The 288,358-nt window shown below is 44.7% G+C and overlaps 2 protein-coding genes and 2 pseudogenes across 3 annotated transcripts; 2 read left to right on the forward strand and 2 right to left on the reverse strand.

The window, feature by feature from the left end:
- Window positions 1–13,526: 13,526 nt before the first annotated feature.
- On the reverse strand, window positions 13,527–15,679 carry LOC121459271 (annotated as a pseudogene).
- Window positions 15,680–16,109: 430 nt separating this feature from the next.
- Window positions 16,110–177,006, forward strand: LOC121459443 (E3 ubiquitin-protein ligase ZNRF3). Its single transcript, XM_041669221.1, has 9 exons — window positions 16,110–16,619; window positions 110,643–110,768; window positions 162,965–163,039; window positions 163,773–163,904; window positions 165,594–165,704; window positions 166,643–166,810; window positions 169,831–169,933; window positions 170,765–172,468; window positions 173,493–177,006. The coding sequence occupies exons 1-9, from the start codon at window positions 16,329–16,331 to the stop codon at window positions 173,528–173,530; spliced, it is 2,748 nt and encodes a 915-aa protein (XP_041525155.1). The 5' UTR covers window positions 16,110–16,328; the 3' UTR covers window positions 173,531–177,006.
- LOC121459542 lies at window positions 98,703–99,265 on the reverse strand (annotated as a pseudogene).
- A 14,469-nt stretch (window positions 177,007–191,475) lies between the features above and the next one.
- Window positions 191,476–261,114, forward strand: LOC121459911 (kremen protein 1). Of its 2 annotated transcripts, none has more exons than XM_041670002.1 (9): window positions 191,476–191,652; window positions 208,914–209,076; window positions 213,659–213,750; window positions 237,225–237,349; window positions 241,964–242,117; window positions 249,584–249,916; window positions 251,677–251,886; window positions 252,996–253,080; window positions 257,738–261,114. In XM_041670002.1, the coding sequence occupies exons 1-9, from the start codon at window positions 191,562–191,564 to the stop codon at window positions 257,904–257,906; spliced, it is 1,422 nt and encodes a 473-aa protein (XP_041525936.1). In that variant the 5' UTR covers window positions 191,476–191,561; the 3' UTR covers window positions 257,907–261,114. The 2 variants fall into 2 exon arrangements, with proteins under 2 accessions (XP_041525936.1, XP_041525937.1); XM_041670003.1 differs by having other exon boundaries at window positions 251,677–251,835.
- The last annotated feature ends 27,244 nt before the right edge of the window (window positions 261,115–288,358 follow it).

The following is a 288,358-nucleotide window of genomic DNA, read 5'->3' on the forward strand; positions in this document are numbered from 1 at the left end:
AGTCTACTTGGCAGCTCCAGATGAACGTGAGAATCTATCTCCCCAAAAGGTAAACCATAGCTGAGGAATGGCAGGTGTCCTCTGGTTTCTGTATGCATATGCATACATGTATATGTTTACCCCCCACAGGTATACCTGTACACACATGAACATACAACACACACAAACACACATAGATACATTTACACAATATACAAAAAAAACTTTTCAGAGTTATGCTTGGCAGTAAACCTTATGCTGTGTTCAGTGCCCAGCAACACACACACACACACATACACATTTTGCCAACCAAATCAAAAGAGTATTTGCTTCCATTTCTTTCCTTGAAGTTTTTTTCAAATATAGGTCTTTAGTTTTCTTTCTTTTCTTCTTCTTCTCCTTCTCCTCCTTTTTCTTTCTTTTTCAAGAAAGGGTTTTTCTGTGTAACAGCTGTCCTCGAACTTGCATTGGAGGCCAGCCTGGTCTCGAACTCACAGAGATCAATAGTCTCTGCCAAGTGCTGGTATTAAAGGCATGCACCACCACCCCCAGTTCTTAGTGTGCTTTCTTATTTTGCTGCAATAAATACCATGACGAAAAGCAGGCTGGGAAGGAAAGGATTTATTCGGCTCACACATCCCTGTCACAGCTGCTCACTGGGGGAACAGAGCAGGAACTTGAGCAGGAGTTGAGCAGGAGCAAGTCAGGAGCCATGAGGCTTGCTCAGCCTGATTCCTTACTTACCCCAGGACCACTCGCCCAGGGGTGGCACCTCCCACAGTGCACTGGACCCTCCCCCATCAATCATTAACCAGAAACGTGCCCCGCGACCTGCCCACGGTTCAGTCTGACAGACAAAATCCCTCTATAGATCCTCCCTCCTCTTAGGGGATTCTAGTTTATGTTAAGTTGAAAAAAATTTGCCAACAATTAACTTTTTGTCAACTTGACAAGTACACCACTACTATTCATAACCTGTTTTTCTTGCCTTATGTTAATATTAGAAATACAACCTTAAAAGCACCGTAATCTTGCAACTAGAGAGATGGCTCAGCAGTTAAGAGCACTGACCGGACTTCCAGAGGTCCTGAGTTCAATTCCCAGCAACCACATGGTGACTCACAACCATCTACAGTAAAATGTAGTTCCCTCTTCTGGTGTGCAGGCAGAACACTGTATACCAGAACACTGTATACACAATAAATAAATCTATTTTAAAAAAAAGTACCATAGTCTTTAAAAATTCCAATGGTCTAAAAGTTCAATTTTTTCTTCCACTTTGAGGTAGCGCACAGTTTTAATTCCAGCACTCAGGAGGCAGAGGCAGGTGAATCTCTGTGAGTTCTAGGCCAGACTGGTCTAGAAAACTAAGTCAGGGACACATAGAAACCCTGTCTCAAGGAAAAAAAAATTTTTTTTGATTATTTTCTTTAAAATGCTCAAAGTCTCTTAACTCTGGGCTCCTGCAAATCAAAAACAAGCTAAACACTTTCTTATTCCAACAGAGAAGAACCAGAGCATAGTTAAAATCAGATCAAAGCAAAACCAAAATTCAACAGTATAAACATCCAGTGTCCAACATCTGGGACTCATTGGTTATCTTCTGGGCTCTGCAGTGTCCACCATCTGTCATAGGCTCAAGAGAGCCTATTGCACACCTGCCACCATCCATGGTGGTTACCAGAGTCCCGAAGCCTCCAGTGTGCGGGGTAGCCTAAGTGAGGTTGCACCTTCACCAATGGTTTCCTGGCTTCTCTGCAGGAGAGACTCCAATGCTGCCACATGGTACCAAGCCTCAGCTTCTCTCCATGACCCCTTAACCTTCAGGTTACTGCCACCGAGGCTATACTTTCACTGCTGGCCTCCCCTGGGCTCTCACGGTGACAAACCTCAGCTGTTCTCCATGGCTCACCTCTTATGCCTCAAAACCATTACCATGTAGACTCTTACAGAATATGAAGTTTGGCCATCAGCTTGACATCTGGCCTTGGCTATCCTGGACCACAGCTGCAGTGTGCTGGCCCTGAGAAAATACTCCCAGAGGATTTCACCTCGGTGATGATGGCGAGCTCTTCTTAACCACAGCTGGCTTCTCAGTTCCAACTAACCAGCCATTGTCCCAGTAAACAAAGGTTTTGCTTCAGTGACGCTGGTCTCTTGTTAATCACAACTGATTTTGCGGTCCCAGCTAACCCAAACCACATATTATTATTATTATTTTGATATAGCACACAAAGACCCTAATAGAATATTTGTTTCTGAAACATTACAAGCCAGGTCTCCATTACCTGCAATTCTTTCCATAGCCCCCACAGAACAGTCTATTAAATCTCTGAGAGCACTCAGTGTTTTTTCCAGAGCAGGATTCCAAACACATCCACAATCCTCCCCAAAACCATTTGGTCAGGTCTGTCATAGCAGTGGTCCATTTTCGGCTACTAAAAAGCCCAGTGTAGTTCCAAAATATGCACCCAATTAGAATAAGTAAACACAATCGATTCTCAAAACGGGTTTTTGCACAAATCATTAAGATAAGGATCTCGCTTATCTAACCTCATCCTAGATTTCCTGGCTGGATCTTGAGCATAAAGTTAAAAGTCCTGGGCTGGAGAGATGGCTCAGAGGTTAAGAGCATTGCCTGCTCTTCCAAAGGTCCTGAGTTCAATTCCCAGCAACCACATGGTGGCTCACAACCATCTATAATGCGGTCTGGTGCCCTCTGCTGGCCTGCAGGCATGCACACAGACAGAATATTGTATACATAATAAATAAATAAATATTTAAGAAAAAAAAAAGTTAAAAGTCCTTATAAGGGACAGAAGAGAAAAGGATGCATAGAGGTGTTGTGGTTTGAGAGACAACAGCCCCCATAGGGAAAGGCATTATTAGGAGGTGTGGTTTTGATGACGTAGGTGTGGTCTTGTTGGAGGAAGTGTGTTACTGTGGAGGTGGGCTTTGAGAAATTTCCTCCTATGCTCAAGCTATGCCCACGACACAGTTCACTTCCTGTTGCCTACAGATCCAGATGTAGAACACTCAGTTCCTTCTTCAGCACCGTGTCTGTCTGTATATCACCATGTCCTGCCATAACGCTAATGGACTAAACCTCTGAGAATGTAAGCCGCCCCATTGAAATGTTTTTCTTTATAAGAGTTGCTGTGAAAAAAAAAAAAAAGAGTTGCTGTGGTCACGGTGTCTCTGCACAGCAGCAGAAACTCTAAGACAAGAGTGATGGAAAAACCCATCTGAGGACAGGAGAATACCAGAGTGATGGAGTGACAAATTAAGGACCCCTGGCAGCCACTACAAGCTCAGAGAAAGAAAGATGTGGCCTTCCCTTCTTTGAAGGAAATGTAGCCCTGGTGATACCTTCATTTAAATCCTCCATCCTCCAAACTGTGAGAGAATAAAATTCTATTGCTTAAAGCCACCAAATTTGTGACAATGTTCCAACATAGCCCTAGGAAATTATTCCAGGTAGCTGGGTGGGATGGTACAGATCTGGAACCCTAGAACTCAAGAAGCAGAGGCAGGAGGATCAAGGGTTCAAGTCTAACATGGAACGTATCGTGAGAAACTGTGTTAAAAAAAACAAAAAAGGAAAAGAATAGAAAGAAGATGATGACAGGAAAGAAGAACGAGAGAGAGAAAGGAAAGAAGAAAGGCAGGTGTCTGGATTTAAAACCTGTGACTAGGGAGCCCAATCGAGAAGGCTGGAGAAGACAAAGAGGGCAGTGGGATGAAGCTGTTCAAATTCTCTGCCGAGAGGAGTAGAGTGTGGGAGCTAAAGAGTTGAATGAGTGACAGGGCCAAGCTGTAAACAGCTTCGGCTCTCAGTGTCCTCAAAAGAATGAACAAATTTACCAAGCACCTCCAGATGTCTTATCCATGAGAGAATGAGGAGGGAGGCCAGGGAGGCCTGGGAGGCCTGGGAGGTCTGGGAACACAGGGCAGCAAAGAATCAGAGACATTAGGCTGCCTTGGGATGAGCTCTTGGTAGTGCAGTGTTCTTCTGGAAGCCAAAACGGGGGTGGGGAGGGAATAAAGACAGAGGAACCAAGGCTGGGCCGTGGTGGTGCATGCCTTTAATCCCCGCACTCACGAGGCAGAGGCAGGTGGATTTCTGTGAGTTTCTGTGAGTTCAAGGCCAGCCTGGTCTACAGAGTGAATTCCAGGACAGCCAGGGCTACATAGAGAAACCCTGTCTCAAAAAAAAAAAAAAAAAAAAAAAAAAAAACAAACCCCAAAGAGCTGGAGGGTGCCTGGTTTCCTGGTGGCCCCAAGGGAAGCCTACTAGTCTCCAAGAGAAGGGCTAACCAGAGCGTGGCTACATGCAAGGTCAAGGGGCAACAGGGCAAGAGTAGGTGCCAGCGGGCTAAAGGACAATTCCGGGAGACGGCAGTGGGAGGGCTCCCGTGTCTTTGGGTGTCTTTGATCTCTGAGCCACTTTGGCCCGGGAAAGAGCCATGGGTACCAACGGGGTCGTGTCTGTTTAAACAAAATTAAACACTGGCAGTAAATCATTAACTCGTGGAAGAAACAAGCAGGGGTATAAACCACATCTCCCACACCAAGGGCTTACGGCCATGAGACGGGGAAGGACGCTTATCAGTAGTGGCAGCTACTCACCCTTCCCTGAGCCAGAGCACGGAGCTGCCGAGCACCTTCCACAGTGGCGTCTCAGTGCCAGGTTCTGTGGGAACAGAGCACACAGCAGGTTAGAATCTACCCTGTGCTCAGAGCTCTCATCGTGAGTACCCAGCTACAAGTCGCAGCCCATCCAGCATCTCACGTAATCCTCAGGATGACCCTCTGATGTAAGGCAAGGATCAACTACATTTTCCTGGCAAAGAAATCCAAGATCAGAGAGGGCGAGCAACTTGCCTTGGTCACACAGCTTGTCAGTCACGGAGGGAAAAAGCAGGCGTTTCTTTGATTTCTGAGGCACTTTGAACCTGTGACTTTCCCCTTAGCAAAAGGGGGAGAACTAGTTAGAGAAGGTGTATAGGAACATACCAGCAGGGAAGGCTCTCCCAAATAACGGACAGAGTCAGCAAAGCTCTGGAAGGCAAGGCAACAACTGTCTTTTTCAGGCATTTATTTTCTATTGCTTTTGAGTTTTACAGTGTAACATGAGCTTGTGGGTACAGTACCTAGGGAGGCCAGAAGGAGGTGTCAGATCCCCTGGAATTAGAATTGCAAGTGGTTGTAAGCTGCCTGCCGTGGGGAACTGAACTCAGGTCCTCTGGAAGAGCCCTCTCTCCAGCCCTCACTGGCTTTCCTGGGACCCCGTAGCCTCCCAACACCACTTCTCACTGAGCGTTCTTTATATTCATCCTTCTACTTGGGGGTTAAGAGCAAGGGTTCCGGCGTCAGATCTGGGTGCAGTCTTGGCTTCAGCTCCATGTCCCTCTGTAACTTCAGTGGAGCCCACTTCCCCTTCTTCTCTAACTATAAAGTGGGAATACTACATGCCTCGGGTAGAGATCAAAGGAGGGAACCTGTGCCAAGCGTTTGGCCTAGTGCCTGGCACACAATAAATACTCAATAAACACAAGCTGTTATCTTCTCACATGGAGGAAACTGCCTCCTCAGCCTTCCTGGCCCCCACACAAATTTGCATGCATCTCCCACTCGCTCCGATTCCCTCCGTTGGGGAACCAACTACAGCAAGGCAGGGAGGCGAGGTCACTTCATGCAAACAGCGTCAGGTGCGGCTGGACAAGTTGAAAGCAGAGCGAAGACGCTGAGCAAACTGGTCAGAGGTTTTGAGTTGAATCTCAACTGCAGGGTCTTATGATCACAAAACTGGTTCGCCAACCTTTACAGATCTTTCTTTCCATCGGGAGTCTCTGGGGCACCCGGAGGACCGTCTTGCAGAGGAAATCGTAGAATGAAAATGGGGGAGAATGCCTGCTGCAATTGAGGGAGCTGCTGTGTGCTTGAGAGGGGTGCAGGGGGGGGTGAAAAAAAGACCAGAAGGATGTTCTGGGATCCAATCAAGGAAAAATTGGACTGTTAGACTTTTATTTTGTCATACACTCAAGAGTCGGTCATTCATTTAGCAAATATTTATTGTGTGCCAACTGTATCTGAGGCAGTTTGCCAGGGATTAGCTACGGAAGCAAAAGGCACAGTCCTTGTCCTCAGGAAAAGTGGCCTGGGAGGGGGAAACACAGCAGGTCAGAAGCGGCTCAGGGGGCTAGAGCCGGAACTCAGGCACCTGCCCACTCTGGGGTGGGGAGCAAGGAACCGTTAGGGGAGTCGACTCCCGGAACTGTTGTTGCCTTAGCACCGCTGTCCCACGTTTCCTAAGGAGGGGCAATCAGCCAGGATCAGCCCTTGCACTCCTGGTCAGTCCCCTAAGTACCAGAAAAAGGCTGTTAAATCCAATCTAGACAATCAGCAGATACCTTCCCGCCGGCCGTGGTGACGTCAATTAAGTCTGCCCAATGACAGTCAACCAATGTCTTGGGCGGGTCCCAAGAGGAAAGTAGCTCTTTCCCTGGGCACCCAGGGCAACGTGGGAGACTTGCTCCAAAGAGAGGCGACTCCTGTAGTAAAATGACGTCACAGAGGTAAGGACCGCGAGCTTGAGAAAAGTGGTACCTGATAGCAGCCTTTGAGACCCTCAACCCTGCTGGGTTTTTGTTGTTGTTGTTTGTCTGTTTGTTTTATTTTTTTGTTTCTTGAGACAGGGTTTCTTTGTGTAGCCCTGGCTGTCCTGAAGCTCACTTTTTAGACCAGGCTGGCCTTGAACTCAGAGATCTACCTGCCTCTTCCTCCTGAGTGCTGGAATTAAATGGGTGTACTACCACGGCCCGACTGAACCTTGGGCTTTTATACCAATCATTAACCCCCTCCCTCTTTTGGGGGGAGAAGCAATCTAAATTGGATTTCTGTCACCCTAAATGAACAGGTTTCAATATGTTCTGCCTCTTTCCTAGACTTCTCATACTTCAATTTTGATATATATATTCATGCACATTAAAATACACATTCAATTATTTTCTCTTTGCACAAAAAATTAAAAACAATACTCATTACCCTCCGTTGCTTTTTTTTTTTAAAAAATATGTGTATGTGTGAGTGTGCACATGTGTTCCACACACGTGCAGGAGCCTGAGGAGGTCAAAAGATGTGTTGGGTCCCCTGAAACTGGAATTAAGGACTGTCATGAGGTAGCAAGTGGATGCTAGAAACTAAAGCTGAACTTCTGATCCTCCTGCCTCTACCTCCTGAGTTCTGGGATTACAGGCATGCCCCACCATGCCTGGTTTACGAGGCGCTAGGCAAGTTACTCCTATCAACTGAGCTACAAACACAGCCTCTAGACTCACACCACATTGACTCACTTACCTACATATTTTGACTTTTTTTTTTTTAACTTTTGTTTAAAGGCAGTCTCACTATGTAGCCCTAGTTGCCTGGAACTAACTATGTAGACCAGGCTGGCCTCAAACGCAGAGATATGCCTGCTTCTGCCTCCCAAGCACTGGGATTAAAGTTATGCACAGGGTTTATTTTAAAATTTCTAGTTGGTTTTTTAAAAAAATATTTGAGTGCTTTGCCTAGATCTATGTTTGTGCACTGCCTGCATGCAGTGCCTTTGGAGGCCAGAAGAGGGCTTCAGATGCCCTGAAACTGGAGTTACAGGTGTGAATAGCCCTGTAGGTGCTGGGAATTGAACCCAACTCCTTTGCAAGAGTAACCAGTGTTTTTTTTTTCCTCCGTGCCACCTACCCAGCCCTCTGGTTGCTTTGCTAACTTTATAAAAATGTATTATAGTGGGCTGGAGAGATGGCTCAGTAGTTAAGAGCATTGCCTGCTCTTCCAAAGGTCCTGAGTTCGATTCCCAGCAACCACATAGTGGCTCACAACCATCTGTAATGGGGTCTGGTGCCCTCTTCTGGCCTGCAGGGATACACACAGACAGAATATTGTATACATAATAAATAAATAACTATTTTAAAAAAATGTATTATAGTGAATTCAGTTGGAGGTTCATATCCTCTTCTTGGTAAAAAAAAAAAAATCTGTCCGTATTTTCTTTGTGGTTGAGGGAAATGGCCACGCAGTTATATTTATGAAATCTTTAAATTTGTCATGCAGAGCAGAAGTCAGCTCTGTCTACCAGGTTGTCAGTGAGTTAATTTCAGAGAAGGCATTGATTAGTTCTGCTTTGTCACTATCACTGTTGAGCCAACTGATCTGGTTAAAGGAGTGAAGTACTCTAAGTGGTCACATGTCACTCATACGTCCCCCACCCACCCACTCCCGACACACACATCCAGGGTTTTCCTATGTAATCCTGACTGGTCTCGAACTTACAGATATCCGCCTACCTCTGCCTCCCAAATGCTAGTATTAAAGGCGTGAACCACTACTTCCAACAACCTATAAACTTTCTAAGTCTTGTGTTTGACTGCTTTGTGTTTAGGCCAGGAAGGGGTGGAACAGGATGCTGAGTTGATAATTCGCGTTCATCATCCACTCCCCCGCATGCTAGTGTATTCTAGGCATGGTGAAGGGAACACACATTTCCACACTGTCCTCCAAATGCTCGCTGGGCAGAACCAAGTAGGCGGCCTTTATTTCCTCGGTTTCCTTCTCCCTTTCTCTCCTAATAGAGGTCAACTCACAGAAAAGCAGCCTGGCTTGTCTCTCTTCAAAGGTCTAATGACCATCCACCATCAGCCTTTCTTGGCCAAGTGGGCTTGTGATTACTCTTTCACTTCCGTTAAATACCTGTGCGTGCTGGGTGAGAACTGCTGCCCAGGGACACAGCTGTCCCTCCCACGTAGTGTGGTGTTTACACGTAGTGTGGTGTTCATACGTAGTGTGGTGTTCACAGGTAGTGTGGTGTTCACACTTAGTGTGGTGTTCACACTTAGCTTTAGAAATTGCTTCTTGCTCTATCAGCACAGCCCAGACAAACTTTATTCCTCAAGACAATCCGTATTTCTGTGTCTTTTGAACCAAAAATGACTTGTAAATGTATTTAGCCCAAATATATAAGACAAATCTCCAAAGCCGATTACAAAAGCTTTTCTTTTTTTCTTCTTGTTCTCTGTCTCAACTTCTTTTGAATAAATCAGAGGAGCTATGTGTCCCGAGCTTACATTCCCCAGAGTATCTAGGCACTGGAGCAACCTTCTTAAAATGGCCAGACATTCATTCCCCAGGCCGCCACTCCCAAGGGAGTTTCTGTTTGAAGCCCCACCATCGTTTACTGTGGCATTTGCTGGTTATTTTTGCTTACACCTGGCCTACTTCACTCACTCTCATTCCCTGCCTGGCCCCTGGAGCATTGTTTGAGTTTTGTGACTCCTGGTTGGGTGGCCATTGCAAATCAGGGGCAGGTTGAAGCAGGGTTTAAACCACCGATGAGTCGGGGCCTAGATTGGCCTTCTGCCTCAAGGCTTGGGGGAGACAGAGATTGATGGCGTACATCAAAGGCAGAGGAGACACTTCTAAGGGGTTTGAAAGAACTGCCGCTACTTGTCTGTATAACTACTATTGTACCTTTCAAGAGAATTATATGATGTTTAAATACAATAAATGAAGTTTCCAGAAATAGATATAAATGCTGCAAAAGAATGCTAGCATAGCTTAAATTTGAATTGCCTAAAAGAAGTAGGATAAGATTCAAAGTCTTAAAACCATTTTGTAAAATAGTTAATGTGTACTTACATTTTATGGAAATCTTTTATTGACTTCTTTGTCTGTCTCATATAGTAATAAATGTTTGCAGAAGTAGGGAAGGCAAAAGAAAAAAGGCGGCAGAAAGGTAATTGAATACAGGCAATACCTAATACAACTTTAATCTTATTTAATCTTTATTTTTTAAATAATTGAAAAAAAATGCAGACAGTCCTGTGTGCCCACTGCGCAGTTTTTCCCAATGGTGACATCTTCTTCCATAACTATAGGCCAATCCCATTTGTCTTCTGGTGTCATGGCTTCATGTGGAAAACCTTATTGCTATTCAATAAAGTTTATTGAATGAATGTGTTTGCATATAGAAAAGGAATGTTATCATTTGTTGATTTAGTGGATTACTCTCTTCATTTATTTTTATTATTTTGAGAAGATAATAAATATATGCACAGGGAACAAACTTAGTCTTAGTCATCCTGGGAAATCCATTTATTTAGTTATTCTTTTTCTTTCTTTCTTTCTTTTTCTTTTTTCTTTTTGGTTTGGTTGAGACAGGATTTCTCTGTGTAGCCCTGACTGTCCTTGAACTCACTTTGTGGACCATGTTGGCCTTGGACTCACTCTGCCTGCCTCTGCCTTCTGAGTGCTGGGATTAAAAGCCTGTGCCACCACACCTGCTACTTATTTATTCTTAAAGATTTATTGGGTCTGGAAAAATGGCTTAGTGGCTAAAAGAGTATACTACACGGCAGAGGATCCAAGTTCTCTTTCCATGTTGTGTGGACCACAACTGCCTGTACATTCAGCTCCAGGGAATCTCCAAGGGCATCCTCCAAGGGCATGTGACACACACACACACACACACACACACACACACAGATACACACACACACACACCTCACATCCCTCCAAGGGCATGTGACACACACACATACACAGAGAGAAAGATGTTTACTTAATTAAAAATAATATGTCTTTAAAAATATTTGCTTATTTTTTTAGGTGTATGTGTTTCGGCTACATGTACTTCTGTTCACCAAGTGTACATCTGATGCCCAAGGAAAGAAGAAGGTGTCGGATCCCTGGGAACTGGAGTTAGGAATGGTTACGAGCCACCATATGGGCACTGGGAACTGACCCTGGATCCTGTTTGAGATGAACAAGTGCTCCTAACTGCTGAGCCAAACCTGGAACCCCCATTTATTTCTTATACCTCCTTCCATACAAACATCCATGCATCTATTTTTCCTATCCATGGCCTTTTCTGTTATAGCATCTTTTCACTTAGAAGTATATTTTGCAATAAAAACATATTCTATACATATATATTGTAATACAAGGATGTGTACATATGCATACTTTTTCTCACTTATGAGTATATTTAAATCATTCCATACAAGTTCATAGACTTTTTTTAAAATTTTGAGTTAGCATACAAAGTGATAAGTTTATGTAATTTTCATACTTGTGTGTCATTGTACTTTAATTTTCATTCTCATCCTCTGCTGCCTTGTCCCCAAATTTCCTTTTTTAAATAGTTGTTTAATGTGTGTCCCCTTATGGAGTAAGTAGATGCACACTGTCTGTGATGGATGGACACTGAAAATGTTTTCAACAGCTCTATTACAGCTCACACCTAGGATGGTTTACTGGGTGTACCATGCATGATGGCCACAGGTCACATTGACAAGTAGTTCCAAACAATGTTTCTGAGAAGTGGCGATGCCTAAAGCTGTTTCCAAAAGGTGCCCTGGACTTCTTCCCCATGCCACATCACATCCCAGGTGCACATGGAAGACCCCAAAGGCCATTTTTGAAAAAGAAAAACAAGAGCTGGGCAATGGTGGCGCACACCTTTAATCCCAGCACTCAGGAGGCAGAGGCAGGTGGATCTCTGTGAGTTCAAGGCCAGCCTGGTCTACAAGAGCTAGTTCCAGGACAGGCTCCAAAACTACAGAGAAATCTTGTCTTCAAAAACAACAAACAAACAAGCAAAGCCCTGTTTCTCCGTAAGGGAAGGGATGCAGAAGGCTGCGGGGCCTTTCCCACATTGCCAGTGTTCCAGTGTCCTGTACAGCGACTCCCCAGCAGTAGCGTGTGTGGCACAGCTCTTGATGAGAGCCTCACCCTTTGCACCCTTGTGTCGGTGCACTGTCCTCTCCATTCAAGGGCTGTCAATTTCTCATTTAGTGAGGGCTGTGAGTCTTGAACGAGGAGACGTTGGAAGCATACCGAAAGAGTTGAGAAAATTCTAGATTCTCTTGGTGCTGCTGGTGATGATCTCAACACACTCAGGGTTCGGTCAGTCCTGGTGAACCTCTGGCAGAACGGGGGCCTCTAGTCCTGCCATGGCCTCTGCCTGAGAAGGAAGGCTGGAAGTTTCTCTCTCCCTTTTCTGCTTGCCAGATTTTGGGGAAACTTCATTACTTGGCAAATACCTCGGTTTCTAAGTAACATCAGCTTTTGGAGAGGTGGATCACGTTATTTCTGTTTTGCTAGGATGTGTCTTATTGATCATCTCTTGAAGAAGAACTTAAACAATCAAAGTCAGCAGGTATGGTAGGTAGCACACACCTGCAATCCCAGTGCCGGGGCAGGAAGCCTGCTTTGAGGTCAGCTTGGGCTACACAGAGAGCCCCTGTTTGAGAAAACCAAATATGAAATAAAAGCCAGTTGCTTTTGTTTGTTCATTTTCGTTTTTGAAACAGGGTTTCTCTGTGTAGACAAGGCTGGCCTCAAATTCACAGATCCTCCTGCTTCTGTCTCCTGGATGCTGGACTTAAAGTGTGTGCCACCGCTGCCCGTCTAAGACCAGGTGCTCACAGAACAACCTGTGGGAGTTGGTGCTCTCTCTCCACCACATGGGTCCTGGGGAATGAACTCAGGTCACCAGACTTGGCAGCAAGTGCCTCTGCCCCCAGAGTCACCCATTGGTCCTCAATGAGTTTCTTTTCTGACCCCTGTGTGTGCTGTCATTGTCACTGAAGTTTTTATTTTGTTTTGTTGTTTGGTTTTTCGAGACACTGTTTCTCTGTGTAGCACTAGCTGTCCTGGAACTCGCTCGGTAGACCAGGCTGGCCTCGAACTCAGAGATCCACCTGCTTCTGCCTCCCGAGAGCTGGGATTAAAGGTGTACTCCACCAATGCCTGACTGTCACTGAAGTTTTTGAGAGAAGCATGGTTGTTCTTCTCCATATTCAGAATTTATTCTGGACTCATGAAGCCCAGTGCTTCTAGCAGCTGTTGTCAAGCTGCCTTCAGTGTCTGAAGAATGGGAGGAATATGTGTTGATGAGCTCATCCCTCAACCGCTTTCTCATTAGTTCATGCAACAAATATTTACTGAGTGCCTACTCTGGGTCAGATAGCTCCAGCCTAGATAAGACAATGATCCTTGCCATTATAGCTTTCCTCTCTGTGGCATGTGTGCCTGGAGACACAGAGGACAGACAAAATTAAATGACCGTATTATTTAGTATGTTGGGTGATAAATGCCATGGGGTCAGAAGAAGCAGATCAAGGGAGATTGGGAGTAGGGGAAACGCTGCAGTTTAAGTAGAATAGTCAGAGAAGGCCTTTAGTGAGAGTATGGGATTCAAACCGAGACTTCAAAGAACACAAGATACTCAACATAGTATTTTATCTGTGGAAAATCACCAAGAGCTAATTTTTTGAAGGTCTTCACTTTTTTTTTAATTCTTATGTTCGGCTTCCATGTATTCCTATAGGCCAGAAGAGGGCACCAGCTCTCATTACAGATGGTTGTGAACCACCATGTGGTTGCTGGGAATTGAACTCAGGACCTTTGGAAGAGCAGGCTGTGCTCTTAACCACTGAGCCTTCATCTCTCCAGCCCGGTAGAGTCTTGAAGAATCCATTCAAGGTCGCTTAGTCCAACTTGATGAAGCCGATGTCCTTCACGTACTGCCGGAAACACTGGTGGCACATGTCCAGCCCGTATTACGGGATCAGACAGTGGCTGTTTGAGCAGACGTGGCAGGAGCGGGATCCCTGGCCGAACTTCTGCGGGTGACTCCAGTAGAGCTGCTAGTGACCCGTGTTGCCTCACTGATGGCCGATGAGCCAAAAGGCAAGAGCTGATTTTTTAGAAGAGATTTATTTTAATGTGTATGGGTATTTAGCCTGCATGTATATCTGTGCATACAACACATGCACGTAGTGTCCTTAGAACCAGAAGAGGGTGTTGGATTTCCCTACAGAGGGTGGTGAGCCAACATGTGGGTGCTAGGAACCAAACTTGGGTCTTCTGCAAGAAAACAAGTGCTTTTAACCACTGAGCCATCTCCAGCCACTATGGACTGAATTAAAAGATTTTGAAAATCATTTCTCTGTCTCTCTCTGTCTCTCTCTCTCTCTCTCTCTGTGTGTGTGTGTGTGTGTGTGTGTGTGTGTAAAAAATGTACGCCCCATATGAACAGAAGAGAGGGCCAGATCCCCAGAAGCTGGAGTTACAGGCGATTGTGAGCTGCCTAACATGGTTGCTGGGAACTGAACCTGGCTCCTCTCTTAACCATCTTTCCTGCCTCACGACTCCATTTTGTTTGTTTGAGAAAGGGTCTTACTATGTAGCTTGGCTCGCCTGAAACACACTCCGGACCAGGCTGACTTTGAACTCATAACTCTACCTGACTCCATTCCACAGTGCTGGGATTAAAGGAGGGCGCTACCACATCAAGCACGCAAAGACTTAATTAAATTTTAACAGCTGTATTGAGATGTAATTCATACACTATAAAATTCACCCCGTGAAAAGGTACAATTTGATGGGTTTCAGATATTTACAAAGCATATAATCATTATCTAATTCCAGAATATTTTCATTACCCTTAAGAGAAATTCATTAGCAGTCATACTATCCAATCCTACTTCCAGCTCAGCGTCTGGCAACCACTAACCTTTCCACTGCTCTAGATGCGTGGTATTTCATTCAGATCAAACACTATATGCTCCGTTTATAGTATACTTTTATGCTTCATTCATTCAATATTCAATATTTTGTTTCTTGGTACGATCCCATTGTAGCCTTAATTTTGTCATTTAAAATACAATCGAAGATTGAAACTTTACCATGTTAAAAAAAAAAGATTCCATTGTCCGGATAAACCATATTTGCTTATTCATTTTCACCAGTTGATGATGACCTCATACTTTTAAGAATTACGATGTCATGCATGGGCTGTAGTAATTGTCCTCTCCTTAAAGACTGGGTTGTGCCTTGGTGGGTGAAGTCAGAATCCTTGGTATTGACAGTGCTCCCATGTACTGATGAATTTGGCTCGGGGAAACTAACGACTCTCTTGCTTTGTCAGGTGCCTTCTGTGCCAAAGCGTTGGGTGGTCCAAATATAGTAACACAGTTCTAGGAGTTTCTTTTCAATTGTATTTTCTATTCCACACTCTGGCAAAACATTCCTTTTTAGTTTAAGCTGTAATTTCGTTGAGTTGATTACTCAAGGAAACCCTCAATGACTTTTCTTTTTGTCTTAATATTTTGGGTGCGGTAGCAAGTAGAAGCAGATCACCCTAACCAAATATTTAAACAAAGCCATTCAGGTCAGGGAGGGAAGATGGACTGAGGAAGCAGAAATTAAATGTGGCTTTTAAAGGAGGGTTTTGATTCTCATAGACTTGTTGAGGAAGGAAAATGCCTGTTCCAAAAAAGCAAAGGGAATTAAAAGTTTATCTTCTGGGTGACTGGGAACGTCTGTGCTCGGAGCACGTGTCTTTGGTATGTTTGGCAGCCAGCAGTTTGTGCATTAAGCGTGTTGGACTCTTCCGCCCTTCTGCACATGGTGAGATTCAAACGTTTCACAACTTCTGAAGCGGGGGTTAGAGATGATCTCCAGGGCTGCAGAAAGATGAACTCCATTGAAATCCAGATAACTTCTTCGAGTTCTCTGCCACCTGTCCTCACTCTTTTAGTTGAGGGTAACTTTCAAAGCGACACCCACGCAAGAACTGGACATGTCCCGGCGGGTTGCGAACTGCCCCTGACGGCCGCAGGGGCCTTTCGCGGTCCATGGAGGTGGGGGCGAGCACGGAGTGCGGATGGCTGGCTTGCATCGCCGGAACTGTGGATGAAGCATCCTTCCACGCCCCAATGGCTCTAACTCCCGCGTCAGAGCAGGACGCGCCGAGCGGGCGGATAAGCCGGGAACAGGTTGAGATCCTTATTCTCGGTCATTTCAGCAACTGCCAGGAGAAATGTCTGCCGCGGAGGGCGGAGCACAGATGAGGGGGAGGAGCGAGGAGGAAGGGGCGTGACCGAAAAGACGGCCAGGGCGGAGCAAGGGCGAAGGGGCGTGGCCCATGCAGAGAGTCGGGGAGGGACTCAGCCGATGGGACGGGGAGGGCGGGGCCTCGGGGCTCCGCCTCTCGCCGCAGGCGCGCCCGCCCCGCCTACCGGCTCCCCTCAGAGGTGGCTGCGGCCGAGCGCGGGGAGGGAGGGGAGAGCGGGTCACGACGCTGCGGGGGCGGGGATAACCCCTCACGTGGAGCAGATGAAAGGGCCGCGGCGCGACGGCCCGGGGAGCGGAGCAGAGCCTGCGACCCACAAAGCCGCCGCTGCTGCCGCGATGGTGCTGTGAGGCGACCGCCCGCGCTCGGTCCTCCGCCGGCCCGCGACTATGCCCGGCCGCGCCCGCCCTCCGCGCCCTCCCGCCGCAGGACCATGAGGCCACGCTCGGGCGGGCGCCCAGGGGCCCCGGGCCGCCGCCGCCGTCGCCTCCGCCGCGGCCCCCGCGGTCGTCGCCTGCCGCCGCCGCCTCCGCTGCCGCTGCTTCTCGGACTGCTGCTGGCGGCCGCGGGGCCCGGCGCAGCGCGGGCCAAGGAGACGGCGTTCGTGGAGGTGGTGCTGTTCGAGTCGAGCCCGAGCGGCGACTACACCACCCACACCACCGGCCTCACGGGCCGCTTCTCGCGGGCCGGGGCCATGCTCAGCGCCGAGGGCGAGATCGTGCAGGTAGCCGCTCGGGCCCCGTGCTCCGCCGCCACAAGATGGCTCCGGGGGCTGCTCCCGCCGACCCCGCCGCGGGCTAGCGGGCGGGCGGGCCGGGGGGAGGCGCGGAGCCCGGCGGCATCCCTCGCGGGCGGGCTGGCGAGCGGGACGCGGCCTCCGGGGCACTGCGGCTGGGGCTAGCGCACGTGGGGGCTCGGCCTCCGGTGGGGGCACCGCGCCGGAGTGGGGGTGGGGACTCTGGGCTGGGCATGGGCGCCGGGGCGGCAACTCTGGAGTTGGCGGGACGGTTTTCTCCCTCAGGTGAAAGTCCCGGCAACTACCTGTTGAATGCCAACTTTGCAAAGGCGAGTTGAAGGATGGAGCGGCTGCTTAGGGTCGCGGGCGTTGCTTTCTAGCCATGCTGACTCTGTTTTCGGAGAGGCCAGGTTGCCGGGGCGCACCTCCTCGGGTGGTTTTTCTCCCCCCCCGCTGGGATCTACTGCCCGTCTTACCTGGACGCGGACTCTCTGGCCGGGCTCTGGACAGGCACCAGCAGGAAGGGGAGCAGGCGGAGTTGGCTGGCGAGTGGGCATTGGGGGTGCACTGTAGTGGCGGTGGAAGGCAGCCTTCGCTGCGTGCTTCAGATTACAGGGGGATGAGAGAGACCGCAAGCTCGCCCCTGGGTCAAGGACTAATACCGAAAAGGCCTGCAAAGCCAGGGTTGCTCACTGACAGGGCCTCCACCTTGCTCCAAAATGCAAGAGGTCTGCGTTCCAAAGGAAGCTGGCTATGGAGAGCTTTGAGCTGTCCCCAGTCTTTGAGGAGCGACTCTCAACTGAAGCCTCTGCGGATGGATAGCTGCATAGATTTCCCGCTTCCTTGACCATGATTTTTATCAACTTGTTCTAGGGCCAGCGCACTTGTGGACTGTTAGCAGGCGCACCTCTAGTGAGGGCGATTTGAATACCGTTGGCTTGTCTTTTAATTTCGGGGGGGCTATAAAGGCCTATAGTTTGGATCTTTGGTGCGTTGTTCTTGGGTGAATTATGAAGAGAAAAGGGACTGTGTGGAATGACTGACTACATAGCAGCTTTGAGTGTAGACAGCATAATTTCCTTGCCTCTCCCTGCTGCAGCTTCAGAGCTCTGAGTTGATAGGACATAGGCCAATACAGTGTGGCTCCTTAAAGTGTCTGTCCTTCCAAAGCTAAAGGAGGTCCCTATGCCTGTACTTAAAAACATTGTTGCGCTGTGCTCTGTTCCCATCTACAGGAAACGAAACACGCTTGACCGATTTCTGTGACTACAGATGTTGCTAAATGTGATGGGATTTCTTTTTTTTTCCTTATAATGTTATTGTTACTGTCATTAACGTACAAGCTTTAGAGAGGATGCTTTGCTGAAGATTCCTAAACATTGCTGTTGCAGGCTTTGAGAATAGTTTGAATCTTAAATCTTGCTTCTTGTGACTCTTGTCTTTCTTTGAGGCTTTCACTATGCCCTGGTGGCTTTAGAAATGTTTGATTTACGCCTGAGGGGGAGGTGGCAGCTGAGGGGGAGTATATTTTAATGTGGCACTTCACTTTTTGAAGGAGACTTTTGAAGTTTCAGATTTTTATCTGCAGTGTTTAAACTTGAGCCATTCTCCATGGCAGTTTGTCTGGTGAGCTATCCATTATGCATAGTGCTGTGCTTTGCAGATATTCTTGGGTGCACCATTTAATACAAAATTAGCTGTTTAAACACACCATTTGTAACTATTTTATCCTGCCTAGTAGAGAGATAATGTATGAATTTGGCAGGACTCTGGTCTCTTGAAGTTTTTGAAGTACTTATCTAACTCTTTTGTAGTCTATTAGACTAGCACCTCCCAAATTAAGTCAACAATTGCTAAGGGAAAAAAATGGCTTAAATGGTATTTAATAATAAAGTTTACTTGTTAACCAATCACTGATGGTGTTCTTAATTCCCTTATACTGCAGTAATATTGATGTGCATATCTGAGCTCTCTGAATAGTTAGTGCTTGGTACACTCTATAGATTTAATAACTTTCTTGTGCTCATCAACGTGTTGAGCTCTGTGTCCACAGACGAGCACAGTGTGGCTTTCAGAGAGCTCTCTGTGTGTACACAGACTGGCATGCTTTTATCTTGTGAATACTGCCAGACTGAATGAACTGTTGTAGCTCCTGCGTACCACCCTGAAATAAGTTTTGTACAGAAAGTCAGGTTTTAGGACTGCTGAGAGGGACTATAACAAGAGAGTGTGTAGTAAGAGCGTGGAAGTGAAGACAGTGTTTAATTTCAGATTAATCATGTTTCCTAAGTACTCATTCAACTTTGGTTTTACCACCTAAAAAACTTCATGATTTGCCCTCTAGTGTGTCATAGTCTTTGTTCATTTCAATGCATATTGCATTGTTTTGGTTATTTCCAGTGTGATTCTCTAGCAATTTTGTTTTTAATTGGGAAGGGTGGGGGGGGCTGTTTCAAAGTTTCTCTTTAAAAATTCTAAGATAAGGAGTGTTTTGTGGTACTGATTTTGTTTTTCAATTTACCAGTGAAAGTGTGTGAATGAGTGTGTGTGTGTTTGTGTGTATACGTGTGTACACAGTAGATACCTTGTCATAGCCTGGCCATCCCAGAGACTTCTAGTTAGGATACCTGTTCAGTCTTTTGCATAAATTAGGATGGGAGAAAGCCTGGATGTATGTGCTTTTGTAGGAGTAGGGTGAGTAATTCGGATGAATGTGTTGGGACGAATGTATTAGGCATAAATAATTATCCCAAGGTCATTAGTCTGTATGAAGGGCTGTTTGTGTGTGTTTGATTTTTTTTTTCCTATTTTGTTATCTCCGGCTGTGAACAGGATATTTGGGTGTGAAATTAATTGCTTTTATTATCTTGCCGCTTTGCATCTAAGTGGACCGATCGTAGATCTAATCGCTATAAGAATTACACTTTAACTGTGCTTCTGAGTTGTGGACCTTTAAAGAGCTTTTAGACATACTGGTACGTATTTCATCTTTAAACCAATGTGCTGCTGTTAATGAAATTATTATCTGAAACTTTTATACATGGCTGTGCAGTCCATGTGGTTGGTGTTGTTAAATAAGGGGCTTGATTAAACACTTGCTAGTGGTATGTGGATTGGCTGAATAAACATGAAAATTTGCATTATTAGAAATAAAAGATTGTTTTAAAGTGGAAATGCCTATTTCTCCCATTGAAGTCAAATATTAAAATATTGAGAAATTAATTTGTAGAAGGAATTAGAATGATTGGTTCTGTGCAACTTTCACATCAGTTATTCCAGATCCCAAGTTAAATGTCTGATGGACTTGAAGCTAAGAACATGAAGAACTAAGGAAGTTCTTTTAGCTGTTAAGAGTGAAAGGAGAGCTGCATGGTGATTAGATAGTCTGGGTAACTAAAGGTATCACAGGGAATAATTGTAGGAGGCTAATTCCTCTGCCTTGTTTCCCTGTCAGTGTGTTTTTACAGTTCAGCATTTGATCAAGCACTTTCTTTTCATCTCCATTTGAGGTTAACTTAATAGGCCTGCCTCCAAAAATTGACTTGGTCTAATAGAACAATTGCATGCTGACAGCTGACTTGGATTTACGCAGAAAAGGGCTGCCGACCATTTTGTCAGATGGTCCTTTATAGGTTAAAAGCAAGCATTTCATTGTTGGGGGGCGGGTTTAGTAAATTCCTACGATCTCTTCTCTGGTTTTATACCCTGAGATCTCCTGGCAATTCCCAGTAATTCTGACTGGGGATGGGAGTGCGGAAGAAGCAGTCTTAGCTCCATTGATGAGCCTTATTTTGTGTGTTCAAGGTACTGTGCCAAGCACATTATGCTTGTTCATTTTATTTTTCATTCATATAGAATTAGACACTGTGTTTACTCGGTTTTACAGAGGAAGAAACTGAGGCCAAGAGAGACAGGTTTGTTTCTCTAATGTGACAGCTAGCAAAACCTGAATTGAAACCATGACCTGTTCTTTGTCTTGTCAAATAGCTAACACTGGGTTTGTAAGGATTTTGACATTTAATACAAACCTACTTCCCATAATTTGCTATTGGAGTTCTTTCAGGCCTGTGATCCCCTGAAATTATGCATATATTCTTGTGAATGGATGTGTTTATTTTCCTGATAGCTTCCCAAGAAGGAAAGGGAAACTCTCCTCTAGTACTTGTCTGTGACTAAAAATTTGAGTGGAGGGCTTGAGAAATTGCTCAATGGATAAAGGTACTTGCTCTCAAGCCTGAGTCCTAAATTTGATCCTCAAAACCCACATGGTAGAAGAGAACGGACTCCTGAAAGTTGTCTTGTGACCTCTGTGGCACACATACCCTTCCCATAAATGTTTAAAAAAAAAAAGTTGAATGAGGTAATAGGTCACTCAGACTGGCAGGAGTTGGAGGGAAGCTGGCAACTTTGTAAGCCTCCATTGAGCACATTTATTTGATAGATGTCCGTCAAAACCATATCCTTTTCAGAATAACACTACAGTGCTGCAGTCCTCTGAGATAGGCTTGTACACAGAACTGACCCCTCCTGCCCACAGACATTTATATCTCAACTGAATTTGTGCATCTTTCTCCTGCTAGTTCTGTATCATCTTTGGGGGAGATAAAAAAGCAACCAACCACGCGAGGAGTTTTCTACATTTAGATGAAGTACAAGAAGAGATGGAAATGAAAGATTTGAGATAGCAAAGAGTTAGACATGTTTCCTTCTACTATTCATTACACAGTGAAGCAAAACGGCTTTTGGTGTTGGAAGGCTGCAAGAGCAGCAGCCCCTGCCTTCTGGTGGACCTAGATCTTCAGGGAGACAGATCTGTTTGTTGATCATCCCACTGTTAGAATACCAATTGTCTTTTTATAGGGTATTTGTATTCCAGAACATGGTATCTAGTCTGAAGATGTCTTTCCTGGTAGAACACTGAGCTTTGAGAAATCCCTTATGTGGAATAGGTGTTACAGATGGAATAGCGTTTGAAACTTTAGTGGTGGTGGGAGTAACTGTGAAGATCTGTTATTCATAATCATTAACCTGTGTTATTAAGAGCCTGGCTTGTGGTGGATTCCTTGTCTGGAGAATATGGATTTGTAATTCACAGAAAAAATTTTAAATTAATCTTCATAATCAAAAGAACCAAATGGCCGGGCGATGGTGGCGCACGCCTTTAATCCCAGCACTCGGGAGGCAGAGGCAGGTGGATCTCTGTGAGTTCGAGACCAGCCTGGTCTACAGAGCTAGTTCCAGGACAGGCTCCAAAGCCACAGAGAAACCCTGTCTCGAAAAACCAAAAAAAAAAAAAAAAAAAACAAAAACAAAACCCAAATGTGTGTGCTTAAATATAGCTCAATGTATAAGGGCCCTGGGTTTCATCCCTAGAAATGGAAGAAAGCAAAGTACCAGATGTAATACTTTAGTGCAGCAGATTTAATGCAAGGCTAGAAAGATGGAGTGCATTGTTTTGGGACATGTGGTAAGAGTAGTGCCAGCTATGATTAACATTTAATTCCTTGCTTCTCAGGCTTGGAGCCTCTCTGTTCACCCTGGTGCAGTTAGACAGTGTCTCATGGAAGAGTGTGTGCAAAAGTATGGCTTATGATTAAACTAAGGAAAGTCAGGCATTCTTGAGTTATATATTGAATATAAGTGGTTGCTTTTCTCCTGATTAATTTAAATTTTGAGTCTTCCAGTATTCTGTCAGAGCTTTTAAAAGTAGCAATCAGGGATAGGCCATGGTGGCTTATACCCAGCACTCAGGAGGCAGAGGCAGGTAGATCTCTGTGAGTTCAAGGCCAGCCTGGTCTACAGAGTGAGTTCCTGAATAGCCAGAACTGTTAGACAGAGAAATACTGTCTCGGAAAATAAACAAATAAACAGAAGTAGCTCTCGGACTGGGGATATAGCTCATTGGGTAAAGTACTTGCATTATAAACCTGAGGACCTGAATTCAGATCCCCAGTACCAAGTGAAAAACTAGGCAGGTAGTGCATGCCGATACTCTCAGTGCTGGAAAGGTAGAGTTAAATGAATCCTTTTGAGTTCCTGGTCAGCCATTCTAACTGAATCAACAAGCTCTAGGTTCACTGAGAGACCCTGTTTCAAAAAAGAAGCTACGGAGTAGTTGAGGAAGGTACCCAACATTGACTTCCGGTACTTGCATACACACATAACGTGCGCACACACCTACAAAAAGTAGCTACTAATAAAACTTGGCACTGTGATTGTGGATGTCAAACATCTCTAATTCCAGATACTTAAGCTGAGGCAGGAGGAGCAGATGAACCAGGAGTCCCAATCTAGCCTGTATAGCATAGTGAAATACACAAAAGACAACCACAAAAAAAAAAAAAACCAAGCCTAAACAGCAACAACAACAAAAAATCTAATGTTCAAATGCTTGTCATGTAAGGCACTAGGCACAGTGCTTTGTTTTAATTTGATAGACAAGGCTGATGGTAGTTTTTAGGTTAGGAAGCCAGGAACAAAGTGGTAAAGTCACCTGTGACAGTCACTAAGCAGGTGTGTAAGATTCAAACTGATCTTATTGATGCTGAGACATATTTTCTTTTCCTGAGGTTGCTTTACATGGCGCTTTTGTGATAAGGTTATATGAACTGATGTTGGAATTCAGGTTTGGGTTTAGACCCAGAGCCATTGACTGAGAAATGAGTTTGTAATTTCAACTGAGAAAACCTCCACCCTACTAGAAATTTCTTTCTCTCTTGTCAGTCTTTCCACAATCACAGAAGGCTCATTTCAGCTTGCTTTCCCCTAGAGCCAGGCTGCCAAGTTTACAAAGACAGTGACTGGAACTATCTAGCTATTACTTGATGGCACTTGTTCTCTTTTGGGCCATTGGCAAAGCTGGAATAGCTGAAGCGGCCTGGCCTTTAGGATGATTTCTGGTGTGAGACACAACTCCTTCCTGTGCTGTACCACTTTCTTCAGAGAAATTATGTCCCATGTACATTGCCTTTTTTTTTTTCACAGACTGCATATTGCCTGTTGATTTAATGATTGTAAGAACATGAAACTTGGGACTGGAGAGATACCTCAGCAGTTAAGAGAACAGGCTGCTCTTCCAGAGGACCTTGGTTCAATTCCCAGCACCTACATGGTGGCTCACAACTGTTTGTAACTCTAGTTTAGAGGATTTGACACCCTCACACAGACATACTTGCAGGGAAAACACCAAAGCATGTGAAATAAAAATAAAGTATTTTTTTTTTTTTTTAAAAAGTTGAAGCTCTGGACTGTCTCCCCTCTTTCCATTGACAAGACAATCAGTGGTGGTTTGTGTCCACCAGATCCTGGAGAGGGCATGGCAGGGAACATAAATAATGCTTCACTTCTGTCTGCAGGCAGCCTAGTGTGGGGACCAGATAGCAAGCAGACAGCACTACTTTACCCTGGAACATGTTCTGTCTATAGAATTCTGTGGGACCTCTGGGAGAGGGAATTTGGCCCTGGTGCTGAGTTTGGGCTGGTCAGGCCATTGTATGCCACAGCTAGTATGTGAATTTGAGCAGTCTCACCTTTTCCAACTAATTTTTTACCTATCTCTGAGGTTAAAACTGATAAACTTTTTGTGGAGACGTGCCTTTGTAACTGTCAAACAGAAAGGCAGGAGGCATAGTGGAAGCTCTTTGTTCCCCTTGTAGGCTGAACTAGATGTTTTAAAATCTTACTTCTAGCAGCTCTGTTGACTTATGATAGTGTGAAAAGACTAAGGTCAGCTGGCCCATTGTGGTTCAAAGGAGAGCCTTTTATTTTTATTACTCCTTAAGATGTGTTGTAAGAGTTGATATTAATTCCCTTCTCTGTTCAGCAGCCAGGGTGATATGGTTATTTAGAAACTGACTGTGAGAGTTGACTTGGTGAAAGTAAACTTTGATGATACTAGAAGTTTGATGAGGAAATGTTGGAATGGGAACTTCTGGCCACCTAGAGGCTGCTGCATTTTGAAACTGGAAGAGTAAAGATGACTGAATTTTAAGTACATGTAAAATCTGGTTAAAACACATTTTTTTTTTTTATGAGGCTGGAAGATGACTTAGTTGGTAAAGTGTTTGTCATGAAAGCATGCAGACATGAGTTTGGATCCCCAGCATCCACATCCACAGCTGAGTAGAGTAGTATGTGTCTGAATCCTAGTGTTGGCAAGGAGAGATAGGCAGCTCCTTGGAGCTCACAGGCCAGCCCTTGCTAAATTGATGAAACCCTGTCTCAGAGAAAATGGAGAGTAGCTGAGGAAGACACCATATCAATGTTCACCTTTGGCCTACATGTACTTGCACAAATATAAGAACATATATAAGTACGTATCACACACAGAGAAAATGCATTTATATAATACAGAAAATTATGAAAAAGAAAATCTTATTATCTACATATCACTCTGTTAGCCTTTGTGCTTTTCCAATGAACTGAATGTGGTTTTAAGAAAATTAGAAAAACCTAGTGGTGATAATCCTTTGTCTACTTTGAGTGTTTAATTGTTAAATATTTTGAAACATTTACAGAAACTATATCACAGGTTATTATTTTCTGTTGTTATAGGTCGAACTATCAGGGACATCTTTATAGTCACTAAGTATAAATATCTTCAAGGTTCTCACAGGCATTGTCAGATTGCTTTGCAGAAGTCTTGTTTTAGTTTATAACCCACCAGTCAGCATGCATGGAGAATGTTTACCTTGTGGTACATATCTGTTTCTTTAGAAAGTAGTTAGTGTAAAATAAATCAGAACTTGGTAAGGTGGAAATCTGTATATTCTTGTCATTTAGTAAATAGCAAATATTGGTTCTTTTCTCTGTTGGAGTTCTGAATGATCGCTAATTCTGCATAGAGATGTGCTGTTGGTAGCATTGAATGCCTTCCCTGTGGGTGTCTGTGAGGTTGATTCTGGAGCAGCAGCCGGTGGTGCCGCTGCTCTGGGCAGGGGCAAGATGCCTGTCTACTCCAAGTTGGCTGAGCGAGACTGCAGAGAATGCCACAAGATGCTGCAGCTTGATGCTGGAGATGGTGGTGGTGCTATTGTCTTGGATGTTGTTTTGCTAGGCCTGTTTATCACAGAGTAACTCTCTGCTCATGAACAGCCTGGGTTTTTTCCTTTTTTTGATACAGGGTTTCTCTGTAGTTTGGAGCCTGTCCTGGAACTAGCTTTTTTTGTTTTTGTTTTTTTTTGTTTTTTTTTTGTTTTTTTCGAGACAGGGTTTCTCTGTGGTTTTGGAGCCTGTCCTGGAACTAGCTCTGTAGACCAGGCTGGTCTCGAACTCACAAAGATCCGCCTGCCTCTGCCTCCCAAGTGCTGTGATTAAAGGCGTGCGCCACCACCGCCCAGCTCTTTTTTTTTTTTAAGATTTATTTATTGATTATGTATACAGCTGTACCTGCACACCAGATATCATTATAGATGGTTGTGAGCCACCATGTGGTTGCTGGGAATTGAACTCAAGACCTCTGGAAGAGCAGCCAGTGCTCTTAACTTCTGAGCCATCTTTCCAGCCCCTGGAACTAGCTCTTGTAGACCAGGCTGGCCCAAACTCACAGAGATCCGCCTGCTTCTGCCTCCCAAGTGCTGAGATTAAAGGTGTGCACCACTGCCACCTGGCTGAACAGCTTGGGTTTAAGGAAGGCCAAACTAATCTGAATTCTCATTGGTACTGTCAGCTATTGGTGAGCAGATAGAGCCAAACATCAGACAGACTGACTCTCCAGTGAATCTCAAGGCAGATCCGTGGGCTGAAAGCTTCTAGAAAGGTGATTCCTCTTTAATGTCTACAAAATGCAGATCAGCTCTTTTTGAGAAATGGAAACTTCTGGCAACACTAGGCCACAGTCCTAGAGTAGAGGAATAGCTCTTCCTTTGAGTGGGACAGGAGCTCTCCAGCTCAAATTCCTATGATATTGTCCAGCCTGTGATGGACTTTGCAACCCCTTCCAGCTCTGAAAGTTCTGAAGGTGGACTCGAAGATATGCTTCCTCATACATTCTGTGTTAGATGATGTCCATCACTGGATCCCAGGAACCTCACACTACGTTCTTGGAGAAGGCCACACCAGCTCTAATGTGACCTAAGTATTCTTTTTTATTCAGACCACCTCCTATCACCCCAAAGCAGAGGCTGGGCTCAAATTCATGATCCTATCAGCCTCCCTACTGCTGGTATTATAGATGCTGCTTCTTTGCGTGGGCTTTCTTTTCTCTCTGCCCTCTTTCTCTTTTTTTCCTTTGAGACAATTTTATGCAACCCAGGCTGGCCTTTAACTGGGACTTGCTATGTAGCAGAGGAAGACTTTGAATTCCTGACCTTGCCTCTCCCTCCCAAGTACTGGGACTATAGGATGCCCACCATTTGTTTTGGATTATCTTCCTCTACCTTTCCTTTCCTCCCTCCCCTTTTTTCTTCCCTTCCAGTACTGGGGATTGAACCTAGGACCTTAGCTCCACCAATAAGCTAAATTCTCAGCCCACTTTTGGGGTTCTGTCTTGGGGCCATTTGATCTGAGTGTTTGTAGGGATATTTTCTCTCATCCTCTGCAAATTTTTAAAAAATTATTTTATGAGCCTGTATATATGTGGGTGGGTGCCTAGTGTCTTCTGATGTCAGAAGAGGGTGTTAGTTCCCCCAAGACTAGTATAGATGCCTATCAGACACCATGTGGGTTCTAGGAATTGAACCCAGGTCCTCCGTAAGAGCATGTGCTCCTAACTGCTGAATCAACTCTCCAACCTTTGTTTTTATTTTTTGAGTTTAGTTTTTACTCTATAATACAGGTTGCTTTGGAATTTACAATGTCCCAGGCTGACCTCAAACAGGGAAATCCTCCTGCTTCAGTTTTCCAAGTATTGGAATCATAGGCATGAGTCACTATGGGGTTTTGCTTTTTTTTTTTTTAAGTTACAAGGGATACGCTAGATATTGCATTGTAAATTTCATCACTCATTTCTCCTTTAACATAAGGGAACTATGAGCAAGGGTCCAAGAGAGGCTGGGCTTAGTGTTCCCCTTACAGTGGTCTTTTAGAACAGTATTCTACTTTGGTTCAGTTCCGGGAAATCTCTAATGTGCCTGGCGTTTTAGAGTCCCTAGTGCACTTTGACTTGTGTTGTCTTTATCTTTCTTCTCTTCTGGGAGTGAATTCTACCATTTAGGGGGTCTTGGTTGCCAAAGCTTGTCTGAACTTGACAGCAAATACTTCTTTGTAACTAATGAGTATTTTTCTGTAAATACATTTTATATTATGTATTTAACTGCTTTATGGAATGTCCCCTCTCTGTCACTATCACTGAAACTTGGCATCTTTTCACAAAGTACCTCAATCTTGGAGTAGATGGTGAGCAGTTAGCTGGTGGCTTGTAAAGAATTTTGCAAGCTTGAATAGCAAAAATTTTCAAAATGTAAATCAAATTAGCTAGGGATTAAGTCACTGCAAAAGGAGTCCTTCAGTATGGTGTTTGATCTGCCCTGCCTGTTATTGACCTTGCTTTCCCTTCTTTTAAAGATACTTTTATTATTTTTAATTATGTTTACTTATTTGTGTGTACATCTGAGTGCAGATGCCTGCGGAGGCTAGATATGAGGCAGATGCCCTGGAACTGGTGAGCTGCCTGAGGTGGGTGCTGGGAACTGAATATGGGTCCTTTTCAAGAATAGTACATTTCTGAACTGCTAAGCTATCTCTCCAGCTCCCACCTTACTTCTTGCTCTATGATATCTAAGTCTCTTCCCACTCTTACCTTCCCTTTCCCACCGCATTTACCTTACTGCAGTAACTTCTGATCACATCAGCCCTTGGTCAGGATCTTTGATTGTTCTCTGAAGGATGGGTCCTGGCCTTCTTCCACTTGTGCTTTCCTTTCCATTGCCCTCTTGCTGAAAACAGTTCTGTGTTTCAGCATTCTTGCTCTGTTATCTTGCCTTCAATTCTTTTTGCCCTCTTCCAGCTCCCATCTGAACCAAAACTTGTAGACCTTCCATCAAGTTCTTTCTAGCTCCACCAGCATGGCCTTTGAGCCAGAACATTCCATCCTTCTAGGTCTTTGCATGTACAACTTTGTTTCTTTGTTGTTTTCATTTTTGTTATTTCAAGATAGGGTTTCTCTGTAGGTTTGGAGCCTGTCCTGGAACTTGCTCTGTAGACCAGGCTGGCCAACTTACAGAGATCCACCTGCTTCTGCCTCCTGAGTGCTGGGATTAAAGGTGTGTGTCACCACTGCCTGGCTGCATGTACAACTTTTAAGGTAATTACTGAACTGAAATGCTTCTAGAGCTATTACTTTGGAATAGCATAGAGGGAGTGTTAGTGTAGGAAGACAACCTGTGACAGAGAACTGTCTCTGATTTAGCAGCTATTCACAAACAGTTTTCATACATGGATGTGTCCCAGGTTATTCCAAGTAATCTAGGTAGACCAGACTCTTAAAATAATTTCATCTTTTTGGGCATGGTTGGCATTCTGTGATCCTTGCCATGAAGGCTGTCTTTTGACTCCCTCTTTCTCCTCCCAGCCTGGAATATGACTGCCTTGGGCATGTGTTGTGAGCATGTTGCTGAAGCAAGCATCTCAGCCTGACTCTAGACTTTAAGGATATGTTTTATTTAAATTGTATGATATTTAAGTGCCACTTACTAAATTAAAAACAATTTGTGTGCGTGTGTATGTGTGTGTGTGTGTGTACGCGCACATGCTTTGGGGAAACTGCTCCTGAGTGCCAGTAGTAACTACATGTGAATCTTTAAGTGTATATTGGATGCTCCTGCAAAAGTTTTTGCCTCTTTGGAATCTCTGTCATGGGCCTTGATCAAAGGGTGATAGTAGTATTTCCGAGGCAGTCTGTTTCTCTTGCTCTTTTGTGTGGATTGCATGGACATCAGTATCTTCAGGAATATTCCAGAAACAATCTACAGTGTGCTGTATTTTGCATGTGTGAGAGGATTTTTATGACTGCTTTTTTATGGCATGTTTTCTCCATTTATGTTCCAGTGCCTATCAGTTAATGCCACCCTTGTTCTAGTTATTAAGTAAACAGATAATACAAGATTTTGAAGTTCTGGTGTTACTAGATTTAAATGTCTAGAATGGTTTGTGATATTGAATGTGCAGTGTGGATGATTGAAGGTTGAAGATGCAGTGGTAGTTTTTGTTTCCTGATGCTTATATTTAAATTTGCAGTCTCAACATTGCATCACCATAGGTTTTCACATTTAATGAATATTTATGTTGAGCTGTATTTTATACAAATGTGAGTTGCTTTTTTTTCCCCAACTTGATTATAGTTTGCTATATACTGTGGCCGGGAGTGCCCTACAGACAACAGAGTTGGCACATGTCTCAGCATGCCAAACCCCAGCGGATGTGGTTAGAGACCATGGTGACTGGCCTTGGTTGCCATGCCAACCTTGTTTTTTGGAAAGGGGAGACTCTAAAACAGCTCATGGTGTGGAGGCAAAATAGTTCTGGATATTTCAAGTAAAATAATTCCTTTCAAAAAGATGTAGAAAGCTCTAGAACTCAATTTAATTATTATTAATTTTTTATGTATCTGAATGTTTTGCATATGTGTATGTCTGTGCACCGTGTGTGTGCCTGTTGTCCTTGGTGGTCAGAAGAGAAAGTCAGATCTCTTGGAATTGGAGTTACAGGTGGTTGTGATCTACCATGTGCTGGGAATTGAACACAGGTCCTCTGGAAGAGCAGCCAGTGCTCTTAACTGATGAGACATCATTCCAGCCCTGAAAAGCCCTGGAATTCTTTTTGCATATTTGACAGCATTAAATTAATTTTCTTTTGCAAGCTTGTTTTTTTTTTTTTTTTTTTTTTTGATTTTCGAGACAGGGTTTCTCTGTAGCTTTTGGTTCCTGTCCTGGCACTAGCTCTTCTAGACCAGGCTGGCTTCGAACTCACAGAGATCCGCCTGCCTCTGCCTCTGCTGGGATTAAAGGCGTGCGCCACCACCGCCCGGCTGCAAGCTTGTTTTAATTGTTCTTTTGCAAATCTGAGAATGGTCTATATTGACTTTCTGATTAATGTATGTCTTTACCTATTGGGGTAAATGCAGATGATATTATAAATACTCTCTTTTATTATTATTATTTATTAGATTTTTAAAAAATACCAATCTAGGTTCCCACTCCCTCCCCTCCTCCCATTCCCTCCACACACCCTTCCACCCAACCCCCACCCAATCCTCAGATAGGGTAAGGCAGATTGCTTTGTGGAAGGCCCAAGGCCCTCCCTACTATATCTAGACTGAGCAAGGTATACATCCAAAGGGAAAAAAGCCAGTACACACAGTAGGGATAAATCCTGGTGCCACTGCCAGTGGCCCCTCAGTCTACCCCAGCCATGCAACTGTCAACCACATTCAGAGGAACTAGTTTGGTCCTATGCTTGTTCCTTCCCAGTCCAGCTGGAGTTGGTGAACTCCCATTAGCTCAGGTAGACTGTTTCAGTGGGTGAACCCATCTTGACCTCTTTGCTCATATTCTTATTCCTCCCATTCTTCACCTTGACTTTGGGAGCTGAGTCCAGTGCTCTGATGTGGGTCTCTGCCTCTGTTTCCATCAGTTGCTGGATGAAGGTTCTATGGTAATATTTAAGATATTCATCAGTCTGACTACAGGACAAGTCAAGATTGGGCCTCCTACAATACCTTTGTCCTCTGGTACCACTAGCCTAGTGATGACTGATTGGTGAGAGAGGTAATAGAACAGGAGAAAGGGTAGATAAGCTCCACCACCTAAGGCTTCTTATTCTCATTTCTTCCTTTACCTCCTGCCCCAGAAGACTTTACTGTTCTCTGTTCTTGTGTATCAGCAACCACCATGGCTGTAGTTGAAATGCTTTTGTTGTTTCTTTTGAGTTAGGATCTCACTCTGGCCTGGAAGTCACTATGCAGCCTAGGCTGGACTTGAATGTTGATCCTCTTGTCTCAACTTGCCTAGTAGTTGGGATTGCAGGCCTCTCCTAACAGACCTGGCTACACATGGAGTCTTACGTTTTCCTGCCCTCAACTGTTGGCAGGGAAAGCTAGGATTGGGGATAAACTGCCATGCAGATAGTGTTCTGTATGGCACTTCATTGTACCAGACAGGGAATTAATTGATCAGACGTAGGAAGCTAGCTAGAATCCAAGAGTGCAGGTAAGTATGAGGTTTGCTGATGCCAGTTCTAGCACCTCTTTAGAAGAGACTTGTCAGCCATTGGAGGCTTGCACCCTGTCAAGGTTCAACAGCCTAGGCAGTATGGCATGTAGAGGCCTTGCTCCCCAAGTCTCCTTTATTACTTGGATTGGCCGCATACAATCTTTGCTTGCTACAACAGAATCTACTCTGACACTCTTCATTAGACTGAAACATTCTTCCCAAAGTGCCCCTGCAGATTACAAAAAGCTATTATGGGTTTAGTATGAGGACAGCTGTGCAAAATCCCAAACAGTGCTCATGCTGGGTGCCCTTGAGTTGCCCCTTTCCCTGTGACGGGTGTTGTACCTGTCTATGAGTTGTTGTCACTTCTGCAACACTTCCTCTTTGCAGTCTGGCTTGCTCCTTCTGATTTCTGAAGTTCCTTCCTGGAAAACCATGGAATCTTGTATGTAATATGAGGAAACAGACACCAAGGGGTGTCAGATTTAGTACATAGAGTCTTGGCGTCTACTTTGCTTCTTGAAATATTTTGTGCCAATTTTTTGAACATGAGCTGACTAGTGCATGGAATCTTCAGAAGTTGGAAACATACTGTATATTATTTTGGTTTTTTTGAGATAGGGTCTCATTGTGTAGCTTTGTCTATCCTGTAACTCACAGAAATCCTCCTGCCCCTGCCTCCTGAGTGCTGAGATTAAAGGCGTGTGCCACTATGTCCAACTGAAAATACGTATTCTTAATAATTCACTTGCAAGTTAAGTTTTGGACTATAATCTGGTTTGTATGTAAATTTTCTTTAGTTCTTGGTAACTATACCAGTTAGTCAACTGTGTCTGAGGGCTTAGGGACACCAACATCATCAGCACTAATATATTGGACCAGTGTTTGCCAGATTCCTTATAACGTGTTGTGAGCTTTGTAGAGAGCTAAAGTTCTGTTTCTTTTGATAGAGAGAGAGGCTGCTCAGTGTCTTGTCTGGGGCCGGACCGCATGGGTCTGCATTCTTACACTGTTACTACTGTGATGTTGCTTGACTTTTCCTGTTTGTATTTACCACCTGCACATAGGGCTACAACAGGCTTAAAGAGACAATTCCTCCCTGTTCTAGCTTGGTTTACCAATGAGTTTAATCAGAGCTACTTAGTGATCCGGGGGTGGCGGCGCACGCCTTTAATCCCAGCACTCGGGAGGCAGAGGCAGGTGGATCTCTGTGAGTTCGAGGCCAGCCTGGTCTACAAAAGCTAGTTCCAGGATAGGCTCCAAAGCTACAGAGAAACCCGTCTCAAACAAACAAACAAAACAAAAAAACCCACACAAACAACAACAAAAAAATCTCAGAGCTACTTAGTGAGCATGAGTAAAAGGTTATTTTCAGGAGCATGAGCGTCTTACAGGCAGCTACACCACCAAGGAAGAATTTTTCTGTTTGCTTATTGGTTTGGGGTGTGTGTATGTGTGTGTGTTGGATTTATTAACTGCCTGTATATTCTTGGGGAGGGATGGGCCCAAAGCCTCCTGTCCTTTATGAACCTTACAAGCCTCATAACTTTTCCTAATAAGGGATGTTGGGTGGGCCAACCTTGTAAAGGATTCATGTGATAATCACAGCTGCTTTAATATCAAGATACCCAGAGGACAGAGTCTCACAACAGATAGAAGCTGGGCTTTGTATTTGTGGAGCTCAGCTTCTTTATACGTCCAAGATTTGTCTCAAGGAAGACCTGAGTTATTGACAGTGCATGTTGGGTCAGAGTGAGTGAGGATGAAAATCCCAGACATAGTTCTGAGACAGTCTCCACATGTACCTTATCTTTGAGCTGTGGTTCCCAGTGCTTGATCATTTTTACTCTAAAGCCCAAATGATAGCACTGATTGAGGAGTGACCAGATTTTGGGATTTTTTTTTCTATTTTGTTTAGTACTAGGGGCACATTCTAGGCAAGCACTCTACTCTTGAACTATATTATATTCTCTAGCCCTTTTCCCAGTTTCATTTTGTGATAAGATCTTGCTTGATAAGTTGCTGAGGCTGGTCTTGAACTTGGAGTCCTCTTTTAATCTCTTGAGTTGCTGAGAGGGCAGGTTTGTGTCACCAGGATTTTTTTTTTTTTTTTAAGTAATAACAAAATCTATGCTCAGAACCATTCTTCTGGCACCTTTGTCTGTTGTCCTCTAGTGTTAGAGGCTGTGGCTTCCCTAGAGTGGTTTAGGAGACTGTGGAGACTGTGAGAGGCTCAAGCTGCTGTTCTCTGGGACTCTTAGGATCTCTTAGCTCTGTGACCTGGGAGGCTGGGGGTTTTGCCTCAGCATTGCTAACTCAGCCCTGCTCTGTCCAAGTCAGACATTAGCCAGATAACCAGTTCCATTGCTAATGAAGGAACACAACACACATGAATTCACACTCACTCTCATGCATACTCACTCACATATACCCTCTCATGCAAACACACTCTCTTGGCACACACACATACAGGACTGGAAATGTGGTGCAGCCTGTGCGCTTCTAGGTAGTTTTGCCTGTTTTTCCTGAGTCCTATGGTCTGCATTTGGTCAAGGCTGTACTGACGGAAAGTGGGGCAGATGATTCTGTCCTTCAGAGCACAGGGAGAGCTGTGGTATATTGAGTCCACACTGTGGGCCTAGTTTCGTGGCAGACACAAATGAGTTCAGCACTTGATTTAGTCCAGCATGAAATTTGCCAGAGCAAGTACTTTATTAATCTTAACCCCTAATATTAGACATATTGGCTTTTTCTAAAAATACAAATGATTGGAGTGCATTGTTGGCTTTTAAAGTCTATCCTCCTTTGTCCCCCCCCCCCCCCCCGCCCCCCAAAGGCTAGACAGTGTATTTCTGTCCTTGAATGGAGAAGGTGCTTTTCATCACTGGCTGTCTCCTCTCACATTCTTAAAACTAGGTAATAGAAAATTGCCCCTTGAAGGGTGTTTGTATTTTTATGACAAGGTCTCTTGTAGCTCAGTCTGTCCTTGAACTTGCTATGTAGCTGAGGATGACCTGAAACAGTTAATCATTTTGCCTCTGCTCCCAAGTGCTGTGATTAGAGGTATCCTTCACCATACTTGACTCATTCTTTTAAGGCCAGAGGAAGGATTTGCTGTTAGAATGGAGTCTTACTGACTGGGAACTTGTCTATTTTTTCTTGGGATTCGATTGAGGCTACGTGCAAGGAAAACTGTTGGGTGACTTCTGTTCGTGACCTTGAGTGTATCTGGGAGAATCAGTCAGAATTTTGTGTCTGGTTTGTCTGAGTAAATGAGTGATAGCAACAGGGCTTTCTACCTGACACACTGAGTCTGTTCACAATCTGTTGAGTTATGGGAAGCTCACAGGGTATATACTTGGTATTAAAGGGTGAGTTTGTTCCTATCTATACTAGAAAAAAAACTGGCTCTAAACAAGCATGCAGCCACACCTTATCCCACCCCAGAAAACTGTTCTTGATTTCCCCCCTCCTGTAGCTTCCCAGATAGCCTCTGTGTGCCGTGTCTGAGCTGACCTGTTGGGAGCTAACAACTTTGAAGTCCTAAGGTGCCATTTTAATACTTAATTTACGGTGCAGGTTTCTAGAGCAATTTAACTAGATTCTTGAGGGAGCTTACTTTACAGCATTCTTAAGAGCTCTGACAATCTTGAAAGAGTTAAACTCTAATTAGCTCATTCCTAAGGTATTTAATGCCCTTATTAAAACTCAACTGCTTGTTCACTTTTTTCTTTAGTGAATCAGATTTCTTGAGGAGCTGAGCCCTCACTCCTCAGATCACAGGCTCACATGTTGAAGCTGGCAGTGCTAGAGGCTAGTTCCTATCTGTGTGACAGCATTTTTAATTTAACAGGACCGCCTTTGATGTTCCCAAATATTTATAGGCAGCTTTAGATCATTTCAGTATGTGCTTTCTTTTTCTCTTCTTCTGTCTCTCAATCTTTTTTTTTTTTTTAAACTGGAGCAAAATTTTTGGTCATGCAGTAGCTTTCTTTTTATCCTACTAGTTTATTTTGCTTCCTTTGCAGCCTTGATGAAGACTCTGGCTGTATCCACACACAGGAGGTCAACTCTTTCTTTCCTCTTCAGTAAAGGCCCTCTCTGTATCATACTGTCTACTTGAGATTGCTTGAGGCATTTCTGTTTGTTCTTGACCTTCTAAATGCTGAGTTCTTTTCAGATTTGGTTTGGGAATCTGTTTTCTGGCAACCTGAAAGCATTCAGACTGGTGTGGAGCCTTTTGCAGTGCATGTGAAAGATGACCAGTGGCCATGTCTTTCTCTGCCTGCCTGGGATGTCTGGACTTCCCAAAGTTGTGACTTGTAAGAGACCCTTGGAGACAATGCTGTCTTGATTGTGGGTTTGTTTCATATGGTTTTACTAGACTTGTCTAAATATTAGAGAATCAAAGACTTAAGGCTCAGGAATGGGATAAACAAGTAGTATAGAGACTTTTTAAGCCACTAAGAAAAAGAAAGAAACTTTGTACCAATGAAAACATGTGGCAAAGAGAGGGGACAGCAACCTGTCAGTTTAGGCTCAGGTAAACATTCTGCTTGTGAAACAATCCAAGTTTTTGAACTCTTGGCTCCCTGTTACTTACCTGGCCGAGACAGGCAGAAGCCGGGACACTTCATGACTTTTCTCCAGCACCGCTGGCTCAGCCTGCTACTACGTTGCTTTGTGAGACTGAAGGTCAAATAGGTGGTTGATGAAATGTTTGAATGAATGGATGCTCTGTTAGACACTGTCCTTGGGCTTTACACTGTGTCACCAGATCCTCAGGAGGATTCTGAGTGATGAGGTTTCCTCCCTGTTTTTTGGATGAGGACACCAAAGGGTAGTGAAATTTAGCACAGCTGATGACTAAAGAAGCTAGCTGGAACTCAAGACTGTGTTTGTAGCTTCACTGCATGCTAGTTCTGGGTAGGTGTATCCGGTGATGGTCTGCTAGGCTTTTACAGGTTTTAAAGGGTGGGGGCTCTTGAGGCTAAAGTCTCCTATGTGTTATGCTCTGAGAGTTCAGAGCTGACAGATTTTTGCTATGTAAAAGCCACAATGGTGCCAGATAGGTATGTGTCAGCTTTGCCATTGCTAGTGACATGACCATTATAATCTTGGTCAGGTCCTCCAACCTCTGTGAACTGTTTTCTCATCAGTAGCATGTGTTATTTAGCTTCTACCTCTAAAGAATTATAAAGATTAAGTGAAAAAATACATTGGTGACTTAGTACTACCAAATTGTCATTGTTTGAAGGAAGGAGTTCATAGTCCTGTGGGGGGACAGGTAAATCAGTCATTAGAAAACACCATGGCAGCAATAGCTGGGAGGCCTGTCGTTTACAGCAGGGTCCAGGCCAGAGCCACTGGTGAAGAGCTTTACATTCTCTGGAAGCAGATACTTTTGAGTGCCTCCTTGAAGCCAGATGATACTAGGTGGGACTATCCTGTCAAGCTGATTGTGTGTCTCAACCCCTGTCCATTTCTACTCTTATTAGAATTTGACCTCTAAAATGTTAATTGCTACCTGAAGGAAGATTTCCTGAAAAATAAAATCTCAAGGTGCTAAATAAATAGCACATACACATTCCAGTTAATATCCAGTTTATCTTTTATGGTCCTTCAACTATTTAATCTTATCTAATTAACCTTAAATTTTCTGGTCTCTTCTATATAAGAACCTTACAGTACTAGAGAATGTACTTGAAACTTGCCAAGGGAGCAGATGGTGACGGTTTGGTTCCCCACAGTGCCCAGATGGTGTTCGTGCTTTCTCATGGTCTGGCTCCATGGGGATTTGTTGATAAGATTTTGCTTTGATTTGGTTTTCTCCCCAGCACCATGTTCAGAATCAGTTATGGCCTGTAGCTGCTTTCCTCTGCAAGGTTCCATGGTTTCAGTCATTTACAGTGCTGAAATGTAGGCCCTGTGCTACACTCTTGACTGTTTTGCACACAGTGAGGGATGGCTGCATGACAGAATTGTTTACTTTGCCCATGGTACTTGGTCTAGAGTAGATGTCAGAGTACATTCACTTGTTCAGTCGATTGGTACATATTTAATCTAGACCAGAAGACTCTTGGAAAGCAATTGCTATTATTTCTGTAAACTTCTCCCTGAAATAGACTTAAATATGACTTTTCTGTCAAGTTGGAAAGTTAGAAAACTACTCTGAAATAGTATTGTCTACTGTGTAAGTCCATTGGAGGGCATATGTAGCCATTACTAACTAGCAACATTTGAGTAAAAAGAAAATTGACTAAGTACCACCACTGGGACTCTTGTGTGGCGATGTTTGCATTTCTTTTTCTTTCTTCTTCCTTCCTTCCTTTTTTTTTTTTTTTTTTTTTTTTTGAGACAGGGTTTCTCTATCCCTTGTTATCCTGGAACTCATTCTATAGACCAGGCTGACCTTGAACTCACAGAGGTCCTCCTGCCTCTGCCTCTCAAGTGCTGTAATTAAATACATGTGCCAATATTACTCTTTCTCTTTTTTGTAAGATTTATTTTTATTATTTTAAATTATGTGTATGTTTGTGTATGTGCACATGAGATGACCAGAGAAGGAGTCAGTGCCTCCTGGAGCTGGAGTTAGAGGCATTTGTGAGCCACCCGCCATGGTGCTAGGAATCAAACGTAGGTCCTGGAAAAACAGTACACAGGAGGCCAACTCAGTCATGTTTCTGACTCCTGGAGCCATCTTTCTAACTCCCGGTTTGCAGTTCAAATACAGAGCATCAATTTGCCCTATGTTCCTGTGTGTGTCCTATCCCCCCAATGTCAAAAGTAGGAACAGAAGCAAAATCCTTTCTGCATTGACCCTTCTCCAACCTTAGCTGTATTGTTGGCTGTGCGATCCACTAGGTGTAGTTTATGTTTGATGGAGAAAAGGAAAGGGCCTGCGGTGATAGTACAATGTTAGATAGGGCTTGCTTTCCATTTCAGTTTTAGAAGTTGGTGATTAGATTTGTCTCTGTGGGAGCAAAGATGAAGCTCATGGTGTAGTACAGATCACTGGTCCCGAGTCAAAGGCCTAGTGCCTTAGTTGGTATTTTTGGATAAAAAAGCTTTAATATTTTGAACTGCTTTCTAAAGCTCTGCTAAAGGTTGTCCTGCTTTTAACTATTGTCTGGGGAAATTTGCTGTTTGGGAACAGGCAACAATTAGAGGTAACAGCTTATTTATTTATTTATTTATTTATTTATTTGGTTTTTCGAGGCAGGGTTTCTCTGTAGCTTTGGAGCCTGTCCTGGAACTAGCTCTTGTAGACCAGGCTGGCCTCGAACTCACAGAGATCCGCCTGCCTCTGCCTCCCGCGTGCTGGGATCAAAGGCATGTGCCACCACCTTCTGGCGAGCCAACAGCTTTGAAGCTAGAGCCCTTCCTAAGGTCATTGTGTATCAGTCCCACTCTGCATGTATTTTCCATTTAGATCCTTTAGATCAGGATAATTTTTGTGTGTGTGTAAAAATCCTCAAACCAAAACTCACCCTAGCAGGAATTGAACAATTATGCAAATCATATCTGTATGCTTGAATTCTTAGAGATGCAGTTCTCACAGGAAAAGACAGCTCCTTTGTTGGAGCCTCTTTCTTAGAGAGTGTTCGTGGATGTAGAGTTTGTGGTTTTCTGGATGGTGCTCACGGAATCATGGTTACCTCCTCTTGGGTATCTATCTACTGGGTTAGGTTTATTGGCCATTCAAGAAGACAGGATATGAATCTCCGATGGTGGCAGTGATAATAATGCATGCTGAGTGCTACAGGCCTGAGGCCAAAGGTGTGTCATGAAATCAGAGCTTGGTCCTGGGCTATGCCCCATTTAATGAAGGCCTGTTCTTGGATTTGCTCCTGATACTTCACTTCCTTTGCTGAGACCTAGGCAGGGATGGCACTCAGTAGGGGCTTATTTTTGCTGTATACATCAGAGTCAGCTGGCATGAATATGCCCAGGGCAAAGTCAGGAGAAAGGAAAGACCATGTGAAGCATGGCCAGAATCATGACACTGAAATGAGACCTAAGGGTAGCCAGCTCTCCTTTCCTGATCCTTAGTCCTAATATCTGTAGACTGGCAGGAGTGTGGACTAGGGGTATGAGGTCTCAAGTCAGAATTCTGGGAATAGGAAATCTGTAGCTGGATTTCAGCTAGGTGGGAGAGCACTTACCTGGGGAGAGAGGACAGACAGCACATAGCTTAGAAGGTAGGGATGGCTTTGAGTACAGCTTCTGTCTTAGGACCAGTGGGCCCCTCAGGCAGAAAACAGATGGCATCTGTGTGCAGTGCTAGAGTTTTGATGGCATGACCTCTCTCCTGCCCCATGTTCTAAAGCAGCACAGTTAGCAGGGGCTGGTCCAGCTGTTACTCCTATGAAGAAAATAGTTTGGAATGTCAGGGAGTGACGTTCATGTGACAGCCTTGAATTCACTTTATTAAAGATAAATATATCAGCTTTGACTTTTAGCTTTATTAGTAACAAATTGCTCTCTACTTGTTCACAACACCTTGGGAGAAAATTGCTGTTGTGACATTTGACCTTGGCTCAAATTATTTTCTAAGGTTTTGAAAAATAGACCAGGAGTGTGTGGACACTTCTGGAGATCAGTTCATCAGAGGCCTTTTAAATTCTGTCCCACACCCTTCAATCTGAAGATGTCTGTGGATAGGCATATGGGTTTTAGTAGGGAGCTTGTAAGCACTTCCCATCCCCAGTTTTAGGATTAGGCAACAGAGTGATAGGCTGGTTTGGACCTTTTTCTGGTTATTGATGGGCCTTATTGTGGTTTTTCCAAACTGAATGAGGAATTTTTTTTTTTTTTTTCAAATCCAGCCTGTGAGCCAAATGAGCCACACCGGGATAAACTCTGTTTGTTTACAAATTATGTAAGAGAAGGGCCCGCCATTAAATTCTTCTGAGCCAGAATTCCTACTCCTCTTCAAAGTTGTAATCAAACTAAACAAACACTTTCCTGCAGGAGAAACGGGAGCAGATGCTCCTGGGAGGCCTTCAGCAACTGTGGAATGTTTAAAGTAGAAACACGCAACCAAGGTGGAGCTGTTCCAGAAACAGTGCTTGTTCTAGCCAGAACCAAAGCACGTGTCAGCTTTTTTATTTAGGGCAAGAGGTGCAGAATGAACCAGGCAGTGCAGGCAGAGTTTTCTTCAGAATGTTTAACTGGGTTTTCTTACTGTGCTTCAAACAGTAGATCTTAGTTTCCTCTTATCCTCGCCCCCCCCTTTTTTTTCTTAAAAAAACAAAAGTCAAAAAACTTGATCATTATCTCTTACTTTTTAGCCAGCTGGATTACAGTTGATCCTTATCTCTAAACTATGTTGGATTATAGTTGGGCGTCTAATAGACCTTTTGTGAGGATCATTCAGGGGAGAGAGGCAGAAACTTTCCTGGCCTTTGCTAGTGTCTCAGTGATCCTGGGAGACTGTTCTTCTGGGCATAGACAAAGACTCCTAGGCTCAAGGACAGAGTTTTCTAGCTTTCACTAATTTGGCTTTTTACTGACTGACTTGATTTAAGATTAACTTATTTTTATTCATGTGTATGTGCCTATATCTGCCACATAGTGAAGATGCCCACAGGGCCAGAACAGGATTTCAAATCCCCTCATGCTAGAGTTAGGCAGTTGTGAGTCAGGACTTGGGTTCTAGCAACCAAACTTGGGTCCTCTAAAAGAGCAGTCTGTGCTTTTAACTGCTGAGCCATTCTCCCATCCTGGGGTGGCTTGATTTAATTTGTCTTGGGAATATTATAAATTTTTTGAGACACTAGACACCTATATTTAAATAAATGTGTTCTTTTTTGTTTGTTTTTTGGAACAGAGTATATAGTTTTAACTGTCTTGGAATTCACTGTATAGACCAGGTTGGCCTGAACTCAGAGATCCTCCTACCTCTGCCTCCACCTCCTAAGTGCTGGGGTTGAAGGAGGTGTGTTTTACAATGCCTGCCATAGATGTGTTCTTTTCTCTTTCTTCTCTCTCTCTCTTTCTTTCTTTTTGCCTTTTGAGATGGGGTTTCTCTGTGTAGCCCTGGCCGTCCTGGAACTAGCTCTGTAGACCAGGCTGGCCTCTAACTCAGATCCACTTGTCTCTGCCTCCCCAGTGCTGGAATTAACAGTGTGTATTAATAATAATAATTAATAATAAATAATAATTAATGTGTAGGTTCTGTGAAGTGTGACCAGGTATCTTCTCAAGGTATCTTAAAAAAAAAAGACACCAATTGCAGAATGTCCCAGTGTGAAAGAATTCTATGAACTAACTTTAAGAAATGGTGTTTATTAGATTTTTCTTTTAGAGATTTTATACTTTAATTTGGTTTAATTAATTTAGTGAATTAATGGCTATAAAAAAATCCTACTGAAGAAAAAAATATTCTGTTTAATCTGGCATTACCCAAATATACTTTATCACAAAACTTTTTCTCATGGAACCCAAGGACTTGAAAAGATTCTTTTCCTTTAGGCTAATTTAGGATCTGTGCCCTGTTGGATTATGAGTAGGACAGGCCAAGAGCACATCCATTTCTATCTTAAAGGCCCTGGGATACCACTACTACAACCAAGGGCACACCTTTAAAGGTGATGTGAATGTTTTAACTTTATCTCAGCAGATCATGGTCTTTGTGAGTGATGGCGTTTAAGAAATTAGAAGCCATGCCATAACCCCAAAGTGAGCCTAGCCCTAAACCCAAGAAATTTCTTATGTGGTATTTTGGGGGACAGGGCTAGCAAGAAACAATGGAGGCTTTTATTGTGATAATTTAGCAAGCTCTTTTCAGGTTTGATGTGTGTGAAAAACCTGGAAAGATCACTGGTCAGTGTTCAAGCCTCCATCTGTTGGGTTACCATCTTGGGGTTGATGTGGCTATGTTTCCCAAATTTACTTTCTTGCTGTAAGTTATGGTGGTCTGTTTCTGAGGTTCAGCTGTTTTGAAGATGATTTTCTGAGTTGAATGGATCTACTTCTAGGCTTGTCTACCTTAATGAATGCATGAAAGTTGGAAGAGTGTTTGGCACAAGTTTGGCTAGCTTAGATAATCCTCTTTGAGGTTCAAAAAGGAAAAACTCTGAAGTGAGAAGTTTAATCTTCTCCAACTAAGTGCCATATATAATAGAGTTTTGACATAGCACCCCTAAACTTTTATCTATTTATTTAATTGAAGGCAGGATTTCACTTTATAGCCTTGGCTTGCCTGGAACTCTATGTAGGCAGGGCTGGCATCACACTCAGACAGAATTGTTTGCCTCTGCCTCTCAAGTGTTGGGAATATCAAAGTTGTGCACCTCAATTTTCTTATCCCTTCCCACTGAGGTATATCAGCATCAGCTGACTCCCAATTAAGAAACATCAAGCTTTTTCTCTTGCCACCTTTCATTGTGATTCTAGGCCCTGCTCTTGCACTTACAGGAGCTCAGTTTCTCTTTAGGGTGTCTCTTGTTCCCCCTTCCCAATGGAGGAGCCATTTTTTTTTTTATTTGCAGAGAACTGGTGGTTAGAAAACTTCTTAAGTAGAATCAAATGCTCTATAATCCCAATGCTACCTTCTAGTGTGTATCTTAGGGCAGGCATAACAAGTACTGCAGACTGGGTAGCCTGCAAACACATTTATTTTCTCACAGCTCTGGAGGCTAGAAGTCTAGGATCAGGGTGTTGGCAGAATTATTTTCTTCTGGGCCCTGGACAGAGGTCCATGGCTTAGAAGATGGGAGCTGCATTATTACTGGTTATTTTTGTGACATATCTGTCTTAGTGCCCTAGAGAATGACTGGAAGGAGGAGGGGGAGATTTCTTTGGGGTCATGGTTTCATAGCCTACAACAGTCATTAAGGTATGATGGTCCTTCAGGTTTTTGAAGATCCTGAATTTTCTTTTCATCAACAAAATCAGTAAACTTGGTTTTTCATTGCTGAGCACCCCAAGTTCTTTCTCTTTTTCATAGGAGATAGTTTTGGATCCCTCCTCATCATGAAACCTGGACTTTGTTCAGTTGAGGAAGGACAGTGAATACCATGCACTGCTTGTGATGCTCCATATAGCAATCACTAATGTTCTACCCCAGCAAAAAGATGTGATATCTGGGGGAGAGGGCTCAAATAGTCCTGCAGAGTTTGCATTGCAGCTCTCATCTTCACTTTGCCTGAGTATGTATGACCACTAACCATGATTCGTACCATGGGATGGTCAAGTAATCATCTGCTGCAGCTCTGCCCAGCAGCCATGAACCCGATGCTGACTGGACATCTTTGAGAAGCTATCTGTGTTTAGAATAAAGCACCCAAGGCCATACTCACTTATCACTCTCTTGCCTTCCTCATAGACTTCAGTTTTAGGAAATTTTGAGGGGATAGATATTTCAAAGGAACAAACAAGCATGGAGTTTTTTGTTTTGTTTTAAAGTCTAATTGTTGTTTGGAAAGCTTAGAAGTCAATTACTGGGCATAACTTATTTTAGATACATAGTTTTATGCCAATCTGTAGTATAACTAGATTTAAAATTATAAGGTAACCTCTTCATTTTGGCAAATTGTTTGCTTTCATTATCCATCTTCTCCACTAAAAATTGTCAAAAGACTCTTCTTTGTTCTTTGTATTTTCAGTACTTAAAGTTCAGAAAGTTTGTTGAATGGCTAAATGAATCCTCTTACCTTGTGTTTACTTAACTAGGGACATTGTGTTTTAGAAGACTAAATGAAGTAAAAATAGCAGCTTAAGGTTTAGGAATTATTCTGCCCCTGCCCCCACCAGGAATTATTCTGCTGGGGATAAAACCCTGGGCCCCGTGCATGCTAGGTGCTTTACCACTGAGCTACACTCCCATTTCCCTTTACTGTTGAATTGTGGAGCACTCATGAAAAACTCTTGGTACTCTACTGCTAACCTGTGGTCTGTAAATCTTGATTGATAGTTTTGACAGCCTTTCTCCCCTTCTCATGACATGGAGTTCAACACTCTCACAGTAACAGTCTTTAGATGAAGAGGCTTTAACTTCACTACCTAGGATTTCCAAATTGTAGCCCTTTGAACCCTAGACTCTGGAGTCCCCCCCTCCCCAGCTGTTAGGCACCCTTGTTCTGGAGGCCTGACAACATTAAAAACACCAGCTATTTATAGCTTTCTTTTCAGTGTCAGTAAATTACAGACTGCCCTTTGCTAGTGGGATGAGGCTAACATTCATCTGCTGTCACTCTGATTGCCTGGCAGCATCAGCCAGGTGGTGGGAGGTGGGCCCCACCTGAGTGCTTCTGAGGCCTCCCCTGGTGCTATTAGGATACTAAGGCTTTCTGGAATGATGTGGAGTTTCTAGAATTCATAGTCTTTGTGATGGAATGGTGGCAATTGAAAAGAGAGACATGTAGACAGACACACAGACACACCAAGGTATATATGCTCTTGAGATAGAGGCCCAAGCTGATTTCACTGCCAACCTCCAACTTAAATTGGGGCTATGTGTGTAGCTCAGTTGGTAGAGTGCTTTCCTAATATGTACAAAGTGCCAGACATGGTGATGAGTTCTGTAATCCTAGAAGTCAGGAAATGGGAAGCAGGAGGATCAGAAATTGTAGATTGGGCCAGTGAGATAGCTTAGTGGGCAAAGGCTCCTGCTGACAAGCCTGACAATCTGAGTTTGATTCTTGGGACCCATATGGAAGGAATCAACTTCTTTAGGTTGTCCACTTGTATACCAGGGTACACACATGTTTGTCCCTTACCTTTACAATACGTAAAGACATACTTAATAAAGAGGTTGAATTCATCTTTGTTACATAAAGAGTTTGAAGCCAGTGTGGGCTACATGAAACTTTGTCTCAGAAAAAAAGGCGGGGGATGACTTAAATCACTGGTGAACTGGAGGGTATCCTGTACAGTGTCCAGTTTTGGGAGGGTCCTTCAAATTCAGCAAGGTAACTGAAGACTGTTCATTCTAAATGGGGGCCAAATAACCTGCAGAGTGAATATTAAGAATTAAGAGTATGTAAAGGTCCTTAAGGCCTAGAGTTTTCTATCAGCCATCTCCTGGCCTACATGACACTGGGGATAGGGAGCAGCTCTACTAGGCACTATTTAGAAAGGGCTTGATGATAGAAGGCTGCTGAAGTCATAATGCCCATTGGTGCCATATCAGGTCAGACTTTTAGGAGCAGGTTTTGACCTGGTAGCTTTTGATCTTTGCGGTTCTTAGCATGGCTCAGGGAGTGCTAGGACAGCAAAAGAGGTCTGTGCTGTTAGCTGGAGTTTCCACTGAAATGCTAACTGCTGGCTTTTTTGACCTTCTAGCCTAAGAGGGTATTTATAACTAGCTGTTTGTATGCTTAGAGAAGCCCAGGCCCTGCCTTTCTGTAGTGGTTTAAGAACTGTGCCCTTGCTGTGGTCTGAAAGGGCAGGCCTGGTGAATGTGGGAACTCATGCTCTACTCCCCATGAACTTGTCCTCTTACCTTCCATCCTGCCAGGGCATCAGCCCTTTCAGGGTTAATTTCTCTGCTTTGGAAGCAGCTGGCCAGTTTACACTCCTCCCTGGGCTGTACAAAAATACTTCCTTTGAAGTGTTAGGAGAAGCGGTGAAGGGTAAAACCTGGTGAAGAATAAAATCTGGAGTGGGATTCAAATACTCTTCTCTCCCAGGGAGTTTTCTGAGGAACAGATTGTTCAGCCTTCATCTGAATCTCTCAGGCAGTGTTACTCTTCATATAGTTTGCAGCTTTGAGCTTCAGTTTCAACCCCCACCCCCATGTGTTCTTTTTCCACTAAGGAATTATTTCTCACCAAGAGGGATAGTTAGAACACAGTCATCAAGCCTCTTGGTAGCTGGAATCCATTTTGAAGGCCCTTCTCTCTGGAGGCTGTCGTGTCCCTCCCTGCAGGAGTGATAGCTTGGAATATAATGTGAAGTTCTAATGCAGCCAGCCTGCCCTGCTGTTGGGGAAGGAAAGCTGTCATGGATCTTCTCTCTTTTCAGGTCCAAGGCTAGCATAGCAGTCCAAATGAGCACTGATATCAGAGTCAGGAGTTCTCACTTCTACCTTGGGACTCTCTTTGTAACATGGAGCTTCAAAGGGTGCTTCAAGGATCTGTGGAAATACTGGGGTAGGGGGCCATGTAGTGCAAGGCATTTTCTCTAATGCAGACCTGCTGAGGAGCAGAAATTGGCATTTAGGATAAAGGGACCAAAGAGAATGCCAAGGCAGAAATGACACGGAACAAGGCTTGAATGTCTTCTTAATCCCTGAGTATTTGCAGCCCAGGAGGGGTTGGGCAAGAGCAGGAGGAAAGGCAGCTGTTATATTCTGGAGAAGAATGCCAACCTGCTGCTTTTCACAAATGGGGCCTCTCACAAGTTCCTTCTGAACCTGGCTTACTATCCTTTCTTTCTTTCCTAGGAGATGCCCTCATTGGATTTCTTTTTTTCTTTTTCTTTCTTTCTTTTGGTTTTTTGAGACAGGGTTTCTCTGTGTAGCTTTGGAGCCTGTCCTGGAACTTGCTCTGTAAACCAGGCTGGCCTTGAACTCACTGAGATCCGCCTGCCTCTGCCTCCTGAGAGCTGGGATTAAAGGAGTGCACCAACCACTACCACCTGGCTCTCATTGGATTTCTTACATGACTTCCTATGTCTCTCAGATAAGGGATGAGGGCCGCAGATTTAAAAATAACTCCATGTGGCTAGCATTTATTGCTGACTTTTGCCAGGCATTGTGTTAAGCAGTGGCATGAATGACCTCATTTATTCTACCCCAGAACAGCCCAGTGCTGTTAACTGTTCTTGTCCCCATTTTATAAATGAGAAAGGAAACTGAGGCCAGAAGAAACAATTTGTCCAAAGTTTTACTTTCTACTGTTCAAGGGTGGTAAAAAGAGATCCCCCATCACACTGACTTTAGAACGTCTTTGGTGTTTTTTAGAGACAGAGTCTCATTATTTAGCTCACCAGCCTCCCGAGTGCTAGGATTTCCAGGAGTGTGCCATCACATCAAGCCTTTTTATTTGTAATAAAATAGAAGCTATAAAGTGATGGAGGTGAGATTTCATTCTGTATTCCAGACTTGGTCAGAAGTTGTTTTTATACAAATGGGAACTAGTTTTCTGTTGAAATGCCTTTTCTCTGTGCTGAGGCTTTCTTAATTGAAGATCTAGTTGTTGTGCCTTTGCTGTTGGGTTTGGTCTTTCCTTAGCCTGGAACAAGAGTTTGCACTTCCTTCAAGGAGTTGTAGAACCTTCTTTGACCCTCCTTTGTTACTGGAGGTGGGGGCAGACGGGGGTGGGTGCTGGGAAAGTTAGAGGGATTTGCCCCTACTCACACATGGGGCCTGACCCTGGACCAGGCTGGCAGGTTCTCAGTGTACTGGCCACATGCCTCCTTCCCACCTGAATTTCACACAGGAAAAAAGATGAAAGGACTAGAAATGACAAGTCAGGAGCGGAAGGGCTCTCATTTGCAAACTGTTTCTTTTCATCTTCACCCCTTTGTTTCTTTACACACACACACACACACACACACACACACACACACACAAAAGGAAAATCCCCCTCCCTCAACTTGTAGCCCAAGCACATGGCTCCCTCTAGTTCACGGAGGGGCAGCTATTTCTCTTTTAAGCGGTCAGACCTCTACTCCCAGTAATGTATTTTCTTAGGGTCGTGGATCTCCTCTTCCTGTCTGCTGCTCAGCTGCCTGATGCCATGGTCCTCTGGTCCTCTTTACAAATCCCTCAGAGCCTTTTGCAGATTATAGGATGGGGTCTAAATCCTGCCTTACCTTCATAGCCTAAATCTCTTGGTTGTTTGTTTCTGTCAGTCATCTTTGCATGATTTTAGTGTCCTGCAGAATCTCTCACCCCAGTCAAATGGTTCTTCCAAACATGCTTTGACCACAGCCTGCCCTTCTCTCAAGGCTGTCATCTCCAGGAACCTCTCTTGGACCAGTGTAGTAGAGTTGTCTCTGCCATCTCTGAACTTGAAACAACTTTGTCTGGCTACTCATTTGAAATTTAATAATATATTATTTTGTGTTGTTTAATTTATAGGTATGTAGGTATGTTTATCTCCCAACTAAAATACAAGCTCACTAAGATCTATAATATGCCATGCAATTATTGTTTGTTTGTTTGTTTGTTTGTTTGAGAAAGAGTCTCATTGTAGTTCAAGCTGGCCTGGAACTCATGGGATTCCTCTCGCTTCAACTTCCTGATTGCTGGGATTACAGATGTAAGCCACCATATCTGGTCCATTATTTGACCTCCCCTTACACCACTATAATAATACATTTTTCTCTTAAAATATTTTAATTACCTTTAGCTGTTGTGAGGTCATACTTAGTTTTCTAGACCCCTTCTTTAGTTTGTGTGCGTGCCCTGCCTTTTGGCCTGTGTGTATGAAATTCTGGCCTTGAACACACCTAGTAGTGCTGTCACGTGTCCCTTCCTCAGTCAGCTCTCCACCAGTCAACTCTTCTGTGTCTGATCTATATGTGGCATGTTCTGTTGTACTTGAGGGAAGAACTGTTGTTTGCATCCTTTTACTTTTGGCACGTTTTTCTTCTTTGTGCTCCAGTATATATCAGAAGTGTCAGGTGTATATCAGAAGTGCCAGCATTAATAGTTCTTGATTAAAAAATACAGAAACAAGCTTGGAGAGGTTAGGCCACTTAGGACCACACAGCTAATCATTTGGGGGCAAAGTCGATCTTACGGTGCAGCCCAAGAACGTGACCATGTCCCATGCCTAGCTCCATATGTTGGCGCTGGGAATCCAGTGGCTTGTCATGTACCTGCAACACATGGAGGGAAGGAGTTGTCCAAGGGAAACAGCAGTTTAGAAAGCTTCCTCCAGGGACCATTTCTAATTTGGTTCCCACAGAGCTGCTTGTGGAACCTCCTCACTGTTGTATAGTCACGGGTAGTTCTTTGCATGGATGGGCTCTCCCCGAAGTGAAAAGTTGTGAAATTGTGACACTGATGTCCCCGGACAGTGTAGGAAAAGTGGACTCTGGTCTGCATGCCCTTTATTTCCTATTATAGTAACTGCCCTGGAGACACAGTAGGAAAGTCATATGAAATCTTCCCTCCCCTTCACCCAGTCTCAAACTACTAAAGATCTGTGAGGAAATTGGGTGTGCTGATTGCCTCTGTAGTCTTAGTGCTGCTGGGAGTCTAAGGTGGAAGGCTGTGAAGTCTGATGCCAGCCCAGGTTCCGTAGGAAGACCCTATCTTTTTTAAAAAAAAGACTGCAAAGGAATAAAACCAGCAGAGTTAGAAGTTAGTATATTTTTTTGCACGTGTTATGGTGCACACCTTTAATCCTAACACAGGCAGGAGGATCTCTGTGAGGTCCAGGCCAGCCTGATCTATAGAGCAAATTTCAGGACAGCCAGAACTGTTGTATAGAGAAACCCTGTCTTGGAAAAAAAGCACGCACACACAGAAGAAGAAACTAGTGTCTTTTTTAAGCTCTCATTTGTAGGACATTGTTGCACGCATGTATACTAAAGGAAACAAGGATGTAAGATGCAGTGGACATTCATATGCTCATCACTTGAGTAGTTGTCAATCCTGGCCAGGTTGTCTCATTCAAACCCTATTCCTGTATTATTTGAAGCAAAACCAGCCATATTTTTCTTGTAATTGTTTATTAAATAGAAAATCGAGACTAGTACATTAGTACATGAGAGGCCAATGTTAATTTAGTGATGATTCTTTCCTAGAGCCATTTCCCTACCTGGCTCCCCTCCACCCAGAAAATGTGTGCCGTTGAGTACCTGGGAGGGAGGAGAGGATGAGAGGCTAGTGTCTGGTAGCTAGTGACCAATGGGCACTCAACCATTGAGGCTCCAACCCTGCACTGGCCCCTGCGATCAGAATCTGGGATCCTGCTTGGGCGCCTCGATGGTATCAGCTTTGCTGCAAGCGGGAACCACAGGATCAAAGGCGCCGCACTCTAAGGCGCTTCAAAGCCGCCTGAGCAGCTCGGATTGATGTCGAGAATGAGAGCGCCCTGCTGATGTAATCACAGCCTGTGAGACAGGTTCTCCTTTTTTTTTTTTTTTAATTTAAACAAAGACTCCCCTTGTTTATTTAGCGAGGTGAAGCGGGTGCTATGCAGGGCACACGTGCAGTGTGGGTGTGGGGGGTGTCCACTCTAGCCTGGTTTGGTTTGTGGAAGTGCAGCTAGTAGTGGCTAGTTTGCAGGTAGGCTTGCAGATTTTTCATAAAAGACAACCTGTTTGTGTTGGTAACAGTTAATTTCCTCACATTTTTTTGGGATGTTCAGGTTTGTTCCTGGATTTCAAATCTTGAAAGCAGCATTCCTCAACAGAAGAGACCTGGTGAAGCAGGTAGGGAATGGTAGTCTGTGGGCTGCCTAGCCAGCCTGCCTTGGCCATATCTTGAAAAGAAGCTCACCTTTCTCTCTTCAGAGGCTTGTTGTGGGCAGGAGCTTTTCAGCATGTGGCTAAGTACCAGGATTAACCCATCTCTATACTTGAATATTCATCCAATTTCTATAATAATTACTGATATTTGACATTGGCCAATCTTGGGTATTACTAGATTACACCGTTCCCCCAGCCTTTAATAGAGGCATACAACTCTTTGATACCCTGTAATGTACTCTATGGATAAATATCCGTATTTTGTTTTCTTGCCTAGTGAATCTTTTTTTTTTTTTTAAGTTTTTAAAGTTTTTTAGTTTTTCGAGACAGGCTTTCTCTGTAGCTTTGGTGCCCATCCTGGAACTAGCTCTTGTAGAGCAGGCTGGCTTTGAACTCACAGAGATCTATCTGCGTCTGCCTTCTGAGCTTGCCTAGTGAATCTTACAAATTTTTGCACAGACAAAGCAGACTTTCAAGTTGAGCCAGGTTGTTAGATGCTAAGTTCCTTTCCAAGACACTCCCCTCCCCCCCAATCAAAGTTCAGGATCTGTGGACTCTGTAGCATTTCCCAGTTTAAATTTAAATCATAGTGATTGAAATCTACCTTTATGTCTTACATAGGTCCCAAGCAGACCTGCTATGTCTAAACCATATTGCTCTTCTCTCTTCCCATGTCTGTTTCTCTTAGGATAATCAGTGTCTGTTACTCAGCTAAGGAACTGATATCTTCCTTGATTATTTGTCCTTCTCTTGCCTCATGCTTTTTCTGTCTGTCCTTGTACATAGAAGGCAAGAATGAAATTCATTCATTTTTTTCAAGCCTTCCTCCCCTCTTTTCTCTGTCTTTCCTTTCTTTTCCAACTACAAATGATTTCCCTTACCTTCTCTACAAGCACATTCCCCAAATATTTCATTGTGAAAAACTTCCAGCAAAGGAGCATAGAAATAATTTTACAGTGAACACTCATACATACCTACCCCTTATATTCTACCATTAATGTTTTACTATATTTACTGTTCTACATATTTACCTATCCATACATGACTCTTTCTCCTTACCTTTTTCCCCAGACAGGGTTTCTCTGTGTAGTACTAGCTGTCCTGGAACTAGCTCCATAGACCAGGTTGGCCTCAAACTCAAGAGATCCACCCGCCTCTGTGTCCTGAATGTTAGGATTAAAGGTTTGTGCCACCACTGCCTCTCTCACGTATGATTTTAATATTTACAACACAAGTACATGTATATCCAGCTTAGGTATGCTTACCTATATTAATGATTGCAAGGGGTTTTGAGGGCCTCTTTTAAAAAATTATGTTAATGCCACTTTTATTTGTAGATCTTTCCTATTCCCACACAGGTTGGGAACAAATTTGGAGATCTTACTTCTGTATTCAAACATTCAAGGGAGCCCAGGAGGTTGCAAAGACCAAAGGCTACCTGGTAGCTGGATTGGCTGTGGAGACCCTGTTATGCTCAGGAGACTTGCCTACCTAAGTGTCTGAAATAGAACTTGCATATGGTACATGTGTGTATGCGTTGGTTTTTCAACACAAGGTTTCTCTGTGTAGTCCTAGATGTCTTGGAACTAGCTCTGTAGAGCAGGCTAATTTTGAACTCTCGAGGATCTATCCTTTTGTGTCTGTCTCCCAAGTGCTGAGATTAAAAGTGTGTTCCATTTCCTTCCCAGAGAGAGTGTGTGTTTTGAGACAGTATCCCTCGATGTAGTTCTATCTTGTAGCTTGCTGTTGTAGACCAGGCTAGCCTCAAACTTAGATCTTTTTGCCTCTGCTTTCTAAGTGCTGGGATTAAAGGTGTGTGCCACCAGTGCCTCCTAAATTGGGATTGAAGGTGTGAACCACCATGCCAGCTCCCATCTCTTTATTAGTGCAGATTTTGACACTTTTATTTTCATAACCACTCATGAGATAACTAGAGGTATTGTGGAATGTAAAAGAAAAAAGAATATTGACCAAAACTGTTTTTCTGTTTTATCACAAAACAAGAAATTCAGGAGATATTTGAGTTTTATTAAGAACACCACGAAGCCAGTGGTCTTTGAGTAATATTTGAATGTAGAGGGAGAAAAAAAGAAATCAACTCTTGCATTAGGAGTTCAGAAGTGACCTCTTTGTTATAGAAGTGTCTGGAGCTCCTAGGAGTCCCTTTTCTTTTCTTTTTTTAAAAAATATTTATTTATTTGTTTGTTTGTTTGTTTGTTTATTTATTTATTTATTTATTATGCAATATTCTGTCTGTGTGTATGCCTACAGGCCAGAAGAGGGCACCAGACCCTGTTACAGATGGTTGTGAGCCACCATGTGGTTACTGGGAATTGAACTCAGGACCTTTGGAAGAGCAGGCAATGCTCTTAACCTCTGAGCCATCTCTCCAGCCCCAGGAGTTCCTTTTCTTACACCTGTCAGGGTCTCCATCCCAGTGCTGTCAGTTTTTAAGTCAATTCCAATTTGAACATCTAGGAATTTCTAGATGTTGTAAGTAAAAGGATCAGAAGTTGTTGGCAAATGAAAGTGTGTTTTTCATAATTTTTTATACTTTAAGAACAGCCTGTTTGTCTGAGACTATTAGGATCTCTAGGTGGTTGAGTATTTTAAAAAGGTCAGTTCATTTGAAGCACAGAATGGTTTAAAATGATAGTTTAAAAGTAAGGGTCTAGATCCAGGCTTGGTGGTGCACACTTGTAATCCCAGTACTTGGTAGGCAAATGGATCAGGAGTTCAAGGCCAGCCTCTGCTTCATAAAGTTTGAGGCAAGCTGTCTTTCTGTCTGGAAAAAAAACAAACTAAATTTAAGGGACTGATAGTGTGTAGTTCAAGCAATAGAGCACAGGAACTAAAAATAAAAAAGTAAGGCTTGAAAAAGCTTTCAAGCCCAGGTCTTTAGGAATAAGACCACCAGCCTTGTACTAGTTTCAACCCTGATACCCTGATACATCACTTAAATATACACTTCCTTTTTTTTTTCTTTGATAGCAGATCAGAAATTTAAAGATAGTTAATAAAGCTACCAGGAACCTTCTAGAATTTTACCAGTTTCCCCCTTTGAATTTTCAAAAGTTTCAGTTTGTTCTCAGCAATTAAAAAAAAAAATGACAGGGCTTGAGAGATGGCTCAGTGGTTACAAGCACTGGCTGCTCTTCCGGAGGACCTGAGTTCAGTTCCCAGTATAGCTCACAATTGTATGTAACTCCAGTTCTAGGGGATCCAACACCCTCACACAGACATACATGCAGGCAAAACAACCATTGCACAGAAAATAAGAATAAATAAACAATTTTTTTTTTAAAAAAGAGAGCATTATTTAATCTTTCCAAAGCATTTGACTTAGATTTCAGATGATAAAACTTAAGGTTTTGCTTTGTAGTATTTAAGTGCCTAATTATAGGAGGTGAGCTTTCCTAAGCAAATATAGATGCAGACAAGTCAGCTGGTGGAAACAGTGGAGCAACTATAGTGTAGTTTCCTTTCTAGGAGTGTGCAGGAGGTAGGTGTAGGCGGAGACAGCACTTTCATTTCCTGGCTACCCAGACCCAAATAATCTTACAGAAACTATATTAATTACAACACTGATTGGCCTATTAGCTCAGGCTTTTTATTAACTCTTACATCTTAAATTAACCTATTTATATTATTTTGTGTATCACCAAGAGGCTGTGGCCTACCAGTAAGGTTTTGGCAGTGGTATCTTTTTCTCCTTTGGCAGCTACATGGAGTTTCTCTGACTTTGCCTACTTTCTCTCTATATCTCTTCCAGCCTGGCTATATTCTACCCTGCTATAGGCCGAAGCAGCTTCTTTATTAACCAATGGTAATAAAACATTCCATGTTGGGCACCATTTGTAAACAGAGACTGCTTGTTCGTTTCCCAACTGCTCAGACCCGAATAATCACACAGAAACTATATTAATTACAACAGTGCTTGGCCAGCAGCTTAGACGTATTCCTAGCTAGCTAAATTAACCCATTTCTTTTATTCTGTGTATTGCCTTGAGTCTGTGGCGTCCCAGGTAAGGTTCCAGTGTCTGTCTCCTTCGGTAGCTACATGGCGTCTTTCTGACTTTGCCTACTTTCTCTCTATATCTCTTCGAGCCTGGGCTATATTCTCTCCTGCTATAGGCCAAAGCAGCTTCTTTATTAACCAGTGGTAATAAAACATATTCATAGCATACAGAGGGGAATCTCACATCAGATGGGGGCAGCAAACAGTAGTTGTTGACCTTTTAATGCATGAAGTTACCCTTAGAGAAAAGTTGGAGAGCTCTTAATAAAAGAGTGTGGAAGCACATCCCCTTTCATCCCAGCACTCAGAAAGCAGAGACAGTGGATCTCTCTGAGTTCAGGACATCCAGGAATGTTACACAGAGAAACCCTGTCTTGAAAAAAACCGAAGTACGTGTGTGTGTGTGGGGGGTGCCTGCTTCCTTAAGAATTAGAAGAGTGGCTTCAAAGCTCCATTTTTCATGCTTTCTGCATGGGTTGAGGGGTGGCTGGTGGCTACTTTCCTTGGGTTTCTGTCTGTCGATGGGAATGATAGTAATGCTGGCTTTTTGCTGTTGAGCAGGTTGTCCTGCAGGTCACATAACAGGAATTGTTATATTGGACATCACTTTGTTATTAATGAGCCAGCTATTGCTTAGCCTGAGAAAATGATGTACTCTGCTGTTAAACTAGCATGGGTGTTCTGATGTTGGAGTTGAGAAAAGGGGAAGCAGTCAGAGAGGCTACTACACTCTTAGGGAGTACGATGTATCCATCTGTTCAGTTGTGGGGTCTCTCCTGCAGCTGAGGCTGCACACCTTCACCAGCGGCACTTTGGGTGGTAAACCTGAGCTTCTTTCCATCTTTAGTCCCAACAGTAGGGAGACAGAGGCAGGTAGATTCTGAGTTCAAGACCAACCCGCTGTTCTATATAGTGACTTCCAAGACAGCCAGTGTTACATAATTGAGACCAAGTCTCAAAAAATAAAACCACAACAACAAAAAAGTGAGAGAAGAGAAAGAAAAATGGCCCATAGTTATGCTCACAGATCATTGTGATGAACCTCAGTTGAGGTTACCTCATTTTAAGTGACTCGAGTTTGTGTCAGGTTGACAAAAACTAATCAGAACAATTGATCCCTTGTCAACTGGATATACAAATACATCACTATTAAACCATAACTTATTTTGCTTATCCCAGAGATCCTCATGTTCATATCATAATATAATACATAATGAAACTTTAAGAGGCCCAATTTTTAAAAAGAAATCAAAGCACTTTAAAAATTCAAAGTTTCTTTGAAATAGTCGAAATCTCTAAACTGGGTTCCTGTATAATGGGAAGGACAGGATGGACAAAACAAGTTAAGTACTTTCTTACTCTAAAAGAGAAGAACCAGGGCATAAGAACAGCCATACTTAATCAAAACCAAAGCCCAGCAGAGTAACTCCAGATCTTGTAGCTCAATGCCTGACTGACATCTGGGATGTACTACAATCTTCTGGGCTCCAAAGGGCTTGGGCACATCTATGTTTCCAGCTCTGCCTTTAGTAACACACTGCGTGTCCTAGAGATTCAGGCCAGCTCCACTTCTGCTGCTGCCTTTGGTCATTCCACAGTCAGGACAGCTCCAATATTCTGGGGTCTCCATTGCAACTGAGGCTGTAACTTAACCAAGGGCCTGTCCTGGCCTCTTACTGTCCCAGGCCTCAGCTTCTCTCTGTGACTCTTTCAATTCTGGGGTCTCTCCTGCAACTGAGGCTGCCCCTTGGGTACTAAGTTGTTCTCTACGACCCCTTCAGGTCTTCAAAATCAGTACCTATTCCTGTGTTCCGCTGCCAGCTTTAGATCCAGCTGTGGCCTTCTCTGGACAACAGCTTCTGTGTACTGACCCTGTGGAACTACTTCCCAGAAGATTTCAACTCAGTGATGATGGTGTCTAAATCACAGCTGATTCTTTAGCCCCATTTAATTAGCAGTTCCAGTGAAACACAGGTTTTACTTCCATAGGTTCTTATTTCCAAATATTACACAAATAGCATGCTAGTTTTTGTTTTTCTCAGAAATTTCATATGCTAGGCTTTCATCATCTGTTTTTTCTCAATATCTTCCAAATTCCTACAACAGCTCATTAAGGTCAGCACTCAATGACTTTTCCAGCCCAAAGCCCTCAAATCCTTTCCCCTCAAAGGCAGTCTACCCCCACTACACACACACACACACACACACACACACACACACACACACACCAGTCTAAAAGGTATAAAGAACACATGGTCAGGTTCATCACAGTAACATCCCACTCTCTGGTACCAATTTTTGCTCTAGTTTGCTTCTGTGGTGGCAATAAAACACTGACCTAAAGGGTTTATAAGGAAAAGGTTATTCAGCTTACAGGTTAGAGTCTATCATTGAGGGAAGCCAGGGCAGGAGCTTGAGGGAGGAACTGAAGTGGACCATGGAGGAATGCTGCTCACTTTCCATGCTCATTTTGTTTATACAACTCAGGATCACCTGCCTAGAGGTGGTACTACCCACAAGTCTACTCCCACCCCTTCCCCATATATCAGTCAAGAATCAAGAAAATTCCCAACAGCCATGCCCACAGACCAGTCTAGCGGAGGTAGATCTTTAATTAAGGTTCACTCCTCAGGGTCTCTAGTTTGTATGAAGTTGACAGAAACTAACCTTACACAGTCACCATGTCTAGCTGTACTCATCTTGACTCAGAAATTTCTTTGCTCCGTAAATACTCAGAATAGAGAAGTGTGCTTCTGTAACTGGAATCCTGGTCCTTCACCTGCTTGTTACTGGCTGGCTGGCCTAAGGAACTGCCATAGAATAGCTTCACTAGCTTCATGAGGAGTTTCTGTAGCTCTCCTCAGCATCAGTGACTCTTCCTGAGAGTTGCTGTTTTTTCCCCTCTGCCCATGTTCCCCTTCTTCCTCTCTTTTCATTCATTGTGATAGCATTATATAAAAACAAAGGGTTGCTAGAGAGCATTAGGCTGAAGCTTTGGTGGGCATACCTCTGTGTTGCATTTATTGTAGTGGCCAAATCTGTCAGAGTACACCAGTTGATACTATAGAATGCAGACTTCCCTCTGGTAGCAAAGATATATTTTAATAATAGCTTGTGGTTTTTAAAATACCACCTAAACTCTAAAACAAAGGCATTCTTAATTATACCCCAAATTTACCTTAATCTTCTCTTTATTCTCCTTAATTTCTCTAGATAGTATTGGAATTTACTTTTAAAAAGTAGGGATTATATAAAAAGTTGTTTAAACACAAATCAATGGAGGCTTCAGTTTTGGGTATAATTCATATCGTTTCTGAAGCGTACTTTGAACTTGAATGAATTCACAGATGGGTAAGTCAAAGACAGTTGCTCACCATAACTATTAAGGAATTAGCATTACCTCTGCCATGCTTAAACATTAGCACAAGGGATTCCTCTACTATGTCTGTTCTCAACAAAAACTTGGAACACTTTCTGGCAGTCAGCTTTGTTGTTTATTTGAGGAGATGCTAGAACAGGATGAGACTAGACATTAGGCCACAGCAAAGGAAGGTTCTTGATGATGTCCAAAGGAACATTGACTTTGTGATTCCTTAGTTTGCTCTTTTAACATTTTGAATCCCTTGTTAAAGGCTTTCCTGTCCCCTGTTTACTTGGCTCTGGGGTAGAAAAAGGAAGTGATTATTTTATTGTGAAACAGAGAATAGTACCTCTTTTTCTGTTGGGGTACTAACTCAAATTGATTGATGGAGACCGTGACAGTGATACTGGGGTGCAATTCAAGTGCTTTATCTTAAGGATTAGGGTATTGATACTGTCTAGGCCACTCAGATTTGGGAGGGTAGGGGAAGGGAGTTATTGCTTTACTGTACATGTGGTCATTTGGTTGTTAGCAAAAGGCTGTGTGACCCAGAAACCTTTTTTAAACAAGGCACTAGGAACTGAACTTAGGACTCACATGTGCTAGGCAAGGGCTGTACCACTGACCTGTATTTCCAGCCCCGGCCCAAGAAGAACAGAAATAACATTTTGACTTATCAATGGGAAGATCTCAGAGGCCCTGAATAGTGCCTCTGCTTTGCCACCTGCCAGCTGCTTCAGCGCTATGGCACCTAATAGCTTGTTAGCCTAACATGCCCCAAAAAAGTTTAGCATGTTTCTATATAGTATGCCTTGTAGTGGCCATTTCTCTGCCTCTTATTTACTTTGAAAAAACCTTTAGAAAAAGTGCTGATGAAGTGTATTGAGATTTGGCATTGAAAAGCCATTCATAGATAGTTTTTGTTTAGCCCTCTTGGTCTTAATTTTTTTTTTTTCGTTTTTTAATTGATATTTATTGAGCTCTACATTTTTCTCTGCTCCCCTCCCTGCCTCTCCCCTCCCCCCTTCAGTCCTCCCCCAAGGTCCCCATGTTCCCAATTTACTTATCTTTTTCTACTTTCTACTTCCCATGTAAATTATATCTATATTAGTCTCTCTTAGTGTTCTCATTGTTGTCTTGAGTTCTCTGGGATTGTGGTTTGTAGGATGGCTTTCTTTGCCACTTAAAGTGAGTACATGTGATAATTGTCTTTCTGTGTCTGGGTTACCTCACTCAAAATAATGTTTTCTAGCTCCATCCATTTTCCTGCAAAATTCAAGATGTCATTATTTTTTCCTGCTGTGTCGTACTCCATTGTGTAAATTTACCACATTTTCCTTATCCGTTCTTTGGTCAAGGGGCATTTACGTTGTTTCCAGGTTCTGGCTATGACAAACAAAGCTGCTATGAACATAGTTGAGCACATGTCCTTGTGGCACGATTGAGCATCCTTTGGATATATACCCAAAAGTGGTATTACTGGATCTTGAGGAAGGTTGTTTCCTAATTTTCTGATAAATCGCCCACACACTGACATCCACAGGGGTTGTACCAGCTTGCATTCCCACCAGCAATGCAGAAGTGTTCCTTTTCCCCCACAACCTCTCCAGCATGAGTTGTCACCAGTGTTTTTGATCTTGGCCATTCTTTCAGAGGTAAGATGGAATCTCAGAGTTGTTTTGATTTTCATTTCTCTGATGACTAAGGATGTTGGTCTTAATTTTTGTCTTTAAAAAAGTCACTTTAAGCTGCTCGTGGTGGTGCACGCCTTTAATTTCAGCATTACAGAGGCAGAGGCAGGCGGATCTCTGAATTCGAGGCCAGCCTAGTCTATAGCATGAGTTCCAGGGATGCAAAGAGAAACAAAAACAAAACAAAAAAAAATCACTTTAAAGAATTGTAATGCCAAAAGACAATGCTCATTAAAATTTAAATAGTGCTCTTCCTGTAAGTGGCCTGAGGTGACCTGTAAAGATGGTTTGCTACTCTCTTGACCCAGAAAACCCTACAAAATCATGCAAATCAAGAGGTTCAAATCTTCATATTCATTTTAAGAACACCTGTGAAACTACTCAGGCCATCAAGGATATGTATTCCCCAAAGCCACCAAGTATCTGGAAGATGTCACCTTAAAGAAGCAGCGTGTGCTGTGCTGGCGGAATTATGTTAGAGTTGGTTGGTGCACCTAGGCCAGACAGTGGAGCTGGACACAGGGTCAGCGGCTAAAAAGGAGTACAGAAGTTTTGCCGTATTTGCTTAAAAATGTAGAGAGTGATGCTGAATGCAAGGGTTTAGATGTAGATTCTCTAGTGATTGGGCATATGCAGGTGAACAAAGCATCTAAGATGCGCCAGTGAGCCTATAAAGCTCATGGCTGGATTAACCTACACTTGTGCTGCCTCTGCCACATTGAGATGATTCTCACTGAAAAGGAACAGATTGTTCCAAACCCAGAAGAGGAGGGTGCACAGATTTCCCATAAGAAACTGAAGAAACAAAACTTAGAACACTGGAATCAATTCAGCATAAAATAAGTTTAGATAAAAGTTTAAAAAATAATCTAAATAGTGAATGTATAGAAGCCCTTCTACCCAACTCTTCTTACAGTAGATAGGTTTCTGGTTTTGATTTTGAATGCATTTAGCTACACTCAGTGTGGTTTTGCTTCGAATATCCTGTGCACTTGTTACGAGCTTGGGACTTTTGTGGATACAGGATGCTTTAAAATATACCATAACAAAACCTTATCTTGTTTATGACTCAGACTATGAGGCAGGACATACTTCCAAGCACTTGTAGGGGAGTGGTGCTTACATTTTTTTTGTTTTGTTTTTTGAGACAGAATTTTACTCTGTAGCCTGATTGGCCTGGAACTTTATAGTCCAAAGTAGACTGTGGTGGCTGCTATCTCACAGAGATCTGCCTGCCTCTGCCTCCTGAGTGCTGGGATTAGGGATGTGTGCCACTTTGCATAGTCTGAGCAACATTTATTTTAGGCCCCCAGTTTCTCTTGTAGATGTTTTAGATACTGTCCTGCTTTCTAGACATGATTTTTCCTGTTATTTTTCTAACAGGACTCTACTGGTAAGAATTTCTGTATTGCTTAGTACGCATAAACCTATCTATGTCTGGAGGTATCACTGTTGAGTAGTCTAATCATGTGGTTCTTTCCAGTTCTTTAGGGTCATAAAGCCCTGTTTACAAGTATGCAGTCCTGATCTTAACCAGTTTTGCTTAATTTTTTCTTATTCTAAGTTCTTCACCTGAAGTATACTGAGTGGCCTTCACTCCTGCGGGTACAGATGCAGTCTCTCTTTGTACATTTGGAAACTGGCCTATCTCCTGTTGAGTGGATGAAGTATCCAAATTGTTACCACCAACACAAATCTGACCTGCCACCTCCTTCCATGTCCTTCAAGATTTGTTGGTTTTTAACTTCTCATAGCTATAGATGTTTTTCCACAGATTTTTCACTGTGGATTCTGGAGGCCTGTTTCTAAATTTAAAATAGTCCTTGCAACCAACAGCATAATAGCATCTGCATAGAGGCTTCTAACATGAATTCCCAACTACAACTAACCCAAGGGAAGGAGAAGGGAGTACTGTTTTTGCCTCAAGGAATTCTGCCTATATTTGTTGTCCTTCACCATTAGTGAGCTGGAGCCTCATCACTTATATTTTCTGGTGCCATCTGCAGTGAAAGGGGAGCTTAGAGTATTATTTGGGTATATAGCTGGTGTATTTTAGGAAGCTAGTCTCTTGTTTTCCTGGGCACAGACTTCTTGTGTCAGTCAGTTACTCTCAAGTATCTTCCCTGTCATTTACCTTGAAGCATTTCTTTGGAGTATCCATTGGTGCTTCCAAACTCACGAGAAGTTCCATAGGTCCTGATTTCAAGGATAGTCTATGTATATTTAAGTAATATTCTTTCTTTTCTTTTCTTTTTAAGGTTTTATGTGACAGGGTTTCTCTGTAGCTTTGGAACCTGTCCTGGAACTCGATTTGTAGATCAGCTGACCTCAAACTCACAGAGATCTGTTTGTGTCTGCCTCCTGAGTGCTGGGATTAAAGGTGTGTACCACCACTGCCCAGCTACTTCAGTAACAGTATTATGCTGTGGCTAAAAGACCTGATCTCATTTAGTCACCACCCAGGCTGGACCTGCACTAGTCTTTCTAGCCTTGATGACTTCATCCATGGTGGTTGTGACCACCTTGCCCAGCCAATATACTATACCAGAATAGTTTTACCATTTCAGCTTGCTGGCTCTTGCTTAGGAGTGCATCATAGCCCTCCATGGTAGAACACCTAACTCCACACCTGGACTGTGACATCCACTCCTTGGGCTCAAAAAAGTAACTGGAATAGATGTATCATCATGGGTAGGTTACTCTGTTTCACATCTTCTCCTCTTCCACCCTAGACAGTCTTTGCTCCAGCTAATCATAGGTGAGAAAAAAAGCTGATTGGTTTTAAGGTAGAGATTTCTAGAAGTTGGATTTCTGTTTTTCTTTATTATAGCATGTTCAGAGTTTCATTAATGGACACAAGCATCCTGTTGGTGCTTGGAAAAGTATAGCGCATTCTCTGAAAATTGAAATAAGGGGAAAAAACCAACCTCTGTGGGGTTTCTGCCATAGGCAGTAGTCAGCAGTCTGAGGATGCTACAAATACTTGAGCCCACAGAACAGAAGTGAAGGAGGATATGAGAGGTCATCTCCAAAGCAGGGCTCACTGCCTGACTTAAGCACCTTGTTCATCCTAGCTTTACACCGCCAAGTTTAGGAGTCTCCAGGTCCTTTACTCCAGCTAGTGCTATTAATTTAAAACTGGGACTAGAGGCCATTCATTTGGAGATGAAGATCAGAATCTGCCAGTGGAGAGAGATGAAGATCAAAATACGCCAGTCTTTTGCACAAACTTTTTTTTTTTACACAAAAGAAAAAACCTCATGCCAAATTTTCTTGAGCCATGTCTCTGCAGGCATCTTAGAGGTTCCCACTAAACTAACTGGGGGGCAGGAGGTAGGTAGAACAGGTAAATCACTGAGTTTGAGAATTGCTGTGCCTGAGTTCCATAGTATGTACCATGTTTGGGCATGTGGTGACTCTTAAATGCTATTCATCCATCAGCACACTGACCCCTTTTTCCAGCTTCATTGTTCTATTGTTTTGACTGTGAAGTGGCACTTGTTACAAAACCAGTTTCTGTGATCTAGGACGACATTCTCTAGCTTTCACGTACATCAGAATCATCTGGCCCCACCTCTTGGGAGACTGATCCAGTAGCTCTGGGGTGGGGCCTGAGAATTTGCATTTCTGACAAGTTCCGAGATGCTGCTACTTCTGCTGATATGGCATTCTTCCTCTGAAACCTCAGGTATAGAAGGTGCAAGGAGAGAAAGGTATGTGCATTCTGATACAGATATACTTTAAACAACAACATTCTGTGTTGCACTTGGTATTGTTTTTACCCAATAACTATTTTATTTTGGAGTAGTTTTAGATTTATAGGAAACTTATGAGACAGAATGGGTAACTTACAGCCTTTATAATGAAAACACACATTTTCAAAAGATTCAACTAAAACCGCATAGTGATAAAAACATTTTCATTCTTCCACTTCCTATATATTTCAGGATTTTTTACCCTGCATATTTATATGTGCATGTAAGTAATTACATATACACAGATCTGTCTTATTTTAATTTTTTTCATTAGTATCTCTGGATCTGCTCCATTGTTTTTTAATGGACAGTGTTCATTTTTTTAATCCTTTAAAAATTTAATATATCTTATCTCTTTCCAGATTTTAAATCTAGCAGATGAAAGGTGAGGACAGACATGCCTCCCTTTTATCTTATATTGGAGGTTAGAGATTATTTACCAGCCTCTGTGGAGTTCTTAACATGTTCCAGACACTACCAAACACTTAACATATTATCTAACTCATTTATCAAAACAACCTTAAGAAATTGGTTTTATTATTTCCCTGTTAAAAGATGAGGAAACTGTGGGTCGGGGAGGTTAAAGGAGCAAAATCCTCTGGCAACTTTATAGTTGAAGCCATAGTTCTCTGGCATTTTAGGTGCTGTGAACAGATTACAATAAGGCTTAGTATGCATGTTGCTTGGTTTGTTTTTTTTTTAGCCTCTCTGTGCCATACCTAATGCTGCTATAGGAAGAAGAATGGTATCCTTGAACACCAATCTATTTCAGACATGAAGTACATAGAAAAATAACGTATTATATTATATATAACATGTGTGTGTATGTGTGTGTGTGCGCGCGCGCGCGTGTGCACGCGCGCACTTTATGAAGCTGAGTTGTATGTAGAGCACTTGGCTAGTATGTGTTATCCCTGGATCCATTCTCAGTACTGAAACAGGGGGAAAAGATATTGTGTGAGAGGCCATGAGTTGTAAGAAGTTGCAAAGTGGATTTTTTTTATGTCTTCAAAAGTTCTTTGAAGGTTAGGGTGTGTACATGCACAGCTATGATGATGTAGAGGAGGTCCACGTGCCCCCAGTGGTTGTAGATAAACCCATAGTAAGTTGGAAATAATATAAACTGAAACTGCATAGAACACACAGAGCACACAATAGGGTGTCTGCATTGTGGATCTTCATTGGAGAGTATTGTACTAAGTATCAGTAGCTTAGGAAAAGATCCAGATTTAAAATTTGAAGACTTATAGTGAATATATATGACTCTCAAGCTGATATAAAGTTGGGACTCAGACGTTAGACTTGTCAGTAAGACCTACATTGAAATTCTGTGTGCTAATGTGTGCTTATTCGTTGTATTTGGGTGTTTGTGGAAGCCAGAGGACAGTCTGAGATATCATTCATCTCTGTTGTGAAGGAAAAAAAACAAAATAAAATGTGTAGAAGCTGCAGTTGGACAGGTTAATGGATGATACCCAATGTGTTTGTCCTGCAGCAGAGTTGTCAGGCACATCCGTTGGAGTATTTTCAAACCAATGTTGGAGGTTGCTTTTATAATCTTGTGGTCATAGCAAGGTCACTGATACTTGTGACTTATCCTCTGGGCTTATGACCTTCTCTCAGGCTGCTGCCTCTCCTCCTCCCTTCCCTCTTCCTTCCCAGCTCCCTCCCTGGTTGTCTTGGCTATCCTGGAACTCTCCTGCTTAGACTAGGCTGGCCTTGAACTCACCCACCTCTGCCTCCTAAGTGCTGAATGGCTTGCACCACCGCACTTTTCTTGTTTTTCTTTTTTGTTGATGTGGGGTCTCTTGTTGACCTGGAACTTGCCAGGTAGGCTAGGCTGACTGGCAGAGAACCCCTTTGGGTATACCCATCTCTGCCTCCTGAGTGCTGAAATTACAAGTGTATGTCATCACTCAGGGCTTTTTATGTGATTTTTGGGAATCAAGCTCAGATCTTCATGCTTGCATGGAAGGCACTCACTTTACTGAGCCATTTCTCCAGCCTGTGAATTTAACCAATGTTTTAACTGAATTCTCTAGGCAAGGAAGTTAACCTTTATGAAACATTTAAAACTATTTCCATTCTTTGAGAATTTCATACAATGACCTTCCTGAATTTTTTTTATGAGTATTTAAAAAGGTATATTCTGTTGGTATTGTGGGTTGGGGGTATGTTTGTAGCCTAGGCAAGTCCCAGATGTGTGCCCCCATGCCCCAGTATATAGTTGTTAAATGGTTAAATAAGTTTGGTCTGGACAGATGGCTCGGTAGTTAAGACCATGTGCTGTTCTTGCAGAGGACCCAATTTTAGCATTCATGTTGAATGGTTTACGGTCATCTATAACTCCAGCTTCAGCAGGATCCAATACCTTTTCATAGGCACCTGCACTCACATGCACATACCCCCATACAGACAAATAAAAATACATATAATTAAAAACAAAATAAATCTTTAAAAATGCTAAGTAAATTTAAATTAAGAACTAGCTAATATTCTGTTCCATATATAAAAAATAAATAGTATATTTAATATAAATGCAATCTCTGTTGTTGGTTACTAAGTGGAGAGCTTTGCCTTTTTGGAACCATATCCAGAGGCCATCCCAAGGCATGCATCCTCTTGATGGATGCTTATCCTCTACCCATACTTATTGTATTCTGTTTACATTACCTCTCTGTGCAGCTACAGTTTCTTGGAGCTCAGAATCTGTACCTTTCAATCCTGTGTCTCCTGCAGTTAAATGGGAATACGTTAAATGTCAGTTACAGAACTAGATGCTAGAGAATGGTCTCACATCCTGCCTGGCAGGCCAAGCTTAGACATGATAGTTTTGTGAAGTTTTCCCCGATTGTCCTAACTAATTTCCACTCCTGAGTTTTTAAAAACATTAGCCTTTGACACCTGACCTTTAGTTTTTAACATAGAAGGGTCATTGAACATTTTGTTGAACAAGATTTTTAATGAATTATATCTTGATGTATGAGCAATCTTCATTATGAATTGACTTAACCCTCAGCTCTTTCTCTGTGAAAAAAAGATTTATGTTGCTATTTCTTCCCACTACTTAGAAAAACAGAACAAAACCTCAGCAGGCTCATGCCCTGTATAACCAGGACAATTTCTTACCAGTCTGCCTTGGGTTAGAGAAATACTTCTTGCTCTTTTTTGTTCCTGCTCGTGTTTGGATCAAAGTGCCTTCCCACAGGGATGCTGGGACAGCAATGTGGGGAGATAACTGTAAGAAGTTTTTGCTGAAGATGATGTGGAAGATTAAGTGATAGTTTCTTCACTATGTAATAGTTTGGGAAAGTTTTCAAGTTGGTCCTTTGAGGAGTGGTGTTGAAAGCAGGCTCCTTGTCAGCCTTACCTGTTGAAGAAGTATGGCAGTGTTGTCCTCCTCTTTGAAGTCAGCTGAATCTGTAGATAGAGCTTGCAAAAACCTCCTTTGCTAGATTTGAGGATCAGGACTCTGCATTTTGGAAATCTGTCAGAGAGAGCCACACTAGAGTTGTTCTGCTAGTTTCTTGCTTTTTAAGGCAGTTGCTCCCCCTTGAAAGAGCCAACCATTCAGAAAGTGTAATCACAGGGTCTTCTTCCATTCTGACTTAATCTGGTCATTCAGAGGCCCCTGCCTTCCCCTTCAGAGGCTGCTGGTACCTGACCCAGGGCCACTGAGATCTTCCTCTTAGGACTTTAGAAGGCTCCCAGAAGCAGGCACCTCATTCTTTGGATGGGAGATTTGACTGGGTCTTTTTTAAAATTAACCTCTGGTTGTGTACTGCTACCAGCAGGGAATTACTCTATAAGTTATCATTGTAAAAAGCCTTTGATGGTTTTAGCCAAAAATTTAAATAAAATAACCAACCCTTAATGGGACTCATTCTTCTACTGAGATTGTTCATTTTATGGACAGTTGTTCCTTTTCAAGCACTTGGCTTACCCTTCCTTCCTTCTGTCTTCAGTTCTCCAGTGTTTGACCACAGAAGTGAAAGACTCTTAGGAGGTATGTCTTCGTGATAATAAACACTACATCTCTCCCCTCTTTTCTGTTTTCCTCTGATACTAAAGCAACAGTAGAGTTTTGTCAGTTTTGTCACTGCTGAGAAAGAACCTTGAGGTGATGAGCAGGCAGCGGTGGCTGCAACTAGAGAAGAAAATCAGAAGTCACCCGAATGTTGTGTGAGCATACCTGTTTATTAGCTGCATGGCACCAAACAGTCTGGAATAATGTCAGTTTATATTGGTATGAATCCAGAGGTGTTTCTTTATTGTGTTTCATTTTAAAATTTTAATTTCAAATCACTTTGTCAGTGATGAAATTTTATGTAGGTTCTAGCCTCATCACACTGATAAAACATAATTTTTTCTTTTTTTGAGACAGAGTCTCACTTTTGTAGCTGGCCTGGAACTCACAGAAGTCTGCCTGCTTCTGCCTCCTAATTGTTGGTGTTAGGGAAAGTGCCACCATGCCTGGCAAGATTTTTTTTTTTCTTGTTTAGTCTTTTGTACTTGCCTGGGGATAGTCACTCATAAAAACTCTTCAACAGTTGAACAAGTCATTAAAGTTTTGTTTTTAACCCAGGGCATTTTAAATCTGCAGAATATAATGAAGACAGGTCCACTGATACAAAAAGATGGCTTAAGTCTTTAACTTCTAAGGGAAATAAATGACCTAGGCCATTTAGCTTTGCCCCTACGTGGAACTGTGAGCCTCTCTGGTATGTTCCTCTGGTCTAGCCCTTTCAGGCACTGCTTCTGACCAGACTTAACTCTCTGAAGGTCTGAGCCCTTTTCTGAGCAGGGCTCATCAGCATCTCTATCTGTATGTGATAGATGCAGGGAGCTGGGGCAAAAACATGCAGCTTTGTCCACCTGCTTGTAGCTTGACTATTGTGACGACCTCCTAAAACCTATAGGTGAATAGTTGTGGTGGTGGTGGTTGGTGGTGGTGTGTGTATGTGTGTTAGAAAAAAGGAGAGCTAGCACTTTAAAAGAAGCCTTTTAGTAGCAACCACAAGGTAAGCAATAAAGACATTTAAGCCATTTCCTTTTGGTCCCTAGGTCTCGTAGTTGTAGTTGGTCCTTGAAACCATGTTCCAAGAGTTGGGGAGACTTGTCCTTGCTAAAGTCAATGATCGGCAAATCTCTTATGTCCCAAGTTTTTTTTCTTCAGAGTGAGGGAATGGGACTTGCTTCTTTTTGGCATGCCACCCCCATTCCCCACACCCCAGTCCTGTTCAGTTACTAGAGGCCAGTACTATACTAGATTTAGATATCTCAAGAGTTAAGGGGGCTATTTTTGAGGTACCTACTTAGGGGCTGTGAACTCTTGTGTCTTTCACTTGAAACAGTGAGAGCAATTTGTACTTAGATTGATTGCTCTCAGATTCTTGTGTTTAGATAAATTTCGCTGACCCAGCATTGGGAAGGGGTATTTTAGACTAAAATTGAAAGCATTTTATATTAAGAGATGGTTGTGTTTGTTCTGGTGTGTCCTCAAAGCTTTTCCTTTCCTTTTATCACTAGTATTTGCTTTTCCATAGCTGTGACCATTCTCTAACCATCTCAGATTAGCTGAAAGATTTGACTAGTACTTTAAAAGGCATGTTCAGGAAATTTTTTTTAAAGTTTCTTTTTCTTTTTCTTTTCCTCCTTGTTGAACAGTACAAAACTACTAGGTTTTTCGTTCCAAGGGGCAGCTGCTGAGGTCTGATGTTTTCCCTCCTCCTCTTCCTCCTCCGTCCCTCCCCCTTTCTGCTCCACTCTGAAGTGAACTGCACCTTTGTGGTTCTTCTGCAGCTGCTGGACTTTGATGGGGACATGCTTGCTGCCTCTATACTTGCTTCCCTTAGCAACCAGTCTTTTGACGATGACCTCTTGCTGTTTGCCTGTTGTCTCTCGTGTTGGATTATAGATGAGAGGTTTACCAGGCTGGGGGTAGGAGCCTGCTGTTAGTGCATTTTATTCTAGGGTTCCCAGTGTCCCTCAGCATGCATTTTCTCTATCTAAAATTCAAGGCTTGGGGAGAGGATAGAAGAGAGAAAGCTGCCCTCTGCACACACATCCCCCCCCCCCCCCCCCAGCCATACATTCATAAGCTTTATCTTTGCAGGCTGGTCCTAGTTAATTTGGAAACAGATGCTGCAGTGGTTATTAAAACTTATTAATTGACTTCTCATCTTTCTAATAGTGTGATTAACATATGTAAGAGGGAAGGGAATACCACTCATTCCTCTTATTCTTCCGAAGGTCTACCTGCTGGCAGTAAACTTGCTTTCTGGTGTAATCAGAGCTCTGGGAATTGCTAAATTACCTAACTCTTTATACATTGTAACATTTTATTTTCCCTGAAGCATCATCTTTGCTGTTTATTTACGTGGTCCATGGCCCTTCCCTGTTTGTTCTCATGATGTGCTGTTCTCATGATGTGCTGGGGATGTGTGTAAGATTTGCATTTGGATTCAGCTCAGTGCTTTTGCCTTGGACAAGGTGGGGATTAGGACTTTGTGAAACAGCTAGGATTCCAAAAGAACCCAGGATTATGATTTTTCAGAAAAAGCCTTTTTAAAAAATCTATCCAAATAGTAAAGGCTAAAGAAAATCATTCAGTTCATTAAGAGGTAGAAGAAAACCGGCTCCTTTTGGGTGGTAAGGCTGCTTGAGCATATATTAAGACTCAAAATATTCATATTCCTGGACCATCCCCCTTTCTTCTAGGAATTTACCCAAGAAAAGAAAAAAGTCCTATTTTTGTTTAACTAAAAGTTGAGTAAAAAACCCGTGTGATACTTAGAAGAGGGGAGGAAAAGACTACCATGATCTCTTACACATAGGCTGTTCTTTTATAATGGGATTTTTAATGCTTTTATTTTCTTTATCTTACAGTTGTTTTTTTATAAGGTGAGAAAGTTAATTTTAATTGATTCTTCCTCCTACAAAGTATTTTCAGAGTGTTTTTTTTAAAACCTAAAGATAAATGCTTACTTAATAGATGAACCATGCAAATAAATACCTCTGTCCTTTGTTTATTATTGTTGGGAATTGCTATATTACCTAAATCTGCTTGTAGATTTGCTTTAAAAAAATATAACCCAGGCTGGCTTTGAACTCATTGTTAATTCCTGTCTTCCTGTTTCTGCTTCCACCTTCCCTGTGAGGGGAATTATAGATTTATAGGCATGTATCACTGTGCCTGATTTTATGCAGGGCTGAGGACTGAACCCAGTACATGTTAGATAAGCAGTCTTCTAACTGAACTACTAGCCACAACCCTTAATTTTCTTTTTTCAAGTTAAAATCATTGTCATTCCTTGTCTGAAAACTTTTGTGGCTTTAAATTGCATTTTAATCTATCCCTTTGCAACTTTCTGCATCACCTTCCTGTGATCATGCAGTGATGCCTGACTTAAAAATGACTTACTAGTTTAGGGAAATGAGTGCTTGAGCCAGCTGTTATGACAAAGTCCAGGGGGATTTTCTAAAGGTGGGCAAGAATGGTGGTGGACTTGGAAGCTAGTTTGTCTGGTGTTGAAATAATTCTGGATCCTGGATCTTGATTCTAGATGCATTGAGAGGGATGAGATGCGAACTCAGGAATTTCATTTGTGGTCATAGCCTTTGAGGGTTAAAGTCTGTGCTATGTGTTGAGGTACACTTGGTTCTGAGGTTGGTTGAGTTAGGAGATAATGTAGCTGTGAAACCCTGGGCTCTCAGCCTTTTTTGGTTCTTTGGTCTTCATTGTCAGCAGCCTTTTGAGAAATCTGTAAAGCTGGAAAAGATTAAATATGAACAGACATTTGGAAGTTGAAAGTTGAATTCAGAGTACTGGAATGTGGATAAAACCACAATATAATGCTTCTGTTGGGTTCACCATTTTGTGTACTGCATGTACATGTGGGTTTTGTGTGTGTGATATATGTGACTTAGGGAATGTGTACAGGTGTGTGCACGTGAGGCCAGAACAGAATGTTGGGAGTCTTCCTTGATTACTTTCTACCATTTTCCATTTAAAGGGGTCCCTTGCTGAACCTGGAGCCCCCCATTTTTTCAGGTAGGTTGGTTGGCCATTAAGTCCCATCCATCTCTCCTAGTACCACAGTTATAGATGCTCGCAGCCATGCCAGCTTGTTATGTGGGTACTAGAAAGCTGAAATCGGGTTCTCACGCTTGGGCAGAAAACCCTTTTTCCTACCCAATGAGCCATCTCTCCAGTCCTAGGCTCACCATTTTTGGAAGATGAACGAGGTTAGAGTTGGCTCGTTTGGAGTTTTGTTTTGTTTTTAAAACCGTTCTTCAGTTATTTCATACATATCCAACCCCTCCAACTCCTCCCGGACACCCCCACGTCCTAACTCACTGAGTGCAATCAGTGCTGCCCGCATGCAGGAGTTCATATTTTTAAAACTTCTACTTTGATTCCTGTAAATAGGCACATGAGAATCTATATTTAATGTCATTAAAATATTCTTTTACTAGTATCTTTATTGTCAATCATTTATATTTATTATTATATTTACTTTATTATACTGTGGATATTCCTAATTTTATTGATCCAATCATCAGTTGATGAACATTTGGGTTCTTTTTACTCTGGTTATGAACAATATTATACTGTTAACATTTATGCACGTTTGTGGACACATTTTCATTTCTCTTGGATAAAAGGTTAGAGAGAAATTGCTACTTCATTTATTCACCCTGTTTTACATTTTGAGCAGTTGGTAGACCTTTCCAATGTGGCTATACCATCTGTGTTCCTATCAGAAGGTGTGGGGCTTTTAATTTCCCCATGTCCTCGCTAACATTTACTGTAAATTATCTTCTTTTTAAATCATGATATTATTATTATTATTATTATTATTATTATTATTATTATTATTAATTTTGGTGTTTGGAGACATGGTTTCTCTTGTGTAGTCCTGGCTGTTCTGAAACTTGCTCTATACCCCAGGCTGGCCTCAAACTCAGAGATCTACTTGCTTCTGCCTCCCAAGTGCTGTTTTTAAAGGCATATGCCAACATTGCCTGGCATGATTTTATTTTATTTTTTATTTGTATGAATGCTTTGCCTCCTGCATATCTGATGCCAGCAGAGATCAGAAGAGTGTATTATTGTCTCTAGACATTGGTTTATGGATGGTTGTGAACCACCATGCTGGAAACTGAACCTGGATCTCCTACAAGAGTAGCAAGTGGTGTCCTTAACTACTGATCGCTCTCTCTAACCCTGTGAGATTTATCTTTTAAAAGCATATTTTAATTTTTAATTATATGTTTGTATGTATATTTCTGTGTAGCATGTGGATGCATTGCTGGTAGAGGCAACTGGAATTGAAGTTACAGACTGGGAACTGAATTGGGTTTTCTGCAAGAACGTACTGTGCTGCTTTTTTAAAAAATCATTTTATGTACATTTGTGGTTTGCCTGCATTTTTGTCTGTTGTGAGGGTCTCAGAAGTTACAGACAGTTGTGAGCTGTCATGTAGGTGCTGGGAATTGAACCTGGATCCTTTTGAAGGGCAGCCAGTGCTCTCAACTGCTGATCCATCTCTCCAGCCCCAGTATGTACTCTGAATTTCCTAGCCTTCTCTTCAGTACCATCCTTCTCCCTTTAATGGTTCTCATGTTAGCTGTCTTGTAGTAGATAAAAAGTGATATCTCATTATGTTGTTACTCACTTGTTTTTCTTTTTCCTGTCTGTCTGTCCGTCTGCTTTCCTTCCTTTCTTTTTTTGAGTAAGGTCTTACTCTGTAGTCTTAACCAGCCTGGTGCTTATTACAAAACCCAGGCTGGCATTAAACTTGAGGCAGTCTTCCTGTTTCATCCTTCCAAGTGCTGGGATCTTAGGCATGCTAGCTTTGATTTGCTCTCTAATGGCTAATGATATTGAATATCTTTGGGTTATGTTCATTGGTCATTTTTATATGTTCTTTGGAGATGTATCTATTAGATCCTTTGTCCATTTCAATCATGATATTTGTATTATTATTGAATTGATGATCACAAAGTGGTTTTCTTAAAGTTGGTTAAATCTATTGAGAGTTTCCATATGAAAAATTAGAACATTTAAAAATATTTTAAAATTTATTTAAAAGTAATTTAAAAACCTATTACCTATTAACCAAACAAACTTTAAAATGTATTTATTATTTTCATTTATGTATATGTGTGCCTATATGAGTTTATGTGCCCTGTGCATGTGCAGATATGCATGGAGGCCAGAAGGCATCAGATCCTCAGGAACTGGAGTCAGGAGTGGTTTTGCATTGCCTGATGTGGCTTTTAAGAACCTGACCTGGGTCTCTGCAAGAGTAGTAAATGTTCTTAACTGCTGAGTCATCTCTCTAGCCCCAGAATAGTTTGGTTTTTTTTTTGTGTGTGTTTGTTTGTTTGTTTGTTTTTTTAATGAAAAATAATTTTTGTTTTGGAAGATTTAAGAAAAACTGCCTTATTTACATGCAACACCTCTTCCCTTTCCACTCCCACATCGATGTACCATTGGTCCATATCTCCAGCCCTATAAATGTCTATGATGCTTGTCTGAACAGAATAAAATGAGTTATATTGCTCTATTTAGTCTGTTATATGTATTAGTTGAAGTATATGGAGAAAGTCTGACTTTCTACAGATGTTGTTGGAAAAAAAAATACTCTTTAATGACTCTAAGGTGTAGTGGTGTGGCGGCAGGCTGCTTCCCGCCACTCGGCTAGCTTTACCCGAAATAATTAGACGGAAACTGTAGTTTTTTTAAACACTGCTTGGCCCATTAGTTTTAGCCTCTTACTGGCTAACTTTCACATCTTGCTTTAACCCATTTTTAATAATGTGTGTAGCACCACGAGGTGGCTTACCAGGGAAAATCTTAACCTGCGTCTGTGTCGGGTGGGAGAATCATGGCAACTGTCTGAGTTGGCTTTCTTTCTCCCAGAATTCTGTTCTGTCTACTCTACCCACCTAAGGGATAGCCTATCAACGGCCAAGCAGTTTCTTTATTAATTAACCAATGAAAACAACAGATAAGACAGATGACCCTCCTCCATCACTAAGGTAGTTTGGACATCCTTTAATATTGTGTGAAAACTTGACAAGAGATAGTTTGTTTGGCTTCCTCCCTCCTTTCTTCATGACAGGGTCTTGTTTTGTATAGCCCAGCCTGTCCTCTAACTCTAGGTGTAGCATACCACCATACCCAGCATTTTTTAATTTACTAGGACTTTGGTTTGTTTGTTTGTTTATGGGTTTTCAGGCGTTTTTAAACATTTACTCTTTAAAATTGTGTGTGTGTGTTTGTATGTATATATGCTCATGCATGAACATCAGTCAGAGTACAGCATGTGGGTGTCTGTCCTCTCCTTCTGCCATAAGGGTTCTGGTATTGAACTCAGGCTTGTTAGCAAGCACCTTTTCCTGTTACACCGTCTTGCTGGCCTCCTGCCCAGGTTTCCCCTTCTCCCTTTTGAGGCAGGGTGTTACTCTGTAGCCACATTATCCTTGAATTCCTGGTCTTCCTGTCTCCCAAATGCTGCAGTCCTAGGATCTGCTACCATACTTGTCTGAAGAGATATTTTCTCAAAAATGTGTTGACTTCAATGTAGAATTTGAAACCACATCAGTGAATTCTTCATTGACTGTTTTATAATGAAATCTTTTGGACACTCCTGCACCTTGAGTGGCTACTTTACTCATAAGTTGTATTTTAATGAATTGATCTTAGTAAATACTGAACCATTTTGTTAGGAAGCTCTTCAAATAATGACACATTTACTTATACAATATTTTAAAATTATTCATTCATACTACTATCATCATCTATCTCAACAATAAACTCCTTGGGCATTAGGATTCTTTGAAGTACATGGTGGTAAGTAGTTTCTTAAACTACTTTTAGAAAATTCAGATTTTATCACTGGAAATAAAATTTTCAATTACTTTTTCTTGAAGTTATGGGCTTTCTTTTTTCATTGGAGAAAATGTCTGCCCTGTACCCATCTGGATATATCTGAGATTTAATCATACTTGTCAGGTATTCTTTTTAAGTAAGATGAAGTCCTCTGGAAAACTGACTAGTTTAGTTTGCAACTCAAAATCACACAAGTTGAGACAATTTTTTATCGTAAATCAAAAATAGTTTGTGTATTCACATTTTGTCATACAATAATAAAAACAAGGAACATTGGTAAGATGGCTTTGTCAGTTAGAGTGCATGGCATGCTAGGATAAGGCCCTGAGTTGGGATCCGCAGAAACCACATAAAAGTCAAGTATAATCATAAGTGTAATCCTAGTACTGAGGATTGGGGTAAGACAAGTGAATCCCTGGGCTTCTCTGGCCAGCCAGGCTAACCAGTCAGTGAATTCTGGGTTTAGTGACAGACCTGTCTCAAAAGAGAAAGTGGAGAATGATCATGAATGACACTCCATATTGACTTTCTCCTCTCCGTTCATGTACATGAAAGGGCATACACATGCATAAACCACACACAAAACAGCATGAAAATAAGTGTACTCAATTGATATTGAATAAAGTTGATAATTTTTATTGTTCTATTACTACTGCTTTACCAACATTCTTTTTTTAATATTTATTTATTTATTGTGTATACAATATTCTGTGTGTATGCCTGAAGGCCAGAAGAGGGCGCCAGACCTCTTTACAGATGGTTGTGAGCCACCATGTGGTTGCTGGGAATTGAACTCAGGACCTCTGGAAGAGCAGGCAATGCTCTTAACCACTGAGCCATCTCTCCAGCCCTTTACCAACATTCTTTAGGAAACTTCAGTTGTGTGTGTGTGAGTGTGTGGTGATTAAAGTGAAGTGTGAGCCAGTTGGGCAGTGGTGGTGCACACCTTTAATCCCAGCACTTGGGAGGCAGAGGCAAGCAGATCTGTGAGTTCGAGGCCAACCTGGTCTATAAGAACTAGTTCCAGGACAGGCTCCAAAGCTACAGAAACCCTGTCTCAAAACAAACAAAAAAGTGGAGGTGTAGTGCCACTCTACTGCTCTTATGAAACTTTTATCTTTGTTGCTTTTGTGCCATTATAATAAATGCCACCAAAGTATAAAAGGGAAACATTATGTGGTGGTTTGAATGAAACTGGCCCCCTTAGGTTCCTAGGGAGTGGCTCTATTAGGAGGTGTGGCCTTGTTGAAGTAGGTGTGACCTTCTTGGAGGCAGTGTTGCTGGGCTGGGAGTGGGCTTTGAGGTTTCAGATGCTCAGTCTGGCCCAGTGTCATTCTCTCTTCCTGCTGCCTAAAGATTCAGTTATAGAACTCTCAGCTACCACTCTAGCACAGGTACCTGTCTACCTTTGTGCTGCCATGCTTCCTGCCCTGACGATAATGGACTAAACCTCTGACTTGTAACCAGCCCCAAGTAAATGTTTTCCTTTATATAAGTTGCTGTGGTCATGGTGTCTCCTCTCAGCAGTAAAATCTTAAGACACGATGTCTTTGCATTTTTACAAAAACATTTGGCTTTCACATTTTTCTTGAAGAGGGTGAAGGATATATCACAGCTTGCAGATTAGACTTTGAGAATTGCTGGTCTAGACAGCATTTAATGGAATTGGAGCTGAATTGTCGTAAAAGCCCTTGCTTTTGTGAGACTGACAGTGTAAAATTAGCCTATTTTCCTATCATCTCAGAATTTAAAATCACAAGGCTATTCCTATTGCAGCTTTTTTGAAATATAAAATGTTTTCCCAGTTTATTTACTAAGAAGACAGTGTTCTTCACCTTTGCAATATGCTTTTTCTTTTTCTTTTTATATTCTGAATTGGCAGTGGCTGTGGCCCACAGGAGACTTCTTCCATGTCTTTTTCTGTCTTAGGACAGTCCTCCCACTGAGAAACTTTGCCTGATGTATAGTTCAAGCCCTGGCCAGTGGCTGGCAATGACCTGATCCTTGCTATGTAAATCCTCACTGAATGGCATGAGACTCCGACTTAGCAATTCATGAAATTGTAAGGTAAGCCCAGTTTCCCAGCCAATTATGACTCCATCTGAAGCTGTAGCTGGGCCATTAGTGTATTTTGAGCCTCGACCTCTTTTATATCTTGCCAGACTTTGAGAGTCTACTGTATAGCTACTGGCAACAGGCCACTGCCAAAACAGTCTACGAAGGTATTGTTTTACACCTCATTTTTCCTCTTTTCCTCTGAGGTGGCACCTTGCCTGTATTTCTCTCTCCAACATATTTTCATCCACTTTTTAAAAAATTACTTTATTTCTTCATCATGATATTACAGACTTGGCTTCTGTAGTTAATTATTTTGAAAGACGTGTTGAAGAATGAAAATGCTAATGTCTTCCTCTAGAGCCCTTCCTTTTTCAACTTAAGTAGATCTTGTCAGGATCCTTTTATGGGCTAAACTCTGCCTTCCCTAAAATTTATGAGTTGAAACCCTAGCACCAAGTATCACAGACTATGACTGTATTTGAAGTCAGGGTCTACATAAAAGAGCTAATCAAGGTACTATGAGGTAACTAGAGAGAGTCCTAATCCATTATGACTAGTGTCCTTAAAAGAGATAAGATTTGAACAGACTTAAAGGCGGGAAGAAGCCCTGATTGATAGTGATTGGTGATGTAGCCAAGAGTCACTAATGGTTGACAGCAGCCCACCTGGAGCTGAGGAAGCCTAAAAGTCTCCTCATAGAGCTCAGGAGGAACCAGTCCTTGCTGATAAAAAAGTCTTTAGTTTTTTAAAAAGCCTTCTAAACTAAGTTTCAGTGGTATAAGCTACTCAAGTTGTACTGCTTTGCTCTAACAGCCCTGGGAAAACACTATTGGCTCGAGGCTGACTGCTTTTCACCATAGCCCCAGTCTTTCTGTTACTGTCACCCTTTGTTTCATAAGGCCACCTCATTGATGGTTTCCCAGGGTGACCTCTTGCCCCCACCATGCAAGTTCCTTCTTAGAGCAGTGCTCTGTATATGGTCACATTAATGAAGAATGCAACATTGAGGGTGGTGTATTCTAGAAGGATGGTGGAAAATGTTAGTAGGTGCAGAGACAAGTGACTGTTTATATCTGCTTCCATCCTGCTTCCTGTTCTTGTCCTATACCTGATTGGCCTTCACCTGCTTCCTTTTCCTGGGAACCACATAGCCTTGACCTTGCATGGGGCTTTCTGGCTGTCTTTTCTCCAAGTGCTTTCACCATGGTACCCTTCTGTGGGTTCCCAACTGACTGAGGATTTCAACCACACAGCTGGGAAAGGCAGCCAAGAAAAGCGAGCTGCTGGAATGCTCAGGGCCCCGAAACATTACCCTTCGTGGTAGTTTGGTTTGTGCCAGGATGTCCTTGTAAAACTTTTATGAAGATGTTGTTGTACTTGCATGGGAGGTTGAAGATTGCTGTTAACCTTGAGTCCCTTGTCCCCCAGGAATGCAGAACACTGAGGAAATGCTGTGGCCCTCCCTTCTAGATGGGCACTCCACTGCAGCAGCTGCCTGAGGAGAAAGTTGAGCTGGATGGATGGATTAAGGGGCATCAGCTAGGCCTTTGTTTAAAAATATTTAAAATATGTTCGAACCTCTCTTTATTGACAGAGAACAGTTCCTTCCAGTGTAGAGAAGTTTTTTATTTCCATGTATTTTCACAGTTTTGTTTGGTTCTTTTGTATATTAGTGACTTGGGGAAAGTATTCCCATTCACGGTTTTGAACACCAAACACAAAGGCATTGCATAGTTCTATTTTGCTTGAGGGAAAAGAAAGTCTACTTCCATTAATATTGTGAGTATAGTCTCTGGCTTGAGTTAATTTTTCTGGTGTGAACTTTGACAGTTAAAGAAATTAAGAACATGTTTGAGAATGTACATATTGCTCTGAATTAGGAATTGATGGAGGTTTATTACTTATAAGAATGAACACTGGAAGTTCAAAGAAATAAAAATAAAAGAGATTCTTATGTATGTTTGGATTATTGGTAAGAGAGCCATGAGTATTAACCCTCTCAGAGTCCTAGGTATCAAATATTTTGAGTTAAATATCAGAATATGGTAGTAGTAGTGGTAGTTTCCTAAAATAAGGAAGTGTAATGATCATGAGGTTCCCCTAGCTTTCCTCCTTGATGATCAAAGTGTATATCAGGTTTCTGCCCAACTTTAGATTGTCTTTGGTCATCTTCCCAGTATTATTAGAAACCTGAGCTACTTCTGCATACATGCAGGAGGGGCCAGCATGTTGCACAACCCCTCGGCCTCATTCATCATAGAGTGCTCAGAGTAGTCCTTGGCATCAAGGGCGTCGGGTGGCATGCAGCTCTGCACGATGACACTAATGGAAAAGGACTAGTGGGTGGAGGGCTGTTTGGGTCAACTAATACATAATTATTCTTAGAAACGAATCCTAGCCATGTTTCTGCTGTTCTGTCCATAAGCCAGATCATTCATTTTAGGGAGTTTTGGCCACTTCTGGATTAGAGCTCTGCCTTGCAATCAGAGGCACAGCCACTAGGTCAGCCACAGCATATAGGGCTACAGGGCTTACAGGGCTACAGCCTGAGAGAGGTAGTCTGGAGAATTTGTTGACTCCATAGGTTTCTATAAAACCACCAGCTAGCCGGGGGTGGTGGCGCACGCCTTTAATCCCAGCACTCGGGAGGCAGAGGCAGGTGGATCTCTGTGAGTTCGAGACCAGCCTGGTCTACAGAGCGAGTTCCAGGACAGGCTCCTAAGCCACAGAGAAACCCTGTCTCAAAAAACCAAAAAAACCAAAAAAACAACAACAACAACAACAAAAACCCACCAGCTAGCCCTGACAATTAAAGTGTGTGTTCCTGTTTTTTCTTCTGCACCCCTTGAAGGGTATATGAATGAGGAAGATGAAGAGGGCTTTTATTTAAGCATTCCAGAATATTTCAGAAGCTTCAGGACTCTGGGATAAGCTGTAGTGATGTGCACTAATGACCAGTATGCCACTATATAATGAAAGTGTTTCTTTCTGCATCCAGTCATCCAACAGACAGTAATCAGACTCTTGATTGATAGTACTTAGGTGTGTTAAGTTGTATTTTGTGACTTTTCCATTCTTGGTAGCATATTGGCAGTTTCCTATGGATATACTTAGAAGGGTCTTATACTTTATAAAAATGGGGACCTGGGACCCACATGCCTGTGCTGTGCTGTGCTGGAATTCTTACTTGGCACTTGTGTGTGACTCTTGACAGGTCACTCACCTTCATGGTATTTAGTGTACTACCCTGAAACTGAGAATGTTGGTGGTTATACATCATAGGCTTATTTTAAAGATGAAATATGTTTCTTATAAAAAAAAGTATCTAGACTCCAGCTCATTAAGGCCAACACTGGGGCATCTGTAGTTTCTTCCATATTTGTCACCTAAGTAGTCACAGAGAATTCCACTCAGCTGCTCTAACAGAACACTGTAGATTGAACTGCTTAAGTGGCAACTATTTATTTCTCACAGTTCTAGACCTTTAACATCAAGATCAGACTACCAGTATGGTTGGCTTCTGGTGAGGGCAGGCTGGCTTAGAGTCTTTTTCTTGCTGTGTCTTCAGGAGGCAAAGGAAACAAGCCGGGCGGTGGTGGCGCACGCCTTTAATCCCAGCACTCGGGAGGCAGAGGCAGGCGGATCTCTGTGAGTTCGAGACCAGCCAGGTCTACAAGAGCTAGTTCCAGGACAGGCTCCAAAACCACAGAGAAACCCTGTCTCGAAAAACCAAAAAAAAAAGGAAACAAGATGGGCAAAAATTATCTGGTGCCTCTTCTCTTAACACTTGTTCCATCATACAGCATTACCAAATCGTCTAACCCTATTTGCTTCTTAAAGCCCTCAGCTGCAGGGATACTTTGGGGAATAGGACTTCATCATTAGGATTTTAGGGAGACAGTTCAATTCACAATGGCATAATTTAATACTGTTCAATTTGCTATAGCCATGGTGGTACACACTTTCATCTTAGCACTTGGGAGACCAGCCTGATCTACATAATGAGTTCTAAACGAGCCAGGTTCTAAACAAGTTCTAAATGAGCTACATACTCAGTATGTGTTTTCATTTAAGAAATATGTAAATACATGCACGCATGCATACATACATACGTATATACATTTTGTTCTTTAAAAAGTAATTGTAATTTGAAAAATTGACTTATTTTGCTGATTCTCATGCTTTTTTCTTTATACTTTATCAGCGCTGAAACTGGGATATCTCCTCCCTTTTCTATTTATTTATTTGTTCTCTCCTACATTATACCCTGACTGCAGTTTCCCTTCCCCAAACTGGAGTATCTTAAAACTGATTTGAGTAACCCGTTTTTGTTTGTTTGTTTTTTAAGAAACTTTTTAATGATTTGTTTAACTTTATTTTATGTGCAATGGTACGAAGGTTGTCAGGTTGCCCAGGAACTAGACACTTATAAACTGCCATGTGGGTGCTGGGAATTGAACCCTGCTCCTCTAGAAGAACAGTCAGTGCTCATAACTGACAAGCCTTCTCTCCAGCCCCTGAATAACCTGGTTTATATACCAAGTTCTAGCTCAGCCAGGGCTATATAGCAGATTGTCCTGATAGAAAGAAAGGGGAGGTAGAATGTAATAATCAAATGTATCTTAGATTTGATTTTTAAAAATTAAGTGAATTTGTTATTGTTTTTTTTTCCGTTTGAGATTTTGTTGTTTTTTTTGGGGGGGGGGTTGTTTTGTTTTTTGAGACAGAATCTCACTATGTAGACCAGGTTGGCCTCAAACACTATCTGCCTGCCTCTGCCTCGCCAGTGCTGGGAAACTAAAGGCACTCAACCACACTAGCTGTTTGGTTTTTTTTTTTTTTTTTTTTTTTTTTTTTTTTGATTTTTCGAGACAGGGTTTCTCTGTGGCTTTGGAGCCTGTCCTGGAACTAGCTCTGTAGACCAGGCTGGTCTCGAACTCACAGAGATCCGCCTGCCTCTGCCTCCCGAGTGCTGGGATTAAAGGCGTGCGCCACCACCGCCCGGCTTAGCTGTTTGTTTTTTAAAAAGGGATTATGCTGAGAAGATAGTCCAGTTAGTAAAGTAAGCATGAGAACTTGAGTATGCTCTACCCCAGCATCTGTGTAAAAATCAAGGTTCAGGGTACATAATCCCAGCACTGGGGAGACAGAGACAGGTGGATTCCTGGGGCTCACTGGCCTAATTGCTGCATCTCAGGTCTTGGTGAGAGACCCTGTCTCAAAATGCAAGATCACTCCTGAGGAAGAACACACAAAGTTGATCTTTGGCTTCTATACAAGCACCCACCCACACATGGACATATGCACACACACTCACACATAGATATGCACTAAACATAAAGATGGGGTCTTATATAGCCCAGACTGACAAAGACTATTCCTTGGGAAGGTTGAGGGCTTTTTTATATGTGGGGTTTTTTTCTTTGTTTTGAGACAAGGTCTCATGTAGCCCAGACTAGCTCTGGACTTCTTTCTGTCCAAGGACTGGGATTAAAGGTATGCACAGATTGTCTGTCTATCTGATGCTTTACCTGTGTGTATGTATATGTGCCACATGCATATCTGAAGAAGAAGACTTTAGAGACCCTGGAATGGACATTATGGATGGCTGTAAGCCACCGTGTGGAAGCTTGAAACCTGGGTCCTCTGAAAGAGTAACAAGCTCTCTCAACTGCTGAGCCATCTCCCCAGCCCCCAAAGATGATATTTTTAGAAGAAACATTTACCAAGAATATTTTCTAATTTATGTTAGAGTAAATGTCTGTTTTCTCAAGCCCACCTATAGACTCCCTTGAATCTCTCTGGATTAGCAGTGTCTATGGCCTGTGTTTTGAGAAAAATCAATAATTTTCAGGTTATGTTTTGTGAAATAGCTTGAAGGCTACTGCCAGGAACAAGGAATTGCAAGGAACAGCCTTGAGCCTCTTTCACAGCTCAGTGTTTTTACTGGTCTTGAGCACTGTGGAGTTTAACTTCATTTTTATTTTATAGACAGGACTTCTAACTCTAAACATGACTTGAACCACACAGCACACAGATTCTACTTACTGCCTGTGGAGGACACACAGAGCAGGCAGGATGGGGCCGAGATATTGTCTTCCTTCTCAGGGCAGAAAAGCAGGCACATCTACCACTGGATTATCCTGAGTGACATAGAAACAAAGGATGTCACACTTCAGGAAGGACTATGTTCTTTACAAGTTGCTGTCTTGAAGGGAAATGAGCTGATTAAATAATCCATGAAGTTCACAAAATAGAAGGCACTAGACAAGCATATGATACTGGTAAGATGGGAGTGATAATAGGTAGTTCCTGCTTGTACTTGGAAGTCTTCCTATGGGTAGAGTGTTTAGTAACATTTCAAAGATTTTAACAGCCTTAATTTCCATTTCCTTTATACCTCCCCAACCCCCACACAACATTTCCTTACACTAAGTTGAACAAAACTCAACAGCTGCTTCTTAGTTCTTCCCCTTCTCTCTTCCAGGACTGGCTCTTTCCTCCCTCCCTCTTTCCCTTCCTTCCTCCTTTCCTGCCAGAACAAGGTCTCACTCTGTAGCCTAGACTGACCTTGAATTCCTATAATCTTGGAATTACTAATATGAGCCACTAGTTCCACTGGGACTGGCATTTTCTTTCTCTGTTCGAAGTTAGAATTGTAGAGCGTGGTTGGTATACATAGTTCATCTTGGTCTATCACTACCCTAGGCTTTATGATTTAGAGCCAATGACAGTGCTTTCCAAATTCCATCACTGGGAGTTCTGTAGTTCTGAGGTTTTGCTTTGATGGCACTGGTTTCAAGATACGGCTTATACCCATAGGATTTCAGCTGAGGATTCTCATTCCTCAGAACCACAGGACAGTTGAATCCTTGGGACTCCCTCTTTACTGTGTCACTGTAGTACCTGTTACAGTGTGTGTCTACTAAGAGGGTATTCGTCAATTTATTCAGTAAGAATATAAACTTGTAAATTTCTTTCTCATTAGATAATGGTGCTTACTCTTTCTTAGATCTCATCCATTGCAATAAACCTTTTCTCTGAGATGGCACAATATTTAGAGGTGTTTGTTGGGCTGATGTCTGGCTGTTGAGTTGAGAGCTTGGGCCAAGGGAATCCGTAAGGGTTTTTGAAAATGTTGGCTCTCTTGTTCGTTGTTATTACAAGCTGAGGTTGCAGTTTTGTCTTTCTTGAAATTTGGGAGCCAATTAGTGTATCAACTATTTGAGTGCCTACAAGGCAGGTGATAAAGAAATGATTGATAGATTTGGAGATAAACTAATACCTTTTGTTTTAGATCTTTCTCTCTGAGAGCAAAAATGATGGGGTGATTAAAAGCAAGGACTGGTGCTGAAGATCAGAGTGCCTGTTGTAAATGTGCATTCAGCAGTGTTGGGTTAGACTGAATTTGACTTCAAAGTGCAGGGTGTCCCACAGGATATTCATCTCTCTCTCTCTCTCTTATCTACCACACACCGTGGATTAAACCTGAATTGTGAGTTGTAATGACCAATTCTGAATTATGAGTTGATTGCCACTCAAAGAGAAAAGATATTAAAATAGCTTTCATGAGGACACAGAAGACACCAAGAGCCTGAGGCTGTGATTGGCTGCATTAAGACATATTCCCCAGTCAGTTTGTCTTCTCTTAGCTCAAAGTAAATATAAAACTCCAAGCCCAGTGGATTGCATTTGATATGTTTAGTTTTTGGGCCTTACAGTGAGGACTTAATGTGGTTTTGGACAACAACAATGTGAGAATTTTAGGATAAAGCTGAGGACTCTTTCTAGAATGCTTTATTCATGGTCTGAATTCAGCAATTTTCTTTTTTTTTAAAAAAACTCAATTGATGTGCTTGCATGCAGTAAACTCAAGGCAGTGCATATACATGAGTTGTGACACTGACCTTCACAATCAAGATACAGACCATCACCCCTCAGTCTTTTGTCTCTTTGTAGTCTAGCATTTTCTTCACCCCAGACACCTGACAATCACTGATTTGCTTTCTAGCTATAAATTAGTTTACATTTTTTGAAATTCAATATAAATGAAAAACATGCATTATATTTTTTGTTGTTATTTTAGAAGGAAAAGAAGTCTAAATTTGTTCATCCAAACTGTTGCGTATACCAGTGTTTTATGCTTAATCACAGTCCCTTTACGGATGTGCCACAATTGATTTATCCATTTACCTAGATTGTTTCCATTTTTTTTTTTTACTTTTATAAAAGAGGTTCCATGGATATTTAAATAAAAGATTTGTGTGGACAAATGTTTTCATCCTCTTTTATAAATACTTACTAGAATATGTAGGTTATATGATAGCCTAACTCTTTGGAAATGCCAAAGTCTTTTCTGAAGGGCTTGCTTTTTTGGAAATGAATTACCAAAGGCAATGTGCAAGCATTCTATTGCTTTATACTCTTCCAGCACTTAATGCTGTTAGACATCTTGCTATCCCTACCTCTTTGTGAAGTCACACCTAGTCACACACACACACACACACACACACACACACACCCGTGTGTAAGAGGAAACCTAGGGCTTTGTGCACGGTAGTCACATGCCCTATTTACGTAGTCCTGTTTTCACTCTTCATTTTGAGGCAAGTTACCAAATTTGTTCAGACTTTGAACCCACTCTGTAGCCCAGACTGGCCTTGAACCTGCAGTCCTTCTGCCTTAGCCTCCCAAATTGCTGGGATTGTGGGCACCATCATAGCTGTGCTTTAATACATAATTACTATTTTTAGGTAGTTTTGGTTGGGTTGTTGATGTTCTTATCATTGAGTTCTAAGAGTTCTGAGAGTCAGGTTGGTGGCACACACTGGGGAGGCAGAAGCAGATAGGTTTCTGTGAGTTTGAGGTCAATCTGGTCTACATAACAAGTACCCCAGAACAACCCGGGCTACATAAAGAGACCCTGTCTTAAAAAATAGAAAAACATCCACACTGGCTAGGCTTCCACAAAGCCAGAACATGAAGTAGGATCAAAACCCAGTGACCTTCCTAGACCAGGATGGAGGGGGGAGGACTTTGTACTTTCCACTGGGCAGGGAACCCTGACTGCTCTTCAGACAGGAGAGGGAGGGGGAGAGGAGTGGGGGGAGGGGGAGAGGAATGGGAGGAGGGAGAGGGAAATGGGAGGCTGGGAGGAGACGGAAACTTTTTTTCAATAAAAAAAATAAAAAATAGAAAAAAATAGAAAAACAGACAAAGAGCTTTCTATTTATCCTGAATTACAGTCCTTAGTCCTCATTTGAGTTTTAAAGTAATTACTGTATTTTTGCAATTGAGTAAGAATAATTTATATTCATTTTAGTGTTTAAAACTGAACTCCTAGACTGAGGTATAGCTCGTTGGTAGAACCTTGATATGCTCCAGGTTCTGGTTCCATTTTTAAATCAGTTCTCTTCCAATTCTCTTTTATTTATTTATTTATTTATTTATTTATTTATTTATTTATTTATTTTGTGTTGGTGTTTTGCCATGGGTGTCAGTTCCTTGGAACTGGAATTACAGACAGTTGTGAGCTGCCATATGGGTGCTGAGAATTGAACCCAGGTCCTCTGGAAGAGCAGTCAGTGAGTGCTCTTACCCACTGAACCATCTCTCCAGTAACCTCTCCCCCCCCCCCCGCCATTTATTTCTTTTCCTTCTCTCCTTCTCTCCCTACCCCCATCTCTTTCTTTTTTATTTGTTTAATTTTTTTTGGAAACAAGGTTTCTCTGTGTAGCTCTGCCTTTGTGTCCGGAATGCTGGGATTAAAAGTTTGTGCTAATAATACCTAGCACTCCACTTCCATTTCAAACAGCAAATATAAAAAGAAAATTAGAAATATAAGTATCCTTAAAACTAAGATATAAACAAGTCTGTAGACAAACAGAAATACAGAGCAAAGGTTGATGCTGAAACCACAGACCTGTCATGTTGAGTTTGAAAGTAGGCATTCGCTGGGCAGTGGTAGCACACATCGTTAATTCCAGCACCCAAGAGGCAAAGGCAGGCAAATCTCTGGCTTCGAGGCCAGCCTGGTCTGCAGAGCAAGTTCCAGGATATCCAGGGCCACAGAGAGAAACTCTAGTCTCAAAAAACAAAACCTGGTGTGTGTGTGTGTGTGTGTGTGTGTGTGTGTGTGTGTGTGTGTGTGTGTGTAAACAACAAGCAGAGAGAAAGAGAGAGAGTAGGCATTAATGCTGTTGAAGCTAACTCTACTCCGGAAGGCTCATGGGACCTAAAAGTAGTCCATGTGGGAAGTACTGTAGTCACTGAATGCTGAACTTTTCTGCATATGAAAGGAGATTAAAAGCCAAAACAAAGCCCATCCTTCATTCACTGCTCAGGTAATCCTGGAGCAGTTGGAAGCCAGGATGGCCTCCTAGAGGCATGATAATTGAAGACTACCAGTATTGCTCTGTCCAGCTGTAAAGATCCTGGTAAAGAAACCACAGAACTATTGGGCAAGGAATGGTATGTGCAGAGAACCACCTTCATTGCTTGTACTTCACCTAGATCTGACTGTGAGTTTGCAAACCATAAACATATGATCCCAAGGAAAGAGAACTGGGCCCAGGAGGTATAGCCCAGTGGTTTAAAACAAAAAACCCAGAACAACAACCACAAAAAACCCCACATAGCCAGGCGGTGCACACCTTTAATCCCAGCACTCGGGAGGCAGAGGCAGGTGGATCTTTGTGACTTTGAGGCTAACTTGGTCTACAAGAGCTTATTCCAGGATAGGCTCCAAAGCTACAGAGAAACCCTGTCTCGAAAAAACAAAAACAAAAAACAAAAACAAACAAACAAAAAAACCCAAACGCACATGAATTTGACAGACATGATGCTCCAGTTTGGTTCCCAACATTCTCGAAAGGGAGGAGGGAAAAAAAAGATAAGCAACAAAACCACATCTTTAAAATTAAAAAGAGATGAAGCCATAGTGGTACTCCATGCCTATAATCCCAGTACTCAGGAGGCTGAGGCAGGATGATCATCATATTCAAATTAAGTCTGGATTATATAGTAAGACCCTGACTCAAAAACAATTCCTCCAAAAAGTTTTTTGAAGATGAAACAGAGAATATCGGTAAGAAAAAGGGTGAAACACAGCAGGTTAAAAGTGATTCCTTCTATCAGCTGTGAATGAAGGAGTGACATAGAAACACTAGAAGAAACATGACGGGCCTGTAGCCTTAACCATAGGGAGGGTTAATTCAGCAAGAGATTCACCAGTTCAAGAACAGTCGTCTGGGCATGAATCTGTCTCTAGAGGTCAGGCATTGAATTAGATTTAGATTTTAAAACAACAATGTTTGAGACAGTTTTGTTTTGTTTTGTTTTACTTTCTCTCCTAGCCACTGACTGCTGGGATTATAGGCTTCTGCCAAAACACTTAACTCAAAAATTAAATCTTTGTAAGTAAAACTCAAGTTGAACAGGAAGGCAGCTAGGATTGGTGAAGTAAAAACTATGCTGAGGAATTTGCTAGAATGTGAAAAGGAGTGCCAGTATATTTTAACAGAGTAGCTGAGTAACCCAGAGAGCAGCTCTAAGCTTCTGACCCAGTTCTGATTTTGTATTCCAGGGCACAGAGGGTTTAATAGGAGACAAGAAATTCATTCATTCATTATCTGTTGTTTTTCAAGGCAGGGTTTCTATGTACAGCCCTAGCTATCATGGAACTCACTCTACATACCAGGCTAGCCCTGAACTCAGAGGTCTGCCTGCCTCTGCCTCCTGAGTGCTGTGATTAAAGATGTATGCCACCACCACCCAAAGACAAGAATTATTTAGAGTAGTGGCTCTCAGTCTTCCTAATGTGATCCTTTAATACATTCCTCATGTTGTAGTGACCCTCCCAACCATAAAATTATTTTTACTGCTATTTAATAACTGTAATTTTGCTACTGTTAGGTGTTTTCTGGTGGTCTTAGGCAATAAAAGGGTTATTTTATACCCCCCTGCCTCCAGGAGTTGTGACCCATAAGTTGAGAACCTCTGATTTAGAGCTATGAAAACTTTCTAGAAGTGGAATAAGACAGAAGCTTTTAGAAAAAATACAGTGTTTGGTTTACAGGACAAATTGGTACACATCTATAGATCTATTTCTAGACACATTGCAGAATATCCCAATGCAGGATTAAAACAAAAATCTCTGAAGAGAGAAGACAAATACGAGAACAAATTGAAGATGCTTCCTTTTCTTAGTCTGTAAGCCTTAACCTTAAATATTGCAGCAGGCAGTAGTGTACTTAATGCTTCTACTCCACTGGGAAGGTTTGCTCCTAGGTAGCCACAAGATGTCTTTTGAGAGAGAACTGTGTGTGTGCCTACGTGACACAGAATTGCCAAGGTTGTAAGAGGCTGCTCTGTGTAGCTCTTCTTTGGTGGAATGTACACACAAGCCAAGCAAATAGTCACAAGTGCTCAGAAGTTGATGTTCTAAGCTTGACTGTGAGTTAAAGATCTCTAGTTGGGGTGCCTATTGTAGCCAGTGACCTTTCAGACCAAGGCTGTATGTCATTTTCTGACTTCTGACTGGGTCAGTGTTGTCCTAATGAAGGAATTAGATGGGCTGGTTATATATAGAACCAATAGACTCGCCGAGTGTCTTGTATGTATAGTTAGTCCTTACTTCTTTGTTCCCTTCCTGTAAAAAGAAAAAGAAAAAAAAGACTTATTCCTTTTATTGATGTTGTTAGGTCAAGTTGATGCCATAAATATTTGTTCCTATGTATTACCTTTTTTCTTAGGCATTACTTTTTTCTTTAAAAGTACACATTTGGCTGGGCAGTGGTGGCCTATGCCTTTAATCCCAGTACTCGGGAGACAGAGGCAGGTGAATCTCTGTGAGTTCGAGGACAGCTCTGGTCTATAGAGCAAGTTCCAGGACAGGCTACAGAACTACACAGAGAAACTCTGTCTCTACAAACAAACAAACAACGTGCCCATTTGTTTCCTTTGCTTATTACCCAACTAACTATCAAACATTTAATTTTTGTTATATCTCTTATCTTTCCATTGAGCTAGGCCTGGTACTTTGTTGGAAATCAGAATTAAGATTTTAAAGTCAACTTTGGGGGAAAGCATCAGTAACAGGACACATCTTAGGAAAATCACTTATGAAGTAGCTGACTGTGCTTGTAATGAAGTTGCCATGGGTAGATTTAGTATATAATACAGTTGTCAAGACCAGTCTGGCCTCAAGCTCACAGAGACCCGCCTGCCTCTGCCTCCCGAGTGCTGGGATTAAAGGTGTTTGCCACCACCACCACCGGCTTTTCTTTTTTTTCTTTTAAATGTTGGGTTTAAACCTAAGGTCTCTTGTATGTTAGTTAGGTGCTCTAACATTCAGTTACACCCTTAGTCCAGTTTATTGCCCCCGCAACCTGACAAGAGTTTCTCTGTATAGCCCTGACTGTCCTGGAACTCTTTGTAGACCAGGCTGACCTTGAACTCAGAGAACTGCCTGCCTCTGCCTTACAAATGCTGGGATTAAAGGCATGCATCACCACTGCCTGGCCAGTTTATATCATTTTAATAAATCAGCGATTGAGGCTGATGCGATGGCTCAGTGGGAAGAGGTACTTGATGCCAAGTTTGACAACCCTAGTTTCATCCCTAAAGCCCACAGGTGAAAGAACATAACCAACTCTGAGGGTTGTTCTCTGATATGTGTGTGCATATATGTATGTAAATGTGAAAATTTTATTTTAGAAATCAGTTATTGTAATGTATACCTATTATTCACAAACTAGTTCAAGAAATAGTATTTCTTTTTTCTTTCTACAAAGTAGTATTTTCATTTGCTAATTTAGAATTTTCATTGCTGCATCTCACTTAATAAGGACAGCATTTGGCATGTTCTTGAATTTCGATCTTTGACCTATGGAGATACAGGTGGTTCTTGGAGTCAGTTTGTCCTTACCTGTAAACCAGGCCCATCAGTGCTAGAGTCTTTTGTCAGTTGGAACACTGATAGCTCTTGTCTTTGTTTCATGGTGTTGCCTATTACTCAAGCTCAACCTAATAATAACTAAGATGTGGAGTCAGGAACTGTTCTTAGATTAGACTGGATAAAATGTTAACTTGGTAGAACAATGCATTTAATTGGGGCTGCTTTAATTGGGGTATAATCAACTTAGGGGCTGCTATACCACTGAATAAGATTCTGTCGTAGGAGTTGTTAACTGTTTATATCTTCAAGGAGGGGAGGAGCCTTCTATGTCTTATGGGGCCTCTCCTACCTTCCAGGAGGAAATATTAATAAACTAGATCTTGTGAGGGTTTTATACTGGTAATCATAACTGATCTGATGTAGCAATCTTTCTTTGTCAAAGTATCTTTGGACCACCAGCACACAAGTAATGACTAGACTTATTATTAATTATGAAAGCTTGGCCTTAAGCTTGGATTTATCTCAACTAGCTCTTATAACTTAAATTAACTATTTATTTATTTATTTAGGCAGGATTTCTCTGTGTAACAGCCCTAACTGTCCTGGAACTCACTTTGTAAACTAGGCTGGCCTCGAACTCACAGAGATCCACTTCCCTCTGTCTCCCAAGTGGTAGGATTAAAGGTGTTTGCCACCACGCCTAACTAACCCATATTTTGTCTTTCTTTCTTTTTCTGAGACAGGGTTTATCTGTAGCTTTGGAGCCTGTCCTGGTACTAGCCTTCTTCTGAGTGCTGGGATTAAAGGCATGTTCTGCTGCCAGCCAGCACTAACCTATATTTTTAAATCTATGTTCTACCACATGGTGTTACCTCTCTTCCATCTTGCACCTCCCATTTCCTCTCTGGCAACTCTGCCTTTCTTCTTCTCAGAGTCCTCTCTGTCTCTGAAACTCCCACCTAACCTCTTCCTGCCTAGCTATTGGCCACACACCTCCACAGTGTAAACAGATATTCTAAAACAGATCTGATTTCAAGACAACATCAGTGCCATACCATACCTGGAGAACAAAGTTCTATACCAACATGAGTATGTCCATAAGCCGCGTGTGCACACCATGCACATGTGCCCACACACACACCCTTGACACAGATGATAATTAGAATCTTCTGCCACTGTATTTTTCCTACTTGTTCTTATTTGAATAACTCTTTAAAAACAGCTTTGTTGAAATACAATTCATGTGCGGTGTAGTTCATCTATATAACATGTACAGTTCCATGGTTTTTTATTATAGAGTTAAATATTCTTCACCATCATCCATTTTGCAACACTTTAATCATCTCAAAAAGAAACCCCAAGCCAGACATGGTGGTGTCATCTCTAATCCACTTGAAAGTACTTGAAAGATCAAGGAAGTGTGTGCGCTGTGTTCAAAGGCCAGCCTAGTCTACATAGTTCGAGGATGGCAAATGTTATACAGTGAAACCTTGTCTCAAAAAATAAGCCTGGCAGTGCACACCTTTAATCCCAGCACTTAGGAGGCAGAGGCAACCCGATCTCCGTGAGTTTGAGGCCAGCCTGGTCTACAGAACAATCCAGGACAGCCAGAGCTACACAGAGAAACCCTGTCTCAAAAAACAATAAACACATAATTAATTAATAAAATAAATCCTGTCAGGCATTATGGCACATGCTTTTTTATCCCTGTACTCCATTTCTAAACAAACATCAGTTTTATACTTGTGGAGTTCCTTATTCTGGACTATTGTGTAAGTTATGCCTGACTTCTTTCACACAGCATGATGTTGAAGTTTATCAGGTTGGAGCATGTCCCTAATGCTTTCTGTCTCTTTCTAAGACTGAACAATAATCCCAATGTGTGTATATACCACATTTTAAGTTTAATAGTTTATCAGTTGGTAGACTTTTGAGTATATATACCTTTTGAGATATATATATATATATATATATATATATATATATATATATGAACTTTTATGAATAATCTTCAACACATTCACATACAAGATTTTGTGTTTAGATAGGTGTGGATTCACACACTTTTAGTCTCAGCACTTAGAGGCAGAGGCCAGCTCTGTCTATGTTGTGAGTTCCAAGACAAGCCAGGGCTTTTTGGATATGTCTATGTGAGGGTGTCAGGTCCCCTGGAACTAAAGTTACAGACAGTTGTGAGCTGCATTGTGGATTGAACCTGGGTCCCCTGGAAGAGCAGACAATGCTCTTAACCACTGAGCCATCTCTTCAGCCGTAATTTTTTTTTAAATTTTATATGTATGAGTGTTTGCTCCATGTATGTTTGTGCACTGTGTATGTGCATGGTGCCTCCCAAAGGTCAGAAGAGGGCTAGAACTAGAGTTAAAGATGGTTGTAAGCCATGTGTGTTCTAGAAATGGAGCTCAGGTCCTTGGCAAGAGCAGTGAGTGCTGTTAACTACTGTGCCCTTCCTTCAGTCATTTTACCAGCAGTGTGTAAGGTTTCTAATTTTGCTATATTCAAACTAGTGCTTGGTAGTTTTTTGTTTGTTTTTGTTTTAAGAGGAGTGGTATTATTCTTTTATTAAGTACCGTGGTCTGTAGTAGTATGGAGCTGCGGGGCTGCGTCCCCAGCCACCTGGCTAGCTTATGCCCCGAAATAACAACACACAAATTGTATTCATTTAAACACTGCTTGGCCCTTTAGCTCTAGCCCTTACTGGCTAATTCTGATATCCCGATCAACCCATCTCTAATAATGTGTGAGCACCGGTCTTACCGGGAAAGATTCAGCATGTCTAACCTGGCGGCTTGCTTCATCGTGTGCATCTGCCCGGGAGAGCTGAGCATGGCCTCTCTGCTCCAGAGAGCAGAGCTGTCGAGTCTGAGCTCACTTCCTCTTCCTCCCAGCATTCTGTTCTGTTTACTCCTCCCACCTATGTTTTAACCTATGAGGGCCAAGCAGTTTCTTTATTGCTTAACCAATGAAATCAACAGATTGATATCTGACACTCCCACATCAGTGGTTTTTTGTTTTTTTTTTTTTTGTTTTTTTTTTTGGTTTTTCGAGACAGGGTTTCTCTGTGGTTTTGGAGCCTGTCCTGGAACTAGCTCTTGTAGATCAGGCTGGTCTCGAACTCACAGAGATCCGTCTGCCTCTGCCTCCCGAGTGCTGGGATTAAAGGCGTGCGCCACCACCGCCCGGCTTTTTATATATATATATATAGTGTTCTGCCTGCATGTCTGCCTATATTCCAGAGAGGGTACCAGGTCTCATGATAGATGGCTGTGAGCCACCATGTGGTTGCTGGGAATTGAACACAGGACCTCTGGAAGAGCAGTCAGTGCTCTTAACCCCTGAGCCATCTCTCCAGCCCCACATCAGTGGTTTTTGCACCATGTGCATGCCTGGTGCTTGAAGAGGCCATCGACTCCTCTGGAATTAAAGTTTCAGGTGGCTTTGAGCCTTCATTTGGGTGCTGGAAATCAAACCTGGGTCATCTGCAAGAGCAGCCAGTGCTCTTAACCCCTGAATCATCTCTTCAGCCCTACAATGCTTGTTAATTCTCAATTTTTTTTAAAAAAAAAATGATACCCATTATAGCTGGTATGAAATGGTATTTGATTGTGGTTTTTGACTTGTCTCCTTTCAAGATAATGATGAGTATCTTTTTATGTGCTTATTGATAAGCATTTATATGTCTTCTGTGGGTATATTCAGAGCATTTTTCTATATTTAATTAGATAATTAATAATTTTTATTATTGAGTTATATATAAAAACTACTTAAGTATTTTAGGTATGGATGTTTTGCCAGATATATAATATGCATAGTGCTTGGGGGTTGTATGCAGAGCACAGAAGTGATTTTTTTCTGAGAAAGTGGGTATTTATTTAGTGGGTTATGGGAGGTAAGGGTAGAAGGGGAAAGAGCAGAGAGGGGCAGAGAGAGAAAGAGAAACAGCAGGGGGAAGGGGAGAAGCAGGGAGAAAAGAAAGAGGCAGAAGCTTCCTCTTCGGGAGAGACACGGAAAGGGAGGCGATGGTATCTTTTATAGCTCAAAAGTTACTAATTTTGGCCAGGTGTGCCAGCGGCATACACCTCTAATCCCTGTACTTGGGAGGCAGAGACATGGAGTTCAGGGCCAGCCAGTCCAGTGAGCTACAGAGAACCAGGACCTACCCTAGGCCAACCTAGCTCATATCTAGGTTCATTGGAAGCAGATGAGCTGGGACCTGTCCCAGGGTACATGGTCCATGCCTGTCCCACAGCCTGCTCACAGCACAGTGAGGGTTTCTGTGTGGATTCCTGTCCACATTCTAAGTACTGACTCTCAGGACCATTCAGAATGAATACCCTTTTCTCACTTAGCTATTGATGCTGGTTATTCTTATTTTAGTTTCTGTTAGTTTCTGTTTTTCTGACTAAAGAGACTTTATGGAAATTAAAAGCAATTTACAATTCTGATTTAGAAGCAGTGGACCTGCCTGCCACTTGAAGGCTTCTTTCCTCTGTATTCAGAAAACCATTTAAGGCCAGGTGGTGGTGGCTCATTCCTTTAATCCCAGCACTTGGGAGGCAGAGGCAGGTGGATCTCTGTGAATTCAAGGCTAGCCTGGTCTACAAGAGCTAGTTCCATGACAGGCTCCAAAGCTACAAAGAAACCCTGTCTCGAAAAACCAAAAAAAAAAAAAAAAATCAAATCAAAACAAAACAAACAAACAAAAAAAAAAACTGGGCAAATTATATCCTATTAGGTACTTGTAAAGAAACCCCAAATAGCAAGAGTCTCTAGTCTTTATCTTACACAAAATCTCCCTCCCTCCCTTCCCTCCCCTCCCCTTCCCTCCCCCCCCCTCTCGTGTCTTTTCTTTCTTGTCTCACCTATAGGCTGGTGGAAACTTTTTTTTTTATTATTCCAGGGTGACTTAAGATTTGTAGCAATCCTCCTGCCTTATCCTATCAAGTACTAGGATCACAAACCTGTGCTGCTTTTGTCCATCTTTTAAAAAGAAGGTTGACCTGGGTGCTGAGAGATGGCTCAGAGGTTAAGAGCATTGACTCTTCTTCGAAAGATCCTGAGTTCAATTCCCAGCAACAACATGGTGGCTCACAACCATCTATAATGAGATCTGGTGCCCTTTTCTAGCCTGCAGGGATACATGCAGACAGATGCCGTATATATAATTAATAAATAAATCTTAATAAAAGAAGGTTGACCTGTATTTTATTGTAATTATTGGAGGGTGTACATTATTAGGCATGTGGTAGAAGCCCCCAATTTTTAATTATGGAAACAAGTAACAAAACCCTTTATTTATTTATTTTGACATTATAAAGGAAAACATTTCATTGGGTGGACTCACTTACAGTTTCAGAGGTCCAGTCCATTATTATGGCAGAGAGCTTGCTGGCATGCAGGCAGACATGGTGCTGGAGAAGTAGCTGAGAGTCTTACATCTTACAGGCAACAGGAAGTTAACTGAGAACCCTGGGCACAGTATCCTGAGCATAGGAAACTTCAAAGTCCACCCCCATCGTGACACACTTCCTCCAACAAAGCCATACCCACTCCAACAAATAATGCTGCTTTCTATGAGATTATAGGGGTCAAGTGCATTCAAACCACCACAGGCTATTTGGAGTAATTGATCCTTGAGTTTGATGGTAAGGGAGGGGCCATGTATGGTCAGAATAGATAGAGATATACAGCAAAGACAGATTCAGACATAAAAACCTCTAAATGTAACAAAACCCTTTAAAACAAGCTTCTGGAAGAACTACTTGTTCTTGTCCATTTTGTATCCTCAAATTTGACCATGATCTCCCATTTGGCCTTGCCTTTCAGAGTTGTCTTTGAAAACATTCTTGTTGATGAGAATTTTATCCATGAGAATATCCACAGAACAGGGCACAGAGTGACTGTCAGTTTCAAATTCCAGGCATGGCTGAAGAAATGGTATGAGGTGTCATTCAGTGTTCTTAACAGTGACAGTTTATGTCCAGAGTAGTATCCAGCCAGGACCACATCACTTTCCTGAGTCTTGTGAACTTGTCCATTTTGACAGCAACCAGAAGACATACAGCAGGAAGAAGTGGAGACAACAGGAAGAACTGGAGGATTTTTTTGCTTTTATTGTTTTGAGTAATTTTGTCTCTGTTAGAGAAAGGAAATTAAATGATTCCTATGGCCCTAGATGTGAGCTAGACATGTGCCACGTGCCCTTGATGCTTCTGTAATTGGATGATTCTCTCGAACCAGCCAGTGTTGGAATAATTGGAGCTAAGCAATGTCACTGCTGTGAGCTGTTAGTATTCTGGTGTTTTTCTTGCTGAGTGCTTGCAGGCAGCCAGCACATGCAGAGGTAACTGTGTGTCCAGTGCTGTAAGTGCATTTGACTCACCAGTTTACATGGAGTACTTTCTGGGGCCACTCAGCCCCTGGAGCGGCCCATGGAAGGCCATTGGCCATTTTGTGTGGGTTGGCTGTTTTTTTGTTTGTTTTGTAATATATGAGCTTTATTGTATAAGGAAAACAGGCATTACCAAAAATGACTTATCTAAATTAAAATGTTCCTGGCAGTGGTGGCGCATGCCTTTAATCCCAGCACTCGGGAGGCAGAGGCAGTCGGATCTGTGAGTTCGAGGCCAGCCTGGTCTACAAGAGCTAGTTCCAGGACAGGAACCAAAAAGCTACGGAGAAACCCTGCCTCGAAAAATCCAAAAAAAAAAAAAAATGTTTTAAATGTATATAAAATTGTAAAATAACATGATTTATCACTAAAGGTACTTGATACAATATTCAGTGGCAGAGTAAAACAAAGTCTGTTTCACTTCTGTCCCATTTTTCAAGTCACCGTATTGAACAATACATCAAAAACCAGTGGTTGTGCATCTAGGGAACTTCTCAGTGGAGCTCTCTTCCACTGGTGTGTATATCTTAATCTGTCTCATGTGGGTGTCTCTTCTATTTTGTTGGTTGGCTAGAACAGTGATCTGTTTCCTGAACATGCGAGTTGGCTTCTTATGATTGTCAGTTAAAGGAACATGAATCCAGCCATTTGGTTCCATCAATTCAAGTTGCTGAATTGGATGTTCACTAAATGAGCTGAGAGCCATCACATTGCCAGTAAGTTTCTAGATTGTCATCTTGTAAGTGATTCACTTTAAACCCTGGTTTGCACGACTAGGTGACCAAACAGCTTGGGACCCAATTTCCCTTACTGTCACCATTCTTCCAACTGCTTAGGATCAGAACCAGGAGGTGTTTTATTCAGTGTGGTCACTTTTAAATTATTCTGGTCTGCCACAGTTCGGTTCTCCAGGGCCTGCTGCAGGTTTGCACTACTCCCACTGCGCACTGTGGCTCCTGTTACACTTGTTGTAAGAGAAGAGTGTGTCTCTTTAACAACACATGTTACTACTTGTTCTGCCATATTGCTGTTAAGATGGATTATGTTTTGGTTTTTTAAGTTGCCTCGTATGTCAGCAGATGTACATGCAATTTAGAATTTTTCAAACACCTTATCAAACATTGTGACAGTGGGGAGGGCTCAAGACTTAAATGTCTTTTCTCACTTAGTGTCCATCCGCTGAGAGTGCTTAGGTTTGCATCATTGTTATAAATGAATACTGTTCTCGTTCTCTCTCTCTCTCTCTCTCTCCCTCTCTTTCCCTCTCCCTCTCCCTCCCTCCCTCCCTCTCTCTCTCTCTCCCTCTCTCTAAGCTATTATCCTTATTCCATAACCCATCAACTTTAAAAATTTTAGCTTCAGTGGTTTTTGTTTGTTTGTTTTACTAGAAACAGATATGATTTCGACTTCACTCTGTTCTGTTTTCAGTGTTAAGGATCAAACCCCAGTGTCCAAAATATTACTAGGTCAGTAGTCTGACACTGAGCTGCATCCCCCACTTTGACTGTGACTTAGAAATAGCATAGGTTGTACATATTAACTTTCTTTAATTCTTTTGTTTTTTGTTTGTTTGTTTTTTGAGACAGGTTTCTTTGTAGTTTTAGAGCCTTTCCTGGAACTAGCTCTGTAGACCAGCCTGGCCTTTAACTCACAGAAATCTGCCTGTCTCAGCCTCCCGAGTGCTGGGATTAAAGGCATGTGCCACCACCGCCAACTTTCATTATCTTCTTTTGGTACAGAGGAACCATGTAGAATAAAGGCTATTGTTAGTTCCTGGATGCCCAAAATAATCACACAAAAACTATATTATTTGCAATACTAGTTGGTCAATAGCTTAAGCATATTTTTGGCTAACTCTTATGTCCTAAACTAGCCCATCTCCATTAATTTGTGTATCACCAGATGGCTGTGGCTTACCAGGTAAAGTTACGTCCTAAATGTGTGTCTCTGGCGGGGCTACAGAGTGTCTCCTGACTCTGCCTTCTTCCTCCCAGCGTTCAGTTTAGTTTTCGCCACCTACTTCTGTTCTGCCCTGGTATAGGTCCAAAGCAGTTTCTTTATTAATCAGTGGTAATCACATCATACAGAAGGGGATCCCACATCAAAAGGCATTTTTGTTTTTTCTCTAAAAAGCGATGCTCATTGGCAGAGACACCAGCTGAGCATTTAGAAAACTTATGTCTGGTGTAGAGAAGTGTTGGTTTAATCATTAGACCATTCCCAGTTGGAAGCCTTCACACATAGAGCCACCAGCTCCTTTTCTGTGTCTGGGTAAGTTCCCATCCTTATTACAGTTGCCCCAGTAACTATGACAACAGGAAGAAAAGAAACTGTATTTAGGTTCTCCTGGATTCTAGATTCCAGGGGGGGAAAATAGTTTAGACCATTCAAAGAGCTAGAGAGGCATCCATTTCAAGACAAGATTCTAACATTGTAGATGGCTCAGTGGGTAAAGCATTTGGTCAGCAAGCATGAGGACCTATGTGTGGATCCCCAGAAGATGGGCACAATACTGCAAGTGTGTAATCCTAGCACTTGGATGTTAAGATAGGCTGTGGAAACAGGGTACTCCTCAGAATCTTGAGGCCAGCTAGCCTGACCGGTGCAGTAAAAAAGAGCAAAAGGCCCTATCTCAGACAAGGACTGAGACCTGAGGTTGTCCTCTGACCTCTTTATACATACTGCACATGCGCACACAGAGCTTTTTAAAAAAATTTGAAAGGGAATTGTGTATTCTTTTTTATACATAGAAAAGGGGAAAAAAAGACCTTATGACTCAAGAGAAGAGTAGGTGGGCTGTTATCCTGTCCCTTCACATAAATTAGTCTGAACTGTGACACGAGGCTCTATACCATAGGGGGACATCTTACATCCTGGGCCATATGTAGAGAACAGAGGACAAAAGGAGGGAAATCTCCCTTTTAAATCCCCAGGAACTCTTGGATGAGTTAATTTTATAGAGTGAGTTAGCTTGTCCTCCTGTTAGTATAGCACATGGCTCCTGTGTAGCAGTCACTCACTTGCAAGCAAGTGGGTCCTTTTGAAGTTACTGTAAACTTTGAAGTGTAGAGGTGGTATAACCTTGGGCAAAAGCATGACTAGTCCCAACTTCGACTCTTCCCCTGAGATGTTAGGAAACTATGCCGGTGTCTCAAGTATTTTGTGTGAAAAGCTTCTGGAAAAGCTACTCTTGGTTTCAGAGCTTGGCTTGTGGAGCGTCTCAAGGGAACAATTCTTTGCAGATACTTATGCCTGGCATCACATTGTCTTTGGCTTAGGGGTTAGATTCTTTGTCCATTAACAAAACAGTGAAACTATGATATAATCAATCTCACTTGGCCCTGAGAAATCTGAAGGTCTATTTTCATATTCTAGCATAAACCAGTTTTTCCATTTTTCTTTTTTCTTTTCGTTTTGGTTTTTCGAGACAGGGTTCTCTGTGTAGCTTTGGAGGCTGTCCTGTAACTGGCTTTGTAGACCAGACTGGCCTCGAACTCACATAGATGCTTGCCTCTGTCTCCTGGGTTAAAGGTGTGCACCACCACCACCCAGCATCCATTTTTCAGTCTAGTTACTTCATAATTGCTGCTTGCATCAGACTATCATGGTGATACAGTATTCTCAGCTGGATCTGCAGGCCTAGGTGTAAGTTCTGGCTTTCTCTGGAATAAAGAGCTGTGTTGTCATTCTATCTTCTTGCCATCAGTTAATCTTACCCTTAGTTACCCCACATTTCATTCTCCTTTTCAGAACTGTAAAACTCCTCAGTACCACAAACCCATTTGGCAGTAATTCAGGTTTTTTTTATTGTTGTTGTTGTTGTTGTTTTGGCTTTCCTACAGCTATCACCCTCTGGGCCTTCATTTTGAGAGATCCCCTTATTTCTGTTGGAATCCTTGTACCTGTCTTATTTCTACCTGTCCCTAGGTTTAGTTCCTTACTTTTGTTGTTGCTGACAGTAATTTTGTGGATAGACATAAGTAGGAAAATTGTAGATATGCGGAACTTTCTTTGGGGTGGAGTCATCTTCTATTTTCCTTCCCCATTCACTGACCTTTTAAGATACAGTTACCAGCCTGCATGGGTGAAGGCCAGCAGGATTGTGTTCTCTGGGTAGGAAATATTAGCTTCTTGTGCCAATACCAGTATTAGTGAGTCTTTTTGTCTTGAAATTGACTTTGATGAATTGTCGATCAAGACTTAGTAGAACTAATCCTTTAAAATTCATTCACTAGGGGGCTGGAGAGATGGCTCAGAGGGGAAGAGCACTAGCTGTTCTTCCGGAGGTCCCAAGTTCAATTTCCAGCAACCACATGGTGGCTCACAACCATCTGTAATGAGACCTAGTGCCTTCCTTGCCAGCATTGTATGAAATTTTTAAAGTTCATTCACTAGTTTGGTTAAATCCTGATTATTTGCCTTCATCCCTCCATTAGCTGAGCAGAAACCCCAATGGCTTTCCAAAAACAAAGCAGGTAGCCTGATAGAGAGGCCAAAGGCTTTGTCCAGCCAGCAGCCATGTATTGAGCACCAGCTGATGTCAAGACTAACAGTAAGATGATTAGAACCTCTGAGTAAAGTAATGCTGTTCTAGAAGCAGATGCTCACATTAGGTGTGGGGTGGAGGAGTGAGGTATGGGCAATAAAAGGCCCAGTACACACAATGTGAAGTGCTTGCTATCAAAGCAACTTAGTTCTGTGAGTGCATTCAATTCATTGAAGCTGGTCTTGAAGAGCTCGTTGTTCTTCTTGGCAAGGGTATAAAGTAAAAGTGAGCGTAACAGATTTAGAAAAAGGGGACTTAGTTATTGAGCATATACTCTGCTATTTGTTTGCATCACATCTCTTTTAACTGTTGTATCCCTTTGAGGCTTTGGCAATAGTAACAGTCCCGATAAAGGCAGTGTTATTTCTTCCTTGACTCATGCCATTTTGGACATCCCAAGTTACTTTTCCTATAGCACAGGATCAGAGTTAAACACAGATCAGACTTTGTTTTATCCCTGTGCTTATTTATTTATTTATATTTTATTTTTTGATTTCTCGAGACAGGGTTTCTCTGTGTAAAAGCCTTGGCTGTCCTGAAACTCACTCTGTAGACCAGGCTGGCTTCAAATTCACTGAGATACGCCTGCCTCTGCCAGCCAAGTGCTGGGATTAAAGGCTTGCACTACCACCACCTGGCTCATCCTTTTTTTTTTTTTTTTTTAAAAAAAAGATTTGTTTACTTTATATACATGAGTACTGTATCTGCATGTATGCCTGCACACCAGAAGAGGGCATCAGATCCCACTATAGATGGTTGTGAGCAACCTTGTCATTGCTGGGAATTGAACTGAGGACCTTGGAAGAGCTGTTGGTGCTTGTAAGTGCTGAGCCATCTCTCTAGCTCCTAGCTTTGTGTTTAGTTGTAGCTTATTATTTGCCTGGTGTTCTCCCAGGGATCTGTCTTAGAAAACTTGCTTGTCTTTTCGTTTCAGGCTGTGGGGTTGCCCTTCCATTTCCTAGTGGAGAAGGAAGTACCTTGTTTTTAGTGGAATCTTTGTCAGGTTCTAATAGAAGTTTCTGAACCTATATAGTTTTTTTCTTTGTCATGTCTCTGAAATCTTATGTGTAATTGGGCCTTTTTATTTTTTATTTTATTTTTTTTAAAGATTTATTTATTTATTATGTATACAACATTCTGCCTTGATGTATGCCCGCACGCCAGAGGAGGGCGCCAGATCTCAGTACAGATGGTTGTGAGCCACCATGTGGTTACTGGGAATTGAACTCAGGACCTCTGGAAGAGCAGCCAGTGCTCCTAACCTCTGAGCCATCTCTCCAGCCCCTAATTGGGCCTTTTTAAATTGTCCTAAAAAGGTAAATTCTTCATCTCCAAACATCTTAAGAAAAAGTCAAGGCCAGTGGGGTTAAGAGTACCTTGTAAGCATGAGGACCTGAGTTTGAATTCCCAGCATGCATCTAAAAAGCCAGGTATAGCTGCCCATGCCTATAACTCTACCACTAGAGGGAGGATAGCAGAGACAGAAAGATTCCAAGAGATCACTGGCAAACCAGCCTAACCAAAACAGGAGCTTCTGGCTAAGTGAGGAATCCTGTCTCAGGGCAGCTAGACAGAGAACGATAGAGGAAAACACCTGGAAACCTTGGTCTGATCTCCAGATGCATATGCCACACACACACAGAGGTACACACGCACACACACAGGTGCACACACACACACACACACACACACACACACACACACGAGTGGGGAAACACCTTTAATCCTAACACGGGAACACTGGGGGTGGGGGGTTAGAGGCAGGCAGATCTCTATCCTAGTCTACAGAGTGAGTGAGTTCCAGGACAGGCTACACAAGGAAACTCTGAACAACTACAACAACAACAAAAAAGTAAAACTCGGAGTGCCTGTAATTTTAAATGCTACTGTGCCATATTGAGTTCGAAGTTATCATTAATTTTGAATTAAGAGGCAGGAGGATCTCCGTGAGTTCGAGGCCAGCCTGGTTCAAGGACAGGCACCAAAGCTGCAGAGAAACCCTGCCTTGAAAAAAACAAAAAACAAACAAACAAAAAAAGAGCTGAAGCTTTTATATGATGTCTGTGGAACAGTGCTGTAAAACAATACCTAGCTGGACCTTTGGAAGGATATATGAATTTCTTATGTAGAAGGTCCTTGATTGGTATAGATGATCACTATCCAGAAGGGGTTTTGGATTTTTTTTTTTTTACAATTAGGGACTAATATTTCTTAGATAATAGAAATGAGTCTCATTGAGACTATCTTGAAAAATGGGGCTATAAATACAGAGTTTTGGGCTTTTGTTTTTTGTTGGTTGGTTTAAGGTCCACTCTGAAATGGAACCCATACATGAAACTGCTAATGTAGCCAATAACCTGAGGCTAGAAAGATCAAGAGTTTGTTTTTAATTTAACTAATTAAAATGTAATTACAGCCCTAGTATCTTATATTTGGAGATGAACAGTGGGTCATGGATGGGCAGTGTAAGAATATTTTAAGGAGAATTATCTGAGTGGATGTGGTGTCCTCTGTTTATGTCTGACTTTAGCAGTAATATCAAGGATCATTTTCCAAGTGATAGTACTCTCATTTTCCCATAGTTCCTTTCTACTTTGATCATTCTCTGTGGAAACACCCATCCATAGTTCTTTAATCCTTAACTAGATCATTTGCCATTGGCTTTGACTGGAATCCAGCTGTTCTTTGGCTGACAAAACTCTCATGGTACCACTAATTGACTTCACTGCTGACTTGTAGTTCTAGCATACAGCTTCTTTATATAGTCTAATCACATTCATTGACTAGTTTAACGGTTTGCTTGAAGAAGGACGCTTAAAAGAACTCCCACACTAACTCAGAAATAGGTTGTTATTTATTTATGGGTAAACTCACAAACCAGAATCCTCTGCTGGAACGGAGATCAGAAATTGAAATTGGCAACTGGAACAGAGAGGCCGGAAAAGAGAGCAGACACGGGCTCTCTGATCAGCATACATAGTATAAGAGGCCATGCCCAGTAGGCAGGTAACCACTAGCTGTAAGACTTCCTGCAGCAGTTTGCTGTAAGGATGAAGTGAAATTAAAATGTAACCTAGTACACACTCTGAGATGAGAAGTCCACCACGATTTCCCCCCTTACATAGCTTGCTCATTTGCACATAATACCTTTCTTTGCCTAGGGGACGCCATCTTTTGCATCAGGTCAGCTTACTAGTGCATATTTTCAGTGTATGACTATTTCTACTTACTGAAGAAACATCTTCCCGACCTTGTAACTTGGACTTTTTGGGTTAAATGGAACCCTGTGATGCAAATGGTTGTAGGTGTGGGACAATAGGCATTTCTGAAAGCTGATGCTATTGTCAGAAGCAAACTGACACAGCCTGAATTCTACAAAATTATCTCTAGGAGATGAGTAAATGGATAGTTATATTGGTTAACTGTACTAGCTAAGATTGAATTTGCAGGGTTAACTACTTGGGGAAGTAAATAAGAATAGGAACTGAGATGATGAAGGTGGAAAAGTGGCAAGGCTGGTGAGGTAGGTGGTGGTCTTTGATGATGTCATCCCCCTGCCTCCTGTTTTTTGGAGGTAGGGTCTCACTGTGTAGACCAGGCTGGCTTTGAATTCACAAAAATATGCCTGCCTCTGTTGCTTCACCATGACTGGCTATGAGGTGGATTTTAAATCCTGTGATAAATTTTTTTATAACATCTTTATTCCAAAAAGAAGTAAACAGCCTTTGTCAACTGATAGTGCTTTAGAAAAGTTTGTTTTGGTTTTGAAGATTTTGATACTATTTAATAGTTGGCAGCCTTGACAGGGCTGCTGATGTATTGAGCTGCCAACAGTTGCCCCAATGTCAGCAGGAAACTCTGATAAGGAGTCTCACAGAAGAGTGAAAGCGGGGGAGATCCAGCCAGCCCAGTAGGAAGTATTTTCCAGAGTGCTTGCCTGACAGAACCTTAGGGACCCTTGGGTATGCTTGATATTTCTAGATACATGTTCTTGTCACACTATCCTTAGTGTTAGGCCCCTGTTTTCATGTTGGCTGTAGGGAGTCAAGTTGTCAAATTTCAACCTTGGCTTCTGATACTCTTGGTTCCCATTCTTATTATACCCTCCTCTCCCTGTGCGCGCGCTCCCCCCCCCCATCTTTTACTCTTGAGTCATGGTTGATTCCTTAGTATTTGAGGCCATTTAACTTTGTCTTGTGTCAAATTTAGTCTCAGTGTGTGTATGTTCTCCCTCCCAGTGTACTCTCAAAATGTGTTTCATGGAGCAGTGTGGTTATATTAATTGAACACAAAGTAGTCGTAGGAGCAGAGTAAAAAATTACAAATTTAACAACCGTTAAAATCACCCCCCCCCCCAATTTTAGTAGCTGGATGTGGTAGCGTATGCCTGCAATCTCAGATATTTAGAATATGAGGCAGGAGCCGGGCGGTGGTGGCACATGCCTTTAATCCCAGCACTTGGGAGGCAGAGGCAGGTGGATCTGTGAGTTCTAGGCCAGCCTGGTCTACCAGAGCTAGTTCCAGGACAGGCTCCAAAGCTACAGAGAAACCCTGTCTCGAAAAACTAAAAAAAAAAAAAGAAAAGAAAAGAATATGAGGCAGGAGGATAACAAATTCATGACCATCTTGGGAAACTCAGCAAGACTGTTCCAGACTTATAATGAATAAATAAACAAACTAAATGAGCAAACGAACAAATAATTAAATAAATAAATTTGTTTGGGCGTGTTGTGCCACCACAGAGCCAGTGTCCGATGCAAACACACTGGGATTATTGATTACAAGTTAGCTAACTTGGACCATAATCCAACATACTGACGCAGCGGGGTGGGGGAAGCCAGCCCCGAGGCTTCGGGGTAAGGGGATTTTAAAGGGAAAACCTGCAGCCTTGGCATGTCTGAATGGGTAAAAGCATACAACTTTTGGATTCATTGGTTGGGTGCATGTGCACATACACTCACATAATGAAGAGAAAAAGAGAGAAAAGAAACTGGCCTTCTGTAGAATTTCAGCTTACAATTGTAGATCCTGAGTCCCAGATGGAATTCATTGGACTGGGTATACTTGCTTGCCTAAGTTATCTTGGAAATTTACCTTGAACTTTTGTTTTCACCCATAAAATAAGTAAGAAATAATATGCATTAGCTTTCTATTTGCTGCTACAAGTTATTACAGGTCTATTGACTTAGAATAACACTGATTTTGTTACACTGACCTACCTAGAGAGACCAGGAAACTTCCATCTCATCATGCTTAGTCACATCTGCCAGAATGTGTGAGGTAAATTTATATGTCTAAAGGTTAGAATATGGATGTCTTTGGGGTTTTATTTTCTATACTGGATTCTATGGTGGAAACCAGAAGGTTCTTTGTTTTGTTGTGTTTCCCAAGCAGGGTCTCACTATAATATATGGAGTCCTGGCTGTCTTGGAACTCACTATGTAGACCAGACTGGCCTCAAACTCACAGAGATCCACCCTACCTCTACTTCCCAAGTGCTGGGATTAAAGGCATATGCTACTATTCCTGGTCCTAGAAGGTGCTTAATACTAACCTAAAGACATTTCTTCAGTTTAAGAGTTTAGCACTGGAGCGATGGATCAGCAGTGAAGATTATTAGATGCTCTTCTAGAGGACCTGAGTTTAACTCCCAGCACCCACAAGATAGCTCACCAATTATCTGTAACTCTAGTTCTAAGGGATCTGATTCCCTCTTATCACCTGAGGATACCAAGCAGATACTGGGTGCACAGTGTACATGCTAGCAAACCACTTGTACACATATAAATAAGAAATAAGTATTAAAAGAGGGGCTTATCCCATATAATGCTAGGCTTTTAACTTGGTAAATTTTCTATGAGAATTTTCTCTTTCCGGATTGCTCTTGGGCTCTGGAGCCTGTGATATGTTGCACTATTTCTTGGAGAGTCTTAAACAAATGTCTGCTCACCCCAGATAGGGAATCAGGGACAGACCAAAGTACAAATGCCACTTAGGTCCATGTTGGCAAACAACTGAGTTTATTGGGGCCATTTACTGGATGGAGCAGGAATGACTTAAAGACAGCTGCCTCACCAAAACCATCCCAGCATGGATGATGACTGCCAAAAGTTGGAATCCTGGAACACACTGCTTGACTTCCAGGCAACTCGCCAGGTCAGAGGGTGTCTTTGCCGTGTTATTTAGTTAGTCTGGTATTCGTACAGGCAGCTTGGTAGCCTTTATGACTTACATAAGCTTGGAGAGGGAGTTGCTTGTGCATTTGGTTAATTTCATGGACTTCCTGAGTTGTTAACGTTGACTTCCTGAATCTTAATGATCTTACCTTTAAAACCTTGGAGTCTTTCTTTTATTTTGAAGATTTATTTTTATTTTGTGTGTATGCATGTTTTGCTTGTATGACTGTGCACTGTGTGAATGTCCACAGAGATCAGAAGAGGATCTTGATCCCCAGGAATTGGTGTTGAGAATGATTGGGTACTGCTATATGGATGCTGAGAATTAAATCCTGGTTCGTTTCAGGAGCACCAAGTAACCTAACCACTGAACTAAATCTCCAGCCCTAGAACTTCTGAGTTTTAATGAGCTTCCTGGGTCTTAAGGAACCAGGAAAGAAATTACTGCAGAATAGCCTGATATAATAGTCAGTGCTAGAACTGTGAGCATAGACCTTGGGATTTCTGTTGTTTCTAGACTTTTATAACTAGCCTGCTAATTATACTGATAGTTTACCACATTTCCATTTATCACAAAGTCCTGAATGTGTCTCTAGACCCTTATGGATAAGTTAATGTGACCGTAAGATCTAGAAGCCAAACAGGATACTGTCTTGGTGAGTTTTATTTATAATTGCTTAGTGTTAGATTTGTAATATTTCATAGCAATTTAAATTGGCATTTATATGAGATTCTTTCTCTCCTACCTCTTATCAGATGGCTTCTATCTTAGACAATCATTACTTTCAAGGTAGAGAGAAAGAAGTCATAAAATATATTTAAAAGTGAGGTCTTGAATTCAATCCCTAGTACCGTGTGAAAACGAAGCATGTTGGTATATGCCTAAATCCTAGCACTGTATAGGCAGAGACAGGAGGATCTCTGAGACATACTGGCCAGCCATTCTAGCTGTTTGAAAAGCTCCAGGTTTACTTAAAGACTCTGTAGAGAGAGATGAGAAGACATCTAACATCAACCTCTGGATCCACAAATGTATATGCACATGAATATGCGTATATATACAGATAGATCTTGGTTTTTTTTTGTTTTGTTTTGTTTTGTTTTGTTTTGTTTTTCGAGACAGGATTTCTCTGTGGTTTTGGAGCCTGTCCTGGAACTAGCTCTTGTAGACCAGGCTGGTCTCGAACTCACAGAGATCCGCCTGTCTCGGCCTCCCAAGCGCTGGGATTAAAGGCGTGTGCCACCACCGCCCGGCGATAGATCTTGATTTAATTTTTATGAGTGGGTATTTTGTTTGCGTGTGTCTGTATAGAATATACAGGGCCGGTGTTTGTGGAGACCAGAAGAGGGCATTAGATCCTTTGGAACCAGGATCATAGACAGTTGTGCATGTTGGGAGTTGAACCTGGGTCCTCTGGAAGAGCAGCCAGTGCTCTTAACTGTTAAGTTATTTATCCAGCCCTTATAATATCTTCTTGTAGTTGTTTTATTGTGTTCTCTCCAGTGCTCGGCTCCTTGTAATGAAATGGAATTCCCTGTGAATTGAAAGACTATTCCCTGCCTTAAAGTTTAAAGTTTTGAGGTAGCTTAGACTTAGTACACAATAAGAAATGCACAAAGGGAGTCAAGGCAGTCTGTAGCCAGCCTGGTGACATTTCCTTTTCATTTTGTTTCTTAGATGCACCCACTGGGCCTGTGTAATAACAATGATGAAGAGGACTTGTATGAATATGGCTGGGTAGGAGTGGTGAAGCTCGAACAGCCAGAATTGGATCCCAAACCATGTCTCACTGTCTTGGGCAAGGTAAGCACCAGGCCTTCTGTGTCACTGCTATTGTGTGATGTTTTCCACTTAAGTTTTCTGACTTAAGAAAGAGTCATGCTGACATAGCAATCCAAATCTGCTCTATCCCTGCCTTCTGTGTGGCCTTGGGCAAGTTGCTTTTCCTGAGAATCTCAGCTTCTTGTTTGTGAAATGGGTTATTACTAGAAACCCATAGTACTATATGTTATACCTTTAGGGCCAGATGTTTAAACCTAAGATTTGGGAGGTTTGGGAAAGTATTAGGTGTATCTATTGTCTCTTAAGTAACCTTGGGGACCTGGGGCCATACTCAGTAATCACACATATTCATATATATATATATATATATATATATATATATATATAGCAAATCATATGAATATTAACATTAAGTGGGATAACTAATCTAAATAGCCTCCTGTTAGCCCACAGCTGCTTTGCCTTAAAATGAGTTCGGGTCCATTAATTTTTGTTGCCAGGTACGTTATGGAAAATCTTAGGATTTAGAGCTTCCTTAGTTTCAGAACAGCAGAGAGCAATTATGGCCCTGCATTAGAACTTACCTCCCAGGTGACTAGGAGGTGAGGTGACATGCAATGCTTGATGCCTAATTTGCCACTATAACTTCTGACTGCAGTATTAGATAGAAATAAATTTATTTTGGAAATCCATCCATCAGGAACTTTTAATTTGATAGGTCATAACTGTTTTAAAGTAGATCGTTTTGTTAAAAGGAAGGGTTTTGTGAAAGTAATTTGAATTTTTGGTTAGAGGAAAAATAGTCCCTAAGAGTAGTCTTATCACCTAGACATTTTATGGACCCCAGAGCTACAGATCTGTGTCCTCTGGGAAGACAACTGAGACCTGTTCCTGGAAGCTCAGACTCTTTTGGATATTCAGGCCAAAGAAGAGGTGGTACTGTGCAGGGAGCCATCACCAAACTTAAAGAATTTCTTGCCAGACACTCTAAGCTTAGCATGTGGCTCTACCTGTCTACTTGCCAATTCTTTGGTCCTGGAGACTCTCAGAAGCCTAATTTGCCTTTTGAGAAGCTCCATGACTCTTGACAAGTTTTCCTACCCTTTCATTGGAGGGGAAAACCTGACACAAATTATAGCCTGTTTGGTTTATGGTTCACTAAGTTGAATCAAGGTGTTTGAGGTGGCTCAGCCTTGATACTTCATCATTTCAGTAGTTGACCAGAGCTGTTTAATGATGGTTAGGAGCAGTAACCCTCTTGAGAGTTAGTGTTTTCTTAGGAGAAATGCCAGCTACATCCAAAGTGTAGGAACAGTGCTCTCCTTGTAGGTGTCTGCTTCGAATATGCCATTTGCTTCTACACTTAAGCTGCTGCTGTACCATGCTCAGCTTACTGGCTTCATTTGTTTTCCCCAGCCCAGTGGGTTGTAACAGGGCCCAAAGTATATGTCCTTAGATAATTTAGTGGCGGGCATTTGTTGAAGTCATTCAGAACCAAATTGTTTCTCCACTGCCTGAATCAACTGCACCATGGTTTACTTGGTGAGTTTTATATGGTTTGGCCTGCTGGTCTATGAAGCCAGGGGGATAGAAACCTTAGATAGGTATTGAATCATGAAGCTCTTCTTGTGTTGACTTTTCATGAAATAGTTATTGAATGTGGGGGACTAGGAACTTAGCATAATGGCTCTACCTGCCTAAGAGCAGCAACTTATTTCTGTTGGAAAAGGCTAGGACTGGGAGTGTGGCACAAGGCAGCTCGCATTTGCTATTGCTGTTTACCTTAAGAGTTTGGGTCTGAATAAAATCATTAGTAAAGATGCCTGGGCCAGACAAAGTAAGATGGTTTACTGTTTGCTTTAAATGTGGGTTGGTAATGGAGATGTGATAAATCCCCTCCTTCCTCTTCCTCCTCTAATTTCATTAACTTTGTAAATTCTGTTGTCTACTTTTATGGTTTCCCAAGGGTAGAAACAAAAGACTTCAGTGTGGGGGAAGGCATAATAATCTTTCCAGTAGCTCAGCATGCCAATCCCTTGCAGATAGTATGAGTTTTCCTTCTATTTCTTGGCTTTCAGTGGTTATGGCAAGGAGAGATAGGCATGGAGAAGCACAAAGGCATAGGAAGTGGGCTGGGAATGTGGCTTGGTAATAGAGCTCCTGTCTAGCATGTATGAGGCCTTGGGTTTCATCACCAGCACTGCAAGAAAGGAAAAAAGTTAAAAGGTGTAGGAAGAACACACAGCCAGCCCAGTGTGCAGGTGGGGCTGCAGGAACTGCCATGAATGGATATTGAAACTTGTCTATGTCACCACAGAAAGCCTGTAGGAAACCAGAAGGGCTAGACACGGAGCTCTCCTGCCCACAGGAAATCATGACATGATTATTTTAAAAGGTATAAATGCTTCTCTAGGATTTCAAATCAAGTTTTATTTTAAAAGCAAAAGGCATAGATTCATCATCTTAGTTTATTGCCAAGGGGCTTTGATATCAGCACTTTAAACTTACAAGAGAAAAAAATAATTTATGATCACATACTTCTAATCTTTTTAGTTCTGTAGCGCAGGTATAGACAACATCAATTAGGTAAAGATTTTTGTTTTTTGTTTTGTTTTTTCGAGACAGGGTTTTGCTGTAGTTTTAGAGCCTGTCCTGGAACTAGCCCTTGTAGACCAGGCTGGCCTCGCACTCACAGAGATCCGCCTGCCTCTGCCTCCCAAGTGCTGGGTGGGATTAAAGGCTTGCGCCACCACCGCCCAGCCAGTTAGATAGAGTTGAGGTAAGGATGAACTCCACAGGAAAGAAGCAGGCCAGGTTCAAGTAACCTAACCAGGCCTTACTTTAGACCAGGCTCAGGTAAACCTCTGCAGCCCTTGGTGGTTTCTTTTTCACTTAGTGCAGAGATGCTGTCTTTGGGACCTTGTTGTCTCGTAACCTGACCTTCTGGACCATGGTTAGGATCTTCCCTAACACTCTCTTTACAGAGCTGAAAGATTGAACCCCTTGGAAACAGTAAGATTGACATTTGGGGGCAGCTTACTTTTGAGAAAGGTCTTAAATTATTCCCAAAGTGCAAGAGTCTGTGTGCCTCAGGCATTTCAGCTCTTCAGTTTTGTTTTTGTAGTGTTTATTAAGCATCTTACAAGGCTACAAAAATTTAAGAGGTTGATCTTAATTTGACTGTTGTGACCCATCAAATTCGTGGAGACTCTCATGTCAGGATGCATGTGAAGTGCTAGAGTTTCCAGCAGAATTCACTTCACCTGAATTCTGAAATTCTAGGCTGGATAAGCTCCAAACCCAAGGTAGACCAATTCTGTGCTAGCTTTTTGAAATACAGTACATCCGACCGGGTGATGGTGGCGCACGCCTTTAATTCCAGCACTCGGGAGGCAGAGGCAGGCGGATCTCTGTGAGTTTGAGGCCAGCCTGGTCTACAAGAGCTAGTTCCAGGGCAGGCCCCAAAGCTACAGAGAAACCCTGTTTCGAAAAACAAAACAGACAAACAAAAAAATACAGTACATCCAGAAGGTCTGGGCCTGCCTGTTTCCAGTGCTTCAGAAGATGGGGAAGTTAGTGAACAAATACTTAGAGAATTTTATGTTAGAAATGCCATCTTGGCTGAGTGACCTTAGAAAGGCAATTTCAGTTCTTGGTGCCTTGCTCCTTTGTGAAGCATAGCCTTTCTGATTGCTGTAGGGCCATGAGGTATTAACAGAGCACTTAGCCCATACAATTCTGAATGAAGGCAAAAGCAGCCATCCTGGGTGGGTGCTCACTGCCTGCTAGGAGCTGTAGATGTCTTTGCTTGTCACATTGACATCTTGTCCACATTTCCATGTTATGTTGAGTAAACTGAGTCCTAGTTAGTTTCTCCACATTATCTGAGATCACACAGCTCACAAGAGCCTGGAGATGAAACAGGACTATTCTGTGTTTCACTAGTGTTGACTGGCCAGTCTTCTAGATAATAGACACTAGCTGCTTTTAATATCATCCGGGTGTGGTCTGGACTGTTGCTTCTACATGGCAGAATCACAGCTCTCACTCTACAGGCAAGGGTTGTTCTGAAGGTTGAGCAATATCACAGAACTTATATCTGGTACTGCCACTACTTACCAAGTCAGCATCCCCCTCCCCAGATCTCTTTGTAGACCTGCTTTATCTCCCCTGCCCCACCTACTCAGTGGAAGATACAAATCCAGCATTCTTGTTTTTGATTCTAAAAAATTTCAAGAAGGGGCCTCATTGGCCCATCGCAAATCTGGCACTTTATAGGCTGACCAGCTGTTCTCTGGGGCTAAAATCACACTATGGAACTAAGCCTGTCTCACCTTGTCATGTGTGAAGGTAGGAAGAAAATGTTTTCTTCAGAAATGGGCTGAAGCCTGGAATACTGCTGGTCTGTTATTCTTTTTTTTTTAAAAGATTTATTTATTTATTATATATAGTGTATTTTGCACCAGATCTCATTCCAGATGGTTGTGAGCCACCATGTGGTTGCTGGGAATTGAACTCAGGACCTTCGGAAGAACAGGCAGTGCTCCTAACCTCTGAGCCATCTCTCCAGCCCCCTGGTCTGTTATTCTTAAACTAAGGACTTAGTAGTTGTTAAGTCAAGAATGCTATCATAGCCTTGTGGGCGGTGTTCTCGGTACTAGGTGACCTGAAGTTGGGTCTATTGAGAGAAGACTCTTGGGCCACGTGTTTTCATAGTAGAGATCTGTAAATGGATGTGGTCATAGTTATTGAAGGGATGGCAGCCAAAGTGGACTATGAAATTAAGAGATGGGGAAGAACAGCATAGAGCAAAGGAAGCCAGAGATTCTTTAGGGATGTGGAAAGTTGCTGAGGAAGAAAGGTTTCATGTTGAAGAATTTGGTCTTTATGGAACTACTAAAGGAGTCTAATAGAATGGCTGTATCATAAGATCTGGCTCTGGGAACTGAGTAGGCCCACATATCAATCATTTTTACCCAGGGGAGTTGCTGAGGAGTCATGTTTGCCTCTGTTCTATTCCATTTTCACTCTTAGACATGCAGTGCAGAGACTGAATAGCCTACAGAGTGGCAGAGAAGACCTGTCTGTGCCATGAGCAAAACTGCTCCAAAAACTGGCCCTCCTGGTGGATTACAGGGAAACCAAGGGTGAAGGCTGATAGAGAACTGCACCCTGTGTTTAGGCTGCCCCGTCATCCAGACCAGAGTCTCAGAAATGCCATTGCAAAGAAAATTTAAAAAAAAAAAAATTGCTGTTTTAGTTTTTTGTGTCTTTACTGAGCTCTGACTCATACACCTGGTGACCAAGATGACCAGAAGTCGGAGCCAAGGGATGTTTTCTTTAATCAAGGTTTAAACCCCAGTCTTAACAGTTCTCCATACTGATGACTAGGACCTCCCACATGCTGTACAAGCACCAAGTTATAGCCTCGTTTCAACCCTTTCCAGCTCTGACCCCTGTAGTCACTCAGCCCTTTGCATGTTCCAACCTCAGTAGGAGCAGGATCTAAAGGAGAGAGTACATCTACTGTTAATCGTTGTTCCTAGCACAAATGAATATACTAAAAAAAGTGGCTTTTATTGCCTGTATCTCCTTGCTCTCTCTTTCCTTCTTTTATCATCCTTCTATTTCTTTTAGCATCCAAAGTTATATTGCGTTTATAGTGAAATCCAGAAAGACAGAGTGAAATAAATGGTTGCCAGACTCCGGGATCCAGGAGCAAAAAAGTATTTTTTTTTTTTTTTTAAAGTGGAGGCCGGACGGTGGTGGCGCATGCCTTTAATCCCAGCACTCGGGAGGCAGAGGCAGGCAGATCTCTGTGAGTTCGAGACCAGCCTGGTCTACAAGAGCTAGTTCCAGGACAGGCTCCAAAACCACAGAGAAACCCTGTCTCGAAAAACCAAAAATAAATAAATAAATAAAAAATAAAAATAAAAAAAGTGGAAATTTTCAGTCTAGAAAGATAAAAAGGTTCTGGAAGTTGTTGATAGCTATGATTGACAATGCTGCTGACCTGTGTGCTTAATAATTGATACGGTAAATTTTGTATTATATGTATTTTACCTAAATAAAATGGTGTGCCTTAAGTAATTTTATAGTATATGGAATAGAATGGCAGTAGGTATAAGTAATTATAATAATAAAGTGGAATGTGTTGGTTTGTGCCTGGAATCCCAATGACTTGAGAAACTGAGATAATAGAATCATTATGAATTTGAGGTCAGTATGAACTACATAATGAATCCCAGGCCAGCCTGGGCTCCCAAGTGAGGCCTTGTCTCAATAAACAAAACCAAGCATAGCAAAATAGCAACAACAGCAACAGTGCTGTTTTGTTCCTGAAGTGATAAAGTGTAGCCCTATGAAGGGATGCCTGATATTTCTGAGTCCTGGTATACAGAAGAAAAGGAGACAGAAATGGGAGAGCCCCATCCTTCTCTGTATTCGTCTGTCTGGGGAAATGTCTTCTCTCCCAGATTGCAGCTATCAAAATAGACAAGTTTGTGGTTTTTGTTGTTCTTGTTAACAAAGTGTCTTTCTTTTTTAAAAATAATTATTCTATGAGAATATCATATAGTATATTTTGATCATATTCATCCCTCTTCCCCAGCTCATCCAGATCATCCCTACCTCCCTAACCATCCAACTTAGTTTTCTCTTTCTCTCACTCTCTTGCTCTCTCCCCCATTGAGTCCAGTTTGTGTTGACCTACCGCCCCTGAGCATGAGACCTGTCCTGGAGTGTGATCAATATACCAGGTGCCATACCATTAAAGAAAGCCAACTCTCCCTCTTCCAGCAGCAATCAGATGTCAAAACTCCTCAGGCAGGAGTGGGACTTTATGTCCAACTCCATTTCTCCATGCAAGGGTTTTGTCTGACTTGGATTTTTGCAGGTCTTATGCAATTTATCATAATCATTAGCAGTTCATATGTGTACATCTGCCTTTTGTACTTGGAAAACAGTTTTCTTGAGGTCATCCACTACAGTGGTTCTTAACAATCTTTTGTCCTCCTCTTCGGATAGATCCTTGAGCCTTGAGAGAAGGTAAGTAATATAGACATCCCATTTAGAACTGAGCACTCTGAAGTCTCTTATTCTCTGAGTTAATTGCATCTACCGCAAGGGGCAGCTTCTCTTACCAGGGCTGAGATATAATCATTGGGTATAGCAGTAAGTTATGAGGTGTTTTATTGCTGTGTCCATTTAGTAGAATAATGGTAATACGTTTTCCCTTGGGGTCCGTAATCCATCTCTCTATGGGTTCCAACTCCTGGAGTGGACCTTAACTCCATTTGTTACTCTTATACCATTAACACCCACTATTGCACCTGTGGACCTTATCTTGTGAAGCAGAGTCATTGTTGTAGCTCACAGGGTTCGCAGTTGGGTGGGACTGATGATTGTACTTCTCTTTCTATAGTATACATAGTGTCTTCCCGCTATGAAAGCCAGTAGAGAGGATGCTTCTAGATGATACTATCTGTATTTCTCTATGTTCTAACTCAAGAATGTAGTGTCTTCAGCAATAGGTTTCTGTTGTCATGTTCTGGAGGGTAACTAACAGCATTGACAACCTCTAGTTCAAAACAGAAAATATGGTTAAAAGGTGAATGTACTTTTATTTCTACTCTTTTTTTCTCACATAGTAAATAAATGGAGAAGAAAATGAATCTAACTGAAACAGAAAAATGTTTGTCTCCAGATATTAACCCAAGCCTATATGCGATACAATAATGGCAACAATTGTTGCCTAAAAGAAAAGGGGCTGGGCATTGAAGCTAGAGGCCTGTGCGTCTCTGAGTTCAAGGCCAGTCTGTCTGGTCCTCAGAGTTCCAGGACAGCCAGGGATACACATCTGTCTTGAAAAACCAAACCAAAACAACAACAACAACAACAAAAGAAAATTTCCCCCAAAGTATCAGTGACTTCTTGATGGTGAATGGGTTTTTACAAATACCTTGAACGTAGGGCTGTTCTCTTCTGGGATCTGTCTCACTGGCTTCTCTGGTTCCGGTATAGTTGTTATTCCAACACTATAAAATCAGATTTTAAAGTGTGGCCAGGAGACCCTAAAGTTCAGAACTATTTTCATAGTATACTGCAGTGCCGTATGTCTTTTTCACTCCATCTTCTCAGAAGTATTTGGTGGATGGAGCTTTCCAAGAGTGTCATCGTATGTGCTGACTTCCTCTTTCTCGCGAGTAATGGAATATGTACTTGTGTGTTCTGTGTTCTAACTTTATGTTTTAGTTCCCAGTAAGCTAAATATAATAGCTGTAACCCATACAAAAAAATTCTTAGGGGCTCTTAATTTTTGAGAATATGGAATAAAACTTGAAATCTGAGTTTTCTGACCCAATGTTATGTTCCTACTACAAGATCTCACAAAAATCATCTAGCTCCATGACTGTTACAGAGTCAGTGGGAATGAGTAGGCAATACAGGCCGTAGAAGGCAATGTATAACAACAAATGACCAGACCAACAGGAAGAACTTCTCAGTGTCCTAGAACATCTTAGTATCTTTGCTTGAATTAGTATGTAACCTTCAGCCATGACCTTCTAGAAGCAGGTTATAAAGGTGAGCCTTTATCTGAGCAGTAAGTTTTAGGTGTCTGGTAAGCTTCAGAGTCCTTTTTGAGTCCTGCATGTATTGGGGTGGGAAGAGAGGTACTTATCCTCAGCACAGCACTCTTATTTGGGGTTTTGCTCACAGGTGTTTTCTGGAATACTTGAGTGTCCTGGTCCTTAACCCAAGCTCAGCTCAGTCTATTTCAAGAGGAATAATGGAACTAAAATTCTTGTGTCTGAAGGAAAAAAGGTGGCTGGTTACTCCAGCTGCTTTACTTTGCAGTCTTTTACATTCAGCATGCTGCCTCTGGTCAGCAAAACAAGTAGATATGTGTCATATTCTGGCACAGAGAGACATGACTATAGCTTATTGCTTTGGCATCCCTAGAAGCATTCTATGCAGTGCTTAGGATACTTGCTATATCAACTTTTTTAAATTTTAAATAAAGTATGTGTCTTATTTGCAGATGCCTAGAGAGGCCAGAAGAAGGTATTTGATTTCTTGGAGCTGGAGTTACGGAAGTTGTAAGCCATCCAACATGGGTGCTGGGAATCAAACTCAAGTTCTCTACAAGAAAGGGTAGCACTCTTATCTGCTGAGCCATCTCTCTAGCCCATGTCCATATTTTTGTAAACTTTTTAAATGTATTACATTGTTTTCAACCAGAAACAATATTTGGAGACATCTTTAGCTTTTAGAAAAATATGTTAGGGTGGGACGGGGTGGAAAAGGTACAGGCCAGGCTTCCTGCTCAGTGTCCTATTGTGCATAGGACAGTCTACCACAGAGAAATCTTGAGCTCCACAAAATGTAATATACAATTACTTGTTTGCTAAAAATAAGGAAGGGGGGCTGGAGAGATGGCTCAGTGGTTAAGAGCATTGCCTGCTCTTCCAAAGGTCCTGAGTTCAATTCCCAGCAACCACATGGTGGCTCACAACCATCTGTAAAGAGGTCTGGCGCCCTCTTATGGCTTTCAGGCATACCGACAGAATATTGTATACATAATAAATAAATAAATAAATAAATATTTAAAAAAAAATAAGGAAGGGGCTAGAGCAATAGTCCAACAGTTAAGAGCATCTGTTGCTCCTCTATAAGACTAAGGTTAAATTACCAGCACCCACATGGCAACTCACAAATGTCTGTAACATTCCAGTTCCAGGGGATTCAATGCCTTCTTCTGGCCTCCTTGAATACCAGACACACAACTAGTACACAGACATGCAAGCAAAACACTTGCATACATGAAATACAAATAAAACTGTTTTTAAAATAAGGATAAAAGAATAATCTGACTTCAAATATCAACAGCATCAAGTTAGAAAAACCCTTTTTTAGCCAGACAATAGTGGCGCACACCTTTATTCCCAGCACTTGGGAGGCAGAGGCAGGTGATCCTCTGTTAGTTCAAGGCGAGCTTGGTCTATAAAGCAAGTTCCAGGACAGTTCTAAAGCTACAGAGAAACCCTGTCTAGACGCCCCCCCAAACCCCACCCTTTTTTATTGTGACATGCAAATATTCTTTTCCCAAAAGATACTAAGTTCTACTTCTCTTCCACCTTTATTCGCTTCTGTGCCTCATTGTTCTTAGTACATGGTACTTTTAGTCTACGGAGTGATTGAATGATAAGCATTTTGCACATTGAGATGTGTGCAGAATGCAGGCTATGAAAGCCAAGCAGCCTGGGTGTGAATGATAATTCTACTTCGCAAGCCAAGTGTCTTTTTTTATTATTATTTATTTTTTTTTACACATTGGTGCTTTTGCCTTCGTATATGTCTGTGTGAGGGTGTTAAATCTTGTGGAACTACAGTCACAGACAGTTGTGAACTGCCATATGGGTGCTGGGAATTGAACCCTGGTCCTCTGGAAGAACAGTCAGTGCTCTCAACTGCTGAGCCATCTCTCCAGCCCCCAAGCCAAGTGTCTTTAAGCCAACTAATGTCTATTTGCCTCTGTTTCTGCAAATGTGCTTCTGTAAAGCACATTTGATGGACTGGCAAGACAGTTCAGCTTGCTGCTCAAGTCTGATGACATGAATTTGGCTTTGTAAGCCTACAGTGAGGAGAGAGAACTGACCAATAGTTGTTCTTCCAGCCTACACACACACACACACACACACACACACACACCTTTGAAAAGTTGTGATGATATATAAAATGTATATGCCAAGTTCATAGAAATTCAACAATTTCCTTCGGTCTTCAAGCATACTTCTGCTGAGCAACAGGAATTTTTTTCCTGAAGTGTGCTGAACTGAGCTTCTTATTGGGCAGGAAGTTTGGAAGACTATAGATTTATTTTAAGGAACACTTGGGTAAATATCTCCCATATTTGGTTAAAAAAGAAAGCAATAAAGGAATTTGGTAAAAGAAATCGGACCAGGAGAAGATTGGCTTGATATAAATGTTTTTGAGTTCATGTGTCTGATATGAAAGTCAGAGTTTTTAAGTGATGTTTTCATCTGCACCTAAACCTTCCATAACCTTCTTGGTTAAAAGGCTGTATTAAACGCCATCTATGTATCAGATCCATCCTTTAGCTATAAAAGTCTGAAACCAGGCAGGAGGCTTGAAGTAGTTTTGAAGACAGTAAGTGAACAGAACAAATACTGTGTCTGCTAACCCAAGGGACACAGGCAGTTTGTCACCTCCAGGTCTCAGAGAAGTCTGTCTTGGCAGTCCTTATCACTGCCTGCATCCATAGAACCACTTTCAGCAGAGCTACAGTGAAGTTGTTCCAGAACACAAAAGATGATAACAAGGCAGAATGTAGCATGAATCATAAAAACCCAGCGACAAATATTGGGGTTCAACCTAAAAATCAGAAAAGCAAATCAGTCAAACCACTGAATTGTACAATTGTCTACTCTGAGAGGTTGTGACTCTAATACATTACTTCTTCATACTATATAAAATACAACTACCAGCTCAATTGTCCAGAACCTCACATATCTGGGGACAAGCCCACAGTCCCATCTGCTCCCCATTTTCAAATAGAGGGTCTCACACATATCTGGTTTGCACATGCATTAACCTGCTTAAGTAGCAGGTCCAGGCCACGGTCAAGGGAGATATGAGAGCTGCCCTGACAGTTCCCAAGGCCATGCAGAGTATAGATTTTTCTAACCCCCCCATCACCATCACCTCCCTACACACACAGCACTTGTATAACTAGAAGCAAAATACTGCTACACATCTCTCTTGCACATAGAATCTTCTAGTGACTAAGTAGGGGGAATGGAGACATGGGTGAGAACCTATCTGCTGGCCTTGGTGACAAGACCTCAGATTCCTGACACAAATAATACTCTTTTACAAATCCAATGTTACACTGTATGATCTGACTGATATCTTTGCTTTTTCTAGTTATAGAAATAATAAAAGGGCCACTGATAGGGATTAGCAGGTAAAAGAGCCTGCTACTAAGCCTGACAGCCCACTACACCTTGTACCTACATGGTGGAAAGAGAGAACCAACTCCTATAAGTTGTCCTCTACCCAACTCACATGGCGTGCTCATGCCTCTCCCCCACATACCTAAAACAAACGTAATAAGACAAATTTTTCATTATTTAAGGAATACACTATTAGTTTTTGTAATCAAGCCCATGTAGATGAGACTTTACAATTTAATACAGTTCCTGCCAATATATCCCAGTTCCTCTAAGCACTATTAGAGTCAATGATATCTTAGTCATCCTGAAGAACGTATGCTATTTCTTGTGCTAAGGAACTTGGCCTTCACTTTTCAACTTGAACCTATTGCTGTAGTTCTTCACAAATTTATCCACTCTTAAATGACTCTTAGAGAAAAGTGGAACGTGCAAGGAACCTGTTGCCTTTTGGCCTTATTCCTCCTAACCCCCACCTCTGATGTATGTGTGAGTTTATATGTGTGCCTACCACGGCATGTGTGCAGTATCAGAGAACATCCTCTGGTGTCCTCTGTACTTTACCCACTGAGCCATCTCCCCAACTCTGATTTTTAAAAATAAAATTTGAATTACTAAGGCTAAAAGCTTTCAAATTTTTCATTTATTTGTGAAAAGCTGATTTTTTTTCCTGAGGTTTTATTTGTTTTTAAGATTTTATGTGTTTGCCTGAATGTATGTGTGTGCACTATATGCATGCCAAATCTCCATGGAGGCCAGAAGAAGGCATTGTATCTCCTGGAACTAGAGTTACAATCACTTGTTAGCAGCCATTTGTTAGTGACCTTTTAGGGACATCACAAGTACCCCCCCTCTCACTCACGTACTTGGGCTTTAGAAGATTGATTACTTGGCTCTGGAAAGCTCTGGTTGGTGGAGGCCATGCTGTGCTGCCACTTTTCATTTGTTAATTTCTGGACTCTGCTTTACTACAGATTGTTATTGTTCTGCCTCAGCCTCTCACAGCTGTGGGAGTGGTGGTCACCATTTGTAAACTAACTTCAACAGAGGTGTCATCTGGGTCTCCTAGGAACAAGCTATGGTTATATTGTATCCTCAGACTCAGAAAAGCTTCTGTAATATAATATAATAATACTCTCCATACAGGCCATTACATGTTACCATAAAGTTTTTAGATTGTTTTTGTTGTTGTAGGTGGTGATGTTATTGTTTTTCAGACAGAGTTTCTCTGTCGCTTTGGAACCTGTCCTGGGCTAGCCTTGAACTCACAGAGATCTGCCTACCTCTGCCTCCCAAGTGCTGGGATTAAAGGTGTGTGCCACCACTGCCTGGCAAATTTTTAGGTTATTACTTGGTAAATTGCCAGATTGGAGTTATTGGGCTTATTATTACAAGAATTTAGCAATAGAGTCAAATAGAGGCGTAAGGACAATTTTATTTAAATTTAAAAGAAAAAACCCAGGGCAGGCAATCTGTAAATCTTTTTTTTTTTGGTTTTTCGAGACAGGGTTTCTCTGTGGCTTTGGAGCCTGTCCTGGAACTAGCTCTGTAGACCAGGCTGGTCTCGAACTCACAGAGATCCGCCTGCCTCTGCCTCCCGAGTGCTGGGATTAAAGGCGTGCGCCACCATCGCCCGGCCAATCTGTAAATCTTAACAGCTGCCTGGAGGAGAGTGGATAAGAGAAGAAAAATAAAAACATGCTACATAAATTAAGCCATGATGGGGGAGGAGGCTTTACAGAATGAGTAATGAAACCCAAAATATCAAAGAGAGAAAAGGTGCAGAGACATACACCAGCCAGTATGAGGTGTATACAGGTATATACAGGGTGTGTGTGTGTGTGTGTGTGTGTGTGTGTGTGTGTGTGTGTGTATATGGTCATTCGCTTGTTTCCTCCCCCCAGCACACTTTGCAACAAACTTACAGATCCATCAATGTTAAAGACCAGACATATACACTATGTATGGCAGAGACCAGACAAAACAAATAGGGAGCTTCTAGCAAAGAGAAGAAAAATTGGGAATGGGGAACCTCTTTCTGTTCACACTTTCATTTCAGTATTTGTAAAGGTTCCAAATAATATTGGGATCTAGGGTGCTGTTGGTCACATTTAGATTGATTATCTCAGGGATATTAGGAGCACATTTGATTGCAAAAGTGAATAAATTTGGAGCCCTTAGGGTCGGGTGTATTTCATTTGTATTTTAATAAATAAATCTTGCCTGAAGATGAGAGTAAAACAGCCCTATTAGCTTTACAGACCAGGAGTGGTAACACACACTTTTAATCCCAGTAACCACACTAGTTTGCCACAGAAACTGGGTACCAGTGGTACATGCCTTTAATCCTAGCCCCAGAGAGGAATATAAAACAGGAGGAGACAGCTCTCAGACATAGTCTCATTTTAAGGATTCCTGGCCAACCCCCATAAGCTTGTAACAATATCATAATGCAAAATGCATTTAGTGCAACTTCAAAAGTCCCCATAGTCTATAACAGTCCCAAACTTATTTTAAAAGTCCAAAGTCTCTTCAGAGACTCATGCAATCTTTTAACTGCAATCCCCTGTAAAATCAAAAAGCAGATCACATACTTCTAATGTATAATGTACAGGATATGCATTACCATTCTAAGATGTAGGGAAGGGGCCGGGCGGTGGTGGCGCACGCCTTTAATCCCAGCACTCGGGAGGCAGAGGCAGGCGGATCTCTGTGAGTTCGAGACCAGCCTGGTCTACAAGAGCTAGTTCCAGGACAGGCTCCAAAACCATAGAGAAACCCTGACTTGAAAAACCAAAAAAAAAAAAAAAGATGTAGGGAAGGGAGCATAGTGAGGGAATACTGAACCCAAAGCAAGACCAAAAACAGCTGGGCAAACTCCAAACTCTGCATCTCCACACCTGATGTCAAAATGCTCTTCAGATCTCCAATTCTGTTCAGCTTTGCTGACTCCACTATACTTCTTTTTCTTATTCTGGTTCCCTTCCCTGTTAGCAGCTCTCTTTGGCAGGTGTCCCACGACTCTGGCATCTCTAATATCTCTGATCTCCAAGGCAATCCAGGCTTCAACTTCAGCTTCATGCAATGGCCTCTCTACTAGGCCTCTCTTCTAGACCCCTGACATATGCTTGGCCTCAGCAGCTTTCCTTAGTCTTTGGGGCAAAGTCCATAGCTTTTTATTCTATCCTTAACTCCAGAACCATGTGGCCAAAGCTACTGAGTTCTTCTGCTACTAAGGCTGGAACATAGCTCCTTTGTTCAAATACATCTTCACCAGCTTTCTGTCCTTTACTGCCTAAGCTTGGCTATCCTGAAACTGGATCTTTAGACCAGCCTAGCCTCAAACTCAGAGATTGACCAACTCTGCCTTCCAGTAGTGCTGGGATTAGAGGTGTGCACCACCACACCTGGCTCTAAATTTTTCTTTAGTTCCTTTTCACAAATTGGAAGTTTAGCTGGATGGGGATCTTGCCCTGAGGTCACCACTCCTTTTATTCCATTTCTTAATCTGTTTATCTCCTCGAACACAGGATTTAGCTCTAGTCTACTTCCTGGTACCCCTTTTCTCAATCTGTACATTTTGTATTTTTATTTGCTCAGCTTGTTCCTTTTCATTATACATCTCCATCAGAGTTAACACTAGTAACCACACAACAAGAGTGTATATTAGGCTGTTTTGAGATTTCCTTTGCCAGCAGAAGTAACCCAGAACTCGTTACTTTAGCCACATGTATTGCTCTTACCAAGGACAGGAATTCTAGTCCCATCTTCCTCTTCTAGATACTGAAGACCCTTACACTCTCACATGCACAAAGCCATGCATAGAATTATACCTATACCTAATTTAAAAGTTGGAAAACTTTTAGAAAATTGCCCCCCCAAAAAAGCATTCATTTCTAGAACTAAGTGAACTGTGCTTGTAAGTACACTTAAAATAATAAAGTGGATGCCTGGTTTTGCCATTTTGTGTGCGTGCATGCATACAAGAAGTGGCTTCCTTGTCCTTCATTCCTCTCAGCAGTTTGAAGGCTCTGAGTTGTCTGCACCCTCACTGACTTACCTGACTTTGATTACTGCCGTTCTGCTGTGAGGTTTTAATTTGCTTTTTCTAGTGGCTTGCTAGGTTGAGCATCTTTTCCTGTGCTTACTGGTAGTTTGTATACTTTTTGTTGTTGTTGTTGTTGTTATTGTTTCTTCTTCTTCTTCTTTTTCTTCTTCTTCTTCTTCTCCTCCTCCTCCTCCTCCTCCTCCTCCTTCTTCTCCTTCTCCTTCCTCTTCCTCTTTCTCTTTCTCTTCCTCTTCCCCTCCTCCTCCCTCCTCCTCATCCTCGTCCTCCTCGTCCTCCTCCTCCTCGTCCTCCTCCTCCTTGTCCTCCTTCTCCTTCTCTTTTTTAGTTTCTCAAGACAGGATCTCTTTGTGTAGCTCTGGCTGTCCTGGAACTCAACACATTGACCTGGATGGCCTTGAACTCAAGGAGATCCTACCTCTGCCTCCTGAGTGCTGGGATTAAAGGTGTTTACCACCACCACCTGGAAGGGTTTTTTATTATTATTATTTTATTTTAATTTTTTGGTTTTGGAAACAGTCTCACAGTATATCTGTGCCTGGCCTTGAACTCAGAGATCTGCCTACCTCTGGTGTGTGCCATTAGCAAATATTTTTTCCCCACTGCATGGGTTGTCTTATCAAACATTACTCTCTTACTGAAGCCCTTTGCAATATAAAAGTTTTTCATTTTGATAAAGTCCAAGTTACCACTTCTTTGGTTGTTTGTGTTTTGATGTTCTGTCTTGGTAATCATTAGATGGCTCTTTTCTGAAATCCACTAATTGTCTTTTCTATGATATTTTATTATGGACATTTATTTGAGGGCCTTCTGGAATTCTTACTGAAGAGTTCCTTTCCTCTTTCCAAAAGTTTTTAAGTTAATAGAGAGCCAGCAAGCATTGATCTGTGTGTATCACTGGTTCCTGTCCTAATCTGCCATCTAGGATCCCTCGACTCCATCTGGGCCGTTGCACCACAATACTTTTCCACATATCCAACAGTGGGAGGGTGGCAGATTCCTGGGCATGCAATGTTCAGGCCCCTTCATGTTACATCTTGGTAGCAGAATGAATGGCTAGGTTACAAATATGGTAAGATGAGAGAAGCACCACCAGGAGCCATCTTTTTTCAGCTAATCGTTCTGGAAGAGTGTGACATTCTACTTCCTAGAATTACAAAAGTACTCATGAATATGGATGCACCTGCGGCCAACCTTCCAGACCTTATTTCTTATGGACTTAAAATTATATTCCATCTTGTCTAAGTAAGGGAAGACAAGACTGTCTACCTAAGTAAAGGTAATAAAGGTGCTGCTACAGAAAGGATGTAGTCTAGTAACAAGCTGTCAGTAAGCCTCCCACCACTCCTGTGCCTTTGAAAAGAGAACATCTCAAAAAAATTTCATTTTAGTATGATTAAGATCAGAATGTTTTCAAAGTAGTTTTTCAATCAAAGATTTGCTCATGAGCACCAGAATGGAAATAATTTCCCTAACTGATAGCTAGGCCCTTATTCTCAGAAAGATTTGGGTGTGAGGGCTAGGTATCTAAAAGGGTAGGTAAGATCATTAGCTGAGATTCTGGAGAACCTAAGATGGGCACCAACAGACAATGCAGAGACCTTTTCATTGAGATCTACGTATTTTTGATGAAATGGTTTACTGAGAACCAGCCTCCACGAAAGCCTGCCTGTAGGCCATTCAGCCTGGGCAAACAGGCTGCTATGCAGGCACACATGGCAAAGAGATTAGCATATATAATTTCTCATCTACTAGACCTGTTTTCTTAAATTCTTTTAGAAAACTTCAGAAGAACACATATGATCCCCCAAGTTTATTGTAGTTTCCAGTTGATGTGGGGCCTTTCTTATCATCTGAAATTCATATAAAGTGTATCAGCCTTTATGGTTGTAGCATCCCATTCTCCCTGGTACATGGTCCTCAATCTGATATTACAAGGCAATTAGCTTTTATAGAATTGTTATGTAAAATAATAATAATAATAAATGCATTGACTACCATAGAGACTTCTACTTGGCATAGAAACCTACTCTCTTCTTAAAAACCAAAATAAAAATTGATTTGATTTGCAAAAGTCTCACCTATAAAATCTATTGGTTTTTTTTTTAACCCCAACCCATAACCACACACAAAAAAGAAGAGACCCAGCCGGGCAGTGATGGTGCATGCCTTTAATCCCAGCACTTGAGAGGCAGATGCAGGCAGATCTCCTGAGTTCAAGGGCAACCTGGTCTATAGAGCAAGTTACAGGACAGACCCCAAAGCTACAGAGAAACTCTGTCTCCAAAAAGAAAAAAAGTCACTTCTTTAAGAAGTGACTGAATTATGCAAAATTAGGCATCTCTTACCAGCCTTTCTTTCTGTTATCTTTGCTTAGAGTAGACTCTACTACTTGAGTTAGAAAAAAAATAAGAAAATTGCCTGTTTTCTGCAATCCAGGTGTGTTTTAGAGATTTAGAGTTAAGAAGTCAAGTAAATATTTTGGCAGCCCAACAAAGGTAAGAAAGGGAGAATGCACCTAACAGGCTTCTCAAATTGCAGGCCTGTCCAAACACCGCCTTCCTCAAGAGAAGCTGGTCTAATGAAGTCTGCCCTACTCACCCAACAGCCAGGCCAGTGGCTAAAGTGGGCTTGTGTGTCTTTCTCTGGCGCCTGCCTTGGTCTGGCACTGAGCCAGATTTAATTTTGATTCCCTCTAGTCCAAGACAGAGAGATACTCATCTGTAAACAAAGATCTTTCCTCCTTAACACTCTAATCACATTGTTTCCTCATCTTGCTGAACCAAAAAGAAAAGCCAGCTCAGTTTTGTTTTTTTTGGGTTTTTTTTTTAAATCCCTTTTTATTTGGAACACTGAAATTAAGCCCAAAACGTCACAAAGACTCTCAGATAACATGGAGACTTTTTCAGTGTAACTTCATCCCAGGAAAAGGCAGACAGTTGTGAAAGGGGACCCAGAAGCACCATGTGCAGTGCTACTGGTCTTTTGGACTTCAGGATCTCAGCATCAGAGCACACCCCAGATACCAGTCTAGGTGGCTTCCCCAGACCTTCACTTTAAGAACAGTCATCCATCCCAGAAGTAGAGAACTGTGACCTACTAGTCCTGTCATGCTGTGCTTTGTGTCTCTTCTAACAGAAAAGCAGACATGAAAGCTGTCTCTTTCTCACCCTCCCCCAGTGGCTTTCACCGGATCACCTTGGCGGGCCTCATCCCAAGGGAGTAGGGGGGTGGGGTGCGGCTGCAGTGACGGCTCCTTTGATCACCTCCTGGCGGTTCCAGGCCTGGCTGCCAGCAGGCCAGCTAAAGGTCCGACTATACTGACCTCATGAGGTCCTGAATAGGACCCAAGGGGCAATAACTAGTGAGAAGAAAGCCTTGAAAATGAAAAGGATCTCCCCCTTTCCCATCAATCTGCTCGGCTTCATAGACTGGATTTTCCTAACAGGGAGTCGCTCAGTTCCTGCCAGCCGGGCTGCCCACCCTTTGCCTTGCCCCCTGCCTTTTAGATCTTGTGTGCTCTGTATACGTTTTGTGTTTGAATCCAGGCTGGCTCTCCCTGGTTCTCAGACTGGGAACCCACTGTGCCTGTTTCCATGGTCACTGGGAAGCTCTTAGCACCATGTGCTTCAAAGGGATCCTTTCTCCTCCCAGACTCGCTGCTGCCTGCCCTAGGGTGTGCACAATGAGAGGCTCCTCTGCCAGGCCTCTGACCTGCCTGCCAGGAGGAAGACCTAGCCTTTGCTGAGCATGTGAACTACGCCCAGTTCTTAGCAAGCCCCTTTATAGATGTTTATAGTCCTTAGATTGGTATTTTCCCTACACCTCTTTGTTTAGGAAGTTGTAGAAATTGAAGGAGAGCGCAAACCCTAAGAAGACTCTTGAAGTCTTCTTGGTGGATAAGAGGGAAAGAAAATAATGGGTTGGGGAAGATGTGGAAACAGGAGACTAAGGGGGACATCATCAGCCAGACTTCTGCCTTTTGCAGGCTAGCAGAAAGAGTTGAAAAATGGCTCTTGCTTCCTGTCCCCAGAGACTGGCTAGGGAAGTGATGCCTGCTCACTCTCCCAGAGCCGGGGATCCAGGTTAGGCAGTTGCTTTGGATCCTGTGTTTCTGAATGCAGGGAATATGCCCTCCCAGCTGAATGAAGATGGAAACCTTCAGCTTAGAGATATGGAAGGTGCTCCAGGATAAGGCTAGAGTAAAAGTAGAGCTCCTGGTTTTAGATGGCAAGCCTGACCCCTAGTTTAGAGCTGGCAGCTTGGTGTCTGCCTGGGGTTACTGTATAACAGAGAGGTATGTGGGGCAACTGTTTTCCTGAATTAGCAGGGTTGAGATTCTTTATTTGGATCTTCATCCTAATGTTGCTTTCCTGATTTCCTTGTCAGTCTTCAGACTACCCCTTTCCTGCCCTGCAGGCTTCCCTGTAGTGATAGGACAGAGGTACCCTTTATATATTACTAGAAGATAATTCACCTTAATGGGGTTAGCTGTAGTTTCTATTTGTAACATCTGGGGAATTAGGATTGTAAGGGTAATATAGCTTTGCTTCCCCAAAAATCTGTGTTCACTGGCCTGCAGAACATCATTTAGAAGGTGGATTTTTAAGAACATCTCACTCTGTTGGAACCCTAAGAATTGGTGCCCTTGGCATACCTATTATAAACAGCATGATTCCTCCAGGAAGGGAATGGTACTAGATTGTTCTGTGAATACAGGGATAAGGTTCCAGAATGACCTAACAGTGTGTGTGGCCTTGTAGCTGTTCTTTGGCAAACAGGGACCATTGAGCTATCCACTCTTCCCACCATTGCCTTTCCAATTTGCTGTTGCCCTTTCTAGAAAGTTGTTAGTGACAGGGTTGATCAAAAATACCTTTTTAAAAGCCTACTGTGGTGGTGGCACATGCCTTTAATCACAGAATTTGGAAGACAGAGACAGATAAATTTCTGTGAGTTTGAGGCTAGCCTGGTCTCCATAGTGAGATCCAAGACAGCCAAGGCTATGTAGAAAAACCCTAACTCAAACCACACACCCCCATTAAAATAACATAAAAAGTAAGTACTTCGTTAGTGCTTAAATATTTCAGAGCCTAATAAGAGAATGAAATGTCTCAAAGAAATCTTTTTTTAATTCCTAGTTTCTCTTATGTTTATTGTAGTTTGCTAGCAATCTATCCCTTTTCCTTTTTTTTTCTTTTTTTCTTTTCCCTTTCTTCCTTGCCCATACCAAATTCAGCAAGGAAGGAGATAAGAAGACTGAATGTTCAAAATGTTATTCTAACCACACCCTGTTTGGTGGGCAGAGTGTGCTGGAATTGAAGACCCTATCAGTTCAAAGTCTACCTGACCACAGCTTCAAATTTTGCAGCACTAGGCTACAGTTACGGAGTCCTGGTGATAGTTTTGTACATTACATATTCTGAATTGATCTCCCAGGTTCTTTGTCTTTGTCTAACCTTAGGCTTTCTTAGGTATCAGGTCTGTATCCTGAAGAGAATAGGGCATTCTGGAAATTTATATCTTTTTCTTTTTTTTTTTTCTTTTTCCCAGTCTAAGCCCTTCTAACTTTTGGGGGGTTTTTTGAGACAGGGTTTTTGTGTGTATCTCTGGCTATCCTAGAAGGCTGACTTCCAACTCAGAGAACCACCTCCCTCTGCCTCCCATGTTCTGGGATACCACTATGCCCAACAAGCCCTTCTAGCTTTAAGGTTGAGTGGCTAATTGCATTCTCTGTGGTAAGAGGCATGGGATGGCCTCAGTCTTTGGACTATTCCCTGCAGGAGGGGAGTTTACTTTTGATGGCTTTTACCTTAAATCCTGATGCTTCTTGGTATAAACTATTGGGTCTTTTTTTCTCCTCCATTTCACTAATGACCATGTCTTTGTTGGTAATTTAACTGGTTACAAAAGTAGGACATCAGCTAGGCGGTGGTGGCACATGCCTTTAATCCTAGCACTGGGGATGTAGAGGCAGGCAGATCACTTACTGTGAGTTCGAGGCCAGCCAGTCCTACCGAGTCAGTTCCAAGACAGACAGGGCTGCTCAGAGAAACCTTGTCTCGAAGAACCAAAATAAAGTAGTAGATCACCACTTGCCATGGATTCCTCATTTTGGTTCTGATGTCTATTCAAACTGTGTGACTGTGATCTAGGTAGCCACTGATCCTTTCTGTTACCCAGGACTGTCCTGCAGCTTAGGAGCTAGAGTTTGTGATTTAAGATATCGATGTGTCCAAGATAGTAAAATCACCTATTACAGCAATCCAAATACTCTGGCCACACTTCCAGATTCAGAGTTGTCATGGGAGAGGGACTCTGTGAGTTCCTTCAGGTCTTAACTTGGGCCACACCTTTTCCTGAAAGTTTTTTTCTGGACCAATAGTATATCATCAGGCATGATTTCATAGAGGGAATGGATTTCAAAAAGGTATGAGTTTAGAGTAAGGAGAAGAGGGAATTCTGAGAGTGGGTCAGCACTAGCATAAATAGTATACCATGTGTTCCAGAAGCTGTTAGGGGCAGATCCTCTGGATAAACAAAACAAAAACTTGTGAGTACAGAAGAGGCAGGCAGATCTCTGTGAGTTAAAGGCCAGCCTGGTCTACAGCACAAAAAACTTGGTGGCAAGGGGTTGGACATTTTCTGAACAATTTCTGGACATCTCCCTCCCTCCTCCCTCCCCCAGACAGGGTTTCTCAGTAGCTATGGAGCCAGTCCTGGAACTCGCTCTGTAGACCAGGCTGGCCTCAAACAAACTCAAAGAGATCGGCCTGCCTCATAAGGGTATGCCCCTACAGTAATATTAATTCTCTCAGCCCATTTTTTTTTCTTTCTTTCTTCTCTATCTCTGTTTTTGTTTTTGTTTGATTGAAACAAGGTCTCTCTCTATATAGCTCTGGTTGTACTGGAATTTGCTGTGTAGACTAGGCAGTCCTCAAACTCACAGAGATCCATCTGCTTCTACCTCCTGAGTGCTGTGATTAAAGGCATGCATCACTACACCATGTTCTTTCTGTATCTTTCTAAAATTGAAATTAAGGAGTTGGGTTGTAATTTAGTAGAAAGCATTTTTCTAATATTTATACAAGACATGGTTCCCAGAATTGTGCCCCCTAAAGAAAAGAAAAGTATGTGTGGATGGGCAGATGAATAGATAGATGAATAGGTGTGTGGCTAGAGGACTAGGTAGATAAATAGATGATGATTAATTATATATAACACCAGATTTACCATTTTAGGTAATTTTGAATGTATAGTCTTGAGACATGATGTACAGTCACATTGTTTAGAACTCAGTGGCAACAGCTATCTTCAGAACTTTCTCCCCTACCTCAGTAAAATTCCATACTCATTAAACACCAGCTCTCCATATCTGCCAGATTCTGCCTTGGCGACCACTAATCTTCTTTATGTCTCTCTGAATTTGCCTATGCTTGGCATTTCATATAAATAGATTGACATCGTATTTGTTCTCTTATGATGGGTTCTTTCACCAGCATCCTCAAGGTTATCCATATTACAGCATGTAGCAGAATTTTTTTCATTTTTAGGATTGAATTGTATGTGTTCTGTTGTATTTATCACATTTTGTTTGTCCATTCATGTGTTGGATTTTGTTATTGAGTTTTAGGGGTTTTTTTATATATGTTCTTGGTATTAATCTTTTTTTTTTTTTTTTCGGATTTTTGAGACAGGGTTTCTCCGTAGCTTTTGGTTCCTGTCCTGGAACTAGCTCTTGTAGACCAGGCTGGCCTCTAACTCACAGAGATCTGCCTGCCTCTGTCTCCATAGTGCTGGGATTAAAGGCTGGTATTAATCTTTTGTCTTATACACTATTTACAAATATTTTCACCTTTTATTTGGAATGACTCTTCACTGTTGATAGTATCCTTTGATGCACAAATGTTCTTAATTTTGAAGAAGTCCAATTTGTCTGTTTTATTTTCTTTCTGTTGCCTGTGCTTTGGTGTCTTTTCTTTATTTTATATTTGCACAGTTTTGTTTGTTTGTTTTAGTACATAAAATGTTAAATATATTTTTCTAGTTTATAATTAATTGTTATCCTGAGAATTCCAGAAAGGAAAAGAATCCTTGCATCCTGTGCCAGGCTCCCAGCATCTTTATGTGTTAGAAGATGTGCACTTATAGACATGAAGAATGAGACGGAAATGTAGAAGAGGTATCCTGGGTCGGCTGCAGGGGTCCAGCAAGCTGGCTGCACTATTCTGTGGCCAACCTCTTGCAAATGGGAATTGCTATCCTGTCTCCATGGCCAGCTGCCACCAGCCCCATGGTGTGAATGGCAAGGAAATGGGGACTGGTGGCTGGCAGAAGTCCAGGATGCAGCCTTTGCTGGCTGAGAACCAAGGCAGAGGGAAAAACACTCTGTGTACAAGAGAAATAATGCCAATTCTAAAACCTGTAATTCTCAAATTTAAAAAAAAAAAATTAAAGAGATTTTTCAACCAAACTGTGCTTTTATCTTTAGGTTCTGAATGGAAGATTGTTCACACAGCTAAGCTGGCTGCAGAAGCCACGCCAGTTAAAACAATATGCAGGCAGCACTCCTCTAAGTAACCAGAAACTGTTGGCTCAGAAGAGCCTGAACTGAGGAACCAACCTGCTAAGAGACGTTTTCCAAGTAACTCCAAGCAGTGGCCTGAATGTAAACCCTCCTGCTGGGGAATGGCACTTTGGCAAATGAAGACCCTAATTAGAAATGGAAGGGTTTCTATTTTGTTTTTCTTTAATCCTTACCCTGGGGCCTTTGCAGGGCCTGCCATGTCTCTGCTTGTGTGCAAAGAAATTTCCAGCTTCTCTTTGTAACAAGATACTCTTTTGGGAAACATTGTGGGCCCACCACAGACAGAGGACCCTGTAGCCATCCTAATCCAAAACAAAGAGCTTGAGCTGGGTTACCTGGTTTGACTGGTCATTGAAGTTATTGCCTAAGTTGGTGCTTATGCTGCCTCTGTCCCTTGAGACACTCAAACCCATGCTTGGGCTGCAAGTGAAGTTCTCTCCATTCCAGAGAAGAACAGAGGCATGACCCAATGCAGAGCAGTAAGGGAGAGCTGAGGCTCTGAGGTTCCAGAGCAGTAAGGGAGAGCTGAGGCTCTGAGGTTCCGGGCCTGGGAGAACTGAAGCACTGGCAAGGTTCACTTTCTTTCCTGTAGTTCCTAAGCTGTTACATCTACATGGGGGATTGGTTACCTTTTGATTCTTAAGATCAAATAAATGGAGACTGCGCCTGGACCCATCAGTGCTGTTCTGTTGTTGCTGCATCCTTACCTTGTAATGCACCTTTGGGGGCTTAAAACAAAGGGTCGCCCTCAACTATTTTGCGGGGGGGCGGGGCGCTCTGGAAAGACAGATGGGCAGAGCTTCTCTAGACCTAAAGTTTCGAATTACTGGTAAGCACTGTTCTAGATAATTTGAAGTAAATTCAGTCAATTCTAGTGATTTGCCTTTGTAGCCTCAAAGGGCAGTTCTCTTTTCAGGCATCCTTCTTACCAGTGAGTGTTGTGGCAAGGGAGCAGGGGAATTTCATGTGTCCTTTGTGTTTTAGGCACTAACTTTACAGCTGCCAGCTTTATTGTTGTTGTTGTTGTTGTTGTTATTATTATTATTACTGACAAAGCAATGACTTAGTACAAAATACTTGTTCCTAAGGGACTTCAAAAAACTTGCCGGGGATGCCGGGCAATGGTGGCACACGCCTTTAATCCCAGGACTCGGGAGGCAGAGGCAGGCGGATCTCTGAGTTCGAGACCAGCCTGGTCTACAGAGCTAGTTCCAGGACAGGCTCCAAAGCCTCAGAGAAACCCTGTCTCGAAAAACAAAAAAAACAAACAATAAAAAAAAAAACTTGCTGGGGAAATTACACATTTTTGAGCAGGATGGATGCTTTTCCCAAGCAGCTGCTCCCTGCAAAGCTCCAGGCTAGACTCCTGTCTTGACAGAGTCTTTAAAACTCAAAACCCTGGGAGCTAGTTCTAAGATTAATGATCCTAAACTTGGGGAGAGGAGCTTGGCTGTAGACACCAGCTAAGGCCCTAGGTTAGCATGAGCACTCCCACCCCCAGACTCTTTCTTTCTAGACTACTGCAGCTCTTCTTGGCACATTAATTGGCACATCTTGTCTTCATGTTTGTGGAGCCTATATCTCTAGTTCTCATGTATAACAGGATGGATTCCTGGACAGTCTATGCTCTCTCCTTGTTGAGAAGCTACTGCTGTCAACACACCTATCCCTGGCTGTCCTATGCCAGAAGCATGTATATCTGCAGCATTTATTTTCCCAAAGTGCCCCGCCGCCACACACACACACACACACACACACACACACACACACACACCACTGTTTGCTCCCTCTGCCCCAAGAAATCCCTGGGCAGTTGTTTTTCAGTTCTGCTTGTGGACCACTCCTTCTTGGAAGAACATTGTCCTAGTCAGCTTCCTAGGACAACTGCAGTTATACAGAGTATTCCTTCGTGATGTTTCTAGTGCACCTCTTATCCCAGCTTCTTATTTTTGGTTTTAATTTTCAGGGACATTGAGTGACAAATCCAGACTGAAAAAGAAAACTGAGCTTTTTTTTCTTTTCTTTCTTTTTACAAGCTACAGTGTATGTATATGAAGATGTGAAGCAGTGTTAGGGTTACTTCCTTGGTTTATTCTCTGAGTCTTGGAGCGTGTAGTATTTAAATGACATCATCTTAACATGGGCATCATGAAATAATGGCAATAGCCTTTACCAGAACAGGTTGGTTAGTATTGTGGATTCTGCTAAAAATGTCTCTACTTGGAGAAAACAGTGCAGAGGGTTTAATAGTCTTCACATCATTCTCTAAACATCTTTTCTCCATACTTTTCATTCTAGCCATTTCTGTTTCTGTGAAGTCTACCATCCTGAATGCTATTGTAACAGCAGTGAAAAATCCTTGAAAATCTTGCTGCCCAAAATAGCTAAAAAAAAATGATGTTCTATACATCTTGGTTTTGAGTTGTCTGTCCCCTCAGACAGTATACCTCCTGAGCAGTGGTATATTTATGTCATTTAGTTGTCTGAATATCAGTGGTCCCCTGCCCTGCTGGAACAGGTTTGGATTTGGTGTTCTTTGAGACTATGAGATCTGTGAACGAAGAACATTTTAGCAGCTACTAACTACACAGCAGTTAGACTCACAGCCTATCTTGCAGCACATTGTGCAAGTTACAGAGATGCCCCAGCCTCCCTACTAAAGTAGCCCAGACAAGAACTTACCTAAAGTAAAAAAAAAAAAAAAAAAAGTAAAATACAGTGTAGAACAGATCCTGTCCTTGGAATTTAGTTGTGAATGTATTAAGGCCCTCCTACAACTCAGGCAGGTGCTTCCAGCACAACACTAGTTAGAGTAGACAAGTTTCCCTGATGTTCTGAGACCCTCAATCAGTCGAGAGTATGCAGAGACAGCCAACACATGTCATACACAACAGAGTTGACTGCAGACTATGATGTGGTTGCAAGATCACCAAGGTAAAGGAATAATTAAGGCATCTCTACCTGAGCTACATTGAACCATCAACCCAGAGTCAAGAAGAGAGAGAGAGAGAGAGAGAGAGAGAGAGAGAGAGATTGCACACACCTCTCCCCACAGAGAGCTTGTCTACTTCTGCTTTGTCACCTGTTCATCATCACATCTGCTACTAAGGTGTGGTGTCTTGCTCCCTGTCATCCCTGTCATTCCCAAACCCATCAAACAGCTCTTTGCTACCATATAAGTATTAGCAAGGGCTAATAATGACAGGAAAGCACTTAGTCTTACAGAAAGTTAGCTGCTCTATTTTAGGAACCTTGTTAAATATTATCTACTTGTCTTCATGATAATACTTTTTAACTCTGAAAGTTGCATAATATGCTGTGATATAAAGGGGTGTGTGTGTGTCTGTATGTGTGTGTGTGTCCTAAAACTTAACCTTTGGTTATTGTTTTAAGGATTAATGTAACCTACAAAGTTTATTCCAGTGTTTTGTTTTGGGCACCTGTTCTTCTTTGAAAACTTCTTTCCCTCTTCTGGTAACTATAAAGAAGGGGGGAGGAGGGACAATCTGTTGAAAATTAAAACTGATAAACCAGGCAGTGGTGGCACATGCCTTTAATCCCAGCACTCAGGAGGCAAAGGCAGGCACATCTTTGTGAGTTCAAGGCCAGCTTGGTCTGCAGAGTGAGTTCCAGGACAAACTCCAAAGCTATACAGAGAAACCCTGTCTTTGAGGGGAAAAAACAATTAGCTATGTCTTACACCCTGAACTAAATATTATAAGAGCTTAAGTGATCATTAGCAAATGATGTCTTGTGCTGGTGAAGGTTACTGTCATAAAAGCTACCTGGTGTGTTATCTGCTTTGTATTCACATGAAAATCCAAAGATAAGCAAAGTTTCTTCTTGACTGTCATCAAGAAGTTGGGAAGGTTCTATAGCGGGGAGGACCTAGGACTTACCACAGGGCAGAAAACCCTGATGGCTCTTTGGACTGGAGAGGGAGGGGGAAAGGAGTGGGGGGAGGGGAGAAGGGTGGGAGGAGGGGGAGAAGGGTGGGAGGAGGGGGAGGGAAATGGGAGGCTGGGAGGAGGTGGAAACTTGTTTTTTTTTTTTTTTCTTCTCCTTTTCTCAATAAAAAAAAAAAGAAAAAAGAAGTTGGGAAGGTGAAGCAGCATTTGACCATCTTGAGAAAAGATGAAAGAATGGAAATAGATCATGATAGACTAGAGAACTTTCTCCTTAGAAAAAAAGTGAATGAGAAAGCAAGGCTTTACAGGGAGTGGGGAGATCTCTAGCTAGTTTAAGATGTATTAGAATCCACCTCCTTTGTTCTGTTAAAGTCCTGATAATGCTAAATATTAGGAGTATTACAGTAGAGGCCTGAGTCAGCTTTCATTTGTTTGATGAAGATTGATTTAGGGCTCAGTATAACTTAAAGATACTTTTCTAAAGTATTTGTTAGAGGCCATAGAAACAAGTGTATTTGTTCCCTAGTATATGGATAACTTCTTCGTATTTTATTTAAGAGTACTTACTGATTAAACAGGGAGCTTCAAATGAGATATCTTCATATTCAGATTTAAAGAAATTACCCCCATCTGGGCATGGTGGCACATGCCTGTAGCTCCAGTATTTGGAGGGATGAAACAAGAGAAGAATGAGACCTAGGCAGTAAGACCCTGTAAAAAATAAAAAATAAAAAGTTGTTCCAGTGAGAGAGTTCAGATGAGCTGCATGCAGAGAGGAGCTCTGCTACCTTAGGACACTGTGACTTCCCTGGGAGGTGCCCACTGACATCCTCGTGGGCATGCCAGATGACATACAACATGCTTTCACCCCAAAGACCTGAAGTGGGAAGGAAAATAACATTTTCCTAGAAAGAAAAGTCGTGTGCTCCTAATAATCTAGGTGAAGCTATTCCAGCAATCTGCCCACAGATATCTGTAGCAGAGCTAATGAATGACAGACCACTTGTCCCTACTGTGGAGGCCATTCATGTAGTTCTGTTCCTAAAGGTGGAACATTTTCCAGGTAGATGCTGGTGGGTTTTATGAAGGCCAAAATACTGTGTAGGGCACAATTGCCATATCCTAAGTGTGAATTAGTTGTCAGTCCTTCAATTAGAAGGTTTAATATAAACAACCATATTTCTACTTTCTGAAAACTCAGGTTTCTCAGTGTTGTTATTTCAACTCTTCTGGCAAAAGAAGCTTGTATTGAATGGAAGTTGCCTATCAGACAGATACACACTGTCGTCCCCACCGCTGCCACTACCCTCCTCATACTACAGCAGCCTCCCAATTACTATTATATTCATGTGTTCCTGTTTCATTTTCAGCTGCTAGAGGAGTACTGTTAAGTTGGTCTATGGAAGACTGCGTGAATCAGTAACAACAAAGACCAATATTTTCTGACCATCAAACAATACATAAGAATTAGGGTTCAAGACAACTTGGCCTCTAGTTTTGTCCATCACTGTAAGACAAATGTAGGATGACTCAGCTTGTTATCCAAGCTGAGACTTTCGAGAATGGAAGAGGTTGTTCTTATTAACTGTGATTGGAAGACAGGTGTAAACTGGGGCTGTTCTGTGCATGCACCCTGGACCTGGCACATAAGAACAGAGTCTGTTTTGTCAGCTGGGAGTGTAATAAAGACTCATATAAGAGGCATGCTCAAGACTGCAAGTGGCATGGTGGTGGTTCTAGAAATAGGACAAGGCGTTGCAGAGAAAAGATGAATTATTGAACATGAGAAGGGCTTCAATAAGTAGGCCAGGTTCCTGAAGAGCAATCAAGGTAAAAGAGAATAACCCAGCCAGGCAGTGGTGGCACACACACTCAGGAGGCAGAGACGAGCGAATCTCTGAGTTCGAAGTCTACAAAGTGAGCTCCAGGATGATTCTGAAGCTACAGAGAAACCCTGTCTTAAAAACAAAACCAGAACCCCCCCTCCCAAAAAAAGAAAAGAATAATCCATATAAAGCGTGAAGTTGTTTGTTTCTTCCGTTTTGAAAGTTGAACTCTGTGGCTAGAGTATACAGTGCTTGGAGGCATATTACACGTAGGAGGGAGGCCAGGCCAGGCAGACTGACTTCAAACTCGGAGGACTCTTGAACATTACATGTTGAGTCATTGAGTCAGCACTTGTATCTGCAAGGAGTGAGAAGATGATGCTGGGCATTGTGTAGGGGTGAACTAGAAAGCCACTGGAAACAGAGATTTCAGTGCAGAATAGCAGTTGAAACGGGAACAGAGTGTGCTTGCAAGAACTCCTTACATTGAAAGGGTTAGACAGGCTGGATGTAGAAAGGAGCGGGGGAAGAGGATGTGATCTTCATTTAACATGTTGGTTCTATAAATGTGAGTTTAGGAGAAATTTGATGGCTTTGATTTTGATCATGTTAAATTACCTGGGAAATCAGAGCTGTAGAGTGTGGTGCAGAAGGTTAGATATTCCCAGAGTCCAAAATGAGCTTGTCCTAGAAGAAAATTTAGAGAAAGGGGACCTAGTATAGGACCTATTGGGAAAAGGAGTGAAACTGTGAAGAAACCTAAAGATAAGAGAGAGGAGGAGCTGGCACAACACAGAAGATAGGCAAGTAAGGGAGCATGGCCTTGTGTATTAATTTAACATAGGTATGTCAGCTTTGCTGCATAACAGCTGCCTCTAAAACAGTACCAAAACCAAACAAAACTATTTCTGCTTCTGTTTCTGTGACTTGGCTAAGCACTTTTAGTCTGGGCCACCCTGACTGACCTCTGTGGTCACCAGGTGGCTCAACAAAGATTGGATAGTCTAGGAAGGCCCTAATACCATTGGGACTCTGCTTAAGACAGCTGTGCCCTGTCATTCAGGAACTTAGCCTCCTATGGGGGTTCTTAGGAGAGGGGGAGAGAGAGAGAGCCCAAGTCATGTATACAGGCATAGTTTCAAGGAAATGGAGAGACAAACCCCATCTTTTTCTGGTAAAAGCCACAAAATATTGTGGCCATTTTCTTCAATTCACTCAAGAGTATAGGTATCTTATAACACATGGTAGCGGGAGATACTTGATCCTTTGTATCAGCCATGTAACTTCTAGTTGAGCTAGAAAGCATTAAAAATCACAAGAGATCAAGTGAAAATTTGAAGACCTTATTGTGGAGGTTATTTCTGTTTGGCCTCAGATGACGGCAAAAAGGTGAAGATAATGCAAGAAAAGAAAAAGTACCAGTCTGATTCATGACACTAACCTAACAAGATGGATAATGCCAGATGTGATGGCTCACTCCTATAGGAGCCAAGGTAGAAGGATTGCTGCAAATTCAAGGCCAGCCTAGGCTACATAATAAGTTCTGTTCCAGCCTGGACTGCAGTAGATTCTGTCTTAAAAATAAAAAATAAAAAAAATTAAAAAAAGGAGGGGCTGTTGAGGGACAAGATGGCTCAGTTTGCTGCCAGACCTGATCCTCTGAATTCAATCCCAGGAATTCACTTGGTAGAAGAAGAGAATTTTTGGAAGTTATTCTCTTCACAATTCTGCACAAGTACATACATACAACACACAATAAATGAGATAAAGTACTTAAAGAAAATAAATGTATAATCAGTTACAAACCCAAACTGAAATACTCCTGCTCAAATCTGCGTTGTCTGATCTATAGGATTCAGCACCTACTGCTAATACTCATGAAAGATTAGGTCAGTGAATAGTGATTAGCTGCCATTGTTCGCATCTACTGTGTCTCCAAACTGAGCCAAGCACCTTACACCTAGAATTATTTGGTACTCCGATCAACCCTATAACATAAAACAATCCTGTCACTACCGCTGTTCTAGTTCTAAAGATAGGAAAACTGAGGGCCAAACTGTAAGTAACTTGACCCAAAGGCATGTATTTAGTAAATGATAGAACCAGAAATGAAAATCTTGCAGAATTCTGGATTCTTTTCTGGACAGCAGCAACAAATGTACATTTTATGTCATGCTCATCTCTCCTCCCTTCTCTCAAGACAAGATCTTAATATGTAGCCTAGGTTGGGCTTGAATTAATTGTGCACCCAGGCTGGTCCCAAACTGGATGTAGTTTGTGTGCAGCCACATGCACTTAATTAGGATCACCTACATGAACATGGTGGTGGTTATTTACTGCTAGCCCCTCAAGACAAGTGGAGGTCTTGTACAATAAGCCACAGTGGTCATGAGTTTATGAGTCCAGAAGACACATTCAGCAGCACTCCTTGCCACTCTTCGGCTGTTCTTCCACAGTGTTCCCTGAGCTTCAGAAAGGGTGCTATGGGTGTTCTGTTTAGGGGTGAGCACTCATTGGTCACTTGTTCTCAGCATTTGACCAGTTATGAGTCTCTTCCTTGCCCACTGTAAAAATAGAAGCTTCTTTCACTAGCATGGAGCACAGCACTAATCCTATGGGTATAAACATGAATATTTAGAAAGAGTTTTACACAATTGATTGTCTGTCTTTCTGTTTGTTTGTTTGTTTGTTTCAAGACAGAGTTTCTGTGTGCGTCCCTAACTGTCCTGGAACTTGCTCTTTAGACCAGACTGCTCAATCTCACAGCTCCGCCACACCTAGCTATCATCTCTTTTTTGTTTTTGTTTTTCGAGACAGGGTTTCTCTGTGGCTTTGGAGCCTGTCCTGGAACTCGCTCTATAGACCAGGCTGGCCTCTAACTCACAGAGATCCTCCTGCCTCTGCCTCCCGAGTGCTGGGATTAAAAGCTGTGCCACCACTGCTCGGCTATCGTCCCTTTCTTGATGAAATATTTGCTTTGTCTACTGACTTGGGATCTACCTGCTTTTCAGAAACCAGGTGAATTCTGCACTGCTAGCTAAATTTAGCCTTCATCCAGTTGCATTGATAGTAGATTTCAAATACTTAAGACAGTTGGAGATATATGTCAGTGGAGTGTGTGTGTGTGTGTGTGTGTGTGTGAGAGAGAGAGAGAGAGAGAGAGAGAGAGAGAGAGAGAGAGATCTCAAATTTTAAAATATGGGATCATGTAAGCATGCTGGGTTTTTTTTTTTTCTCACTCTGAATGTGGGCCAGGACCAGTAAAGTTACCTATGAATTGTACATTAACCAACTAATGGCAATGATGAGTTAATCTATAACTCCATCTGTTAGCTGTTAACATGACCCCCAAGCTTAACCTCCTCTTGACTATCAGACCCTGGTTCTAAACATACCATCTCTTGAAGTGGTAACTGAAGGCAGCCTGGAGGACTTTGGAGAGTGTGTAGCTCTGTATACCTTAATGTGTGTGGCTTTGTAACCAGCAGACTGGCATGGGTGGCGTACTGTAAAAACTTCAGTTACTCTCTGACTGGCTCAAGTTATGCAAATACCCCAGCCTTGCCTTGGGGCAGACTCTGTTATATCGGAGAGATGATTGCTACAAAAGTATTCACTTTATGATTTAATAATGGCCAGGTGTGGTAGCGCACACCTTTAATCTCAGCACTTGGGAGTCAAGACAGGTGGATATCTGTGAGTTTGAGGTCAGCCTAGTGTGTGTGTGCGCGCGTGCGTGCGTGCACGTGTGTGTGTGTGTGTGTGTTTTGAGTTCCAGGACATCCAAGGCTACCTTGAGACTGTCTCAAAACACAAGGGAGGGGGGTTGGAAGGAGGGAGAAGGAGGGAGGGAAATAAGTTAATGTGGGATGGAGCATTGGCTACTGTTCCAAAGGATTGGGGTTCAATTAGCAGCACCCACACATTAGCTCACCCCATGAACACCAGTTCCAGGGAATCCAATGCCCTTTTTTGACCTCTACAGGCATCAGGCACACGTGGTACACAAACATACATGCAGGCAAAACACCTATACACATAAAATTTAAAAGTAAAATATTTTTTAAAGATTCAGTAATGGTGAGGTCTGAGGAAAGAATGAGATGCATATGGAATTCCAGTCTTCAAAGACATCAGGATAGTTTTGATTCTACAGTTTAGCTAATCAGGAGTGTATGTTATTTTCATTTTCCTAATAAAGCTGTTCTTTAACCTTTAAAAAGAAAAAAAGATACTAACAGTCAGGCACAAAGGATCGTGACTATAATTCCAGCACTTGAGAGGCAAGAGGCCTACTATAAGGTCTAGGCTAGCCTGGTCTACATGCAAGTTCCCAAAACAACAAAAGCTATGAAATGAGAACAGACTTCAAAAAGGAAAATAAACAAAAAGACTTGTTAAGTGACTGAGTTCTACATTTGAAATTATTTTAATTTACATGTCAAGAGTATCTTCTGGTCAGGCAGTGGTGGCCTTTAATCCCAGCACTCAGGAGGCAGAGGCAGGTGGATCTCTATGAGATCGAGGCCAACCTGGTCTACAGAGTGAATTCCAGGACAGTCAGGCTACACAGAGAAACCCTTGGGGGGGGGGGGCTATCTCCCTTCTGAGCTAGTTTATACCTGTCTAGTAGCAAAATTCTTAGTCCAACTTCCTTTAACAAATTCACTTGAATTCTTTAAATGCTGTCTAAGTTGCTGTTCTATTGCTATGAAGAGACACCATGACCAAGGCAAATCCTACAAAAGACAGCAGTTTATTGGGGGCTTCCTTACAGTTTCTTAGGGTTAGTTTATTATCATGGTGGGCAGCAAATAGGCATGGTACTGGAACAATAGCCGAGAGCTACATCCTGGTCTAGAAGGAGGCAAGCCGAGAGTGACTCTGAGACTGGCATTTGATTAAGAAACCTGGGTGGTAATTCAAATTTTATTTTTAAAACCCTGTCTCAAAAAACCAAAAAAAAAAAAAAAAGAAACCTGGGTGGGCGGTGGTGGCACATACCTTTAATCCCAGCATTCAGGAGGCAGAGACAGGGGCATCTCTGTGAGTTGGAGGCCAGCCTGTTCTACAGAGTGAGTTCCAGGACAGGCTCCAAAGCTACAGAGAAACCCTGCCTCAAAACAAAAAAAAAAAAACCACACAAACAAACAAAAAACCAAAAACCTCATTAAAGTCCATCCCTGGTGACACAATTCCTCCAACAATGCCACACCTCCTAATCTTTCTAATCCTTCTCAAACAGGTCCACCCCCTGATGACTAAGCATTCAAGTATATGCGCCTACAGGAGCCATTCTCATTCAAACCATCACAAATGCTTACCTTTAGATCCCTTAGAAAGTTCTAGTAATGATTGCTTGAAACAATACATATAAAATGTTTATAATTTTACAGAAATAACACTTAAAGATATTTGGATTCTACCAACCTCAAGCAAAAACTTAGACATTGTAAAACCTGATGGTAGGCTGGGGGCAGGTTTGAGTGGGATACACTCTGGTCTCAGCAAAACATGGCCTTCTTTGTAAATCAGATTAGTGGGACTCAGGCTCCTTGTCTGAGGTATGCTATGCAAGTCTTAGGACAGAAGCAGGCTTAGTGTCCTCAAGCATGCCACATGCTTTGGGGCCAAGAGAAGTGGACTTGGTCTGTGCAGGAGCATCTGGGCAGAACTCTTACTTCAAAGAAAGTGGTTTGTGGTCTTCTAGAGTTGGCTCACTGATCTTCCATGTGTTCCAGACACCCAAAGGGTACGCAGTTTGATCTCTTCAGCCTCAGACTAGCAAGGGTATAAGCTTGATGATCCAGCAACCTAAGTTCAAAATTCAAAATGGCCACATAAAGATAGAAAGAGAAATCATACTCGACAAAGTTGTCCTCTACCTCCACATACGCACTGTGGCATGTGCTCCCACACATAGACACAATAATAATAAGTAAATAAATTTTAATTAGAACAGGGACTGGGTGTGGTGGCACACACCTTTAATTCCAGCAATCGGGGCAAAGGCAGGCTGTATCTCTGAGTTGGAGGCCAGTTTGGTGTACACAGAACAGTGGTTTTCAACCTTCTTAAATGTTATAACCCTTTAATACAGTTCCTCATGTGTAGCGACCCCAACCATAAAATTATGTTTGTTGCTAGTTCATAACTAATTTTGCTACTGTTGTGAATCATACTGTAAACACCTGTTGTTGGGGACTGTGGACCGCCAGACCCTGAATTTTTTGTAAACAACTTGTTTTCCTCTGCTCTGAGCAGCCTGCAGCTGCTCTGAGCATGAGACCCCGAGGGCAGGGGAGTGGGTTCTGATGAGTCTGCAGCTGAAAGATTCCGAGAGCTGGGGCATGGCCAGAGCCCTATATAAGCTGCCCCTGAGCACAGTTAAGTGGGCATTCTTGGCATTCTTGTCTCAAGGATGACCCTGTGCCCCTGTCTGTCTGTCTGTCTCTTTCTGTGTGTGTATGATTTTTAAATTTTCAGCCTAGTTCCCGTAGCGAGTAGAGCACGGAATGGAACCTGTGTAGTTTTACAATCTTTGTTTTCCAGTGGTCTTAAGTGACCTCTGTGAAATGTTTGTTTGATACCACTCCTATAGGGGTTGTAACAGGTTGAGAACGACTAACTTAGGGAGTTCCAGGCTAGCCAAAGGTACATGTGAGACCCTTTCTCAATTAACAATTACAAAAGGTGCCAACAATATGACTCAGTGAGTAAAAGCTTTTGGTACAAAAGCCTGATGACCTGAGCTCAATTTCTAGAATCCATATAAAGGAAGAAGAGAAAAACAGACTCCACAAAAATGTTCTCTGGCTTTTCCTGTAGCACCTGTGTGTACACACATGTGCACACTAATAATAAAGTAACTGCCAGCAGCCACTTTTCCAGACCTGCCTGATAGCTGGATACCTCCTGAGCCAGTGTTGGTATATCCTGCAATTAGCAACTTGTATTTGGGGTTCTACAGATCATGTGGTACTAACTCTACTCACCCAGAAACCCACTGGCAAATTCTCATATCAGAAAACAGAGTTACACACATTATGATCCACTCTTTTCCTGTTCATTTGAAACTTCCCAACAAGAAGAGTTCTGGGTAGCTGGTAGTGATTACCCCTGATTGATACCCTTACTCTTTCCTTTTCTTGGAATTAAGCTGTCCCTTTGCAAGAAGTTCTTTTTTTATTCATCTATTTTAACCAAAGGAAGTGATGGGCCCAGTCATAGTTTCTTAAGTTTCTTCATAGGTCCTTAAGTTTCTTTCATTGTATTGATTTTTAAAGGTCTGTCTTTTATTCAATCTTCTTTCCTGTTGAAGGCTGCTACATTATTCTTTAAGATGAATGTGCCTTCTTACAACAGTTGTCTGTTGACTTGTTGAGGGTGTGAGTATTGGTATCAAGCAGATATATTTATATTAGCTGAGCAAGGAAGGGCTCCTAGGGGTGCTGCTTACAGCGGACTTAGCCTGCTGAGGGTTGGCACAAGTGCCTCTTGCACTTTGTCCTCCCTCTCTTTCTTTTTGCTATCTTCTGAAGTTCAAGCTCTTCAGAACACATACTTCTGGTTGTGCTTATAACATCCTTAGAACTGCGAAAGCACCATGAGAAGAGGAACTGGAGCTTTGGAAATGAGGACTTGAAGGCATGCAGTTGTAGTCTCATGGGAGATGCTCAGTAAACATATATTAAATGTGTGAATCTTGATTGGAAACAAGAGCCACAGAACTGAGCCACATGTAGGAGTTATGGAACCTTCCAGAAAACAAAATTCCAAGTAGTGATCCAAGATCATAGGGACCACTTGGGAGCCTGTAGACCAGAAGCTAGACTGTGGGCACACCAGCTGCTGCTGAGAGTAAAGCCAGGTGGCAGTTGGTAAGAAGTATTTTGTGTTGAGCTTGTGAGAACTATAGTACAAAACTACCATATACCCCAGAATAACTTTTGCAGAACCCTTCCTCTCACTTATTGGTATGGCCACTAGTGTCAGTTCTTGGGACTACACTGTCCTTGTTTTATTGTTCCCCATCCATCAGTATCACAAGTGTGATGGCTCTTTATTGAGGACCAGGACTAGAATGAATTCAGACAAACCTAAGAGTATGCATAAGGGGCTGGAGAGATGGCTCAGTGGTTAAGAGCATTGCCTGCTCTTCCAAAGGTCCTGAGTTCAATTACCAGCAACCACATGGTGGCTCACAACCATCTGTAATGAGGTCTGGTGCCCTCTTCTGGCCTGCAGGCATACACACAGATAGACTACTGTATACATAATAAAGAAATAAATATTAAAAAAAGAGTATGAGCCGGGCGGTGGTGGCACACGCCTTTAATCCCAGCACTCGGGAGGCAGAGGCATGCGGATCTCTGTGAGTTCGAGACCAGCCTGGTCTACAAGAGCTAGTTCCAGGACAGGCTCCCAAGCCACAGAGAAACCCTGTCTTGAAAAAGAAAAGAAAGTGACTTATCAGAGGAAAAGTTAAAAAAAAAAGAAAAAAAAAGAAAAGAGTATGCATAAAAAGGCAGCTTTTACCTTTTGATCTATAGGAGTCTGATTATAACACTTGCTTGTTGTTAGGAGGTTGCTTGTTCATTTATGGGCAGTTCAGACCAGAAATAAACACACAGAAATTATATTATTGAAATCACTACTTGGCCTGCTAGCTCTAACTTCTTATTGGCTAGCTCTTTTTTTGTTTTGTTTTTTTGTTTTTCGAGACAGGGTTTCTCTGTAGCTTTGGAGCCTGTCCTGGAACTAGCTCTTGTAGACCAGGCTGGCCTCGAACTCACAGAGATCCTCCTGCCTCTGCCTCTCAAGTCCTGGGATTAAAGGTGTGCACCACCAATGCCCGGCTTGCTAGCTCTTACATATTAATTTAACCCATTTCTATTAATCTGTGTATCTCCACGTGGCTGTGGTTTACTGGGTAATGTTCCATCCTGTGTCTGTCTCTAGCAAGGCTACATGGCTTCTCTCTGACTCCGCCTTATCTCTCCCAGCATTCCGTTTAGTTTTCCCCGCCTAACTCTTCCTGCCTCTTCTATAGACTCAAAGCAGTTTTCTTTATTAACTAATGGTATTCATAGCATACAGAGGGGAATACCACATCACTTGCTATTTAAATTAGACATTGAATTACATCCTTTCCAGTTTAACTCATGCTGTGTTTATAGCCTACCCCGTAACCCAGCTGCTAGAGCCAGCAGCTCTCTCCATACCCATTGTTCCCATCACTAAGACAACTGTTAATGACAGAACTTGGGAGATTGACATGAAATTGCTATGAGTTGTAAGCACAGCTCATGAGTATGTTTGAGGTCTTAATTCAAGAAAGTAGAGACTTGGGTCAAAATGAAGTTCTCTTTCCCAGTTTTTGGCATCTATTATGCTACTTCTCAGTTCTACCAATAGGGAGGGACTCCATGCAAGGTCATGGGCTCCTGTGGAATAGAAGTTAAAGGCTTAGACTCTGAAGCCAGGAATCTGTCCTTTACTACCAAAGCTTGTCCTGTTCATGCTCACAGCTATGTATCATCAGCATTTGTGTATCTCTTGGACTGCAAGTGCTATGACGGGGGTAAGGGTGGGATAGGTCTGTATAGTAACTCTGCAAGGCCTTGACTGTGAAGGACCCAAACATCTGCTTTAGAGACACCTTTCCCCAGACATTACAAAAGCCCCTGTTGTTTAGTGCCATAGAAACACATTGTCTCTTTAATAAAGCTGTCCTTTAGTCTGAATTAGACTAGCATTAGTAGATTTCTTGAAAACTGGAAATACAGTTGAGGAAGGAATTGGGTCATTCTATGTGGTAAGACAAAACAAGGGGTTGGTGATGAGTTAGGTTAAGAGGTGTATGCCCTGTGCCATGCCACATTTCCACCTCTCCAGCCTTCTTAACTTCTAGGTCTCATGCACTTCAGAATTGGCCTAAGGAGCTTTCAGACCCAACAGGTCCCAATGTACCTCTAGCAGATCCCTTCAGTTCTCTCCAGGGAGTCTTTTTGAAAAAGATTTCTTTTTATTTATATGTGTGCGTTTCTCTCTGAGTGTATGCCATGTACATGGAGGTGCCAGCAGAGGCCAGAAGAGGTGGCCAATCCAATGGAACTGGAGTTACTGGCAGTTGTGAACTTCAAAGCCTGAGTACTGGGAACAAAACTGGGATCTTCCGGAAGAGAAGCAAGCACTACTATATCACTGAGCTTTGATTTTAGCCTCAGGAGGAGTCTTGAGCAAGCTCCCTAGGCAGTTCCCACTGCCACCCTGTGCCTGATCACTCCATGGCTTTATTTATTGCCATATATAAGATTTTCCTGTGGTATTAGGAGTGCAGCATGTCTCATCAGCCTCCAGAAATTTTCAGGTCAACTCACTGGTTCTAGAGGGCCTTCCTACTTTGTACAGATCCTGCACCTGCAAGAAGGATCAGAAAAAGAGTACATCGTGCTTGCATACATTAAGGGAAGGGTAAAGATCCACAGAAAGATGTAGTGTGTGACGTGTTCATAGGAGGGAGATGTGTGTAGTGATCATCCCCTGGTACTTAGATCTGAATGCCAGGTGTCTGCTCTGACAGCCCTCCCAGCTGCTGTAAGTGTCCTAGTAACTCCATTCCTGAGGAAGCAGAGCAGAGAGCTTTCTCAAACACACTCATGGTCATGGAGAAGTAAGGTGAGTCAAGATTTCAATTCCAGGAGTTTCGGCTCCCTCCCCTTCCTCCATAGCAGAGCTAAAGTAAAAGAACGTGTGTTGCCAGCCTGAGCTCATGTCTCCTGACCTTCAGCTTATGCCAGTCCTGAAGGTCACCTTGGTGGGGTGTCATCAAACCAGTTATACACACATAAGACTAGCATAATGGAAGTGGAGGGTTGTAACTGCTCTTCCCTAGAGAAAGATTTAATTATCATATTTTTATAAATGGTCTTGGTGAGGGGGGTTAAGATAGTGAAACTATCATTTTAAAACTCTACTAACTATAGGATTTAGAGTTGAAGTAATATTGAACAACATAGATGGATACATCCTTAAATAGTAGAAAGAAAACCCAGCATAGTGACACAAGCCTTTAACCCACCTAGAAGCAGGTGGATCACTGTGAGTTCTAGGTCAGCAAGTTACAGAACAACCAGGACTACACAGAGAGACTCCATCACAAAAATAAAATATAATAAATAAGTAAAAAGTAAATAGAACTGTCCTGTTTATGAGCATTCATTGGCCCAAATGCCAATGGGTATTAACACCAGTGAGTGAAATAGCTTGTATCTGATAAAGCAGACCTTCCAAGATGCTAGCCTGCTGCTATAGTAGGAAAAGTTTCTTTCTTGAAACCTCCTAAAGATGGGCGCTTAGGAACCAGTGTGATAGGCAGCTAAAGGGCATACGACCCCTGTTTATGTTAAATATTTGATTAAGATGACATTTTTAACAAAAAGTTATTTGTTTGTTGTTATTTTGGGTTTTTCAAGGCAGTTTTTCTGTGTAGCCCTGCCTGTCCTGGAAATTGCTCTGTAGACCAGGCTGGCCTCAAACTCACAGAGATCCACCTGCCTCTGTCTACCATGTGCTGGGATTAAAAGCATGCGCCACCATGCCTGGCTAGCAGTAATTTAAAGAGGAAGAAAACCAAATGAATTAGAATAAGAACTAAATGGGACCTGGGAAGGACAATGGAGAGATGGCTTGGGTTGAGAGCACTAACTTCTCTTGTTGAGGACCCAGGTTTGGTTCCCTGAAACCATATGGCAACTTACAACCACCTGTAACTCCAGCTCCAGAGGATCTGATGCCTTTTCTGGCTTTTGTACACACTCCAGTCATGTGCATTTAACATGCATGCAGGCAAACACTCAGACATATAAAAATAAGTGTATCTTTAAAAAATTAAAAAGCTGGGCTGGAGAGCTGGCTTGGTGGTTAAGAGCATTGGCTGCTCTTTGAGAGGACCCAAGTTCAATTCCTAGCACCCATATGGCAACTCATAACTGTAACTCAAGTTCCAGTGGATCCGATTCCCTCAAAAAGATGTGCAAGTCAAACATCAGTGCATTTTTTAAAAAAAGAAAAAAAGAAAAATCCAAACAAGGGGAAAATTTAAAATTTAGATTTAATTAATTTAGTTATTTAATTAATTAAAAGCTATCTAGAACTTCCTTGTGGGGCTATGGAGTATGAGACTCATCTGACCGCACTAGTACAAGGGATTGAACCTAGGGTCTCATACATGCTAGGCAAGAGTTGTACTATTAAGCCTAGTCCTCTTGTTTTTATGTTGAGGCAGGGCCCATGCTGACTTTCAGCCTGCCGAATAGTTGGGATTATAGGTCTGCTCTTCTAAGCCTGACCAGTATAACACTTGTATAAGCTATCAAGTCATAGTTCAACATTCATGCTTCCAAGTGGGACAAGATAAAAACTTCTTTGGGGTGGAATGGGAGAAAAGGTTTAGATCAAATGTCAGCCCTCTACTTCATGACCATAGGCAAGATATATAACACATGAGCTTCCAACTATACTGTGGGGGCCAGCTGCCCCTGCCTTGCAGTTGTGCAGATTCCATACCATTTGGAAGCACTGATTCATTAATGAGTACTTTACTTTCCCTCCTAAAGTTTCATGCTTTAAGTCAGTATTGCTGATGACAAGACATGGGGTGTTGGCAGTTTATCAAGCTGGTGACCCAGTTTATCATGCCCCTAATCCACCCACAAGATGGCCCTTTGTTAGTTCCCAGTCCTTACAATCCTTTCTAGAGTATCCTCCTAGGAACAGACTGCAATGGCAGCACATCTCTAAGCAAGGTGATGAGAACTTTGCCTTGAAGGCTGAGAGTCTACCTGCATGTGTGTAAAAGTGGCAGGTGAATGATGGGCACACTCTAATCAGGAACTGAAAAATAGGCTGTATATGTCAAGGATATATTGTGCTTAGTGATAAAGTTGTTAATCAGAATGCTCTTGGTTTGGTTTTGTTTTTAAATGTTTGCCACCTGATTCAAGAGTATTGTAATATCTTCTTTAACTTTATCCCAAGTATTGCTGGGGTTCTGCTTAATTAGATTCAGGCTCCATTAGCCCAACAGCATTAGTACACTGATTCCCAGCATCAAACTCAGATCTCAGACATGGGGACAGGTCCCCTTACCCCTGAGCCACCTCACTAGTCTGTGATTTTTATTTTAATCCCCCAACTTCCCCCTCAACCTTAAGAACCAAGCTCCTAGCTGCAAGGGCCTGCCCTCTTTCTCCAGAGGACAGCTCAGATGTTCAAACTTTGCAGGCAAGGTTGTTAAGCCTGATTCTGCCACCTAATTAACACTTGTTTATATTAATTAGTTGCCACATATACAGAAAGCAGTGGTCCTTTTTGAAGTTTCCAGTTACAGACCTAATAAGATCTGGCCTGAAATGGGACTTTGAGAATCTCCCAAGGCAAAGTAATAGCTTCCAAGTTCCTCTACAAGATTCTCTTTCAGGCATAGACAGCTCTGCAGCCATTTTTCCATAACATCCTTCACCCAGAAGGATGGATGGAACAAGAGGGTGTGCACAGGCTCTCCTAAGGTTTTGGTACTCCTTGTCAGGTGTTAAAACAAAGAGGACCATTGTGTTTCTTGGAACTGATCTAAAAGTCTATATTTGAGATTAAGATCTAAGGAAATGCATTTCCGTTTAACACCCAGTAGTTTCTGATTGTGAACAGGCTCCCAACCTGTGCCCCGGCGCCGTGCATGACTACAGACTCAGCCTCTTCTGATGGTTCCTTTAATTAGTAGGAATTAAGTGGAGGCTGCTGCATATTTTGAGAATAAATAACACTGTTTAAATGTTAAGGCAGCCTTAACCATTAACTTAACCACTGGATTCTCGCTGCTACATGTCTCCTGAATAGATCAGCATAATCTTAACTAGGACTTAAAAATGCTTCATCCTCTCTCGGGAACTTAGAACTTGAAGCCCATGGGAGCCTTTGGAGGCTTAATGACTCTAATTATGGCAAGAAATATCTTCTGGTGGGTAGGAGTGCAGCTGGTGGGAGAGCCCTTTCTCAGAGAAGCCGGATGAGAGCTGGCAGAAGGGGGGGTGGTGTTGGCCGCAGGGCCCCTGAGTTCTGAACTGTGTTTGTGGCTTCAGAGCTTTGATCACTTGCCAGGGAAACCTGGAAGGTCAGGCCAGGCTGCAGCCAAGCCCTGGAATGAGGAGCCAAGTCAGTGGAGCGGGTAGCTCTATGTCACCACCCTTACCTCCCACCCTTTAGAAGTAACCTTGTCTAGCCACCCAGTCTTCCAGCCTTTCTTTTACCATTGGTCCTCTTTCCCTGTTGGTCTCCTTTTGGATTAGGCCTGAAAGAAACTAACAAAATGCTCTCTAAATGTAATTTGATAAAATAAGATACACTGTGTGTACTTTAGAAGAAATCGAACTGGGTTTTTTTTTTGTTGTTGTTGTTTCTTTTTGTTAACTCTGCGTGTTCCAGCACAAATGACCCCCGAGCATAGGTGACCTCTCCTGGTGGCTTATGCCAGGTTTCCCCATGTCTTCTAACATCACTACCAGTCCCAACTCTTGGCATCAGGGTTTTCTCACTGGTTCCCCGTGTGCCCTGCTGTGTGACCTCATTTCCTATGGAATGAAAAGTCTCTGTCGGAAAACAGGGCCCTTGGTGAGTTGGCTTTGTGAGCCCCTTTGCTTGGTGTGACTCATGTTTCAGGGCACAGGGCTGTCCAGAGTATGCAAGAGCCTGGTGCCTGGGTGGTCACTGCCTAGAGAAGAGTAAAGGAGGAAAAAGTGAGAAGTAAAGGTTTAAAATCCATTTAGTGCTCTCCAGAAAGAGCACAAGGACCCAATGAATGGCTGTTCGGACTAGGAAAAACCACCAAGAGAAAGCTATGGTGGTAGATACGGTCAGCCCCTAGGTCCACTGGCTGTTCTCCACTGGAATGAACAGCATACCACCACCACCACTTGCCCCATCTTGGCCTTCCTGCAGCAGGATCAGGACCCTGTACAACACCACCAGACGCTGTTACTGCTACTCTACAAGTCTATAGGCTACAGAAATCTCCCATATTGGTGCTTAGATGTCTGAATACTCTAAGGCAGGCTGCCTTTGAGCTTGAAAGCTGTGAAGCTGTGGGATCTGCAGCCACTACTGCTAGAGAGCCATGTTCCATGTCTCAGCACACCCAGTGTCCTGTTCTCTTTTGCAAATGGCAGGGTAGATTCCATCAGTTCTCTAGGCCAGAGGAAGGCCAAGGGCACAAATCCAGAGGTGGTCATCTGTCTAACTTTTCCTCATTGGAGTTCTAAGAAAAGTTCACTTTTCCTCCTGAGAAAGAAGGGGCAGAGCACACATTGTAAGTATATAGGATTTTTTTTTTTTTGAGAGGTTTGGACTCCAGAGGTGAGTGTATACAAAGCCCAGGACCTAAGAACTACAGGCAGAGCTACTTTTGATTTTACTGCTGGCCAGAGTCAAGATGTTTGCCTTAGAAGTCAGCAACCTCCTCAGCAGTACAACAAAAGATGGTATGGTGAATAGGGAGGGCGGGTCCTGAAATTGGAAGTGTGAGGACAGAGGATTAGAGTTCCAAAAAGGTACAGCTAAACAGACCTATTGAAGAGTTGGAGGAGCCACAGGTGACCAGCCATTGCTGAGTGAAACTGATGCTATGTGAGCCAACACTGTTGGCCAGTTTCCTGGTGCTGAGAGTCAGCTGTGAAGCTTTTGAAGATTGGAGCTGCAATGAGGAACTGGCAGCAAGGCTAGGGAATAATCCATGGAAGGCAAGTTAAATGAGGTAAAGCTGAGCCCTAGGGGTGCTGGTGCTGCATGCTACATCCTTCAATGGGAAGGATACTTAGAGAACCGGTAGAAGAACTGTCTAGTAAGGCTAGGAATGAGAGGGGTGTTGAGTTTGGAAGCTGTGGGCAAAGGAAGTCAGATCTTACCCTAAGAGCAGCACAGTTAGGTCCCTGACTAAGAAAGGTCTTGTTCTGTGCTGTAAGTAAGTCTGGCTGGGGTAGGAAGAGCCCCAGGGAAAAAATAGTTGTGACTCACAAGGCACTAAGGTGGCAGCAGTGGGGATGGAAAAATAGTAGGTAGATTTGGAAGTTGGAATCAGTATAGCATGGTGAGCACTTAAATGTAGGGTGACACAGCAAGCTACAATTTTCATGTACCTCCTTGAGGATGGAGACCAAGTTGTAGGAAAGTAAGAATTTATTTGTTTGGAGTTTTTTTTTCTTTTTCTTTTCTTTTTTAGTTTTTCAAGACAGGGTTTCTCTGTAACTTTGGAGCCTGTCCTGGAACTAGCTCTTGTAGACCAGGCTGGCCTTGAACGAACAGAGATCTACCTGCCTCTGCCTCCTGAGTGCTGGGATTAAGTGTGCGCCACCACCGCCAAGCTGTTTGGAGTTTTCAAGACAGTGTCTTACCATGTGTCCTGGGCTAGTCTTAAACTCTGTTTACCTCTGGCCGGCCTCAAATGTGCAGCCTCCTGAGTGCTGGAATGTCCGATATGCACCATCACAAGCAACTTAAAACAACAGGATTGGATGAGTCATAGGCCCGTGGCACCCACATCGTCCTGCTCAAGAAATGTCCTGCAGGGTCTGGGATAATGTGTTCTGCCCTGCTTTGGAACTAGCTGCAAAAGTTTAGAAGAATCTAATCTAAAGCAGAAAGTTGGTGCTAAGTCATGGAAAGCAATTCTTGGTTGTAATGTCTACCACCTTGTGTTAAGCTGTATGTAAGCATATCTGAGAACCCCATAAACATGTTCACATGGCTGAAAGGAAGAGTCCCCAGCATCCTCACCTTGCTTGAGAAGGAGTGCCTCACCGGCTGTGATGCCACACGCCTTTTATTCCAGCACTCAGGAGGCAGATATCTGTGAGTTCAAGGCCAACCTGGCCCACAGAGTGAGTTCCAGGACAGGCTCCAAAGCTACAGAAAAACCCTGGGGGGGGTGGGGGGGACATTGTCAGGTGTATTATGGTAGATGCTTCTAAAAGGTTCTTGTTTGTGTCTATCACAGTTAGTTGACTATCTTAAATTGTTCATAGATGGAACTATATAATTGAATGTTTTCATACCAATAACCATTTCTCTTAAGTTGTGGACGTGTGCATTATTTAGTAATTGGCTACCAGAGCAAAATGTCATCCTTCTACCTGTGAGAGTGAGAAGAAGGGGTTGATAATCCTTTACCCAAGTGTGCTACCCACCATGGAACATTGATCCAAAGCCTGCTATACAGCAGGGAAGGTATTCTATGCATTGCTGAGGAAGGCCTTCTAATGCTGGGTAGTCAGGAGCAGCCAAAACGAATGTGCCTCACATTTGTCATGGATAGCTCTAGAAAATGCAATGCTTCCAGAGGATACCAGCCAGGAAAATAGGTCATTTCCATATGTGCACTTTGTGGAAAGCCACTCTAGAGACAGGATAAGCAACCCTGGATTCTTCATCTCTTGCCCATATGCCCCTGGTGATGCCCCCAAAGGTTATGGTGTATTCCACCATCATCACATGCAGAATAAAGATAAATACCTGTCATTCACTATGTCTGCTATTAAATAAATATAATAAAATTATATTCCATAGAGCCACTGGAATAGCTATATGTCAGAACTTCCATAAGAAGCTGTAGACACATCTTCCAATTAGCTATCGACAGTCCAACTCCTTGGTTACTCTCTCATCAAGAATCCAGAGCCAAGATTTTTTTTTTTGAAATATTTATTTATTATGTATACAATGTTCTGTCTGTATGCCTGCAGGCCAGAAGAGGGCACAAGATCTCATTACAGATGGTTGTGAGCCACCATGTGGTTGCTGGGAATTGAATTCAGGACCTTTGGAAGAGCAGGCAATGCTCTTAACCTCTGAGCCATCTCTCCAACCCCAGAGCCAAGATTTTTTTGGTTATTTCCTCCTGAGATTATGTTTTGTCTTCCTTTTCCTACAATAAAGCTTAGACATTAGGGAACTTACATCCAAGTGCTTAACAAAGATATAACTAAACAAAACTTAGGTATTGATTGGTAGGCCTGAGCCCCAAGGACACCCCTCTCTCTCTCTCTCTCTCTCTCTCTCTCTCACACACACACACACACACACACACACACACACACACTCATCCCTATAAGGCCCTATTATAACAGAATCATTGTCATCAGAATGCTGTCTGCATTGGGAGTTTAGACTTGGTCTAGTGGAAGAACCATCCCCATAGTCAGGGAGCTCTTTCTCTCCTTGCCGTAACCTAAATATGAGCCCAGACAGGTTTCTTTGAATTTACTGAGCATTAATTGAATCATCATAGGAGTGATAAGTGATTAGTAGGGTTTTGCCTTCTGAGGCTTCAAATTTTGTGCTTTGTAAAATAGAAGTGTGCAGATTTTGCTCTTTCCTTACTTTGTATCACCTACAAACATCCCCTTGCCACTATGTTTCTGGTTGCCTCTTCTTTGGTTCTATCTGTGCTGGCCTAAGTGAGGATAAAAGCAACCTGAAGATACCTCTGATGGGAAGGGTTAGCAAGGCAAGGCCTTTGGCTGCTGTTTAGTTTTGCAGGGATGTCTCACATCTAAGAAAGCCACTTTTCTTGCTTTTCCATCCTTTCAAGCAGCGTTACAGGTATAACATTATAAAAATAAAGTTTACTCTAATCACAAGACTGGTAATCTTCTAGCTAGGATTTAGATTGTTTGAAATATAATAGTTTGGCAAGAGATTGGCAATAGATGAAATTGGAAAATTTGTTCAGAGAACTTGGCTTCTCACGTTTTTAAAATTACATTGGGGCAGGAAGAAAAGTGTAACCAAACAGTATTTTATGTTTTTAAAATATAATGAAAGTTTCCATCTTGTAAATTAAGGTTACCCATGACCTTTTCTTGAAGATTAAACAAACTCAGGATTAATGCATGCTAGCACATTTTACCACTGAGTAACATCCCCAGCCATCAGTCTTTTCTAAAGCCTCCCACCTCTCAACAGGCATGCTCTCAGTAGATCTCCTTTCACCCAGTCCTGATATGTGCTGGAAATACAAATTACTTCAGGTAGCAGCTTGGTCCAAACTACGCTCAAACTCTGTTGCTGGGATGATCTTGAATTTTATAATTCTCCCGCCTCTACCTCTTAAATGATGGAATTACAGACACCATATCCAGTCCTAACGCCATGCTAAGGATCTCTTTATGAAGGGCTAGGGCTTTAGGCATGGTTGGCAAGCACTCTGCCAATCGCACTACATCTCCAGCCTCCATAAATAAATTTTTTATTGTAATTCACTGAAAATTTGCTCAGCTACAGGACTTGTCCTTTGATTCCATGCATTAGTGATTTGTCTGAGTTGAGTTGTAGATGAGAACTAAGCACTTTATTCTCTACCTGCCCTCCTCACCAAAGAAATAAGGTTTGTTTTTGGTTTGGTGTTTCAAGACAGGGTTTCTGTGTGTAGCCCTGGCCATCCTCAAACTCAGAGAGATAGACCTGCCTCTGACTCTGACTCTGCCTCCCCCTCCCAAGTGCTGGTATTAAAGGTGTGTGCCACCATGCCTAACAAAACCATGTATGTTTTGAATAATCTTTTGTTTGGCTGAGAATGTATAGCCCCATGGTAAAGTACATAACCTGGTATGAATGAGGCCCAAGGTTTACACTCCCTGCCCCCAGCTCTGTGATGTCTGCCCTGAATGGGTCATGCCTCTGAAACAAATGAACATTCATGTTCTTGTGAAACAAGAAATACAGGGAAGTCAAGGAGGCCCTCTGGCTGTGTAGTTTCCCCGAGGCACATTCCAGGAAGGCATTCCCTACCCAGGCACTGCAGCCTGTGCCAGCCTCTCCAGGTGCACTAGCATCAAAGCTGGAGGGACAAGCACTCCAGTCAGGACATATCTGAACTCATACTCTTCACAGGTACTGTTTGATATGCTGGATCCCTGGATGAAAGCAGAATAAAAGAATGAGAGGCCCTCTTTATTTCTTCCTCTGGGAATGGAATTTGTGAAGAAGCCTAGGGTACCACTGGGGCAGAGACACAAGCACCCATCAGGAGTCTAGGAGCTGTGGGTAGAAGTCTGCTGCCCTAAGGAACTTAATCTAAGAGAACAGTCGTGCCATTTTATCTTGGACTCGCACAGGGACATATTTGTTCTGAGGCTGGGCATGAAAGATTCAGTGACTTAAGATGCAGTGGTAGAGCACTTGCTCAGCATGAACAAAGCCCAGGTTTGACCACAACACTGCCAAGCAGAAAAGAGAATGACTGAAGCTTAGCAGGGACAGCCCACTGGTCACCAGTGAACACTGATAATAAAACAGCCAGGTAACCCTCAGATGACTTTCTGATTGTTCAGTCTCAGTTTGTTTTTAAGGAAGGTACCTGTAGGACAAGGACAAATCCTGCATCACTGCACCCAGGATTCCTGGGTTTCTTAAGCTTCCAAGGAGCATACTTTTATCTTCAGTGTCACTAAGTTTGACTTGGTCCCAAGTGCAAGGGGTTGACTTAAAAAGTAACGAAGTGGCACTGCCCTCTAGTGGTCTGATAACGTCATTGGTCATTCTTGTAGGTGCTCTTTGGGTTTGTGCACCTGTCAGTACAGATTATTCCTGTGGAAGGAATTTACATTTATTTTCTGTTTATTTGTTGGGTTTATTCACTGTTTGAGCCCATAGTGACTGGCCTTGATGATAATCTGCCCATCTTTTAGCGTGCTGGTTTGGGAAGTTGGCTTGTTTTCCCCGTCTTTTTTTAAGAGTGGCTGCCTCTATTACAGTACTTCAAGTCCTAAAAGCAAGAGTCTGTCTCATTCTTCTGTAGATTCAACTCTATTGTTCACTTAGCTGGAGATAAAATGAGAAGGTTCACTGAGGTGGAAAGGAATCTTTTCTCCCATCTTTTCCTCTACCCCAACAAAATAAATTTCTATCACTGCTCATTTGTTTCTAAGCCTTCTTGCCTTGTCCCTCTGACCTCTAGTTTTCCAACTGGTGGGATCAGCTGAGTCCAGCTCCACTGAACCCGTCTCTGTGGTCAGAGCCAAGAAATCTGCTTTACAAACTTCACAAGTGGTTTCTGATGTTCAGCCAAGCTTGGCAGCCAACTGCTCTAAATCGCCACTTATTATTTCTTGTAAGCCCCCAATGGTGTCTACAAAGATCTGCAGCTTGTGTTTATGTTAAAAGTGACCACTTTGAGATTCATTCAGTAGTAGTCAACATGCTATTCTCACTGGATAGCATGGGAAGGAAGAAAGGACCACAAGAGACAAACCAAAGGCATTTACTCTGGTTGCCAGGGGCAGTGTGTTCATAGCAGAAAATATCAAAACCAGTACCTCTGCACTGGCTGGGCAAACTGCCCATCCATCGATTTGTTTTTAATATTCCAGCTAGATAGGAAAGGAAGGCTTTGCAGTAGTCAGTTACTCATTTCCACCCATTCTAAGTCACCAGACTATTGGGATGATAGGACACAGTAAGTGGCTATATCTCCTGTTTTTCAGATTAGAATATCAAGTCTTGGAGAAGTAGAACAACTTGCTCAGAGGCACAGATATTGCTTACTCTCTGGTTCTGCATTAGAAGCCATGCCTGATTTATGAGTCCAGTATTTTTAGGGTCAAAAGACAGAATTGCTGGGCTGGGCAGTGGTGGTGCACACCTTTAACCCCAGAACTTGAGAGGCAGAGGCAAGTAGATCTCTGTGAGTTTGAGGCCAATCTGGTCTACAAGAGCTAGTTCCAGGACAGCTAAGGCTATTATACAGAGAAACCCTGGCTCAGGGCAGGTGGGGACAGAGTTGCCAACCTTCTCTTTTTCATGTTCCAGGCCAAGAGAGCAGTTCAGCGGGGAGCCACTGCAGTTATCTTTGATGTATCTGAAAACCCAGAAGCCATTGACCAGGTAAATAAATCTCCACCAAAATCATTCCTACTGTCTGCCTGAGAGGAATTTGCTGTGGTTATATTGAGTGGGCACTGTTGTGACATCCTTGTCTCAGATTCTTTGCACCTATCTGCTGAAGTAATATGCCTGTGTTTGAGTATCATTTCCTGAGGGAGGCATATAGAAGGTGGTTATGGGTCAGGAGTTAGGGATAAGGGACATTTTCAAATAGTCTTGGGGACTTTCAGCCAGCTCAGCCCATCTTAAAACAAGTATAGCACTCTATCCTCGCCTTTCTGGGAATCCCAAGTCTATAATGATTGAAGACTTCAAGATGTCCAAGTGGGGATTTAATGTTCTTTCTTGTGTATGCATTCATAAAACACACACGTGTGTGTGTGTGTGTGTGTGTGTGTGTGTGTGTGTGTGTGTGTGTGTGATGAAAGCTAGACCTTGCATTGCCAGACAAGTGCTCTACCACAGAGCCATATCCCAAACTCTCTTGCTTTTTCTTTCCTTTCTTTTCTTTTTCTTTTGTTTGTTTGTTTGTTTTTTGAGACAGGGTTTCTCTGTAGCTATGGAGCCTGTCCTGGAACTCAGTCTATAGACCAGTCTGGCCTCAAACTCACAGAGATCCTCCTACCTCTGGCTCCCGAGTACTGAGATTGAAGGTGTATGCCAACACCACCAAGCCTCTCTTGCTTCTTAAAGTAAGCATGTCTTTTAATTGGTGCCCTCTCTTTCTTGCCAGCTAAACCAAGGCTCAGAAGACCCTCTTAAGAGGCCAGTGGTATATGTGAAGGGTGCAGATGCCATCAAGCTGATGAACATTGTCAACAAGCAGAAAGTCGCTCGAGCAAGGATCCAGCACCTCCCTCCTCGAGTGAGTGGTAACTTGTCTGTTGCCTACCGGTCGGTGCCTTCATTTCCTTTGAGCTTTGGCTTTCAGCCATCTTGTCCCTATATCTAGAATGCTGGCATAGTATCTGTTCCTATGGGTTGAGCTCAGCTATAGGACAGGAAAACAGAAATTTTCACTAAATTTCTTTATTTGTAAAAAAAAAAAAATGTAAAAGCTTACAGAAATAGACACTGTATGCTATGAAGTCTCTGGTGTCACTCATCTGCCGTTGCCCCTTTTAGCCTATCCTTCTGAGAGACAAGCTGAAAAAATGAAGGGATGACACATTTAGCACTTGTTTCCCTTTGTCTCTTTCCTGTCATTTGACCTAGAAGAAGAAAAGGCCTATACTTCCTTCTCCAATCGGGTAGATCACTGACTCACAAATACGAATGTTAAGAATTTCTCAGATGTGGGACTGACATTGGTTGGTGATGAGTAGCAGTCAGGCATCACTTCATTGTACTGAAACAGTAGTACTGCCCACTGATACTTGACTGACATCTTCTCCTCAACCTTGGAATCTGGGGCTGATGCCCATATATGTTTTCTTCCCTCTTCACAGTTACTGAACTGTTCCCATGTAGAATGATTCTTCCTCCTGCACCAAGTGTCTGGGTAGCACAGCATCTTACTAGGTTCCTATTCTTACTGGCTAAATGGATATCCGAGGTGTAGCAGCTTCAGATAGCAGAAGTCAGTGTTCTTTGTGTGAAAAAGATAAGAGCTGCCAAGCACATCTCAGTTGGTAGAGGACTTGCCTAGCATCCACAAAGCCCAGCACTACATAAAGTTGCTGTCATGGCACAGCTGTGATTCCAACATTTAGAAGGTGAGTGGTGGTAGGGTTAGAAATTCAGGGTCGCCGGGTGGTGGTGGCGCACGCCTTTAATCCCAGCACTCGGGAGGCAGAGGCAGGCGGATCTCTGTGAGTTCGAGACCAGCCTGGTCTACAAGAGCTAGTTCCAGGACAGGCTCCAAAACCACAGAGAAACCCTGTCTCGAAAAACCAAAAAAAAGAAAGAAAAAAGGAAAGAAAAGAAAGAAAGAAAGAAAGAAAGAGAAAGAAATTAATTCAGGGTCATCTTCAGCTCCATAGCAAGGTAAGACCAGCTTAGGATAAATGCCAACCCCTACCCCACACCAAGAAAAGAAACAAGACGTTTGCAGAACTGACTTGCTGTCTTCATTTTAAAGGAAGAAGGAACTCTTGGGCAAACGTGACTCATTGTAGTGGAAGCTGATTTTTGTGGAAGCACCATACAATTTTCTAAGTTGTTGTAAACCATTAATTATATGCTAAGTAATCACTGTTCCCTCAAAACACAACACTCACTCCTTTGTCTATAACTGTGATTATTTGTGTTTATTCAGAGGGGCTTTTCTCACAAGGTATACCAAACTTTGCGCTGTTTTAATGGGAGACTAAACTTTACAGATGGCTCTCTCGGCTATTAGGAGGTGTGAGGCTACTATAACTCCCCCACCCCCATCCTGGCCACATTAAGGCACTATCACTGTGTTCATATGAGCAGAACCCCACAAGCTTCCTACACACTGAGGGATCCTGTCCTCACTCTTCCACTCCATTTCCTGACCAGGACTGACAGCCCACATGCCCACAATCAGGCCAAAGAGAACATGGCTCATGGCATTTGTGTTCTATTCTAGCAACCCACTGAGTACTTTGACATGGGGATTTTCCTGGCTTTCTTCGTCGTCGTCTCCCTGGTTTGCCTCATTCTCCTTGTCAAAATCAAGCTGAAGCAGCGTCGTAGTCAGGTAACCCCTAAGAGCAACTTGTGAACCCCGTTACTCTGTTGCTGATGAAAGTTAGAGGTCTAGCCAACCTGCTGTTCTTGCTCCCCTTCCTTTCTCAGTGTTCTGGAGAATGCCAGACCTCAAGTGCTGAGCCCTAGTGTTGAGAGGGGCAAGCCTGAAAAGGCCTCTTCATTGGGGGTATTCCAAGCGAGTATTTTGAAGGAAATGTCCAAATAAAATTTTGTTTTGGAACATGAGACCTTTGCTCCTCGGGTAGATTTAGGATTGGGTAGAAATACAGACTGTCAGGTCCCAAGGTCTTGTGATGAAATTTACCTCTGCCAGGCCCTTATGATGACTCTTGATAAACAGGTAGCCATACTAGTACTGCTGCTTACAAGAAAGATCTGCAGGCTGAGGGTGGAGAGAGGAGGGGAAGCAGGAGGATAGACTGAAATGTGTGGCAGTGTGACACCTTGGCGAGAAGGTACCTTGGAGAGTGACAGTCAAAAGAAAAATGGTTTCAGTTGTCAGGAGGTCTGAGGGGCCATCACCAGCAAAAACAGGGATTATTGGCTAGTATTTATCCACTCACACTGTGTCAGATGCTGAGCACTCATCTAAATGCTCATTTCCCTCACCAAAGAGGTATTTGACATTGAGCCTTCTAAAAACCAAAGTCCCACAGAGTTGGCAAGTACCAGAAACAGAGAATTGCCTTTTACCTTGAAGGCAAGACTTTGGAGTAGGGTCACTTGTGAAAAATCCTAGACGAATGTCATGGGCACTCTAAAGGGTCTGTGCAATACAGTGGCAGGATGAGTTTTGAACAGTTTCTCAAGAATCTGTTTGACCTGAGTGAGACTAGTATTTTCTGTCCCAGTGTCCTGAGTGCATTGGCCTGGGGTGTGAATACTACTATTAATATGTACCAACACTGACCATGTTCTTCCTTGCAGAATTCCATGAACAGGTTGGCCGTGCAGGCTCTGGAGAAGATGGAAACCAGAAAGTTCAACTCCAAAAGCAAGGGGCGCCGGGAAGGAAGCTGTGGGGCCCTGGATACACTTAGCAGTGGCTCCACATCTGACTGTGCTATCTGTCTGGAGAAGTACATTGATGGAGAGGTAATGTTAGAGACAGGACCTGTCTTGGGTGGGGAGGGGATATACGGTCCCCAGAGGTGCTGGGGACCACCATGACCAGAGTTCCCTACAACCTTGATTCAATGTCCAGGCTTTTAAAGGTATTTCTCCTAGGACCTGGGAAGACATAATAGTCTATAGATGGTCTACCTAAGTGGGTGACTTTAGAAGTTAATCAGAAGTACATGAATGCCACGCATGGTAGCACGTGGCAATCATTATAGCACTTGAGAGGCTAATCAGAAGAATTGTGAGTTTAAGGTCATGACTCCAACAACAAAACAAAACAAATAAGCAAAAAAGTACATGGTTAGACAGAAAATACGTAGATGCAAGAACAAGTTGTTTGCTTTGCTTTGAAGAAGTGGTTATGTGGTATGTTTACTCGGAAAAAGTCAAGAGATTTGATGCCTTTGTTTTCACTTGTGGCTCTTTATTAAAAGTTGGAATTAAAGTACTAGGAGCAGCATAGACCATTCACCTATAACTACCCATCATTAGCGCTTTGTTACTTTGTGCCTATCTCCAGTTGGACAGGTACACACAAAAGAGTTGGGGTGGGGGTGGTGCAAACTGTTTGAGAGTTCAGGCCTTGGATAGCCCCTCATATATAGATTGCTGGACAGAAGTGTGTTTGCACACAGGCACTTGGAATGGTGCTCTTGCATGGACTGTAGGTACAGACCTAGCCCAGGGTTCCCACCTAGCCCAGGGTCCCCACCTAGCCCAGGGTTCCCACCTAGCCCAGGGTCCCCACCTAGCCCAGGGTTCCAACCTAGCCCAGGGTTCCGACCTAGCCCAGGGTTCCAACCTAGCCCAGGCAGGTTCTTGGTTTGGCAAGTGACTTTATCCAGTGTCTGCATTGATGATCTGAACCAGCATACTAGACGCTCACAAAGGCTACTTAGGTGAGAAGACACAGGCATTCTAAAGCACATTGGTTATTAGTGTGAATATCACTGTGTCAGACTTGTGAGAAAATAAAAGCAAAGCAGCAGGAATAGTCATGATGATACTTGGAAAGCCATCACATTCTGTCATATACTGCTTTCCTCTGAAGCTAGGTGGCCCCAGCAAGTGTTCTTTGTACTTGACCTCCTTCAAAAGTGCCAAGAAGCAACCGTCTGTATATGGTTCAGTGACTCTCAGCCTTCCTAATGCTACAACCCTTTAATATAGTTCCTCATGTGTGGTGACCCCCAACCATAAAATTGTTTTCTTTTTTTTTAATATTTATTTATTTATTTATTATGTATACAGTATACAATATTCTCTCTGTGTGTATGTCTGCAGACCAGAAGAGGGCAGCAGACCTCATTACAGATGGTTGTGAGCCACCATGTGGTTGCTGGGAATTGAACTCATGACCCTTGGAAGAGCAGGCAATGCTCTTAACCACTGAGCCATCTCTCCAGCCCATAAAATTATTTTCGTTGCTCTTTCATAACTGTAATTTTGTTACTGTTATGAGTTGTGATGTAAATATCTGTGTTTTCAGATGGTTTGGTGTGTCGCAACCCGAAGACTGAGAACCACTGCTCTACATCAACATAGATGACCTAGGGTGTTTGTAACTCTCCCTGCAAACCCCATACTCTCTAGCCTGAGGCTTTGAACTTAGGTGTGCCCTCCAACTCCTCGAAAGGAACCCACTTCCTTGCCTTCCTTGTCCTTTAACCCTGAAGACTATGATTAGGCCACGTAAATTGGACAGTTTCAGTTTCCTTCTCCCTATGGGCCCTACTTGAAGGAATGAAACTGGCCCTTAGTTGGAATTAGGGGAGAGAGTACAGTGTTTTAACTTTCCATTCCTATAACAAATAGCCGCATAATAAACATATAAAGAGTAAAAGTTTGTTTGAGCACATAGTTTTTGGACAGTTTGACTGCAAACAAGGAGGCAGCATATCATGACGAAAACATGTGATGGATCGGACTGGAGATACCACAGTGGTTAGGAGCACATGCTTCTCTCGGAGAGGATCCGAGTTCTGTTCCTAAAACCTGTGTTGAGTGATTCATACCTACCTGCAGCTCTAGCTCCAGGGGACTAGTACCCCCTCAGGCAACTACATTCACATACATACACTCAGTACAAACATGTAAGCACGCATTCAAAAAACTAAAAGTAAAAATTAACGCAGTCTTGTGCAGAATGCAGCTGTGCTGCTTTGTATGTCTGCCTGTTTCTGAATTACTCAGAAAAATGTACCTTTTCTTATTCTTTTTCTTTGTTCTTTCTCCATGTATCTGACCTCTGTGCCAGCCTAACTCTAGCAACATGAACTCCCTTTTCTGCTCCATTCTCCTGAGCAACTTCTGAGATACACTGCTTTCCTATCCTGAAAGTTCCCTCTTCATCTCTAATAAAATTTATCATCTGGGGTTGGAGAGATGGCTCAGAAGTTAAGAGCACTGGCTTCTCTTCCAGAGGTCCTGGGTTCAGTTCCTAGCAACCACATAGTGGCTCACAACCATCTTTAATGAGATCTGGTGCCCTCTTCTGGTGTTCAGGTATACATGCAGGCAGAACACTGTATACATAATAGATAGATGGATGGATGGATGGATGGATGGATGGTCATCTAGCTTAAAAATAAATAAATAAACCAGGTATTGGTGGCACACGCCTTTAATCCCAGCACTCAAAAGGCACAGGCAGACAGGTAGGTCTCTGAGTTTCAGGACAGCAGGGCTACACAGAGAAATCCTGTCTTAAAAAAAAAAAAAAACCCTAAAGAAATAAAAAAATAAGTAACTCTTCAGCATTGCTTACCAGAAGGACACAAAAGAGAAGCAGAGGGAAACAAGGTCCCACTAGGCCCTCTCTTTCCTGGTACTGCTCATCTAGGAACACTTAAGATTCATCTTTTAGCAGGAGGGCACCAGCACATTCTGTCACCCATAGGATACATTGGAGGAGGCACATGTGTGAGACTGAAGGCATAAGTCCCTCCCTTCAGTCCATTCTTCATGCTATGTCCCCCTCTTTCCCTTTGCAGGAACTTCGGGTCATCCCCTGTACCCATCGGTTCCACAGGAAGTGTGTGGATCCATGGCTGCTGCAGCACCACACTTGCCCCCACTGTCGGCACAACATCATAGGTAATTGTTGCAGATCTTGGAGGACACTTTCCCTTCAAAGTATGATAAGTGCTTAATGCATGCTGTAGACTCATGAACAAACTGAACCAACACGGCATGGTCTTCTGGATCTGTAGGTGTGTAAGCATTAGGTTTTGAAACTTGGCTGCACAATTCTAAGCAGAGCTTGGCATTAAGGATCACTTTTAGGGGCAGGTGACGAGGCTCAGTAAGAGACTGTTGCCTAGATTGTGCAAAATCACAGGCTACACACACACACACACACACAACACCGCCCAAGAAAATCATCTTGCGTTCAAGTTTGAGTTTCCAATTAAATAGGACACTGGCTGGGTATATGGTATACACATGGTATACCCAGCACTTGGGAAGTAGACGCAGGAGTTCAAGGTCATCTTTAGCTACGTAGCAAGTTGGAGGCCAGGCTCGGGTACATGTCTGAGGAAAGTAGAAAACAACAGACCCTAGCATCCTGGCCTAGCCTCCCTAGGCCAAAAGCCCTGTCTCTTTAACAGATGGCAGTAATGTTGACTGCCCAGGCCTAGACTACAGGGTTGTTTCCAGGGACACAAGGGATGATGAATATGCAGTAACAGTATTTGTTGTTCTACCCCTGTCATCATTACAGGGCAGGGTGGGAGACACTATCTTTGTGTTTTGCTCTCTGTACTCTGTGTGGGGAGACAGGAAAAGAGACAAGTCAGCCTCCGTCAGCTCAGCTGAACTTGAAGACAGCTTACAATGTGGCAGGGTCAAGCATAGACTGCCTGGCACTTGGCTTTACTTGATGCTTCAGGCTCTGACCCATTACCTTGTTTCCTCCTCTTCCAGAACAAAAGGGAAATCCGGGTGCTGTTTGTGTTGAGACCAGCAACCTTACACGTGGTCGTCAGCCAAGAGTGACCCTGCCAGTACATTACCCAGGCCGTGTGCATAGGACCAACGCCATCCCAGCCTACCCTACCAGGACAAGTATGGACTCCCATGGCAATCCTGTCACACTGCTGACCATGGACCGGCATGGGGAGCAGAACCTCTATTCTCCACAGACCCCTACCTATATCCGTGGCTACCCATCCCTGCACCTGGACCACACTCTGGCCCCTCACCGCTGCAGCCTGGAACACCGGGCCTACTCACCAGCCCATCCCTTCCGCAGGCCCAAGTTCAGTGGCCGCAGCTTCTCCAAGGCAGCTTGCTTCTCCCAGTATGAGACCATGTACCAACACTACTACTTCCAGGGTCTCAGCTATCCAGAGCAGGAGGGCCAGCCTATTCCCAGCCTTGCACCCAGGGGTCCATCCCGTGCCTTCCCACCAAATGGTGGCAGTAGCCTGCTCTTCCCCACTGTGGTGCACATGGCCCCTCCCACCCACGTGGAGAGCGGCAGCTCTTCCAGCTTCAGCTGCTACCATGGGCACCGTTCTGTGTGCAGTGGCTATCTGGCAGACTGTCCTGGCAGTGATAGCAGCAGTAACAGCTCTGGTCAGTGCCGCTGCTCTTCCAGTGACTCCGTGGTGGACTGCACAGAAGTCAGCAACCAAGGTGTATATGGGAGCTGTTCCACCTTCCGCAGCTCCCTCAGCAGTGACTATGACCCCTTCATCTACCGCAGCCGGGGGCCTGCTGTACATCTTGAGGGCTCCCCACCACCAGAGGAGCTCCCAGCAGCACACAGTCAAGGTGCTGGGCGGGGTGAGCCTTGGCTAGGCCCTGCCTCTCCCTCAGGGGACCAGCTGTCCACCTGCAGCCTGGAGATGAACTACAGCAGCAACTCCTCGCTGGAACCCAGAGGGCCCAACAGCTCTACCTCAGAAGTGGGGCTCGAGGTTTCTCCTGGGGCTGCCCTGGACCTCAGGAGGACCTGGAAAGGGGGTCCAGAGGGACCATCATGTGCTTGCTGCTTTGATCCCCAGCCCTCTTCCCTGGGCCCTGGGACAGGAGCAGCTTCTGGTGGCAGCACCTTATTCCTGGGTCCCCGGCTCCTTGAAGACTGCAACCCTACAAGTGGGGAGCCACAACCAGGGAGCTCCCAAGGCCTGTATGGCCTTCACTCAGACCATTTTCCCAGGACAGATGGGGTAAAATATGAGGGCCTGCCCTGCTGCTTCTATGAAGAGAAGCAGGTGGCCCACAGTGCTGGCAGGGGCAATGGCTGCTACACTGAAGACTATTCGGTGAGTGTGCAATACACACTCACTGAGGAACCCCCACCCAGCTGCTATGCAGGAGCCCGGGATCTGAGCCAGCGTATCCCCATTATTCCAGAGGATGTAGATTGTGACTTGGGCTTGCCTCAAGACTGTCAAGTGATACATAGCCACAGCCCCTGGGGTGGGATGCTGGGCTTGGACGTCCCCAGACTCCACTGGAGTCTAGGGACAACTCGGGAAGAGGAAAAGGCTCCATGCTACCAAGCTGAGGTGCCACTGCAGCCTGGCTGCTCTCCAGAGGAGGCGGATGCTTCCAGGGCTAGCCTCTCCAGTGCTCCCCAGGACACTCAGGAGTCCCATGCCCTGGCTGCTGAGGCTTCAGGTGAGAGCAGATGATAGTAGGTATTTGTATAGGGGTTCTCTTCTCAGGCCTTTTCTGTTTGGCTTCTTCTGTGACTTGGCTTCTGTACCTGATAGTTTTCAAACGTTGCTTCTTAGCTCCACCCATCCTCAAATCCCATGATGTTGGCATCTCTTCCCTTCAGATACTTCACACCCAATAGGAATCGCAATTTCATCAACTGTTCTGCATCTCCTATGGTCCCCTTAGTCCATCCCTGTGCTTCTTAGCAAAGTCCTCCCGACAGACCTCGCTGTACTTGCCTACTGTCCCATTTGGGTGACCTAAGTCACCATCCTTACACTAGAAACACTGTAATGACTCATTCCCTTTATAAGATGTCCTTTGACAGGGAGGGAGGTTGTTTGGTTGGTTTTTGGTTTGATTTGGTTTGGGTTTGATTTTTGGTTTTTTGAAACAGGGTTTTTCTGTGTAGCCCTGAATGTCCTAGAACTCAACTCTGTAGACCAGAGTGGCCTTGAATTCAGAAGATCTCCCTGCCTCTGCCTCCCAAGTGCTGGGATTAAAGGCATACACATAAGATGTCTTCTAAGTGGAGCTTCTCCCTTTGATCCCTGCAGCATGTCAGGTTCATTTACATCTCTAGACCTCTCTAGATCTCAGCTCAGTGGCCTTCCTTTCCTTATCAGTGTCTCTCTTGCTCCCTCTGCTCTTCCCTAAGTCCTTGTGGGAAGATCTGTGTGATCTGTCTTCCCTGCTTCTTCAGTGCCACTAGGAATTCAGTTTTCTACATTATGATTCCATGACATCTTAGTACTTCCAGAAGACTGTATAGCTAAAAAAGGAAGACCTGTCCCCAGAGACAACTGTGTAGACTTGAGCCCCTCAGGAAAGAAGCCATTGCTATCCCTCCCCCTGCCACTCACATAGTCCACCCACCATTGTGAACTGCCACTTCCAAGAGCCCACCTTACTTGGTACATACTGCCCAAAGCCTGCTGTGCCAGCTCTCCACAACCTTGACTCTTCTCCCTCTCTCTCCCAGGACCAGGATCTGGCCCAGGCATCGGTACGGGAGCTTGAGCTCAGAAGGAACTCTTTTGTAAAAATCGGAAACTGTACGGAGACTTCTAAGTCTGGCTTCCTTCAAAACTAACATATATATTAGTACATAATATATATATTAGTATATTAATATATATATATATATATTAGTTTTGACAAACACAAAAGTGGTAATAAAGAGAGCCCTTCTCAACCCAAAATGTGAGCCTCCTGTGGCATCCCCTTCCCATTAACAAACCAACAGACAAAATCTCTTGAGTCCTTTGTCTCTTTTAATAATGTGTTATTCTGTTTTGTAATGTGTGTTTGGGGTTCTGAGGTGTGTGGGATTGAGTTCTCTTTTTTTTTCTAAGATGTTATATATAAATGTAAAAAGTTATTTAAATATATATTTTAAAGAACCCTAACCACCAACTTTTGATGAAAAAAGATCACTGCTGCATTAAATGAACCACATCATGTGTCGATACTGTTGTCTCCTTGGTGGGACCTCAGGCCTTTGAAAAGCTCAGGGTTACACCTGCCTTATTGAAAATGAACCAGAAACTTGAAGTAAAAAGCTAGTTGATAGGGGTACAAACTCCGAGGAACAATGCAAAGCTGCCTCTCCTTTTTCCCTTTTTTGAAGCAAATCTGGACTTCAGGGCTTCTGGGAAGCTCTACCTCTCTTGCCCAAACCTTGTAGGCAACCATGGAACTGCTAGGAACAGGAGGGAAAGGAGAGGTGTCAAACCATTGTTGCCTATGCCCCAGGTTGTTGGGGAGCATTGTGCCCATTGTCTTCTGTTCCTTTGGGTCATCACCTTTGTCCCAGCAGAATCCAAGACTGACCAGTCCTGTCACTAGGCCCTCTCCTGCATTCTGACCACTGTGGCAAGGAAGAGAAACTCTCCCCTTTACTGTCCAGCTCTCAAGTTCTGTAAAATTGTTCTGGACTTTGTGCCATCAATTGCAGAGGTGATTTGAATGGGGTGTGCAGGACAGACACCCAGGAGGAATGTTGGTTTGTGGCCTTGGTGTCCTATGGGACTGGAGAAACAAGTGCTCCTCTCACCCAGCAGCAGTACACCGCCCCTTGAAAAAAGGCATGCTGGGACACACCTGTGCCCATGGGTCTAGGGGCAGCCACACACCCCCAGCTACTGCCCCCTTTGGTTGCCTTTCTAGTCAATATATACTTGACCCATGGGGGCGTGCACTAAACTTCATTTGAATCAATTTTCCAACCCCAGAAAAAGGCCTCAGGGCTCTTTGGGCCTCTGCCTGGTAACTGCAGTGGCTCACCCCACCAGCAGAGGTCTGCTAGCCTGTCTGCCTGATGCACTATTTATTATGTACTGATTCTCCACGAGACAGACTATCAGATAGTTCAGACCCAAAGGGTAGCCTTTTGTATGTTTTTTCCCGGCCTCTTCTTTTTTAAGGGGAAGGGAGTTTTTTAAACCCAAACCATTTTTTTTTGGTTGTTTTTGTCGTTCTTGTTGTTTTTAAGATGTTTTGTTTTTAAAAGGGAGAGAATTTATTGAAAACTACTTCAGGGATTGTAATCCTTTTTGTCCAATATAGTCCTTTTTCTTAAAAAATGTTTTTCTTTTCCTTAGAGGAAACTAATCGGGTTGGCCCTGTGTCAGTAGCTTTTCTGGTCACTTTTATTCATTCATTTAGCCGATATCTTTTGCCATCGGAAAGAGTTTGGCCTAGTGGATCTGAAAGCTCAGTTACAGAATGGGAACCTTGAAACCTGGGGAAACAGGGACTACCCTATGTTACCAGAGATAGAAATGAGCCCTCTTCCAGTCAGACTCCCAGGAAGTCAATCCAGGGGCCAGACTACACAGTTTGAGACCATCGGAATGCTTTGTTCTTTAGAACCCCGTCTTTAGATGAGGACATTGACTTTTTTCTAGCCAGGATCTGACAGAAAGAAGTCCCCACATCAGGTGATCCAGCCATTCACCCTTTAGGAAGTGGCTTTCATAAAATCTGTTCTTCCGCCCAACTCTGGGGGTCTGTTGCTTGAAGGCTCCTCCTCCAGGCTGTGCTCAGTGCACCTGTTGGTGAGGGTGTGAGAAGGGCCTAAGCTGTTGACATGTGATCGGGGTTGCCTTTATTTCTGGGGCCAGGAGTTGCAGCTGCTAAGAACAAGAGCTTGCATTACTTTGCAGTGGGAATGGGGCACAGCTTTTAACATGAACTGCAAAGCTGCAGCTTCTTACTGTCGAAATGTTTGTTTTTTCAGGTTGTACTTTTTTTTTCCCATTTTTAGTGTCTGCATGTGCATATCTCTCCCTTGGCTGAAACAAACCCCAGAAAGACTTGTCTTTGCCCTGGCTAGAAAACCACTTCTCAATAGTCTTAAGACAGAAAAGAATAGAGAATTTGAATGCCACTGGAAGAAGTCAGATGAACAGGTCCAGCTATCCTCTGAAAGAGTGGCAGTGGTGGGGGACAAGCACTTGTAGTTGTTGTAGTTTGGGGGTAGTAGAAACAAAAGGAAGATTTAGAAGTAATCACCATCTTTGTGTTCCCTCATCAGACCAGAACAAAATCACCTGTCAACTGTCTCATGTCACCATTTCAATAAAAAGAAATTGTGTCTTTGAAGTTCCAAGTACCCTCTTTCGAGGAGGGGGAGGCAGAAATAGATCAGTAGTGTGTGGTAATTGCATAATCATGGACAAGGAGCACCTCACTTTCCCCTGGGAACCTTTGTACCATCTAAGTGTGTGTGATACCTAGTATAAACTTGATACCACCCCTGGGTGTAAAACAGCCATGTCAACTGTAGCAGTCTAGAGCCAGATGAAAAGGAAAGGTTGGGCATTCTGATCCGTGAGATACCTCTTCACAGCTCCTATGGCTCACAGTTCCTCTCCTCCAGGCCCAGGTCATTTTATTAGATTCCATCTTTAGTCCTGTGGTTCAAGCCTGCCCCTGTGTCTTCTGATCTCAAAGTTCACACAGGACTAATGTTTTTTAAATGTGGGTCTATAAAAGAATTAGTTGAAAGTATCATCTTTTAAACTGATCAGCCTTTTTCTGTTCCTTCCATAAACTTTTTGTATTGTTGGTCTAACGAGACACTTTTTTTAAAAAAAATTTCTTCCATAGCACTTAAGACTTTTGTAAAGACTTTGCTGTAAAGGCTTTGTGATAAAATGATCTAAGGGCTCTTTTCAACATTACCATTTGAAAAACTGTTTTTAAAGCTAGAAAACAACTTATGTATATTCTGTATATGTATAGCAACACATTTCATTTATGGAAATATGTTCTCAGAATATTTATTTACTAATATATTTATCTTAAGCCATGTCTTATGTTGAGAGTGTGATATTGTTGAAATAATCATTGAAAATGACTAACAAGACCCTGTAAATACATGATAATTGCACACAGATTTTACATATTTGCAGACCAAAAATGATTTAAAGCAAGTTGTAGTCTTCTATGGTTTTGTAACAAATTGTACAAATGACTGTAAAAAAATACAATTTTATCAAGTATGTGTTACATGTGGTCATTGCTGTGGTCGGCTGAAGTCTAGAGTCTGCTACTTTATACAAGCCAGTGTTCTGAGCACTGTTATTCAGAGACTCCCCGTGAACTTCTGCTTCTGTTAAGAGTCCAAGTTGTGAGGCGTTTCCAGTCATCAGAGTTGGCTAGAGTCTGTGGGCTTTATCCTTGCATAGCAGTGTGTGACAGGAGCCTAAAGCAAGATGACCACAACTTCCAGGCCAGCCTGGACTACAGAGTGCATTCAAGGCTAGCCTGTGCAATTCAATGCAACCCTGTCTCAAAAAAAGTAAATGTGCTCAGTATTCAGCCTAGTGATAGAGTGCCAGCAATCAAGGCTCTAGGTTCAATCCCCCATAGCTGCCTTGCCCTACCCCATATCCTCACCCCCCACACCACCACCCCAAAAACCCAGCTGGGCATGGTGGCTTACAACTTTAATTCTTGTGCTTGGGAGACAAAAGCAGGTGGATTTCTGAGTATAAGGCCAGCCTGATATACATAGTGAGTTCTAGAACAGGTCTATGTAGAGAGAGTCTATCTCCAAATAATAATAATAAAGCCTGGGGACTTCGTCTCTTTTCCCAGGGAGGGTAGTTACTACACCTTGAGATTGGGTGAAGGGTACAGTTTATTTTTCAGACCCACTGCAGAGGACACTTCAATCCTATGAGTTCCCGTTAGTTTTCATCTTAGCTTGGGCCATTCATTCATCAGGGACAGCAGCCATGCTCCCCACTCAGCTCCAGGTTCCTCTCTGCACTCCTGGTGGCAGCTGACTGTGCAGAGCTTCTTGGAGCCTTTGTTTAATGGCTTTACCTAGCTCCAGTCTGTACCTCTTGGGGTTTTAGAAGGATCTCACAGCGGGGACTCCACCACAGCATGGTGCAGAGCCTGATGCCATGGTTGATTGGCATGTCCTCCAGCTGCTGCCCCTCTTGGGTTTCAGGAAGCAACCTTCCAGGCTGTCATCCCACTGCCCCTGGACAACACTTGGGTAGCAGCTGCATATTTGGCATATCTATCCTCAAGATCTTGGCTGACTGTTACTTTTTTTCCTTTGAACTTTCTTTACTCAACGCCAAGAAGAAAGCAGAGACATCGAAGTTCAAACTTGGGAGCTCAGAATAATCAGGGATTTGTGTCTCAGAATCTTCACTGCGGCAACAACCAGCATGCTCCTAGCACAGTCTAGTTACCAAATACTTTCGCATAAGGCACTGTTTGTCGTCTCTAGAACCCCGTGAAGTCCACTGAGACAGACTGAAAGGTGGGGAAATGAGCACTGGTTTGCCCAAAGCCGCAGAGCTTAAGAAGCTCATAACCACAACTGACATCTATTGCACACTAAGCGGGCTCCTAGTTATTCATTCTTTGCCAAACTGTTCAAAAGGCCTTTGCATCTATTAATTCATTTAGTCTTCATGGAACCCTGTGAGAGAAGGGCCAGTGTCAGTTTATAGGATAAAATCAAGACAATGGTTTGTCAGAGTTGGGATTTGAACGTACTCTGAGCTCTGCCGGCCACCATGAAACAACAGAACTGGATTCATCAGGTTAGGCCTCTGGCGAGACAAGTTCTCTGAATGCAATTTCACAGGCTATTGGTACCGTAGGTGTGGATACATGAGTCAGGATTTTCATCGCCTGGATATATAAATCTGTATGGTAAAATCTCTGCCTTGAGCTTTTCCTTCCCCAACCCATCTCATCACCACTGGTCACTGGTTACCTCTCTGGTACGGCCTGCTGGCCCTCTGTGCTCTGGAGTGCCCAGTAGCTGGCCTGCTGGCCTTTCTTGTTCTGTGTCTCTCTGTGCCTGTAACAAGTCAACTCCCAAATAATGACACAGACTTTTTAAAATTATGAACGCTTAGCCTATAACTTAGGCTTGTTCCTAACTAGCTATTCTGATTTAACCCATTTATGTTCATCTACGTCCCATCACATGGCATTACCTCTCTTCCATCTTGCGAATCCCATTCTCTGTGTCTCCTCATGTCTCTACCTTTCTCCTTCCAGAGTCCTCCATGTTCCAGAAGACTTCCCTAACCTCTTCCTGCCTAGCTATTGACTATTCAGTGCCTTGGCAAAGAGACATCACAGTATAAACAAATATTCCTCAGCAATCCCCTTTAAATAAAAAGGAACGGCTTTAACTCTAACCAAGTAAAGCTATATGTAATAACAATTATCAGGTAAGAATTACATTTACAATATCCAGTCTATCTGTATTTAACGATTTAGAGGAAATATTATCCTATCTTGGTGAGTTAAAAGTTTTCTAACAGCCGGGTGGTGGCGGCGCACGCCTTTAATCCCAGCACTCGGGAGGCAGAGGCAGGCGGATCTCTGTGAGTTCGAGGCCAGCCTGGTCTACAAGAGCTAGTTCCAGGACAGGCTCCAAAGCTACACAGAGAAACCCTGTCTTAAAAAACCAAAAGAGAGAGAAAGAGATACTTGAATCTAATTAATCTCCTTTGTTCAGCATTTTTCCTGACCATTGCCAATAACAACTTGTGACCTCCACCACTCAAAATGATAACAAATGCCAAATGACCAAAACCCACTTACCCCACCTTTTGGGAATGTGGGTGTTTTGTTCTCTAGACTGCTTCCTGCTATCTGGGGGCAACAGCATATTTAGGGGACCCTGAGAAAATTGGGATAATGGTCAAGTCCTGGGAGAGCTGGTTATATCATTTTTTTGTTTAGTCTCTGTGTGATGAAAAAGTGTAGAGCTTATCTGAAGTCCTGGCTGGACAGTCTGTGAGGCTGGACCGTCTCAGCTAGCAGCTTTGAAGTTGTTCTGGATGCGGAATTTTGAGGAGACTGCAACAGAGGCGTTCTGAGAGGCTGGATCATATGGGCTACTTCCTTTTGGAAACAAAAACATTTAAAGGTAGCATGTGCCGTTCATGGCTTCAGTCCCTTGGAGGATTTTGCTTCTCTGAGTTGAGAAGGCATACTGTGGCATTTACCCTTCCGTTGTCGTCTGAGCACAACTTTGATCAGAGAGAACAAATAGGCAATCTATGGCTCCTTACCACTTCCCAACAAGAGGTGGCACCTGGTGCTGGGGCCCACATGGATGTTGGCAAAGCCACATAGCAGTCCTGAAGCTTGGTGTTTAATGGCATGGGTTGTCCATAGGTAGGGATGCTGGACTCTTGTCTCACATTAATTGGGTGCTAGAAATATAAAGAGGAAGTGGTTTTTGTTGTTAAAGAGAAGTTCCCACACAGAAATTAGAAAGTATGTTAGAAACTAACATCATTTCACATGCTATTCCTTTACCCCTGGTCTTAGCAGTCGTGTTGTTGTGCCTCCTGCTCATCTAGACTCTTTTATACCAAGTAAGGGAAAGATGTGAATTTTAAAAGGTCATGATGATATTTTGGTTCTTAAAGAACAGCATGCCGGGGCAGGAAGCTGGAGTCAGGAAGAGCTCGGTAAGAGCATAAGACAGTTTGCCTACTGGAAAGATAATCCATAGCAAGCAGAAAAGAAAAGCAAGTCCTACAAGATTTCTGCAAAGGCTGTGGTCACAACTCATGCACATTCAAACACAGATGACAGCAAGTAAATCCTGCTGGACCATGAATACACCTTCTAACTTGATAGCAAGAGCCTGGTAAAGCCACCCAATAGGGAAATGCACTTTGGGATCCATAAAGACCAAAACATACTCCCTGGGACTGGCTAAGAGCAAGGGAACAATGGATAGATTCGAGTTACCAATTTAGGGAATAGAGAGCTCAGCAGCAGCCGAGAGCTGACTGCTCTTGCAGAGGACCAGGTTTCCTATCACCTACATGGAGGTTCATAGCCACCTGCAACTCCAGTTCCAGGGGATCCAGTGCCTGTTTCTGGCTTCGTTGGGCTCCTGCATATATGTGGTGCACATATTAGGTTCACACACATAATAAATCTTTTTAAAAGTAATAATTACCTTGCCATATGTCAGTTGCCTTAAATTGTATTTTAGCTACATTAGTAGGGGGAAGAAATGTGTATCCCCCCATCGTGTGTGTTGTTGTTGTTGCTTTTATATTTCTAGTCTAGTCACCTGTCTTATCTGAGGCAAATCACTGTCTAGATTCTGGCTGGCACACAGCCAGTTTGGAGCCATTCACTGCAGTATTTGTGATGTCACTTTGGTTTGTGATGTGGGTGTGGGCAGGTATTACATAATTAGATTTTATGATCAAATGATGTTAGAAAAAGTTCCGAACTTCTGGAGTCTTCATTTTCCCTTAAAGGCTTGGGAGAAAATCCTGATGTTCTTAGGGAGCATGCTTTGTGTAAAAAACCACCAAGCATGCAGACCATATTATGTGGGTGCAGATGTGGAAATACATCCTTATGTGCGCACAAGTGCCCTTCTCCGTGCACATAAAAGAGGGTACTTTAGAAGATCAAAATAGCCGCCAAGGCTAGGGACCAGAAATGAAAGAACTCATCCCTGCAGCCCTGAGCACCTCTCCCTATGTCTCTCGCCCAAGGAGATGACATGGTTTCTGTGGTTTTATTTGACATCACATGGCCAATGCAGTAATTAGAGCTGTTAGCACTGTAAAGTCCTGGAAATGAGAACAAAGACCGCCTCTTCCTGGGAACTCTTGGGCAATGCCTCACTCACCCCTTCTCAGGTGCTGGTCCTGTTGGTGGTTATGATTTTTTTTTCTCATACACAGAACGCCAAAGAAGGCTCCTTCCAGAGTGGGAGGGAAGTGACACTATGGAAAAACAAAGGATGAGTCTGGCAGGGACTCCTGGAATCACCATGTGTTGCCTGTTTGAAATTTCAGCTGTTGTCCCTGGAGAGAATCAAAGCTGGCAGGCCGACCGCAACACAGGCTGCCCTGTGGTAGAGCCACCCCCAGTCCCATGGCATCTGGACCCACAGACACTTGGGAAGACAATGAGACCTATTCAGCAGCAAGCTCTGGCTTCACCTCCCAAGAGGTGGGTCAGTTTTAGAGCAGGCCATTGGAAAAGGTTTGTCTTTGGGAAGGGTTTGCAAATATCTAAAACCAGACAAGCAAACATCCTTCCAAACCCGTGAATCCTAGAGAGATGGCACCACGCTGGTAGGTCTCCAGACTGTTACCATCTACGTTCAGCTCTGCTTGGTAGAGACTAGTCAGTGACAGGAAGCCATTGTGAGAATCATTCTGTTTTCCTTCCCTTCCCCAACTCCCCTCCCCTGCCCCAAGTCTCCTTGTGTAATGCTACCTAGACTGGGATCTGCAACTCATGATCCTCCTGCCTCAGCCTCCTAAGTACTGGGATTATAGGCATTTGCCACCATGCCTAGCATTCTTCCCCATCACAAGTTTAGTTTTCTCACTTCCAAGGTTGTCCACCATGTTTACTGTATTAGTTTTGCCATTCAGTGATGGAGAGTCACAGCTTGGCTTCTGAGAAGCACTGGGAGCCTTCTGGCACATAGCCATTCACATGAGTGTCTCAAAACAACTCCCTCCTCCCCAATGCCGGCCATTTGAACCTTGGGCCTTAAACATGCTAGAAACACACTCTATCAAACATGCTAGAGACACTCTATATCACTGACCCCTATCCCCAGCCCCCCTCTTCATTTTTTATATTATTTTTAAAGATTTATTTTACTATTTGTGTGTGTGCAAGTGGCCATGAAGGCCAGAGGAAGATGCCAGAGCCCTTACAGGCAGCTGTGAGCCACCATGTGGATGCAGGTGCTGGGAACCAAACTCAGGCATTCTCAAGTGTGTGGCCATTGCTCCAGCCCGGCACTCGTCCACTTTGACTCAGCATGGCTCACTTTCAGTTGACCGTACCCTAAAGGTACACCTCATTCTTAACCCAACCCTTAGTAACTTCACTTGTGCTATTTCTTCTGCATCAGTAAAATTAGTATTTATTGAATACTTCATGAAGGCCAGCTGCTGTTCAGGCTCGTGTCATGAAATGCTACCCACAGCCACGTGGATATGGGTGCTGCTACCACCCTTACTTTACACATGAAGAAATTGAGTCACAAGTTGCTCAAAAACAATGCCCCAGGCCCTATGGCCAGTAGACCTAGCCACAATCTGCATAGCCCTTGCTCTGGGCCACTCACAGTGTCACAGGGACTCTGCCTTTTCTCTGGCTGGTCTATCCAGCCACTGCCCCTGAGCTCAGGTCTAGTCCTGTCTAGTCACAAGAGTTTCTCTAGGCTCAGAAATTGTTCTGATCTAAGTTGGTACTCCCAATCCATAACTCAGCAGACAAACGAATGCATAGCTCTGAACTGGAATGTTCTTCTCCATGAGACAGGAATAGTAACAGCATCTCCAAAAGGTTCACCATGAGAACAAGCAATGCAGAGGGAGTTCCTGGAACGGTTGCCCACATAGCCGAATATGTGATAACCTTGCACTAGGATTCTGAAGGAAGAAGCATGGCACTTTGTCTTCCGGTGATACATATTGAATTGAGAGATATGATATATCTACAGATAGTAGCCAGCAAGAGGGCTCAGCCATAGCTCAGCAGTAAAGAGTACTTCCTGTTCTCCCAGGGAACTCAAGTTCAGTTCTCAGAAGCTCACAAACACCTATAACTCTGTGGAATCTAATGCTTTCCTGCATCCTCCATGGACACCACACACATGGCATGCATTCATAGAAACACATGTATACATAAATATAAATCTATTTTTTTTTGAGACAAGGTCTCACCATGTAGCCTTGACTATCCTAGAACTCACTATGTAGACCAGGCTGGCCTCAAACTCACAGAAATCTCCCTGCCTCTGCCTCACAAGTGCTGGGATTAAAGTCATGTGACACTACACTCAGCTTTAAATAAATCACGTTAAAGAGAAAGTAGATAATGAGGGTCAGAAAGATGGTTCAATGAATAGATGCTTGCTGCATGGCTGAAGGTGCAATCCTGCTGCCCGCCCGGCTGTGCGGACCTGCTGCCCTGACAGTGCAATCCTGCTGCCTGCCCGACGGTGCAATCCTGCTGCCTTGAGTTCAATTGCCAGAACCCACATAAAAGTGGAAAGAGAGAACCAACTCCACAATGCTGTCCTCAGATCCCTACATGTGTGCCACGGCACATACAACATACTTATATCCCATCCATACATACATACACACACATGACAACAGCAATAATAATAAAGTCTATTTCAAAGCAGATAGTAGGGCTCCTGAGATGACTCAGCAGGCAAGAGTGCTTGCCACTGTGCCTGGTGACCTGAGTTTGACCTCCAGTGGAAAGAGAAAACCCACATCTGCAAGCTGGCCTCTGACCTCCATACACCTGCTGACACACAATAAATATTTCTTAAATGCTTAAAAAGAAAGTAGATAATGCTTTTATTAATGTTCCATTGTGACTAGTCATTGCTGCCCATAGTCTTAGGTGGCATGATCCAACCTTTGGTATGATCCTCGTCTCAGGGTTTTGTATGAATCAGGCTGGCTTATAAAGCCAAACAATGGGCTCTCTCAGGTAGAAAAGGGGTTTCTGACGCAGCTTGGCTATTAATGCATCCCTCATCTCACCTCCTCTCTCTCTCTCCCTCCCTCCCTCTTCTCACCTCCCTTCCCTCCCTCCGTCCCTCCGTCCGTCCCTCCCTCCGATAGCTAGGTAAGTGCTTGGCCACTGAGCTCTGCCCCCAGCTCCACAGCATAGACTGGTCATTAGCTTGTGATTCACCTGCCTGTGGAATTTTCTGGAACACTGCATCTTTGGAAAGTTCTTTGCTAGATGGCACAGGAAAGAGGCAACTGTGGCCACAGTAAGGAAAGTGGTTAGGCTCCTCAGAGGGTCTTCCCTCAGAGATTGTTAGACTCCTTAAGTCAGGCTCCAAATACTATTTGGCCCAGGTTCCTGAACCCGCAGTGAGGGTTTTGGTCCTTGGTATCATCATTTGATCTGGGCGGTGAGATCAATTTCATGGCAGTACCACCCTGAGCACATACGGTTTGACCAATAGGAATCTGAGTTAGGCCTGGTTAGTGCTTGGGTAGGAGTGCTTGGGGTTAAGAGAGGAGGGTGTCCCTATCGCCTTGATCCTGTGCGTCCTGCTCTACGGACCTTCTTTATGGTATTCTGCTGAGCTTGGTCTCCTTGCTCCCCACATGTTTGAGCTGAGCTCCTTGACATATGCGAGCCCATGCTTCTATTTGGAAACACATCTGTCCTTCTCTGATACTCAGCCAAGCTTTCTTCCTAGTATTTTTAGCTCCTGTAATCTTTCTTTCTTCTCCTTAGTTTTTCTCAGCTCTTATTTTCTCTCTGGAAGACCAGCTAATCAAGAAGAGCTGAGCCTGCTTTTAGGAGTCTTGTCTTCTCCCTTTATGGCTCCACCCTTCGAGCTCCAGTGGCATTCCCCCTTGTCCTGGCACACACGCAGCAAGCTCCCACACCCATAGGGGGACACAGCTGAGGTCCATGGTGCAAAAGGACAGAAAACCTTGGGAGAGAATGTGGAGAGTACTGCACTGTGATACCGTGGCCTAGAGACTGCGCTGAATGTCACCAGTCACAGGCCTTGCCCCAGAAATGGTGACTGGTGCTCTCTTCACCTTCGGGCCAGTTGCCACCTGACTTTAAACTCAAGAGGACTCCATTTCATATTTTCCCCCAAACATACCCACACATTGTGCTTTGTACCAGGACAAGATTCTTTCTTTTCCCATACTCCATCAGAACAGTGGATTTCTGACTCTCTTGAATTTCCTATCACTAGATTCTTGAGCTAGAAACCTGGGGAGGCAGGCTCAGTAAACAACACAGTGCTGAGCCAGGCATAACTCCAGAGAACAATCCGATGTTTGTTTGAAATGTTGGGAACGGATGGGTATGGGTAGTTGTTCAGTGGGGGAAGCCCATGTGCTTGATCTAGACAGACAGACAGAAAGACAGAGACAAAATTATTTTGTTCATCCTGGAGTTTTGGTGAGACTGTACTTTGCATCCAAGGCTGGCCTTCCACTGCCTTACCTGTTCCAAAATGCTGAGATTACAGGTGTATGGACACCCAGTTTAGTCAGTGCCGTGTATGAAACCCACAACTTCATGCATGCAAGACAAGCACTCTACTTAACCTATATTCCCAGTCTCTTTTTTTTTGTGTGTGTGTGTGTGTGTGTGTGTGTGTGTGTGTATTTAAAATTACATTATTCACTTAGTGTGTCTTTCTATGTGTGTGTGCCCGTGTACTTGAAGGCTTGAGTTTGGAGGTCAGATGGCAATTTACGGGAATCAGTTCTCTCTTTCTGCTATGTGAGTCCCAGTGATCAGGTCACTAGCCTTGGTGGCATGGGTCTTGCTCTGCTGAAGCATCTCATTGGTTCTCAGGGCCCTCCTTTTTGACACTTGGGGGAGGGTTCTGTGGATATGATCTTATGATCATACACACTGCAAGGCACAGGAATTTTTTTAAGACAGTGTCTCACTCTGTAGCCCTGGATAGCATGGAGCTTCCTGTGTTTGGACGTGCTGGCTTCAAACTCACAGAGACCTTCCTTCCTTTGCCTCTAAAGTGCTGGGCTTAAAGGTGTGTACCACTTCGCCTGGCAAGTAAAATCTCTAGATGTTTGGCTCATACACCCTTGTGTTGTGGCTGTCTGCAACATGACAGTGTCTGAGCAAAATCATTCCAATTTTAAATGCCAGACTGAGCCAAACCCCACCAGCTTAGGTAGGCCTCCCAGGAAGAGGAAAGGACTTGACTGGAAAGTGTAAACAGGCAAATAGACTCGGATGGCAGCATCTTCCTGAAGGCAAGGGGCTTCCATGAATGTCCTCATTCTTTCCATGAAATAAGGCTCCGAAGCTCCCAGGCATGCAAAGCACGGAAGCGAGCATCTGGGGCTGCTCCCGTCGGAGGCCAACACCACATAGCTGAGCAAAAGACCTTGAGCCCATGAGTGCCATGACCTAGACACACTCAGCTGTATTTTTAGCCTCTCGTGGGATGTTTCCATCACCTGTGCTGGGCTTTTAGCTTCAGAGAGAAGGTGGGGGGAGGGAAGGCCAGGGGATGCCTCTGTCTCACCGCTGCCCAATGGGCAGGCGCTCACAGGCTGAATTACACACAGGGTCTCACTTTCATGAGTGTGCCTCCTGTGTAGTGACCAAGATCCAAAGGGCTTAGAAAAGCTGCAACTTTGGGGGGAGAGAAGGTGTTCAAGACAGGATTTCTGTGCATAGCTCTACCTGTCCTGGAACTTGCTCTGTAGACCAGGCCAGACTTGAACTCAGAGATCTCCCTGCCTCTGCCTCCAGAGTGCTGGGATTAAAGGTATGCGCTACCACTTCCACCTGGCTCTTTTTTTAATATTTTTTTTTATTTTTTAAAGATTTATTTATGCCGGGTGATGGTGGCGCACGCCTTTAATCCCAGCACTCGGGAGGCAGAGGCAGGCGGATCTCTGTGAGTTCGAGACCAGCCTGGTCTACAGAGCTAGTTCCAGGACAGGCTCCAAAGCCACAGAGAAACCCTGTCTCGAAAAACCAAAAAAAAAAAAAAAAAAGATTTATTTATTGGCGCTGGAGAGATGGCTCAGAGGTTAAGAGCACTGACTGTTCTTCCAAAGATCCTGAGTTCAATTCCCAGCAACCACATGGTGGCTCACAACCATCTGTACTGAGATCTGGCGCCCTCTTCTGGCGTGCAGACATCCATGGAGGCAGAATGTTGTATACATAATAAATAAATAAATAAATAAATAAATAAATAAATAAATAAATCTTTTTAAAGAGTCCTAGAACTCTGTCTGTAGACCAGGCTGGCCTCCCGAGGGCTGGGATTAAAGGCATGCACCACCATGCCCAGCTAGAACCCCATATTTCCACTTCCTATTCAGCTGTACAAACTGTAGAGCCCATTCTTATTATACCAGAGCCTAGTGAAAAGTTGTCCTGCAAGGGCAACTTTCTATACAGCCCAGGAGCAGAATCGTCTAAAGCTATTGTCATGAAGCCTGGACACCTTGGGTTGGCCAAAATAACTTTGTTTTGAGTCTCCTGTGTGTTCCCTTTCTGACACCCAAAGGAGATACAGAGGCTAGTGAACTGTAGGGAATTTAAATTGCAGAGTACTGTCCTGCTGAGCTTCTCCCCAGCGTCCCTGTTGTTTTGGGTGCAAAACATCCTCATGTTTTGGATGGGACCCAAAGACTCAAGTTAGGCTACTGCTTTCTCTCTCTCTCTCTCTCTCTCTCTCTCTCTGTCTCTCTGTCTCTCTCTCTGTCTCTGTCTCTCTCTCTCCCGACAGATGTGAGCCTGCCTTCCTTCAACAAATATTTAGGGTTGGGGTTGTAGATGTGACTCAGAGTGCTGGCCTAACATGCACCGAGCATCGTTAAGCTGGTTTCTCTACAGTGCTCTGGGGTGTCTTAGACACACACACACACCCTGAACTTGGGCTGCCCTATCAGGGACTATGTCCTCAGCACTTCCCATGTTCCTAACTATGCATCTTTGTTTTGAGACTGTGTCGTGTAGCCCAGACTGGCCTTGCTCTTGTGTATCTGATGATGACCTTGGACTCTCTTGTTTCTCCCGCCTCTACCTCCCAAAAGCTGAGGTGACAGGCATGTGTGTGCCGGCCACCTTGCTTATCTGGTACTAGGGGTTGAACTCGGGACTTTTGGCGCACTGGGTGAACACTCTGCTGAGCTACATTCCCACCCCATTACTGATTATTTCTTGAGGACGGGGTGGGGGAGCACATCTACCTAGAGTCTGCACCAATGTTACCTGTTCATTTTCTCCCCTTTGAAGGTGATTCAAGTCAGGGGTACAGAGGCCTGGGGTCTTGCGGGAGGAGCAAAAAGGCTGGTGTTGCGTTGCTTTTCCTGAGGAGGCTGAACAAACACCCAATAGCTCTAAATTTAGCACCGACAGTAGACAACGGAGACTCCACCCAAGCCCAGTTTTGTGAACCAATAAATGTATTTGGCTTTCCCACAGGAACTTAAGTGACTCAAAGGCAGGCATCCCACCAAAAAGCCCTATCCTACCTTGGGTAACAACCTCCGAGAAACAGCCCTGTGGAGAGCTGCCTTCAGCAGGCCTTCCAAGTCCTGTATGCTCTAGCTGCATCTCCCGAGATCACAAGCACCTGGGACAGAAGTGAGGCTTGGAATCCCAGGGTAGGATGCTGTGACAGGCCCTTCCTCTAGAGACGGTGTTAGCAGTCCTCCGCGGTTATCACATACTAAGTGATAATTTTACCGCCCTCGTTCCAACTGTGGGCAGAAACTCTACTTAGTAATGGCCAATACTCATGGTTCATGTCAGGCCCTGAGTAAAAAAATTATACAACAGCCCCACGTGTGGAACATGGAAGCTGTGTTCTCACTAGCAGGTGGAGGGTGTGCCCACTGGGTAGTGGGGGCGTCCACTCAGGAGCACCGAAGGTTCTTGAATTCAGGGACTACAGGGAAAACAAACAATTGAACAAGATTCTTCTTGCCACAGCTCTGGATGGTGTGGGTGGAGAGGGACAAAAAGGCAGGCGCCTCGTGGGAGGTAGCTACGCCCTTGGGGCCCCTGCTCTGGAAGCTACCTCGCGATTGTGGCCAGGCAGGGGGAAAGCAGGCACAGCATGAGGGCGAGGGGCACAGGAATGGGTGTACCCCATGCAGACCAGGGAATCTCGCAGGGCTACGACGGCCCAGCCCTGCTCCGGGCTCAGCGAGTTGGCACAGGAGGGCAGATGATCCTGCCGCCCATCAGGGCGCAGGCCCACACTTGCCTGTCCAGGACCAAGGACTTGAAAGCTCCCGGTGCGAGGCCCGGACCTGTCCCGCCATGCGTCACCGTGGCGTTTTAGGAGAGGGCAATAGGAAAATCCCTGCTGCCTGGGGGTGTGAGGAGGAGGAAGGAGATTCGAGACGTGGGGCGGGTGGGGGAGAGAAGGGTGAGGGGAAAAGGTCCTGCCTCGCAGAGGCCAAGTTTAAGCCACCAGCTTTCGGGAGCCCCAGTCTCCGGTGTGCAGTAGACACAGCGCCTGTCCATCGAGTTGAGCATTTTAGTTGCTTCTATCTCTTTGAATCTTGAGGTCTTTCATTGTCCCTGTTTTGCTGATGGTTGAGCAAATACAATATATAAATAGTGTCACTCATTTTATGATAATCAAAAATAATTTAACGGGGAGTGGGGGCACACACCTTTAATCCATCACTTAGAAAGCGTAGGCAGAAAGATCTCTGTGAGTTCGAGGCCAGTCTGATGTACATAGTTCCAAGTCAGCCAGGACTGCATAGTGAGAACCTGACTCAAAATAATGATAAATAATAATAATAAGAAGAAGAAACTGGTACAATGGCTCAGCAGTTAAAGGCACTTGTTATCAAACCTGACGGCCTAAGTTCGATTCCCAGAACTCACATGGCACAAGGAGAACGGACTCCCTCAAGTGGTTCTCTGACCTCACGCACGCACTCCCCCCCCCCACATACATAGACAAAATAATGTATGTATATTTTACCCCTCTGTGTAACAGCTCTGACTGTCCTGGAATTCGCTTTGTAGACCAGGCTGGTCTCTAATTTACAGAGATCCACCTGCCTCTGTCTCCTGAGTGCTGGGATTAAAGGCATGCGCCACCACTGCCCGGCAATAAATAAAATATTTTTTTTATTTTCTATTTTTTTTCTTATTTTTTTTAAATTTTTTAATTTTTAAAAACAAGTTTCCACCTCCTCCCAGCCTCCCATTTCCCTCCCCCTCCTCCCACCCTACGCCCCCAATAAAATATTTTTTTAAAGAGCAATAAGTTGCCCTAGTTGACACAGGATGCGATAGGATTCTATACAGGGCTCGGTATGCTGTCGCTCTGATAGCTGTAGAACTTCTCCAGGAGAAAGAACTCCACACTTTTTGAGCTCCTGCTGTGCTAGTGCGTTCTTTCTAGGCCACATCTCATTTTGTACAACCGCCTTGGGGAGCAGATGGTGTCGACGCTCCACTTAGCAGAAGGCAGCCCCGTTTGCTTTAAACTTGTACAAGAGTTTACCAGTGACCAAGTGGGATACGAGCCGAGGGGGTCTGACAAGCCTTGGCTAACCACTACCATGAGCCTAGCAAGAGAAGGCTGTATGTTTACTACTGCTGTGGTGGAGCCCGCGCGTGGGTCACGACCCAGGTGAGGGTGGAGCTGGGGTCATTGGGCGCCCGGCCTGTCACCCCCGCCAACCCTCAGCGTGGAGACACCCTCACCTGTAGACGCCTCACCTCCAGTGGCCTCGCCTAGCGGCCCCTGGGGGCGGGGTCAGGAAAGGCGGGGGCGGGCTCGGGGGCGTGAGTGGCAGGCGGCGGGGCAGGGCGACCATGCGCAGTCGGCCCCGTTCTGAAGCCTTGCCGGCAGCCGGCAGCCGGGGCGGTGCTGAGGAGGGCGGGCCGGGGCGGGCCGGGGCGGGCCGGCCGGGTGGGGCGGGGCGACGCTGAGCTCCGTCTTGCTCCCATGGCCGTCCCCGGCTCCCGGTGCTGCCCCCTCTGCCCCGGGCCGCGCCCGGGGGTCCCGCACTGACGGCCCATGGCGCCGCCCGCCGCCCGCCTCGCGCTGCTCTCCGCCGCTGCGCTCACTCTGGCGGCCCGGCCTGCGCCCGGCCCCCGCCCCGGCCCCGGTGAGTGAGACCCCGGCCCTCCCCTCCCCACGCCCGGCTCTCTTTCCCTCGCGCGTGGACCCCGGCGAACGCGATGCCTGGGCTTCTGTCCCGGAACGCGGCGTGGATGCGCCTGCCCCGTTACCAGGACTCTACCCCGCGCGCCGGCTTCGAACTTTCCGAGACTCAGCTCACTGCTTGCGGGAGAGAAGGGATGCGTGACGGCTAAGGTCGCCCGTACCAGTGCGGGCTACGCCGAGTACGGCGTCCTGCTTCCCAGGCCGAGTCCCCCGCGTGGTCCGCCCGAGGTGGTGTCCTCAGCCAGGATAGAAGCTGGGCTCTGCTCAGTTTCCCCACGCCCTTCCTTGCCTCAGAATCCCTTCCCGTGGAAGAACAGGCATGAAGATGTTGTCCGGCCCAGTTCAGTTTCTTTGCGGGTTGTTGGGTGCTGAGCATATACTGGTGAACCTGCCGCTGGGGTCTCCACCCTAAGTTGCAGATTGGGATGTTGCAAAGACAGGGTTTTGCTGATGAAAGAAAACTCTGGAGTTGCTTTGTTTTCTTGCCAGCTTGGATTAGAGAAAAGGCTGAGACTTATTTTCTGTGTGATTTTAAGACAAACTTTGAGCTCCGTGAACCTCGGTTAGTAGATCTGTAAAAGGGAGGACGATGATAACTCACTCCCGTGCCGAGTGTTAGTGATATACTGTAGGCAACATGCATAGAGTGTACCACCATGTACAAACGGCCGTTAGTAAATACTTAAAATATTTTTTATAGTCTTTTCCAGTTCACTAAAGACTAGATACCTGGTTTACCCTGGGAATCCTGGCAAAAGGCAAAGGTGGGCTTTGGAACTGCAGAATGAACGGTTCTCAACACTCCAAAACTGAGGCTCGGTACAAGTGGTTTCTAGGTGATTGGTGCCTTCTATGGGACTTCTATAATTTGCCCACTTCTGCTGTTGTATGTGAGCAAGGAGGGAGGGACGTTCCTAGAGCTAGGACGTGTCAACATAACTGTAACCTAGTAACCCCTTAGCTCCACTTTGTCATCGATGTGTTCGGAATTTAGTGTACTCTGTGGAGAGAGAGGTGCGGGCAGAAATAGGCTGGTTTCCGCTGTGGAAAGGGCACAGTAATATAGCTCTGAAAAGCGTCGTGAGCCTGTTCTGCCAGTGCTTGCTGGAGGTGGCATGTACTAGGCACCTTTGCCTTGTTAGGTCAGATGCAGCTCTTGGGTAAGTCGGGATGCTTTTGTTTAGGAGTCTTGGGTATGGACAAATGCATGGCTGTTGGGAAACAGTTCGTGCTTTAGAATCTCATCAGCCTGCTTTCTTAGCATTCTGCTACATCAGTGCTTTGGTGACATTTCCCCTCTGGTTCCAGAAGCAGTTTCAGAGACACACCACATGGTTTTAGGCATCACATACTGTCAAGAGCCTAGCCACTAGTTTGTTAAATCCTTTCCAATTAAAAAAAAAAAGTTGTATACTGAGAATGTGCCAAACTTACCATTTCATATTTTGTGATACTATAATTTTCTCTAAAATTTTGTGGATGGAAAAAATTATTCCAATACTTATATTCTGCACAACTTTGTAATATTTAAATTACTGGTGGTTTGCATTTTTGAATGCTGACTTTATGAAAACAGTTAGCTCATTCCCCTTCTGTGTTATTCTAATTATAGTGTGTAGTCAACCCCAAATGATTCCCCGTCTCTCCATTCTTCTTCTGACGTGCTTTCTCTTCTTTCACAGCTGATAAGAAGGAAGACGGAGGTTTAGTCGCCGAGTCTTTTCTAGCCTCTCACCATACTCACCTACCTTCTCGTCTGGAATTTGTTGTTTAAGATAGCAGTGAGCCCTTTTATAAATCTTATGTTGTTGTTTTGTGTTTTTGAGACAGAGTTTCTTTATGTAGTCTTGGTTGTCCTGGAACTCTTATCTGTGGACCAGGTTGGCCTCAAACTTTGAGATCCGCCTCCTCTGCCTCCCGAGTCTAGGATTAAAGGTGTGCACCACAATGCCCAGCTTTCATTTTATAAATCTTAAAGCAAGAAAGTATTGCATTTGGGCTCACTGCTAACAAATGCAAGTTGGTGCGTTCAATACAGCTATTAATGTGCTCAGAGTTTAGTATAGATAGACCAAAAGCAAAATGATTAAGACAAATTTATAGCTTCATAATATCAAAATTGGGGATTTTTGGCAGTAGGCAGTAAACCATCTTTAGTTTAGAATCTAAAATCTTTAAAGTGTTTTTTTATTGTTGGTTATGAGCATGGGGGTATAATGTCTTGAATATGGAGGTCAGAGCACTTTTGGGAGCCAATTTTCTTTGTCTATTCTGTGGGTCCCAGAGATTAAATTCATATTTCCAGGCTTGATTCAAACACCTTTACCTCCTGAGCTGTCTTGATGGCCCCTAGTTTAGAATTTTTGATCTTGGAACTCTCATGAGGCTCTAGACCAAGGCAAAACAGTAAATGATTTAGGCTTTATCGGCCATAGACGGCCACAGTTGCTATCACTTACCTCCAACTCTGGAGGCAAAAGTAGTCAAGACAAAATGAACAAGCATTGCTATTTTTTTTTTTGTTTTTGTTTTTTTCCAAGACAGGGTCTCACTATATAGCTCTCTCTGTCTCTCTCTCTCTCTCTCTCTCTCTCTCTCACACACACACACACACACACACACACACGGCTGGCTTTGAACTCACAAATATCTACTCTCCCAAAGGCTGAGAGCAAAGGTGTGTACCACCTGAATGCATTACTGTGTTTTAATAAAACTCTTTTGACATTGAAATTTGAATGTTTATATTATTTTTACATGTCTTAATATATTGTCCTTTTGAATTTTTATAATTAAAAGCTTACATAACTAACCATAACTTAGTTTATGGGTCATGATTTGGTCCATAGGCTGTACTTGTTCTAAGTCTTGCACAAGGTCCACGTGAATTGACTTAAGTGTTTACTGATCTGGAAAAAGCAACAAAGAGGGCTGATTTTTGGCCAGTGGATGAACCTTTTACCCTTACTATGAATTAACTTTGACAGACACATGCGAGTCGGGCACAGTGACATGTGCTGTATTTTGGATGTATGCAGCTATTTGGAGGGCTGAAGTAAGAGAGTAGTTGGAGGCTCGCAGCCTGCCTGTACAATGTAGCAAGGAAGAAATGCTAGCTAAAATGGTAAATTTTGTATTTTACCATGATTTTTAAAAAGATACAACTGGGAAAAGCTTGTATGCATAAATTCCGATCATTAATAAGTGAGAATCCAGTGTAATTCAGTGCACTGCTTAAGGAAATAATTCCTACCTCAGAGCCGCCCCCTAGTTTGTTCACTCAGCGAAACCGGCAGAAAAAAAGTCAGGCAGCAGGTGGCACCAGCCCTGAGACCTAGAGAAACAACCAAGGGGGACAGGGGAGGAAGAGTCCAAACTCCTGGCACTTCCTAAGCTATTGGTTTTTACTGCTACACTTCTGCTGTCCTGTTAAAACAGCAGTGTGCTTTGGATAGCTGGGGTTTTTTGTTTTAATTAAAGAATTTTGAAAAACAAAGTGAAACACTGAAACCTAACAAGCCCCGTGTGTTTGTGCTGCTGGACAGTTCATGGGAAAAGCTCAGGAGACGCCCACAGTTGATGTCTGTAGCTTTTGTCTGAGGTTTTACCTCCTGAATGAGAACAAATATTAGGAATTGTGGTTCCCCAGCACCCCTGTATATGTTTAGAGGTGGGAGCGCTTCCTCCAGCCTCTGCTCCATTTGGCAGATGCATTTCTGACTAGTGCAGGGTGCAGCCTCCACACAGGTAAGAAGGATGACTGACGTTCCTTCTGTGTTCAGTTTGACCTTGACACTTGCCTTAGAACCAGGAGTATTCTTTTAGGTACGGTGGGCACTGAGGTCCAACCATGTTTCTCCCTTTCTTGTCGTCATCAGTGTTCCTCCCAAGACGCGACGTCGTATCCCTAGACCTCATCCTCTTAAGACAGTCTCTATTCAGGCAGAGCAGGGAGAGAAGAGGGGCAGTTGTAGAAATGTTATTCTACACTGTTTGCCTTCTCCTCCAACCTCTTCCTAGGTAAGCACCTCCTTAGGCTGCCCTTGTACCAGCCTGAAAAGGAATGAAGTGGAGGGCACTTTATAAGATGGACATCTTATGGGCAGAGTTGACAGTGTCCCTCTTACTTCTGCAGTAGGGCCCTTTTAGGGGTTCACCCCTGCGAGGACCAGCTTCCAGATTCTCCCGCCACAGTTTAATCCCTGGCACATAACCAAAGCATTAAACTTTTATTGTTCAATTTACCGCAAGGGCGAGGCCCTGTTCCTAGTGGACTAAGGAGGCTGTGACTGCTTCCAAAACCTGAGTGTCACAGCACATTAGCAACTGCAGACTCTGGGGGCTGCATTTCTTTCTGTTTGCTTAGATTCTTGGTTAGAACCAGAACAGTATACTCACACTCGGAGCTTTAAAGCCAGGAAAGAGTAAAGACAGCATACGCAACTTTTAAAGATGAATCATAATGGTGGTAGCCATCAGCCTGTATGAGGACACTGTGTGGTTTCTTTTTATCCTCAAAGTAGATACATTATGGTGTTTGTAGCTTTCTTGGTATCCCCAAATCAAATAACAACATGGCAGCCAACATGGCAGCTTTCTAGAATAGTAGGGATTGCTAGCCAATCCCGTCTTAGTATGTAAATTACTTGCTGCTGTTCAATCTATAAAAATTCATCTTCAAAGAAAATTACTGGGCTGGTAAAAATATTTTTAATAATGACCACAGAAGTCATATTTATTTTTCTTTGAAGTTCTTCCGAAGAATCTTCTGGTTCTAATCAGTTTGTTCCCACATAAAATACAGTGGAAATCTACAATAATAAAATCCCCATTTCTCTGTCTATGGGGAAATAAACAGGGTGAGGACTCTTTTTCGGGGGCTTTCCCCTCGCCTTGCCCCAGACTCAAAGCCTCTATTACTGGTGGGTGTTTTGGCATCAGTTAAGGGCCTTCAATCCTTCCCTCCCTCCATGTTTTGCTCTTTCATTAAAGTGTTTCTGTTGTCTAATTATATCCTTTCAATCAAATTAGAGGCTGCAGCATCTGGTGAGGGCCCTAACTGCTGCCATCTGCACCTCGCGCACACAGGCCTTTTCAGCTGAGAATCACTCAGCTTCCAAATGGCAGGAAGAGATTTGGAAACAGTTCAGTTGAAGAGGAGGTTAGCTTAAAAAGAGCCTCTTCAAAGGCTGGGTGCACCGTCCTGCCTGCGTGATGTATGCATGGTTATACAGGACATCATTGGCTTGGCTCACCCGAGAGTCTTCCTAAGTGCTTCTGGCAGCTGAAGGGTTCCTAATTGTCTTAGCTGAAGTGACCAGGCTTTCTCCTCCCTGTTATGGTTTTGGAGGGCCCCAGTAGAGCTGAGAACGTCTCCCTTGAGAACAGTCTTTTGTTATGTGACCACTGGTTAACGGATGTGACACTTTCTCTTCATTTGGCCATTTCTTCTAACTCAGTGATTTCAACAGAAGGAGATTTCGCTCCCCAGGAAAAATTTGTAATACTTGGAGACATTTTTTTTTTAATTGTTACATGGGGGATGCTTTTACTGTCCAGTGGGTTGAAGCCCGGGTGCTATTAAACACTCTTGAATGTATGGAGCGGTCCTCTACGCCTGAGAATCACCTATCTGTAAGGATGGTGCTGAGGGAAAAAAACCCTGCCCTGTGTCATCATTTTGTCTTTTCACTGTGGCTTAAGGGCAGGCAACTCACATCAACATCATTTTTACCTGTCCTGAAACTGGCTCTGTAGACCAGGCTGGCCTCGAACTCACAATCCTGCCCGCCTCTGCCTCCTGCATGCTGTGATCAAAGGCGTGTGTGCCACCACACCCAGCCGAGACAATACATATCTACACTCTCAACACTCAGAAAAGCTGAGGCAGGAGAATCAACAGTTTGAAGCTAGCCTAGGCACAAACAAAACCCGTCTAGAAGAAGAAGGAGAAGGAAGAGAAACAACAGCATGACATTAGATGTGGTAACACACACTTAGAATCCTAGCTTTCTAGGTGGAGAAGCAGGGGTCAGGAGTTCAAGGCCAGCCTCTGTTATAAAGCAAGTTTGAGGCTATCTTGGCTTGCGTGAGACCTTATCAGAGAAAGAAAGCACATTTTCTATTGTCCACATCTAAGTTCCTTTAGCATTTCAGTGCATAGCGTTCTGTAAACCTGCACAGAGTGAGGACGCCTATGATTTCCTGCCTTTCTACTTCCATTTAAGATTGTCAGATTAAATATAGGATGCCCACCTGGATTCGGGTAAACACAATGTAATTTTTTAGTTTCAGTGTACCTTATTCAACGTTTAAGAATAGGTCTAAGAAATTATTCAGTAGTTGGGTTAGGGTTAGGTGTAGGGGGAAATTTGCATTTGTTTGTTTGTTTTTCAGTTCTGAAGGTAGAATTCAGGACCTTGCATAGCCTGGGCATGTGCTCTACCATTGAGCTACATCCCCAGTCCCTCCTTAGCATTGGTCTGAAGCTCAGATGTAACGGAGCACTTTGTGCTCCATTTGCTGAGCTGACACACTGCATGAGACTTTCTACCTTGGACAGTCAGAGTTATTCTGTTGGCCACACTCTGTCCTCGGCCTCGCTGCTCCAGGTGTCTACGATGACAGCACTGCCAGTCCTCCTCCCTGTATAGATCACAACCTTAGCTCTGACTCTTCTCCCTGGCCAGCGTTTCTGAAGTGTGATTCTTGAGTTGGATTTTTATGTGGGGATCAATTATCAAGTCCTTATCAGATGTCTGCTGCACACTGTTATCTCTCCCTGGGACTTGTTTGCCTCTTGCCAGAGCATAGAAGCCAGTGACTATTGCTGTAGGGTTAGCTTTGACGATGTGCTCCAGAGATAGCTTGTCCACCTGGCAATTAGCCCCTCTGCAGGAACACTGCTATTATTTGACCATCCCATATCAGCTAAAGAGAGCTGGAAAGCCCAGAGCCTGGTTCCCTGAAACAAGGACCACACCCTGCAGGACTCCATTATTGGAGAACTTGCTGATCATCTGACAGGCAGTGCTGATAAAACTTGTCTGGAGTCTGGGTTTTATAAGTTTACTTAATGCATTTTTAGTCCAATTGAGCGCTTTAGACAGTGCAAAATAGGATTGGTAAGGGCTCTAGATATAACTCAGTAGACCATATCACTTGCCTAACACGAGTGAAGTCTTGATTGAGGCCTGAAAAGAAAAAAAGAAATAGGATTGCTCATGATCATGAGGTAAGGTATAGCTGTGAACCAGGTGTTTCCCGCTTACAATATACTCAGAATATAAAAATGGCTCAGTTGGCAAGATGTTGGCCTAGCCCACACAAAGTTTTGGGTTCATTCCCAGCACCAAGTAAAACATGCTTTATCACCACATGCCTGGAATCCCATCTCTTTTAAGGTAGAAGCAGGGAGATCAGATACTGAAGACCATCGATCAAGACCAGCCTGTCCTAAAAAAACAAAAGGCACAGGGGCGACTTTATCGTCTATTTTATTAATTTGTTATTTTGTTTGTTTGTTTGTTTGTTCATAGACAGGAGCTCATGTAGCCTAAGCTGGTCTTGAACTATAATTTTTCCGCCTTTGGTTTCTGAATGTTGAGGTTATAGGTATCTGTCACCATGCCTGTTTTATTAACTGATGGAGAGAGAACCCGGAGCTGGGCTACATCCTCAGCTTTAGTTTGTGTTTGGAGACTGTGTCTCTATGTATCAGAGGCTAGCTTTGTGTTTACAGCCCTTCTACCTCAGATGGGGTGACAATCACTGGACACCAAGGTCTGACAGGCTTGTTTTTGTTTTTGTTTTTTTTAATTAGCAGGTATTTGACTTTTAAGTACTTGACTTACATAGAACTGCCTGGAACTTCTCAGAGGTGATTACCACGCAGTCAGAAAGACTGGTCCACAGGCAAGGAAAGTAGGGTACTTGATTGTGTAACAGAACCCCCCAGCTATGCATTTATTGTCTTCCCTTATTTGACAAACATAAACAAAAACAGCTCTTTCTGTGAGCTGTCTTTTTTGGTTTTTTTCTTTTTTCCTTTTTTAACTCTAGACAGTGTTTCTATGTGGAGCCCTGGCCATCCTGGGCTATTTTTTTTTCTATGTGCCTAAATTTTATTTTGAAATTACAGTAACCAGGCGGTGGTGGCGCACGCCTTTAATCCCAGCACTCGGGAGGCAGAGGCAGGTGGACCTCTGTGAGTTCGGGGCCAGCCTGGTCTACAAGAGCTAGTTCCAGGACAGGCACTAAAGCTACAGAGAAACCCTGTCTCAAAAAAAAAAAACAAAAAAAAAAACAAAAGCCAAACAAACAAAAAACAAGCAAAAACAAAAAATCTTAACACAGTGTGTGACAATAACAGTGGGGGACCCTGAACTGGGTCCCCAAAACAAAAAAGGGTAAAATGCTTGAGAAGCTCACCAGAAGGCAACTGGGCACTTTGAGGCACATCAGGTGGCCAGTGTCTGAGCCGCCAGGAACTCTGTGATCGGTTGGTGTCCTTCCTGTCCCTGCCCTGCAGCTATGTCTTTTTGAGGGCTTTGTTTGGTTGTTTTTTTTTTTTTTGGTTTTTCGAGACAGGGTTTCTCTGTGGTTTTGGAGCCTGTCCTGGAACTAGCTCTTGTAGACCAGGCTGGTCTCGAACTCCCAGAGATCCGCCTGCCTCTGCCTCCCAAGTGCTGGGATTAAAGGCGTGCACCACCACCGCCCGGCTGTTTGGTTGTTTTTTGAGAGTAAACTGAGATACTGTCCATCAGAAAGCAGAATTCAGAAATCTGAAAATATGTCATGTTTTCTGTCTCCTTAATTGAAAAACATTTTTTGTGTGAAATCTAATTTCAAGATTGGACGGGCTTTTTGTAGATAAATATCTCAATTAGAGTACATCATGGTGCTCACATATTACGTGGATAAATGAATGGTTCATATCATTGGTCAGGTAGGCCCACGTAGTATGTTGTTGTGCTTACATGTGTAAATAATGGTTCATATCATCAGCACATGATGGAATATGTCCTCTTGGCCCTGACAGTAAGGTCCCTCAAGGAACTTGGTTGTTAATGAAACGTTTTAGGACTCTGTTGAGCGGGTAACTTCTTACTACCCCTCTTAAACTAAGGCTTGTTTTATCTGTGTATATGTTAGGAACTGCTCAGTTAGCACAGAAACTGCCTGGGGCTTCCATCCTCAGAACATAAAAAAAAAAAAAAAAAAAAAGCACTAAACAAACCCCAGCTATCTTCTATCTTTTGTGTGCCAGGGCATTGTGAATCACAATGTATATATATCAGTGGTTCTCAGTCTATGGGGTGTAAGCCCTTTGGGGATCACAAATCAGTTATTTATATTATGATTCATAACAGTAGCAAAATTACGGTTATGAAGTAGCAATGAAATGATTTTATGACTGGGGTCAGCACAGGATGAGGAACTGTATTAAAGGGTCACAGCCTTAGGAAGGTTGAGAGCCACTGTTCTAAATGGTACGTAGAAATTCCTCAAGCACTGCTGCACAGCATGGTGGCTGTTCCCAGCAAAAACACATGTCAGCAGCAACACCCATAGCGTGTTTCCCAGTGGGCGCTGCCTGTGTGGGAGGGAAGCATACTCCAGATGAGAGCCAGATGGGGCAGGCCATCTCCCAAGACACCTTCTCTATTTTGACAACTAGTTTTTAAAAAATTATTTGTTTGTTCATTCATTTATTTTTGTCTATGTAGCCCTTACTGTCCTAGAATTTGTGACTCCTCCTGCCTCTGCCTCCTTAGTGCTTGGAATTATAGGTGTGCATATTTATTCCGGCTTCATTTTAGAAAAAAATTAATTATATTTTAGTGTGTGTGTGTGCATGTGTGTGTGAGAGAGAGACAGAGAGACTGAGCTGCGCTGATGCTCGTGTTGGAGGTCGGATGACAACTTGCTGGAGTTGGCTCTGTCCTTCAATCATGTGGAAGTGTGTCAAACTTCTTTTTCTTTTCTCTCTCTCTCTCTCTCTCTCTCTCTCTCTCTCTTTGAGACAGGGTTTCTCTCTGTAGCTTTGGAGCCTGTCCTGGAACTTACTCTATAGACCAGGCTGGCCTCGAACTCACAGAGATCCACCTGCCTCTGCCTCCCAAGTGCTGGGATTAAAGGCGTGCATCACCACTACTCGGCCTGAGTGTCAAACTTAAATGATTAATTAAATTGTCTTTACTAGGGCTGGAGAGATGGCTCAGAGGTTAAGAGCATTGCCTGCTCTTCCAAAGGTCCTGAGTTCAATTCCCAGCAACCACATGGTGGCTCACAACCATCTGTAATGAGGTCTGGTGCCCTCTTCTGGCCTGCAGACATACACACAGACAGAATATTATATACATAATAAATAAATAAATAAATATTTTAAAAAAAATTGTCTTTACTAACTGAGTCATTTCGCCAGTCCTCAGCTTCATTTTTAAATTTTTGCTTAACAAATAATAAGACCCACTCTATGTCATATTTGAATTTAACCCTCTGGTCCTGTACTTACCATAGGCTTTTTTTCTTGGAATGGTCTTTTAAATAATTTAGTATTTTGTTGTTGTTGTTTTATTTTTGATACAGGGTTACCCTGTATGTCCCTGGTTGTCCTGGAACTAGCTCTGTAGACCAGGCTGGCCTCGAACTCACACAGATCCACCTGCCTCTACCTTCCGAGAGCTGGAATTAAAGGTGTGCACCACCACCGCCCAGCCCCTGTTACTGTTTTTAAGAACATCGTCTCCTAGATCTCCTGAGTAAATTGGGAGCAAGGGGTTCATGGGAGAGGGTAGAAGGGGAGGGGAGAGGAAGGGAGAGGAGTGGAGAAAAATATATAGCTTAATAAAACAACAAAAAAAGAGAAAAAAAACAAGAAACAAAACAAAACAGAAAGAACATTGTCTCCTTAAATGAAAAGGAAACTCTAAAAGGTATTTTAATAGAAAAGCTACTGATGCCTAAAAAAATTATAGTGATTATTTATGTGCTTACTCTACTTTGGGAAGAAATACAGCCTGTCCTATGTTCACGTTGCAAAGTTAATGCGTAATACAAGAAATAATATGTGAGTGTTCGTCTGGAGTCTAGATGGCTACAAACTTGGCTGGTTGAGTTTATGATTCTTGACAAGAAGCTAAGGCATATTTATTACAAAGCAGTATGCTATTTAATGATTTTTAGGATGGCTTCCATTTTTTTTATTATGGGATATTGAGAAATGTACAAAAATAGCCCAGGAAAGCCACAAATACCTGTTGTGTAGAGTCACAGTTCCCAACTGTGATTACTGTTACTTCATTCTCGGCTTCCCTCACAGCATTTACGGGATTTTGCAACAAATCTCAGATATCATCTCATTTCATTTGTGTATGCTTCAGTTCTTATCTCCAAATGATAAGGATTCTTTAAAAAAAAAACATATTCTGTGACAAAGGCTGGCCTTGAGCTGACTGTTTCTCCTGTACACTGAGATTAAAGGTGTGAGCCACCATGCCCAGCTTTCATGTTGATTTCAAAGCAGGCTAAAATTAGCCAGTTACTTCTAACATGGTCCATAGAGGTGCTAAGTCATCCATGCAGAACACAGACTTAAGTTTTGGTGAATTAAAAGAAACATGGACTCTCATATATGTCACATGGAAATACAACTATAATTCTAGTCTAAAATCAGTAATCCCATAGATTCCCCGTGAGTAAAACATTCTTTGTCAGTGATGTGTAGTTTGGAGTGGTATGTTAGGTCTTCTGTAGCCAAGGTTAGCCTTTAACTTGCTGTGTAGTTGAGGAGGAACTTGAACTTCTGCTCCACTTCCTAAGCACTGGGTTTGCTTCTGTGAGAGGCTCTTGCCTTGGTATCTGGGCTGGTCTGGAACTCACAGTGGTTCTCCTGCTTCAGCGCCCTGAGTGCTGGGATCACAGGCATGGGCCACCATGTCCATCTCATAGCCAATTTCCTATTACTGTCTGAGACCACCAACTGAAGGAAAGGCGTATCTGGGGCTTACAATTTGGGAGCCTTCAGTCCAGGGTCTGTTGGCATTGTTGCTTTGGAGCCTGGGACAAAGCATACTAGGCAGAAGAGAAGGCTGAGGTTCTTGAACCCCAGTGATAGATACTGTGGGTGTCCTTTTCATGCAGTGCGCATTCCCTTGGTGTATGCAATGTGACCTTAGGAGTACCCTGTGGTTCCTAGAAGGCCTGGAGAACGTACGTGGGCCCTCTTCTCTTTCCCCTGTGTTCATTCTGGTGAATTAAGTCCTTTGTAATAGTTTTGGTGTAGGTGTTTTTTGTGTTTTTGTTTGGTTCCTTTTTTTCCTGTGGCTTTATGAGACAGTCTTTGCCTATAGCTCTGGCCCAGAACTTACTGGCTTTGCAGTTTTGACCAGGATTTATTTTTTTCTTCCTTCCTTCCTTCCTTCCTTCCTTCCTTCTTTCCTTTCTTCCTTCCTTCCCTCCTTCCTTCCTTCCTTCCTTCCTTCCTCTTTCTCTCTCTCTCTTTCTTTTTTGAGACAAGGTCTCTCTGTGTATCCCTGACTGTCCTGGAACTCACTTCATAGACCAGGCTGGCCTCAAACTCAAGAGACTCACCTGCCTCTGCCCCCCGAATGCTGAAATTAAATGTGTACACCATTACACTTGACTTATACATGAAATATAAAATGCAGTGCTTGTATTAATTTGTTTCTTCTTCTTCTTCTTCTTCTTCTTCTTCTCCTCCTCCTCTTCCTCCTCCTCCTCCTCCTCCTCCTCCTCCTCCTCCTCCTCCTCCTCCTTCTCCTTTCTTCTTTTTAGTTTTTTGAGACAAGGTTTCTCAGTGTAACATCCCTAGCTGTCCTGGAACTAGCTCTTGTAGATCAGGGTGGCCTCGAACTCACAGAGATCTGCCTACCTTTGCCTCCCGAGTGCTGGGGTTAAAGGCGTGCACCACCACCGCCTGATTTGTATTTTCTTCTTAAGTATAATAATTGAATTATGTAATTTAAGTGGCATATATAAATGAAGGTGTATTTTATATTGACAGCTGGATTTTGGTCAGAGAACAATTTGCTTCATTTCTTCCTTTCCTCCCCACCCCCTTCTTTCTGTGTGTGCACTCAAGTGTGGGCCTGTCTGTGTAGCCCTCGAGACCCTGCTTGTCCTGGTGCAGTCACCCCACCCATCAGGGAGGAGCAGCAGCTTTCTGGGCACCGTGCTGCTGGCCAGGGCTTGCCCACCTTGTACCCTGCCCACAGTGTTCTTCCCACTCTTCTCCAATTAGCCCCTCACATCTTTGCTCAGATGCCAACTCCTCTTCAGGCCCTGCTGGATCCTTCTTTTTATAGCACAGACCACTGTCTGATACTGATGTGGGTTTGTGAACCTCTGTTCCCTGTTAACATGGGAACGCCAAGAATCCCCAGTCTATCCGCTCAGCCCTGGGCAGTGGTCAGGGCTGAGTGAATGTCGAATGAATTCATGAATGGGGTGTAGACATTAGGTCTCTTGCCTTCATTCGTTCTCTTTTACTGAAAATGTGAATATGCAAGGCTCCATGTGATTTTCTTTGTTGTTTTAGCCTCTCCTTGCTTACCTAGACAAAGCTTCTGTCAGTTTCATAACAGTAGAAAAGAGGGGAGGCCGGGTCCATACCCTGCTGCAGTCAAGATGCATAGATAACTTTCAGTCCTTAGCACTGTTTCTCTTTTCCTCACCATTGACCTGCACTAGGCAAGTCTGGTTTTAAAAAAATCATTAAAATCTAGTATGCTTATTTAGAGTGGAATCAAGAACCACCTACCACACCTGTGACCTTATTGCTGGAGAGGTAGGGGCAGGAGGATCAGGTGGTCAAGGCCAGTCTTAGTTAGCTCTAGGTTAGCTTGAGCTAAGAGACCCTGTCTCAAAAAAAAAAAAAAAAAAAAAGAGTAGAGCTGAGGAAAACAAACTGAACCAGAAAAAGCACATTCCTGCTGCTAAATGGCATCTCCACCCCATTCATGGCACATTCTTCTATGGTACAAATAAGATCATCCGAATCCTTGGGAACGTGCCCCACAGGTTGCTGTGTATTGCTGAGGCTATTGGTGTTAAAGTCTACTTTGATGGCTCTTGATGACTTGTGAGCCATTGGCCTTTTTATTTCCTTGTTTGCTTGTTTGAGACAGGGTCCTTGTAACCCAGGCTAGACTTTAACTGACTGTAGCCAAGGATGACCCAGAACTCCTGGTCCTCCTGCCTCTATCTCCCAAGTACTGGGGTTACAGGTGTATTCCGCCATGCCCTGCTTTCTTGCCACTTTTAGATTTGATTTTAGATTTGATTGTGGCCTATTTGTGTGTAAGTCTGTGCCATGTATTGATGCCTGCAGAGGCCAGAAAGGGCATTGGATCTTCCGAAGCTGGAATTCCAGGTGGTTGTAAGCTGCCTAATTTGGGTGCTGGAAGCAGACCTCAGGTCTTCTGAAAGAGCAGCAAGCACTCTTAACAGCTGAGCCATCTCTCCAACCCCCCATTTTTAAAATTTATTTTTTAATTGTCTATATTTAAGGTAGATAACATAATGTATTTTTGTTTGTTTTTGTTTTGAGGCAGTCTCGCTAGTAGCTCTGGCTGGCCTGAAATGCTCTATGTACACTAGGCTAGCTTCCTCTGCCTCTGGACACTGGTTAAAGGTGTGTGCCACCACACCCAACCCTGCAACATTATGTTTTGATGTATAAGATTAGATAGGTCAGACAGAGGTTGGCCTGATATTCATAGAATCATCTAGTCCTTAAAAAACAAAAAAAAAAAATAAGGCCGTTAGTGGTGGCACACACCTTTAATCACAGTGTTCAGGAAGCAGAGGCAGGCAGATCTCTGAGTTTGAGGCCAGCCTGGTCTACAGAGCAAGTTCTAGGATAGCCATGGCTACATAGAGAAACCCTGTCTTGAAAATAAAAAAAAAAAAAACAAAAATAAATAAATACCAATCTTCTTAAAATAAATAAGTAAATAAATAAAAAGAATCTAGTCTTGTGACTCCAAGATTGATTGGGCAACAGAATTGCCTAGGTTGGAATAAGGCTCTGATGTGGAACATACCACACATATATTATCCCCTCCTCCCATCCCTTCAAATGTAGCTGCCCTTTGGTATCTGTGCAGTATTTGTTCTGGTCCTCTGAGGACTCCGCAATGCAGATACTCACGTTCTTGTTTTGTACGTGTCATGTGCATCCCTTCGTGTATTTTAAGTCATCTTTCGATTGTTTAGAATACCCAACACGATTAGAATGCTGTGTGAATGGTTTTGGGGAGTGATGAAGGGAAGAGATGAGTGTGTGGAATCTGGGCTTAGGCTGGACATATGTGTATCCCTAGTGGGCCAGACAGAGGAAGGAGGCAAAGAGAGGCAGAGATGAGAGGGGCTTCTGAGGAGGCAGTGTTTATCTTGCAACTAGAAATATTAGAGGAAGAGCATTTGGGCAGGAAATGGGGAAGTGTGTTCCCAGGATTAAAAGCAGACCAGTGTGGTTTGACCACAGTGAGTGACTAAGGGAAGAGCTGGGTTTACAGCAGGGAGGCCTTGAAAATACCCACAAGACAAACCTTCATTCTCCCGGGACCTTTGAGTTCTGTGTGGAAAGTGGGTGGTAGAGCTGAGGAGGCAACCCTGAGACCTAAACTGTTCCCCCATGACTAGTGGGGCCAGAACAGAGGTTCTAAAGATGAGAAGGGAAGTCAGCCGGGAACTGCTGTTGGTGAAGGAAAGAAGGGTCACTGATGGCTTCTGCTAGATTCCCGTGGGGCATATCCTATGTGGGGTGTGATCAACAGTGTGGTGCACACTGGTGTGGATGGTGGCCATTTAGACAGTGAGCCCAAGCTGAGCCTTTGGTTTTGTGTTTGTCACTCTATGCTGAGCCGCCCTCCTTTGAACTTTTGTGTTAACGCCCTCATGGTCTGTGAGGACCCACATTTAACATATTAACATTGCACCAGGCATGATAAGTTGCTGTGGTTTTCTGTGTCTCCTCGGATTCAGATTATTTGAGCTATCCATAAATGGTGCCGTTCCAGACAAAACACAGCGCCTAACTGGTAGGAGGAAGGTGTGACTGGGAGGAAGATGTCCAGTTTCTGAGTGGTCAGAGAAACTTCTTTTGGAATAGAGCTGTGTTCCTATTGTCCGCACGCCTGGTAGTCTAGAACAGGCACAGGCACTGCCCAGTGGGAGACAGCATCACGTCCTTATTACCGGAAGTTATAGGTCGCCGTGTGCTAGGATGAAGAACAGAGGAAAGCTAAGAATGTCGGTGGAACTCCCCCAGACTGTCAGGGTTCTAGTGATACATCTTAAAGAAGTGTTTGAAGTGCTTCTATCTGTCAGCTTCAACTAAGCTAATTTTAAAAAATTGCTCTTTGTACTCTGCCTTTCTCATGAACCTCTGTGAATTTAATGCATACAATATGTGGGAGGAAGCCTGTCAGCCTCGGCTCCCATCTCCCAGAGTCGGAGAAGTGGATTTTAGAAGTGCATGATTGCACCTGCGAGGATTCGTCATCTCATGGAATGGGACCTGAGACCATTTTCAACACATATCTAGGAAAGCATTGCAGGAGGAGGTGAGAGAGCGTACTGGCCCCGCCCTCCATTGCCCCCTGTTTTGTTGCACCTCAGACTACGCAGGGAGGACTGTTCCTCATTACCAGGGAATGTGAGTCATTCCCAGATTTGTGTGATTGGGATTCCAAAGCGTTGCTGTATCCGATGGCCTTATTAAATCCAAGTGTCAGAGCAGCCTTTCAGACTGTAGGGGAGCACTCAGTTACAGCTGGTGACCTGGTTCTAGTTACCACACAGAGATGCTGGCGAGAGCAGGGGACCCCTCCGAGTGCCCAGAATTCCATGTGCGTGGCTAGATTTGGGGGTTTGTCTCCAGACTCACGTCATGGGCTCCAGTACATTTCAGCTCCATGTTTATGTCCTCACTGGGACCTGTAGACTTCAAGGGGAAGTGAGTGCCCCAGTGACCCAACAACCTGCTGCCAACAGTGCCTAGCATTGCAGGGCACCTCTTTGCAGATTCCCTCAGCCCAGCGGGCCGCCCAGGATCTAGCAAACACAATCCCATTTCCAGCTTGGTCCAAACAAAACAAATAAAACATTCACCAGAGAGGGAGGAAACTATAAATGTTGCCAGAAAATTAGTATGCTGTTTTTTCCTTCTTCCAGAATGTTTCACAGCCAATGGTGCAGATTACAGGGGAACACAGAGCTGGACAGCACTGCAAGGCGGGAAGCCATGTCTGTTCTGGAACGAGACATTCCAGCATCCATACAACACGCTGAAGTACCCCAGCGGGGAAGGTGGTTTGGGTGAGCATAACTATTGCAGGTAAGATGGGCCGTAGTGCTGTGGGGTGATCTCTGGTTCCTCCAGTTCTATCCAGCCCCTCTCATAACAGCAGTGCTTTCTTGTCTCCTCCTGGCCAACTCAGAGAGCCACATCATTCTTATTAAAATGGATTAATCAGTGCAGGAGAGATGGCTCAACAGTTACAAACACAGGCCGCTCTTCCAGAGGACCCAGGTTCAGTTCACAGCACCCACAATACCGCTCAGAATAGTCGGTAACTACAGTTCTGGGGAATCCGACACCTTCTTTTGGCCTCTGCGGTCACTGCCGATGGGAAACACACACAAGAAATAAAAAACATAAAGATGAAATCAGTCTCTTCCTCTGTCTTCTTGTCTGTCTTGGTCTCTGTCTCTTTCTCTCTCTTTTCTCTAACTTAGTTAACTTTCATACTGGCTTTCAGAGCTGTGTTCTGTCTGGTCACTCTTGTCTCTTTCATACTGGCTTTCAGAGCTGTGTCCTGTCTGGTCACTCTTGTCTCTTTGGGAGGATTTTCTCAGGTAAGTCTCCCACCAGTGAGCGTTTCACCAAAGCTGCTGAAGATGTTCAGGCTATCTGGGACCCAAACCTCCCTCTACCATGTTCCTAGGCTGTGCTTGAACTCCTGGATTCAGGTAGCTCTACTCTTCAGCGTGCTAGCTGCGAGGCAGCAGGTATGCGCCTCTTTGGGCTCCAGCAGGGAACTCTGATCTCACTCCATGATCTTCAGGTATATATTTATGGTTTTCTTGGGAGATGAGCCCCAGCCTTGGTCAGGTTCTAAGACTGAGAGAGTTACTAGATGGCCCAGTGGTTAAGGTGCTTCCTGTGGATTCAGAGTTGGGATCCTGAGAACCCAAGTCAGTGCTGGGTTGTTGTAAAGCCCACCTGGCATTCTGGTGCTCCGAAGGCAGAGGTGAAATTCCAGGGGCATGCTGGCTACCTAGAGAGCCATGGTGACTAGTGTGAGACACCGTCTCCAAATGTAGAGATCAAAGGAGAAAGCCTCCAAAGCCAACCTCACACCACCACATACATAAATCCACATGTACACACATACACACGGACAGACAGAAAGATAAAAAAATAGAATTACAAGTTTTTAGAAACTAGAGGAAAAAAATCCAAGCGCCTTGTTTATACCTTCAGCTCCTTACACCCGAGACGGTGCTAGCATGACTCATGGTTCAGCAATGTGTTGAATTTAATCACTCTTGGGACAGGTGCACAGGCTGCCTCCTGCACCATTAGGACAAGAAAGAGCGACTGCAGAGCCCTGCTCTCAGTTCTGGTTGTCGTACATGAACATCTCAATCACCGGCACTGTTGACCTAGCTGAGCCAACACATATATTTCTGATTGTGTGGGCCTCTGTTTGCCTCCCATCCTCCGCATGCCCAAGCTAGCACTCCAGGCCTTTGTGGTCCTTGTCTCTTTACATCACTTCTATCCTAGCTTGCATCCACGGACTACCCCAGGTTTGCTGTCGCTGTGGTTCTTCATGTGTCACTGTAAGAGCAGGTTCGTTACAAGCCAGGCATGGCTGTGTGTGTGTGTGCCTGTAATCTCAGCAATTGAGAGGTTCTTGGAAGAAGATAAAGAGTCCAAGGCCATCCTTGGCTACATAGTGAGTTTGAGGCCAGCCTGGGCTATGTAAGATTCTGTCTCAAAAACCTAAATCAAACAAAGTAAAAGCGTTATTTAGTGTTTGGATAGTCATGAGCCCTGCCTGGCAACATCTCCAAGTGTTATGTGTGCCATCTTTCCACTCTGCTGTCATTTGTAATTTTTAAAGATGTATTTTCTTATTTTAAATTGTGTCTAATGTGTTTTCATGGGTCTGTACACAAGTGCAGGTGCCACAGAAGGCAAGAAGTGCCCAAACCCCCGTAGCCGGAGTTTCAGAGGGCTGTGAGCTACCTGAGATGGATTTTGGGAACTGGACTCCAGATCCACCTGGAGAACAGTGCATGCTTTTAACCTCTGAGCCACCTCTCCAGTCCCTGTCTTTTGTGTTTTATGGTTAGTGCTACTTAGGCTCATTAATCAATTTTTCACTATCTTCAAAGTTCTGCATATTAATATTTTGTATACATCAAAGCTTACAATCTGCTCAGGTGGTTTAGTGGGGAAAGGTGCTTGCTGTCATGCTTGATGACCTCACTCCAATACCCTGAACCCAATGACAGAAAGAAAGGACCAACTCTGTATGTGTGCCATGGCACATGCTCACTCACAAGTCTGCACAGACTTACTGCAGATAAGTAAGTGAATGTTTAAAACAAATGCTAGGGAGATAACTTGGTAAAGTGCTTGCTCAAAGATCGGGCTTTGATTCTTCAGAACCCATATTAAAAAAAAGCTCTGTACCAGGTGGTGGTGGCATACATCTTTGATCCCAGCACTCAGGAGGCAGAGTATATCTCCTTAAGATCAAGACCAGCCTGTTCTACAAAGCAATTCCAGGGCAGCCAGGGCTGTTACACAGAGAAACCCTGTCTTGAAAAACAAACAGACAGACAAACCCCTAAAACAAAAAGAATTCTGTGTGGTTGTGCTCTTGTAATCTCAACAGTGGGAGGCAGAGACAGGCAGGTCCCTGCGACTCTGGCTTGCCACCAGGCAAGGTTCAGGCCAGTGAGAGAAACCCTGCCTCAAAATTAAAAAAAAAAGATGAACAGCGCCTAAAGAATGACACCCAAGGTTGACTTCTGGTCTCCAAATGTTCACTCATGCACACGCATTCACATGAACATGCATTCACACACACTTGATCATGCGCACATACATGAGCGTGCACAGACAGGTGACCATGCGTACACGCACAAACCCCAGTGTTGCTCCATCTGCTCCATCCCCTTCCTCTAACATATGGCCACTTGTTGTCTAAGGTGTTTTTCCTTTGCTTTTCTTGGCAATGCTGGGGAAATGCTCTCCACTGTGCTGTCCCTGAAGTATCTCCTGGTAGGTTGGTTTACCCTGTTACAAAGCATTCCCAAAACTCAGAAGAGCTATTTTAAATTTGACTCTAAGGTAAATTTTAAATTTCCAATGAGAGAAAAACAACATTTTACTAGCTGAGTGCACATGTCTGCTCACAGGAGTGTGTCTGTAAGCATACCGAGGGCTGTACCTGAGGGCTGTGAGCACCTTCCCCCAGTACCTTTTCACTTAACTCCTTGGACTACAGCCCTCTGGTTTGATGGAATGTACCAGACCTGAATTACCAGTTTATACTTCAAAAGGAGAGAGGCTGAACCTCTCATGTTGATAATATCACATCAGAGCCCAGGCTTTTTGCTTTAGCGCTGCAGAGAAGTAAGGATGGGTCTGCCTGCTCTTTATTAAGCTGTTCGACGCTTTTCAGAATGGCTTTGACGTTGATAGTAAACACTTGTTGTCTAGGGGTTTTACCCAATACTACATCAAAGCTGAACTCAGGACAGAGGGAGGAAGATGCTGGTGAAATACTGTTTAAAGAAGGGCTTTGTACAAGCTCTGCCACTTTGATTTCTCAGCTGATATCTGACACCATGTTTGTCTTGTGCGACTTTTCAGATCCATCTCATCTGAGATGTCTACCCGCTTTCCAGTGATGGGAACAGGCTTCTCCTGGCTGGGTCTGAAGTATCTGGATTAGAGGGGGAGGCAGGCCCAGGGAAGAGCAGAGTCGCCTCTCACACCTGCCTTTGGGCACAAAAAAGAAAAGAATCCTTTGTGCCTGGGAAGCTTATCTCTAGGCCACACAATGGGCTTGTCTGCTCAGGCCCATAAGCCTGCTGCCGAGCTTGCTGGGGTGGGAGTGTTGGAAGGGGGTCCTCATGTCCATTTCCTGCCTAACTGGAGTGTCAGGTTTCCAGTATTCTGAGCCTAAATAAAGGAGGCTTGAGAAGGGGTGAAGAGAGGTGAGCTTGTCTCTCTGTAGCCGCCCTGTCATTGTTGAACTGCTTCACAAGCACCACCCTTTACTGAGATGACATCTCTGCACCAAAATGACCTTGCAGGTCATTTACTCCAAGCTTCTCTCACTTGGGAATATGGAAATAAGTCTTTAAAAAAACATGATTACCATGTTAGAAGTCAGGTCCTGACTGAGAAGCCTCTGTGAGGTCTGTATGGTGATGGAGGAGACCACTTCTGTCATGTGTGAGGTAGCCAGCCTAGGCTGAGTAGGCTTGCCAGCTGACATTGTGTTATGTGAGTTTATTTGGCTGTTTAGAAACTGTACACTTGGGGTAGTCATTATTGAAGAAGGTAGAAACTAAAATCAGAAAAGAAAAAACAAACTAAAATTGCCAGTAGTCTTAACACCTAGGAACAAACATTCTTTAGACCTGAGATTTCCTTAAATATGCCTTTTCCAACTTCAGAGGATTATATTGTCTGTAGTTTCATTATTATTTTGTTTATCTCAGCTTCTTGGGTGTTGTGATTACAGTCCTGCGCCACTGTGGCCGACTTAGGTTTTCCTTCCTGATGAGAGATGACATTGAAATGCACAGCAGTCATTAGAAGCGACAGGAAACAGTTCTGTAAAGCTAAATGGGCCAGGTGGATCATCAGTGTGTCCTATTCCCAACAGAAATCCAGATGGAGACGTGAGCCCCTGGTGCTATGTGGCGGAGCATGAGGACGGCGTCTACTGGAAGTACTGCGATATTCCTGCTTGCCAGAGTAAGGCTGACACACCCTCTGATGGCTTAGAACAGGTTAACTCCTGTTGCTGGGTTTCAGTAGTGAGTGCAAAGAAAGGTGTCATGGGTTAGGGGCTTCCACTTCTCTTGTGGAGTTCTCAAGTACTAGGAACACCCAGTTCCATGGCATACCATTTCCGGGTGTTTCCCAAGTGGGTAAGCTCAATGAAAAGTCCCATATTTGGTATTATTTGGCCTCAATTTCTCTGAAAAATGATAGTAACTGGTCACATAGGGCCCACAGCTCTTCAGTTCACAGTATCTATTGTGTTTTTAATGATGATCCATAACTCAGTCTCTTCAACCTTTTGTGCTTATGTATATGTGTATTCATGTGTGTGTGGATATGTGCATGTGTTCATAGGTATGCAGAATATATGTATGAGCATGTGTTCATAGGTGTGCATATATGTGTATGTGCATGTGCACATATGTCCTTTATTGCTCCCAAGGTTGCCACGCACCTTGTTTGCTGAGCCTGGATCTCTAGCTGGAACCTGGGACTGATGGGTTAGTCAAGGCTCTCTGGGCAGAGCCATGAGATCCTCTTGTCTCCACCTTTCTAGCTCAGGGATTATAAACCTTTGTCACTGTTAAGGATTTTCTGGTCAACAAACCTTTCCGCCGACGCAAATAATCCCAACCAGACCAAATCAGACTGAATTAAAAGATACCCAGCTTTAATGGGTGCCAGCACTTCTGGGTGACCCCTGGGAAAATACGGAGGTGGTGGGGGAGGAAAACCCAAACGACCACCTGAGAGGGAAAGGGGGAGACCATGTGGCCATTCTCTGGGGGGCAGTTTAAATAGCCTGTGGGAGTGGTCTTGACCCTCCCTGGGGAGGGGCCACTGTTTGGCAGGCTTTCTCGGAGGTGAAGTCTGGGCTGAGGCAGCTCCCAGGGAAGGGAGCTAGAAATGGAGCTTTCTGCCCAGCATTCCAAAGATGGATGTCAGGGGCCTGGGGTGAAGCCCCCGACTAAATATTCCAGACTCTTTGTATAAAGGGGTGCAAGGGAGTTGAGGTGATGCTTCCGACCAAACATTTCAGACTCGCTTTGGATAAAGGGACGCTGGCTTCCGCCTGGCTACTTCCCGCGGACATGGGTGACGTAGGAGAGGGGAGAGCTAGGAGTTGGCGGGCTCACGCTCAGCGAGAGGTGTGGCTGGAGAGGCATCTGGTTTACTGCCATCCTGGAGACGTCAGACATCTGCTCCTTGAGGGCGATGAGGACGCAGGTGGCTGAGTTCAATGGAGAGCTCGGTTAGCTGTTGTTTGATGAGTCCATTGGCCCTCTCCACCTTTCCCGAGGATTGTGGGCGGTAGGGGATATGGAATTTCCAGGAGATGTTGAGAGCTTCTGACATAAGCTCCATGACCCTGGAAGTGAAGGCTGGCCCATTGTCCGTCTGTGTGGTCCATGGGACACCAAACCGAGGAATGATGTGGTCCAGGAGTACCTGAGCCACCACATCTGCCATTTCCCTGGAGGCCAGAAACGCTTCTATCCACCCTGTAAAAGTACCCTCAAGTGTTAGGAGATAACGGAGCTTTTTATGAGTAGGCATATGGGTGAAATCAACCTGCCAATCTTCACCCGGTTGATGTCCACGAAGCTGATGCAGAGGCTGACGTATATGGAGAGCCCCCTGTGGATTGGCCTGGGCACAGGTCTGGCAGAAGGAGCCAAACTGTGAAATACGATCTCAGAGATGGGTGGGGTCAAAGAGGGGCTCTAAGAAATGGAACAAAGCTTTGGGGCCTATGTGTAAGGTCTGGAGATGTCTGAAATGATTGACAATACCTGGTCTTGAGGAAGGATGAGACAGTTATTTAAGTAGAACCTTCAATCCTTTGTATTTATGACCCCCCCCCCTTTTTTTTTTTTTTTTTTTTGGTTTTTCGAGACAGGGTTTCTCTGTGGTTTTGGAGCCTGTCCTGGAACTAGCTCTTGTAGACCAGGCTGGTCTCGTACTCACAGAGATCCGCCTGCCTCTGCCTCCCGAGTGCTGGGATTAAAGGCGTGCGCCACCACCGCCCGGCTATGATCCCCTTTTTATGAGCTTGGTTGGTAACAGGGCTGATAGGAGGGAGTCAAGAACAAAATATGTTCTGTGTAGTCAAAGGAGCTGGAGGCCCCTGGGCCACTGGCTCAGCCTTGGCATTGCCTAAGGCCACTGGGTCCTTGGAGGATTGGTGTCCCTTACAGTGAATAATGGATACTTCTGCAGGGAGCTAGAGGGCCTTCAAGAGGTTGTCTACTACAAGGGGTCCGTTAACTATGGGAGTCCCTTGGTAGTAAGGAAGCCCCTTTCCTTCCAGAGTGCAGAATGGGTATGGGCTATTAAGAAGGCATATTTAGAGTCAGTATAGATATTAGCCCATTGGCCCTTGGCTATTTGGAGTGCCCTAGTCAAGGCAATTAATTCGGCCTTTTGTGAGGAGGCTCCCATTGGCAGTCAGTCACTTCAACTGTGTTAGTGGAAGTGACCACTGCATACGCTGCCTGGTGGTTTCCTGATTTGTCTATAAGGGAATTTCTATCAACAAACAGGGTGAGTTGGGGATTTCTAAGTGGCTGGTCTAGAAGACCTAGCTGAGGTGAGTTTAAGGCCTCTACAGCCTCTGGGCAAGAGTGAGAGGAGGTACCAGAGTGGGAGGGAACAGGAAGGAAAGTTGTGGGGTTTAGGGCAGTACTGGAGACCAAAGTAATTTGGGGGTTTTCTAGAAACAGTAAGTGAAGGCCCAAGGAGAGAGAGAGGAATGACTCAGAAGGTCTGAGAGGTGGTGGGTAGAATATACCGTGATTGGTCTGGACAGGGTGATCTTGAGAGCCTCCTGAGTGAGTTCAGCTGCTGCTGCCAGAGCTCTCAGGCATGGTTGCCATCCACAGACGGTGAGGTCCAGCTGTTGGGGTAAAAAGGCGACAGCCCGATTCAAAGGCCCAGCCTGTTGGGTTAGAACTCCCGTGGCCACTCCTGACTTCTCATCTGCATAAAGGTGGTAAGGTCTCATGGCGTCTGCAAGAGCAGGGGCTGTCAGAAGGGCATCTCACAGTAGAAAGAAGTGGCGGCGGACGATGGTCGATGGCCAGGTGGGTGAGAGCCCCCATGGGGGTCTCTCTGGCTGCCTGGTACCAAGGCTTGGCTGTAATGGCAAAGTCAGGGATCCAATGGTAGAAGAACCCGAGCAGGCCCCAAAATGAGAGAATCTGAGCCCCTGTGGTTGGGGGCTGTAAACCCTGTCAGAGGTGAGGGTCTTAGACCCAGACTGAGTTGAACACCCACATACACCACCGTGGGAAAGCACAGCTGAGCCTTAGCTGGTGAGACTCCATATCCCAGGGATCCAGCCTGTTGGGACAGAGATAATGAAGGACTTCAGAGATCTCTCTTTCCTAGAACAGTTGGAATACTGATGGCTGCAGGCAGAGTCAGCCCTGTGGGTCCACTGCTTCCACTGTCACTGCCCTCCAGCGTAGGCTGCTTTAATGCAGGGGAAACGGTGAAGACCAGAAGAATGGGCTCTTTGCTCATTCTGCTGAGCCAAAGCCTTAAAATGATAAAACATGTCATTTGGCAGTGACTGGGTAAAGAAGAGGCAGAGAGGAAAGCAGAATTCCCTTGGTCCATTTGTTCTACACAAAGATGGCCTTTTCCTCAAGGATTGTGCCGTTCTCTCAGAAAGATCACAGGGTATTTCGATCTGGGCACTTTCATTTCAAAAGATAGTGTTCAACCCATATTTATAAAGTATAATTCAGTCCAGCAGGAGTTGATTCATGTAGTCATTGAAACTAGTTTCAAGAAAAATCCAACTAGCATATCTCTAACATCCCCACAATTCTTTTTGTCTGCTTGTTTGGGTTTGTTGTTTTTGTTTTTTGAGACAGGACTTCTCTGTGTGTCTCTGGCTGTCCTGAGTGGCTGTCCTCACTTTGTAGACCAGGCTGGCCTTGAACTCAGAGAGATCCACCTGCCTCTGTGCTGAGATTAAAGGTGTGTACCACCAATGCCTAGCTACATCCCCACAGTTCTAAAAACAGAAAAGTAAATACCATCCCATCCTTCTGACATTCCCATCCTTCTTGCCCTTCGATGGCCTTCTCAGTTGATCAGGGTATGGAGGCTAAAATGGTAGAAAGGAAGAGGTACCTGAGGTGGGAGGTGGAGGGTGGGCGGTACCTGGATTTGGGTCTGTGTATCAAATCATGTCAAGCCAAAGCCTCAGTCAAGTCTCTAAATGTGCTTGATTGGCATGGCTGAAGAAAGGCCATATGCCATGTAGCTGGGGACCTGGGAGTAGCCCACGGGTTTAACAGAGGTACAGCTTACCTCCTTTTGGCCACATGTGTCCTATTTCTGGATATTGAGCCACTATTTCTGTTTTTTGGGGTTTTTTTTGTTTTGTTTTGTTTTGTTTTGTTTTAATAAATAATACCAGCCTCTGTAGAACTTACTTGTTCATGACTAGCACTGGGGGACTCATCATACAGGAAAATGCCTGTAACATGATCAAGTTTCTGGAAAGTTCATATCTGAATATAACAGGCACCCCAGGAGGCAGGAGAGTGGGTGTGTGGGGACAGAGCTGAGTGGTGAGCCCTTCTGTGCTATGAGCAGGGACAGAGCTGAGTGGTGAGCCCTCATGTGCTATGAGCAGGGTTGCAGCAGCAGGAGGGGGAGGAGGAGGAGCTAAACTTCCCTCAACTCTCTAGCGCTTGGATCACAGCTTACTATTAAAGGACTTAGAAGTCATTGGATTTGCCCCCACTCCCACCAACTACTTTTGCCACCATCTTTCTCCCCAAGTTATAACAGCTTCCAAGAGAAATAACAGATTCCAAGGCTGTCGGCTCTCTGAGGGGAACTCTGGCCTGGTGCCCTTTGCATCTTTCTCTATGTCACGTAATTGTCCCTTTGTGCTGCCGCGCTGTGTAGTCTCTAACATGGCTTTAATTTACTCTTTTACCTGTTGGTCTTTTTATTTTTGTCTTTTGAGAGAGAATCTCAACTTGTAGCACAGGCTGGACTAGAACTCATAACCCTTGTCCTCAGCCTTCTGAATTCTGGGATTACAGGCATATGCCACACTCCAAATTTAGGATTTTAAGTAAATAATATAATTTCTGAATGAAGAAATGGTCTGAAAATTATATTTAAAGGCAGATGCTGGGCTCAGGAGATGCTCAGCTCAGCAGGTGAACGTCCCAGTGGACTGGAAACCTGAGTTTGACCTTGTGGAGAGTCTCACACGTTGTCCTCTCACCTCACACACGTGCTCCCCTCCTCCAGAAATAAATAAAATGTCACTAGAGCAACCTTTAAAGATGTCATTTATTTTAATTATCTGTGTGAGGATAAGTGTGCATGTGTGCAGGTACCTGGTTCCTCTGAGTAGAGCCTTAGGTGATGCGAGGCACCTGACGTGCATGGCAGGAACTGAATTCGGGTCCTCTGGGTGCTCAGTATGTGCTCTTAACCACGGGGCCATCTCCCTGGCCTTTAACAGAAAAAGTGAAAGTCAAATAGAGTTTTCTGCACCCGGCTGATTTGGGTCTGAGGCTCCTGGCATGAAAAATTTACCTTCTCATTTCTGAGAGTTATTTTTTTTTTAAATCTACCCAAAATGTTCACCTATAAATCTTATCTATGAAAATTCATCATTGAATTAGAGAAATTTGAAAGGGTGAATCCTATGATATTAATAAGTTTCTATTAACTTTAGTAACTAAAACAATGGATAGTAGTTTATGCCTCCCTGGAATCAGGTTACCCGTGCCAGCCTCCTGCATAGACGGGGCTGTAGGTCAGAGGACAGTTTCCAGTGCTGTTTCCTCCTTTATACCATACAGTGGATCCTAGGATTAGACTCTAGCTCTCAGGCTCAGCTGCAGTTGCCTACTGAACCAGTGCTTGAAAGAACCTTTTGTTTTGGTTTGGTTTGGTTTTTTGTTTTTTTGAGACAGCTGTAGCTGTTGACCCTGTCCTGGAACTAGCTCTTGTAGACCAGGCTGGCCTCAAACTCACAGAGATCCACCTGCCTCTGCCTCCCGAGTGCTGGGATTAAAGACAAATTCTTACTCTGTAGGTCTTGCTGGCATAGAGCTCCCTATGTAGTCCTGGCTGGTCTTGAACTCACAGAGATCTACCTACCTCTGCCTCCCAAAGGCTGGTGGTGCATGCCACCATATCCAGCTATATTTTTTTAAAATAAAGTTTCACACCTTGTAAGATCTTAAATATGTAAAAGTATATATATTTACCACTCAGAATATCTGGACTGAAACATGCAACATGAGACCAGCGCAGGGGCTCTCTCACACGCCAGCCGGCAGCCTACTACAAGGCAGCGTCCCCAACTCCTAAAGCACTTTACATTAGCTTGTCAGTGCCTGAATTTGTTGTTAAAGTTTGTTATTAAGGCTTTAATTAAGCTTATTACAACTCTTAATTATTACTTAAAGTTGTGAAAACTATTCATTATTGAAGTAGTTATTAAAATTAATTATTAAAGTTTAAAATCGTAAGAACTTTAGGAGCCAGCAAAATGGCTCAGTGCATAAGAATGCTTGCACCCAAGCCTGATGACCTGAGTGTGATCCTTGGTATTCACATGGTTCAGGCAGAGCCACTCTGCCGCTTGTCCTCTGCCGTGTGCTTGCTGTGGCACGCTAGCCCATATGCAAGCACACAGAGATAAATAAATGTAATCAGATTACAAGAACTTTAAGAGTTGTTAGCTATGACAAATGGCATTTATTTCTTCCCCTTTTTTATTTATGGTGTTGGAGGTAGAACCCAGGGCCTTGACACATGCTAGGCGAGTGCCCACGACTGAGTTGCACTCCCAGCCACTATCTCCTAGGCTCTGACTATACGCAAGATCTTGTACCCAGGTATGGTCTGCAGCCTATGGAAGCCTGTAATTTAAGATAGGAGACTGGCACATTAACAGATGTAGAAGTAAGGTTGACAGAAATCACAAACGTGAGCTGGAGGAGTCAGGTCCCTGGTTGTCAGCAGGACTAAAGTGTAAGGCTCTAGAGCAGCAGGTTCTCAGCCTGCAGATGGAGAACCCTTGGGGGTAGAATGCCCCTATCACAGGGGCCGCCTAAGACTTTCAGAAAGCACAGATATTTACACTATGATTCATAACAGCAACAAAATTACAGTTATGAAGTAGCAATGAAATAATTTATGGTCTGGGGTCACCACAGCATGAGGAACTGTATTGAGAGGTCTCAGCATTAGGAAGGTTGAGAACCACTGCTCTAGATGTTAGAGTGGAGAAATGACCCAGCAGCCAAGAGCACTGCCTACTGCTATTGTGCCTGATTTTGATTCCCCGCATCCACATGGTGGTTCACAGCCATCATTAACTCCAATCCCAAGAGACGCGACACCTTCCTCTGGCCTCCTTAGACCCCAGCCATGCATGATGTGCAGACCAGCACCATACACATGAGAGGAATAAGTGAAACTTGAGCTGAGTGAGAACCCGCTCTGAAACTGTAAAACTGAACAGTAGGAACAAGCATGGTGGTGGCACACATCAATAATCCCAACTCTCTGGAGGCAGAGACAGGCATGTCTCTGTGAGTTCAGGGCCGGTCTGGTCTACAGAGCAAGGTAGTTCCAGGCCAACCACAGCTATATAGAGAGACCTTATCTGAAAAAAAGAGGGAGAAGGAGAAAGTAGAGTGGAGGGGGGAGGGTAATGGAGGCAGAAGGGACAAAACATCCCAGGGTAGTCTCATCCTGATAAATGCAAAGCAGGTCAGTATTCTCAAACAAGAAGGAACAGAGATAAGATCTGAGACGATGGTGAAGCCTGGTGTGGTCTGTCAGTAACCCGCACTAGAGGACAGTGATGAGCATCCCCAGGGAGACGTTCTCCTAGCACCTTTCCATTCCACTCTGTGTGTTCCCTCTTGTGGAGATCAGACGATAATGGGGGGGAGTTGGTTCTTTCCTTCCACCATGTGGATTCTGGGGATCCAAGTTAGGTTGTCAGGCTCGGTAGCCAGGCCCCCTTTCATGCTAGCCATATTTCTTGCCATTCTCCATGACTTCCTAAGCCTGTCCAAGGATTTAGCGTGTGAGTCTCTGTTGACTGTCACTCACATGGGCCAGCCTTGAGACCATGCCAGCAAGGGAACTTCTGTCTCAGTCAGTAACCTCACCAGCTGTATCAGGGTTCTCTAAAGGAGCAGAATTGATAGAAATATAGATATATATTTGGGGTATACATATATGGGATGTTTTTTAGCATGGCTTACAGGCTGTGGACCACGTAAAAGGCCAAGGATCTGGAAGTTGTTCAGTCTATGAGACTGGATGCCTCAGAACCCGAAGTCTGGTGCTGGAGTCCTAGGGAAGTACTAGAGAGTTGTTCTGTCAGAATTCCAGCCAAGTAGGATCTACCACCAGTGAAGCATGTCTTAGGCAGAGGGTCAGGGAACTTGCCAGAGAGTGAGGCCAAGTAGGCAAAAAGCACACGCTTCCTTCTCCCATGACCTTTTATGTGGGCTGCCACCAGAAGGTACGGCCTAGACTTAGAGTGGGTCTTCCCTCTCAGATCCCTCACAGGTGTGCCCAGCTGCTTGGGTTTTAGTTAATTCCAAATGACATCATGACAACCAAGAATGCTCAACACACCAGCTCAAGTTCCTCCTAACCAAGCTGCACTCTGACTTGTATTGGTCTCCCTTAGCTGATGTTCATTTTTGCCCCCAAACAGAATTTGAAAGCTTTCAACTGAGCTGTCTTGTAAGGGTCCTGGAAGCTGCACAAGGGTGCTTTGGCCATGGCAGCCAAGGCTGTCTCCACCATAGGACACGTGTTAGTGCTGGCACGCCTGTGTCATTGATGTCAGCAGTCACCTCTGTGTTGTTCAGCTATAACTGAGTGCCTAGCTTGTACCACACACATCCACGTTCTCTCGCGGAGAGTATGTCTGCTCATCCCCTCCCCCCATCCTTCAGTAAGAAAACGGAGGCTCGTTGGTAATGCCACCTTCTGTGTCAAATTGGGTCTAATACAGGACTCCATGGCAAGACCTTTCCTTTTCCTTTGGTCCTTATAAGCAGCCTTGTTCCCTTGAAAACTGGGGCCCCAGGATGAATCTGGACTTCAGAGGTAATTGTGTATGTGTATTCTTTGGGAATTAAAATAGAAATTCATGCAGAATAGAGAAGTATTAAAGTTCCCTTTTTGACATCGTGGACATGCAGAGATTGACTCAACAATGACAGGTAGCAGGTTAGCAAATGATGCTGCTAGCTCTCAGTTGTTTTCTTCTCTGAGCCTGGGCAGTCCCAAGCCCTGGGAGCAGAGCAAGCTGCCACAATGTCCAGAAAACGCCTGCTGCACACCACAGCTGCGCTGAATGCTGGGCTGGCACTGTGGGTGTTCTCTGCCCAGCTGTCATTGTCTGAGAATTTGCTTTGGGCTGTACCCTCTGCACAGAACTCTCTGCCAGCCTTGTCTTGGGGTCTTCCCCACTTCAAGTGTCACTGCTGTGTGCTGAGTTCATCTCTGTTTTGTTTTGTAAGTCTCTCTACACACAACTGATTCATACTGTCTCCTCGATTTTTTTAAATTTTTTATGTGCATTGGAGTGTGCCTGCATGTATATCTGAATGAGAGTGTTGGATTACCTGGAACTGGAAATACAGACAGTTCTAAGCTTCCATGTGGGTGCTGGGAACTGAACCTTGATCCTCTGGAAGAACATTCCGTGTCCTTATTGGCTGTCATGTTTCTAGCCCTGAGTTCATCTCTTAAAGACAGAACTCGCTGCATCATTTACATTTTCCCTCAGTAGCCAAAGCAATGGTGGAGGCAGCGTAGACACTGCAGGTCTGCGCACTTCTCTGTGTTGGCGTGACTACTTAACACTTTTATTCATGTGCACCCACGTATCCTCTGAACTACACACACACTGGCACACCGGTACCTCCATACAGACAGAAAATAAGTAAATAATAGGCAATTCAAAGTTCTGGGCAGCATGTTGAAATCTAGTTCCTCCTACTTCCTGTCCTGCCTTTCATGCTCTCTGTGTTGCTTGCTGTTGGTCCCCATCGAGGTGGCACCTCTTGTGTTCAAATGACACTTATTTATTTATTTATTCATACCCATGAGAAGCCCTAAAGGTTTTCTTTTAATGAAATAGGAGGGAATTACCATAATCAAAGTCATTAGGTCAAAAGCCTGGGCTCCAACTACCCCAACAAACTAGGCTTATTCAACAAGGCTTGGCCACCCATCCTCATTCCACCAAGACTTGGCCATCCATCCTCAGTCTGTCGGTTAAAGAGACGAGTAAAAGGTAGAAAATGGTTGTTCAATGAGACCACGCTGGGAAGAGAACAAATAAAGAGTTAAATAAAAATGAAAAAAAAAAAAAAGATCCTTCTTTGAGATTTTTTTTTTTTTTTTTTTTTTTTTTTTGGTTTTTCGAGGCAGGGTTTCTCTGTGGTTTTGGAGCCTGTCCTGGAACTAGCTCTTGTAGACCAGGCTGGTCTCGAACTCACACAGATCCACCTGCCTCTGCCTCCCGAGTGCTGGGATTAAAGGCGTGCACCACCACCGCCCGGCCCCTTCTTTGAGATATTGATGTGAGCTTCAGGCCTAAAAAGCCTCCATTCTGCAAAGCAGTCCAAAGAAGTCTTTGTGCTTGAGGGGACAAAGTGGTTCTAACTGATGATCACTTTTGTTTTTTTTTTTTTTTGGTTTTTTTTTCGAGACAGGGTTTCTCTGTGGCTTTGGAGCCTGTCCTGGCACTAGCTCTGTAGACCAGGCTGGTCTCGAACTCACAGAGATCCGCCTGCCTCTGCCTCCCGAGTACTGGGATTAAAGGCGTGCGCCACCACCGCCCGGCTATGATGATCACTTTTGCTCCAAGATGTACCCCCCACAACCCACTCCTCTGTGGATAATTGCCTTCTTGGGAGTCACACAGACTTAGGGCAATGACTTAGCAAAGGAAACATTGTGCTGTTGTGTTCTTGGCTGCCTTTGAGCAGCAGTAGCTCCTGAGTCCTTATCTCACTCTGTCTGTGCGCAATAGCTCTTACTGCAAAGGGAGCAAAAGCTAGTTATCCAAACACGAGCACTCATAGCCTGGACACACACATTCAGATTGCCCAAACCCCAGGTTCCAATGTGCTAGGTCTCATGAAGGTTTTATGGTGACAGAACAAGGAAAGTCATAAATCAAGGCAACTTTTCAGTATATTGATAGAAATACCAAGTAGGTGGGATACAGCCAAGCGGGGAACCTCAATGTGGGCTTCACAGGTCATCTGATAACCTTTGGGTTAGTGGAAGCTGAGGCTCTGTAAAGTGACTATGTCCCCATGTCTTCACATGATGTCACTAGAGTGTTAGGTCAGACACAGGGTGGGCACTGAGGGAGCTAAAGGAAGCTCGAGATAATTTGGTTCTTGGTCTGCATCATGCCACCTCTCTACAGTCACAACGTTCCATTCAGCCAGTTAGTCTTGTGAAATCACAGACGTGGCTGTTTTCTTGGAACCTGAGTTCAGTCTTTAGCTGAATAAAGAAAGGGGGGAAATATACACTGAGGTTTCTGACATCTGTGGTAAGAATGAATCTTCTATCTGTGAACAATTGTTAGGAAGAGAAGTCAGTGCTAGTTTTGTGGTCACATCTAGGACTGCACAAGTTTGAGCCAAGGGCTCAGTCTGGATGGAGAAGGCACTGAGACTGTAGGAAGGAAGATCAGCATGTGTGTGGTTGGGTACTATTTGTGGTTTCTGGCATCCTCTGGAGGACTTTGGAATCTATCCCTTGCAGATAAGGGGGGTGGGAGCGCTACTGTAATTAATTGTCATGAGTTTCAAAGCCTCAACTGTGATAAACAAGAGGCCTGTTTGCATATTACAATTTAAAAAAAGAGTGATGAAGCTTCCTTGTAAGACGAAAAATATATGATAAAAGACAGAGACTTTCAAGTGGCCCTGAAAGCAGAACTTGAGAACAAGTATCCCTTTTCAAAGGACTTTCCCTCCCTGCTTCTGGGAAGACCAGAGGGTGGAACACAGTCTGGAAGTCCTGCATGACGTGTCTTCTCTGGTGAAACTTAGAGCCACATTTTCCAGTTCTAGTTGAAGAGCTGCGCCCCCCCCCCCCCCCCCCCACTGGCTGACGCTGTCCCGGAGGCTTTCCTGTGGGTGCACAGAACCCTGAGGGACTGATGTCTTTAATTATTTCGTCTTGGCGGGCATTGGTGGAACATGCCTGTAATCATTGCATCAGGAAACTGAGGCAGGAGAAGCAAGAGTTGGAGGCCAGCCTGGGCTACATAGTGAGGCCTTGCCAAAAAAGAAGGAATTCCATTTCGGGCTGGGGTATATAGTCAGTGTTAGCTGCTGTTTGCCTCCTATGACAGGACCCTGAGTTGGATGCCCAGCACTAAGGTGGGAGGAGGAGCTGTCTGAATCTTTCTGGTGATGTGTGTTTGCCTAGGCAATGTGAACAAACATCTCTTCATCCCGTGAAAGGCACCAGTAGACTGAACCTTGAGTTCATTTGGGGCTTGGGGTTAGTTATAGGAGCATGGGTTATTCAGAATCAGCTGTGTGGCTGGATATTCCCCACCCCCAAATCAGCTTTCCTCCTGCATCTCTCAACAGTGCCTCCCAAGACCCTGTGGAGCTGGGCGGCTGTGCTTGGTGTGGTGTATTCTTGGGTGATGGTCTGGTGAATTCCGTCCTCCTATGAGGGGATGCAAGCTGAGTTACCTTAGCTTGGTAGAAGCATGTTGCTTCCTTCATCACAATGACTGCAGGCCAAGCTGTTTTGTAAGAGACCATAGCAGTTTCTCTTCCATGATGGTAATAGTCATGTTTACATAATACAGTCAGCGGGCTTCTGCACCCTGACCTTATCCTGCCTCCAAGACCTGTTTATGTGTCCCCATGAAAGGCCCTTCACATGTGGGGTTCTTTGTCTAAAAGGAATAATGTCCTCTTTTCTGCCTTCCCCAGGGGGCTGGCGCTTCAAGAGAGATGACCTGGTGAAAAATGCTATGGGGCACAGATGTAAAAGATGAATATTTTAATATCTGGGATAAACATTTCTGAGGTGGCCGCTTTTGATGTTGCCTTTTAGATCAATGCTGTTTTAATTTTCTATTACCCAGCAAGTTATTCTTGTTTGTGTAGTAAACAGTGAAAGCCTTACTATACATACATACTGGTAATAACTGGCTTTGTTCAGCATACACCATGCTGTCCAGCCTTATGGTATTTACCTACATCACCCACTTCTCATAAGATCTGAGCATGGAAAGGCTGCCGTGGGTGGGATGGTGGCTCAGTGCTAGAGTGCTTGCCTATGCTGCACCAGCCCCTGGCTTCCATCCCCAGAACTGAAAAGGGAAACAGAAAGGAAGCCATGCAGGCTACGATGGAGATGCCTGAGTGTACAAATGCTGCTGGGCTCCGGGTGTGCAAACCATAGTCTTCAGGCTCCTGCAAGAACTGGGTGAGCTAGAGGAACAGTTCCTGGGCTACCACAAGGATGAAGAGTGAGGTGGGAGTGCCCTATGCAGCCCAGGTTAGCCTAGAGAACTCTCCTGCTCCACCTCAGATGCTGGAGCAGGGTGCAACTTCGTGCTCAGGATTTGTTCTGTTTTTATAGCACAACTCTAACAAGCTGTATAGTTTTCTTCTGAGCTGTGAAGTCCAGAACACAGATACCAATAGCTATAATTAGATACCCGCTTAAGACCCCTCTGAGGATCGTCCCAAGGTTCTCCTATGTTGAGTCTTATATATACAAGGTCTCACTGGGTAACCCTGGTTGTCCTGGAACTTGCTTTGTAGACCAAGCTGGTCTCCAACTCACAGAGATTTCACCTGCCTCTGCCTCCCAAGAGCTGAGATTAGAGGTATGTGCCACCATACCCAGCCTCCTCTGCTGAGTCTTAACCCCCAAGTACTATTTGGGGGTAATTAGGTTAGAGGTCGTGAGAGTGGGGCCCTCAGAACGGGATGAGAGACTAGGGCTCATTCCATGCCACACAGGAGCGTGTCGAAGATGGCAACCAGGGAAGCTTTCACAGGAAAGTCAGACATGAGCCGAAGAAGGCACATGGTGTGGCCCTTTTGTTGAAGTACAAGTGATGACCTGAAGTCACTAAGAAAAATTTAAAGCAGGTTAAAAGAAAATCTTAAATTCACTTAATACCTTTTAGTAGGCTTTGGAAAGGTTTCATGCATGATTTAGTACTCCTAAGTTTTAATTCTTACCTGTATGGAATTAGTATGCTGTTTCTAGATCTCAAGACAGCATGGCCAGCTGTAAGCAGATGCTGTGTGTCTATTCACCACTTCCCGAGAAGGAGCCTCGAGTACTCCAGGGTCAGCTCCTTCAGAATCACGAGTGTCTGTGGGGAACACAGCGACGTGAGGAAGATATTGTCCTCCCCTTGAGCTGTCCATGGCTGTTTGGAGAGAGAGACAGAAAACTGTTTGGAATCTAGCTCACCACGCTGCTGTTCCACTGCTTAGCCATACAGCTCGCTTTCGAGTGGAGAAAGGTGGGGAGGATGGGCAAATCCAAGTGGTCCCTCAGGACAGTGATGCTCAGACTGAAATCTTAAGTGTGGTAGAGTTTTCTAAGCAGAGAGAATATAAGCATAAAGATCCAAAGGCTGGGGAGCAAGGTGAAGTTGGATGCTTGCAACAGTTCAGTTTGGCTGAGGAGCAGAGGTGAGGATGTGCTGTTGGAAAGGGGAGGAGAGGGCGGGGGATGCAGATGGTGCTGTGCAACCTAGAAAACTCCAGCCAGGAGTGTGCAGGGTGGATGTAGGCCACACAACTCTTATGCTGCTCCCCCCAGCAAACACCCTGGTCATTTTTTAAAATTTATTTATTTGTATTTTATGTGCATTAGTGTTATGCTTGCATGTATATCTGTGTGAGGGTGGCAGTTCCCCTGGAACTGGAGTTACAAACAGTTGTGAGATGCCATGTGGGTGCTGGGAATTGAACCCTGGCCCTCTGGAAGAGCAGCCAGTGCTTTTAACTGCTGAGCCATCTCTCCGGTCCCCTGTTACTGGTCATTTTACCTCTTACTGCTCCTGCCTCAGGCCTCTGCACTCCTGTTTTCTCTGGCAGGTACAGATAGTTGTGTTGGCAGCATGGTACCCTCAAATAGGGCAAATATAGAAACAGAGATGGGACAGGAGCCCAAGGCAGTGGTTTAAGTCACAGCTCTTTAAAAAATTATACTTGTTTATTTATTTATATACTTTTTGTGTGTGGTGGATGTGTACATACATGTGCATATATGTATTCATCTTGTAGCACACATATCCTCTTCTTCCACCATGTTGGTTTCAGAGATTGAACTCGGGTAGACAGGCATGGAAGCAAGCGCTTTACCCAGTAACCACTCAGCAGCTCTAAGTCATAGCTCACATGGGATCCTATAACTGAGTGTAGGCTGCGACACAGCTCACATGGGATCCTATAACTGAGTGTAGGCTGTGTCACAGCTCACACGGGATCCTATAACTGCATGAAGGGTTGTGAGAGATTTGGCACAGTAAAGGTGTCCGGGTGTGCAGTGGCTATAACTAACCAGAATGAAACCTGTAATGAGTCTGGCAGCTCCTGCCCGTGTGGCACCATGTGGCTTCTATGATGCCTACTTCTGAACACACCATGTACACTCAACTCTGCACATACATCATGACACAACTAATGCTGCCTGAAAACCTCCGCTGAGACTGGAGATGACTGTGTTGTGAACTGCAGTGCTGTTACTGCTCAGCCTTCCCAGTGCTGCGACCTTTAACATAGCTCCTCATGTGTGGGGACCCCAGCCATAAAATTCTCTCATTGCTACTTCATAGCTGTCATTTTGCTACTGTTATGAATTGCAGTGTTAATACCCGTGTTTTCCAGTGGTCTTAGGCAACTCCCGTGAAAGGGTAGTTGGCTCCCAAAGGGGTCACAACCCACAGGTTGAAAAACCACTGTTAAGGAAACATAACAGTTTAATTATGGAAAATAAAATCTTTTAATACTTCCATACCATCATTCCTCTGCATTATCAAATTAATACACCTTTGAATTATGTTAGAAGTTTAGTTTAAATATTGCTGCTTGAGTTGCTGATGTTTCATTTTTAAAAGGAATCAAGTATGATGCTAGAGAGATAGCTCAGTCCATAAGTATTTGTCATGCAAACATGGAAACCTGAGTTTGATCTCCAGAACCCATGTAAAACGGCAAGTGTGGTAGCATGCATTTGTGATCACACATTAGGGAAGCAAATGCAGATCCCTGGTGCTCAATGGCCAGCCAGACTATCCTCATTGACAAGGCCTGCTTCAAGAAATGTCAAAGAGACTGCCTTCTGGCTTCCACATACAAACACACACACACATGAAGTTCAATGATTTTTCTTCTCCTTCCCCTTCTTTGAATGAATTTTGGTTTGAAATTATAGAATAGAATTTTAAGCAATTTTTTTTTCTTTAAGGGGTTGGTTTTGTTTTTACAAAACAGGGTTTCTCTGTGTAACAATCATGGCTGTCCTGGAACTCGCTCTGTAGACCAGGCTGTCCTGGAACTCACAGAGATCCACCTGCCTCTGCCTCCTGAGTGCTGGGATTAAAGGTGTGCACCACCACCTGGCTCAGCAATTTTTTAAATAGCCCTCACCCCACTTTTTGCCATTTTGTATGATTATGTGGAGCAGTGTTCTCGGCATTGATTATAAAACCAAAATGTAAACAATTATGAAAAACCGAAGATGCTCATGTCCTGCAGCATGAGGTATTCAGTCAGGATTTAATTATGGAAAAAATAGATGAGTATATCCATTTCATTTATATACAAGTTTATTATGGTCTTTAATAGATAGTAAAAGTATATGTACACCAAAGAATAGTTTTAAAGTAAACTTTTAATAATTTACTACTAGCAAACCTTTGGCCTTTACCTATTTTACATGTGTGTACCTGTGATCCCAGCAGGTGTGTATGCAAGCATATGAAGCCAGAGGACAACCTCAGGTGTCATTCTCAGGGACAATCAAGTTTGTTTTTTTTGAGACAGTGTCTCTCAGTGGCCTGCAACGTGATATATAATTAGGCTAAACTGGTCATCCAGGGAGCCTCAGGGATCCTGCCCCTACCTCCCCAGCCTTGGGTGGGCATGGATATTTTGTGTTCATTCTGGGGATCAAACTCAGGTCCTTGTAGTTAGAAGGCAAACACTTCACTGACTAAGTCACCTCCCTAGTTCCCTATTTTATGAGCCTTTATACCCTGGGTCGTATCAAAGTTTTGTCACGAGGAGGAGGGGTGAGAGGGTTGTGAGAAGAGAAAGTTTAAGAGGCTGTGGTCTAAGAAAGAGACAGAACTGGGGAGCGGTAACTCAGAGTGTCATAGAAGTAGGGCTTGGGGGTGGGGCAAGGACATTACCTTAAACTACCCAGGTTCAAGTAGATTAGGGCGGCAGCAGAGGGCAGCCCCATTCCTAATGATCCCTTTAGAGTACATATTCAGGACCCCACTGCCACATTGAGACACAAGCTGCCTGGATTTGCTCACCAAACTTTTGTGAATAAAGCTTATAGAATCCATGTGTATTTGTGTAGCCTATAGCCTTGCATTTATGACCATGCGCCTTGGGCTGGATGTAGACTTATACATAACTTCCTTACTTGAGCGTAGTGGAATAAACGAGACAAAAATTAGAGTAAATGATCAAGATCATGACCAAGTAGTTCTTAGTAAGAATCACTAAGTGTGTGTTCGGGTCTCCATATGGAAGTCCTCTTTAGCAAGCTCAGCTTGAATCCTACGCCCCGGCTACAGCTGCTTGGTTCTGCGGTTGTTTAAGCCCTAAACCTCAGACATTCTCAGGCCTGGCCTCCACTAGAGATTGGAGTGCTCCTGTTTATACTTGCTACTGTAGAGATTTGATTTGTTTCTGAAAGAGTCATTTTAAAGTTTGTATGGGGAGCCACATTTGTTACATTTGAACCATGTGTGGTGCGAGGGAACTGGAGGGCAACTGCATGACTTAAAAGGGAAGTGTGAGGATTGGAGTAACCGAGATACTTTCTGCAAATATAAAATAAACTGGTCAGGTGTTCTGGGAGGAAAGTTTCCTATGTGTATACATCACATATATGCATATGTTTTATATGCTCAAAAAGACTGATGTGCAGACATAACTCAATAAACTGGGCTGTGCTATTTGCAGTCTTAAAGGAAAATACTATCGCAGACTCACCAGTCTCCTGGGTTAGCGTTTTAGAATTGGATCTAGAAGAAACTGTAGGGTGTTTGGAAAGGGACTTCAGCTAATAATCCTGAGTTAGTGGCATGGATTGAAAACTAAGTTCCTAAGAAACCGATGTGCCACTGGCTCATTATGAATTAATTGCAAGGAACTTATTTGGTATGTCTCATATATTAATGATCTATTACTTTGGAACAGATTACTCCCAAGTTTAGTAGCTTATTGTGGCATATTGTCACACATTCTTTGAGTTAGAAATCTAGTCTGACTTAGTCTTGTGTATTGAAGTCTCTTACAAAGAAAGCTGTAGCCAAGCTGTTGCCAGGGCCGGAATGTCTCATTGGAAAGCAGGAAGGGGAAAGAGCCACTGTCCGGCTCACACACTCTTAATACGATGCAGTTTTATGTGTGCTTGGCTGGAGCCCAGCCCACCCTCAGTGCTTTGCCATGGCCTTTGCCATGGCCTATTTGTATTCTTGTAATCCTCAAAAACTTGATGCCTGCCAGGGCTACATATTGAAACCTTGTCTCAACAAAAGGCGTAAACTAGGGTGGCTTACACTTGGCATGAACTTTAGGGACAGGGATCTGCTTTAGGCAAGAGATACATTTTTATTTGGTGCACATGGAGGTTGGGAGAGACAAGGTCTCACTATGGCTGGAATTCATGATGTAGACCAGGGTGGCCTTGAACTCACAGAAATATACCTGCTCCTGCTTCCTGAGTGCTGGGAATAAAGTGCTAAAATTCCCTGAAGTAGTATAATTTTTTTTAAACAAAATTGCTCAGCTTCATAGATATAGTAGTCTGGGAGTCGAGTCAGTGTGCTGGTGTCTGCAGTGTGGGCCCTCCCTGGCTTGTTGATGGCTGTGTTCTGATGAGTGCTCACATGACAGGGAAAGAATGGGCTCTTGTCTCCTCTTCTTGTCCCATTGTGGGAGCTCACTCTTCCTGACTTCATCTAATTACCTCCTGGAGGCCTCACTCCAAGTCCATTCACACTGTTTATTCAGACTTCAGCATACAAATTGGGGATAAAAGGAAAGAAACCAATCTTTTTCCCATATATCCAGGCTTTACTCTGACACCAGACGGGTGAGTTTTTCCCAGCAGCCAATCCTTCAGCTCTCTAGACACCAACAAGATGGCTTACAATTCTGTCCTGCCTCTGAACACCCAGAGTCAGTGCCGTGGGTTAAAGGCTTGGCACTGCGGGACCACACCCTGCTGCAGATGCCAGTCACAAATGTAGGTCTCTAGGCTTGTCTGCAAGGTAAAGGTTTCCAAGACTTCCTCCTCAGGTTTGGTAGTCTGCTGTAGTAGCTCTTAGAACTCAAGGAACACATTCTCTGGTGTGTCGGCAAGGATGTGATAGGTTGAAGATGTTGAAGATGTTTGTAGGGTTAAGGTCGAAAAGGTTTTGAGCCCCACAGTGTCTGTCCCTGTGGAGTGCGGTGTTTCTTAGCATGGATATGTTCATCACCCCAGAAGCTCCGTGGACTCCATCTCTAGTGGTTCTTACAGAGTCGTCCTCAGGTGGGCACATCCTTGACTCCATCTCTGCCCTTTTCTCTTCCCTGGAGGACGGGGGAGGGGGACTGAGCATTCCAAGTTACTAATTGTGGCTTGGTCTTCCTGGTGTTCACCCCCGCCATGAGGCTAACCAGGAGCTCACCACGAGGTATCTCATTAGAAAGGAGTCACCCAGAGTCTTGAGGGTTAGAGAAGTGGCAGGAAGTGGGTAGAAACCAAGTGTATTTCTTATTACATCACAGTGGTGTACAAGTATTTAGTCCATAGAAGATCCCTGAGGCTATGTGAACGCCAGCTACCATGGTTGGTACCCGTATTTATGTTCCTCTTGCCTCACTAGGCCAAACAATCTAGCATGTGGCTGTAAAACACTAATATGCTCCCTGTGGTAGGCTGAATAATGACCCCCAAAGATAGATTTTATAATCCCAAGTCTATGAGAATGTGACCTTAAATGGCATTAGACTGCGCAAGTGTGGCTAAAGACTTGGGAAGGAGAGATTATCCTGGATTATCCGTGTGGGTCCAGTGCATTACAGGAAGCTATGAGTCAGAGCTCTGACGGGACGGTGGAAGCCAGGGAGGGAACTGGTAGCCTTGTAGCCATAGCTGAACAGGATGGGCTGCTTCTTCGAATCCTTCGAATATGGCTCAGCTGTGCTGACACCCTCATCTTGGTCATTAAAACCTGCTTGGCTCTTCCAGCCTTCAGAAGATAATGAATGCTGCTGGAGATGGCAGGTTTGTGGTCCTTTGTTCCTGCAGCAAAGGGAAGCTCGCTGTTCAGAAGACCTGGGAAAACCACTCACTGTTTCAAAGAACAAAGGTTTAAGTACAGTGTGAAGGTAGGGGGTTCTGAGAGTTTGTTTTGAAACATTTTGTTTTGTTTTATTTTTTTTTGTACAGATTAATAGGATTCATAAAGACATTGCAATGCAAATACTTTCATATACTTGACTCAAGCATATCATGTACTGTGGTCATTTTTATTCCTTATTATGCTCTCCTTTCTCTTCTGTGTCTACCTCCTTTTAGTCTGCTCTCCCCGCAGAGTCCCCCTTCTACATCATTCATATGTATACAAAAGGCTGTGGAGATTGCCTAGTCATAGAACCTGAGTTTGATCTCCCAGAGTTTAAGTTTAAAAAAAAAAGCCAGGCACTGGGGCTGGAGAGATGGCAGTTAGGATTCCTGCTCTTGCAGATTTGACTCCCAGCACCCGTATCTGGTTCACAATCACCTGTAACTTCCATTCTAACCCCCCCCCCATGACTTCTGCAGGTGTATGTGGTGCACATAAACTCACACATACACATAAAAATAAAAGTAAATATCTTTCAGAAAGCTATGCATAGCAGCCTGTGTATATTTCTTCTAGTGCTGCAAGGCCACAGGTGGACCCCTGGCGCTCACCGGCCAGCCAGCCTAGCCCGCGTGGTGAGCTCCAGACTGGGAAGAGGCACCCGGAAAACAGCACCGAGGTGTCCTCTGGCCTAAACACACCACACGCTATCGTTTTGTTTATTATTATTGGTTCTTTAAGAATTTTGTGCGTTTTTAAGGCGTATTTACCCCTTACCCAACTCCTCCCATATCCACTCCCTTTCCTCCCCACCCAATTTTGTGTTCTGTCTCTGTTTTTCTTCCCATCAAATCCAATTTATACTGCCCATATATATATTCATGGATATGTGGTCTTTTCCACTGGAGTGTGTTCAAACTACCAGGGGCAACACTGTTAAAGAAAACTGACCATCCTTCCCCCAGCAGCTGTCACTTGCCATTGACTGCTCAGCTAGGAGTGGGACCTCCTGCTGCCTCCCCTCTCCAGGCTGGAGCGTGGTCTGGCTTGACCAATGACTGCTCAGCTAGGAGTGGGACCTCCTGCTGCCTCCTCTCTCTATGGTGGGGTGTGGTCCTGGCTTGAGTTTGCTCAGGGCTTATGCATACTGTCACAGCCAGTGTGAGTTCATATGTGCAGCTGAATAATTTTGTTTGCTTATTTTTTTGAGTGGGGGTTTCTCTATGTAGCCCTGGCTATCCTAGAACTCACTATGTAGACCGGGATGGCCTTGAATTCACAGAGATCCATCTGCCTCTGCCTTCTGAATGCTGGAATTAAAGGTGTGTACCACCATGCCCAGCTATAATTTTTTTCTAAAACACCATTGTCTGTGTGTCACATTTTTTTAATTCATTCATTTGTTGATGGACATCTAGGTTGATTCCACAATAAACATGGATATACATCTCTCTGTACTACGCTAACTTAGGGTCCTTTGGGGAGTTTGGGGTTGTTTGGTTGTGTCTCTGTGTGTGCCTGTATGTATGTATGTGACAGAAGAGGGTGCCTGGATCTCCTGGAACTGGAGTTACAGATTGCTTTGAACCGCCATTTTGGATGCTGGGAATCCAACTTAGGTCCTCTGGGTGAGGAGCCAGTGCTCTTAACCTTGGAACCACCTCTTTAGCCCCTTTGGTTTTTTGCCTGTTTGTTTACTTTTGAAACAAAGTCTAAATGTATTGTGTAGCCCAGATTGCCCTCAAACGCCTGTGCTTACCACCTGTGCTCCTCCAGTAACATTGGAACAGTTTAGATCTGATTGCTTCACTGCTGGGGAGGGAGCCGGAGGAGGAGGCACATGCCACAGCACACATGTGAAAGCCAAAAAACAACTTTTGGGAGTTGTTTCTCTCTGCCATGTGGATTCCAGAAATCAAACTGAGGTCATCAAGAAAGTGCCTTTACCCATGAGACATCTTGCCAGACCACTTCTCTGTTTTGTTTTGTTTTGTTTTTACAGAGTCTAGGTCTTTTACTACTTTTGTACATTAAGCCATGAATTCATAGGGACAGGAGCCCAGGCTCCTTCCCCTAGTTCCCCCAAAGCGTGCTCCTCTGGGTGGAGCAGGCTGATGCTTCAGTTGAGCACAGATGCCCTTCTTCAGGCTTCCTTTTTTCTCGTCGTTTTCCTTCACCAGTTTCAGGAACCTGGCTCAGGTCTTGGTTCTTAACATGTCCAATGTGCACACTACTTCTCTTGGCAAGAACCTTGGCCCTCACCTCCTTGTTTACAGTGAAGCCCATGGCCTGCTGAGTGACGTAGACACTGCCAGTTTTGCCATAGAAACACATATGGTCATTCTTTTTTGAACACTATCCACTCATCTACAATATCACCCTTCTTGTAGATTTGCGTGTATGTGACCAAAGGAATACCTCCATGTTTCCTACAAAGCCCAGAAAACATACAGCAGGCTCCTTCTATGTCTGTCATTTTGATAAATTACTGGGAGATGGCTGCCATGAGCCAAAAGCAAAACCACCCTCTCTATCTTAAGAGATCCTCCCTAGTTCTCCTCAGTACCAAATTCTGCCAACACTGGCAAAGTAAAATAAATGTCTTCAGGTTGCTAAATGGGGACCTCATGCCACACTCGCAGATGGTTGGTATTTGGCAGAGAACAGCACCAGAGGGTCCGTTTTAGAGCTTGTTGTCTTTTGCCTGTGTTGTCCCTCAGGGCTGTAAACACTGGGACAGCACACCTGGCACCGCCAGGATTTCCCTCTTAGCCTTATCCAGCCAGATGTTGTGAAATTCTTTTGTTTTGTTTGTCTCCAGTGCCTGGAAACCTTGGCTGCTACAAGGATCATGGAAACCCACCTCCTCTCACTGGCACCAGTAAAACGTCCAACAAGCTCACCATACAGACCTGCATCAGCTTTTGTCGGAGTCAGAGGTTCAAGGTACCAGCTCTGGCGTGCATAACTACAGAAAAGATAAAGATAATTACAACAGCCCACCTGTCAGTCACATGGGAAGAGTGAGCTCAGGAGTCAGGAGCACAAGACAGCACTCAGTTTAAAGATGGGGAGTGGGTAGTAGCCCCTGTTTGGCCTCTGACTGAGTTCTGATCTGTTATGAGCATGGTTGTTAATGACGCCACAGAGAATCAAGTCAAGGCAATGGGTCCCTTCTTTGTCAAATTGCCGGTCTACCTCTTCTCCAGATGTTCTCTTTTCTTCATCTTCCTTGTCTGTAAATTTATTTCCTAATCACTAAAGTTCAATACTATTGTTTTTCTGTTAAATTAGGCAGAGAAAGATCCTTCCCTCTCTTCTTTCCCTCTTTCTTTAACCAGTGTAGTCTAAAAGCCATTAATTAATTAAACCCTGCCTGGGTTTTAAACTTATGTGGCAGATGACTAAGCAAGACAGTTGAACCATGACTGTATGGTTGGTTGCTGTGCAGAACTTGAGCATAGGAATGTATCAAGCTAGTGCATTCCAGCTACTGGAGAAGGCTGTATAAATGGGAAGCTGGGGAAAACGGAAATGAAGCCCAGAGGTAGTGTTCCCTCTGGGATTGGAGAATATAAGTTCATGGTAGACAGTGATGTAAGTGTGCAATGACTGTGTACACACACACTTCATTAGATAATGATATACGTGTGCAATGACTTCACACACATACACACTTCATTAGATAATTATGTAAGTGTGCAATGACTGTGTATGTACACACACTTACACTTCATTAGATAATGATATAAGTGTGCAATGACTGTGTATGCACACACACTTTATCAACGAGGAGCACAGCAAGCACTCGGCTCTCCACCAGAAAGCAGCTCTGTGGGGAAATTGCCCATGTTGTGCTGGTTCTGAAAGAACACCTCGTGTAGAACAGAAACATTAATGCAGGTTTACCAAAAGGACAAAGATACCTTGACAGGGGTCCCACGACCTAAACCCAAACCTTAAACATGCTTTAAGCTTCAGATGATGGTATTAATACATGCATCTTATTGACTCAAAAGAGAGCACACCTCTCCACATGAGAGATATACGAATGCAAACTAGTAAGTATAGAAGAAATGACGTAATTATTGCCATATTACAGTCATCATAGTAATGACTGATAGGAATTGACCATCAAGGTCTGCTCACCTGATGCTCTTCTGCAGTATAGTTCAGTAATCTTCTTGTTCAAAAAAAAAAAGAATAGAAAAGAATATTAGCAGTTTACACGAGCATAGAAACCTGAGAATAAGTCAGGCCAGAGTGTCGCCTAGTTTACACGAGCATAGAAACCTGAGAATAAGTCGGGCCAGAGTGTCGCCTAGTTGCAGGGCACTTGCCTGGCGTGTGTAAAGCCCTGGGTCCCGTCAACACTGGGAGCAAAAATAAGGCGAGGTTAATAAATGAGATTTAAGAACTCATTCAGAAGCTATCTAAGACTGTAGAAAACTACAGGATGATATAGACTTTCCCGTTTATAGCTGAGACAACTCGAATATTATTAAAGTGGAAATTGCTCCCAGGTTACTCTATAAATTAAACGGAATCCAATTAAAAAAATAGAGCTTTAATAAAACGGCAAGCTACTCTGGAGACAACATTCAGTAGTAAAGCTTGCCCAGGACAAGCAAGGCCAGGGCAGGGTTAATGCCTCAAAAATGCAAAACAAAAATGCCCGACCCTGACATGCAAAGAGTGTTTAAAATCACGAGAGTGGTTTTGGTTAAGGGCAGTTTTATGAGATTTGGTCACCTGAACTGTAGATTTCCATAAAGTCACCAAGAGCCATCATGAGCCAGTCAGAAACTGACCACAGACAAATCCCACCACCAGCTGTTATTTTTTGTTTGGGTTAATAAAGTTTTATTGAACAGAGCCATGCCTGTTCATTTATACAAATTGTCTCTAGCTGTTTTCATTGTGTGGCCATGAAGCCTGTAGAGAAAGAGACTGTGTTGCCCACAGAAGAAAGAATATTTACTTCTGGCCTTTATAGAAACGCTTTTCTGAAATCTGCTGCAGATCAACATAACCATCTAGAAGCAGACCTACACAGATGCAAACAATTGATTTTTATGAACGTCTCAAGGCAGTTCAACAGTGAAGGATTGTCATCAAGTACTTCTGAAGAAACACTGTAGCTCTTTGTGAAGAAAAGGAAACCTTTAGTTTTGCATCATAGCTTAGACAAAGATTGACTTTAAACTGCGGAAAAAAGTTACTGTGAGAAGGCCATGAAAACTGTGCACACAGTAGACTTCACAGTTCAAAGTGAGCCTATAAGTCGATGTCAATTGATTGTCAGCAAAATTGCCAAGATCATTAGGTCAGGAAAGAATAGTCTTCAACAAATGGTACTGAAGCAGTGGGGTAGTCCCACGCAAAATAGTGTTGGACTGTGTGTGCTTGCTCCCCAGCGCTGTGACAGACTTAGGGAGGAAGGTCTGTTCAGCTGCGCCTGGAGGCGGCATCGGAACGTGGGGCAGCTGTTACAGCACAGCAGTCAGGAAGCAGAGGGTGAGGTGCTGGTGCTCAGTTCACTTTCTCCTTCTGCTAAATCTGGGGCCTCAGCCCAAGGGAGGCTACTCCCTACAGGCAGGGTCGAGCTTGATCTAAAACGTGTAAAAAATAAAGATCACAATAGTAAAATGCCAGGCAACATGGTTTTAGAATAGGCAAAAGCTGACAGACCAGTGGCAAATGAGCAAATAAACTTATATACATCATTAGTCATTAAACTACAACAAATTAAAGTCACCATGAGACAGACAGTCCCCAGAGTGGCTGAAGTCAAGTATACTTACAGTAGCAGGTGCTGACAAGGGTCCAGAGCAGTGAGAGCTCACACACAGCATTGTAATGTAGCTTGACTCAGGTGTCCTGGGAAAGGTTGGTAGTTTCTTTAAAAAAGTTAAACCCAATAATTCACCCCTAATTGTTACCCAGGACAAGAATCTGTACACAGATGCTCACAGAAGTCTATTCATCATAGTGAAACCTGGAACTGGGTGACTGAGTGGTGCCGTTTCCACATGTTACAGAACTGTGTAGGGTGAACTATAGGAGTGAACTGGTAGAAACTCCAATGTAATGAGCTTCACAGGAATGCTGAGCTGGGTTGTTGTTGTTGTTTAGGCTATTTTATGTTCTCAGAATGACAAAATGAAACTAGCAGAAAAACTTGGATAATAGGGGGCTGGAGAGATGGCTCAGTGGTTAAGAGCATTGCCTGCTCTTCCAAAGGTCCTGAGTTCAATTCCCAGCAACCACATGGTGGCTCACAACCATCTGTAATGGAGTCTGGTGCCCTCTTCTGGCCTGCAGGAATACACACAGACAAAATATTGTATACATAATAAATAAATAAATATTAAAAAAAAACTTGGTTAATAGTTGCAGGGTCTGTGGGAAGATCTATAAAGCAAGACCAAAAGGCTCCCAGTGTGGCAGAGCTTGTTCCGTATTGGAGGATTGGCTCCTGCAGGACTATGTGCTCAATTAGTGTATTAATATTAAAAAGAAAATTCAAATGTAAATGAGGCTTAAATGAGTTTTAGGGGCCTGAGAAATAACTTAGCGGTTACGAGTACATACTGCTCTTGCAGAGGACTGGAGTTTGGTACCCAATCTGTTCAATACCTCACAGTCATCTCTAACTCAAGCATTGGGAGATCTGACACCATCTCCTGGCCTCTGTGGGCACCTGCACTTGTGTATATAGAAACACACAGACACACCATACACAGATGGACAGATGGATGGACACGCAGACTCACACACACATAAAAAAAATAAATCTTAAGGACTGGAAAGATAACTAAAGCTCCAAAGGACCTGAGTTTAATTCCCAGCAGCCACACTGCAGTTCAGAAATATCTGTAACTCCAGTCTCAGGAATCTAGTGTCCTCTCTCTGGCCTCTCCAGGCACTGCGCACAGGTAGTGCACAGACAGACATACAGGGAAAACACCCATACATATAAAAGTAAAGGTTAATTTTTTTTGTTTCTGTTTTTTGTGTTTTTGGTTTTTCGAGACAGGGTTTCACTGTCTAATAGCCCTGGCTGTCCTGGAACTCACTTTGTAGACCAGGCTGGCCTTGAACTCACAGAGATCTGCCTGTCTCTGCCTCCTGAGTGCTAGGATTAAAGGTGTGCACCACCACTGCCCAGCTGAAAGATTAAAACATTTTTTAATAAAATCTTGGCACATAGTAAACAGTCAGTAAAATGTTTAGCTGTTTCATGAGTATTTCACGTTTAAGGAATGTTGTCCTCCTTAAAGATTTAGTTCCATGCAGTGGGGATGAGAACATTAGAAAGGAATCCTCACAGACAGCGAACACAGTGGTGTGGAGCTTAGAATAGGCAGTAAAACTAAGGAGAGGTCACGGGGAAGGGTGGACTAGGAAACTGAGGCTGATTGCTCACTACCACCCTGTAACATTCCCAACAGCGAGTGATAACATTTACCCCAGAACCCCCAAGTTCATCGCATCTCATAGTGCAAAAGACATTTGGTCCAGCTTAGAAGTCCTCACAGTCTTTTTCTCATGTGGCAGTTTGCTGGGATGGAGTCGGGCTACGCATGCTTCTGCGGGAACAATCCTGACTACTGGAAGCACGGGGAGGCAGCCAGCACTGAGTGCAATAGTGTCTGCTTTGGGGACCACACGCAGCCCTGTGGTGGAGACGGCAGGATTATCCTCTTTGACAGTGAGTATGGTGCCAAAGGCATGACCGGGGCAGCAAGCCTGCCCACTACCTTTCCATTATTTATTCATTCCCCATCAGTACTCACGAAACACCTGTCATGTGATGCCAACCATTACCCTGCTCTTGGGACTGACGCACAGAAAGGCTGACTGTGACCTCCTCTAGAAAGACAACCATGTCCGGCTGTAGTTGTGACTAGTGCTCTAAGGAGCTTGGCTATTTGCAAGTGTCTTTGCTGGTCATAGACCACCATGGCCATCAGAGTAACGATTCTTGGGGACAAGTTCAGCATGACTCAGTAGCTAATGTTGGTTCAAACTTCATCTGACCCCAAGTAGTTTATTTTAGGCATATTTAAGCTGCACAATTCGGTGAAAAATTTCCTGGTGATAATTCACTCAGTCCCATATACACAGTAAAGCTTAAGATGTGACTATATCGAAACTCTTTTTAAATACATGTGACATCTTCCATAAAGATCGGTTCTATAGATTGATAAGCTCATGATAAAGGTTTGGGGGAGGTCACCAAGCTATGAACTGCATTCCCTCCTAGCCTTCTGGTTAGTCATCCCTCCCTTTGAGTGTGCTTATCATTCCTGATTCCCCTGATGCTAATCTGTGCGTGCAGAGCCTCTGTAATCCCCACAGGCCATCTTGGGGCTACTTTGACAAGCAGAAAGACGAGGCTCTCAGATTAGCCCATAGACTGCATTCCTGCGTTTTCATGGAGCACCTGCTCTCATGTGCTCTTGTAAAAACATCCCCTCTGTGTTTGTAAGCACTGGGGCTTTGGGCCTCACCAGTGTGTATCTGAGAAGATAACTTTGCAAATACTTCAAGTCATTTTTCCAGCCCTGTCCATGTGTTTGCCTGAGCCTCCACTTCTCTGTCCCACCTCATTTGTGAGGCACCAGCAAGAGGCAAAGCTGTACCAAGTGAAGGGTGGATCCTGAGCCTTGACCCTTCCAGCACTGTCCTCTTATCCCTGTCCTAATCCACACACACTCAGTGAGACCTCATGAGAGCTAGGCACCCGATGTTAACAGTCTAGAGACCTTTCCAGCACTGTCCTCCTATCCCTGTCCTAATCCACACACACTCATTGAGACCTCATGAGAGCTATGGCACCCGATGTTAACAGTCTAGAGACCCTTCCAGCACTGTCCTCCTATCCCTGTCCTAATCCACACACACTCAGTGAGACCTCATGAGAGCTAGGCACCCGATGTTAACGCTCTAGAAAGAAAAGGCACAGAAGAGAGACTGACTGAGGATTCTTCAGTCCATCTGCAGGTCTTTGATGGCCTAGGGACCAGGCATGCACTTGTGACATCTCGACTAGGCAGGGAGTTCCACTTTGAACAAAACCTTCACGAGACTTGTTTCCTAGAGCTGCTACAATGAAGATCACAAATTGTGGGGCTTAAGTCAATAGAACTCGCTCTCTCTCAAAGATAGAAGCCCCCAGTCAAGATGTCCGCAGGCCATGCTCTCTCTCAAGGCTCCAGAAACTGTGACTGACACACAGAAGAGAAGCAACTTATGGCAGGAAAGGATTTCTTCTGGCCCGTGGCTTCCGAGGGTTTCAGGGCGTTAACAGCAGGAGGAGTGATGGAGTGGCTTTGGTGCGTGGAGGAAACAGTTCATTCCATAACTTCCCAACCAGAGAAATAAGCAAAGACATTTCAGACTCAAGTGGGAACAGTCACCTGAGAATCCGCAAGTTCATAGCCATCTTAGTACAAAATGCACTCAGTCCAACTTACAAGTCTTCACAGTCTGTTTGAAACCGAGACTTTATTATTTCTTTATTTTGCTTATGGGTGCTTCTGCTGTATGTTTGTCTGTGCACCACATGCATGCCTGATGTCCTCAGAGGCCAGATAGTCATGAGAAGCCATATAGGTGCTAGAAATTAAATTCAAGTCCACTAGAAGAACAGCCAGTGCTCTTAACCACTGAGCCACCTCTCTAGCCCCCAACTGTAAGTCTTAACAACCTCGACTCTGTTCAAATGTCTAAAGTCTCTTCCAAAACATAGGCAAACTTTGAACCCTGATCCTTATGACACCAAAAGGAGTCACACATTCCCAATATACTGTGGCAGGAGTCAGCATCCTCATTTCCAAACAGCAGGAGCAGGAAAGCAGTAAGAGTGGACCACAGAAAGTTCAAAGCCAGGCATATTAAATCCTAGTGCTCCGTTTCTGCCATCTGGATATGTGTCATGGCGTTGACTCCAACAGGCTTGGGTACCCTGCCCACATGGCCCTGCCACACGAAACACACGTACATTCTTTCTTTGCTCTTCTCAGCAGGCATTCTGTGCTCCTGGCATGTCCCAAGGTCCCCACTGACATTTATGCTTTACTCTCATAGCTTCTTGCATAATCTGTCAGGGACTTTCTTCAGTCTCCTGTGCAGGGCTGGGGCAATGGCTCAGCTGGGCATGATGACACCTGCTTGTCATTACAGCACTAGGAGACAGAGGTAGGTCAGTCCTGGGACTCAGTGGCTAGCCAGCCTAGCCTACTTGGCAAGCTCCTGTCTCAAGAAACAAGGGAGAAAGCTTCTGAAGAACATCTGAGGTGTCAGTGAAACCAGCATGACTCTGTAGGTCTTGCCTTTGGCATGCCGGTGAAACCAGTACCATGTTACAGTGTAAGCTCTGCCGACAGCCTGTGATGTGCCCAGGCCTGCTTGGGCTGTGGCTGCAGCTACCAAGTGCTGGGCACATAAGCTCGGAAACCACTTCTCCAGCAGCCCTTGGCTGCCCCTCTCCTGTAAAACCTCCTAGGTACACCCAGAGCCTTCGGTGGGTGACAGTTTGCCACTCCCTGAAATGCCATCAGAGAACTTTGTTGTCTCAGTCCAAAGCGCATTCCTGTCTTTGACAACTGTGGCCTCTTTTTCTAATTTGCTTTGTCTATGACTTTAAACATACTCATTTCTGACCAAACTGTTTAATTCTCATTTTTGCTCCGTGTTTTTTTCTCCGAAGTCTCATGATAAACCTAGCTAACAGACACCCATAATAACCATATTACAAGCAGAATGCTGTACTATCTTCAATTTTTTTTCTGCTGAGTTATTTTCCATTACTTTTTAATTTAACCTCACTTAAGTGTTCAGGATACAGCAGGACATAGACAAAATCTATGCAAGAATGCACAGGACAGACCACAGTTCTGCTCACGAGAGCCCTTGTTGTGACCCGAAGCCTCGCAGGCCTCACACTCACTTCTGTTGATATTCTGGCTCCTGAGTTCACGGAAATCTCTTAAGTAGACGGACACCACTCTGAGACTCCTCCAGCTTGCTTCTCCACCCTCTGCCCTCCTCCTGTGAACTGGTCCCCAGACAGTCACCAACGTTCCTAGTACCAGTTTCTTGTTAGTTACTTCTGCGTCATATTAACCAAATATCTGACAGGAGCAGCTTCCAGGAGGAAGTGTTTAGTCTAGCTCATGGTTTCAGGGGGCTCTGTCTGTCATGGCAAGGAAGGATGTCAGAACAATTAAGTTCATGGTGGCCAGACCATGAGGCAGAGACCATTCATATGGTGATAGACCAGGGATCATAGAAGGTACAGTTCATCGTATAGTGTCCAGCCCAGCCCAGTTATAGCAGATCTTGCAGATTCTAACTTGGACATTGTACAGTGTTTACCTCAAAGCTTGCCTCAGCTATATATAGGAGTTTATCTCAAAAAACAAAAACAAAACAACAAAAAAACCCAAACAAACAAAACAAAGAAACCCCCCAAATAACGTGAGTTACCTCAGTTAGTAAGCACCAGAGCCAAGGTAAGCCCAAGTTTGCCAGCTTTAATTCTTTGTAGCAGCTAGGATTCCTTTTATTAACAATAACAAAATAAGTAGATCATAGTATAACTGATCCAGTTTTGTGCTTTAAAGTCTGTGGTCAGTGATGCCCAGTGTCCCTGATGATTTTCTTTCTTGGTCCACGGAAGCTTGTTGGGGTCCGAAGCCCGAATATAAAAACTACTTTTCCCTAACTGGACTGATACGGAGGTGCGGGAAATAATGAGACACAGTTCCACACAGCAATATCGGAAGGGCATCTCGGGCTTCATTCATTCCTGAAGATCTACCCGCATTTATTCTTCAAACCTTTTATTCCCCCCAGGTAAACCAAGGTAGAAACTCATTAATATTCTCTTTCTGGGGGACCCAGGAGTACCTGCAACTTAGTCAGCACCTGGATTCCACACCTCTTTCCAGGCGATCTACATAATAACAGGGAAGAAGGAGCAGTCAGTCCTGAGTCTTGTTAGGTGACTACAGGTGTCTGGCAGGATAGCAGCTGCCCTTGGATCTAAGCACGGCCAGAGAACCTGGTGCAAATATCTCGTATGAAATATGTGTTTTCTGTGTGCGCTCACACAGAACAGGTTGCTGTGTTAGCACTGCCAACCCCCTCTGCAGACGTTAGATGCTCTGATCTTTTGTTTCTTCTCTGTTTCATTTTGGGTAATATGTTTTACTGATGTGTCTTTATTAATTCTCCTCAGCTGTGCTTTGTGTACAGGTAAATCCAAGGAATACTTCACCACCGATGCTGTTTAATTTCTTTTCTAGCATTTACATTTGACTCTGGGTTTTTTGTTTGGTTTTTGTTGTTTTTTTGTGGGGTTTTGGTTTTGTTGTTGTTATTTTGGTTTAGTTTTGTAGTTTTTCAAGATAGGGCTTTTCTATGTAGCCTTAGCTGTCCTTGGCTGCCCTGGAATTCACTCTGTAGACCAAACTGACCTCAAACTCACAGAGATCTGCCTGCCTCTGTCTCCTAAGTACTGTCTCCTCCACTGGCCTCATCTTGTTAGGTTTTTGTTGTTGTTGTTGTTGTTGGCTTTTGTTTTTAGGTTTGTGTGTGTGTGTGTGTGTGTGTGTGAGAGAGAGAGAGAGAGAGAGAGAGAGAGGAAAGGAGAGAGAGAGAGAGAGAGAACAGTGCCAGTGGAGGCCAAAAGAGGGCTTCAGGTCCACTGGAGCTGGATTTACAGGCAGTTGTGAACCATCTGACATGGGTGCTAAGAGCTTAACTTGGGTCCTTTGCATGAGCAGTGTGCACTCAAAACTGCTGAGCCATCTCTCCAGTCCCAACATTTGATTCCTTTGGGTTTTTGAGGCAAGGCTGATCTCAAATTTCATGAAATTCCTAATCCTCCTGCCTCTGTCTTCTAAGTGCCAGAATTATAGTCTTGTAGTACATGCCTCGTTCACTCGACTCTTCCTGTTGTGTCCACACCTGTCCTGGGTTTCTCATCTGTCCTAGTGTGCATCTTTCTTTTCACTATAAGCTGTACTGTATTCCTGCAGCCTCCGTGACTGACAGTTCCAACATCTGGGTCACTCATGCATTTTGTTCGTGGATTGCTTTTTATCTTGACAGTGAATCTTCCCCCATGTTGTCTTGCTTTTATGTGTGTGCTGTGGTATTCTGTTTAATGCCACACACTGTGGGTGGAATGGTAGATGCTAAAGTAAATAGCATTTATACTTGGGCGGCCTGCTTAGTTTGGGAACTAGGCTGGGTCTGTCAGTAGCTGAGCTAGGTTTGGGCTGTTTGTCTGTCTTTCCCTTTGATGCAGGCACCCTCAGATCCCCGAAGTTGTGGTTACAGTAAAGTAGTGGTTTTTTAGTATTCTGTTCCACATTCAGCTTTGAGCAGGGTCTTTTGTGTCCTGCCCTTGTAGGAGATGGCCATTGTCTGTTACTTGGTGCTCTTTGTGGAAAGGCATGGGGGTTGCTGGTTCCCCTGCCTATCTTCAGCTTAGGGCATGCCACTAGCCACAGGATCAAGGTGATTTCAGTGGCTCGCCAATCCCCCATCTCCCAGAAGCAATGGGCCTTTACCTTGTTACTAAGAAAGTAGTCTACTCCCTCCCCAGGCTCAAACATGTTTCACATCCGCCTCTCTCCGATGGCCCCGGGAACAATGAACTAACTGCCCTCTCCCAACAACTGGGCTTTTGCCTCCTTTGAAAGGAGGGCCCGGGAAGTAGGAGGTGTTCCAGGCTTGCCCCTTAGCAGCAACCTTTCACCTCCTACACTCCTGTGCCACCAAGTGGAACTCTGGCTGACTGCTTGACACTGATCACTCCTGCCAGTGCTGGGAGGCCTGTGCAGAAGAGTTTGCTAGTGAAGGCAAACACCACAGTATCTCAGGCTCCCGGTGCCCTCAGTGGAAAAGTCAGGCTGACGCGGCCCCTGGGAACCTGCTACAGTTTGAACTGCAGCTGTCTCACGTGCTCTGTGGTGGTCACCTCTCTCCTGTGCTCTGGCACAGATGAGCTCAATTCTGTGGCCCAATTTGTACTTGTTAGTATTAAATTTCCTGAGACCTCGGCTTCTGATCTTGAGCTTTCTCATTCCTAGGATGAGAAAGAAGCTTGCTTTGTTTGTTTTCCCAGATCAACCCCAGGGACACACACGCTAGTCAGAGGCGCTACCACTAAGCTCTCGCCAGCGTTTGGTGTTTTGAGACAGGGTCTTGAACTGACCACCCTGCCCTCAGCCTCCTCCGCATTAGAACTACAGGCTCCACCACCAGGGCCAGCAAAGCAGTGTATTTTCTTTACTTCTCTGTGTGCTAACTAGAGAAGAACTCGCCTAGCGCCTGTGGAGATGTAGCTCAGGGGAAGAGTGCTGGTGAGCCTGCTCATGGCCCTGGGTCCCATCCCAGCACTGAGAAATAAACTCTCTTTTAAATCCTATTCCTGCACTCCCTCCTGAAGTCTTTCATCTCCAAGGTCGTGGTGAGACAGAAAGTGGCCGTATTACCTTTCTAAAGACTTGTCAATCAAAAATAAGTCCAGAGAAGGCAGAGCTGATACAGAGCCTCCTGAATCTGGGCTCACCCCTCCTTCCCCTTGGGTGCTTCTGGGGATCCAACCATGGCCACACATGCTAGGCACTTGTTCCCCCTCATGCGAGCACTGCGCCTCTGAGGTCCTGCAGCCCTGAGGAGACGCAGGCCATTCCCTTGAGGACTTCAGTCTGCAAAGCCCCTCCTCTGCCAGGAGGTCCCCGTGTCGTCATGCACTTTATCTCTCGTGTCCTCTCACTGTCACAGGATACAGGAGCAGGTGCTGGCCCTACACTGGAAACACAAGTGAGAGGCCTGGGAATGAGGTGCAGCCCCTAGGATCACATGGCTCTGCTGGTCCTGAATCCAGTCTGCCTGACTCCAGCCAAACCCGAGCGTAGGCTGCTCTTCTGAGCACTAAGTGTACAGTCTCCTGGGGGAAACCAAATAGTCTACACAGGCATTCGTTCAGGGTGTAAGTGATTCCTTTTGTGATTTGATCCTAAAACCCAAGATGGTCTGGTTTTGTAGCTGGAAACAATGTCCCTAATAGGATCACATTTCTTAGGAGTTTATTTGTGCCCGAATTAGAGAGGAGCCCAAGGCTGAGACTCAGGCCCACTGTCTTCTCTTTTGCAGCTCTCGTGGGTGCCTGCGGTGGGAACTACTCAGCCATGGCAGCCGTGGTCTACTCTCCTGACTTCCCAGACACCTACGCCACCGGGAGGGTCTGCTACTGGACTATCCGGGTCCCAGGAGCCTCTCACATCCATTTCAACTTCACCTTATTTGATATCAGGGATTCTGCAGACATGGTGGAGCTGCTGGACGGCTACACCCACCGTGTCCTGGTCCGCTTCAATGGAAGGAACCACCCGCCCTTGTCCTTTAATGTCTCTCTGGATTTTGTCATTTTGTATTTCTTCTCTGATCACATCAATCAGGCCCAGGGATTTGCTGTCTTATACCAAGGTAAGACATCCTTGTCTCTGGGAGCATAGGTGCCTTCCTTCTCTTTCTTACCAGGGTTTTCAAGCCTACAGTGGTTCTTTTGGGGCAGACATGGACCTACTTACTCAGCTGCAGATGATCTCAACACTGATTCATCCCCACCATCCAGTGCACAGCTCCCCACTTTCCAGTACACAACTCCCCATCTTCCAGTGCACAACTCCCCACCTTCCAGTACACAACACCCCACCTTCCAGTACACAACTCCCCATCTTCCAGTGTACAACACCCCACCTTCCAGTACACACTCCCCATCTTCCAGTGCACAACTCCCCATCTTCCAGTACACAACACCCCACCTTCCAGTACACAACTCCCCATCTTCCAGTGCACAACTCCCCATCTTCCAGTACACAACACCCCACCTTCCAGTACACAACTCCCCATCTTCCAGTGCACAACTCCCCACCTTCCAGTACACAACTCCCCATCTTCCAGTGCACAACTCCCCACCTTCCAGTACACAACTCCCCACCTTCCAGTACACAACACCCCACCTTCCAGTACACAACACCCCACCTTCCAGTACACAACACCCCACCTTCCAGTACACAACTTCCCACCTTCCAGTGCACAGCTCCCCACTTTCCAGTGCACAGTTCCCCACTTTCCAGTGCACAGCTCCCCACCTTCCAGTGAACAATTGGTTTATATTTCAATTTCACTCTTTTAATATTTTTGTTTATTTTAGATTTTATTTATATCTTTGTGAGTGTATGCCACGGGTATGTGGGTTGCTTTGGGGACCAGAGGAGGGCACCAGATCACCAGGAGCTAAAGGTATAGTCAGGCAGCTGTGAACTGCCTTACATGGGTGCTGGGAACCAACCTCAGGTCCTCTGAAAGAGCAGGCCATTGAGCCCTCTCTTTAGTCTGGTTTAGTAGTGTTAGTGGCAGTTTTATAGACAAGCAAATGGATAGATAAGAGGAGGTGGATGGCAGGTGAAAGGCTCCTAATGGTCAGTTCGTCCATTCTGCTTCTTCTAAACATCCCAGGCAGTCCCACAAACTTTCTTGCCATCTTTTCTCAGAGACGTACACTCTTCCCCTCTGCTATGAACACATGTGCAGACATGAGCCTTTGCTAGCCCCTGAGAAGCACAGGTATTGAACTGCACAACTCAACAGAAGTTAGGGTAGTGGGCTAGAGTAAGTGGTGCAGACTAATGGAGGAGGTGGGATTGGGTCAGTCATAGCAAGGAGGTACTGCAGAGCACAGAGGTGGTTCCGTGTCTGAGAGACCAGCTCATGACTAGAATCAGTGGTCTCTACTTTCCGCCCCTGCATAGCCACTACCTGCCATAGCCTGACAGGTTCTACTTTGTTATCAGGGAGACCAGAAGAGGAAACCGCATGTATACTTGAATCAGAACAGGCCTCATTCAGCACTTCTGGCACATACCTGTAACGCCAGCTCTTGGGTGGTAGAGGCAGGAAAATTAAAAGTTTGGGGCATCCTCAACTACATAGCTGGAGGCTAGCCTGGGCTATATGAGACCCACATACATGCATGCCACATGCATGTGCGTCCACATACTTGCACCCCACACATGCATACACCCACACACATGCACCCACATGCATGTGCACCCACACCCATGCAAAACATTCTCTCGCATACAGAGAAAGAAAAATAGAAAAGGCCTCACCCCGACTAGAGCAGTGTTCTCCTTCTTGCTGTCTTCCTTGACTTTCTCTGGTTAATCCTTTTGATCTTCTAGCCACCAAGGAAGAACCACCACAGGAGAGGCCTCCAGTCAACCAGACACTGACAGAGGTGATCACCGAACAAGCCAACCTCAGCGTCAGTGCTGCCCACTCTTCCAAAGTCCTCTATGTCATCACCACCAGCCCCAGCCACCCACCGCAGACTGTCCCAGGTAGCCATTCCTGGGCACCATCAGTTGGGGCCAGCAGCCACAGAGTAGAAGGTAGTTCCCTCAACCCTTACAGAAACAAAGGCGCTTGTGGGTGCTTCTCCTTCAGACACAGGTTGGGATATTGGCTCTGCAACCTCTAGTCTGCATGACCTTTGAGAGAAAGTTCTCCTCAACTTAGGTCCCTTCCAAAGATGGACTCTGTGTGCCTTTGGCACCTGTGATTAACAGCTATGCTGGTTTCTTCATCATTATAAGAAAAGACACCATTCTGGGAGCATCTTTCTAGAGCCCCAGGGTAGAGCTTATTCAGAAGGTACATACAGGCTAGAGGTTGGCCTAGCCATAGAACATGCACCAAAATGGAGAGAAACAATAAGACCAAAAGACACAGAATTCTTCCAGTGATACGATGCACTGTTCTAAACGCTGGACCATACACTGAACTAGATAAACCCCTGCCCTTTTTGTCTACAAACATGAGGCTGGTCTCTAAGCTTTGGGCAGCACAGGCCAGACATTCCTCCCCTTCTGCAGAGCGAAGTGCACACAGAATGCTAGGACAGTACTGTGCATGTTTCCTTTGGTTGCCAGTGGGAGGAAGAAAACCAGACACACTGTCAAAGGTCAGGAGCACTAAGAGCTGTGAAGAGAAGCCATGCAGGAGAGACATGGGCCGTGATCTCCTTCCCTCTTTCCTGTCGAGGGCATGGTCTCTGAATGAGCTGGGGCCATCTATCATTTAGTCATGAGGTCTTCACACTCTCCCTGTCCTCTGTGGAGCTCACCGTAGAAGGTCAGGGAGGGAAGCCTCTCCAGCCCCCACACCATTTGACTGGATTCCAGGGTTTCATAGGTCACACTTGTCGTTGCTCAGACAGAGAATTGGGACCCAAAGACTTCTAGGTGACTGACTGATGAGTTCTGGTGGCAGACAGATTCACCACACCCCCTTTGACTCCAAGTCCAGTGTTTGGAATTTACAGAGGAAGTTTCAGAACAAGGCAAAGCCATAAGAAAGTTCCATGCTCAGCCCAGCTCCGGTTACTCCCACTGCCAGGTTTGCTGGCTGCTCCCACCTGCAGAGTGGACAGAGCCCCCAGCACTGCCGGTCTCCTTTGGAAAATAAAGACAAACCTGGTGAGCTCTCTTTGCATTTGCAGGATGGACCGTGTATGGCCTGGCAACCCTCCTCATCCTCACAGTCACAGCTGTCGTTGCCAAGATCCTTCTGCACGTCACATTTAAGTGAGTACAGGAGAGGGCGGGAGGCCCGGCAGCCCTTGCCTCTGTCATTCTTCCTTTGGGTACAGTTGTGAACTGAGCGTGACTCCAGAGCCTGAGTCCCAGCAGCACAAGGCGGAGACCGTTCCTCCTCCTCTCAAAAGAAACAGACAACAGGACAGATCACACTGAGGTGGAGGGATTCTGTGTTCAGTAGATTCAGTTCCAGGAAGGGTTGAAACCATGCTGGCAGAGGAAACAGCAGTTCTGCTTGGGTGTTTGTGTTGTTCCCTTAAAGAAGTTTGCATTTAAGTCAAGCTTCCTAGGACTGTCCATTTTTCTTAGTGCCTCTAGAAACTAAGGAAGTCTTACAAAGAGAATTTCAACATTTCAGTTAGTGCTTAATAATCTGCACTAATTTATTCTTTGGCAGTCACATACATGTATAGAATTCACTCTGCTCACAGCTACCCCACCCTTCTCCTCTCCCCTCCTCCCATTACCCCTACCAGGCCCCCATCCCACTGGGCTCAGGCAGGGCTGCCCACGTGGACTGGAGCCTGAGCAGCTCACTGACGTCCTCACCTCCAAACCCCTCACTGCCATTCGCCCATGACTAAACGTTTAGTTCAGTCTTACACAGACCCTGTGTGTGCCGCCATGGCTGCCACAACTCCCTGAGTGCCAAAGCCATGCCATAGCCATAAGACAGCACTTCATATCACCTGTCTCTCCTGTTATTTCCATAGTGTTACCTGACCTTAATGGTATCCATTTTAAGGGTCAACAATCTCTTGTTCTCCGCATTTGACCAGCCATGGCCTCTGCATTTATTGCTGTTTGCTATGGAAAATTTCTTAGATCCAGGCCGAGAGCAGCACTGATGCCCTGTGCTGTTTGTGCTGGTGTCTGGGGCTCTGTTGGCCTGTGTATGCCCCTACTCTGTCTTATCCCCAGATGGCCGGTAAATACACCTATCACCCTAAACATTATTTTTGAACATTTATTTAAGCCAGATACCTGTAATCATAGCTACTTAGAAAGCTGAAGCAGCATTATGACTGAGGCCAATGTGAGCAACTCATCGAGACCCTATTTCTGCTAGGTACAGTAGCTCATGCCTGTGATCTCAGTGCTCACTGGGCAGAGACCACAATATTGCTACAAGTGTGAGGCCATCTTTTTCTACATAATCAATATCAGGCCAGCCTGGACTACAAAGGGACACTGTCTCAAATAAAACAAGAAGCAAAACCTGTCTTCATTTCTTTAACTAAAGGATAAAGGCTTTATCACTTAGTCCAGTAAAACTGAAGAAAGGAAGTTGTTCCCTGTGTGCTCTGCCTTCCAGGAGAGTGCTGTTTGTGTGCTTCGAATCTTTGCTTTCTATAGACTCCAGTTATCTTTTCTCTGGTTCCCACTGAAAGGCCTTCCTGAACTCCAAGTTCTAGTAAGAGCCACCCTTCCTGGCCTCCTTTGCCCTCTGCTGCAAACATTTACACATGGAGGCCAGCTGTGGCCACACTAGTGACCTGACTCTCTCCTCTCTGGACTTCTGTAGCAGAAATAATGTCCTTACTGTTGTCAGCTGAGCTCACCGTTCACACAGATACACACACATGTGCGCATGCAGAGAGAAAGAGGGAAATGTGGGGGAAATGTCTTTTTTTTTTAAATATTTATTTATTATGTATACAATATTCTCTGTGTATGCCTGAAGGCCAGAAGAGGGCACCAGACCTCATTACAGATGGTTGTGAGCCACCATGTGGTTGCTGGGAATTGAACTCAGGACCTTTGGAAGAACAGGCAATGCTCTTAACCGCTGAGCCATCTCTCCAGCCCCGGGAAATGTCTTGGTATCTGTTGAGATTTAGTTTCAGAACATAATGTGGGTGTCAAATCTTGAGTCTTCTCAATGCCCTTTTATAAAATGATGTAGAACTGAACACAACTAATGTCTCTCCACACAGTGTAGATTCCACTGCACCTCTGCACTGCTCCCCACACAGTGTAGACTCCACTGCACCTCTGCACTGCTCCCCACACAGTGTAGATTCCACTGCACCTCTGCACTGCTCCTCACACAGTGTAGACTCCAGTGCACCTCTGCACTGCTCCCCACACAGTGTAGACTCCACTGCACCTCTGCACTGCTCCCCACACAGTGTAGACTCCACTGCACCTCTGCACTGCTCTCCTCACACAGTGTAGACTCCACTGCACCTCTGCACTGCTCTCCTCACACAGTGTAGACTCCACTGCACCTCTGCACTGCTCTCCTCATACAGTGTAGACTCCACTGCACCTCTGCACTGCTCTCCTCATACAGTGTAGACCCCACTGCACCTCTGCACTGCTCTCCTCATACAGTGTAGACTCCACTGCACCTCTGCACTGCTCCTCACACAGTGTAGACTCCACTGCACCTCTGCACTGCTCCTCACACAGTGTAGACTCCAGTGCACCTCTGCACTGCTCCTCACACAGTGTAGACTCCACTGCACCTCTGCACTGCTCTCCTCATACAGTGTAGACTCCACTGCACCTCTGCACTGCTCCTCACACAGTGTAGACTCCACTGCACCTCTGCACTGCTCCCCACACAGTGTAGACTCCACTGCACCTCTGCACTGCTCCCCACACAGTGTAGACTCCACTGCACCTCTGCACTGCTCCTCACACAGTGTAGACTCCACTGCACCTCTGCACTGCTCCTCACACAGTGTAGACTCTAGTGCACCTCTGCACTGCTCCCCACACAGTGTAGACTCCACTGCACCTCTGCACTGCTCCTCACACAGTGTAGACTCCAGTGCACCTCTGCACTGCTCCCCACACAGTGTAGACTCCACTGCACCTCTGCACTGCTCCCCACACAGTGTAGACTCCACTGCACCTCTGCACTGCTCTCCTCGCACAGTGTAGACTCCACTGCACCTCTGCACTGCTCTCCTCACACAGTGTAGACTCCACTGCACCTCTGCACTGCTCTCCTCATACAGTGTAGACTCCACTGCACCTCTGCACTGCTCTCCTCATACAGTGTAGACCCCACTGCACCTCTGCACTGCTCTCCTCATACAGTGTAGACTCCACTGCACCTCTGCACTGCTCCTCACACAGTGTAGACTCCACTGCACCTCTGCACTGCTCCTCACACAGTGTAGACTCCAGTGCACCTCTGCACTGCTCCTCACACAGTGTAGACTCCACTGCACCTCTGCATTGCTCTCCTCATACAGTGTAGACTCCACTGCACCTGTGCACTGCTCCTCACACAGTGTAGACTCCACTGCACCTGTGCACTGCTCCTCACACAGTGTAGACTCCACTGCACCTCTGCACTGCTCCTCACACAGTGTAGACTCCACTGCACCTCTGCACTGCTCCTCACACAGTGTAGACTCCACTGCACCTCTGCACTGCTCTCCTCATACAGTGTAGACTCCACTGCACCTCTGCACTGCTCCTCACACAGTGTAGACTCCACTGCACCTCTGCACTGCTCTCCTCACACAGTGTAGACTCCACTGCACCTCTGCACTGCTCTCCTCATACAGTGTAGACTCCACTGCACCTCTGCACTGCTCTCCTCATACAGTGTAGACTCCACTGCACCTCTGCACTGCTCTCCTCACACAGTGTAGACTCCAGTGCACCTCTGCACTGCTCTCCTCACACAGTGTAGACCCCACTGCACCTCTGCACTGCTCTCCTCACACACTGTAGACTCCACTGCACCTCTGCACTGCTCCTCACACAGTGTAGACTCCAGTGCACCTCTGCACTGCTCCTCACACAGTGTAGACTCCACTGCACCTCTGCACTGCTCACAATATCTAGGCCACTGCAATGTCATTGTTAGTGAATAAGAAAAGGAGTAAATACTAGGTGTGTCAGCACAGGCTGACCTCATTGATGTAGAATCTTCTCTTCAAAGGACCTACTAGGTGTGTTAAATGTTATAATCTGCATTCTAGAAAATCCTGTCTGTGTGTCCCTACACTAGCTCCAGCACCCAGTGTCTCATAGCAGGGCTGAATCCCTAAAGCACACACCTCACTCCTCTTAACCTTGGAACCTTCCACAGTTTCCCTGCCTGTCAGGAGGTGAAGAGAAGGGCGGGCTAGGAATAGGGCTGTAAAGTCGGGGCTCTCTGCTTCACACCAAGAATGTCCCCTTACCTGATTAAGATAGGCAGGCTTCTAGGTAAGTGGCCTTTGTAGATAGTATTGTTTTATGGGGTGGGGAAAGAAGAAGATGAAGAAAAGAAGAATATTTGAAAATTAATTCATAATCTCTCCAACAGCCTTTTCCAGCTTTGAATTATTTTGACAGAAAGTCCCTCGTTACCATGAGGAGAGTGCGGCCTGCCTCCATGCCCACAGGCCAGATTTCATTCTTCACTCTTTGTTTTTCCAGACAGAGTTTCTCTGTGTAGCCCTGGCTGTCCTGGAACTCTGTAGACCAGGCTGGCCTCAAACTCACAGAGATCCGCCTCCTGCTTCTTCCTGAGCTGGGATTAAAGGCGCTTGCTGCCTTTCCCAGCCTTGATCTTGACTCTTTAAGGCAGCCAGCGTCCTTCCCAAGGCTGTGCCTCACAGATCCAGGTGCCTCCTGAGGTGATGATCTGAGTGCTTTGTTCAGATCTGCTTGAAAAATTATTTTCATTTGGCAGGTCTCATCGTGTTCCTGCTTCGGGAGACCTTAGGGACTGTCGTCAATCAGGGGCTTCTGGGGAGATCTGGACCATTTTCTATGAACCTTCCACTACAATCTCCATCTTTAAGAAGAAGCTCAAGGGCCAGAACCAACAAGATGACCGGAATCCCCTTGTGAGTGACTGAAGCCACACCGCACTGAGACAGGAGGCTGCTCCTGAGCTGAAGGTTGCCGGGGTCCTGCTGCAGGGGCGCTGTGGCTGGATTCCTCCATCACATGCACTTAGGCTGGACACTCGGAGCTCGGCCCCTGGCCTGCAGCTCTGCCAAGACTGGGGCTGAGTTGACAGGACACAGCTGGACCTGATTCTAGACGACTGTTGGGTGGTGGGTAGTTTAATGTGTGATGCGTTTTTATTTTCTATTTTGACCGTGTATGGATCAGTTTCCCCTGATCTTTACAGTTTGGAACAGAGCCAGACTGAAGAAATTCTCGGGTCTTCTTGAAGGCTGGCCTGGTTCCCTGCCAAATGTGGTCTTCTAGCTGTTAGCACCTCAGAGTGCACAGAGGCCCAGTGCCCTGTTCCAGGCCTGCAGCGTTCTCTCTGATGCCGACTAAGATGTGCCTCATCTAGTCTGAGGGGACTGAGAACAGGGTCACACTAGATGTCTTCTTTCTAGAGGGTATTTAACAATACTTACTGGCATACAGGGCTAACCTGGGGATTGAGCACAAAATAATCCACCTGTTTGTCCATGGGGCGACACAGTAAACTGCTTGTGTACTAGACTTACCTGGCCTGGCCCCCGAGAAGTTTACAGGTCTGTGGAATCTGAACTCAGCCTGTCCCTCTGTCCTCTCAGCTAACTTCGAGTTCAGAACCAGGAGTTTAAAGGCTTTAGCATAGTGTGGGGGCCGTAGCTCAGTGGTAGAGAGCTTGCCTTGCATACATGAGTCCCTAAGGTCAATGCCAATACTGCCAAAAAGAGAAAGAGAAAAAAAACTGTAGCATAGCCTGTGGGCAGCATCCTGTGATGAGACAGAGTCCTGTGGATCCTTCATGAGGTGTCTACCATTTTAAAAGAAGACCACAACTACCAAGAGCTATGTCTTTGTCCCTTATCAGAGGGACAGAGTAGTTAGGGTAAGGGCTCTTGTCTTGCCCCGTCACTCTGTCCCTTAGATAGGGAGGCAGACTACAGAAGCTGGCAAAAGGAAAAGGCAGGGCCTGGGAACTGGAGATCTTTCCAGGAGAGGCTGAAAGATTTAGAGTCCCAGTTACAGTGGCCGCCAATTGTGAGAGGAAGGGCCACCCCTGATGGAGAAGCCCTGCAGTCTGGAAGTGACCTTGGTCAGCAATAGCTGAGAGGAACAACCTGTGCCCTGAAGGGGACCCTGGTCACTCTCTTGTCAGCACTTGAGCTTTGGAGCTGTGGCCTCTGATCTCCTGGGTGCCCTCCTGGAGCACTACTTACCTCTCCTGCGTCTCTAAGCTGCTGCCTTTGAGGCCTCTTGTAGGGTTGGCCAGCCCGTCAGTAACTGGCTGCTCCCAGGTAGGAGGACTATATGGGACCATGGGGGAACATCCTCAGGGAGAGGCAGTGACCAGAGCTGATGGGTAGAGAGGCAACTGGAGGAGGAAACTGTGTCTCTACAGTGGGCCAGGGGTGCTGTCCAGCTCCCATGGGAGGCCTGCAGGGTACAGAGCTGCTGGGGGTCATCTGGAAAAGCGGCAGGCGCCTCAGTCTGAAGACAGGCTCACCACGCACAAGGACCGCTGGAAATAGAGTGACAGGAGCAGGTTCCAGGCCAGGCTGTTCACAGCGTGTTTGGGAGCCTCGGGAAGCAAGTGTTAGTCACAGATCACCAGGGAAGGCTCAGCTGGCCGGGACATTGGTCTAGCTCTGCTCACTGGCACCACCGCTCACCTGCTTCTCCACATCGCAGGCTCAGGAAGGAGGAAGCTGCCCCGGTGGTGGCAGCTACAGCTCAGCTGCCCTTCACTGCCGTCCTCAGGAAGGGCACAGCCCAGCACCCCAGTATGCACTTCCTCTTGGGGACCAGCCCCAGGAAACACAGCCCACCTTACTATAGCATGGGGCAGTGGGAAGCTGTGAATCGCCCGGGCCAGGTCCCCAGCAATGACAGCACACTGTGAGTCTGTCAGCGGCTTGTGTACCAGTCGGGGTAAACACGGAGAGGTGGGCAGCCCGAAGCTGAGTGTGCTGGGGGGAGGGGTGTTTGAGTCGAGGTGGGTGGAGATTGCCTGAGGAGAAGAGCAGCACAAAAGACTGCGGAGACCCTCAGAGACCTTAGGTGTAGGCACAGGTAGACCCAATGGGTCCCTCTGCTTGAAAAGTAAAGACAGAGTAGGGAGAAGCCTGTGTCTTCCCCACGTCACACAGGATGGGACTGAGGCTGCCTGGGGTGGGCAAGGTGACCAGACCTCTGACTTCCCCAACTGTGAGCCCCTGCTCCAGATTCCTCAGCCAAAAGCTCTCAAAGATCAAAGCTCTGGCAGGTACCACTGTCCTGACCCTGAGCCAGCCCATGGGATGTGCCTGGGCCAGGTGCCAGCCCACGTCCCAATGTCAGCCCAGGCAGGACCCCACCTGACCCTCCTCAGCCACTGGCCTGACACCAGCAGGACTTGCCCAGCTGCTGCCAGCATGGGGACAGTCCCCACTTAACCTTCAAGAGCACTTAGAAGCAGATGGCCTTCCGACTCTGCCGGCCTATCTGCAGGGCCCACATTGGGCCTCCTAGGCCAGCTCCTCATTCCACAGCCCTCCGTGGTTCTCTCTGGGACTTCTCTGGGGGTTGGAATCTCCTGTTTGGAGTTTGATGTCCACTTTGGGTGCTGCCTTGGGAACCTCTGTCCTCACCCTCCCCCCAGGCCACTCTCAGCCTAGCTGCTGTGGTATGAGGTGGGGGACTTGTCAGACCCACCGGCCACCTGCGTCGGCCAGCAGAGCCATGTGGGAACTGAGCACGCTGGCTGAGGCTGAGTGGGCAGAGGGACAGTAGGAGGTGATTCTCCCCTGTCAGAGGGAAGTATACAAGGGATCCTTTCTTGCCAACACAGGGAGCTGCAATCCCTGCCATCCTCATGGCACCAAGACCTTCCCCTTTCCAAACTCTCCCTCCAGCAGGGATCTGACTTTGGACAACAAGGCTTTATTTGTAAATATGCTCTTAATATACAACGTTGAGAATAGAACAGAAGCATCGTGTATTTTAAAGTGTAAAATGAAGTGTGACACACTGTATACAATTTAATATATATTTTTAGGATTTTGTTATTTAAGAAAATGGAATGTGATGGTACTTAACTTTTACAAAAGAGAGAAAAATGTTATTTTTACTGTTTGAAGAAAATAAATATTCTCATTGTTGTAGAAACAGTGGTGGGCCCTAGGCTGTCATTTGTATGGGGCATCCCAGGAGCCGGGCCACAGCAAAGAGTGTAGTGCTGGGACTCTTCGCCCTCCCAGGCACCAGGTCAGGCCCTGGCCGGCTCTCCTGGTGGTTTCTGGGTTTCATGGTCTTGTCATTGGTTGACCATAGCCGTGGCACAGCTGGTGAGCTCCAAAGACCGGGACTCCAGATCAGCTCCACCTGCTGTCTGGTAGCCTCAACCTGCTCACTGTGTACCCACCTTCTTTTCCACTGGGAAGCAGCCATTACCCAGATGACAGATGCCCGATGGAGAGACTGTAACTATCCCAGGAAGAACTGGGCAGCCTCCCTGAATAACCCGTGCTTCTCTCTGCCGTCTGTCCCCATTTCTCTCTCTTGTTGGTTTGGGTGAGATAAGGTCTTTCTCTGCTGTGCTGCCCAGGTTCCTCCCGTGTCAGCCTCCCCAGTAACTGGACTACCATGCCCTTATCAACCCTTTCCTTAAGAAAGCCACCCTTTGCCATGGTCCGTCTTGTGCCGACAAGGAAAGAAGTCTGGTGAGGCAGTGTGGGTTGTAGCTGGAGCACAGAGCTGTAGTCAGTGACCAGGATTCTGTCCCTCCACTGGGGCCAGAAGGGCAAAGCAGGAGGACTTGGAAGAGCTCCGGCCAGAGCATCAGCTCCCTGCTTAGAAAGAGCTGCTCTTTACGTCCAGAGAAGTCAGGTTAGAGTGAGGAGCAAACTGACACGAGAAGCCGCGGACACAGATCCAGGCAAGTGATGTCAGCCCCACCCTGCACCCCAGCAGGAAAGGCTGACTCTGCCCATAGGACAGGGCACATGCTTGGCCCGAGAGCTCAGGTTACGTTTAAACCCCTCTTACCGTGAGGCCTCTATGTCCAGTGCAGTGGGTTGTATGTGTCATTGTCTGCTGTGCGTCGTTAGTTAAATGGTAGCTGTTGCTTTTGTTCTAGAATATACCTAGGGGTTAAGAAAACAGGTCTGGGAGCTTGGTGTCTGGGCAGTAAGAGCCACTCTGCGATAAAACCCTCACGAGTCCTCTGATGGCAGTGTGGGCCATCAAGGCGGGACTATTGGGCATTTGACAGATGGTCTGAGACCCTGCATGGCTCTGGTCTGAAGAGCTCCTTCCGTGCTAATACCCTAATATCCTTGGGTAAGTGTAGGAGGTGCCCAGGAAACTGCGGGGATGTTGAGACACCGAGGCAGGGGAGAGGACTAAAGAGGGAGTTTCCCACAAGCAGCAAAGCCAGCCTGCCTGTGGACGCCTGCTGCTCCTTCGAGAGCCCAGCTCTCGAGTCTCCTTGGCCCAGCCAGATTTTTGGGGGTACAGGCCAGGCCAGCCAAAGAATCCCACCACCATCTGAGATGTGGGCTGTTCGTCAGCGTCTGAGCCCAGTCCAGCCCTGTCATATCGGCTTCCCCTAAGACGTGCCCACCATGTCTGACCACCACTACAGCCATTTGGGAACCTTTACCACAATCAGCTCTGGACGGAATTATCCGCACAGCCAGCTGTGCAAATTGTAGTCCCCTCTTTGTCTGCCGTCAGACGGTGTTTTTTACTCAGCTGCAAAGGCTCCCAGCCCAGATACATCACAGCACAGAGGGGCGTGGCAAGAAGACACATGACCAACACAACAGGTGTTCCCAGAGGCTTCTCCAGTCAGTACCCTCTCCCCGATTCTGCCCCAGTGGGGACATTTCTGCCACCCTTGTGGTGACCACACCACAACTGACTTTTTTCTGAGCTTTCCTCTGTTTGCCAAGCACCGCTGTCCTTCCGTGATGGGGAATATATTTGTAATGGCAGGAAATGGTTGGTGAGAACATGGGCGGCCTTGCTGATAGAGTTCAGACGCACTGGGCAGCAACAGGATAATAGTAATAAATGAGACCAGAATGTGCATCTGGTCTGCCCAAAGAATCCTCTTTGGATTATGAGACAACAGGAAGAGACCCCCCAAGCCCATCTGAATAGAGTTTAGGGCCACCTGACCTTGACCTGGCATGTCCCACATCCTCACAGCCTCTGATCCATCACCAGGGCGGCTCCAGTTGCATCCTTTGTCCTGCAGTCAAAGGCTTTTCCCGTGCAGGGGAAAGGCTGGACAAAGGTGACCTTGTCTCCAAGCCTGTGAGTCACAGGGGCCATATCCTCTCCCAAGTGGGCCATGTGTGTTGAAGCTGTAGGCAGACTCGGGGGCTCAGAGAACTGAGAGGCCTTTGTTCTTCCGCAGCAGTGTTGGGTCCCCACAGGGGTATGTGTTTGCTCCACTGAAGGGGACACTATGTCAGCTATAGAGTACTTCGGCTTCAAGTCCCGCAGCACTGTCCTGCAGCCGCAAGTCCTCGTTTCTGGTCCCCAGCTGCTCTCACTGCATGGGCCTACCCCTGCTGCTGGGAGTGGACATAGTTGAACATAGAAGCCCATCTTCAGGACAGCCAGCTGCGAGGACAGCCTGGAAAATGAACCTGTCAGCTCTGTGGGGACTGGGCTGGGGACTTTAGAAGAAAAGGAAATTGGAGCTTAGAGGCCCTCGGGAGATCACAGAAAGCTCTAAATTACACAGACTGCAGAAACAAAGCTCAGAATCCTCTTTGCTTGTGGCCAGGAGTGGAGCGGCTACCACTATTTGTCCCAGTCACCCAACAAAGCAGGGCCAGGGCCCACTTCTTGTGCTGATCATGTGGTTATATCTCGTTAAGTGGCAGAGGCTGCAAGGAGTATTCAGACCTCCAAGTTAGCCAGATACAGGGCAGCATGTTAAGGGCTTCCACACGCCGGGCTAATCGCAATGGCACCAATAACTCCCGCTCTGAGGTGCCTACTGTGGCGCTGACATTGTGCCAAGCACTGCACAGACATCACTAGAACCTTCGTTTGTTTGTTTGTTTGACATTTCAGTGCTGGTCAAGATGACCTACAAGCTTGAGGTCCTCTTATGCTGATCCACACAAAACAAAGAATTCAATTCAAACCAAAGTCCACCAGCCACTAGAACAGCCATTTTCCATTGACAAGTGTCCCTGAGGTCTGAGGTGGGATGCTAAGGATCATCCGTCCTGCCTTGGAACTGTTCCCTATAGGAATTTTTTTTTTTTTTTTTTAAAGAGAAGTAAGCCTTTGTCCCCACGCTTCTCATAGAAAGCTGACTGAATTGGCTTCTTTGGGGAAAAGACTAAATCCACATCCCTGTCTGATTCTCCTATGCTTCCTTGACTTAGGCAACAGCAATAGCAGGAATGGCAGTGGTGGCAGCAGCCATGGGGACCTAGATCTTTTCAGCAGGTGGGAAGGTGTCCTCCGTGTCAGCAAAGCCGGAACCCAGTTGTATCCACTGACGACAGACCGTGGTTCTGAGGCAATGATTGGGCAGCCAGTCTGCAAACACTGGCAACCTGCGAATGCCCTCCAGGAAGTGAGTACAGAATCTGCTCTGTGATGTCAAGCCCTGTGTCAAACACCTGCTGAATGACAAGCCCAAAGGAGAAGGGGAAGCTCTTCTCTGAGTTCAGCAGTGTGGCTTCACTAGCCCCGCCTCCTCCACCTCTGGTCTTTGCCAGTCGCACATCCTGCTGAGTGTCAGTGGTACCCTGGGGATCTTAGTGGTGAGGCCTAAAGCCTGAGAGAAAGAAGCCTTCTCAGACCACAGGCCAGTGTTCTGAGGTCACACAGTGACCATACATGGGGTGATGGCACCAGCATGGGCTGCATGGCACATTATTGACCAGCAGCAGGTCCCTGACCTTGTGAACACATAGCCCATGTCCTCTGGATATGTGGCAGGTTCCTCCACAGCTGAGTTGGTTTCCAGACGTTCACGGTGGCCTCGTACACCCCGGTGTTCTTTCCTGCTGGTACCTCAGCCTTCCCTCAAAGGGACATGCAGGTCTGCCTGGAGCCCAAACTCTGCTCCCACAGTGACATTTTGAGTTGTCATCCAAAAGCTGGAAGTAGTTGGACTTCCAGGTTGCTCTGCCTTCCTTGGCCACCACGGAGTACATCAGGGATCTTCAAGGGGTTAAAGATGATGTCACTGTAGTGAGGATGCCTGGCAAGAACCCTACAGGTTCTTAGCTGGAAAAAGCCCCTGGTTGCACAAGCAGATTAACAAGAGGAAAACGCAGAGAAGGGGTCAAGCGGTGGAAGTCGCAGCCAGGATGCTGTGCCCACGGTCCACCAGGTCCAGAACTGGAGCTCCACCCCTCACCGAGCACAGGAGTTCCCAAAAGCTCATCATAGCTGTCTCCAGACAGCCCAGGAAGGGTGGGCACATTTGCCTGGGACAAGGAAAGGTTCAGTTCCAGGCACCCACATCTGTAACTTCAGCTCCAGCAGACACACGTGCACACATGTGGTGCATAGACACACATGCAGGCAAAACATCCATATACATGTTTTCTAAAGAATCAGATGAGTGTGCACAGCCCCTTCCCCCCAATGATGCTAGCCACAGAACTTTGTATGACAACTCTGGAGTCCAGACATCATGGAAGCCCTCCGTAGACTTCAGGCTTGTGACTTATCTCCTCAGGAGGCCATGACAAACTGGGTAACAGCAGCAATGGTAGTGATCAAATACTAAACATTTCATTATTCAATATATTTCAAGATTTAAGAAGCATTTATTATCAGAGGGCTAGGGGTGGCGCATACGCTACAGCTCAGATGTGGAGATCAACAGACGGCTCTGTATTTGGTTCCCCCACTTTTATATGGATTCTGGGCCTTGAATCCAGAGCTCCAGGCTTTCATGACAAATGCTTTCATTTGCCTCACCCCGCACAGCTTAGGTCCCAGAGCTGTGACTAGAGCTGCCAAGGGAATGAAGACACCAACACATGGGCACAGAAAAACTGGGATCCGCTAGACTGGGCTTGGCCGGAAAAGCCACAGCATGTTTATCCTATGCATTTGAAAAAGGGGCAGGGTTATCATATACAAGAAACAAGGAGGCAGAGTTGTCATATACAGCTGGACAAGGAGGAGGGGTTGTCATATACAGCTGGACAAGGAGGAGCGGTTGTCATATACAGCTGGACAAGGAGGAGCGGTTGTCATATACAGCTGGACAAGGAGGAGGGGTTGTCATATACAGCTGGACAAGGAGGAGGGGTTGTCATATACAGCTGGACAAGGAGGAGGGGTTATTACTTACAGATGAACAAGGAGGCAGGTCCAGCTAATCTCAATGAGGGGACAGTCTCCGGGGCATGGACACCCAGGTAGAGAAAACTACATGAACATTTTCTGTGCAAAGTGTCAACATTTGCTCCCGACCCGAGGAAGGCTTTACCCTCCCTCTGAGCGTCCGCACCCTGGAACTAAGCCGTCGGGGTCCCCAACAGGGCCAATGCTTATGTCAGCAACTTGCAATCCCATACAAGTTTGCTTGTTTTCTACATTTACCTCCTGAGTCCACTTGTTGGCCTGCTATTCAGTAGTTTGTTTGGCTGGTTTTTGAGACAGGGTCTCACCATGTAGCCCTGCCTGTCTAGGAAATTCCTCTGTAGACCAGGCTGGCCTCGAACTTACAAAGGCCTGCCTCCACCTCCTAAGTGCTGGGACTAAAGGCGTGTGCCATCAGTACCTGGCAAAAAAGTTTTTAAAGAGCAACCAATTTTCCAAAACGTGGATGATGTCATAATATAGTCTCTTGATTCCCACCCCCAACAAGGAAAACCTTGTGAAAGCTTTGCTCAGGGACTGTCTGATAGCAGATGCCGGCCCTCAGGCCTTCGCTTGCCCTCAAGCCCTGCTCTCCACTACCTTCTTAGGCCCCACAGCAACGACATGGAGTAAGTCTTGTTTATGTCCCCACTCCAATGGAAAAAAAACATGGTTCAGAGTTTAAATAACTCATCTGTGAAGCATTAGAATCCGGTCTTGAGTCTTCCTCCAGCCAGCTTGCTTTTCTGAGGGACACCATGGATGAGTCTGGACTGTGGGAAAGGGGAAGGAACGATGGTGGGGAGACAGAAGGGACTGGCCGGGCGGGGACGGACACACACAACACAGTCATACACACACACACACACACAGGCACACACACACACACACACACACACACACACACACACACCATCCACAGAAGGGACTGGCCGGGCGGGGACAGACATACACACACACACCATCCTCTTCCTCCCTCAGTCTGGTCTGCCCAGCAGGGGAACGCAGCTGGCCAGGCCGGGGACGGACACACACAGACACACACAGACAGACACACACACACACACATACACACATACACACACACACACACACACATCCTCCCCATCCTCCTCCCTCAGTCTGGTCTGCCCAGCAGGGAAGGCAGCTGGCTTCTGGGGTTGTCTGTTCCTGCCCCACCCCCAGCTCCAAGGAAGAAGCCCGGATCCAGGACAGCTGGCCGCCCTCGCAGTGTTTTCCAGATCCCAGGTTCTTTTAATTATAACCAGTTTGCCACCCTCAGCAAGCCTTTGTTTCCCTCCACTCATACCCACGAGCTGGACCCCGCCTCAGAGTCTCCCAGCCAACCCCTGGGTTAAAATCATTTCCTTCCCTCGTAGAGACCCCTCAGTCTGTGAGGAGCTTGCCTTTCTTCTGCTAGAGACTGAGGCAAGGAGGGTCGGCTTGGTTGGCCGGGATTTGCCACAGGATCTTCCCCATCTCAACTGCCTTATTTATTTGCTAAGGCTTTGGACTCCCGCTCCCGGAAACACTCCCAGTTTGAATCGTGTAATATTTGGGGACACAGGGTCTACAAACTGGGGCTGCAAAAAGTATCAGTGTGCAGGGCTCAATGTCACACCGTGTGCAGGTAACTTTGGCCAAATGACCTTCTTTTGCCAAGGAAACCAAGGGTTTCCTACCAGAGAAACATGACCGGACCAAGGCTCGAAGCAGGCTCTGCTGCCCCTAGTTCCCAGACTCCACTCACCCATTTATAAAATAAATTAAGTTGGGGTTTAGTTAAACACGAACTACATATGGTAGTGCACCAGAAATCCCTACAGCCAGGATGCTAAGAGGTTTGTGAGTTCAAACCCAGCCTGTGCTACATAGCAAGACCCTGTAAGTGCACAAAACAGAGCACCTCAGTCACTGGCCTGTGCCTTTTATGCTTTGTTTTGTTGTTTGTTTTCAAGACAGGGTTTCTCTGTGCACTGGAACTTTCTCTGTAGACCAGACTGGCCTCCAAGTCACAGACATCAACCTGCCTTGGCCTCCCGAGTGCTGGGATTAAAGGTACATATCACACCACGCCCAGTCATACATATATATATATATATATATATATATATATATATATATATATTTCATATGCATTGATGTTTTGCCTGTATGTCTGTGCCAGGGTGTCAGAGGCTGCCCTGGAACTGGAGTTACAGACAGTTGTGAGCTGCTGTGTGGCTGTTAGGAATTGAACCTGGGTCCTCTGGAAGAGCAGCCAGTGCTCCTAACAGCTGTGTCATCTTGAGTCATCTCCCAAGCCTTGGCCTGTGAATTCTTAATATATTGGAATGGCTTTTAGCAGTAACTAAGGATCAAAGTCAGAAGAGCCAGAGAAATAGTGGTGTGGTCCACAGTTGTGGCTGGTTGATTTTGTTTTATTTTGAAAAATTATCTCATGCAGCCAAAGATGGCCTTGAACTTGCTGTGTAGCTGAGATCGGCCTTGAACCCTATCCTCTTCTCTCTACCTCCTGGGAGCTGGGATTACAGACTTGTACCCCCGCGCCCAGCCAGTGGTCTCTATTCTGCAACTAAGAGCTGAGTCACAAACCAAACCTCACAGGGACTTTAGATGAGCCCGCCTTTGGGTGGACATGGCCTCGTATCAAATGACAGCACATGTAAGGACAGTGTGCTTTTTAGAAAAGCACTCCCGACTTGTTCTTGTCAGTGGCTGGTGTCCCCGTGACACATTCAATACAGTGTGTGTGTGTGTGTGTGTGTGTGTGTGTGCGCGTGTGTGTGCATGTGTGTGTGCACGTGTGTGTGTGCGTGCGTGTGTGTGCATGTGTGTGTGTGCGTGCGTGTGTGTGTGCATGTGTGTGCACGTGTGTGTGCGTGTGTGTGCATGTGTGTGTGTGCGTGCGCGTGTGTGTGTGCGCGTGTGTGTGCTGTGTGTGCACGCGTGTGTGTGCGTGCATGCGTGTGTGTGCATGTGTGCGTGCGTGTGTGCGCGCGTGTGTGTGTGCATGTGTGTGTGCACGTGTGTGTGCGTGTGTGTGTGTGCGTGTGTGTGCATGTGTGTGTGTGCATGTGTGTGCGTGTGTGTGCGTGTGTGCGTGTGTGTGTGCGTGTGTGTGCGTGTGTGTGTGCACTTGTGTGTGCGTGCATGTGTGTGTGTGTGTGTGTGTGCGTGTGTGCATCGTATGTGTTGGGCCATGGTGGGCATGGGTCAGAGGACAGCTTGGGTGAGTTGGTTCTCACAGTGTGGGTCCTAGAGCTCGAACTTGGGTTATCAGGATTGGCAGCAATTGCCTGTGCCCGCTGAGCTGCCCCATGGCCCTCTCCACCTTCTTCTTTGAGACAGAGTCTCACTGCTCCTGGAGCCGGCCATCAAGACAGGTGTCCCTGCCTTCACCTCCTCAGCCCTGGGTTATAGGTGTGAGCCACTAAAGGTCTGGCTTTTTTATGTGGCTGCTGACAGTGAAACTTGGGTCCCTATGTTTGCTCAACAAGCACGCTGCCCGTGAGCTGCCCCCTCAGGCCCCATAGCCCATGTGTCTCCTGCCCTTCATCTAACTGTTTGCCGCCCCTCTTCCTCCGGGGAATTTCATCAGCCTCTGCTTTCGTTAAGGCTGGGACCCTTTAACACAGCTCCTCATGCTGTGGTGACCCCAACCATGAAATTATTTTTGTTACTACTTCATTACTGTAGTTTTGCTACTGTTACGAATCATAATGTAAATAGTTTTTGGAGATTGCCAAAGGGGTCGTGACTGCTGGATTAAGGGACCAAACACAGAAGAACTTGAATGACTTCCAATTCCTTCAAGGCCCCAGGTGGGCAAACAGACAGGCCAAGGCACCTGGCCCAGCTGCTGCCAGGCTCCTGCAGGCTCAGCTCTGGCAAGTCTGCTGAAGCCCTTGCCTGTGCAACCTTGCTTACCAGCGCCTCCCTGTGGTGAGATCTGAGATTGTGAGGAAATGTGCGTTCTGGATCTCAGCTTGCAGACACACTGTCTTCCTGCATTACAGTCGTAATTTTCTTGACCTCTGGGTCCTAAACCTGGACTTTGCACTTACTCCTTTGCCTCTCACGGTGACAGAACCTCTCACACTGGGAGCTTGTGTTTCCATTGCCTTGATGTTGTAGGACTTAGCAGGAAAATGGTTCACACGCACGCACGCACGCAAGCACACACTCCCTGCATTTCGAAAGCCCATGGTTTATCAGTTCCTTTTATGTTCTTGTAACAAATACCCGACAGAAAAAAGTGGGGGGCGATTCCTCTGCTCCGTGGTTTCAGAAGTCCAGTTCTTCACACTGAAGAAAGCACAATGGAGAAGAGGCGTTGGCATCACAGAGGCCAAGAATGAGGTCAGGGCAAGACATAACCCCACGCAACTCCTTGGAGCCAGAAAAGGTTTCTGAGGAACATCTTTCTGCCTATCAAAGGAGCTCAGCCATCAGCAGGAGTGTGACGGGATCACCCACCCCATCTATGAAATTCTGTGTTGTCCTGAAGCTAAGCTGCTATTGCGCGTGTCAGGATCCCCATGAACAGATCATGTGTGTGGCATATCGTTTCTCTCGCTCTCTGATGTGGGATGTCCTTCTGTGTATGTGTTGCTTTTATTGGTTGATAAACAAAGCTGTTTAGGCCAATGGCTGAGAAGAGTAAAGCAGGAAATCCAAGCAGAGATATATTGTTGGGGACTGCAGACCGCCAGACCCTGAATTTCTTGTAAACAACTTGTTTTTCCTCTGCTCTGAGCAGCCTGCAGCTGCTCTGAGCACGAGACCCCGAGGGCAGGGGAGTGGGTTCTGATGAGTCTGCAGCTGAAAGATCCCGAGAGCTGGGGCATGGCGATCAGTTAAGGAGTCCTATATAAGCTTCCCCTGAGCACAATACAGTTGGCACTCTTGTTTCAAGGATGACCGTGTCCCCATGCCTCTGTCTGTCTGTGTACGTGTGTTTTTAAGTCTCCAGGACAGTTCCCAGCTTGCATACTGTCCCTATTGCCCCCGAGGGCAGGCCCTACAATATACATAGAGTAGGTGGAGTCAAAGAGATGCCATGTAGCTGGCAAGGGAGAAAGGTGCTCCAGAATCTTAGTGGGAGGCCACAGCCTCCTGGTAATACATAGGTTAATAAAAATTAGTTAAGATGTAAGAGTTAGTTAATAAGAAGCCTGAGCTAATAGGCCAAACGGTGTTGTAATTAATATAGTTTCTGTGTGAGTATTCGGGTCTGGGCAGCCAGGAAACCAATGAACAGTTCCCACCTACATCTCTCATTTGTCTTTCAAGACAGGGTTTCTCTGTGTAGCCCTGGCTGTCCTGGCACTCGCTCTGTAGACCAGGCTGGCCTCGAACTCACAGAGATCCACCTGCCTCTGTCTCCCGAGTGCTGGGATTAAAGGTGTGCACCACCATTGCCTGGCTCAGTTTTTCTCTCTCTGGAGAGATGGCTCAGTGGGTAAGAACACTGGCTGCTCTTCCAGAGGACCTGAGTTCAGTTCCCAGCAACATGGTGACCACAACCATCTATAGTTGGATCTGATGCCTTCTTCTGGCACAAAGGTGTATATGAAGGTAGAACACTCATATACATACAATAGATAAATAAATCCTAAAACAAAAACATTTATTAATATTTGTATGTGAGAGAGCCTTTGTGAGTGTTTGTATACCACATGCATGCAGGAGGCCAGAAGAAGGTGTCAGATCCCCTGGAACTGGTGTTACAGGTGTTGTGAGTCACTATATCCTGGTCCTCTGCAAGGCAGCCAGTGCTCTCGATTGATGAGCCATGTCTCCAGCCCCACTATTTTATTTAGCTATTTTTATTGTGTGTGTGTGTTGGGGTGGGACGCGTGGCAGTCATGTGCCTATAGATGTATGTTTCTTCTAGAGCTGAAGTTACAGGTGGCTGTGAGCCATTCAACATGGGTGCTGAGCGAGAGCTCACTCCACCTGCAGAGCTATCTCTCCGGCCACCTCATTCCCTTTCAAAGACAGGGTCTTGGTGGTGCACACCTTTAGTCCCTGCACTGAGGAGGAAGAGGCAGATGAATCTATGTGAGTCTGAGGCCAACCTGGCCTACAAAACAGGACAGCCAGGGCTACACAGAGAAACTCTGTCTCGAAAAACAAGCAACAGCCTTGTTAGGTTACCCGGGTTAAAGGACGTGTGCAAGGCTGTGTGTGCAAAGGCACTGAAGTCCCAGCCAAGCTATCAGTGGGCACCTCTGGATGGGCAGGAGGAGGAAGTGGAGGGCAGGAGCATTCTGGATGGGCAGGAGGAGGAAGTGGAGGGCAGGAGCATTCTGGATGGGCAGGAGGAGGAAGTGGAGGGAAGGAGCACTCTGGATAGAGGAGGAAGTGGAAGGCAGGAGCACTCTGGATGAGCAGGAGGGGGAAGTGGAGGGCAGGAGCACTCTGGATGGGCAGGAGGAGGAAGTGGAGGGCAGGAGCACTCTGGATGGGCAGGAGGAGGAAGTGGAGGGAAGGAGCACTCTGGATGGGCAGGAGGAGGAAGTGGAGGGCAGGAGCACTCTGGATGGGCAGGAGGAGGAAGTGGAGGGCAGGAGCACTCTGGATGGGCAGGAGGAGGAAGTGGAGGACAGGAGCACTCTGGATGGGCAGGAGAGGAAGTGGAGGGCAGGAGCACTCTGGATGGGCAGGAGGAGGAAGTGGAGGACAGGAGCATTCTGGATGGAGGAGGAAGTGGAGGGCAGGAGCACTCTGGATGGAGGGGGAAGTGGAGGGCAGGAGCACTCTGGATGGGCAGGAGGGGGAAGTGGAGGGAAGGAGCACTCTGGATGGGCAGGAGGAGGAAGTGGAGGGCAGGAGCATTCTGGATGGGCACGAGGAGGAAGTAGAGGGCAGGAGCACTCTGGATGGGCAGGAGGAGGAAGTGGAGGACAGGAGCACTCTGGATGGGCAGGAGGGGGAAGTGGAGGGCAGGAGCACTCTGGATGGGGGAGGAAGTGGAGGGCAGGAGCACTCTGGATGGGCAGGAGGGGGAAGTGGAGGGCAGGAGCACTCTGGATGGGCAGGAGGGGGAAGTGGAGGGCAGGAGCACTCTGGATGGGCAGGAGGAGGAGTGGAGGGCAGGAGCACTCTGGATGGAGGAGGAAGTGGCGGGCAGGAGCACTCTGGATGGGCAGGAGGAGAAAGTGGAGGGCAGGAGCACTCTGGATGGAGGAGGAAGTGGAAGGAAGGAGTACTTCAGCTACAAATGATGTCTTCACACATGGCTCAAATTTTTGCATTTACGAACTACATGTGCCATTTTTAAAATACAATAATGTTGATCTTAAAAAGAATAGGGAGGCACAAAAAAGCATGGGCGAAGTCAGTGTCCCTGTCACTAGAGAAAGCAGTCATGCACACTTCCAGAGCACCAAGGAGAATTGTGTGCCCTGCTTGAGCAAGACACCCGGGGCTGTGCCAAAGTGCTGGCCAGCGTTACCCATGCCACTGTCCTGCTCACCCCAAGTCACCCCAGACACCTGCTGGGACAAGACACCTCCCCAAAGCTTCTCTCCAAAACCACAACACCAAAAAGTCCTTTTCTTTTGTAAACTACAGAATAAACATCTCCAGCCACCCCTCTCCCCACCCCCCTCACCCCCACCCCCTCATGCCGCTGGCAATACACATGTTTATGTCTTTGGCAAGAGAAAGGAGGGGAATGAAAGAGAGAGAGAGAAAACAGCTTTGGCAAGTTCCCCTCAAGCAGATGGCGCCAAGTCAGTAATGAACCCTCGGCATTTGGGGCGTTTGATCTGCCAGCGGGTCTGCAGAGTTGATGGAAGACTGCTGAGGGAGGCCTCGGGATGCTCTCTGGAAGGATGCTGGCAGCATCTTTAAAACTGAACCAGGCCCTAGGGACCTATTCCCAGAAAGCTTCTCACACCAGCGCTCAAGGCCCAAGCACAAGCGTGAGCAGGGCTGGCTTGCAGAGCGGGAGGTCTGGTTGCCTTAATGGCTTATTAATACCTGAGGAGCATGCTTCTCAGGGACGATGGGCACTCTGTTTCATTTGACCCTGTGGGGCTTGATAAGAGCTCACAGGTCTCCTCTGGGTATAACCAGGGATGAGAAGGGCAGCTGTCACCCCAATGCGCCATGACTACAGAATCCTGTTGCCAAAGGCTTAGCCTCTCTGTCTCCACACCCAGGCCAGAGAGCAGAATTTGTCCTGAAGGTCCCCGTGTTTGTCGGTTTTCTGTCACTGTAACAAACACCTGAGGATAAACATTGATCAAAGGCTTGCTTGGCCTTGTAGATCTGGGGTCGCACCTGTGGTCGGTCAGCCCTGTCGCTTTAGGCCTTTGGCAGCACATTATGGTGGGCGGGTGCGGCGAGGAGAAACCGCTCACCTTTTGGCCTGGCAACAAGACTGAAAGGAGGAGCAGGGCAGTGGTGGTGACATCTTTAATCCCAGCAGAGCGCAAGGCCAGCCTGGTCTACAGAGCAAGGTCCAGGGCAGCCAGGGCTACACAGAGAGAGGGAGAGGGAAGGGATCAGGCCCCCACAATCTCCTTCAAGGGCTCACCCACTAGGGCATAAAGACTTCTTCTAGACCCCGCCTCTTAAAGGAACCTCTGCTGCAAGGTGGGGTGTATGCCTATAATCCCAGCACTCAAGAGGCAGAGGCAGGCGCATCTCTGTGAGTTCAAGACCATGACTTTGTCTCCATGATCAGTGCCACTTCCGTGGCTGCATGGAAGGTGTGGAAAGAACCAGACTAGGAAAATGGGGATGAAGAAGAGGGCTCCATCTGTGCCAGGGGAGGCCACCGTCCATGCTGGGTGAGGAGACTCCAGGGTCACCTTTGGGGTCATCCACGCTCCTGTAGGCAATCCTCTGGACATGAGAGCCTTGGTGGAACTTACTGGAGTTTGTCACCGAGTCCTTAGGAGGGAGCGGTAAACACTCACATCTCTCAGGGAAGAAATTCTCATGTTGCTCAAACTAGAGCACCAGCTCCGTCTGGAGAGGGTCAGACAAGGCTGCAGCAGGGACAACTCATGGACGGACACTCTAACCAGGAGGCCAGGAGAAGAGGAATGCCAGGAATCCAACTCTGCAAGAAAGAAAAGGAACCTGGGAGATGAATGAAGCAAGCAGGGGAGGGGGTGCGGTGCCAGCCCGTGGCATCAGAGAGTTGTAGCTCCTAGGGCTGGCTTCCAGGCATACGACCTTTGCAGTCCTGGCTGTGTGTACTCAAAGACTTCAGCTTTGGCTCTGGCTGGTGGCCTCCTGAAGTTCTTCATCGTCTGTCCAAGAGGAGGCTGTGTATTTCCATTTTCCATCGGTGTCCACAGTCAGCCCTGAGTCCAGAGAACCCCACTGTGGAGGTTGAGCATTTTGCCTGTTACCCTTTTCGCATACATATTTGCGTGCACACCAAACACGGGTGTGCTCACCAGACATGCACACACTCCCCAGTACAAGCACACCCTCTCAATCTTCTTCCCTTAGACACCACATGGTTCATTTTTTAAAAACTATTTCTTTATTTAATGTGCGCCGGTGCTTCACCTGCATGCATGTCTGTGTGATGGTATTGGATCCCCCTGGAACTGGAGTTACAGACAGTTGTGAGCCTCCATGTGGGTGCTGAAAATTGAACCTGGATCCTCTGGAAGAGCAGTCGGTGCTCTTAACTGCTGAACCATCTCTCCAGCCCCCACAAGGTTCATTTTGCCCACAGATATTTCCTGAGTGTCCTGTGAGCCTGGCACGGTGCTGGAGATGAGAAAGCCGGTGGCATACACCAGCAGCATGGTCTGTGGAACCTAAGGCATGCTCCCTGGAGGGGCTGGCCCTCTGGAAGTCACTTGTCCTCTTCTACCTACCATTCACTGAGCATGAAGGGCTCCCCTCTGACCTGGGACTCTGGTTCAGTTTGCCAGAGGCCTACGCAGGGTATTGCTTGTCAGCCTAGTTGATAATATTCTAGAGAAGTCGTTCTCAACTTGTGAGTCATGACCCCTCTGGGGTCACACATTAGATACTTACATTATAATTCTTAACAGTAGCAAAATTACAATCATGAAGTAACAACTAAAATACTAAAATACTTTCATGGTTGGGGTCAGCACAGCACACGGAACTGTATTAAAGGGATGCAGCGTTAGGGAGGCTGAGACCCACTGCTCCAGAGCGTGAGACTCAGGAGCTGCAGAGGCTGTAGACGCCCATCCTCTCAGCCACAGCAAGACGAAGCTTTCGGAGATCAAGAGACCACGATCAAAGGGTTTTGATGTCAGTCTTTCCTTCCTCCCTCAGGCTGTGGTAAGCGGCTGATACGCACATCCTGCTTCCTGCCTCTGCTGGCAGCCAGATTCTCTTCATTTCATTTCTTTGAGCCACATCATGCCAGGGCCTTGGCACAAGTGCTACCACTGAGCTACCCTAACCTTGGATTTTTGAGACAGCATCTCACTCTGTAGCCCACGTAGCCTCGAACTCGCCCTCTTTCTGTCTGAACCCCCAGAATGCTGTGGTTACAAATCTGCACCCATGTCCCGCTCAGGAACTGACTTCTGCAGTCCTGGCCTGAGCCTTGGGCGTTCCATACAAGTGTGCTACTACCGAGATGGTCTCCAGTCCTATTTAACCTCACCATCCCCCTGCCTCAGCTTTCCTAGTGGATGGACCTGCTAGCCATTGCCACCAGTCTGACTCAGCATCCAGCTTTTCTTAGGCCCAGGCAATTCAGAATTCTGTGATGATGTAACTCACCAGGTCACAGGCACCGCCCGCAAAGACCTGCCTACCAAACAGCCCAGCTATGTGACCAGAAGAAGCCAGTGACTTCGGAGGGCTTCAGACAGGAAAGGGTGCTCAGGATGACAGGTCACAGCTACATCACTCACTTGAGGCAGGACTGTTACACCCTTCTGATCTCCTCCACCACCTAAGATGTGAGTTCCCCTAGTTCTCATCAAAACGGTGTGCTGGACTAAGGTACCCAGTGAGTAAACTTCTTGCCACATGAGCATGAGGCCCTGAATTTAGGTCTCCAGCATCCAGGTTTAAAAAGCCAGGTGTGTGGGGCTGGAGAGATGGCTCAGCGGTTAAGAGCACTGGCTGTTCTTCCAGAGGTCCTGAGTTCAATTCCCAGCAACCACATGGTGGCTCACAACCATTTGTAATGAGATCTGGTGCCCTCTTCAGGCCTGCAGATGCACATGCAGACAGAATACTTTATACATAATAAATGAATAAATAAATCTTAAAAAATAAATAAATAAATAAGCCAGGTGTGTTCTGAACACTGGGACAAAAGGCTCCTTAGGGCTTGCTGGCCAAAAAACCTAACTAAATCCGTAGCTCTGGGTTCAGTGAGAGACCCTGTCTCAAAATATAAGGAGTGGCACATGTGTCTACTTGACATCAACCACTGTCCTACACACACACTCACACACACACACTCACACACACTCACACACACACACACACACTCACACACACTCACACACACACACACACACACACACACCCCACAGCAAGAAACCATAATGACAGGGTGGGAGGGGGGCTTCCCGCAGGCACTGGCCCTGACTCTCATGTGTGTTAGCCCTAGAAGGACATGGGAAGCCATGAGTAGTTAGTGTGGATTAGGAGCCACAGCTGTCTAACCCCATCGGAGAATGTCTAACCCCCAGTGATGTCAAAGGCTCTGTGGTTAGTGTAGACTTTTTCTCTCCCAGGAAGAAGAGGTATGTTGGTCTCCTGTTCCTTGGAGTCCTTGTGGCAATGTCACTACTGATGGACTTCACAGTGTAGATTTAAGCATTCCCAGAGCCTCTGGCCGGGCACCACTACAGCTGTGATGTCTATGGTTACTTTAGCCCAAGAATCTTTGGCACTGTGAGTGGCCTGTGCTCCCTACTCCTTCAGGGATGTTAAGTGGAGCCTGAGCCTGGTGCGGAGGCCTCAGCCCCTGCAGGGAACTCACAGAGGCTATGAGGAGGGCCTCATTTGTACGGCAGGCCTGCAGGGGTGTCTCTGATAACATGCATTCCTGAATAATGGGTCCAAGTACAGCATCTTGACCACACTCTGGAGATCCACCCTCCTGTGGCAGGCCTCCCGGAACAGCCCAGGCAGGCAGCTCACCTCACAGGACAGGTGGCTCATGCCTCGTGGGTTCCAGTGCTGGCATGAATAATGGCCACCTCTCTGGTCCTTGGATTCCTGTTGTCCCACAACCAAGGGTGTTAGTCAGTGTGCAATGATTTGGTGGCCACCTGAGGAAAACAGTCAGTGGAAAGTAGAGGTCTTAGTCTCTGGCTGCTGGCATTGAGTAAGGCAAAAATCATCCTAGGGCCAGGATGTGGCAGACCCCTGCTATTCACGGAGTGGCCAGGAAGTGGATGAAGAAAGAGAGTAGCCAGGGCCAGTACACCCGGTAGACCATGCTGACCATGACCTACTTCCTACCCCACCACCTCCCAATAAGGTCATCACATGACCACCGGATAAGTCGGGACCCTCAGGACCCTGTCACCTCCACAGCACCACTAACTAAGGACCAAACCCTCGACACACAGCTTTGAGTGAACATCGTGTATCTAAGCCTTAACAGGAGGCTTGCCGTGACCACTCTCTAAATTCTTGACACTGCCAAGGTCAGGCTGTTGCTATCTCTCACAGAGGGACAGCAAACCACATCACCTCTCCTTCTCCTTGTCTTTCTGACCCCTACAGACTTGCCAGCCCCTCTTGTTGGCAGCTTCTCAACCCTTCCAGAATAATGGGGCCTCCCATGGCCTGTCTGCCACTGGCCTTCCCAGCCCATTGATAGTAAGTCAGGCTAGGAGTACAGCTCCATGGTAGGGGGCTCATGGAGCATGCACAAGCCCTGAATTAGACCCCCAGTGCAGCAAAATAACACTAATCTCATTAGTAGCATCCAGCCTGCATAGCTGTCCTGTGCTTCCGGTACCCACTCCACCTACTCACCCCTGAGGACTGTCCCATGGCTCGGCCCCAGTTGCTTGACTCCAAACTTCCCCTCTTCTTACCTTGTGTATAACATCTTTCCCATATTGAAGCCCATTCCTTAGTCTGGACACCCCATTTTCAGGGGTGCTTTTGGGAACACCCACACTGCTGGGTCGCTGCTGTGCTGTTTCCTGTCCGTTTGTTCCCCGTCCTCTGCATCGAGGGTGCACAGAGGTGGCCAGAGTGTGGAGGCAGATACAAAGGTGACTCTCAAGGCCCAGTCGGTCACAGGGGTGACAGGGTCTCCTGTCTCCCTGTGACACTAGCTCTCCAAGATACCTCTTCCCACTGGCTGGCTTCAAACTCACAGTGATCCTCGAGTCTCTGCCTTCTGAGTGCTGGGCTTACAGACGCGAGTCACCGTCCTTGTTTTCTCTCACTTTTTTTTTAATATTTATTTATTTATTATGTATACAATATTCTGTCTGTGTGTATGCCTGCAGGCCAGAAGAGGGCACCAGACCCCATTACAGATGGTTATGAGCCACCATGTGGTTGCTGGGAATTGAACTCAGGACCTTTGGAAGAGCAGGCAATGCTCTTAACCTCTGAGCCATCTCTCCAGCCCCTTTCTCTCACTTTTAAAAAGATTTATCCTTATCATTACTTCTTTGGCTTTTTGAGACAGGGTTTCTCTGTGTAGCCCTGGCTGTCCTGGAACTCACTCTGTAGACCAGGCTGGCCTCAAACTCACGAGATCCGAGATCCATCTGCCTCTACCTCCTAAGTGTTGGAATTAAAGCAAGCACCACCTGGATGTTTTCATTCTTTTAATTAACAGATGGGGGCTATGTGCATTTGAGTGCAGTCACTCACAGAGGCTGGAGGAATCAGATCCCTTGGAGCTGGAACGTAGCACGCACACCTTCAATCCCAGCACTCGGGGGGGCAGAAGAAGGCTGGGGGTTCAAAGCCAACCTGGTCTACAGAGTGAGACCCTGTCACAAAAGGAAAAAAAGAAGTCGCAACCTCTCCCTCCTTAAGTTCCCCGACTTTTTGCCCAGTTACGTCTACTGCTGTCCTCGCCGGTCATCTTGCTTCCTGTTTCTTATCTGATAAACGTTCGCTAAGCTCTTCAGTAACAGACTGCAACTCTCCCACTTTCCAGGGCGTGTTGCTGTCTTCCTGTCTAACTGTTCTGGTTGGATTGATTTTAGTGAATTCTGTTTCTTTGAGAAAGGATGCCGTCTCCCCTAGACATGCGCAGAATCACGCTGACGGCCACGACAGGGCCCTCCTTGTCCTTCCGTGGCTTCTCGTGTAGCTGTCTGTCTTTGTTGGACTCACACTGTGATTGGTTCCAGGATGATGGATTGGTCCCCTGGGAAGGAACCATTCCTCAGATGATCTAATTAAATCAGGCCCCCTTTGTAGGGGTCCTCTTTGAGGCCAGGCTTTGAAGGTTGTTACAGTCCCTTGAGGGGTCCACTCTATTGTTTTCCAAAAAGTTGTGTGTGTGTGTGTGTGTGAGAGAGAGAGAGAGAGAGAGAAGCATGACTGCAGAGGCCAGAAGAGGGCGTGGATCCCTGGAGTTGGTGTTATAGACAGCTGTGAACCCCCTGACCTGGGTACTAAACTCAGGTCCTCTGGAATATCAGCCAGTGCTCTTAACCACTGAGCCATCTCTCCAGTCCCCCAGCTGTCCCTTTCCATCTTGTAAATGTCTAGCTGGTCCATGTCTTAGCTTGCTCCCCCCGTGGAGCTATTTCTGGTTAGCCTCCTCTGAATTGCTTGCCACGGCTCACCCTTGAACTCCCAGACCCACAGGGGTGAGCTCTCTGCGGTGGCTGGTCACCTCTGCACAGTTGCTCTGCGTAGGACTAAGGCCAGCCTGCTTCTCTCAGAGCGACACCCTGCCTTATAAAGGGGGCGATGGGCGGGGCAGCCCCCTCATGGCATGGAACCTCTATTCTGTGAGCAAGCAGGAGTACAGGCAGCCGGGCGCATGTAGCTGCAGACCTGAGGCAGACTGTTCATGCCACAAGGGAGGCTGGGGGACAAAGAGAGTCCCCAGGCTCCCAGCTGCTTTTTTCTGGGATAACAGTTCTACATTTCAGAGCGGGGCATTCCACATGCGCACTGGTGCTCGCCCTTCCTGGGGAAGGAGAGGCTGTGGTCTCAGCTGCCTTTACCATCATGCTGGACCCAGAGAGGGCGAATGGGAAGGAGTAGGCCTTGGTGCTCTGAGATTCCGTCAGGGCTATCACGCTGGACCCAGAGAGTGTGGAGTGGGAAGGAGCGGGCCTTGGTGCTCTGAGATTCTGTCAGGTGGTTACTTCGTTTGTTTTAGCAGGTGTTTCTCCATCCCATGTGTTCTTATTTAGGACAGTTCCCAAAAATTCTATTTTTGTTTTGTTAAATGTTCTCCACTAGCTACCGCTGTGCCTCTAGGAGACAGTCTCCCCCTCACCACCATCTCTGAATATTCAGTACAATGAAGAAAACACTGCCACGGGCGGGCTGTCCCCCGGGAAAGTAGGGAGGCTGTAACTAGACAACATGAACAGAGTGAAGAGGGAACAGCCACCGGACACCATCCAGCTTGCAGCCCTGAACAACTGTGACAAAGAGACAGAGAGGCCTAGCGCCATGGCAGAGAGGCAGCACTCACTCCACGTGCCCAAGGCTCGTCACGAAGCAGAATGGCTCCAAAAGATGTGTCCCTGTTCCAAGGGACCCTCAACTGGAAATGTGGTCTTTGCCGATGAAATTCGATAGAGGGTCTGGAAATGAGATGGTCTCTCCAGATTTTCTGAGTGGGCCACAAATCCAAGGACCCGTCTTCCTCAAAAAGAACCGGAGGTCAAATATGGTGGCTTGCACCTTTAACCCCAACACTTGGAAGGCAGAGGCAGGATCTCTATGAGTTCAAGGCCAGTCTGGTCTCTATAGCAGGTTTCCAGGCCAGCTGTGATAAACAGTGATAGTCTGTCTCAAAAAGTAGCAGCGGCAGTGATGGGCGGGGTGGTAAAAACAGCTCTAGAGAGAGGCCGGCTAGACGTTTTCAGGAGGAAGGGGACAACTAGGGGACTGAGAAATGGCACAGTGGTTAAGAGCATGTGCTAGTCTCCCAGAGGACCTGAGTTCTAGGTTCGCCAGGGCCCTGCAGAGAGACTCTGTCTCCAGCAGGGGGCAAGAAACCGGAGGGCTGGTAAAATAGGCCAGCTAGATAGACCCCATCGTGGGAGGAGAGCACCGACTCCCACAAATTGTCCTCTGACCTCCATGTGTGTTCCCATAGCACGTTGCACCCCCCACATACCCCCACACACCCGTACACCCCAACACATGCATGTGCAGGTCCATATACACATGAAAAGGAAACAGGGAGACACTCAGGGGAGAAGCTGAGAAGGCAAATGTAGGGACAGATGTGTAGCCCGGCTTGCTGGCCCACACTTGTAATCCCAGCACCAGGAGGCTGAGGCAGGAAAATGACAGTTCCATGCTGGACTGGGCTTATAAGAGGCAGGGAGTAATGAGGTCACAGGACTGCCTGTCTAGACTGATGCAACAGAAGGCCTTCGCCTGGAATTGTAAAACAACAGAAGCTAATGCTCAGGTCTGGAGGCTGGGAAGTCTGAGACCTAGGTACCTGCAGCTTCGCTGTGTGGTGAGGACTGTCTCCAGCCTCGTAGATGACACCTTTAGCAATAAGAGAGCCCCCTTGGGTCTAATTTGCAAGGCAGGCATCCCAAAGTCCAGGCCTCCTATATGTTAGAATATGTTGCACTGGGGATTGGATTTCAACATTTAGAGCATTCAGACCTTGGCTCAGGAGCGGAGGAGGACCAGAGAGATGGCTCAGTGCCCACTGGTGCCCACGCTAGTGCTCATAACTCCGGGCCCAAGGACTCCTGCACCCCCTCCTGGCCTCCATGGGAACACATACATACATACATACATACATACATACCATACATTCATAATTTAAAAAGTAAATAAAAGACTGGGTGCTCTCTGGCCCTAGTAGCCCCTCAGAACTTTTGTTGTTCTAAGCCTGTGTGTGGCAATATGTTGTATTATCTTGGGTAGTTAGTGTAACGTGTAAACACATGTCCATGGATGTGTGCACTGTGTGTGCATGTTATAAGGTCAGAGGCCAATGTTAGGAGTTCTCCTCAGCAGTTGTTATTGTCATTTTGCAGTATGAGGGTTGAACCTAAGGCCTCATGCATATAAGGCACCTAGCACAAGCTCCAGTCTGGCACATATGAGCCATGGGCAGTGCACCCCGGTGTCACTCTCGTGTAACATGGTGAGGGTGGTTTTACTTGCCGCACATACTTTGGTCACTCCTAGCCCCTGTCATGACATGTTCCTAACTCAAAAAGTGCATGGCTTTTCACTCAGGAATGGCAGTCCCCTGCCGTGGTTAGTCCCCTGCTCCTTCAGCTCTCGGCCTGTGACAGTCCTCTCTACTGCTTTCCCCAGGGCCCTGGCACCTGAATTAGGCAGTTCCACAAGTTGCTTTCTGCTTGAACCTTTATAGTGTGCCCTCACGGAGCGTGCCCTCACACAGTGACAGTGTACCCTCATGGAGCTTGTCCTCATGGAGTGTGCCCTCACGGAGCGTGCCCTCACACAGTGTTCCCTCACACAGTGACAGTGTACCCTCATGGAGTGTGCCCTCACGGAGCGTGCCCTCACACAGTGTTCCCTCACACAGCGTGCCCTCGTGGAGGGTGCCCTCACGGAGCGTGCCCTCACACAGCATGCCCTCACACAGTGTGCCCTCACACAGTGACAGTGTACCCTCATGGAGCGTGTCCTCACGGAGCGTGCCCTCACACAGTGTTCCCTCACACAGCGTGCCCTCGTGGAGGGTGCCCTCACACAGTGACAGTGTGCCCTCATGGAGCGTGCCCTCACACAGCGTACCCTCGCGAGGGTGCCCTCACACAGTGACAGTGTGCCCTCACGGAGCGTGCCCTCACACAGTGTGCCCTCGCGAGGGTGCCCTCACGGAGCGTGCCCTCGCAGAACGTGCCCTCACACAGTGACAGTGCGCCCTCACGGAGCGTGCCCTCACGGAGCGCGCCCGCACATAATCATCTGCCTGGTTTCTCTCAGATCTTCGGATCTGCAGCTGGCCACAGCAGTTTCCTACTCTGACCACACAGCACCGTGCCTGGCTGGGAAGACGTAGGTAAGATAAGCGAATGGTGCCAGGGATGACGCCCAAAGGCCACAGAACTGTCATTTAGTCTCCTAGGATTCAAGCCACCACATCCCACCCAGTAGCAAACTTTCCAAGTTGTCATTAATTCAGGTCCCCACACACATGATTCTTGCAGAGAAAGCCGCGCGGACAATCTGGCCCTTTGTGGAGGCTGTGGGAGCCCCCGCGCATGGAAGCCAGCCTCACATCGGTCGCTTTTGCAGAGCCATCGGCTCGAGAACTTAAGGATTCTGCAGGCGTGCTCGGAATCTCTGGGCCCAGCAATTAATTCGTGGGAGATTAAAGGATCGTTGTGTCTCTGATACATTATTATGCCGAGTGGGCTTCGCTGTGGATGTCAAAACTGGAACCAGAATCCTCATTAACTGGGACCTTTTATCTGTGTGCAGTTTCTAGAAGAGATGGGCTAGGAAGCGAGCTGGTGCCTCCCCCAGTTGCATTCCAGGGGTGTCCTGATGCTTACCCAGCCACCGTTCTTTCTGAGGATGGTGTGGCCATGGGCCAGCTTCCTCTAACTTTACAGGTGAGCACCAACTCTGTCTGGCCTCCAGGCCTCTTGAATCCCCACCTTCAGGGTCACCCCATCTCCCTAATTATGTAGAATGATGACCCCCAAAGGTGGCCTTTGGAGCCACCGTGGCATATGGGGAGCTGGAAAACGAGAGTAAACAGGTTTGGTTTTGTGTGCAGCCGACCAGGGCCTGGGCCGAGTGTGACTGCATTCTGTTGCCCACGGGAAGCAGGCTCCGGCCTCTCCATCATCAGCTCTCCCACCCATCCTGGGATCTACCTGGAAATGTTGGGGCTCCCTTGATCAGTCTCCATCCTCGGTGCATTGATAACAGAAACTTCAAGGTGCAGGGGAGGGGGGTCATCTCCAGGGCCCTCATCCAACGCTGGCTGAACTACCTTGAAGTTAGCTTAGAAGCTCCTAGCATTTTAGCAACTCCTGCGCTTTGTCCCCTGGGTTTAAATGAACAACACTTGTCTACACAGCTGCTGCCTGACCCTAGCGAGGCCAGGGCTGTGCTCACCAGCCCAGGTGGCTGCTCTCCCGGCCCCTTGTATAGAGTGACTTTTCTGGAACTCTGCCATCTCTATCTAGAAACTTTGGAAACAGAACAGGAACTGGGTCAGAGTTCTAGGTGTCCCTAAGAAAAGTATTCCCCAGGGGAGAGTGCCCCAGAGAACACTGTCCCCAGGTTTCCTTCCTCCAGGCCCCTAGGGTCTACTTTCCCTCAGTCTTCCAGCCAAGAGCGCCGCACCTCCCACTGCCCAATGTGGCAAATGCTGTTCCTCATCCAGCCCTCTCCGGATCTGAGGAAGAAGAGAAGAACAAGGATGGATGCTTGTGGGGAGATCGAGTCCTGGCCACTCCCTGGCAGGAAGGTAAGGAAATGGCCTGGGGATTCCGCACAGTGCCCTCTGACCCCACTCTGCTTCCGGATGTACCTGCAAACACTGAAGTCAGGACCCCTCTCAGTCAGCCATGCTGATTGCCCGGAGCTCTGGATCCCATGGTCGTGTTCACAGTGCACACCTCATAATAGCTAATGGGGCGGGGAGGGGGGCAATCTCAGTGTCCTCCAACAGACGAAAGGATACCTGAAGTGTCTTCCATAGCCAGTGAACTATCATTAGCCACAAAAAGAAAGAAATTCTCAGCCGTGCTACTGCACGGGTGTGCCATGGGGCGTCCTGCTGAAACAAACAAGCTGGACACAAGATGTTACACACTGCGCCAGTAGAAAAATTAAAAATGGTGGCAGCCAGGGCCTGGGGGAGGGGCGTGAGTGTTCAAAAGACACAGAATTTTAGTTTCAGGATGTCAGGTTTGGTGGCACAGGCTTGTATGTTCAGCACTTGGAGGCTGAAGCAGGAGGAATGCTAGTTCCAGGCTACCTGGGCTACAAAGTGGGTTTGAGGCTAGACCAGATTCAACTATATAAGATTCTCCCTCAAAAAATAAAATAAGGGCTTGTTGGGGGAGACCACTTATTGGTTCCCAGCTGCCCAGAACCAAAATAAACACACAGAAACTGTATTATTTAAATCACTGCTTGGCCTATTAACTCTGGCTTCTTATTAGCTAACTCTTACATCTTAAATTAACCCATTTCTATTAATCTGTGTATCGCCACATGGCTATGGCCTACCAGCAAGGTTCCGGCTCATCTGCCTCTGACTCTGCCTTCTTTCTCCCAGCATTCAGTTTAGTTTCTCATCTAGCTCTGGTCTTCTAAGCCACTGGCCAAAACAGATTTATTCATTAACCAATGAAAGCAGCACATAGAAGGACCTCCCACACCAAGGGCTGGGATGTAGCTAAGTGGTAGAGCACATGCCTATCCCATGCTGGGTTCTAGGTTCACACACCAGTACGAGAAGAAAGGAAAACAGGCAGAAGCATCCCGAGAGATGGACAAAGTAATGAGAGTATTCCCACCGCAGTTCACGCTGAAACAGTTAGGATGGCAAACTTTACAGTGTGTGTTACTACATAAAAATAAAAATAAAAATAAATAAAAACAAAAACCTAACTCTAAAGAAAACTCAGACATGTGCCACTGCCAGGTGAGCCTTCAAGATGCTGAGAAAAATCACAAAGGGGCCTGGCGGTAGTGGCACACACCTTTAATCTCAATACTCAGGAGGCAGAGGCAGGTGAAGCTCTGTGAGTTCGAGGTCAGCCTGGTCTACATAGTTCTAGCTCAGCCAGGGCAACACAGAGAAATGCTATCTCAAAAAAAAAAATTGCAAATGGTATGCCTCCTCTTACACGAGGAATCAGAATGGCTGGACTCAGAGAAAGCAAGGGGTAAGGAATGGGGAATTCTTCTGGGTTTTAAATTGATTTTATTTATTTTGTATATGTATGTGTACATGTATTCATGTGTGTTCCATCACACCTGTGTGGGAGCCAGAGGACAACTTGCAGAAGTCAGTTTTCTCCTTCTACCGTGTAGGTCCTAGGAACTGAACTCAGGTCGTCGGGCTTGGTGGCACGCACCTTTCCTGCTGAGCCATCTCTCTGACCCTGAGGAGTTATTTTTTAAAAGTACAGAGTTTTAGTTGGGGAAAAATGAAAACGTTTGGAAGAGCCCAGTGTGGTGGTGCACACCTAAAACCCAGCACACAGGAGGCTGAGGCAGGAGACTGAGAAGCTCTGAGCCAGCCTGGGCTACATAGTGAGACACTCTCTCAGAAAAGGTCAAGACGGTGGAATATTGTGGAAGGATGTGTGCTCAGCTGTCGACGGCTGTAGCGCTCTATTTTAGATTCTGTGAAGGCTACGGCTTGGATAAGACCCGCCCTCACCAAAACTCGCCGGCTTTACTTGCACGTGGGTATTGGAAAATGGGGCCGGAGGTGAGCAGGTGGTCAGGGTGACTCCCACTGCTCTCGGGACAGGCCCGAGTGCGCTGTTGTGGGAGCTTCCTTCCTTCTCGCCTTCTGCTTCCCACCACGGTTACCCACCTCAGGTGTTCTGTTACAGCAGCAGGAGACAAAGCCATAACTTTGTTATGAGTTGGTGTTTTGTTGTTTTTTAACCCGAAACTCCCTTTATCAAGCATCCTGGGAGTCAGAGTAGCTTCTCCTGTGGCGGCAGCCTCTTAAAGTGAATTCTATTGCACTCTCATTTTACAGACGAGATGTCTAGGACAAGGAGGCAAGAAGCCCAGCCAGGGGCAGGGCCAGGATTCAACTGGAGGCCATTGACATGGGGGCTGGCTGTCCCACCGCGCCCTTCCTGAAATCCTGCTCAGAGCAGCTGCCAGGGGACAGCAAACAGGCTCCAGATGGCGGCTCCCCACTCATCAGGCTGGGCTCAACTTGAAACCCCCAGCC

The sequence above is a fragment of the Microtus oregoni genome, unplaced genomic scaffold, assembly GCF_018167655.1.
Source record: "Microtus oregoni isolate MIOR12 unplaced genomic scaffold, Mior012 000019F_ref0000042, whole genome shotgun sequence".
NCBI classification, from domain to species: Eukaryota; Metazoa; Chordata; class Mammalia; order Rodentia; family Cricetidae; genus Microtus; species Microtus oregoni.

Bases quoted from the DNA above. Each gene is read 5' to 3' on its own strand.
- LOC121459443 (XM_041669221.1), top strand. From the start codon at position 16,329: ATGAGGCCACGCTCGGGCGGGCGCCCAGGGGCCCCGGGCCGCCGCCGC. The intron at 165,705-166,642 runs GTAACCCCTAAG...TCTTCCTTGCAG, and splicing joins TGAAGCAGCGTCGTAGTCAG to AATTCCATGAACAGGTTGGC. The intron at 166,811-169,830 runs GTAATGTTAGAG...TTCCCTTTGCAG, and splicing joins AGAAGTACATTGATGGAGAG to GAACTTCGGGTCATCCCCTG.
- LOC121459911 (XM_041670002.1), top strand. From the start codon at position 191,562: ATGGCGCCGCCCGCCGCCCGCCTCGCGCTGCTCTCCGCCGCTGCGCTC. The intron at 191,653-208,913 runs GTGAGTGAGACC...TCCTTCTTCCAG, and splicing joins CGGCCCCCGCCCCGGCCCCG to AATGTTTCACAGCCAATGGT. The intron at 242,118-249,583 runs GTGAGTATGGTG...TCTCTTTTGCAG, and splicing joins CAGGATTATCCTCTTTGACA to CTCTCGTGGGTGCCTGCGGT.